Source organism: Cupressus sempervirens, chromosome 7 (genome assembly GCF_028749045.1).
Source record: "Cupressus sempervirens isolate cs-2001-9-10 chromosome 7, ASM2874904v1, whole genome shotgun sequence".
Lineage (NCBI taxonomy): Eukaryota > Viridiplantae > Streptophyta > Pinopsida > Cupressales > Cupressaceae > Cupressus > Cupressus sempervirens.
The window spans coordinates 275,343,320-275,631,677 of NC_143124.1; the positions used below are offsets into that span (position 1 = coordinate 275,343,320).

Sequence of the window (288,358 nt, forward strand, 5' to 3'; positions counted from 1 at the left end):
TGGTGTTTGGAGATCCATTGGCATTGGGATGTTTGGTTAGTCTTTCATTGTGATCTTTGTGATCCTTGTATGTTGTATGTCGTGTGCATCCACACCTCTTTTTTTTAATTATCTTGACTTATATTTATCCTTGTTCCAAGGATCTCTTAGCAGGGCATTACAACATGCACTAGCAGTGTATTGATGTTGAATAGAAAAATAAAATAAAAGATAATGAAAATTTTAAAATAATAAAAGCTAGTGTGCCAATGAAGTATTTACATGTTGATTCATCCATTGTGTTTCTTATATTAATGTTCTGGTTTTTAAGAAAACCAGAGTCTAGATTGGCGCTTTGGCTAATATAGCCATTAAAAGATCTATAAAATAAATATCCGAGTTAGATTCAAATTACACTAATATAAATATTCTATAAATAATATTAAAATTCAAATTGAGCTTGTTTTATCAAAAATAAGTAAATCATGGAAGAGAAATGATTATAAGTTATAATAATTTGCATATCAAACTTATTTTATCATTATAATTTTCTTACAAGCATGTCCATGAAAATGACTCAAGGTTTACACTTTAATTGAAACAAAAATATTTTGTGGTATCTTATGATATAGTCATCTATTAGACACATTTTCATGTCGATGCTTTAGATAGCCAAATATTCAAAATTAAAAAAGAAGATGAATAGTCAATTAAACTTCAGAAGATAATTACAAACAAATGCCTTAACTTCTACAAAAATGTTTCCAAAACATGAAGATTCAGCCATCACTCTCCAACTTTATATGTATGGAGCAACAAAATTTTCCATGTTGAGAAAAGTTGAGATTAAAATTATTGGAAACATGGATTCTCTAGTTGATGAATGTTTTCAATCGAGAGAATGAAATTGATGATTCTATTACAAACCTTGATAATTATTATTCAATAGTTTTCATTTGGGTGAAATGAAACTAAAGTAAAATGTGAAGGCCTGGAACACATGGATATTGACAATGGATGTTATACTGGAAATAACAATGACTGTAGAGAACAAGTGAGCATTTACCAATAAAAATAACCTTGTTATGGGCTTCTACTGAATTTCTCTATAGTTAATCTCTTGGTTGCCATAGCCATCTGCATGCAACACTTAATCTATTCTCCCCTAGTACAATTTAGTGAAGGTGACGATGTCCTCTTCTATTTATCACATTGCTTTGAGTATGAAGCTATGACACCTCATTTTTGGGTTTTCTTAATAATTAAATCACTAATATAATTTTATGTTTCTATTATTTTGAATGCCAAACATGTTTCAATTGACATACGAAGACCTAACCATTACACCACAAAGCCTAAATTTTACATGAAAGGGAAAAGGAGAAAGTTATCTTTGCAAAAATACATGAAATAAACTAGCATACCTAAAAAATTAATTAAATATTTTGTATATCAAACTAAGAGATATTTAATTTGAAGATATCTAAAACTCATAAATACAATATTAAAACACAAGGGGATAGAAAAAGCTAAGTGATATTAGGTGGAATAATTTTTCAAATAGCTTACAAGTTACCCTTCAAAATGTGAGCTTCATTTGTAAGCTTGGAAAAAAGACAAGGAAGATAGAAGAAGCTAAGTAATTTAGGTTGGAATAAATTTCAAATAGATAGATTAGGTGAACTATTTTGATTCTTTGAATCGTGTCTTAGGATCTACCATTAGAATGAATGAAAATGCTCTCTGAAAGAACAAATCAAGAAACATTTAACAATTAGCTCTAAGATTTTGTATTGGTGATAAATCAGTGGCATTTAAGATTATGTCCACTCTGGTGATCAATCTTCATCCAATATGCAAGTTCCCTGCCCTAATACTTCTCAACCATGGGCTATCTCATTTGTAAAAAACCATTAATACACAAGATGAGGATATATTAATGATGTAGGAAAATTGTTTGTAGGCATTGAAGAGATGTAATATTCTTTGAAATAATGGAGAGCATGAGCTTTTTCTCAAAGTTTGTGACTGGATATTTTGAGCCAACCTCTGAACCTTGATGCTACAATAATGCCTAATTTGATAAAAGGTTTTAAGTCCATCAAATAATAAACACAATATGGTTTTTCATATGTGAGAAAATATTCTAGATCCAAGATAAAGTCATGAATTAGGCTTTCTCATTTGAGAATGCAAACAAGTACTGTGAGTGATACTATGATGTACATTTTTACATATCATTCATTAAAAAGTTTGAATTATGTAATTGATAAATTATGGCCATTTTTTTAGCTTCTAGATGCTCTAGAAATAGTAGAGACTTCACCAAAATTTCTCCCAAGGAATAGCATATGGTTTGGTAAGTGATTTAGAGGTAATAATCATTATTATCGACTCATTCTTAGTCCCAAAAAATTTCTTGAACTATTTACACAGAATAGATTTCTTCTAGTCGGTTTATCGCATGCACAAATTTGCATGAATCTTCATCCAATCTAGATAATGACCATTGTGGGTGGTGAAACAAAGGATTCACCACTACCATGCCTATTCCTCTTTGTGACGATGCAACATGGAAAGGTGCATGAAAATTTTATGGATCTTTTTCCTCATTGTTTAGAGTTAGAGTTGCAACATGAATCACTTTTAGACTCATGAAATCTTGTTATGAGAAAATAATAGCTACAACACTAGAATTGTAACAAATGTGGAAATGACTCATACACCAACATTAGCTCCATTTCTAAATCTAAGTCATTTTCCATCACTTTCTTTATATGGATGTTGTTGCCCTTGGCATTTCCCAACATAAGGCACCCATTATATCATACCCTATTAAAAGTGATGAAACCTAGATGGTTACTCTAGCTGCAATACCAATGATTGTTGGTGGAGATTTGAAGATGGAGGATGAGAGAATGGATCAGGCAATTTCCATTGTAGCTAGCATGAAGTTAAGTGAGGAGGTGCTTAAAGATGAGAGTGCCCACATAGTGCTTAGCCCTATTGATAAGCTTTGTTTCTTTGTTTTAGCCATTTTAGGATACACTTTGTAAAGATACGAATCCTTAATGGGCATAGCTAGTTTTTTGGATTGTATGATAGAATTGTAGAAAATATGGTTTGCAAAATGTTACAAGCATGCTCCATTTTCTGGAATGTTACAATCCTATGAGGCTCTTTTAATAATTTTCAGTCAAATAATTTGAAATTGGAATAACCATTAATAAAATTAGGAATGGAATTAGATCTCTCATTATAGAATTAGGACAGAATGAGCTGAATACCTAATAAACAAAAAAAATTCCTAATGTAGTACACAAGGGCATGGGCATGGTAAGGTAATGGTAGAGCAAGGCCTTCAAGGGAATGGGCACAACAAGACCTTCAAGGGCATGGTCATGGAAAATAGGGCCCTACTCTTTGCAGCTCTCTACTCTTCAATTGATCAAATGCATAATGATTTATGTAATTTTTTTTTTTTTTTTTTTTTAAATTGTTTAGAATCATGTGGGCATTGCAATTACACTGCCAATGTTGGTATTACGACGACATTGGGGACAATTGCAAAAACAAACATGAAAATCAACACCAATTATCCTATCTTCATAATTTGACCCCAAATGTTGTAGTGTGTGTAAACTTAGGCCTATGGGAATCATTAGTCTTTGCAACCTCTTATTGTTTGGTAGCTAGAATAGAATTAGCCAAGTTAAAGATGAGATTCTTAGTTATAAGAACATCAACTACTACATTATAAACAACATACATATTTTTAGTCCAACATTTGTCTTTCTCTTTACCATTCCCATTGCCATTAGTTTTATCCTTGTTTAAGACTTGTTGAGTTGTCATTTTGTATGATGCTAAGTGACAGGGATCATTTTGAATTCCTCTCTTCAAAATTTGATCAAGGCCCAACTCTAAGGTTTTGGGCGGTCTTACAACCTATTGGGTTCGCTCAATTGAAGATAAATGTATATGTTCACAAGGAGACCTTTGTTGGTTCTAAAAAAATCTTGGATAATCTACTAGGGTTTGAAATGTAATCAAAAAATAGATATATTTTTGTATTTTCTATTTTATGATGAATGCAATTTATCATTGCAACTTTATGAATTCCTATTTTAACCAAAACAAAGATAGAGTAACAAGAGACTAAAGAAAATATATGAAAATGAAATTAACTAAGGTAACAACACATCTACAAATTAAATTATCAAAAGGATCAGGTAGGAAACCAATGAAATTAGGAGCAATGCTTCCTAAACTCAACTAATGAAATTGTCATTAGGAGCTCAATATAAACCAAAATACATTTCACCTTTCATCAAATCACAAGGCCATGGAAAGTGCACTCGTGTGAGACAATACAATAGGAAAAATCAAAAGATGATCCTTTCTCCAATTCATTATGTTAGAAAAATTCATTAACATAAGGAAAACACTAGAAATAAAAGATCACACAATCATAAAAACACAATAAAACCATTGGCTCCATTATTATTCATCAACATGCATTCACAAAATATAACACACTCTGGCAAGAATAACTACACTAAGAATGAGAGCACCAATAGCATATATTATTGCATCAAAATAATGACCAAAAGTACATATTACATCCATTTAATTATAAGAAAATAACTCCTCCATTTTTGTTAGGAGTGAGAACTCTTAAAATGAAAACTCATGCTAAAATCCTCAAGCTTGGTGTCCAACTCCAACAACACCTCTTCAATCTTGAATGCTTGTCTTATATCATCATCTAACAAAGCATCTTAAAATGTTCCTCCAAATTGTTGGACAACTCATTGCATCATAAAAATCTTGGTTTTGGACTCATCTTCAAAAATCTCAAGGCAAGCGGCATTGTAGTACCTCTCTACTTCCAAAAATTGCTCTTGAGTTTTGTCCTTAATCACTGGATCTCTTCGTGCAATCCCTCCATTACATTATTACCCGCCGATATTTTCTCTATCCAATCATTGAGCTTATCTAGATCCTTTGTAATATATACCTCCATAAGCATTCAATACCTTTAACCCTTAATTAATTTCAATGTTTGTAGGTCCTTGGCCAAGGTATGTACTTCATCCATCAGCCCAAAATCATAGATTACTATAGAAACCAAATTGTTAGCACTTGATTAGATGTGGTGCAATAGGTTCAAATTTCCCTGTATTATCTATACTCCTTTCTCTTCAAAATTGTCATGTCATTGTTGACATGCTTCCAAAAATGGGTATGACTATGTTCCTACCCTTTTCCTACCCAATGAAGCTCCAAGAGTGACCTTTAGATTCTCTAGGTCAATAGAGACCACCACTTCATTCATGTAGCCTCTAAGTAGCTTATTCTTCTTGCATAGTGTTATTAGTTCTTACTCATCCCGGTCCTTATTCTGGAAAACCACCTTCATACCTATGGTGATCATCACTTTGGTCTTATCTACCATAGGCTTTCCCAACATGAGCACCTTGATTTTGTAATCTTTTGGAGTCATTTATTTGGTGTCAATGTGAGGAGGAATGAAGATATGTGTGAGAAGCTCTTGGTCTTGGTTCTTCATTATGAAGGATAGTTTTCTTACATCACCCTTAGGTGGCTCAAGCCTCTTCATCACTTTAATCAGTTCCTTCTTGCATTCCTCTATTGTTAGGTCCAACTACCTTTTATGATGAAACATAACCTCCCTCTTTAGTCATGTTGATGTAGTACCTATGGGTGACATGTACTTGGTTGAAGAGGTTGGTTCTCTAGCAAGCTCTTTTCCCTTAGCACTTCTCTTTGGAATTATCTCCTGTCGAGGAAGATCTTTAGTAGGAATCTATGTACTCTATTGGGTTAAGGATCTAACCTCTATATCTTGAGGATTTTTCTAATTTTCTTCTGGTATTTGTCCCTCCTTAGATACTTCATTGGCATGACATTTTTGGAACTCCCCTTTCTTGGTATTTTGTTCTTCTACTTCTGCTTGACTAACTGGAGGAAGTAGAATTACTAAACCTTTATCCAAAAAAAACATATCCTATAATGGTGGTAGTGGAAAGCCTAAACGTCCTTGAGGTAGAGGAGTAAATTAATTCCAATCCTCTCCTAAGGGTTCACGCATGGGAGTATCTCTAATATTTTCACCCACCATCTCAGTGTCCACTAGCATAAAGTCAAAGTTAAAGAGGTCAAATACATTAGCTCCTTCACTTTCCATATCTACTATCCACTTTTGTTGTTCATCTTCTAAAGTTGATTGTTGGATAGGCTCTCTTGGAATAGATGGAGGTGTCTATGTATAACTTCTTCTCTTATCTTCCTTTGCAACTTTAGTTGAGTGGGTTCATTGGCTCTAGGGGGAAAACTCTATTTGTTCACATTCTTCTTTGTCCTTGACTTCTAAGATGGTCTTAGGAACTTGTGGAAATGGAGTATTTTTCTTCTTCTTCAACCTTCTCCTCTGTATACCCACCATAGTTATTTCAATCCTTGTTTTCTTTGGAGCTAAGGGAGAGGCTTCTTCTTCTGTAGTTGTCACTGGTGGAACCCTCTTCTCCTCTATTTATTCCTCCTCTAGTTGTTCTAGTTATGTCTTCTCTAAATGTTCTTGTGCTAGCTCTGCTTGAGGCTCAGCTTGTACCTGTTTGATTTATACCTACTCTAGAGGTTCCTGAACATTTTTTTCTTGTTTCTTCACCCTAGGAGGTACTCTTCTCTTTGTGCCCTTGTTTACCTCAAAGTACTCAACTTCCTACTCATATTGATGCATCATTTCTAACCTTACTAGGGATTGAGTGGGATAGGTTGGCATGGTGACCTTTGCACCTTTACCTTTTATAGGTCTAGTTGTGGCTTGTAGGGATATGGCCTAAGGAACTGGATCCATCCAAAATGGCTTCCAAATCCATTCACTTGTCAATTCGACCACATGTCTGGCTTGATGATCTATGTTATCATTTTCCTCTCTCCCTATCTCAGCATTCATGATAGGCCTATCATAAATTTTATCTCTATTATACAAAGGATCCATAACTTCTTTGGCATCCTTCTCTATAGCCTTTAGAGGGATCTTCATCTTCAGTGCACTCTCTTCTAAGTATAGACTCATCCTACAATAATCCCTTATACAAATATCATAGTCATCTATTATGTTCATCCAGTTATCTTCTAAGGCATCAACTTGTATAAATTATTTCCCTGGTAGATATTGCATCATCACAATGTTTTTGAATAATGGGCAAGGAGAGTTGTATTCTTCTATGGGATACTGATCTTATTCAAAGTCAAAGGTGGTAACGTATTGTTTCTACTTCATCTCAAAAGTGCTAACTGTAATGGACCAGATTCATATCTTCTTATGTTGTTTTCTCACTCTATCATATGCAAAAGTGAATTGGTGGGCTATTTCCAACAGTATCACCCTATCAGAGGAGTATCTATGGAGCTTCTTGGGGCATAGCTTATGTAGAAAGACCAAGGAAACTAGGGTCAAAGGCACACCCAGCTGCTAAAGCCACCTACAAGAGTAAACATAATGGAAATAAAACATGGAGAACAACAACCAAAGGAGATAGAAGAGCAAAAAAACTCATAGATTCATCAAATTACCAAATACATGCTTGGTTGTGAGGCCTTCCAAGTTATGGCAAACAATATAATTCAATCTTTGATCTTCAATGATGATCTATGCATTCTAGCCCTCCTTCTTACTCTTCCTAATAGATTCCTTCTCTAAGAATCTACCCAAGACCCTTTTAAATAAATGCATGGCCACAAGTCAACCTATTACAAGTTACCAACTAAATAAACCCTTACATTAAATTCATAATCAAGCCACAAGTTAGCTCTCAAAAAATATTAAATACACACAAGGTTAGCTCAAACTAGAACAAGACATAGAAAACTCAGTTGAAGAAGGACCAAGGAAAATATTGGCAAATGGAAGTTCTTGACACATACATAAACTTGACACCAATAGGCACTTGGCACATAATGAGAACTCAGCACCAACTAATAACTTGGCATCAACCATGAACTCAACATCAACCACAAACTTAGCAACAACTAAGAGCTTGGAATCAACCACAAACTTGGTAACAACTAAGAGCTTAGCATTAACCACAAACTTGGCAACAACTAAGAGCTCGAAACTAATAGGAATAAGGGAACATGTAGGATAGCCATGTAACCTAGGATGCTCTTGCATCAAACAACTAAGGTTGAAAGAAATAATTCTCCTGAATCATGCAAGTGTCACAACCTAATACTCATACTCATAGTAGTCATAGTAATCTTTCACTCTTCCACTTCACCAAATACTCATAGTAATCTTTACCTTTTATGCTTTTACCAATTCTCTAACCAAATAGTTATACAAACTCTTCAATCTGCATCTTAGGATAATTATCTAATACATCAACTTCACCATCTAACTCATGGGACTTATACAAATCATCAACATTGAATATAGGAGACATATCCATGTCATCAAGAAACTCAACTTCATAAGCATTACCACTGTCCAACTTCTTCAAGATCTTACAAGGTCCAAACTTCTTCATCTTCAACTTACTATATGTTCCACTAGGAAATATACCTTTCTTCAAATGAACCATTGCCTCATCACTAACTTCAAAAACATGATTTCTTCTAGCCTTATTATTATTCTCCTTATACTTTTGATTACTTTGTTCCAACTTCAACTTCACTTTCTTATGTAAAAAATCCATAAAATCAACAAATTCTACCCCTACAACACTTCTCTTTTCTTCACTAGCAACATACCTCAAATATAATATTCCTCTAGGTTGCATTCCATTAACAATCTCAAAAGGTGTTTTCCCTATACTTTTAGTCACATAATTATTATATGCCAACTTAGCTTGTGTCAACACCAACTCCCAATTATGTATTTTATCCCTAACTAAACATTTTGGCAAATTACCCAAGCTTCTATTTACAACCTTTGTCTATCCATCTATCTGTGGATGGAATGTAGAATTTGATGGGACTTAAAATTACATCCCCAATTTGAGTACCATTTTAAACTTTTGAATCATTTTGAGCCCATATAAGCATATTTAATGCATGTGTACCCAGCTATCATTTTGAGGCCTAAGAGGTGTTTAATGTTTCTAACACTTTCAATTTAGTATATGCATGTGTCTTGTAATAATAAATTGTCATTATGAGTCATTTTGTGAAGTTTCATTTTGAGCAATGTTCAAATCTGCATTTTTGCTAAAGTGTCAAACATCAACAGGAAGCCTAGTTTGCATTTGAACATCTTGCACCCAGTTATGTTTCATGACTCGTCACTTTGGAATTTTTTAGTACACATATCAAAGAACCTATTTTTATGTTTTCAATTCATTTTGATATGTTTTTACTAGGTTTTGAATCCCTCTAAGTTGATTGTTTATTGTTGTCATGTTGATGTAAATTGTTCAAAATTTTGGGAGGCCCTATTTGACCAGTTGTAACTTTGACCCGGTGGACCAAAATGAGAATTTTCCTTTTATGTTACATTCTAGAGATCTGATAGATGATATGTTTCAGATTTGAGCCTATGATGAATCTATTTTACTATTTTTCAAATGTGATTCCAAATGCAATTTGTAAAGTTTTATTGGTGTCAAGAAATGCAGATTGATCAGTACCCATGTTTGGGATGTCATAACTTTGAATCTATTATTATACCAAATGGATTGTACCACTATGTTCTAACCTAAAAATACTTTAAGTATTCCATTTTTTTAGTCTTGATCAATCCATCTACACACTTTCCCAAGACCATTCCATTTGCAAAAATCAGTATCCTGCCAGTGTTCCCAATTTTGTAAATTTGACTACCCCACTTTGACCACTTTTCAAATGCACCCAGTTACTCATCATGAGCCCAAATCATAGATTTATACTTTATTCATGATAATGAACAAATGCCCTAGTTTTTAAGCCCTCAAGTGTCTATTTACCCTATTTTCAAAGCCAAAACCAAACACACTTTATTGTTTTCTAACATGTTTTCTTGTAGGAAATTTCATGAAGGCAACTTTGACAGTCAATATATTTTGACCCAGGTATCGTCATGACACAAGATTTGACAGGGTAAGAGAATGTGGAATAGAGAATTAACATGTCTAATTTTAGAGCTTGGTTAGGTGTTTCTGTCAATTTTTAAGGCCAGACATAGGACCCCTTGGCACAAAATTAGCAGTTTATAGGAAAGGTTAAAAATGAGTTTTAAAAAGTTGAAGTAGTGATGCAAATTGATTTTAGTCAGTGAGGTAAGTTCATTATATTAGTCTTAACGGTCAAGTTTTTTAGTTTGAATTTTTTTTAGCCAGACCCACTTCGGGGCCCAAGTAATTGCCTCAGATTGACATAATATAATGTGTATAGTGACGTCATTTGAAGTTAAAAAAAAATTAAAAATTATCAAAGATGCCAAAGGATAATGTAAGTTGAACAGGGTGAGTAAAGTAATGTATTGGATCAACTCCTTTGTATTAATATGAAATGCATTCAATACTATGAAGTACAAATGAAATATCTTTGTTTTAACCTTATCATACTGATGTATGCCCATTTGAAGCATGTTTTAGCTCTTTGCCACTGAGTCCTCTTAATGTTTGCCTTGGAAAGTCAAAAGAAAACCTAGAAAAGGGAGAAATTAGGGTGAGTATAGCTAAAAAATCATTGAGAAGTAAAATGATCCCTCTTCTTTGTGTGGATGGCCTCAAACAAACTCTAGTTGCACTTACAACTAGAGGAGCAAAAGAAATCAGTCAAAATGACAAAGTGGAAGAAATGTTTGCTCATTGTTTTGTATTTTCTCATCACTGAATAAATGGAAAAGATTATGTAAGTTATTACTTTGAACTCCATTGAATAATTGGGATTGTCTAGCTTTCCATCTAATCCTTTTCCTTTTCAATTTTCAAGCATTCCACTTTGTAGTATAATGATTAATCTTTCACACCGTATGCTTTCTCCTTGCCCATTTTTAGAATTGGGTAATCAAAAAGTAGAAAGGACAACATACTTTGCATCTCTTTCAGCTAAGAAAAAATGTTAGGGGTGTATATTATATAAAACTACAAGAATGTTTGGATCACATTCCAAAAGTGTCGGCTCGACAAGGAACCATTAACTTTTCTTTCTGTCTTGCCAATCTGTATGCTCCCATTTCCTCCTACCACTTTCTTCCCAAGATTTGTTTGGTGGCAATGATCTACCCTTGCATCCTCCAAGTGATTTGAAATAACTAGCAACACATGGAAGTTGCATGGGAAAACAAGGGAAGTGGATCCGAGTCATCTTACGCCTATAATAGACTACATACAATCAAAAGCATTGTTTGGAGGAGGCACGCCCATGTTTAAAACCAAGTGTAGGAAGGGGCAGATTTTCTCATGCAAAGGTGGATGACTAAGTCTTAGAATGCTATCAAGGAATAGGGAGGAAGTCTCGTGTTCAAATATTAAGCCCTTCATCAATGCCTTTTATGATTTGCAACATATTTTAGTTTCCTCTTAAATGATCTACTCATGTGTCACATGAAGACCGCTAGGTCTGGAGGTGATTTATGCAATTTTTCAAGTGACTAGATTAAGGATAATGGAGATGCCATTTTTGTATAGTAAGGATATAGCAAAGAGTTGGGAGCCACTTCATCAATTTCATGTGGCTGCAAATTGGTAAACTTGGCATTAAGGCAAAGAATAGAGTTGCAAGTTCAACAACAGTAGATTATTAGAGCATCCCATCATGTGCAACATGACTAAAAGTGATTCAACGAGTCATTGAATTATTTTTGGCAACCTCTTTTGTAATAATTTTCCTTAGGGTAGAATTGATCCAAGACCAAGGAACTCAAACACAAGCACAACAGTAGACCAAAGAGAGTATGATCAAAATGATGATATATTCATTCAATATTCAATGTGAAAGTACACTAGGAGTGCTTGTTTATAAAGGCCTCTGGAAAGCTTCTAGAATGCATAGAAGTCAGCAACATGGTAATTCATACAATCAAGCACATGTCCAACAAATATGGTTTATCCTCCATTAAGCACCGGAGTAAGTGTGATGATGTGAGGATAAGCCTACAATGGTGTAGCATGCAAAATAATGTTGTAGACAAAATGTTCTAAAATGGGAGTGTGAATAACTATGTTGTCTACATGACAACTTAGTGAATGATGCAAACTCCAGTGTTGTAGAAACCATGTGTTGAATTAGAGTTGAGTGCTTCCGTGTTGTCAACATGACAACTCATGAGAGTACACAAACTCCTAAGTGTCTCACCTAAATAAATAATAAAATAATGCATTAACCTAAGTAAACTTAAGTAAAGTGTAAATAGTAAATACTTATTTACACTAACATCTTTCATTTTGACTAAGATGCCTAGTGTGTAGGTATGGCTAAGTAGGGAGTGTTCGATGCAAGTTTTTAAGTGGGTACTGGGCATCTGTACCTTTGTAGATATTTTCTCCCTATGCCATCAATTGGAATCATCAAATAATCAGTTGGTTCCTTGTCTTCTTTGAAGCCAGATGCAGCTAATTATGAAGGATTTGTCTTCCTCCCTCACAATTTTAAAGGATCAGTTTCTCTTTATTGTGAAATAGCTCCACCTTGCAAAGACATTAATGAAAGAGATGAACATGGGAGATTGGTGAGTGGGCTATTGATTCATCTTTTTCACATAAGGTTGCATATCAGTTAGAGGGAGTCATAATTGTTATTTTTACAAGAAGTCTTGACTACATTTTGTCTTTAGATCAATTGTCCCACATTGCTAAGGTGAGGAGCCTTTTAGTACTATAAATATACCAATACACTATACTTAACTATCTAAAAGACAATGCGGCTTTTGGAAGCCACAAGTGCTTACATGGGGCCTGTGGACATATGATAGCTATTGGTGGCATATCAATGACATTGACAAGATTTTGAAATAAGTCGCAGGTGACCAAAGAAGGAGTGATGATGACATCAAGTGCCTCATGGCACTCAATCATGCAGTCATGATGAAAACCATGCAGTAAGAGGTTAACTACATGACAGAGCGAAGTAATCAACTAATGATCGATTGCATAGTCACAAGCAATAGATCTTAGGACCAAAAATATGCTCTGATTGTGTGAAATGGCTTGGTTTGCATGGTCATGAGCTTTAACTACAGTTAAGGAGATAGAGTTGTGAAGCCACAAAATAAGGTTAGACACCTAGCCACTCGGGTTAAGGTGAAATCAACAGTTAAGTCTGTGAACTTGCAAGGAGATGACATGTTGCAAGAGGCAATGAGGTGGTGATGATAGAGTAGGATAGCCAATCAGAGATTGACACGTGGTGCTTGTGTGGTGGTCAACAGAAGGTTGACCCAGATTCAAAAAATGGAAAAAATATGAAATTTTGTAAAGTGAATTTTTATTATTATTTTTCCTTCTTTCGAGCATACAATCTATATGTTGAAAAATTTAAAGATTTTAAAGATTTTCTATAGTTTTAACTATACGGTATTTCAAATTTTTCATTTAAAAGATCTAAACATGGTCATGAGACCTAAAATTTCAAATGCATGCTGGAGGGGAAATTTTTATTAGAAATGTAGAGTGTAGTATACCATTGGAATCAAGAGAAGATGAGTTATCTAGATATAGAGTCAGAAAATGCATATGTAATGAGTAGTATGATCTATAAGCAAATTTATAAAATAGGGACATTCTCAATAGAATTAGAAATTTTCATGTTTGAGCATCAAATTTGGTTAGAGAGTAGGCATTGAAGTTTGTTGGCTCCACATTTAGAGGAAAATATTTCTAAGAATCTCATTTTGCCTCTAAGAGTCATTTAGCAAGTGTTTTTTACCCTTGTCTTAAAATCATATCTAACATCTTTTTTAGTTGCATGTTTCTATCATTCTATAGATATTTTCAAAGCATTCTTCAGTCACAAGGAAAATATATGATTTTTAGTTACAAAAAGAGGGTAGAGAGAATTTTTGCATCAATAGATGGAGGTTTTCCAAGTGGACAAATGGTAGCATCTGATCTAATCTAGGATTTCTTCATGTCTTTATATTCTTTTCTCTTCTTTTTCTTTAGGTTTGGTTCCCAAGTTATCTGAGCAAGCTCTTAGTTGAGTTTCCACCATTCTTTATCATTTCTCTTAGGTAATGAACATCAGTTAAAGAGATTACATATAGTTCAAGTCTATTCAATAGTTTTATGATTCAATTTTATGCATCCTTTTTGTATTTGTTTCAAGGAAATGAATAAAAGCACAGTAGCAAGTTTTATCTTTAGTCTGAATCTTGGCTTATGTTCATGTAATTTGTAATCTTTTGTGTTTTGTGAACAAAGAGCATAAAACTTAGTTGCAATCTATCCTAGGTTGTATATGTTGATATAGTTTGGTCGTGATTCAAGGAGTCATGTAAATGCTTAGTTTATCATCATAGGTTTGCAGATTTCATGAAGGGATAGGTTGAGTATGAGATTCAGAAAGATGCAAATGTTTGATTCACAAGGTGAATGGATAGATCTAGAAGTTCTGATACATGAAATGTATCAACGATTTCCAAGGATGTATGTCAATGATTTGTGGAATTTCCCAACAGATAAGGCATTGATCAGCTTCAGGATCGATGTGTTTTGTTGTTCATGTCTTGGTGATGTTGAAGTCAATCTTTAATCAAAATCCTTTTCCTTTTTTGTTGAAGAGTTGAAAAGAGTTACCCTCACTTAACTTATCAGGTCCATAGGTCATGTCATTATCTATTTCATGTCTATTTTTGTTTGCATAAGCATAGAAGATTCAAGGGTAGTATCTTCTTTATAAGATTTAGTTGTGTGCTTTCATACTGGTGCCATATGAAGAGTTTGAGGTTCACCCACCTAGGTTTTGCAGAGACTGAAGTAGAAGGAGTATAGCCTTATAGTTGGCCCCGGTGTCTAAATGGGTATGTTGTAGATGGGAGTTAGCTTCCCCTAGATGTATTATGTTCTCATCATTAGGTTTTTGAAACATGACATTTTGAAACACCAATAGAACTAAACTTCAACTCATTACCCATGTTTTTCCACAAAATCCTCCAAAAGTAACCAACAAACTTACTATCTCTATCAGAAATAATACTTCTTCATACTCCATGCAACCTAACAATCTCTTTGACGAAAACTTAATCAATGTGCTCATCATCTAATATCTTCTTACATGGTATGAAATGAGCCATCTTAGAAAATATATCCACAAAAAAAACATATAGAATCATACCCCTTTTCTATCTTAGGTAATCCAAGAACAAAATCCATACTGATGTCACTCCAAGGTTTCTTAGGAACAAAAAAAGGTGTTTACAAACCAGTATTCTAACTTACTTCTTTTGCAACATAAAAAACTCCACAACTCTTTACAAATTTCTGGAAATCCTTATACATGTATGGCCAATAATACTTATCCTTTAGCAAACTCAATGTATTATCAATTCCAAAATGTCGAGCCAATTCACCATTATGTTTTTCCTTAATCAGATTAACTCTTATAACACTTCTAGGGATACACTAGTGAATTCCTTTGAAAAACATACCTTATTGAATAAAATGCTCATCATACTTATGTTTGAAATATGTTCAACACTCCTCCAGGATTCATGATAAGGGCTTAACAGCCTCTTGTGTACTATAAGTTGAGTGGTTGTTGGTGTAGGAGGACATTGAGGAAAGGAAAAACCCTAGAACAATTTTGGATTGTAAATGGCCTAGCTAAAAATTTGATGAATAAGGACTAAAGATAAAGTCCCAAGGTATGTTTAGAAAGTGTGGTTAAGTAGAGGTTAGAGTTGAGTCATGTATTTAACATTTAGGTCCTGTTAAGCCTAGAAATGGAAAAATTGATCTATAGGAAAAAATGTGGTAAAATGCCTAAAATAGGGGAATAAGTGTTTAAGGAAATTCCTTATATGTCTTAGGATCAATTTAGGATGGTTGAAGTCAAAATGGATAAGTCTGGAGGCCCACAATGAAAAATTGCTAAAAGTTGTCAAAATTGATCATTGATAACTTTGCAATTTTGAAAAGTTGCAATGGCAATTTTTGTACTTTTATAGGAAAGGGAAAGATGGGTTTTTATAACTTGACCTAAGGGTCTAAGTAGTTGTATAAATTCTATATAAACCCCATCAAATGCATTATAAGGGTTGGTTATGCATTTGTACAGATAGTTCATGTGAGAAGGAGGAATTGCTAACAAAAAATGTGGTTTTGAAAGCTTGATCCAAGAAAATTGATTTTTTGATTGATGTTTTGAATGGATTAGATTCTTGGGGTAACGTATAACTCTTTGAATTATTTTTTTAATCTTTTTCATTCATTTTACTATGTTACCAAAATTATTTAGTTTCTTTCTTCCTGTTGGTTGGTTTTGAGTAGACAATGATAAAATGACCAAAGGTTGAGTTCCCATAGTTGAAAACCTATGGCCTTTGGGAATCAATTATTGGTCTATATATACTATGTAAATAACCATTTTTGATGTTGTGGGATTTAGTTGGCCATTTTTTCAAGCAAGCCTTAGGCAAGCAAGTCAAATCTTAACAAGTTGCAGTGATGCATGCAAGTGAGTTCTAGATGGAACAAATGATTAGCACATGCCAATATGTGTTGGGAAATGGTAGTGTGGTACATCTAGTATCTAGGAACCAAAGGAGGGAATCTAGAGTGTATATTTTCTTGTGTTAGAAGCTAATTTGTTGTCATTTCCCTTGAAACCCTCAAAATAGGGGTTTTCTGAAAATGTATTATACAAACACCATGGAAACCTAAGACCTAGAAAATTCTCGAGCCTAGGTAAATTGGAAAAAAATTCTAAATAGGACTTGTTAAGAGATTTTTCAAGATATTGAAGGTTCCTTATTTCTAGGAGGGTTAATAGGGGCTCTTAGGGCTACAAGGGAAAACAAACCAACATTGGATTATGGGTGTGTGAGACTTATCAAAATGATGTAGAATGGCTTGGGATGAGCCAAGAACCTCATAAGAAAGGTTCAAAATTGATTTTTATTTGCTCATAGCATTTGGTAGGCTTTGTCTTGATAGGCCAAGAAGTGCATAGTGTGGAGTTTTGGGTTTAGACAGTGAAACTTGAATTAATTGGTGATTTTCATGGAAGAATGGGATTAAGAGAGAGTCATCTAGGAATGGGATTGATGACTCTCTCCTAAGCCATTAGATTAAAGGAAAAAAGGAAAAAAAAGGTAGATTTGGAAGATGAGATACATGAACTTGATCCTCTACTTGGTAAGCAAGAACCATTCCTCAAGGCCCTCAAAGAATTTGGGGAAAGAGTCTTCAGAATATTTCACTAGTTTATGGGAAGATGGATGGAGAAGTGGTCCTAGAATGGATTGAGAGTATTGAAAACCATTTTGAATGTGAAGGGATAACAAAGGCTCAAAAGGTAAGGATGGAAAAGTCAAGAGTGAAAGGATAGGCACTAACCTAGTGGAAGTTTGTGCAAGAGGCAAGAGAAAGTGAAGGGCAGAAACCAATAGCCAACTAGAAGGCTATGGTAGCAAAAATAAAGGAGACCTATTTACTAGAGGATTATGAGATCCAAATCCATAATCAAAGGCAAAAACTCAAGAAAAAGGATCTTGATGTAGCATCCTACACTGAAAAGTTTCAAAAACTAGCTCTAAGGTCAATGGTACAAGAGGTAGAAAGCATCACGGTGGCAAGATATCTCAATGGCTTTAAGTTGTCCATCCAAGATGAATTAAGTTTGTTCAGTCTCACTAAATTGAAAAGTTGTTTGCAAATGGCTAGAAAGGTGGAAGACAAGTTGAGAAAGTAGATTGACTCAAGATCTAAAGGAAGAGATAGAGAAAGAGATTTCAAAGGTAACTCAAGATGTTCTTCTGGTGGAAGGACCAATGATCAGAGGAGCTATGGAGAGTCCAAATGAACCTAGTAGGATAATGAGAGTAGTCAAAGGGGAGGTTACAATAGAGGAAGAGGATCCAATAATGGTGGCTAAGGAAGATATGGGAATAATAGTAGGGGATCACATTTTAGCAACATGAAATGCTATCAATGTGGCAAGTCAGGGAATCTTGTATATAGGTGTCCAGAGAAGCCATCATCATCCTATGGTGAGAAGAAAATAACATATGTCCATGAAGATGATAGTCAAAAGTCAAATGAGGTGGATATTGAATTGGAAAAGAGAGAAAACCTAATGTTCAGGAGAGTTTTGGTCAAAGAACTAGTGAAGGAAGAAGCTAAACAAAGGAAAGCACTTTTTAGAACTACATGCAAGGTACTTGGAAAAGTATACAAGGTGATCATAGAGTTAGGATCTACTAACAATGTGATATCAGAAGAGGTAGTACAGAAGCTTAGTCTAACAAAAATTCCACATGTGTGTCCTTATAGGGTGACCTAGCTAAATAAAGGGTAGTCTTGGTGAATGAACAAGTATGGGTGGACATTAGTATTGGAAAGTACTAAGATAAGATCTTATGTGATGAACTCCCTATGGATGTTTTCCTTTTGCTTCTAGGAAGGCCTTGGTAGTTTTATAGAGAGGAAGTGCACCATGGAAAGGAAAACAAGTATTCCTTCAAGAAGAATGGAGTCAGGTATAGGATACAATCATTGTTGGAAGAGGAAAAGGTAGGTAAGACTACTAATAATACATTACTGATGAGTGGGAAAGAGTTCCTCAAGGACTTGAAGGAAGGAGAAGAAGTAGGGTATGCTATCATGGTGAATCAAAAGAGAAGTCATCAGCACAAGCACCTATACCTATAGAAGTACAAGATCTACTAGATCAATTCAAGAACATTATATGTGATGGAGAACCACCAACACTACCCCCAAAAAGAGCCTTAAGTCATCAAATTAACTTCATACCAAGTGCATCCTTACAAAATAAGGTTGCATACAAGATGAAACCAAAGCAAAACAAGGATATTGCAAGGCAAGTCCATGAATTGATTGATCAAGGTTGATTAGGAAGAGCATCAGTCCATGTGCTGCACTAGTTGTCCTAGCACCTAAAAATGGAGGTAAGTGAAGAATGTGTACTGACTCTAGGGAAATCAATAGAATTAGAATTAGATATAGATTTTCTATTCCTAGGATAGAGGATCTAATGGACTATCTTGGTGGAGCTAGATACTTTTTTGAAATTGATCTAAAGAGTGGTTATTATAATATTAAGATGAAGGAGGGGGATGAATGGAAGTCTGCATGTAAGACTACTAAGGGTCTCTATGAGTGGTTGGTAATGCCATTTGGTCTTACCAATGCACCAAGCACCTTCATGAGAGTTATGAATGAAGTCTTGAAGGATTACATAGGAGAGTTTTTTGTAGTGTACCTAGATGACATCCTCACCTTAAGCAAGACAAATGAGGAGCATATGAAACACTTGGAAATGGTGTTGAAGAAACTTCAAGTGGAGAAGTTGACAATGAACCTTGAGAAGAGTGAATTCATGAAAGAAGAACTAGTGTATTTGGGTTTTCTAGTGTCTCAAGAAAGTCTGAAAATAGATAAGAGTAAGGTAGAGGCAATCTTGAGATGGCCTACTCCTAGATCTGCTACTAAGGTTAGAATTTTTCATGGTCTAGCAAAATTCTATAAGAAGTTTGTGAGGAATTTTAGTGAAATATATTCATCAATGAATGACACCATCTAGGGAGGCATGAAGGCCAAATTCACATGGACCAAAGTTGTAGATGAGAGCTTTGAAAGGTTGAAGAAGGAGGTGGCAACTCAACTAGTATTGGTCTTGCCAAGCTTTGAGAAACCATTTGTGGTAGAGTGTGATGCTAGCAACATAGCAGTGGGGGCAATACTGAGCCAAGAAGGGAGACTTGTGGTATTTTTCAATGAAAGGCTTAGTGAGGCCAAGACAAGGTATTTAAAATATGACTTGAAACTCTATGAACTTTTTCAATTCCTTAAAAAATGGAGGCATTACCTTTTTCCTAAGGATTTTTTTTGTTTTTACTAACAACAAAGAATTAAGTTTTATTAACTCATAGGAGAATCTTATCTTGAGACACATAAAATGGATGGAATTATTGAAGTCCTACAGTTTTACTATCAATATATTGAAAAGTTGTTTCCAAATGGCTAGAAAGGTGGAAGACAAGTTGAGAAAGAAAAGTGGCTCAAAATCTAAAGGCAGAGGCAAAGGAAGAGATTTTAGAGAGCTAACTCAAGAGGTGCTTCTAGTGGAAGGACCAATGATTTGAGGAGCTATGGGGAGTCCAAATAGACTGAGTAGGCTAATGAGACTAGTTAAAGGGGACGATACAAAAAATGAAGAGGATCCAATAATGGTGGCAGAGGAAGATATGGTAATAACATTAGGGGATCACATTTTAGCAACATGAAATGCTATCAATGTGTCAAGTTAGGGAATCTTGTTTATAGGTGTCTAGAGTAGGCATCATCATCCTATGGCAAGAATAAAATAATATATATGCAAGAAGATGATACTCAAAAGTCAAATGAGGTGGATCTTGAATTGGAAAAGGGAAAAAACCTAATGTTGAAGAGAGTTTTGGTCAAAGAGCCAATGAAAAAAGAAGCTAAACAAAGAAAAGCACTTTCCAAAACTACATGCAAAATTTTTGGAAAAGTATGCAAGGTGATCATAGAGTCAGGGTCTACTGACAATGTGATATCAAAAGAGGTAGTACAAAATCTTGGTCTAACAAAAATTCCGCATGTATGTCCTTATAGGTGACCTGGCTAAATAAAGGGTAGAATATCTTGATGGATGAACAAGTATGGGTGGACATCACTATTGGCAAGTACCAAGACAAGATCCTATGTGATGTAATTCCTATGGATGCTTTTCATTTTCTATTTGGAATGCCTTGGCAATATGACAAAGAGGTAGTGCACCATGGAAAGGAAATCACATATTCCTTGAAGAATGATGGAGTCAACTATAGGATACAATCATGTTAGGATAAACCACGGACAGAAATAAAAACTACATGCAAATATAACCAATAACAGAAAATAATAGAACACACAGAAATGAACACAAGGCACCAAGATTTAACGTGGTTCACCCAATCCCTGGGCTACGTCCACCAAACAGCAAGTCTAATCTTATTACAATCCAGTGATTACAACCTGATTACAATCTGTAATCCCTTACAGCTCAATACCGCCGCAAGAACCAATTTCGTATCACAACATTATGAAAAATACCCAACCCTAAGCCCTTTTTATACAAGTATTAAACCGCTTTAGGGGTATAACATGTCGGCCATATGTCGGCCATAATATGTCGGCTACCATGTCGGCTACTGCCCAAAAAAAAAATTCTCACTATTTATGAAGTATGTACAGTACTTTCCTGATCATTCACCACAATCTAACAATCTCCCACTTGGGGACTAATCAGGCTCCACACTAAACAACAATCTCCCACTTGGAGACTGATCCTGTAGCAATACCACTACCACATGGGGCTCCCACTAGATCAAACCATCCTGGACTCTACTATTCTTTTATTCATGTTCAGTCTAAAAGACCAACTGAAGCTAAAGAGGAGTTCAGCTTCTCCCTTGTTACAACCTTTGTCAACATATCTATTGGATTTTCATTGGTATGTATCTTCTCTAGCTTTAACTGTCCATCCTCCAAAACTGATCGAATGAAATGGTACCACAACTGTATGTGTTTGGTCTTAGAATGCAGAGCTGAATTCTTAGCAAGATGAATGGCACTCTGACTATCTGTGAACAAATAATTATCCTTCTGAGGATGTCCCAATTCTTCCAAGAAGAACTGAAGCCATATCATCTCTTTGGCTGCCTCTGTAGCAGCAACATACTCTGCCCCTGTAGTGGAGAGAGCATTAATCTTCTGTAACCTAGAAACCCAACTCACGGCTGCCCCACCAACAGTAAAGACATAACCTGTAGTACTCCGCCTGGTATCAATATCCCCAGCCAAATCTAAGTCAACATAGCCCTATAAATCAGTAGTAGAGCCCCCAAAGTGTAAACACTTATTGGATGTTCCTCTCAAATATCTAAGAATCCACTTGACAGCATTCCAATGCTCAAATCCTGGATGACTCATATACCTACTAATGACTCCCACTGCATGTGCAATATCTGGCCTAGTGCATACCATAGCATACATCAAACTTCCTACAGCTAAAGCATAGGGTACCTTGGACATCTTATCCTCCTCTTCCTATGTCTTGGGACACATCTCCTTAGTCAATTTCAAATGACCAGGTAAAGGTGTGCTGACAGCTTTAGCATTCTCCATAGAGAAATGTTGCAACACCTTCTCAACATAATCAGCTTGAGATAGTGTCAATGTTCTATTCTTCTTATCTCTGCAAATCTTCATACCAAGGATTTGTTTTGCTGCCCCCAAATCCTTCATAGCAAATGCATGTGCTAATTGGCGTTTCAGCCCCTTAATATGATCCATGTTAGACCCAGCTACAAGCATATCATCAACATATAAACATAAAATAATGTAGCTATCATCATCCAACCTCTTAAAATAAACACAGTAATCTGAATGACACCTATTATATCCATGCTCATGCATAAAACTGTCAAATTTTAGATACCATTGCCGAGGTTCTTGCTTCAAGCCATATAAACTTTTCTTCAATTTGCACACTAAGTTCTCCTTACCTTTGACCTCAAAACCCTGTGGCTGAGCCATATATATTTTTTCATCCAAATCACCATGAAGAAAGGTTGTTTTAACATCCATCTACTCTAAATGTAAATCTTCAGTAGCCACAAGACTTAAAACAGTATGAATAGAAGTCATTTTAACAACAAGGGAAAATATCTCATCAAAATCAATTCCCTTTTTCTGTGCAAATCCTTTTACAACTAACCTGGCCTTAAATCTTTTCTTACCTCCTTCCTCTTCTTTCAACCTGTAAACCCATTTATTCTGTAAAGCCTTTTTACCTACAGGTAACTTGCACAAATCCCATGTCTTATTTTTCAGAAAAGAGTCCATTCCATCTTTCATTGTAGACTCCCACTGAATCTTAGTATCCACCTGCACAGCTTCATCATAACTTTCAGGTTCACCAGCATCAGTAAGTAAAATAGAATACAAAGAGCGAGAAAACCTTTGTGGAGGTCTAATTTGCCTTGTTGACCATCTAACATTCACTGGTGTGTGTGGTATTTGTTGTTACAGTTGTTGCACATCATGAGGAATGGCTGGAACATCGGCTTTTGGAGTATCATCCAGCACTACATAATCATCTTCTTTCTTCTCATGTTGCTGCAACAGATCTTTGTACAACACTTTCTCATTGAATATGACATCCCGACTTCTAATAATTTTAAGATTTTCAAAATCCCAAAGCCTATAACCAAATTCATTAATGCCATATCCAACAAAGACACATTTCTTTGATTTAGCTTCTAGCTTGGCTCTATTTTCAGAGTCTATATGAGCAAAAGCTTCACAACCGAAGGTCTTGAGAAAAGAATAACTCACCTTCTTACCAGTCCATGCTTCCTCTGGAATACCACAGCCCAAAGGAGTAGAGGGACCTCTATTAATCAAATATACTGCAGTATTGACAGCCTCCGCCCACATGTGTAAGGGCAACCCAGCATGCAACCTCATGCTCCTTGCGCGCTCCATTATAGTCCTGTTCATGCGTTCAGCCACTCCATTTTCCTGTGGAGTCCTTGGAATAGTTTTTTGTCTATGAATACCATTAGTGGAGCAATAATCTTCAAATTCATGACTACAATACTCACCACCATTATCAGATCTGAGACATTTTAATTTCTTACCAGTCTCATTTTCAACCAAGCATTTCCATTTCTTAAAAGTTTGAAATACATCAGATTTCTGTCTAAGGAAATAAACCCATACTTTTCTAGTTGTGTCATCAATAAATGTAACATAATAATGAGAGCCACCAAGGGAAGATACCTGGGCTGGTCCCCATACATCTGTATGCACAAGCTCTAATTTCTCCTTTTTGTTTTCCTTCCCTGTCTTTACAAAACTCACTCTCTTTTGTTTTCCATACACACAACTTTCACAGAAATCCATATTCACACATTTTAAACCTGGTAAAACTTTCCTTGAATGAAGTACTTTCATACCTTTCTCACTCATGTGCCCAAGTCTATTGTGCCACAGCGCTATATCAGAATCTACAGCAGTTATTTGTTCTCCCTACTCAACTGCAGTAATTGTTCTTGAATATTCATTTTTCTCTGAAACAATCAAAGTAGAAGGAACAATATGACCTGTACAAAGATATAAGGTTCCTACTTTCACACCTTTTTCTACTACAAGGGAACCTTTTGAAACCTTCCAATTTTTATCATTAAAAGTAACTACACAATCCTCATCACCGAGTTGCCTTGCTGAAATTAAATTTCTACTTAGTTTTGGAACATGTCTTACCTCATGTAGTAGCCAATGATTCCCATTCTACAACTTAATCTTAATTTTTCCCTTTCCAACAATCTGACATGGTTCATTATCCCCCAAATAAACAAGCCCAAAATCCCCTTGGACATAATCAATGAAATAACCTCTATGAGGTGTAGCTTGAAATGAAGCCCCAGAATCTAAAACCCATGAATCATCAACACTCTCTAAAGACAAAAGCAAAGCATCCTCTTTGAATTTGTTACTTACCACATTTGCCTCCTTGTCTCCATCTGATTTATCTCCTTCATTTTTCTTTCGATTCTAGCAATCTTTCTTTTTGTGCCCTGGTTTCCCACAGTACTAGCAATCATTTGGTCCTCTCGATTGAGACCTCCTCCCCTTTGACTTTCCTCTTGATTTCCCATGATTTCCAAAGTTACTTCCTCTTTTAGTCGTTCTACCCCTGCTTTGTGCATTTAAAGCACTTCCTTGTGTAGATCCACCTGAGGATTTTCTACGAGTTTCCTCACTTAAAATAACACCGATCACATCATCATATTTTGGGGTACTAGATCCAGAAATAGAATTACTCGCCGCCATTACCAAGCCATTCCAGCTTTCAGGCAAAGAACACAAAATCAAGAGAGCCCTAATTTCTTCATCAAAATTGATACCCACAGAAGATAATTGACTAGTAATAGTATTAAACTCATTTAAATGATCTACAACAGATCCACCTTCTGCCATTTTCATATTAAATAAACGCTTCATGAGAAATACCTTATTTGAAGCGGAGGGATTTTCATACAGTGTCGCTAGGGTTTTCATCAAATCTTCTATCATCTTTGCTTTTGTAATATTAAATGCCACTGATGGTGCCAAGCATAACTGAATGCTTCCGAGTGCCTTTCTATCCAAAAGATCCCATTCAGCCTCTGACATAGTTCCCTAATTCTTGGCTTTTCCTTCCAACAGCTTCCATAAATCCTTCTAATATAAATAGTCTTCCATTTGCATCTTCCATAACTGGAAGTTCTGCCCATTAAACTTGTCAACCCTCAACTTACCCTCATCTGCCATCGCTCCCACTCAACTGTGAGACTCCCACTTAACCGTGAGACTTTCCTGCAGAGGATAACTGAAAGACAACCTTGCTCTGATACCACTTGTTAGGATAAATCATAGACAGAAATAAAAACTACATGCAAATATAACCAATAATAGAAAATAATATAACACACATAAATGAACACAAGGCACCAAGATTTAACGTGGTTCACCCAATCCCTGGGCTACGTCCACCAAACAGCAAGTCTGATCTTATTACAATCCAGTGATTACAACCTGATTACAATCCGTAATCCCTTACAGCTCAATACCGTCGCAAGAACCAATTTCGTATCACAACATTATGAAAAATACCCAACCCTAAGCCCTTTTTATACAAGTATGTACAGTACTTTCCTGATCAGTCACCACAATCTAACAAATCATTGTTGGAAGAGGATAAGGTAGGGAAGGCTAATACTAAGACATTATCGATGAGTGGGAAATATTTCCTCAAGGACTTAAAGGAAGGTGAAGGAGTAGAGGATGCTATCATGGTGAAGCCAAAGGAGGAGAAGTCATCAACACAAGAACCTATGCCTATAGAAGTACAAGAACTACTAGATCAGGTCAAGGACATTATATGTGATGGAGAACCACCAACACTACCCCCAAAAGAGCCATAAGTCATCAAATTGACTTCATACCAAGTGCATCCTTGCCAAATAAGGTTGCATACAAGATGACACCAGAGCAAAACAAGGATATTGCAAGGCAAGTCCAAGAATTGCTTGATCAAGGGTTGATTAGGAAGAGCATCAATCCATGTGTAGTACTAATTGTCCTAGCACCTAAAAATGGAGGTAAGTGGAGAATGTGTACTAACTCTAGGGAAATCAATAGAATCAGAATTGAATATAGATTTCCTATTCCTAGGATAGAGGATCCAATGGACTATCTTGGTGGAGCTAGATACTTTTCTAAAATTGATCTCAAGAGTGGCTATTATCAAGTTAGTATGAAGGAGGGGGGTGAATGGAAGTCTACATTTAAGACTACTAAGGGTCTCTATGAGTGGTTGGTAATGTCATTTGGTCTTACCAATGCACCAAGCACCTTCATGAGAGTTATAAATGAAGTCTTGATGGATTACATAAGAGTTTTTGTTGTAGTGTACCTTAATGTCATCCTCATATTCAGCAAGACAAAGAGGAGCATATGAAACACTTGGAAATGGTGTTGAAGAAATTTCAATGTGAGAAGTTGATAGTGAACCTTGAGAAGAGTGAATTAATGAAAGAAGAACTAGTGTATTTGAATTTTGTAGCATCTCAAGGAAGATTGAAAATGGATAAGAGTAAGGTAGAGGCAATCTTGAATTGGCCTACTCCAAGATCTGCTACTGAGGTTAGAATTTATCATGGTCTAGCACAATTCTATAGGAAGTTTGTGGGGAATTTTAGTGAAATATGTACACCAATGAATGACACAATCAAGGGAGTCATGAAGACAAAATTCACATGGGCAAAAGTTGCAGATGAGATATTTGAAAGGTTCAAGAAGGGAGGTGGAAACCCAACCAGTATTGGTCTTTCCAAGTTTTGAGAAACCATTTGTGGTAGAGTGTGATGCTAGCAACATAGCAGTGGGGGCAGTACTAAGCCAAGAAGGGAGGCTTGTAGCATTTTTTTAGTAAGAAGCTTAATAAGGCCAAGATAAAGTTTTCAACATATGAGTTGGAACTCTATGAAATTTTTCGATCCCTTAAGAAATGTGTCATTACCTATTGCCTAAGGAGTTTGTTGTTTTTACTGACAACCAAGCATTAAGTTTTATTAACTTATAGGAGAATCTTATCTTGAGACACATAAAATGGATGGAATTCTTGTAGTCCTACACTTTTACTATCAAGCACAACATGCTTTGAGCAGAAGGCTACTAACTATTCAAGAGGTTAAGTTGTAAAGTGTTGGACTTGAAGGATTCAAGGACATGTATGGTGAAGATACTAATTTCTTAGAGGCATACAAGGTATGTACCAATTTAGGAAACCATTTTCGTGGTCAATTTTTTGAATAGACATTGCAAAATTGTTTGTTGTTTAAGGGTCAGCAAGTGTGCATCCCAAGGAGATCCATGAGGGAGAACCTCATATAGGAAAATCACAATGGAATCATGAGTGGGCATTTTGGCCTCAACAAGTCCCCAAACCTAGTAGAGAGGTTTTACTATTGGCCCTCCAACCATAGATATGTACTTCTTCTACTCAACAATAGGTGTCTCATCCTTTGTAGATAACTTGTGTCCAGTTACCATAGGTGTTCCAATTGGTTTACATGGTTCCATATTAAACCTTTTCAGTAGATCTTTCAAATACTTAGTCTAAGAAATAAATATTCCTTCTTTGTCCTACACAATCTCTAATCCTAGGAAATATTTCATTTCTCCTATCATGCTCATTTCAAATTCCTTCTTCATTTCTTCTGCAAACTTGTCACTTTCATCGTCATTTCCTCCAAATATGATATCATCAACAAATATTACCAAATTCATCAATCCATCATCTATTTCTTTCCAGTATAGATTACTATCTACCATACCTTTGTTAAATCCAAGCTTTGTTAAATTCTTGTCCAACCTTCCATACCAAGTCCTAGGTGCTTGCTTCAAGCCATACAATGTTTTTTCTTGTCATATGTTAAAGGACAACCTTCAAACTATTCTATGTATACCTCTTCTTCAAGTTCTTCATTTAGAAATGTTGACTTGACATCCATCTGATACACTTTGAATTTCTTATGTGTTGCATAGGCTAAGAATAACCTTACTACTTCTATTCTTGCCATAGCAGCATAGGTTTCATCATAGTCTATTCCTTCTTGTTGTAAGTAACCTTCGCATACCAATCTTTCATTGTTCCTTACAACATCGCCTTGTTCATTCATCTTGTTCCTGAATATCCATTTTGTTCCTATCACATTCTTGTCTACTAGTCTAAGGACTAATTCCCATGTCTCATTCTTCATTATCTAATATAATTCCTCTTTCATAGTTTTCTTCCAATAGTCATATTTACATGCTTAATTTTCACTCTTTGGTTCAACTTGAGATATCAGGCATAGTTCTTCATTGATTATGCTTCTTGTCATCACATTTTAATCTCTACTTCTGATGATCTTCTCTAGTGGATGATTCTTTGTCTTATTCTTACTGAAAGTGGGAGTTGTTATCTTAACTCTTATCTCTATTGAAGGTTTTGATCTTTGTTCCTACCTTTTCTCTCCTTCATTCTAAAAATCATTATTAGTCTCAAAGAATACTTCATCATTTATTTGTTTAGTAACAACATGCTCATCATCAGAATTTTAATCAACTACTCTTTATTGTATCCTGAATTTCTCATCAACTCCACAATGGTCTTAGTTCTCAGATTATAACATCTATAGGCTCTTCTTTTCAATGAATAACCAAGAAACATACCTTCATCACTTCTTGCATCAAACTTACCAATCATCTCTTTTGATGTAACATTTACTACCAAAAATTTTGAAATACTTAACTATAGGTGAGTGACCAAACCATAGTTCGTAAGGGGTCTTGTTTGTGCCTTTCTTGACTTGTACTATGTTCATAGTGTAAACTATTGTATTCACAGCTTCTCTCTAAAATAGCTTGGATACATCATTCTTAACTAACATAGCTCTTGCTACTTCCTGACCTATTTTTTCTCTCTGTAATGCTATTTTGTTCAGGGGTTCTCAAAGTTGATAACTATCTTTTGATTCCATTAACTTTGAAAAATATGTTAAACTTATTTGAAGTAAATTCTTCGCCTTTATCTTATCTTAAACATTTAATCTTCATACCTGATTTATTCTCAACTCTATTCTTGAATATCTTGAACTTATCAAATGCCTTAGATTTTTCTTTAAGAAATGCAACCCACATCATTCTAGAAAATTCATCAACTAAGATCATGAAATACCTTTCACCATAGAATCCTTTAGTTTTTGTAGGATGACTAAGATTTGTATGTACAATCTCCAACTTTTCTATAGTAGTAAACTTCTTGCTTGGAAAAGAAGTTCTAGTATACTTTGCCAATACAAACTCCTTGCAAATTATGTTAGTAGGCTTAACAATCTTAGGCAAATCTCTAATTGTAACCATACTACTAGTTTTTACAACATTGTCAAAGTTTATATGACAAAATCTCTTATGTCATAACCCACTATCATCTACCTTAGCAACCAAACATGTCATTTTAGTTGGATTTAGCTAAAATACATTACCTCTAGATATAGTTCTTGTTCCAATTACCTTTCCATCTTTGTCTATGATCATGCGTGTATTCTCTGTGAACTGTAACTGATAACCTTTATCCACTAGTTGTCCAAAACTTAGAAGATTTTGTTTCAAACCATCAGCAAAATATACATCCTTAGTGTTAGTCTTACCATCAAGAGTTATAGATCCAATACCTTTAACATGGCAAGCTACATTATTTCCAACTCTGACAATGCCTCTATCATGACTTTTGAAGTCAACAAACTTGTCCATATCACCATTCATATGATGTGAACAACCACTATCAATTATCCAACTATCATCTACCTTAGCAACCAAACATGTCATTTTAGTTGGATTTAGCTAACATACATTACCTCTAGATCTGGTTCCTATTCCAATTACCTTTCCATCTTTGTCTCTAATCATGCATGTATTCTTTGTGAACTGTAACTAATAACCTCTATTCACTAGTTGTCCAACACTTAGAAGATTGTGTTTCAAACCATCAACAAAATATACATCCTCAATGTTAGTCTTACCATCAACAGTTATAGATCCAATACCTTTAACATGGTGAGCTGCATTGTTTCCAACTCTGACAATGCCTCTATCATGACTTTTGAAGTCAACAAACTCGTTCATATCACCATTCATATGATGTGAACAACCACTATCAATTATCTAGTTAGAATTCTTTTTAACCTGTGATATCAAATCCATCTTCTCTGGACTTTCTTCTTTAATAGCTACAAATCCTATTTCATAAGCACTAGCACTTATTGCTTGTTCATCATAATCATCTTCTTCATTTGCATACAAACACTCTCTATCTCTTCTAGATTTGATATTTCCTTTATACTTTTTCTCTCTTTTAGGACACTTAGATGCATAATGACCAAACTCATTACAAGTCCAACATTAAAAAAAATATCTCATTACAAGTCCAACATTTAAAAAAATTCTTACTATCTTTTTTTCTTCTTATTAGAAGGGCTACTCCTATTTTTTTGTCCTCATCAGATCTACTACTACAAGCAAAGTCTCCTCTAGTACTTGTGCTCCTCCATAGGTTAGGTCAAATATTTAGGGCACTAAAAGTTATTTCTATTCTGATCATTTCTCTAGACTGTCTAAGCTCATTCTCAATTGCTTCAAGTCTTCCAAGTAATGTTTCCTTTATGAAATCATTGGTACAAGAGATCAACAATTGTATCATTCAAACTTCTTGCTTAAATGGTGTTGTTAAGCTCTTTAATATCTTCTAGATCACTTCATCATCTTGCTTGGTTCCTCCTTGAGATCTGATACATGTAGTAATTTCTGATATCCTACCTACATATGTTCTTATAGATCCATCTTCCATCATCTTAGCATCTTGAAATGCAAAAATCTAGCTTTGTAACCTCAATTTCTTAGAATATTCATCACCTTCAAACCTATTTTCCAAAGCTTTACTAATCTCATGAGAAGTATTAAGTGATTTTGACTGGTTGTATTCAATTTTAGGAAGTGCAGACAATAGTGATCTTCTAGCTCTAATGTTGCACATAAAAATTTCCCTTTCTTCCTTGGTACAAAATTCCAAATCTTTTTTAGGAATGATTTTCTTTTCTAATTTTGTCAAGATCCAATATCCTAGACCCATACACAACAAATGTATCTTCATCTTTTCCCTCCAACTATCATTATTTGTTCCATCAAACTTCAGACTATCCTTTTTGAATATGTTTGCCATAGATCTCTCAAAGTCGTTATCTTCAAGGACCTGATGCTCTGATACCAATTGTTAGAAATAATAGTCCACCAATATAACTAAGAGGGGGGAAAGGGGTGGGGGTGAATCAGTTATCCAATAGTCATCAACCTTAAATAATTTCAACCATTCAATAAAAGTAAACAAAGATGCACATACACAATTACACCAAATATGTTAACTAGGTAAACCCTTCATTAGAGGGAAAACCCCAGTGGGAATGATGCCCACAAGATGATGTACTAATATATATATATATTCCTTGTTAGAGAATGGACCCTATTAGGAGTCTATTAAAACATTTAGGACATATGAGTCCCTATTAGGAGACTTTGAATCCCTATTAGCATATTCCAACCATGTTAGGAGTTGTGGAAGATAGAAGGACCTAATGTCCAAAGAGCTTCTGGGGCAAGATCACCAAACTCACTATCCAATTGATCTTTCAACTATTCCTTACAGAATAATTGTCTGTATTGTCCTTTAACTTCTTTCCTATATCCTATCAACTAGAATAATAACTGTCAAACCTTGTAGACTAGGTCACAAACCTCATATCCAAGTATCAAACTTCGGATCTCACAATGAAACCTCGGCAACAAAGTTTCCTTCACATTCACTCTGCTCTACTTACCTTCACATTCTACTCTTCGTGCTTCTTGTAATCATTCATACATATCATACATGATAAGGGAAAATATCTTTCCTTTATACTAAATCCATAAAATAATTTTCTGAGTCAACTATTACACCTTCTCAATTTATTATTATAGGACCTCATTAAGAACATGTTACACTTAGCGATAACATTAATCTTCCACCTTGTAACTTGAATAACTTTCCCTACATGTAACATTATGATGAGAAAGCTTAGCTACATCATCTCTAGAATGTCTTCTTCACATCTTTAACTTCAACTAAAAACTCTGCTAAGAGATATAACAAGTTTACCAAAACATGCCTCTATAAACTCTATCTCAGAATAGTTTTCACTGAAACTTGCATAAATTCTTCTAGACTTAATATCTTATACTTCTAAGGTTAGTTGCATATACTAGACACTTAGTATAATCTCCCTTTAACCTCTCTTAGTGAAAATGCTCAACTAGCTATCATACCAACTTGATCTCTATCGATGTTCTTCTATCAAATACCACAGGAAATTGTTATGTTGACATCAATGACAAACACATTCATGAATGTAACATATCATCATGAGAATGATCTAATAATGTTTCTACAATACTCCCCCATAGAAGTATCATCAGCATTCATGCTTCTAACAGGAACTTATTTCAACACAGATACCCTACGCTTCTTCTTATATGGGGAGTATGGTGTAGGAGCACCTTTGGGAAAGGCAAAACCCTAGCACAATTTTGGCTTGTAAATAGTCTAGCCAACCATTTGATGAATAAGGACTAAAGATAAAATCCCAAGCTATGTTTAGAAGGTGTAGTTGAGTAGAGGTTAGGGTTGAGTCATGTTTTTAGCATTGAGATCCCGTTAAGCCTAGAAATGGTCAAAATTGCTCTATAGGGCAAAATGTGGAAAAATTCCTAAAATAGGGAAAGAAATGTTTATGGAAGGTTCTTGGATGTCTTAGGATCATCTCCAATATCTTTATGCCTAGATGCTCCTGCACCATACTCCCGAGCTTGAAACATTTCCATGCCCCATGGAAATGTTGTAGTTGTAATTTGTAAACAAATCAGTTGCCTCTTTGTCTTCATCACTAGATCAATGCCTCCTCTACTTCCTTTGTTTCTTTTAATTGAGTTCTATCAATGGAGTTTATACTAGTTGCCTTGAATGGTGTTGTTGGCCATTTCTACCCCCATTTAGCCCATCATTGATAACCAATCTAAGAAATCTTCAATGGGCTAATTTCTTTGATGTGGGTTAACATGCGATTTGGTTGGTGTTAATTTTCGTGTTAACCTAGTCTCTTCATAAGCCGAGTTGGCTTCGTCTCTTCATGTGTTGAGCTAGTTGCCAAGTTGGCTCATTTTTCCTTCTTATGATGAGTTACAAGTTAACACACATTTTCTACTGGGGTTAACATTGCACGTTAACCATTTTTTGCTATTTTGAGAAGTGACTTTTCTTGCTTCCACGAAATCATGAAAATGCATGCTGCCTCTTCAACCGCATATTGGGGAATATGCTGACAAATAGATTAATGCCAAGTGGTGGGCTAGTTCCTTCAATGCATTTTACTCACCATCAGGTCAAGGATCATCTATGGTCATCGCTATGTCGCTATGCAAAGTTGCAAGGTAGTTATTTCATGACATAGCTAGCACTTGCCACGTGGTAGGGGGTCCCTTCTCTTTGTGGGTCATGGTGTGGTGACTTTTTTCTTGCTGGATTTTTTTGATCTAATGGTTCGTGTATTTTTACACCATTCATGGGGCCCTTTACAAAGATGTGATGGTCGTCGAATTTGGACGCATCTTTGTAGATTCTTTACTTCATCCCGACCATCCATTTGATATAAAGATAATCATGATCAAGGGTTATGTTTTAATCAAGCATTGGGGATTTTCTTGCAATATATGAGCCATCCAATTCAAACAAGGAGATCTACATCTATGGTCATCATTTTTGGGTAGATCTAATTTATCCTGCATGGGTCAACTCTGTGATTTTCACGGTGGGTTAACATTGTGTGTTATCCCATCTTGCATTTTTTTGATAACAACACAAATGGATTTGTTGCAGCCATGGCACATCACTAGGACTATTCATTTAATGTAAAAGTAGCTCTTTGGTCCTTGTAAGGCCAATGATGATCCCCTTCCATGCCTATTTAATGGTTTTACCAATATGGTGATCTTTTAGCCACTGAATTCTTTATTTGGCCCTTCCTAGCACTTTACTACAACAAGTTGATTTCAAGTTTACATTTTACTCTGATATTCATTTATTTCTCTCTACAACTCATCTCCACTTTGGTTAGCATTCAAAATTCATAGTCAAATCTGAGTTATGCCTGATCTATAAAGGAAAGTTGTAAATATTATTTTCGGTTCTTCTCTGTTTGTATTTTTTGCAGCAGCATTATGCTCTACAATTTTTTTGTCTTTCATGAATAGAAAACTTAGCTTCTAACTCATCTTTCTAGTCTAATATATTATGCATTTTATGCCTTGTATGGATTATTTCCTTGTTTATTCTTTTATGTTTGCATATCATGTGTAGCCTGCTGTTGAATGTTGTTATGAGAATTTGTTTCCTTGGAACATTTCATTAGTTTTACCTTCATGTGAATTCTAAAACAGTAGATTTGAGCCAAGATCTATGTATTTAGGTGATTTATTCACATTTTGTGTAGTTATAGGTAGAGTTGTAACCAATATTTCTATCTTGGTGCATCACCCCCCCCCCCCCCCTTTCCCTTTTAGCAATTTAATTTCTACATTCCTTCTCCATTTTCCTCTCAAGAAGTAGTTTAGGTTCACCCTAATAGTAAGGAAGCTGGTCTTCTCTAGATATTCAACCTCAGAGAACAAGTCCCACACTTCGAGGTCATTTCCATGTTACACAAGGCTGCCTAATATGCATTCCCTTAGGGTAGGGTGCAAGCTTTTGTGTCAACGAGTACTTCTGTCATTGCACAATCCACTCCACCATGTTGTATTTGTCCCTCACCTAAGAGTTCTATCATGCCTCTCTCCCCAAGACTGTTGGTAACACACAAGACCAATCTCTAGCCCTAGACCATTTCTCATGACCCTCTTGGTATACATTTCTGTCCACCCACTGTAGCTAAGCAAAATAACACCAATCTGCAACCAAAACTTCATAAAAAGAATCTGAAATAAACCTAACATAGGTTAGGTCTTGATGTGAATCCTCACACTCTCAACAACTTCTAGCTCTGATACCACTTGATGTAGATTTGTTAGAGTGGGGTTTATGTTGCACCAAAAGACTGATCTTTCAATTCCTGATACAACCACTCAACTTATAGTACATAGGAGGTGGTTAAGCCCTTGTCACAAATCCTGAGGGGAGAGCTGAATAAATTTCCAACAATCTCCCCCTCAGCATTACCCAAGGGTCTAAGGATTTGAACCTATGACTAAGCTCTAATACCACTTGTTAGAGTGGGGTTTTAATTCCACCAAAAGACCGATCTTTTAATGCCTGATACAACCACTCAACTTAAAGTACACAGGAGGTGGTTAAGCCCTTGTCACAAATCCTAAGGGAAGCGTTGAATAAATTTCCAACAAGAGTATCCTACAAATAAACCAATAAATGGGATATATGTTGATCCTATCAAAATCCATGAGATAAATTTCATTCTTAGAGACATCTCATGAGGCAAAACAAAAAACTTTCCAATACAAGTTTATCAATACTTCACCATTTACATAGTGTGATTTCTATTTGAGAGTATATCATTCATAACTTTCATTTCTGATATTTTCTTAAAACACCATTTGGAAGAATTTTTAAAAACTAGGCATATTAAAATATATCCAAAACTCATTCCAATACAATTGAAAAGTTACAAGTTATAGTCTTTGTACCGAGACCCATTTTTATTGTCATAAACCAGTGACAAAACTTGTAACCCTGCCTAGGGCATCCCATATCTTTCAAAATACTAAACCAATTGATCCCAAAATAATTTCATAATAAGATATACTAAGTATAGTTTCCAAAAATTTAATCCATTGAATCTTCCAATACATGAATCATTACATGCATACAAATCTATGCTTGCAACTCCATCGAAGATTTTTTAAAAGTAGTTTTTACTAATAAATATATAACTTCCATAAATCTGAATGAAAATGAATCAAACCAAATGGAAATAAAAATAGATTCACATATATTTCTAATGAGTTCATTTAGATTTTTTAAATATTCCATATGTGTTAGTACCAAGTGATTCAACATGGTTGTTGTCAGGGAAACCCAAATATGCAAACAAGAACTTTTACCAAAATGATCATAACTTATTCATTTCTTCACATAATCACTCCAACCCAAAACCAAAAGGAAGTTTATTAATCCTAATATCAAAATTTACAATTTATACATGGTTTCTAGTCTATACATCTCTGTAAATGACCTAGAATCAACACAAAAACTGAAAAGCCAATCAAAACAACTTAGAATCACTCCAAATTTGATTCAAATGTAAATAGTTCCTTCCATTATCATTTGGTTTGACCTTAAATAATTTTTTATAGGCTCATTGGTGGTTTACAAATTCCCAACCAACTTTTCACATTCTCTTAACCCTTTTTTCACTTTTTGCAATATTACAACTTATAGTTCTGCACTTCCTTGAAAACTTTACATTTATTGCCTTTAGGCATTATCATTGATTCTATTACATCTAATATCACATTAAAAAATATGGAATTATATTAAGTAGATAAAATATTTCTAGGGGTCATCTCCATTATCTTTATAATTAGGTGCTCCTGCACCATAACCCATCCAACTCATTATGAGGGATTGGTTATGCATTTGTACAGACAATTCATGTGAGATGGAGGAATTGCTGACATAAAATGTGGTTTTGAAGGCTTGATCCAAGAAACTTGATTGTTTTGATTGTTTTTTTGAATGGATTGAAATGCTTGGGGTCATGTGCTAACTATGTGCATTCTTTTTTTGATCTTTGGCATTCATTTTACTAGGTTACCAAAATTATTTAGTTTCTTTCTTCTTGTTGGTTGGTTTTAAGAAAACAACAATAAAATGACCAAAGTTTGATTTCCCATAGTTGAAAACCTATGGCCTTTGGGAATCAAGTAATGATCTATATATACTATGTAAATAACCATTTTGGAGGTTGTGAGATTCAATTGGCAATTTTTGCAAGTGATCCCTGTTGACATAACAGTTAAGTTTGTTATTAGTGACAATTTGGATCCACACCGGATCTACTGCACCCATCTCCACTACTATAGAGAGGTGAGACGATAGTCCTAGGGTGGCCCAAATAGATTATTTTCCCTTTAGAATACACTTATTTAGATTGTAAGTATATACTGAGCTTATTATACAATTAATAGTGTTAATCAAGCATTTTAGTTGTTACCGAGTTCTACAGTTGCTACCAAGTCCTTTGGAAAAATTTAAGTTTTTATTGAGTAGTTACAACTATGTTAAAGATTAGCAGCATAAACTGAGCATCTCAGTGTATGTAAAGTTTACCAGTGCAAACCAAGTTGTGTAGTTCTTATCGAGTTCAAATTTGATGTAATGAAAGTCTAGTGTTAATCGAGATACTCAGTGTTAACCAAGTGATTCAGTTTATACTGAGCTTGTAGTGGAAGCATTGACCAAGCTAGGCAATGTGAATCAAGTGATTCAATTTATATGTCGAGTTTCACAATATTCACCAAGTCACCAGTGTAGACTGAGTTCAAGACTACTTGAAAGTGATTAGTATGGACCAAGCTTCTATGTCTATCAAGTGCATGATGATGCCGAGCATTAACATTGGATGCCAAGTATAAGAACCTTACCGAGTCAGTCTTTAGAACCCGAGTGTCTACATTTGAGCCGACTTTGTAATATTTGTGTAAACTAGTATTGTGGTCAACTTTTTAATTGTGTAATTGGATTGATATATATGTAATGTATTGTACCACATCCAAATGAAAAAAAATGAAGTAATGCAATAATCAGAGAAGAGAAGAAGAGCAAATTATAAATGCTACAACAGTATAAGGAGCAACAAAGATATATCGATCATAGCAAGGTGATTTGTACATTCAGAGGAATCTCATTCAGCAAACCAAGTTGCAAATCAGAGATCAACTATTGCTTCATCTTAATAGATGGAATAGTCAAATCCTTTAACAAGGTAGACCTAATAGTCTTATGTAAATCTCTTTACCGAGTGTATACTTTATTGTATGTTTGCAAATCCTTTTGCAAGGTGGACTTAGTAGTCCTTATTGCTCCTAACAAGGCAGATCATCAGAAGTGATCAATGTAAGCCTTAACCAACCAACTTTATACTGCAGTACTAAAGCTTGTGGGCATCATCCCCACCCTAGTTTTACTTTCTATTTGCAAGGTTTCTAGGTCATGAAATCTTGTGTTAAAGTGTTGTGTGTGCTTTCATGTTTTCAGTTTCTCATGCATGCAATTAGATCAAAATTCACATAAAGGATTAATTGCTAATTAAGTTACTGATTCACCTGTCTCCTCTTAGTAACTTAGCCTGTCTTAATATTTCCAACAATTGGTATCAGAGCTTTTATGGTTCTCAAAGATTAATAGCTTGAGCAAAGATCAAAGGCCATAGAGATATTCAGACTTAACAAGGCTATTGACAATGAGAAGCTAGATTTGGAATGGCTATTGCCCAACTTAAGAAAGCAAAGGAGCAACTTTCTCAATCCCTAAAAAGAAGAAAAGATCTTGCAATTCAAATGAATGATCATCTCTATACTGAACAAAGAATTGAAGACCTTCATTCAAGCAACCTAGATGAAGTCAATGGAGTAATCAAAGAACTCTTAGAAAAAAATGGTTCACTACAAGAAGAAGTGAGAAAACTAAGAAGAGAGCAATAAATTCAGTCAGTAAGGCTATGTGAAGTCATGGAAGAGAAAAACAAGATAAATGAAGAAATAGATGAAAAAGAGAATGAGATTCAACATTTATCCGTTCAACAGGATGACTTCATTAATCATCTTTCTTTAATGCAAATGAAGAAATTGTGAATCTAAGGTCAAAAAATGAAAGATTGCAGAATGATCTAAACATTGAAAGGAAAATCAATGAAAGAATGATGAAATCCCAAATAGATATGAATCAGTTGAATGAGAAAAGTCATCAAAGATAGAAAGGAAAAGTAGGAATTGGATATACAGAAGAAGGTGAATCATCCAAACAAAGAGCTCAAAAGAATCAAAACCCCACTTGCAATCACTTTGGTAAGATAGGTCATACATCAAACAAATGTTGGAGCAATGGAAAAGGAAAATTCAATAGAAAGCGCTACAATTGCAATTAGCATGGTCATAAGGCTAATGAATGCAAAGAGAAACCAAGATTTGAAGGCAATTATAACAAGCATGGACATAAGTCATTAGAATGTAAAACTAAGATATTGAATCCAGGAGAACAAATTGTAAAAGCTATATTTGGTTGGGACTATAATACTTGGTGCAGATGTCATTATTGTGGAGAATTTGGACACATTGGAATGAAATGTGTAAAGCATCACATGATAAAAAGGGATACCACCAAAAGATGTTTCATTTGTATAGAACTTGGTCATCTTTCCAAGAACTGCATGGATACTGAAAGAATTGAAGATGAAAAGAAGGCAAAAAGTTGATAACTTTAGAAAATAGATGAGACAACAATGGGTTCCAAAATCCTCTAAGAATGCAAGTCTGAGCTATGTTGAACAAGTCACTCAAGAATTAGGTGACTCCACCATTTCTACTTCTCAAAGGAGAATTGGAATTGTGATACTAAATGAGACATTAGATATCAATTCCAGTCAGTAGGATGAAAGATCCAAATCAACATTCAAGATGCAAAAAGGATCACCAAGTAACAAATGAAAGTTATCACTAAGCAAGGTTAGGTTACTATCTTACCGAGCAAGGTCAGGTTATAGACTCTATTGAGAAAAGTCGAGAGTAACTAAGGTGTGTATGGTTACCAAGTCACGAAGACTTCACCAAGCATTCAATAAAAGAAAGTGGATGACAATCTGTCAATTTGATCTAACATTCATACCAGGCATTTATGGTGAAATTTGATAAAAGGAATGAAATTGAAGTCAGTTTCATCGTAAATTTTCAAGAGCTATTGTGCATAGCAATCTTCAAGAGCATTCAAGTGATTTTTTACCAAAAGGTTTTGAATTCTCTCAAACCCTACAGTAGCAACAAAGCAAAACAAGGATTAGATATGTTGGTTCATGGAGTAGAATTGAACACCTACCATCATGAAAACCCTAGATCCAAGTGGAGCATAGTCTCAAATCCCTCGTAAGGTACTATTGATTAACGACATTCATTCTCATTTTAAATGCACTATTCAGGATATTGGTACTCTAGAAATGGACAAAACCCTAGAAAAGCTGTGTGAATGGCATTTTGAAACCTGAGCATCAACATCTCTAGGCTAAAGGATTACCTCATATTCCTCACATGCCCCATAAATTCCAAGTGAAATGGATTAGGTTTATCCTTAGTTGTGTACACAGTGGATAGTTGTGGTTGGATCAACCAATTTTGATTACCAAGAATATGATCCATAGAATCATTGGTCTCCCTATGTTGGCAAAATCCAAAATGACCAAAACCCTAGGTTGGGTTGAACTAGAGAAGAAAACCCTAGTTGAATGGGATGGAAGAGGCATGAAGATAAGCTATGTAACTAACATGGAATTAAATTTTGACATTCATATCATTGCCCACAAAATCTACAGTTCAAGTAGGTTGAATAGTGTGTCATGTGAAGATGTAGACTTGGCATATAAGGTAGTTAAGAATAACCTTTCTCTTGACCTTGTCGAGCTACTATTGAATCAATTCAACAAGAACATGGAAAGCATCAGGACATCAAAGAACAACCCATGTAAGTTTGGCTCACTTTTGACATGTTTATTTTTCTATGTTCAAAAATTATTTCCATCAAAAGGTATTGTTGTTTGGAGGAAAGATGTGTCAGTACTTTATCAAATAAATGAATACATTGCTAAGATGGGAGAAAATTATACAAGTATCATGGATAATTATTTTGATGTATTCAAGGAGAAAATGAATAAAATATACTAGATCCCCAAGAAAGTAGTTGAGGATTATAAGGATGATGTTTTTTTTATGGTAGATAGTGACAAGGTGTGCATTCAAGCAGTTAGGCCTAGAATTGCATGTGTGAAACCTCTAGGATATGAGGTCAATATAGATGAAACAAAGGATATAATTGAGGCACTAATAAATGAGCTACTTGATCCCAAAGTAGCCTATTTTGGCACATATGATTAAGCCAAGGCCAGGATTGAATTGGAAATAAAGCTCCCTCAAGCTGTTAACAAAGGTAAGAAGAGGATTACAAAGTTGAAAATAAGTTCCACTCTTTTGTTAACTGAGGGAAAAGGTGAGGGTGAAGAGGCAGAGGATGAAGAGAACTCAAAGGAAGAAGAGCCACTAAAGAAAAAGGGTAAGCTAATCATTACCAAACCTACCAAGACTTCTACTACCTTGTTCACCAAGAGATCCTCTAGGAAGAAAGAAGATAAGGAAGGAGGAGACATAATTTTTAGGAAACCTCCACCCACCTTCCAAGATAGATTGAAATATTTGGAGTTAGGTTCTGGCATAACCAATTTCAAAGCACTAAAGTATGAAATCAAGACTGAATAAGAGCAAAAGAAAATTGAAGATTTGGTGATAGACAAAATGGGTAAGTGGAAATACTCACCTGATCAGCTTGCACTTCAGATCTTGAGTGTTTTGATGGATAAGATTAGGCCAAGATGGGAATTTTCTAGGCAAACTACTAAAGACGTCTATGAGAAAACCCTAAGGTAGCTTATACCAAGCCTAACTAACAAGGAAGTGCAGGAATCTTTGAAGAAGAATGAAGAGAAATTAATTTTGAGATTCAATAATTGTCTGGTATTGATGAAAGATATTGAGCATGTTGTGAAGAATGCCACAAATACGTGGAATAATATATATCTTCTTCACAAAATGAGTGATTTTTTTGTAAGTGTTAGTGATAAAGATGATGATGATGATAAGGAAGAAAAAGATGAAGATAAAAATGATGAAGAAGTAACTCATTTTGATAATATTGATGATGAAGAGGAACAGGAGAAGGAGGCTACCAAGGAAGACATTCAAGATACAAAGGAGACTAACCTAGTAAAGATTGCTACAGTAGTTATAGCTTCACTTCCTCATTCTCTAAGAAAAATATTGACAATATCAAGCATGGAGACAGCCTCCGCAAGATTGACTGTGACCAGCACTACAAGCACAAGCATCCAATCAATCTTTGCACCAGTCTAGCTTAGCACAACATTGACTGAACTGACCACCACTTCATCTACTGAGCTGCAGACTCTTCCCTCTTCAAAATTTTTGGACACAACAATTTTGGATACATCAATTTTGGATACTTCAGGTATTTGTACTACTAGTTCAATGAGTGCAGTATCAATTTTTGTGGCAAGTCCTACAATTTCAACTACTGTTTCCATTCCAAGTACACATGTAATAAGTGCAAGGACAGTTGAGACCAAGCCTCAACCAAGCACACAATTTTTGGGCAAAGGAAAAGAAAAGGAGAAGGACATAGATCTTGATGAGGAGATTGTCATTCCAAAATGGGATATCTCTAATCTAGCTCTAGATTAGATGCAAACCTTTGGTGAACTTCTACAAAAGAAAGCCAAGCAACAAAGGCTGAGAGAAGAAAGGAATAAGGAGTTCAAGATCATTGAGGATGTAAAGAATATTTTGGCAGAGGCTCTAAGTATAGAGGTTGATAATTCTCAACCAATTTTGTATCAGTTAGCAAAAGCAGTCCAGAAGTATAATAAAGATTTAGATGGATAAGACAAGCTACTATAGAAAGCAAAGAAAAAGTTTGAAAATAAAGTGTTAGAGCACATTTCTCAATAGATTACCATTTATCGAGTAGAGTTATCTACTATTTTGGGTTCTCTAGAAACCTCATGCACTAATATAACTTTACTTTTTGGTAAATTGTGTGATATTTCAATTTTTACTAAGGAAATAAAGGACAAATTGTCCAAGATTGATGAAGATCTTAAGGTGAGTGCTCAAAAATTATAGCAAGTTAAAGCTTTTCCCATTTCAATAAGATCAAATTTCTAACAGACATGCAAGTAGAATTACTCAGAGAAGAGGCAAGAATTAGATCTACATTGATAGATATCTAGAATATGATTCTCCCTAACATGAATGCACTGCAGAAGCATATTTCACATTCAAAAACTCTCATCCATGATAATAATTTCTCTATTGTGGACCAAATGATTGAATTATCAGCAGAAGTGCATATTGCATTGCACACATGCAAGGTCCTGCAAGAAAACTAGGACAAGACTTTGGCACTCATACTAAAGGTACATTCATACTTCTTGTCTCATTTTGGCATTACTATGTAAATAAATAGAATAAATCTTTGGCATTAATTTCAAAATTAGGGAGAAAGATGTAAAAAGTTATGGGGGAGAAAGATGTAAAAAAAAGTTAAGGGGGAGAAGAGGTAAAAAGTTGTAAAGAAAATAAAGAGAAAGATGTGAGAAAGATGTGAGAAGCGTGTATAGCAAGTGTATATTGTATATAGAGAGGAGATGTATTTATATGTATAGTATATTGTATTATGGAGGAGCATTACCATGTAAAGAAATCTATCCTTTACAAAAAAAAAATTTGAAAAATCTCAAAAATAGTATACTCTACCGAGTTGGAATCACAAGGTGATGGATAAAGGTACTCAGGAACTTTTTTAATTCAGTTTTGATTGATGTGTTTTTGTCACTAATGCCAAAGAGGGAGATTTTTGACATAATAGTCAAGTTTTTTATTAGTGACATACACTTATTCAAATTGTAAGTATCTACTAAGCTTATTGTATAGTTAACACTGTTAATCAAGCATTTTAGTTGTTGTTGAGTTCTACAATTGTTACCGAGTCCTTTGGAAAAATTTCAGTTTGTGCAGAGCAATTACAACTATGTTAAAGATTAGCAATGTAAACTAAGCATCTTAGTGTATGTTGAGTTTACCAGTGTAAACCAAGTTTGCAGTTGATGTAATGTGAGTCTAGTGTTAATCGAGCTACTCAGTGTTAACCAAGTGATTCAGTTTATACTGAGCTCATAGTGGAAGCATTGACTAAGACAAGCAATGTGAATCAAGTGGGTATCATCCCCACCCTAGTTTTACTTTCTATTTGGAAGGTTTCTAGGTCACTAAATCTTGTGTTAAAGTGATGTGTACACTTTCATGTTTTCAGTTTCTCATGCATGCAGTTAGATCAAAATTCACACAAAGGATTAATTACTAATTAAGTTCAAGTTTTATAAGTTATTGATTCACTCCTTCCCTCTTAATAACTTAGCTTGTCTTAATATTTCCATCATCTCCAATATCTTTATGACTAGGTGCTCCTACACCAAAGCCCATCCAACTCATTATGAGGGATTGGTTATGTATTTGTACAGACAATTCATGTGAGAAGGAGGAATTGCTGACATAAAATGTGCTTTTGAAGGCTTGATCCAAGAAATTGGATTGTTTTGATTTTTTTTTTGAATGGATTGAAATGCTTGGGGTCATGTGCTAACTATGTGCATTCTTTTTTGATCTTTGGCATTCATTTTACTAGGTTACTAAATTATTTAGTTTCTTTCTTCTTGTTGGTTGGTTTGAGTAGACAACAATAAAATGACCAAAGCTTGAGTTCCCATTGTTGAAAACCTATGGCCTTTTGGAATCAAGTAATGATCTGTATATACTATGTAAATAACCATTTTGGAGGTTGTGGGATTTAGTTGGAAATTTTTTCAAGTGATCACTATGCAAGCAAGTGAAAGCTTCACAAGGCGTAATGATGCTTGCAAGTGAGTTCTAGATGGAACAGATGATTGGCATGTGCCAATCTAGATTGGAAAATCATACTATGGTGTGTCTAGTGTCCAAGAACTAGAGGAGGGAGTCTAGAGTGCAAGTTTGCTTTTTTTAGAAGCTAATTTACAATCATTCCACTTGAACCACTCAAAATATGGGTTTTCTAAAAACATATTGTACAGACACCATGGAGACCTAAGACCTACAAAATCCTTGAGCCTAGGTCAATTGGAAACAAAGTCTAGAAGTCATCAATAAGCCTTTTTAAGATATGTTTTAAGATATTGAAGGTTCCTTGTTTCTAGGAGGGTTAATAGGGGCTCTTAAGGCTACAAGGGAAAATAGAGAAACATTGGATTGTGGGTGTGTGAGACTTATCAAAATGATGCAAAATGGATTGAAATGATCCAATAACCTCATAAGGGAGGCTCAAACTTTATTTTTCTTTTCTCATAGCATTTGGTGGGATTTTGGCTTGATAGGCCAAGAAGTGCATAGTGTGGAGTTTTGGGTTAGGGAGTGAAACTTGAATTGATTGTGATGCAGAGCCACACCTTGGAAAACTCAGGAGGAATCAGACACTCAACTGAGTTGCATCAAGGGGCATCTACAACCTTCAGGATCACACACTAAAATCCAACATCACAATGTATTAATTGAGTTTCTTCATACACATTAAAAATTCATATACTCTCTAAATCCATTCTATATACTTTTCCATCCACTTAATCCATTAAACAAAAGTTTTAAAACAAATTGCCCAGAAAATACATTCTTGCTGCCTCCTGGATAGACCTGCACTTAGACATGAATAACTTTTGAACTAAAAAAGATTTAATCAATCCAACCATTGAGATTTGGCATAACTAGGTTTCAAACAACATATAAAAATTTGAGAGAAATCTAACGGTTCAAACTTGAGATATTGACCACGCATCAGAGTACATTTTTCTGCAAAATATTGCTTCTTGCTGTCTCTAGATAGACCTGCACTCAAACATGAATAACTTTTGAACCAGATCAAAACTCTTCGATCGCTCTAGTGAAGATGAGCGTAATTAGGCCTATAACAACATATCCAAAGCTCATCAAAATACAATGTGGCATTTGGGAGATATTACAAACGCACTGAGACTAATTTCTGCAAACATACCGAATTCAACCCAAAAATAAAAACTTGTCTTCTTCCTCTCTCTTCCTCTCTAAAAACTGACTCCCTAAATAAGGAATATGAAACGTCCCTATCCAAGAATAAGAGACTGTTTCAAAAATTATGAATATTCCTGCTGCCAACTATCTGTCCTTTTTTAGGATATGATTAGATTCTTAAATCATTGCACACTACTAACTCCACTAAAACAAACACACATGGTCCTAAGTGGCTATATTTGGAGAGTTTATCATTTCACTCCTCCATTTATGCCACCACATCATAGGACATAAAACTCTAAACTCACACACACAAACATTTCAAAATTTAGATTTTTAAATCAAAACTTTTTTATATTTGCTTTGTACCCTGCATTTTAGTCATATTGCAAGTTGTCTTCCTGTCGCCACCAAACTTCCTATCGCATACATGCTCCTGCACCATACTCCCAAATTTCAAAAGTTTCCAAGTCCCTTGGAAACACCTACAAAACAAAGCATTAGAAAAACATATGTATCCCTTCATCTTGACTTTTGGTTTGTACTTTTCCTCCATTAGAAAACTTGGCCTTTCTTGAACTTGTATCATTTGAATTTTCTCTTTCTCTTTCATCTTTACCTTTGGTTTGTTTTTCGTTGGTAAGATAAAAATTATTTGCTGCTCACTATGCATCCACTTCATCATATTCTGAATTTGTATGGCTGCTACATACACTTGTAACTTCATCACATTCTGAATTTTTATTATTGCTACATACACTTGAATTTTTATTCTGAAATTTATGTCCCTAAAATAATTTGTTGCCCTGTCATAAATATATCCAGCCTCATCTTCTTTGTCCATAACATCATCTGATACCTCTTCTTTGGAAACTTCTTCATGCTGAGTCTCCATACTACCACCATTGCTTTGCCATTCTCCCATGATGGTTGTAAACTCTTCCCATAAATCAGATTCTTCTTCAGAACTTGCTGCTACACAATCTTTATCTCCATCCTCATGCCATTGCTCTTGACATTTCACTACATCATGCATTTTGAAGGCTTCGTTATTTTCCTCCAAACTCTCTTTCATAGGAGTACCTTTCAGCATTGTACTCATCTCTATTTTCAAAGGACACATTATTGTTCCAACCATAACTTTATCACACTCAAATCCCATAGGACTTTCCTCTTTATTCTTCTCATCAACATTTACTTGCTGCAATTTATCTTCTTTCTGCTCTTCAGGTTCTTTCCCTTCCAAAGGACAACTTACATCTATCATTGTTGAGATTTTTGTACCAACTTCACATACATCTACACTCTTTATGGCTGCCTTCTCTGTAGTTTCATTTGCCTCTACCAAAACTTCTTTCACTTCCTCTTTCACTTCATCATGCATTGGAAATGCTATCCTATCAATAAGACCTATACTTCTTGATTCCTTCCATGTTGTATCATCCTTCAATGGAAATAAAAGCATCTTCTTCCCATTCGTGTTGACGATATATGTCTTTTCTCTACAATCATATATGGTTGACCTATCATATTGCCATGCTCTTCCCAAAATCAAGTGACAATCTTTTAAAGGCATAATATCACATTCAATGGTATCAAAATATGGTCCGATATTAAAAGAAACATATGACTTTTCGAAGACATCAATCCATTGTTCATCTCCTAACCCATAAGCTCTGTAAGGTAAATCATGAGGTACTCTTGGAAGATTCAGTTTCTCAACCATTTCTACTGAGATTATATTTTCAAAAGAACCACTATCAACTATAACTTTGCATACCTTATTCTTGCACTTGCACTTTGTTCGGAATATAGAATAGCTTTGGCTATAGCTTTGTCTTTTTGCTTCTTCTTCTTCCATTATGATGCAGAGCTACAATTTGGAAACCTGTCATGGATATACTCAACTTGAAGGGTTGCTTCAAAGGCTCAAACTCGTCAATCTGGAAACCTTCACAAAGGCTCTGATACCAAAAATGATGCAGAGCCACACCTTGGAAAACTCAAGAGGAATCAGACACTCAACTGAGTTGCATCAAGGGGCATCTACAACCTTCAGGATCACACACTAAAATCCAACATCACAATATATTAATTGAGTTTCTTCATACACATTAAAAATTCATATACTCTCTAAATCCATTCTATATACTTTTCCATCCACTTAATCCATTAAACAAAAGTTTTAAAACAAATTGCCCAGAAAATACATTCTTGTTGCCTCTTGGATAGACCTGCACTCAGACATGAATAACTTTCGAACTGAAAAATATTTACTCAATCCAACCATTGAGATTTTGCATAACTAGGTTTCAAACAACATATAAAAATTTGAGATAAATCTAACGGTTCAAACTTGAGATATTGACCACGCATCAGAGTACATTTTTTTGTAAAATATTGCTTCTTGCTGTCTCTAGATAGACCTGCACTCAAACATGAATAACTTTTGAACCAGATCAAAACTCTTCAATCGCTCTAGTGAAGATGGGCGTAATTAGGCCTATAACAACATATCCAAAGCTCATCAAAATCCAATGGTGCATTTGGGAGATATTACAAACACACTGAGACTGATTTCTGCAAACATACCGAATTCAACCCAAAAAAAAAAAACTTGTCTTCTTCCTCTCTCTTCCTCTCTAAAAACTGACTCCCTAAATAAGGAATATGAAACGTCCCTATCCAAGAATAGGAGACTGTTTCAAAAATTATGAATATTCCTGCTACCAACTATCTGTCCTTTTTTAGGATATGATTAGATTCTTAAATCATTGCACGCTACTAACTCCACTAAAACAAACACACATGGTCCTAAGTGGCTATATTTGGAGAGTTTATCATTTCACTCCTCCATTTATGCCACCACATCATAGGACATAAATCTCTAAACTCACACACACAAACATTTCAAAATTTAGATTTTAAAATCAAAACTTTTTGATATTTGCTTTGTACCCTGCATTTTAGTCATAATGCAAGTTGTCTTCCTGTTGCCACCAAACTTCCTATCGCATACGTGCTCCTGCACCAGATTGGTGAGTTTCTTGGAAGAAGGGGATTAGGAGAGAGTCCTCTAGGTTAGGGTTAAAAAAGAGTCCCTAAGAAGGCTAATAATTAGCCTTAGTAGAGAAAAAATACTATAAGTGAAGAAGCGCCCCATCAGTTGTACCAGGCATTGATAGATCGATCTTTTGGTGCAATGGAAACTCCACTCTAACAAGTGGTATCAAAGCTTGGTCACAGGTTCAAATCCTCACACCCTTAGGTAATGCTGAGGGGGATATTGTTGGAAATATGGTTAGTGCTCCCCTTAGGATTTGTTACAAGGGCTTAACCACCTCATGTGTACTATAAGTTGAGTGGTTGTATTGGGCATTGATAGATCGATCTTTTGGTGCAATGAAAACCCCACTCTAACAAATTATTCATGTGATCTAATAGATTTGGTGCTTTGTTCTCTCTCCACACCTCAAAAAAATTAGGTTCAATATCATACAATTTTTTTATCTCATCAAAACCAAGAACTTCAACCTTCATCTCAATCAACAAAGAACGTCTTCTGCTCAATACATCAACAACTCGATTAGTGACTCCACTTTTATGCTTAATCACAAATGTGAAACTCTACAAGTACTCAACCTAATTCATATGTCTTTGATTCAATTTATGTTGACTTTCCAAGTACTATTTAGATTTATGATCAGTATACAACACACTTCTTAGGAATCAAATAATGCCTCCACTTCTTCAAGGCTTGAACAATAGCATAAAACTCTTGATTATATATAGAATATTTTCTACTAGCATTATTCAACTTCACACTAAAGAAAGAAATATGTTTATCTTCTTGACTTAACATAGCTCTTATTGCACTACCATTTGTATCACATTCGATGTGAAATACCTTATTGAAATCATGCAAAGCCAACACGGGTAACTCAACAACCTCTTGTTTCAAAGTCTCAAAACTCTTATCAGCTCCATGTGTCCACTTGAAATCATTTTTGTCTCCTCTTATTGTCTCAGTCATAGCATTGCAAATAGAATTGAAATTCTTTATAAACTTCCTATAAAAACTAGCCAAACCATGAAATGATCTTACCTTACCCACATTCTTAGGTGGTCATTCTAAAATTTCTTTACCTTTCTCAAGATCCATTCTCAAACCATCAACTGAAATCACAAATCCAAAATACACAATTTCCTCTTGCATAAAAGAATACTTTTTCATGTCAATCATGAACTTATCCTTTTTCAATCTCTACAATACTTTTCTAACATGCCAATACGTTCTTCCTTCATCTTAGTGAATATCAAAATATCATCCAAATAAACAATCACAAACTTACCCAAAAATCTCTTCAGAACCTCATTCATCAACCTCATAAAAGTACTAGGTGCATTAGTCAAACCAAAAGGCACTACTAACCATTCATACAAACCATCTTTAGTCTTGAAAGTAGTCTTCTATTCATCACCTTCTCTATTTCTAATCTAATGATAACCACTCTTCAAATCAATCATACTAAAATACTTGTCTCCACTCAAGCAATCCATTATGTCATCCATCCTTGACATAGGAAACTTATATTTCACTATGATCTTGTTGATAGCTCTAGAATCAGTACACATTCTCCATTCTCCATTCTTATTAGGTGCTAATACAATAGGTACAACACATGGATTCAAACTTTCTCTGATCAAGCCTTTTTGCAGCAACTCATGCACTTGTCTATTAAGTTATGCATTCTCTATAGCTATCAATCTATATGGTGCTTTATTCAGAAAAATAGCTCCAGGAATTAGATCCATCCAATGACTTATACTTCTTACTGATGATAAAACATTAGGAATATCCTCCACAATAATTTCTTTATACCCATTTAGCAAATTTTCAATTTTTGCTGGTACTCGGCTTCTACTAGTTTCTTCAGCTTGGTCATTACTAGTTGTTACTCGATCACCACTATTTTTTGTCACTTGGATACTACTAGTACAACTTGGATTCCTAGGAATTATAGAAAAAAAACTTGATTCTTCTTCATTTCTTTTCAAATTGCTTTCCATTAACCATGCAAATTCTCACAGAAGTACAATCAACCTCATCTGGACTTTCAATCAAAGGCAACAATTTTTTTTTTATCCCATTCACCCAAAGAGTATATTGATTCAATCTTCCATCATGTATAGCATATCTATCATATTGCCAAGGTCTACCCAAAAAAATATGACAATAGTCCATAGGCATAATGTCACACAAAACTTCATCAAAATAATGTCCAATTTTTTAACTTCACAATACATTGTTCACTTACCAATATCTTATGCTCATCTTGAATCCTAGATCTCAATCTATTTATGTACCTTGCAATTTTTTGAAAATCATTATCCACATGTCTATATCTGATGTCCAATTTATAAAATTCTTCAGTATACTACTTCACAGTCATGTCCCTTTGTCTCAAATTTTGCATCTCTCTCAACAAGCTAACTTGGCAATCAGCAAGAAGGAACTTTTTCTTCACCCTTTTCACCATTTTTGGCCAAGTCTTTATCTTCTCTTTTCCTCTCCTTTGTCTATTAGTTTGCAAATTCTCCCACCATAGTAAGGCATGACCCTTCAACCTAGTAACTGCAATTTTTACCTTCTTATTATTAGGAGTGTTTTCACACTCAAAAAACTTCTCCATATCAGAGATCCAATCCAACACAATATTTGTGTCCAATTTTCCATCATAAGAAACAACTTCTATAGTAGGCTTTGAATATGCCCTAGACAATACTCTCAACAATCTTGCCTCATCTTGATCTTCTTCAAGTTTTGGATTAGGTTTTGGTGTTACTAATTCATCATCACTTACATCATCAAGATGTGCTCCTCTCTTGGTTGTCTTTACGACATCTAATTTGGCTAGAATTTGTCCATATGTATCTAATAATGCATTATCAATGTTTCCTCTACCTCAAACCATATTTACAATCAAGTTCCTACAAGATCATAAGCCTCTACAATTTGTAGGTCAAATCCTAAAATCTACTACTCTACAACCAAATCAACTTAGAGCTCTACACAATCCAATCTCCACAAGGACGAACTTCAAGCTTTGATACCACCTGACATAGGGAGACCAAGGCAACTAGGGCCAAAGGGACACCCATTTTTCAAAGCCACCTGCAAGAGTAAACACAGTGGAAACACAACATAGAGAATAACAACCAAAGGAGATAGAGTAGAAAAAACACTCACAGATTCATCAAATTACCAAATACATGCCCGACTGTGAGGCCTTCCAGGTTATGGCCAATAATACAATTCAATCTTTGATCTTCAATGATGATCTACATATTCTAATCGTCCTTCTTACTCTTCCTAGTTCAATCCTCCTTTAAGACTCTACCCAAGGCCCCTTTAAATACATGCACAGTCATAAGTCGGCCTGTTTACAAATTACCAACTAAATAAACCTTTACATTAAATGCATAATCAAGCCACAAGTCATATCTTAATAAATATTAAATACAAATACAAAATTAAATACATGCAAGGTTGGCTCAAACTGGAACAATACATAAACAGCTCAGTCGAAGAAGGACCAAGGAAAATAGGCACTCGGCAATGCTCAACACATACACAAAGTTGGCACCAATAGGCACTCAAAAAATACTAAGAACTTGACCCCAACTAAGAACTTAATGCCAACCATGAACTTGGAAATAACTTAGAACTTAGCATTGATGACGAAATTGCCAAAAACTAAGATCTCAGCATCAACCATGAACTTGGAAACAACTAAGAGCTCAGCACCAACAGGAATAAGAGAACATGCGGGATAGCCATACAACCCAGGATGCTCCTACATCAATAGCATTTTACGAGCTACTTGAAGATATGTGAAGGCTTCAATTCAATTTAGTAGGCTTTGATTTTTATAATTTGAGTTGTTTCCTCTACTGATATTCTCTTTGCATAATGCCCTTCAATAAATCAGATGATAGCAAAGATGAACCCATCATTCACCACTTTGTATTCCACACTTTGTAGTGGGAGCTTCTTCTTTACCAATTATGGGTACACCACATAGGGCTAAGAATTTTCATCTTACATGCTTCCCTTTTTGTAAATGCCTAGATAATCTGTGGTTCTAGTTTCTAGAAAGTACACCATGTATGATGTCATGTAGAAGTGAGAGTCTACTTTTATAGTGACTAGCTACTCATCCATGTTATCACTTGGGATGGTAGCCCAATCAATATGTATCTTCACAATCCTTATGGTTTCAATGAGATGAACCATCCATGTTAGTAAGTTACTTGCTACAAGAAGACCCATTACTCTTCTTAAGAGGACAATCCTATATTCATTTTCATCTTTCATGTATCCTCTAGTCATATCCACCTTGCCTAATCTACAGCCCAAAGGTGTCCTATCGGTCAATAAAGAGGATTGTACTATTTCCATTACCTCTTTCTCATTATCTTTATACCATCATTCGACCTCATCATATGAAATCTATAAGTATTGATCCGTCCACAAAAGGTGAAACACTTTCTCAATGTTTCAAGGTTGGAGGTCCAAGACAATCTCTCCAGTTATTCTCTTCATGACCTTTTCCTTGGTCACATAGTGCTCTTCTAGTGTCATAATAAATTTTGAAGATTGGACTAATGTGGGTGAGATGTTGCATTTACAAGATCAAACTGGATTAAAGCAGATACCATAGTAGACATTTCCCTTGGTTTATTGTAGATTGTAAGGAATGCATTCCATTTGATGTGTCCTAGCTCTATGGCTCAGATTTTTGCATGCCCATCCTAGAATCATGACTTCTTTGGGGCTCCTTTATACTTGAAAGCAATAGGTTTTGGTGTCAACTTCTCTACTATGGAAGATGACGAGGATGTCATTTGATCTACACAAAAGAGGCAAACATAAGTCTTACACTTTCAAAAGGAAAAAAATTAACCTTAAAAAAACTATATACTGACTCTAAAATAGATCAAACCCATTCAAAATAGATGAAAAAGTAGTCCCCATTCAAAATGCCCTATTATGCACTTTAGTGCACCTAGCCCACCTTTACACATGCACTCGTACACTGAATTAGCCCTTAAAAAGGCTAAGTACGTAGTTCCACACATGTGCAGCTAGGCCAGCTGCGCACATGCACAATGTGTAGTGTAAGGGGGGGAACCTCTACTTTTTAGCTTTTGTGTAGAGGTGCACACATGTGAACCTCATGGGGGTGTGCATGTACACACTTCTAGTGGTTGACTTGGCCTTAGGTTTTTGTTTCTTATTTTTATGATTTGAGTGTGTGGAGGTGCACACAATGCACCCTAGAGGGGTTCATATATGCACACCTCTAAGGTATTTTAACCTTAGTATTTGTTCTTAGCTATGTATGAGAGGGAGCAAGGTAGCACAATTACGAGGGGGTAGAGCTGTGGAGATGCAGTCTTCTTCAAGGAGCAAGAGCAAGTGAATGGAAGGAGAAGGGTTGGGGCCTTATATAGGTCCTTGGTTCCAAGTGTGCACCTATGAAGGTGTGCACCCTTCGATGGTGTGTATGTGTGCATCCCTAGAGTGGGGTGCAAGATTTCTTCTGGATTGTAATCAACACTTTGCATCTTTCTTCATGCATATGTAATCTTTTTAGAACTCAATCTGTAATGATCCCATCTTTTGGCCTTCACGTTCTTTTAGTAGTTGACCAAGTGTGTGTGCGTTAGCCTTGTTCTACATGGTCCCGAAGGCTAACGAAGGGTTTAATGGGATCCTAGAGTGTTTTGGCCTAGTCATTTCCAGTTTGGACCAAAACGAAGTTGATTTACTCAGTTTCAGGCATACTTACTATTTTTTAATAAGTCGGCAGGACACAGTGCAGGTCAATTTTGGTGATTGGATTCGATACTCTTCGGTGAGAGCTTTCCGATGAGCTATCACTCGCATTATTCGGAGTCCGATTGCTAATACATTTTAATGCCTGAAGTTTTGTTAAAGTAACATCTAATTTAATTGTAAAATATTAAAGTGTTACTTTAATATTTATTTTATGGTGATGTGTACCCAAAGGAGACATAAGGGGTATTTTAATATATGTTTTATATATTACACATCTTTTATCCCACATTGCCCATATGATTTGAGCGGACCCTTGGAAATAGAATAAAAGGAAGCATTTGTGACTTCATTAGAAAGGTTGAATATGAGAAGAAATTGGTATGTGAGTTGCAGCTCAGTTCTTGGCATTTGAGGACGTCTATCCTCTCTTGTAACATTCTAGACGTCATTCCCTTGGGGTTTGGCCTTTGGAATTCTTTCTTATTGGCTTCATTATCAGGCAGTTTAGTTGCATTTCCAGCTACAGGCAGATTTGGTATTTTGCTCATATCTTCTTCACTACTTGTCCGACGCTTATGCCGCTTTGAGGGAATGGTATTACGAAGGTAGTGGACTGATTGAAGGACAAAGTATTGTAGCAGCAAGTTCAAAAGCATGGGCTGGAGTATTATGTCAATACTGCTAAAGTAATTAGTGAGTTGTTAAATCTGCCATGTATTTGGTTTTATGAATTCTGAAAATAACATTTTATTAGCAGCAGTTCATTTCCACTTTGCATATTATTGTAGTTTCTTTCTTGTTTATGTTGTATGATACCAATTCCATGCACAAAACACAACAAACAAATAAACGTTTGATTTTCGGAGTGATAAGGGGTTTAAAACATTAAATGGAGAAATAAGAGGTTGCATGCAAACTGTTTGACAAAATTCCTTTCAGCAAATTGGTTTAGTTTTTTGGGACATCCAAGGGTGCCCATTACAGTGGTATCAGAGCTATAAGTCCTACCATCCTGTGGAGATCATATTGATAGCTAGATAAGATGTATATTAGTCCAGATCAAGATGTGATGTTCAGACAGTTATTGGGTACATTAGAGAAGGGGCAACATAAGCAACAGGAGCGGAATAGGCGAATGGATATGATGTTGCAGCTTATGGCTAGACAGATGGGCATCAACATTGATGATTTGTATCTTGCTCCAGAGCAGAAGGTAGTTGATTTCTCAGGTGGGATTGAGACACGTATAGAGCCAGCCAGCTATGATGTTGGTGATGTGGGCATTTCGGCAGAGTCAGTAGAGACATGCGTGCGAAGTCGGGAGACCACATATGAAGCCTTGTCAAGGGATGATGACGTAGCAATAGTGGAATTAGGAGAATGCGAGGATACTATCATATCAGCAGCCACTTCTATGTCAGTTGAAGCATCCAATGAGGAGTCTAATGGTATAAATGCAGTGGTTGATGTATTTTCTAATGAAGCCACACATGTTAATGATTATGAGTTTTCATCAACTACAAATTTAGTTCAGTTTTCTGTTGCAGCAGTTAATGTTGTTCCTATGTCCATATATTTCGATGCGGCAACACCTATTGTTGATACAGTTAGCATGAGTACATATGGTTCACCTACAACAACATCTTTTTCAATGCATGATGGTGATAATATGCATTCCAGTCCAATATATATTATGTGGATGGATAAAGGGAAGAAAACGTTTCATAGATCTTCTATGGAGTTGCCTTATGGTGACATTCTGACTTCATCAGCACAAGTTTTGAATGCTAGGCTACAGGGGTTGGTCCTGAGGATGTGGATTTGCAGTTGGTTTAACTTCCATATGGATATCACCTATTGGGATCCAGGTGGAGGTTGGAATCCATTATGTTACTTAATTGCTTGAGGACAAGCAATTTCAAGGAGGGCGGATTTGTAATGATCCCATCTTTTGGCCTTCACGTTCTTTTAGTAGTTGACCAAGTGTGTGTGTGTTAGCCTTGTTCTAGATGGTCCCGAAGGCTAACGAAGGGTTTAATGGGATCCTAGAGTGTTTTGGCCTAGTCATTTCTAGTTTGGACCAAAACGAAGTTGATTTACTCAGTTTCAGGCATACTTACTATTTTTTAATAAGTCGGCAGGACATAGTGCAGGTCAATTTTGGTGATTGGATTCGATACTCTTCGGTGAGAGCTTTCCAATGAGCTATCACTCGCATTATTCGGAGTCCGATTGCTAATACATTTTAATGCCTGAAGTTTTGTTAAAGTAACATCTAATTTAATTGTAAAATATTAAAGTGTTACTTTAATATTTATTTTATGGTGATGTGTACCCAAAGGAGACATAAGGGGTATTTTAATATATGTTTTATATATTACACATCTTTTATCCCACATTGCCCATATGATTTGAGCAGACCCTTGGAAATAGAATAAAAGGAAGCATTTGTGACTTCATTAGAAAGGTTGAATATGAGAAGAAATTGGTATGTGAGTTGCAGCTCAGTTCTTGGCATTTGAGGACGTCTATCCTCTCTTGTAACATTCTAGACGTCATTCCCTTGGGGTTTGGCCTTTGGAATTCTTTGTTTTTGGCTTCATTATCAGGTAGTTTAGTTGCATTTCCGGCTACAGGCAGATTTGGTATTTTGCTCATATCTTCTTCACTACTTGTCCGATGCTTATGCCGCTTTGAGGGAATGGTATTACGAAGGTAGTGGACTGATTGAAGGACAAAGTATTGTAGCAGCAAGTTCAAAAGCATGGGCTGGAGTATTATGTCAATACTGCTGAAGTAATTAGTGAGTTGTTAAATCTGCCATGTATTTGGTTTTATGAATTCTGAAAATAACATTTTATTAGCAGCAGTTCATTTCCACTTTGCATATTATTGTAGTTTCTTTCTTGTTTATGTTGTATGATACCAATTCCATGCACAAAACACAACAAACAAATAAACGTTTGATTTTCGGAGTGATAAGGGGTTTAAAACATTAAATGGAGAAATAAGAGGTTGCATGCAAACTGTTTGACAAAATTCCTTTCAGCAAATTGGTTTAGTTTTTTGGGACATCCAAGGGTGCCCATTACAGTCATGATAAAACATGTATTTTACTACATCAACTTGATCTAGTGTTCAATGTTAATCTTGGATTGGTTTTGACATATGAGTGACAATATACTTAAGTCATTTACTTAGTTCATGCTGAAGAAGTAATACAGGCCGATCATAAGTTATTGGATAGTATATGCCAAGCAATAGATATTTAGTGTGAGTTGAGTAACTAGTAAGTGTCGAGTCACTCAAGTGCTGAGCAAATGGTATGTGCCGAGCTATTCAGATGCCGAGTGATCAATGGATGTTGAGTCATTAAGAGGCTAAGTTATAACATTGAAGTTGTAGTTGATGTCAAGCATCAGGGACTTCAAGTGTCGAGTTACACAACTTTGACATAGTTGTTTGTAATGGCACAGACTTATATGTAAACCATTTTTGGGCTAACTTAAAGATTATTTTACGATATTTGTTTATAAGGACAAATCTTGAATATGAATCCCTATGCATTACATGCATTGAATTAGAAAAATAGAAGGTTTAAGCAGCAATATGGGTGAATCGCAAATGTTGATTCATACCTAACCCTAAGTCACCTAGGTCTTCTCAAGGAAGAAAAACCCTAAAATTTTATGAATGCTAAAAAAAAGGAGAATTGAAGAGAGTTTGCATGCACAAACATAGTATTCATGGTGATTAAGGTGTTATGAATTGAGTTACATTGCAGAATTAGTTAAAGGAGAAAAGAGGAAAGGAATTAGAGGACAATAAAGATACATCTGATTAGAAAGGATCAAGTACACGTTAGTATAGAGGTGATCTAACATCAAGCAATAGAGTGCTAACCGAAGGATCATCGCTGAGACATTTTAATAGGTAAATCAATTAAATCTCTTAACAGATTAGTCTTAACAGACTATTGTAAATCCTTTAACAAGGTGCTTACTTCATTGTAAGTTAAAGTCCTCTTACCAGACACACTTTTAGCAGGGTGTTTAAATCCTTTAACAGGGTAAGCTATACAAATCTTGTAAGCCTTTAATAGGGTAGATCATGTTTCATGATCAAACATTGTAAGCTTCATTAGATACACTTTATTACTGTAGTAGTGAAGATTTGTGGGTGTCACCCTCCCCAGTTTTACCTTCTCCTTGGAGGGTTTTTGGATAACCAAATATCTTGTGTCATACATGTGTTGAATATTTTACTTTCATGTTTAATTTGGTATTTCAATTTATATGCATAGATTGTGAGATGGATGTGTGGTGAATAGTTTTTGAGGTTGAAAGTTTTAAATGGTGATTCACCCCCCCTCTCAGAGTTTACTTCCCTATTGTATTTCTAACAATTGATATCAGAGCACAGTTTTCTGAAAGTAAAGCTTTGAAGCTTTGAGGAAAGATCTTGAAGATGGAAGTCTACAAGTTGGGAAAGACTATTAAGAACTAGAGGGTTGAAATACAACTTTCCCTACATTAGTTGAATGAAGCAAGAGTTGAGTTAAAGAGATCATTGAAAAGAAGGAAGGAAATTGCTATTGAAGAGATTGACACTACTGAATTATTTGCAAATGGCAACTCCAATGAATTTGATGCAACAATTGCAGATCTGATGGAAAAGAATGGAATCCTAACTAAATAAGTTAGAAATCTAAAGAGAGAACAAGAAGTCCAATCAGTATTGCTATGTGGGATGACCGAGCAAAAACAAAAAGCTAAAGAGGACAATGTCATGATTAAAGATGACAAAAGGATTTTGATCAATAGACTGGAAGAGAAAACATCAGAGGTAACTAGGTTGCTAATATGAAATTGGAAGTTTTGGGTCAAATGATGATTGCAAATCATGAACTGAATGCAAAGGATATTGAGATAGTAACACTAAAGTTGCAAAATGAACAACTGAGAAATTATCTAAAAAGAGAAAAAGAGTTTGCTAACAGTTTCAATAAACCTAGTGAATCCATCAAGTATTTTGAATAATTGATGAGATCTCCTAGATCCAATAGTAATACTTCTAGAAGGAGAATCATCCAAAAGTTTTGAGGAAAGAAGCAACAAAGGTACAAACTCCAAACCTACTTGTCATAATTGTGGTAAGATAGATCATACTACTAATGTTTGTAGGAGTAAGACTACAAATCAAAATCCTAAGTTGAAGTTCATGGTTCATTTCCATAAATGCAACAAAAAAGAACATCAAACATTTGAATGCAGAACCAAGACCATAAGCACATAAAGATATGGATACTGCTATAACTATTAGAAGTATGGACATAGAGCATATGAGTGTAGATCCAAGCCTAAATGGTCATAAAACAAGCAAACAAAGGTAAAACATAATGGTAACTCTTATAATTGGGATTATAATACAAGGTATAGTTGTCACTACTATCAAGAGTATGGACATGTTGCTAAAAATTACATTAGAACACATTTCAAAAGTGACTACAAAAGGTGGTTAAGTCAAACCACATGTTTTAGTTGTTTTAAGACTAGTCACATAAGCATAAATTGTCCAACAAGGTTAAAGGAACCAAGCAATGAGTTCAACAAAAGAAAAGGAAAGGTAGATGTTGAGAATGTCATAGATGAGATGAACAAGACATGGATGAGAGAGGAAGATTGCAACACATCAAGTTTAGAAGGGATCACTTCACCCAATGTGTCAGGTGATCACACTTCCTCAAATTAATCAATCAAGAGGTAAGTGAGATTGATATTTAAAAGGATATACTATACATCAATTCCAAGGATTGTGTAATGGACACCCTTGGATGTCCCAAAAAACTAAACCAAATTGTAATTACTTCAGCAATATTGTCATAATACTCCAGTCCATGCTTACGAACTTGCTGCTACAATACTTTGTCCTCCAATCAGTCCACTACCTTCATAATACCATTCCCTCCAAGCGGCATAAGCATCGGACAAGTAGTGAAGAAGATATGAGCAAAATATCAAATCTGCCTGTAGCCGAAAATGCAACTAAAGTGCCTGATAATGAAGCCAATAAGAAAGAATTCCAAAGGCCAAACCCCAAGGGAATGACGTCTAGAATGTTACAAAAGAGGATAGACGTCCTCAAATGCCAAGAACAAAGCTGCAACTCACACACCAATTTCTTCTCATATTCAACCTGCCTAATGAAGCCACAAATGCTTCCTTTTATTCTATTCCCACGGGTCCGCTCAACTCATATGGGCAATGTGGGATAAAAGATGTATAATATAAAACATATATTAAAATACCCCTTATGTCTCCTTTGGGTACACATCACCATAAAATAAATATTAAAGTAACACTTTAATATTTTACAATTAAATTAGACGTTACTTTAATAAAACTTCAGGCATTAAAATGTATTAGCAATCAGACTTTGAATAATGCGAGTGATAGCTCATCGGAAAGCTCTCACCGAGGAGTATCGAATCCAATCACCAAAATTGACCTGCACTGTGTCCTGCCGACTTACTAAAAATAGTAAGTATGCCTGAAACTGAGTAAATCAACTTCGTTTTGGCCCAAACTGGAAATGGCTAGGCCAACACTCCAAGATCCCATTAAACCCTTCGTTAGCCCTCGGGACCATGTAGAACAAGGCTAACGCACACACACTTGGTCAACTGCTAAAAGATGGGATCATTACAAATCCGCCCTCCTTGAAATTGCTTGTCCTCAAGCAATTAAGCAACATAATGAACTCCAACCTCCACCTGGATCCCAATTGAAGTAATGTGTGATATCCATATAGACATTAAACAAACTGCAAATGAACATCATTAGGACCAACCACATGTCCTGCAAGTTAGCTCCCAAAACTTGTGCTGATGAAGTATAAGTCTGGATGTCACCAGAAGGCGGCTCCATAGAAGATCTCTGAAACCTCTTCCTCCCAACTGCTGCAACACAAAACTGAATCTTTGTAGATAGTGAAAACTGAGCCCATCTCCACTCAGGTGAATGATTAACATCAGCCTCAAACATCAGATTGTCATAAGACAATGTTGCATCCATGTTGAACATAGTACTATCCCAAGAGTGAACATTAACACTTTGTTGATCGATAGTATAATATGACTCTGTCACTATATTGCTCACCTCATTAGCAATAACAAGTGTACTATCATCAGAGCACAAATCTACAACCGCATGCTTATTACCAAACTCCTCATTGGATGGTTCAACTGACATAGAAGTGGTTGTTGATATGACAGTTCCCTTGCATTCTCCTAATTCCACTATTGCTACATCATCATCCCTGACAAGGCTTCATATGTGGTCTCCTGACTTTGCACGCATGTCTCTACTGACTCTGTCAAAATGCCCACATCACCAACATCATAATTGGTTGGCTCTATACATGTCTCGATCCCACCTGAGGAATCAACTACCTTCTGCTCTGGAGCAGCATACAAATCATCAATGTTGATGCCCATCTGTCTAGCCATAAGCTGCAACATCATATCCATTTGCCTATTCTGCTCCTGTTGCATACGTTGCCCCTTCTCTAATGTACCCAATAACTCTCTGAACAGTACCTCCCCCTGATCTGGACCAGCATTCCCGCCTCCGCCTAATCCTGTATTCCTGTCATCTCGATCACCCATATTGTTGTCCTGATCAAAGAATATCTCCTCCGTGTCTGTATGGCTGGATTCAATGTCCCCCTGCACAGATGTACTAGACTGTTTGCTTTGCAAATCTGAAATCCTATTTTGTCTTGCTCTGGTATCGCGAAAATTATAAGGCCCCTATTGCATGCTCAAACATAAATGCTTAGCCTGTGTTTTTTACTTACTTTTTCCCTCTATCCGGCTGTTCCAAATTCCCTATAAGACCTCCACAGGATGGCAGGACTTATAGCTCTGATACCACTGTAATGGGCACCCCTGGATGTCCCAAAAAACTAAACCAAATTGCTGAAAGGAATTATGTCAAACAGTTTGCATTCAACTTCTTAAAACCCCTTATAACTCCGGAAATCAAACGTTTATTTGTTTGTTGTGTTTCATGCATGGAATTGGTATCATACAACATAAACAAGAAAGGAACTACAATAATATGCAAAGTGGAAATGAATTGCTGCTAATAAAATGTTATTTTCAGAATTCATAAAACCAAATACATGGCAAATTTATCAACTCACTAATTACTTCAGCAATATTGTCATAATACTCCAGCCCATGCTTACGAACTTGCTGCTCCAATACTTTGTCCTTCAATCAGTCCACTACCTTCGTAATACCATTCCCTCAAAGCGGCATAAGCGTCGGACAAGTAGTGAAGAAGATATGAGCAAAATACCAAATCTGCCTGTAGCCGGAAATGCAACTAAACTGCCTGATAATGAAGCCAATAAGAAAGAATTCCAAAGGCCAAACCCCAAGGGAATGACGTCTAGAATGTTACAAGAGAGGATAGACGTCCTCAAATGCCAAGAACTGAGCTGCAACTCACATACCAATTTCTTCTCATATTCAACCTGCCTAATGAAGCCACAAATGCTTCCTTTTATTCTATTCCCACGGGTCTGCTCAACTCATATGGGCAATGTGGGATAAAAGATGTATAATATAAAACATATATTAAAATACCCCTTATGTCTCCTTTGGGTACACATCACCATAAAATAAATATTAAAGTAACACTTTAATATTTTACAATTAAATTAGACGTTACTTTAATAAAACTTCAGGCATTAAAATGTATTAGCAATCGGACTTTGAATAATGTGAGTGATAGCTCATCGGAAAGCTCTCACCGAGGAGTATCGAATCCAATCACCAAAATTGACCTGCACTGTGTCCTGCCGACTTACTAAAAATAGTAAGTATGCCTGAAACTGAGTAAATCAACTTCGTTTTGGCCCAAACTGGAAATGGCTAGGCCAAAACACTCCAAGATCCCATTAAACCCTTCGTTAGCCCTCGGGACCATGTAGAACAAGGCTAACGCACACACACTTGGTCAACTGCTAAAAGATGGGATCATTACAATGACTTTAACAATGAGGATTGGACTAAAATCATTTTGAGCATAATTCATGATGAGAAATTTTGAATGGGTGACAAGTAGTAGTCATTTTAGCTAAATTGATTCATAAAGTAACATGTCTATCTAATCAAATATCAATACCATTAAATGAGAAAAATGTCAAGAATATTGTGATAGAAAATACTAAATAAACCTACAATGGTAGAGGTATAGTAACCAGTCAGATAAAACAAGATGATGTGAGACCTTTCAGTAAGATCATTGCCACTAAGTTAAGTTCTAGTTCAAGGGAAGAAGAATTAACAACTAGATTTGTACATGTGGCATATAATTTATGTGTTGAAAAGATTCAAGTAAACCTATGTGAGATTCTGAGAATTCAACTGATAGATAATTTGGAAGGGATAAAGAAAGCAAAGAATACACAATTAAGATTTCAATATTTGATAACATAATTATTTTTCCACCTTTTTAAGAGATTTACATTCATTCCTATATCTAATTTAAGCAATGCGAAGTACATAATGGAAAAGATTATAGATTTGTATAAAAGACACCCTATAGACAAGATTGACAACATTACAACACTAATTGTGAAAACCTTTTAATCAAAGATGAAGCAAAGGTCGAGAATTCTATAGTGTTTGGTTGACAAAAACAAAGATGAATTTTTTTTTATGGTAGATATTGATTTCACCAGCATGGAGGCAGTCACTGCTAGAGTGATGTATGTAGATCCACTTGGTTATGAAATCACAGAGGAACCAATTGAAGGATATGCTCAAAGAATCCTAAATTCATTTTTAGATCCTAACAATTCAAGGTTTGGTACATATGAAGAGAATATGAGGATGGCTTATTAGTCTAAGATTGAAAAGGAAACAAGGAAGAAGGTTGATAGTGAGATGAAGAAGATCTTAAAATAAACACAGATGATGCAACAAGAGTTTACTGATATGAAGTGAACTCTATCTAAGATGAAGTAGTTTGGAGATTAATATATTCTAGTTATTCCACCATTATCAATTATGACAGGCCCTAGCACTACACCATCAATTCATAATTAGTTGCCCATGTACCAAAATTTGTAGCAGCACCATCAGTCTAATTTGATCATCCCATGGCAGAGGAAGTTATCATAATTCGTATAGTAAAAGGAGATCAACTAGATTGGTTGAAGTAAAACAAGAACAAGTAGAAGCATCCAAGCCTAAAAGAGTTAAAGAGATGGCTACTGGTCTAATTAAAAGACAATAAGTGACAACTACTTATGAAGGAAAGAAAATGAGAGGACAAGTTGTTCCACCTAAAGTCCAAGGGAAACAACAACAACCACATCAACAACAAAAAGAAGAAGATGATACTAGAAAAAAAGAAAACAAATTGGAAGCCCAGAATAGAGAACCTAAATGACTCTATCTTAAGGGAAGGCAGTCTTAAGAAGTTAATGCAGTACTATGAAAGATGTCCAATGTAAGAGAAAATAAATTTGGATGTAACCATAATCCAATACATGATTAAGTTCAAGAGGCCTTTACTTTCCATTCATCGAGAAGTTCCAAAAGAAATGTATGAAAAATTGAATGAAGTCAAGTTGAAAACCAAGAAGGAAGAGGAAAACTTGAGAGAAGAGGTTTTTAGAAAATGTTATGATGTAAATAACAATGATCAGACATAAAGAATTATGCACAGACTGTACCTACTTGTGTGAGATAAAATAAGAGTTCTAAGAGTCATGGGAGGTCTAAAAGAAGTGACAAGGGGCACATGGGAACTTTTTAATAATATATTAAGTGAACTTATAAGAAGAGCTTATTTAAAAGAGGCAGGAATTGAAATGATTGCACCTACTCCAACTCCCAGTACTTCAAAGGAAAAGACAAAATGGGTCACTATGATGAATGAAGAAGAAGTCAACAAGAAAGCTAAAGGAAACATTGAAAGAAAATTTTATAGGCCACCACATATCACCATTGATGACAATTCCATGAACATTGAGACCACACATATCATTGTTTATGATATAGAGGATCCATTCAAAGCTCAAGATAACATGTTGACAATTTGGCTACTAAGAACTTAGTTGATTATCCTAGCTATGATGAAGAGAAGAATAAAAGTAAAGAGATGGAAGAAGAGGAAGAGAAGGAAGAGGATGAATTGAAGAATAAGTGGAAGATTATTGTATAATAAATATCTCATTTCACACCATGGCTAAGACATGTTGAGACAAAACAAGAAACTATGGTTAGCCAATAGCAAGATGAACCAAAATAACAATATGACACAATAGAAGCTAGCTTGATACTCTGACTTATACAACAAACAAAGAAGGTTGAACATTAGAGTTTTCAAGTTTAGTTGGCTAAACCAACCAAAGAATCAAGAAAAGAGACTCCAAGCTCATCCAATTCTCCATTGGAATCACTCTTGGCAAGCATGATGAGCAACACACCCTTGGCAACCATAGGAGATGCAAAAATTGAAATTTTCTATAAACTATCAACATTTTCCACAAAAAAAATCATTGAGAAGAGTAAGGGTATCAAGAGGACTCAAGAAACTCTTGAGATGGCAACCAAAAAATTGCAGAACATCATACTAGTCCAAATTAGTGAACTAGATCCAAAGAAGAGAGTGCAAGAGGTAATGAATGCATTTGATAATCAATTTACTACCCTCTTGGAAGTTACATATACAAAATCTCAAGTAAGTCATGATGTAAAGTTATTTGGAATAGTATGTGAAACATTAGAGGAGATTTAGTGCATCTTGACTTTTGCATCAAATAGTTAAGAAGATGTCTAATAGAAGGTAAAATTTTGTATGGACAATGTGCCTTGTCAAATAATTTTATCAGAGGCATTGCTAAAGCTCTAAAGGGTACACAAGAAGAGTTGCAAAATATTGTGAATGAGTTATAATCACCCAATGTTCATATTGAGTTAGAAAGTCTAATAGAATTGTAGAGGCTCTTAGTAGAAGACAACATTTGCTAACACAAATACAAATTGAGGCAGTTGGGTTTAGGGAAATCAAGAATTTATATCCAAAAGATCTTAATTTTGGTGAAGCTTAGAAAGCTTGTACAAAACCTATTACACTTGACATGATAAAGTGGTTGGATTTCATAATGTAGGATGGTATGTTGTTCAAAGGAAGGGAGATGTGCATTCCAAGAAGCTCTATGAGGAAGAATCTCACTAAGGAGAAGCATATTGGAGGATTGGATGGATATTTTAGTAGAGATAAAAAAATTAATTTTGTTGCTGAGAATTATTACTAGCCATAGTCATAGCAAGATGTCAAGAAGTTTGTATAGAGTTAAAAACTATGTGAGTGTAAAAGGAGTGAAGCGAAATATGGGGTTGTATCAGGATTACCTATATGAGAGAAGTTGTGGGAGGATGTCAACATGGATTTCGTTCTCAGTTTACCAAGGACTCAGTGAGGGCATAACTCAATTTTGTGGTGGTTGAAAGGTTTTCAAAGATGACGTATTTTATTCCCCATAAGAATACTAGTGATGATGTTCATTTGGAAAAGTTATTTTTCACAGAAGTGGTGAGACTACATGGTTTTCCAAAGAGTATAGTTTTAGATCGAGATACCAAATTTGTTGGGTATTTCTAGCATACATTGTGGAAGAAATTGAAGACATATTTGAATTTTAGTTTATCACATCATCCACAAAATGATGGATGAACATAAGTTGTCAATTAGAGTTAAGGGAACTTGCTAAGATGCTTGGTTGGAGATAAGTGAAAATTATGGGATCTGATTTTATCATAGATAGAATTTGTATACAATAATTCTATCAATAGAAGTACTGGTAAATTATCATTCCAGACTGTATATGAATGCACTCCCATAAATGCTTCTAAATTGAGGAAGTTGGATAAAGGAGAAATAAGTAGTGCTAAAGTAGAGGGTTTCCAAAACATTTGAAGAACACCCATGGGGAGGTTAGGAAGCACATTACAAAGATGAACATGGAATACAAGGCAAATGCATATGTGAAAATGAGGTATAAGGAATTTCATATTGGAGATGAAGTCATGGTTCATTTGAGGAAGAAAACAATTCAAATTGATACATATAATAAATTGAAAATGAAGAAGTTTGGAGCATGCAAGATACTGAAAAAGAATGATTATGGAAATGCCTATGAAGTAGGGTTGCCTTCTAAATTGAATAATTCAGCAATATTCTATTGGAAATACCAATGGGAAAGTAAGTTTTGGGTGGGGGAGGGTGAATTAGCACTTTAAAACTTCAACCTTAAAAATAATTCACCATACATCCATATCATAACTTTGCATGTAAACTGAAATAACTAACTATTCATCACATCCATAGCATAAAGTAAATCAACACATAACACATAAGATTTTGGTTACCTAGAAACCCTCCAAGGAGAAGGTAAAATCAAGGTGGGATGACACCCATAAATCTTCACTACTGTAGTTGTAAAGTGTGGCCAATTATGGCTAGAAAGTTTTGACCATAAACTATGATCTACCCTGTATGGGGTTTGCCCTATTAAAGGCTTACAAAGATTGTTAGGTCTCACCTTACTAAAGGATTTTAACTCAAAATTAAGTAAGCACTTGGTTAAGAGATTAACTTTGTATCACCTGTTAGAATGATTCAGCACCTGATCTTTGGTTAGCACCTTTATGCTTGATATTAAATCTCCTCTTTACTGGTTGTTTCTTGATCCTTCTGATCAGATCTATCCTTTATAATCCTCTTGTTGCTTGTCTATATTCCTCTAAACTGATTCTACTTTGCATAACTCTGTCATAGCCATCATAGATACCATGAATGCCTTCTCAACTCTTAGCATTCATCTCCTCATGCAATGATAAACTTCTTAGGGTTTTCCTTTCTTAAATAAATATTGGTGGAGATGGATTAGGTCAGAATCAATAGTTGTGGTTGATCCTTATTGCTACCTAATGCTTCCCTTAATCTGATTGGTTGCATGCATTGCATGGGGATTTGCAATCTGACTCCTTACTTATCTCTTATAATCATGAATTCGTGTAGCCATAAAAGGTTTACATAGAAGTTTGTTCCATAACAAACATCTATAACATTCAATGTTCACCTGGCATCAATAGATTTTGATGCTTGACCTTCACTATGCTCTGAACATTGTAACTCATCTTTTGGAGTACTCGACACTTATTGTTGTTCAACACCTGAATCACTTGCCATGTATAAACTACTCAACACTGGAGTGACTCAGCACATACTATCTACTCGACACGTACTAGTGCCCTGCATTAACTAATCATATTACTTGGCATGCACTAAATAGAAACTTATGCTTGACACGCTTTGATCACTCGGCTCCCACTAATTGCTTGGCTCATTTTGATCACACGACATGCACTCTCCACTCAGCTTGCATTGTTCTTTGCTAAAAAATGACTAAGTATTTTGTCACTATAATGTCAAAACCAAAATGATATTAAAAAATTTCCCCATTTGACATGAGTGGCAAAAACACTTTGTCATGGCATACATATTCCTTGATGCATAAGTTAGACAATGTCTCTTCTCTACTCGGCTTCTATACAAAATCTTCAAAACTTCAAAATTTACAAAATTGCTGAAGTTACCTTTGTGTTTTACTCCCCCTGAGTAAATACTTCATTTTTGTTCTCTAACTCCTTTTGAGTAGATATATGCCTTGACAAAAATATCTTCAAAATTGCATTATCCCCCTTTTTGAGACTATGTCATGTGGGTTGTACACTTATAGTGTGTTTGGTCAAAAATGGCTTGTGTAGCTCCAAAATCATCTTCAATGTTGCATCTCAATTGTCACCTGTTGCATCAAGTGAATGAATCTATATTTCAAGATTAGGAGCAAGGTCAACTAAGCCTTCATGTATAGAAAGATGGGAATCTTTCTTCATTCATATTTCTACATAGGCTAGTTCCTTGAGTAATACTTCCATGTGAGGTGTCAACATGGACTAGATACTTATCAAAGTAGATCTAATATTGGCATCCTTTTCTTGCAACTCGAAAAGCCTACTCTAAGTCATCAATAACCAATAAAAATGTAAATGAATATTACCAGGAGATTGTTTCAGTGTAGTACCTATAAGGTAAAAATGTCCCTACAGTTGGTCAATATCATGTTGAGTTTCCTTGGAGATTATATCAATGTTGCACAACTTAGTGTGTAGAGAGAAAATGTTCTCTAACACCTTCTTTACATTTTCCATCTTGGTTGCTAGATCAACTTATCTAACTATAATGGCATTGGATATCTTTTCCATAACTTTTGTATGAAACTTCCTTCAGACCATTCTAAAATTTTACATTTGTGTCTAGGTCTTCATCCTTAATCTTGTCCACAATGTTGAAAAGTTGCTCTATAATAGGCTTTTTTGCAATTGAATCTGGGAGGCTGAAAAAATCAATGAATATATCTTTGATTTCATGTAATAGATGCTTCTACTTGTGCTCCCTCCTTAGAATTTATTTCCTTTTCTTTCGTTGTAAAGCATCCTGAAGAATATTCATTTCATCAAGAGAGATTGGTGATAAATCAAATGTGGGTAATTCAATCACCTCATCTAAGCTGACATCCTCAAATGATGTAGTGTCAACACTCTTTGGTGTGCTAGGACTTAGCCTTGATATTTGCAATGGGGTGTCTTGTGTACTCGACCTTTGAAGAGTGTGATTGTTGAGAGGAGATGTAGAAGCTAGTAAAGTAACTAGTGTTTGTATAGCAATTTGCTCCTCAGTTACAACAGTCAACTTGTGCTCTTCAGTCTTTTCTCCCTCTTTTTGTACTTCACCCTATAATGGTTGAATGGGTATAGAAATAGCTTCCTTACCCTTGTTTACTTCAGTTCCATCCTTGTCAATGATCACGATAGCTAGCAAACCTGAACTATTTAAGCTTGGCAATGATGTAGCTATTGGTTGTGCCTCTGCCTCTTTCATCTAAATGGCTATCGTAGACATAGCAGAAGGTGTCTTTGTGATGCCATCTTGTTTTTCAAGGTTTACACTTTGATCTTTCAATAGATCTTATGTCTTTGTCTCCTTTACCTTTGTAGCTAATGGGGGCACATTTGGTTTAGCTTGTTGGTTCTCTCTTGCAAATGTAATATTTGCCTTCTTTATTTCATCTACTTTCACCAATACTGGGTTAATGCATGGAATAGATGTATTGGTAGAGTCTTGTTGTAGCTTCTTTAGATCATCATTAGTCAAAGGATTAACATTCTAAGATGTTATATTAGGAACATCCTTGATGATAAATGAGTCATATTGACTCTCTTGGTCTACATGTGGGGGACTGGCACTCAACACTTGATCATCTTGTGCATCCTAATGTTCTTCCTCAACTATTTCTTTTGTCACCTCTATAGTACCTTCCTTTTTTGAAACATCTTTTGTAGTATCTCCCTCTTCTTGCTCTCCTTTCTTAGTTATAGCTTTTGTGGAAAACCCATAAATAGATTTCCAAATCAATGTGCTCTTGGCTACCACATCTTCTACTTGTTTCTTCAATATTTGAAATGCTCTATACTTTGGAGCAAACTTTTCTTTATCTTTCTCCATTGCTTCTGCAACCATCTACTTGTCCAAAGCAAGCATAACTTAGGCTAATGTAGCCTCTCTTATTTGTCTCTTAGTAGTCAAACTGAATTTCCACTTTTGCTCAACTCTATCATATAAACTCTTTCATATATAGTTGGCAATCTCTAGGAGTGGACTTAAATGTTACCACCATGTCATATATGGCTTCTTCTACATTATTTTTATCCACACTCCTTAGCTTATCAAAATCTATAAGTGAAAAGCTTGATAAATTTAAATTTTTTTTAACATTTTGACATAGATTATCTATATCAAATGAAGGATTGTGACTTACCACTTTGAATTGACTCAAGTCACCAGATTTTGTCTTCTCCTCATCTAAATCCTCTTGAAGCTTGTGTTTTCTCCTCAACTTCTTAGCAAGTTGGATCGACTCTACTGTGGCACTTCCTCTCTTCCTCTTGCCTTACTAAATTTTGTTGCTTATGCAGTGGCAACCCTTGTGTTTGACCTTGTTAAAGGTACAACTGGATTTTATTGTGACTACTTCACAGTCTTCTTTGGTTTCTCCACTACCTATTTATTTCCCTTCCTCTTCTTCTTAGTGACCTTAGCTGCTTCCTCGGCTTCTTCTTCCTTAACACCCTAAACATCGACATCTTCACCCAAACCTTGAGTGAGTTCCAAAGGTCCTTGACCTTGTTCTTATTGTTCTTCTTCCTCTTCATCACCTTCTCCCTTTACACCTTCTCCAAACTTCTCTTTCAATTTCTTTACCATTTTATTCTTTTTCCTTATGACAGAGGTAGTCTGCAAGTTAATAGTTATTCTGGACTTTGCCTCCTCATAATTGCCAAAGGATGTAGCATCCTTATCAATCTCCTCTTCCAGTAGTGCAATAATGGCTACTGAAGCCTCATCAACATTTTTTTCATATGGAAAGGGTCTCAACCATCTAACTCTAGGTATTTTTGCTTGCGCATATGTGTAGTTGGCATCTATTAGAAAACAAATATCATTATAGTGTTGTTCTACTAGGGATATAGGTATTCTTAACCTTTGTTTCATTGACTTCTTGAAATCATCAAAAATAGCCTGTCGTAACAAAATCAAAATTATCTCCTAATTGTTCAATAAATTTTGTTATCTTTTGGGTTACTGATCTATTTGTCTTCCAAACAACTTTACCAAAAGTGGGAAAAGTGTTATGCACGTAAAAGAATATGCAAACAATCAATGAGCTAAACTTACATGATGCACTTTTGGCCTTCCTGGTGGCTTCCAAATTCTTTGTGAGTTGTTGAAGCTGCAACTCAACTAGGTCATAAGAATTATTACATTTTACAATCTTGTAGCTAAGATCAAGTGCCATGTAGGAAATTCTATTTAGTTAGCTTGACTGAAAGAATTTGTGTGTTATAATTCTAACTGCAAATGCTATCAAGGGATCTAAAAATTGTGTCAATTGACATCCCTCTTTTGTTCCACATGGCTCTAGTGTTCTTTTTAATAACCTCCTTAGAATCACTTCTCATACTCTTCAGTCTATCTATGGTAGGGTACCCTGATACTCTATGAACAATCCTCTTTGAAATCTTGATTGGTCCATTCTCTAACCAAATTTGATTATCATGTATATGGCTCAGTATGATCTTAATCCATTTAGTTTTGAAACCTTGAGGAAAGTCTAGGACACATGCCAACCCTTTTCACTCGATGATCTTATTTTCTTCCCTCAAAACACCATTATCACACAATTTCTGGTAGGTTTCCCTAATTTTCATGTCTCCAACTTCTCCAATCTTTCTAGTGTAGCAACATCGAACATCCTAAATTGACATTGAATATTGATTCACTAGGGTTTGCAAAATATGAAATAATGTAACTCAGTACAAGCTAAATAACTTTCAAATTTGATGAATGATGTCAAGTTCCATTAGAATCTAGTTTGCAAAAACTTAAATCTCCTTCTTCTAATCACTTGCTTGCTCTTTGTACTCTTCAAACTTTGTTAGGTGCAAATGAGTCAAAAATTGACTATATAACCCTTCAAATTTGGCATTAATTGCTCAGTGCTTATACAGTTGTAAACTCAGCTATCATAGGGCTTTCAACATGCTCAACTAACATAGCAAGCTCGACTAACACTAACATATCTCCATTACTCAGCGATAGCCACAATTTTTTAAATGTTCAACAGCAACATAGAAAACAAGATAATGATAGAATATATCTTGCTTCTGACTTCTTCATTGCATCTTAATTCATGCATATATAATCTTTTCAAATCATAGATATTTGGAACTGATGCACAATATTACATTTCAAATATCAGTTCCACACATACCTTTGATTTCCTAGTTGGGGGTGATGTGATCACCTAATCCATTAGATAAAGGGACCTCATCTTGACTTGATGTGTTGTAATCTTCCTTCTTTCTTCATGTCTTGTTCATCTGCATCTTTACCTTTTTAGTATCAACTTTTCCTTTGCCTTTGTTGTCTTCATTTCTCAGTGTAGGTGACTAAGTTGGGCAATTTATGTTGACATGACTGGTCTTAAGACAACTAAAGCATATAATCTCATTCAACCACCTATTGTAATTACCTCTAAAATGTTTCCTAATGAATTTTCAGGGATATGACCATATTCTTGGTAATAGTGACAAATGTACCCTATGTTGTAATCCCAATCATAAGAATTTCCATTGTGATATCCCTTTGTTTGTTTGTTTGATGTTCACTTATTTTTGGATCTACATTCATATGCCTCGTATCCATATTTCTGACAGTTGTAACAATAACCTTCAAATCTCTAAGTGTTGGTGGTCTTGGTTATATATTCATGTGCTTGATGTCCTTACTTCTTGCATCTATGACAGTGTCCCTTGAATTTCTGCTTAGGGTTTTGATTTCCAGTATTTCTCCCACAAACATTTGTTGTGTGACCAAATTTTTCACAGTGCTGACAAGTGGGTTTATTATACTTTCCTTTATTATTCCTTTGTTCACCACACCTAGATGATTCTCCTTGCTCAGTAGTAGAGTATCCCAAACCATCAATGTCATTCTTTGGCCTTAGTGCTTCCCTTAATTTTTCAAAGTACTTGATGGCTTCACTAGGCTTGTTAAGCTTTTCTTTCTTAGCCTTCAATTCATTCTGGAGTAGGGTATTTTTTGTTTCAAAAGTTGTAATCTCACTGTCTTTCCTATTTAGTTCTTAATTGAAATCATCAATTTATTCATTTTATCCAATTGCATGTTTGCAAGATTTTGTACATATGATGTCTTGTCCTCAAGTCCATTAGCTAGAAGTATTTTCTCTTCCTCAATCATGGCTCTATCTTCTTCAACTTTCTTTCTTAGTTTAGTTGTCTCACACAACAATATTGATTGAGTTTCTTGTTATGTTTTCAGGTTCCTGACTTCTTCACTTAGGGCATTGTTCTTTTCCATCAAATTTGCAATTAGTGCATCAAACTCTTATGAGTTTCGAACTTTAAATAATCTAGTAGTGTCTACTTCTTGATATTGAGTGTCACCTTGTTGAATAGCTATCTCATTTCTTCTCTTTAATGATTGCTTCAGTTCATCTCTTGCCTCCTTGAGTTGATGTAGGGCAAGTTGTATTTCAATCTTCTAGTTCTCAATAGTCTTTCCCAACTTGTAGACTTCCCTCTTTAAGATCTTACCTCCAAAGTTGTCAAACTTTCCTTTGAAGAGAACAAGGCTTTGATACCAATTGTTGGAAATACCAATGGGAAAGTAAGTTCCTAGGGTGGGGGGGTGTGAATTAGCACTTTAAAACTTTAACCTTAAAATAATTCACCATACATTCATCTCATAACTTTGCATGTAAACTAAAATAACTAACTCTTCATCACATCCATACCATAAAGTAAATCAACACATAAGATTTGGGCTACCCAGAAACCCTCCAAGGAGAAGGTAAAATTGGGGTGGGGATGACACCCACAAATCTTCACTACTATAGTTGTAAAGAGTGGCTAATTATGGCTACAAAATTTTGACCATAAACTATGATCTACCCTATGAGGGGCCTACCCTATTAAAGGCTTACAAAGACTGTTAGTTCTTACCTTTCTAAAGGATTTTAACTCACAATTAAGTAAGCACTTAGTTAAGAGATTTATAATAGCCTATTAGGACTACTTAGTTGAGAGATTTACTTTGCATCACCTATAAAAATGATTCAACACCTAATCTTCGGTTGGCACCTTTTTGCTTGATATTAGATCTCCTCTTTACTGGTTGTTTCTTGATCCTTTTAATCATATCTATCCTTTATAATCCTCTCATTTCTTGTCTCTATTCCTCTAGACTTATTCTTCTTTGCATAACTCTGTCATAGTCATTATAGCCACCATGAATGCCTTCTCAACTCTTAGCATTTGTCTCCTCATGCAATGATAAACTTATTAGGGCTTTCCTTTCTTAAATAAACATTGGTGGAGATGGATTAGGTCAAAATCAATGGTTGTGGTTGATCCTTATTGTCATTTAATACTTCCCTTAATTTGATTGGTTCCATGCATTTCATAGGGATTTGTAATATGACTCCATACTTATCTCTTATAATTGTGTATTCATGTTTATGTCAGCCAAAAATTATTTATATAGAAGTTTGTGTCACAAAAAAAATCTATGTCATCCACTAGTCACTTGGGATTAATAGGCTCTAATGCTCAACCTTTACTATGCTCTGAATGTTGTAACTCATCTTTTGTAGGACTCGACACTTACTATTGTTTGACACCTAAATCACTTGGCATGTATAGACTGCTTAGCACTGGAGTGACATGACACATACTATCTATTCGACAAATACTAGTGCTCAACATTGACCAATCATATTACTCGACATGCACTATCTAGAAACTTATGCTCAACATGCTTTGATCACTCATCTCACACTGAGTGCTCGGCTCACTCTAATCACTCACCATGCACTCTGCTCTACACTTAGCTTACATTGTTCTTTGCTAAAAAATGACTAAGTGTTTTTTCACTATAATGTCAAAACCAAAATGAGATTAACATATTGAACATTTTAGATTTGACAAAATATTATGAAGGAGGTATTGAAGATGAGTTCACCAAAGCATAGTGGGGTATTTCAGCAACTGCTTTAGCCACAAAGGAGAATAAGGAGATATTGGATAGTCATATTGGAAGGAGGACACAAAACAAAACTTATGAAGAATATATGGTCAAATGGAAAGGGAGGCCAATGCAAAGTTCATCATGACTAGAAATGAATGAGGTTATCCATCTTGGTTTTCCCTTGAGAACCTAAGATGTGACTATTAGAAAGTAAAGTCCACCAAGATAATTGGGGGGAGTGAATTAGATATCAGATCAATAAATTTTTTATCAATCTTATTAAACCTTAAATATGTGATCAATAGAATTAGCAACCATAAGAAGATACACATACACAATAACACTAGATATGTTAACTAGGGAAACCCTTGATTAGAGGGAAAACACTAGTGGGGATGGTATCGACACAATGATGTACTAATATATAAGTTTCTTGTAAGAGGATGGACCCTATTAGGAGTTAATAAAATACATTTAGTACATATCAGTACATGTTAGGAGAATTTGAATCCATTTTAGGAGATTCCAACCTTGTTAGGAATTGTAGAAGGTAGATGGACTCACTATCCAAATAACTTTAGGGGCAAGACCATCGAACTTACTATCTAATTGGTCTCTGTATTATTTCTTCTAGAATAATAGAAATGAAACTGACTTTAGTATCTTGAACTCATGCTTTGTCCTCTTACCATGCCAATACCACACCAAAACACTTTTCAAATCTCAATACCAAATCTTCAATTTCGCAACACACTGATCGCTTACTCACTTTTACCAACTTCACATATTACTTTCAAAATTAGCACCTACACATAGTTCCATCATATTTTCATCACAAGGAAAATAACTTTCCTTTGTACCATTTCCTCAAAATAATTCATTGAGTTAGCCTTGAGGCTATCCTAATTAATTACAATATGACCTCAGTAAGATATTACATCTTTTCATAATTACCAAACATTGTTGGCTCATAGCCTTCATAATTTTTCACACGTGCAACCTTAGACTTTGTGCACTCATTGACATCATCATCAGATTGTCTACTATCACTATCTAACTTCACTCATCAAGATTGTATCCCTGTTAGGACATACAATCTAAACACCATAAGCCACTTTTCAGATACTCTGTCTACATAGTGTCTTCTATAAATCACAAATAACTCTCACATGTCTTCAACTTCCTACAAGAACACTTGCCCACATCATCTAGACACATTGTAGAACATATCCTCAACTGCCCTTGACTCATCATCAATACTCAATCCACATGACCTCGTTCTTTGTCTACTACTCTCATAGTCTTTACATACACAATACTATGTTGACATTAATGACAAACACAATAATGAATACAACATGTTAATCTACCAAATGTTCTAACAATGCTTAGGATACCACCCCAAAGGAATACCATCAACATTCATGCTAACAGTGATAATGTCACTTCTTAAATTACCCTGGGTGCCTTATACAGGAGCATCTTGCGTATAAGGGCAATCTTACATCACCCAAAAATATTTCTATTTCCACTTTTGTGTTTTTAATAAGGGTTATTCTTGTACAAAGTTTCTAGTCATGGAAGCTTGCTAATTTTAGTGAGTGGGTCTTATGAGCTCAATTTGTTCTAATTTCATATCTAAAGGTTAATCTTAGATATATCACCCTGGTAGACTAGTTTCATTTTCATACATCATATGTATTAGTGAAACTATTATCAATTTTTAGTATGAATTTTGGCCATCCAAACTTTAGGCTCAACGATGAAGGCCTAAATGGCTCTAAAATGAGGTCAAACCTCAATTAATAGAAGCTTGTGTAATCAATCAATGTAGAATAGTAGTTGTCATTTTTGAAAATGGGTTATAATTGTAATCACCTAAAAATGGTCATCTAGACTATTAGCCCCCCTTCTTAGCATTTTGGCTAAATTATTTAATCATTTACCTAGGCCAAATTGCTAAAAATTAATTAATTTGATTATAACCTATCGTTTTGACTATACTATCCTAAGTTCATTATTTGATTAAAAGAACATGTCCCCTTTTAATTAAAATAAGCCCCCTTTCTTCTAACCCACTCAATGTGCACACATAAAGCATTATTTCTATTTTGCAAATTAAAGGAAAAGACTCTCATATGCAAAGTCAACTATTTTTTTATTGGTTGACTTGTGTGTACACATGAATCAATCTCATTTTCAAACTCCACCCTTGATCTTCCATCATCTTGATCTTGATCTCTAGCATCCATATGACTTTAAAAGAGATAGAACTTTCCCTGTCAAAGGATCCACACTCTTGAGTACTATTATGTTGTAGACTTACCATTCAAATTATTGAGAGCTTTTGTGGAGAACTTCCATTTTCTTGTCTACATTCTCTCATCCATGGCATTTTAGCTTAGTTGCATGATAGATTAGTTTCCTTTACTATAATCTAGCTCACATAGAATAATAGTTAGATTCGTAACACTTTCATTCTTGTTAACATAGCTGCATTTTACATATTCATACTACTTTAGTCTACATTTGCATTGCATTCTTGAGGCATTCTTTGTGGACATTTGCATTCTTGCATCTTTTCTCTAAGAGAACCTCCCCTTGCATGATTTACTAAAAAGAAATGTATTTCTAAGGCTCAGTTGAGAGCCTTCACACATTCAAATATTCTTTCTTTCACTGCATAGATAGGGAGATCTAAGCTAGCTCCAAGCATTCCAAACTCATGGAATCACTTGGATAAAAGGGTTTAGAGTGTGACACATTTTGAGTATACATTTTTGGTGCCCACCATGGGGTAGAACATCCTAGTTTTGTTCTTTATCTCACCACATTTCTCACATTCTCAATATTTTGTTTGCATTTTCTTTTTTTTACATTCGCAACTTTCTAGTGATACTTTGTCAGTATCGTATGACATTTATTTGTACTATAGTTTGATACTTTTTGGTAAAAGTATGGCATGATCTTAGTGGACTCTATCACCTCAGCATAGTAAGTTTTATCACCTGGCTTGAGCAAAAATATCACACAAAAGGAAACTATCGCACAGGTATACTAAGAAGTATCGTAAGACAGTCTTCCAACAAAAACTGTTGCATAGCTTCAATTTACTTTTTTTTGGGTGGTTAGGTCAATTTCTTGGTTGTTGCTTGTTGTTTGTCAGATTTTATAGGTCAGTGATTGTTTGACAAAGGTCTATTTGCAGATTTTATGCTATTTTAGGACTAACTTGTGGGACTAATAGTTGTGGTTGTAGGTTGTTGCCTTGAAACATTTGCACAATTTCTTGGAAAAGAATGCATGTCAAAGCTTCAAATGTTCAAGGGCTACTAATACTTGATTGTAGGGTTGCCCAAAGCATAAAAACCAAACTTGCTTGTTTTCTTTTATTCCATGTGCAACATTCTACTAGTTATTTCCATTTCGTAGGCCCATTAAACTTTTGATTAGGATTATTTAGTGATAGGAGAGTATGCTCTTCACCCTTGTGGTGAATCAAAAATCTTCACTTGCCTTTCAATTTTGAAAGCAAAGGGAAAATTGAAGATTCTTGACATGTTTGGGGAAAATGATCAAGAGAGGAGAGTATGATCTTCACACTTGCAGTGAATCAGAAATCTTAACTCTTGAAAGTGGATCCAATTCGTTGTAGTTAGAATCCTTTAGAGGGCCTACTCTTGAGAAACTAAGAGGAACGACCTAAGTGGGGACAAGAAAGCTCGGCTAATCCAACCCATTGTAAACTTAAGGCTATCAAGGACACAAAACCTTAGTAGACATATTGTTTGTCTTCGCTTAGTGTGATTACTTGTGGGATTGGGACCATGAGAAAAATGCTAAAAAAGAATGCTTAAGGTGCTCTTGTGGCTGCGAGTTTTGTTACCCACTGCAAGGTGGGGTGTCCCATAATTGGGTGTAAGATGAACATTACAAATGTAAGTCCTTTCAAAACACTTTAAGTTAGTAACTACCCTTTTTTTCACTTAACTTCTTGGTGCAAGGATCGATCCTAGTGGACTACCTGAATGACCCCAAGATTTTACACTCACCATCTATGTTCCCTTGGTTGTGCTTATGGCACTTCCATGACAAAGCTAATTTCTCTTGTGGGCAACCACTTGATGTGAGGTGAAGGAGCACTTAGTGCGGGCCAAATTTTTGAGTAATGAACCATGACTTTAAGGTAGATTTCTTGGAAAATGTTTTCTGAATGTGCTGACCTGTGTAAATGTTCTCACAAATCAAACAACACAGTAAAATTGGTAGGAAGGTTGTTCTGATATCACAAATGCTTATTGACAAGGTTGTTCTAACCCTTGTTCAATTGTTTTAAACATGTTAAAAATGTTGTTGCCCTTTGACACAAACTAAAATCTCGCAATGTCTGATCTGAAATTACATGACTGTCAAACTGAAAGCATGAATTTTTGAGTCCAAATTGTCCTCTTCACAATTCAGTGGCAAAATATCACACAATCTCTAGAGAAATATCATGCGACACTTTTTGTCCAAAAAAGTATTGCCTGGCTCCTTCCAGGTCTATCGTCTAGCCATACAGTGTTTTATCGCACTACTTAGAAGAATTGTCACTCTAAAGAAAATCATCGCCTTGTTATTGTAAACTGTGTCATATGATACAAATTGTTTTCATACTTTCGCCAGGGTTTTGGAAGAATATCACCTAGGTCATTTTGTTGTCAAAATAGAGTCTACAATGTAACTGATCTAGGGTCTTATCGCTTCTTTCCTTCCTGGGCCTAGTGTCAAATCTGTATGTTAGGTGTTGTCCTAAGTTGAAAAGATGAATTTAGTCTTTCAAATGTAAGTCTCAAAATGTCATTGATGATCACTTGTCAAAATTCGGTTATTGTTCTATACTAGCTATTTGCTATTGAGCTTCTTGCTCACTCTCTTGGCTTGAGTTACTAGTGTTGTAAATTCTTGAACACTCTTGACAAGCCATCTATTTTTCTTTGATAAGTGATTATTATTGATTATATGATATTCAAATATGAAACACTTCTCTCACCCTATTAAACAAAGTCACGTCCTTACATTCTGATCACAACTAGGTTCCAAGTTGGTAATGGTAGTCGTCCCTCTTTCATATTTACATAGTTAGAGACTCCAACTAGGTGCCCTCATGAACAATCTTGTGTGGAAGATCCTAATTCTAATCAAACACAAACAACCAACGTCCGACATAATCCACTTTACAGTTTTGAAAACCCATTTGGAACACCCTTTGATACATCCAAGGGTGAAAACATTTTGACCAACATGCATCTTGAAGAAATCAAACATCGCTTAGAAGAGAAAGCACATGAAGATGAAAGGCTTATGGAAGCCATCCATGCTAGAGAAAGAGAGGATCAACAAGTTGAGCCTAACCCTTATACACACCATGAGGAAACTAGAAGAGGCTATTATCACAATCCTTCTGAACACATTCCCATCGATGGAAATGATAGCAATAACACACCTCTAAGGACTCCTAGAGTTAACACGAGAGCATGTCCATCACCACCTAGACAATCATGAAAGTGATGATGATGTCACTAATGAAGATATCATAAGGTTTTAATAAGACAAGCTCGCTCAAGAACTGATGCTCAAATCTTTAGAGCAAAATGGGAACCAATACTTCTACTATATGACAACGAAAGGATGGAAACTCCCCCAAGATTTTGATGTACAATGAATAATAAAAAAACAAGATCTTACTGAGGCTGAAATCTTGAGAGAAGAAATGCAAAGATTGAGGAAACAACTTCCACAATTTCAAACTTCCAAAGAGCCATCTAAAACTTTATTTGTTGAATAAATATGTGCTATTCCATTTGATAGGAGTTTATACACGCTTCTATTTCCTAAGGATATAGAGGTTCCTATGTATGACAAATATGATGGAAATGGTGACTCTCACAATCATGTGAGGCATTTCTATGCTATTAGCATGGATTTCATGCATGAAGACTCTTATTTTATGTGTTTGTTTCCTAGGAGTCTAAGAGGGCAAGCTATGAAGTGGTTCACAAAATTGGCCCTCCCCTCTCAAAACATTTGACAAGCTTACACAATGCTTTATCCAACAATACTCTTATAACATTCAACATCCCATAACTATGTTGTACTTTTGCTAGATCAAACAAAAATAGGGAGAACTTTTTGCAACATACCTTCCCTATACTTTAGGTACCCTCGACAAGTTCCCAAAGCTGAGAAAATTGCAATCTTTGTCAACACACTTGTACCAGATCTATACTTTGACTTAAGAAAATAATTGTTCACATCCTTTAACTTAATGGTTGAGAGTGCATATCACATTGGGGATGTTGCTATCAAGAAGGGTGACGTTGTTGTGAACAAAGAGAAAAACAACAATGGAAATGGCAAGGACAAAAATAAACCTTGGAACAAGAAAAAATATGTTGTCAATGATGGAGTAGTGGATGCTCCTAAAACCAAGGAAACTATGTTTAACCTTTCCAATGCCATCTATGCTACAAAACAACAAGAAGGTTTTAAACCACAAACATATGACAAGAACACCAAGTTTACTAAAAAATGGCGTATTTATACACCAATGGTTGAACATTACGAAGTGGTCTTAAAGACCTTGATTGCAAACAAACTAGCAACATTGCCAGATAATTCCTACCCCTATGACACACCCATTAGACCTCCTTGGTGGTGAGAGAATCATATTTGTAGTTATCACAAAAGTAAAGGTCATAACACTGAACATTGTTTTAAACTCAAAGACATTACTCAAGATATCATAGAGGCTGGTAAAGTTGTCACGGATGGTCTTGTTAAAAATTTTAATCATAAAGATTTTAAGCAACCCTTGCCCAAATATGAGAAAGGTGAAACTTCCAAGGCTCCTAAGAAGAATCATGATGCTAAGATCAACTATACCTATGCTAACACGAATAAAGTTATCAACATGATTGAACCTGTTGAGTATCTTTGCATGATGAATTCTAATTCTAACAATCAACCCAACTACAATGCTAAGGATGAAAGACCCAAAGTTATCCTCAAAATGGAAAATGCTCCCCAAAACCATAAGGATGCTAGACCTAAGGTAGTACTTTGAGTGGTGAATCTTCCTCTTCACTAAGTGAACCACTTAATATTGTCAGTAGGGGGCAATCTAAAGTTGTTTTAAAGTTGCTAATGATCCTAAGAATTTTCCATCATCCAAACAAGTAACTACCTCAACAATATCCAATTATGACCTTGTCAGCCAGCTGCAACGTACCCTGGCTCAAATTTCCATCTTTGAGTTGTTAGAATTATCCCCTTTGCACAAGGAAATCCTTTAAAAAGATTTATGTTCTACCAATGCCCCCACGGATATTGATGTAGAATGATTCCAAGCTATGGTGAACCATATCTCTTCACCTCACTACCTCACCTTTTCTAAAGAAGATGACAGAGCTCTTAGTCATTGCCACAACCTTGCCCTCCATGTTGAAGTTAAAATCTTTCGTACTCATGTTCACTAAGTCCTGATAGACAATGGTGCAGGGTTGAACATCATCTCATTCAATGTGATCCAACAGTCAGGCATGTCTAAATTTTCCATTGACCCTAGGCGCAAGATTAGTATAAAAGCCTATGATGAGCTCGAATGACCTTCCAAAGGTCTAATTGTGCTTCCAATCACAGTTGGTCCAGTTAAGAAAGATGTCATTTTCCAAGTCTTAAACATACCACTTGCATGCAATTTGTTGTTGGAATGACATTCATGACATGCAAGCAATACCTTCCATGTATCATCAGTGTATCAAGTTCCCTTTTAATGGTACTAAGATAGTTGTCCCCAATGACAACTCAATGTCTATCAATACACCAATTACTGTAGAAACATTAGTTCCACATAATCGCTCTTCTCATGAGCTCACATCATCCTTTATAGAGTGTGAACAAAAACTGAAAATGATGAGCCTGGGCATGGTGAGTACACTCTAGACTCTATTGCTACTTCACCTATCTCCCCTCGGTCTTATGGGAAACCTTCTACCATAAAGAAGCCTTCAGCTTTAGCAATGACTCTTTTTGGCACCTTTGTTCAATCCTCAATTCCCTTAGAAGTAGAAAAATAAGAACAAGAAATCAAAGATTGGATATATAGGGAAGAGGAAGATGAGGCAGAAGTCACAGTCACTACTCCCATCTCTCCTAAACTCTACGGTAAAGGATATAAACTTCTCACAAACATGGGCTATCAAGGCATAGGTCCTTAACTGGTAACAAAAAAGTTCTAGTAGAACCTTTAAGTCATAATAATGATCATGACACTCGAGATACTGTTGGCCTAGGTTTTGGGTTAGAAGATGAAATACCAACATTTGATATAAGAGCACCCATGTCTCGCGAATCAGAGGATGGTGATCCTCCCTTTGTTTTTGCCACTTTGCAAGATGAGGATTTCATGCTGCTCACCTCTCTCCTTTGGGGTGAAGAAACACTAACTACCCACAATGATGTTGAAACTTCAACTTCTCAATAGCAGGAACAAGATGAATCTGACCATGAAGCCTTAAGTAGAGGACAGATTAGACAAAACATTGCTCTCTTAATTAGTAGAGATCACAGTATAGATTCTCACGAGTATGAATGGGAAAGCCTGTCAAATGCATCTTGCGAATTAGGGGTGGATGTCATTCACACCTATGCAACCCAATTGAATATAGTCGAAGAGTCTAGTATAGGGTCAGATGAGTCTAGCTCACAAATTGCTTTAGTGGATCATGTTGGTCCCTCTAGGTCTATTCCTGATCTGGATTCCTTTGCAATGTCCACTATAGGCTCAACTTTGCATGTCACTGGAGATGACTTTTTTCATATTAACAACCTTAACACTTCCACATCTCTCTCCTTACTTCACCCTGATCTCATAGATTGGTCAGTTCAACATCAAAGACGTAAAATATCATTTTTTCAAAATGACTATGAGATCACTAGCTACCTAAGCACCATTTAACCTGTGAATTCTTCCACTAGTGAACCCATGGTTAACATGACAGAATCAGATATCAAGTACCTCAGTCATAAAATTAAAAGAAAAAACAAGTGGTCAAATGGTGAAAACCACTTTGTGGTGGTATCCAAACCTAAAAAAAGTAAAAACAAAGACATATCCAATGGTAAAAACATCCTTGAGGTACCTACAGATGAGGTACCTAGTAGTCTGCCAAGCTATTTTTAGGAAAAATCTTCAATTCTCATTGAACCTACACAACCTATCAACTTGGGGATAGAGGAATCTCCATAAATTATTCATGTGCCTCAATCACTATCAATTGAAGAAAATGAAAGTTTTGCCAAATTCTTTCAAGACAAGAAGATCAATTTTGCATGGAAGTACTCAGATATGCCAAGACTTGACATAGATCTTATCATGCATCATTTATCCATCTCTCCTGATGTAAAACTTGTTAAACAAAAACTAAGAAAGATGCATCCACATGTAGCCTTCTTGGTCAAAGAAAAGTTGGAAAAACTCCTGAGTGCAAACTTTATCAGAGCTATTGATTATGTGGAGTGGATTTCCAACATTTTACTTATGTCTAAACATAATAAATCCATTCGAGTATTTATTGATGTTAGAGATCTAAACAAATCATGCCCCAAGGATGACATTCCACTACCAAACATAGACATGATAGTGGATACGACGATGGGTTATAAAATTTACTCCCTAATGGATGGTTTTTTTGGGTATAACCAAATTAAGATTGCTTCAGCTAATCAAGAAAAGATAGCCTTTACATGTACCTGGGGCACCTTCTACTAGAATGTCATGCCCTTTGGGCTAAAAAATGTTCTAGATATCAATGAGCAATGACCACCATCTTCCATGATATGATGCATAAAAATATGGAAGATTATGTTGATGACACACTAGCAAAATCTAAAAAATGAGACACACATCTTGATGACCTTACTTTGATCTTGGACCAAATGGAACAATTTCAACTTAGGCTAAATCCAAAAAAGTGTGCCTTTGGTGTCACATCTAGAAAACTGCTAGGCTACAATATATCAACAAAAGGCATTGAGGTTGATCCTGAAAAGGTAAAAGCAATCATAGAAAAGCCTCCTCCAAGAAATATCAGTCAACTTAGAATTCTGCAATCCATTAGAAGATTCATTTCTTAGTTGGTTGATAAAGTTCAATCTTTTAACAAGAATTTGTGTAAAGGCTCTACTCAAATGATGATTGCCAACAAAGTCTAGACCAAATCAAAGGGTACTTAGCTAAACCTCTTGTATTAATGCCACCCATACTGGGAAAACCTTTGATTTTGTACATCTCAGCTACAACGTTTTCTCTAGGAGCATTATTGGCACAAAGTGATACGGCTAGAAAAGAATGTGCCATACACTACATCAGTCGCACTTTTGTGGCTTATGAGATGAACTATAGAAACATTGAGAAAGCTTTCCCATTAGTGGTCTTTGCTTCTAAAAAACTCAGACATTGCATGTTGGCAAATACATTTCACCTGATTGCTAAAATTGATCCCTTGAAATACTTGTTGAGCAAAGATGCACTTACCGGAGGTCTGGCTAAATGGATGATGATTCTTTCAGAATTTGACATTCAATATGTTGAACATAAAGCTATCAAGGGGTAGGCCATAGTTGACCAATTGGTTGATTTTCCACTAGAAGATACAATGCCTATGCAAATTGAGTTTCCATATGTGTCAGTTATGTACATCACTGAGAACTTGGAAAATATTCTTTGATGGTTCTCATATATAGAATAGGGTTGGAGCAAGTGTCTTGTTTATTTCCCCTCATGGTTACACAATCCCAAAATCCTACAAACTCCTATTCCCTTTTACCAAAAACATTGCAGAATATGAGGCATTAACAAATGGGATTAGAATGGCTCTTGAATAGAGAATCACTAAATTGCACATTTATGGAGATTCCCAACTTGTCATAAATCAAGTAAACAATGAATATCAAACAAAGGATTACAAGTTGATACTCTACAAAGAAGTTGATTGATTCTCTAAGGAACTATTTCACTTTTGTGACATTCCAACAAATTCCTAAAACAAAAAACAAGGTTGTTGATGCTATGGCTACTCTAGCATCTATCCTCCAATTACAAGAACATGAATTGTGATTTGAGTTCTTGGTGGAAGAACTATGTCATTATGCCTATGATTCCTCAAATAACCACATGATCTACACCATTGTAGGTCATGATTCCTCCCGCTATGCTATTATCTTCTCTTACTTACATGATCAAGTTATTCTTGAAACCCTCACGTGCAACCAAAAATGCCAATTACTTTGCAATGCTTCACATTACACTTTGGTCTATGGTGACTTGTATAGGAAGAGTCTAGAAAGAATTTTGCTTAGATTTTTAGAGCTAGAAGATTCTGAAATGGCACTAGCCAAAGTCCATGATGACATTTGTGGGGCACATTCTAATGGCCTTCCACTTGCTAAGAAATTGCTTAGGGTGGGTTAATACTGGCCAACCATGAAAACTGACACTGTTCGTTATGCTAAGTCCTGTAAGAAATGTCAACTTCATGGTAATTTGATTCATTCTCCTAGTCATGAGCTTATTACCTCTATAAAATGGCCTTTGGCTTGGTAGGCAAAATTCACCCAAGTTCATCTAGTGGCCACAAGTTCATCATTACAGCAACTGAGTATTTCACCAAATGGGTTGAGGTTGTGCCACTATCTACTGCTATAGACAAACATGTTTCCCTATTTATACTAAACCATATCATTTGTCATTATGGAATTCCTTCCTCCATTGTTACTGATAATGGAGGACAATTCAAGAACGAGGACCTCAAACAACTGTGCAAGAAATTTAGAATCAAACAACATTGGTCCTCTATCTACTACCCTCAAGGGAACAACCAAGCTAAGGCCTCTAACAAAACATTGTTGAAAATCTTGCACCAAACGGTTCACAAATCTGGGAAGGACTGGCACTTACATATCAATCCAACACTATGGGCCTACCGAACTACCATTCGTACTCCTCTAAGGGCCATGCCTTTTTCTTTTATCTATGATTCTAAGGGTGTCCTCCCCTTAGAAGTTGAGATCCCCTCATTGCGAGTCTCCTTACATGGGTTTATAACCAATGAAGACTATAGGGCTATTCGAGCACAAGAATTGGAAACTCTTGATGAATGTAGCAAGGCTGCTTTTGATCACATGAGGGCTTATCAGAAGTGCATGTCTACTTAGTACAACAAGAAAGTTCATCCTCATGAGTTTAAAGTGGGTGAACTTGTGCATAGAGAAAACCCTAAAAATCAACAGAATTGGGAACAAAAAGGGAAGTTTGAACATAACTGGTCAAGCTTGTACATTATCACAACAGTATTTGGGTTTGGTGCTTATTAGCTTTCTACTCTAAAAGGGGAACAACTAGTTGAGCCTATCAATGTCCTACATCTGAAGAAGTTATATGCTTAGAGGCTCATTGTTAGTTATTTTGTAGATACTTATTGATCCTAAAAAAATCCTAAAATCAAAAAATGTCCTGAAAAAATGATCATCTTAGTGAAAACCTAGCAATAGGCACTTTGAGGTACACCAAAAAAATTACAAAATACAAAAAATACAAAAAAATTGAAAAAGGTACTGAAATTTTTTTTCCAAGTGGTGAAAACCTAGAAACAAGCACTACTGGAGACCCTTGCACCTATGTCTATCAGTCTGAAGCACTCACTCTGCAACACATTTCCTAGCTTGGGATTGTTTCTTGTCCTCATCTTAGGGGCACAACTACTTGGCCTATTGAGATCTCCTTGTGCATTAGGGTTTCTCTGGCAACTCACAAAATAGTGTTTCTCAACACTTCCTCCTTTGACATCAAGTGTTTCTCAACACTTTTCAGATAGTTTACCTACAGTCTCAGATGTCTCACAATATTTCTCACTATCAAAACCAAGTCTTCAAGAAATAGTCAAGTGACTTACACACACACACACACAAACATTTAACCTACCGAGATATCATGAAATTTATGTACTTTTGTGTGTTGTCTATGATGATTTCTTTGCTATGTGTTCCCTCCCTAATAGTCTTTCAAGGATGTCATGAACTATAAGACTGGGGGCGTGGGGCATGCTTTCTTGCTTTATGCTTGTGGGTATACTTTTTTCATCTATAGTGCTCAAAGAATTCATGCTTGTCCTATTTGACACTTTGACTCACAAACGTATCATCCTTGAATATTTTTGCAAGACCACACTCAGGGGTTATCCTAGTGCTTATGGTTTGATATAGGTGTAATCTTGCTATATTAAACTTAGGGAATCTCATCTCGTAGCCATCTTGACTTACATGTCTTTGATGCTTAGATTGGATTTCCACATTCCTATCTGATATCGATTATATTCATATCCTCATAGTTACACTAGTAATGGTTATATGAACTCATGATGTCCCTAATAAATGCTCAATAATGAAATTAGAGTCTATATGTTATGTGTTTCTTGCTGGTAAACCACTTTACATATTAGTTTGCATTTTACGTTCATCTTCTAGCTTAGTCTTGCATTTCTACATATGGGGAGAGCTCTCTCTTCATCTTTTTTAGACATGTCAGCTAACTACTTTCATACCTTCTTTGCTTTCTTCTTAATCATTGCCTTTCATCTTCTTGATCTTTCGCTTCACCTCTTTTGCTATCCTATCATCAGAAGGGGTTAATCTAAACATCACATCTAATTTATCGAAGTGTTACATTTTACAAAAACATAAGTCTACATCATACACATGAGAGCTAAACATCATACATAAGAAAGATACATGAGAATAAAAATAGCACATACATGAGAAAGAAACTGAAACATCACATGCAAACTTAAAGTGTTGAAGCATCTATCAAAATGAGACAAGTACACAACATTATTGATCAAATCCAATATCTTGTATATATAAAAATGTGTCACTATACATATATAATATGAGATCCAAAATCTGGATATCCATCTCAAAATACATGGGGTACAATAAAAAATTGTCATGATACATTAGCCTAGACCTAAGATTGACTTGCTCCCTCTACAGCTAGTGCTGGCCCTGGTGGAGGAGCCCGTCTCCTATCTGATAGTTGTACCGCACCCTTCAATCTACCGGCTCACTCCAAGTAGTCAAGAAGTCCCTACCCTAGTGACACCGCACCCTTATAGGCATCATAATAATATGTGGCTTGTACACCATGATGTGTTGCCTCTTGCCTAGCAACATCTCTCTCCCTACGGAGCTCATCCACTCTCGCCTACGCATTTATGAGTTGCTAGTCGTGGACTGCAATAGCTACCTGCAACTTGACCTCCATAGCTTGTATTCTAACATCTTCTCATCCTCACCTCTAGCTAGCTGCTTCGCCCGCACCTCAACTCACTCCACTCTCCAACATCTTAGTGACAGCTCCTCCTTATCCTCCTCCTCTCTCATGGCTTGGGCCCACGTCTGCCTCCTCCTGGCCCAGGAACTGCCCCTGACCTCCATCTAGCTACCTCTACCTCCACCTCTACCACCATCTCCCCCTGTCTTATTGCTACGAGTAGGCATCTGACTGAGTAAACTATGGGAAACGATGTCTCTACCTGTCATATAGTTATGTCAGATCAACACTTGCATCTACTACCTCTAGCCTGTAATCCCAAGGCTCTTGCACTGATGTTTTTGTCTCCTAGAGGGCTATGTGATAGTCCAACATAGGAAGCCAACCATGTGCCTCCTCTCCATGGAACCACATAAGTGGTCATCTCCACTAAAACCACTTGTCACTTTGCAAATTGCCACCATACTCAGTTGGTCACAAATCACTCAACAATCTTTGCATGTCTACTAACTAGTGGCTGCCTGTAATGCATATGCTCTAGCTCCCATGAGTTAAACCATCTATGGCACTGTCAGTATGACCTCCATACAAAAGATGTAAGCTCATCTAAAGCTTGTTGATGATATGTCAAATCTCCATTATGTGTTTGTGGTACAAAACCTCAATATCTAAATATATAAGGTTGGCTACACTCTTGTGGCTGCACCCATGGTCAAATCACAACAATGTTCTTCCACACCTATATCTGAGCCAACACTGCTCCACATGCCCAAGAGTGTCCCTTATGATAAACAATCTCATGTAGCTCATGATACATATCTGCAAGGATCATCGATCCCCATGCCATCCTCCATGGTTGCCCAATCAAGTTCGTTACTAACCTGCCCCATCCTAGTGGGAAGCCCTTTTGGCTTCTATCAATAACCAGAGCCTTAGCAACTAGAGAACAAATCAAGCACTATGTAGTGGGTACTCATCACCATACCCATCTATAAGTCACTCCCAACTCAAATGGCGGTCTAAAATGGTGACATCACATAACATCTCCTGCATCACTGCTCTCCCCTTCGTTGGGGTTTGATCATAAAAACCTGTGACATATAACAAACCTTGCATTAGTATACCTCACATAGATATCAAAACCTGAAAATGCACAACAACAATCAAATGTAGAACTCACTAGATCATTGTAACATGGTACTCAAAGGATGCAATATACATCCTCCAAAGTGACAGTTGCCTCTCTAGTAGGCAGGTGAAAGGTGTTGTGCTTGCTATGTCATCGCTTGGCTAGCACAATCAGTAACCCATGGTTCGCCTGTATGTGGAGCATTTGTGTAACCCACTTCAACCCCATGCTTGATATGGCAACCTTCTCTTCATTAGTGAGACGATCTAAAACACGTAACCCCACCACTTTGGGGGCCTTCATAAGTAATGTAGGGAACACCATGTGCAAAATAATAAAAAGAAACATTAGTAACATTGCCAAATAGTGTTGAAACCTTCAAAATTCAACTAAAAAACACAACAATTAGGTTGTGTGATACTTTTTCCTCTATGCAAGTGATACTTTATGTTGTCTAAATATCATGTGATACTTTTTATAGTACTCGGGCGATACTTTTTTCTTGGGTGATATTTTGCATCAGTTCGTGAGACAGTTGGGTATAGCCCATATGACAAAATTTTACAAAGGGTGCGATATTTTTTTCATGCAAAATATTGTGCAATATTTCTCAAAGTACTCATGCAATACTTTTGAATTATCACACAATATTTTCTATTTCATACCCGTGCAATACTTTTGAAATATCACACGATATTTCATATTTCAAACCCTAAAACGTGCACAAAAAGGTAATAAATGCATTTAAAATATTGATGACTTACCGACGCCTCGTAGGAGGAGGCCGGTTGTGTAACCGACTGCATTCAAAATGGTGTCGGTGGGTCAGAATGCCTATTAACGCCATTTTCTCTTTCAAACTCACTCTAAGCTCTTTGAATTTACAAAAGACAAAATGATTTGAAAATGACATTTGGACCCCTTATATAGCCTTCCGACCTAATTTTGACCCATTTTTCAAGCTCCTTAGAATTCCACAAAAATTTCACCCCTGGCTAATTTTGACATCTTAGATCCATTTTCTAGGTCAAAATTGAAATTCAAGTTCTTGATAATCAAATTCACATTTTAAAATTCCACCTTCTTCTATGCAGTTAGCTGACCCCTTGAGGTCTAATCTTCAAATCTTTGCTATGACATCTTCATTTCTTCATGTCTTCATCATTTCTACACTTCATATCTTCTTCATTTCATTTTTTCATGTCTAAAATCACCTTTTTACTTGATTTCACCTAATTTTCATGCTTTATCCTTTGTGGTCAACTCTGGTCAAATTGAGACATTCTATCATTTCCTTAGGGTCACTCTTTGGTTCTAATCATCTATCTATCATCGTAGACTTTGCTATATCTCGATTTACTCATATCTAGCTCATTTCTGCATCTCCCTTAGCTCATTTTGATTTCGATCCTGAGGGGGTAGAAATACTCTATTATCGTTTGCTACATTATTCTCGAGTGCTAACATTGTCTCTCTCCTAAATGTTCAGTACTACTGCTATCAGGCTGTGCATTTAGGATTTGCTATCTCTTTTTGCATTTCATTCTTTGAAATGAGATATCTCTATTGCTGCCTACTTGGCTTCTATTTTATTTGATGTAATGTGTTCCCAAATTGATCTCACATTAGTCAAAGAGGGGCAAATGTAATCACCTAAAAATAGTCATCTAAATTATTAGTCCCCCTTCTTAGCATTTTGGCTAAATTATTTAATCATTTACCTAGGCCAAATTACTAAAAATAAATTACTTTGATTATAACCTATGGTTCTAACTATACTATCCTAAGTTCATTATTTGATTAAAAGAACATGTCCCCCCTTTTAATTAAATAAAAGCCCCCTTTCTTCTAACCCACTCAATGTGCACACATGAAGCATTATTTATATTTTGCAAATTAAAGGAAAAGACTTTTTTTTGTCTCATATGCAAAGTCAACTATTTGTTTATTGGTTGACTTGTGTGTACACATGGTTCAATGTCATTTTTAAACGCCACCCTTGATCTTCCATTATCTTGATCTTGATCTCCACCGTCCGTATGACTTTAAAAGAGATAGAGCTTCCCCCCTCAAAAGATTCACACTTTTGAGTACTATTATGTTGCAAGCTTACCATTCAAATTCTTAAGAGCTTTTGTGGAGAACTTCCATTTTCTTGTCTACATTCTCTCATCTATGGCATTTTAGCATAGTTGCATGATAGCTTAGTTTCCTTCACTATAATCTAGCTCACATAGCATAATAGTTGGATTTGTAACACTCTCATTCCTATTAACATAGTTGTATTTTGCATATTCATACTAGTTTAGTGTACATTTGCATTGCATTATCGAGGCATTCTTTGTGGACGTTTGCATTCTTGCATCTTGTCTCCAAGAGAACCTCCTGTTGCATGGTTTACTAGCAAGAAACGTATTTCTAAGGCTTAGCTTAGAGCCTTCATACATTCAAATATACTTTCTTGCACTCCATGGATAGGGAACTCTAAGCTGACATCTAAGCATTCCAAACTCATTGAATCACTTGGATAGAAGGGTTTAGAGTGGGACACATTTCAAGTGTACAATAATAGTTTGTTAGTTATGGTCTCCAGAAGTGGGCCATTTGAAAATGTAATTTGTAAATTATCATGAACCAATTCTATGTAATAAAGTGTAATAAATTAATATCATACAAGGTTGGTTGGCCTCAAGAGTTAGGGCTTAGTATCTAGAACCTTCCTAGACATGTGAAAAATGCTTATATAAGGAAGGCTCGTAGGTTGTCTACGATAGTTCTAGGTGATAGTTGCAACTCTATCTTGTGGGTTGTTGTAAGGAAGGTGTTGGGGTTTAAAACTACTGAATCAACAAAATGTTCAATACCAAAAAGATAACACTCACATAGCCTAAGGATTATCCAATTCCCATTAACAATTACATAAGTAAACCATTTGGACCCAACTTCAACAAAACCAAGGTGGGTATACCTAGGGGATAATTCACCAGGATACTGCTACATGAGACTTAATTTAGTTTCATTCTGATTCTCATCCTCTATCCCTATCACATGTGCAATTTATCCATTTGTTGATATTCTTTGGTTCATGTATATCCCTCTTAAGCAGATTTGGTCCAAATTCTCCTTAAGTTTACAATTACTTTTGGGAATAGCAGCTAACTAATATCTAGAAGTAAAATATAAATGAGTGCTGACCAACATTATAACTCTAAGAAAAATGGAAGAAGAATGACTTTAAAATTGAAATACTTGGATATGTAGCAGCAAAATTTACTCTATAACACCTATGATTTATATGACTAGTGCTTTATCCATAGGGGCAAAGAGCCAACTATTAGCAGGAGATCTTGTTCAATTAACTTGTAATGAATTTATCAACTACAATCACCTATTTCCATTCTTATGAAATATCCTTTACATAAACTCATGAATTCTATTGATCTACTAAAGCATTTACATAATCCCTTGAATTAAAAGCAACAATAAACCAATATACAATCCATCTAGATTGCATTCAACCAAATGAACCTTATTCAAATGATATCAAAATTAATAAACTCATGAAATGGAGATAGAAAATAGTGACACAGATCTAGTGTAAATACCCTTTTTGTATTATCCTTTTACTGATTAATACAAAAACCAATAGAGAGTCAATGAAGAACCCATGAATTCATGCTGATATTGTCACTTCTATTTGACATCAGAAAAGTACACAACTGGAAGTAAACTAAATAAAATAGCTACACATGACTAGACCAACTATACTATTTCTTGACACTCCCAAAATATACATCACAATTCAGACCCCCTTTCTAGCCTTGGGATCTCACTTAAATATGTGAGATGCAACAAGCTTCAGGCTTGGAAAATTTGACAAGTGTTCGAAGAAACAGAACTTAATGTAACAGAAAGCTAACACATCAATATATACTTTGGTAGGCCCATTTCTGTTACATCATAACAAGTTACTGGCTCTTTTGATTCACCACCACTATTCTGATTCTTCTAAATATGCTACCACCAGGCTGGCCAATGATTAGTCCTATGGTGTTTCTAAATCAACTTTTACCCTTGGATTTTCACTATTTTCATCTTGGACAGACAATATTACTTTTAACCTTGATTGTTCCTCTGTCATGTCCACATCTTGGGCTTCTGTACCTACAACTAGAGCTAACCGGTGTCCTTCACCTACTTCATTTTTCAAATCTAGTGCTGATGTGTCAATAATATACACTTCATCATCCTATATCTCATCTTCATCTGTTCCAACTTACTCAAATTTCTCATCAAAAGCAAAATCCGCTATCCATGTGTCAAACACTGTATCATCTGGCCAATTGAATTGCAAAATATCTTTCTATCTTTTGAGCACATACTTAGCCTCATTATCAATAGTAACAAAATCCTATTTCAAATAATCAAAGAATAACTAAACCTTTACCAACTCTTCAGTCGAAGTGGCCCACCAAGCATGTCCTTTCTCATTTATTCTTCCTATCTATAGCATGAGGAAACAAATCAAATTCTTGGCTCTTGTACTTACTCAAGTAGCCTACTATTATTCTTTGCAAATAAACCGTCTTGTTATCAAAATCTGGCAAATCAGTGACAATGTCATAAATCTTTTCAATTTGGTCATGGGATGACCTTACGACTGAATAGCACAAAAATGTCACCTCTTTTCTTCTCCTCACCCACTTATTCACAATAGGCTTCAAGGCCTCATCACTTGCTTTTAGTTCCTCCTAGATATTGATCACCCTAGCCAACTGATCATAAACTAGTGGCCATTCAATTTTGTCCCCCAAATAAGTGAGAGCCTTTCTTAATTTATCTTCATTTTGTGTATTTAGCTCCACATGTAATGCCCACAACTTTCTTTTTTCTTCTTCAAAATCTTCTGCTGTGTAGTATTCCAGCCTTTGGGGTGTATCTGGTATTTCTATGAGGGGGGTGGATTTGAAAAGTTCAATTGGAGGATGAGTGTATGTTATTCTAGGCCTTGTGGACCTCCCCATTAGCTTTTTCTCAAGCTCAATTCTCTTTTTTACCTCCTTATTGTAAGCCTCATGAATTGTTTCATATTTACTTTGTAGCTCAAACATGGCCTGTTCTTCCTTCTTGGCAGTAGCTAAAAGAAATTGGGATGAATCCACATTCCAATGTGCTCCTTGTACATGAGAGGTATCAGCTACTCTCCTTACAATTGTGTTTCCCATCAATCTAGACTCATCTGGTTGTGATAATGTGGCTTTAGATCCTCTTCTTAATGACCAACTGACCAATGCAGCTCGATCTTCAATAAAAGTAGTAGCTTGGAAGTCTTTTTTATTTTGATCTTGTAAATTCAATTTATTTGAAATAGAATTAAAAACTAAGGCATCAACAATGTCCCAATTTGGTAACAACAAAATGTTCGATGCCCTCACCATTTTCCTTCCCTCTTGAGGGCTTATATTCTGAAATTCCTTTATCATTTCTTCTTTTGTTTGGTTCTCAATGGAGGCATCATCCATTTATGGATGCTCTGTTTTCAACCTTTTGCATCTTTCTTCAAAATTATTCATGTTGGCCCTTCATGCAAATTGCTGGAAAGCCCTAGATTTTACAAAGCTATCATTAGCCAAAAATTGATGACTTGCCTGTTCTAACACAGGGTCCAATTCCCTACCTCTATAGTCAGCTATTGTTAGATCCAAACTTGGTGGATGAGGTTCTTGAGGGCTACCCCTCATCTAACTCAGCTTGGGCAATAAAAATTCCTCCCTGTGATCCAATCTACTCAATTTTCTCACCAATGAGTTGTTCTTCTCCAATCCTCAAAGGGGATTGAGTGGGTGAATATTCCTCAATTTGAGGCCTCTCTTCCTTCATTACCTTCTGCCTTTTGGGAGAAGGTTCATTAGGTCTCTCCTCTTGGACTGCACTAGTGGATCCCATTATTTTCTTGCCCTTATCGACAGGAGCCCTTTTATTTTGAATTACAGTATAACCTGGTCTCTTTTGAACAACTATTTGACCAACTCCTTTAGTGGGAGTGAAAGCTAGCCTCCTCATGACCTCTCTGGCCTTATCTAGGTATGAATCAATAAAAAATTGTTTCTTCTCATTCATAGCTTCCATTATTTAAGGGAAGGTATTCATGAGTTTATTTACTTTTTTAGCCTCTATATTAGCATTATCTAGAGGACCATATTCCTGATCAAAACAATGAATGAATTCTAAAACTCGAGAATAGACTCTCCACTTTTCCTTTTTAGTTTCCTATTCCTACAATGAGAATTCATTCCTTATAATATCCTTTGGATAATATGAGTCATGTTTGACCTATCCCAATTTAATCCTATGTCTCAAAGTCCGATTAAAAAATCCCTCAGTATCACAACAACGGGGATGGGAGACAGCCATTTTATATCGATCCAAAATTTTATGCAGAAAGAGCCAAGGTAATCACAAATTGGTGTGCTACAGTGCAGGTAGGAAAAATTGACCCCAATGACCTTTTCAACAGGAACATCTCCTCCACTCCTAATTGCCACAAAACTTTAGCTATTCCTACCTTTAAAGGTACTTGGTAGGGCAATACATGAGGGCTCCCCCTAAAGCCATAAATTCTGAAAATAGTAGAAATAGAGTAAAGAATGATATCTCCCCAGTTATGTGAAACTTTCAAATTATGGGGGTTATCCATAGGCCTAATGAGATTCATTAGTGCCTTGGGGATTCTAGGATTGTCACTCAATATGAGGCATCTCAACTTGGAAGCAAAATACCTATCAAATCTGACAAAACTATCATTATCAGCATCCTAGGTCATATCTACACTCCACAATTGGACTGGCAGTGCTTCCCCATCCTCCTCTCTATTCAACTCCATCTCTTTTCCAAAATATGTTACCCCTTTAAACAAGAACATGTGCATCAACAGAGAATAGTGCCCAAAGGTCTTCTCCACTTTCCCTTTGGCAATTCCAACCAAACCAACATGGATTTCTTCAGCTAAAAATGAAGCAAAATAAAAAATAACATCTACACCAAAAGAGGCAATTTGAACCATTATATACATAAGGCCAATGGGCATGAAATCCTACTCGTCTTTGCCAAAAACATGACATAGGGTCCTGTATATCTCTACAGCCTGGGAATTGAAAAGACTCTTCTTAAAAGGTTCCCTAGAGGCTGTAGTGATTAGTAGCAAAGTTCTTATGGTGCCACTATGTTCCCTTACTGCACCTCCCCTAATCACATCCTTCTTTTCCTTGTATTCATTTTCTAGTTCTGGCAGATTAATTGGCACATGATAATCTGACAATGGTTCTAGGTGAAAAATCTCTCTAATTTCCTTAGGGCTAATTGAGATTAGAGGCACACCATTAGTTCTTCTCACCACCCTAATAGCTTGGTCATAATTCTTGGCAATGGCTTCAAGCAAATCGTAATCCATGAAAACACTTGGAACTACTAGTTTTCCCAAATCAAAATTCCAAACGTTAGCATGCGGGGCAATCAAATTCCTTTCTAAAAACCATTTTTTGAACATAACAAGACCAATTTGCATAGTTGTTGCATCCCCAACCCAGTTCCCTTTGTCATATAGGCCATCAACAATCTTAAGCCTAGAGTTTAAGGAAATTAACCTTTTAACTTGTGCAAGTTCGGTGGTGGACTCTAGGAGTAGTTCTAGCAAATCATCAGGAACATTCCTATCCATATAATTTACTTGCCCAGAAAATGCTTTCTTAGGAGGCATCTTGACTGTAATTCACAAGAATTGGAATGCTACAGAGGTTATAATATGAGTACTTACTTGATTTGCCAAACTTGTTCTTCTATAAACTTCTACAATAGCTCACGAACAGATGGAGGATTGCTTCACATCTTTGCTAGGCTTAATACAGTATCATTAGTAAGCTCCTATGCTCAGAAAACATGAAATCTTTGTTCGCCTAAGACTGGAAATGGAAAAATCTCCTGTATTATATTCGATTTTTCTCATACGTGAAGCTTTCATTCATCATAAATGCATAGAATAGAAAAACAGAGTGGCATCACATTTCCTTTTAAATTTTTGCCATTGATCCTCGAAAAATTCTACAATCCAGGAATGTAAACTGGATTGACTCACCTTTTATCTTAACACGTTGGCAGTCAAGCCAATAAAATGCTTCTATTTGTACCTTTCCTTCAATGATGGCATTTCAATCTGGGCCCACTGATGACTGAGGACACATGTCATCAAGTTGCTACCTCGCTATACATAACTTTCGAGCATCTTGCTATAGTGAGATAGCGACAACCAATAATTCTGCTTTGATCGTGTGGCAGACATTTGATACAATCTCTTAGGAGAAATATGGTGGGTCCCTCATTCGCTATCTCGCTATACATAATCTTCATGCAACTCTTCATAGCGAGATAGTGACGGCCGTAGATTTGAAGATGATTTGAGGGCATGGAAACCACATGAATCTTTGAAAATGTGGTGGGTCCCTTACTCGCTACCTTGCTATACATAAAAAGTGCACATCTTTCCATAGTGAGATAGCAAATATCGTTGATCCATGCTTGATCTAATTATCAGAATCCCTTATATGTTTCATGCATGGGGCATGGGTCTAGGATATTAATGACGCTGAGCTGGCTTAACATGCTAGCTTATATATATTATTTTAATCCCCAGTGACATCACACCTCCTTGACTTTTTCGTGTTTGTTTTTTTTCAAGTGGGTCGCTACATCACTACCAGCGAAAGTCATTTACTTTCCGATAGCGATATAGTGAGCTCCGATAGATTTAGAATTTTTGTCGTATAATTGCTTAGTCGAATGCCACCGTGTCATTTGATCTGCACAGCTCATTTCTGACAAATCACTCATTTGCAGCCCACCTTTTGAACTTTGTCACTTCATCGTAACTTTTTGACTAGTTGCTACATCGCTACCGACAAAAGTTATTAACTTTTCAATAGCGATATAGCGACTTCCGGTGACCCATCAAAAATTGGTGCTAGGAAAATTAAAATAGAATAACCATGAATGACACAACTGTCACAGAAATAAAGGCATAGTTTTCAAGATATCTTCCTTGGGACCCTCAAAATCAGTGCCCATTTTAAAAGAACACCATCTTTTGCAATATCCGGGCAATTGCTATGTTGCTACCAAAAAATTGATGACTTTTTCGGTGGCGATGTAGCAACCTCCAGCGGATTTAGAATTCTAGTGACGGAGAACACATAACACATTGATTGAAGTTTCCCCAATTAATACTATTGTTAGAAAAGGTGGTTGTGCACATTTATGAAACTGCATGGGAATTTCGCGGTCACATCAACCTTAAAAATTTATCGCTTTCTTTATATTCTGAGCACGCGCTATGTCGCTATTGGCAGGGTGCATAAATTTTTCGATCGCGAGATAGCGACTCGCTGAAAAAACTTGGATCCCGGAGACACCACTTACGAACGGCTCCACATGCATCCTTTTTGATACTGACAACCCTGAGACGGAGCACATGACCATATTGTTTTCAAATTGATGCACTTCTCCAGCGTCAGACCCCATTTTGTAGTACCATAACATAGTTTTCCAATGGTCACTACATCGCTATAGTAAACAACCTCACAACTTTTTATAATGAGCACGCGACATCCGTGGATCCAAACAAGATCTAATGGCGGGACAAGACCTTTTCAAAAAGGAATCAACAATGACTTCAAAGCAGGCGGGAAAAGAATATTTGACCCTTTTTAAAAAGATTTCGCGCCAATATAAATTTAAAAGGGCAAGACCTAAGGTTTTACACAAACTTTAAAAGATATAAAAAAACACAAGACCCAAAACTTGAAACCCTAGGATCAAATAAAAGGACTCATATCTTATTTTTATACCATGATTTTAAGAAAAGTTACTATGTAAAAAAATTAGATCAACAGAAAGCACCCATGTGGGTTTGCATATTGTAATTTTGAATTATGTAATTCCATAATTATGGAGATAATAAGAATTCCTTATTTTGTTCTCTCAAATTTCAATTGTTTCATTATTTTTGTTGTGTGTTTGTGGTATTAAGGGGAGCATCCTTCATCATTTTTCCTAGCTCCATGTCCTTGCAAGTTGCCAAGTTGTGCTCTTCTAAGTTTGTCCATGGCTTCCTCTTGACCCAAAATGCCCAAAGAAAAGGGACCCACTCCCTTAATGCATTTTCTTCTAGAATTAGGAAATACTACATTAATTAAAAAAGAGATAAAAAGAGTAGTGGGGAGATATAAGAGTGCTAAACCTAGATCTATGGCGGACAAAGTGGCTAAGAGTGGTTTAGTTCAGACTATAGGGTTCCCTGAAGTTGTGTTGTGCCCAAAACTAGTGCTTGAATGTCGAGACATATATGATGTTGTGAAAAGATGTATTAGGAACTTTTCTGGTCAGATTTTGGTCCAAGCATACTAAATTACTATTATGAGCTCCTCGAGAGTTCCTCACATGGAGATATATAAAGAGTGGACCATAAATCTCTCTTATACTCAATTTTCCATAAATATGAAGGACTATAACATAACAATTGCCAAAAGTTTGGTTGCTAAAGCTAGAGAAAGGGGGCTCCCATCTACCACATCCTTTGACTAGAGAACGTACATGATTAAGGATGTGAGGGATATCATCATCTTCTTGAATTGAGTAAAAGAAAACCATCATGCATTCCTATAGGAGAACTAGATGTACTTTTCCATCCAAATTGTTATAGGGGAAGATAAGTACATTGATTGGGTAGAGATTATCACATACAAACTTCATAAAAGAACTTTCACAAGCCTCTAGAGTGGTTAGTTTCTACATGTCTTCTTATTTGTTTTACATTTTAGCATGTTGTAGCACCATACCATCCCTAGTTAGATGATATGACCATACATGATTATTGCCCCTTTGTTGCAAAGAAAGAAAAACCTAAAGAATTTCATAAGAGTGCAAGATGCGTTCTTGGAATGACTTGTGTTTGAGATGCAAGGGAAGGAAAAGACTACCTGAAGAAGAAATTCAACTGATTATGATCTATGCTAGCTATTTTATCCAGTTCACAAAGTTTACCTATCTAAGGATTGACAGGGTTAAAGGAGAACCTTTGAGTTGCCTAGGTACTACCTAGACAAATATGTACTGTGTAATGCCCCGTCCAGAGATCCTTGAAAACAAGGATGAAAACAAGCCAGAACAATTTTTCTTTTTTACAAGTGTATGTGCACGTGATACAACGTACACAAACCAAAAGATCGCAACGGAAGACTGAAAGACAACCAAGCACCAACGGATCTCCAAACGCCACTACCAACCAGAACACAACCACAAAAATCACAAAGACCTACCAAGTTGAAAGACAAAAGCTGACTCTTGGAAACTGGCTAAGTCTGAAATCCTGAAGCCCTGAAATTAGGCTAAGTCTGAATTTCTGAAGGCCTGATTTTTCCTAGAATCTACACCTTAGCTCGTAGAGGTCTGAAACCCATCTCAAATGAATTGTCGCATATATTAAAATATATCTTAAGTATAAGGAATTTTATACTTAAACGATATATTTTAAACCCCGAAGGACAACAACAGAAACCCAAAAACTGAATTTCAAAAGAAACCTCTTGAATTCAAAATGCACAACATAGGCTTGAAGAACACCCAAAAGGGTATCTAGATCATCTCTCAAAATGATCGGATCACTACAAAAAGTGCCCGCTGTTGGCATGCACAGGTTTTAACCAAAAGGCGTGCGACACTTTTTACTAAGGGAGGGCGACACTTCTCCCTTACTGCGTGCGACATTTCTCAAGAAGGCGTGCGATACTGGAAAAGTATCGCGCGACATTTCTCATGAAGCCATGCGACACTCTTCCAGTGTCGTACGACACTTCTTCAGTAATGTGTGCGACACTTTTTAGTTTCGTGCGACATTATTTCTATGGGCGTGCGATACTTTATCAGTGTCACACATAGAAAATAAAAACACTTACAGAAACTAAAAAATGGGAAAAAAAATGACAAAAGAACCTCCACACCGGGGAGTACCAGATCCACATCTCGAGGCCAAAGCACTCGAACTAGAATTGAGTAACAGAAATACAGAAAACGAAATCTAACCATCTATCAAACAAAGAAGGGAAAATACATAAAGGAAACATCACGACAACTGAAATAACATCACAATAATATAGATAGCATTGCAATGAGCAAAACAACCAACTAAGTACGCGGTTCCTCCCAATCGTCAATGGTACCATAAGACCATCGTGGGCCCTAGCCATCCCCCACGCATAACATTCCGAGTCACCGATTAGATCATCGGAGCTGTCGTGATAGGGACATCACTACTAAACATGCTACAATATAATTGAATGAAATCTAACATGCTAGTAGTAACATAAGATAACCCTGTAATCAGATAACATCATCTACTATATGCTAAACATCATAACAAGGAATGCGTAAAACCAACATCATGTAAACATGGAACACAACATCCTAATGAAAGCATAAATCACTAGAAAGCATACTCTACAAATCGAAGTACCAAGTGACACATCAGCAACGATCATGCTAGAACAATAAACCGTCTCTATACACCGGTCCCTAGCAGTGGTGAAGGTAGCTACGCGTCCCAACCACGTGGCACCCGTATGTCCACACCCGCCGTGCTGATGGAGATAATGATCCAACCACAAACACACAAAAACACAACCACCATGGCTAACACTCACGCCAAGCAGTATGATGACTGAAACCAAGACATAGACAATGCATAAACTACAAGTCCTGGTCAGACACCTCAATGGGCTTACTATGTAGGGACTAACATCATGGAGAGTCGCTTGGCATCGAAAAGCCCAAGCTAGGACTTGCGCATATTCAACATCCCTCAACGGAAAGGCTCTTGCACCCCAAATATTTTATTATCTTAAGATTATTACCACCCAATATTTATTTAATTTTCACTTAATTAAAGCTTCCTTCGCCAACCCTCTGGGCACAATGATCACCAGGCTGCGAGGTAGAAGCCCCCTCCATATGCTGCCTTACCCTACCCATGCTCATCCAACGATGAGTGCCCGTAGGCATGCAAACTCCCAACCCAACCCCAATGATCACAACTTCTGGAAGTACCACGGAAGATCGAGCCCCGCAGGTTACCCGACAATGTACATGTGTGTGGCGCACCACCATCACAAAGATCATACACAAGGACAGGATGAGAATGCAAACAGAAGTCAATCGACCGAAAAACATAATCGAGATGACGAATGCTACACGCATCCCAAAGCAATGAAATATGCAAAAGTGTTCCGACTAGTATCCAAACGGATCATCCAGGTCCACGAATCACAATATGCCAAGAAAACTCGAGAAAATAGGGCGGCACGCAAAATGAGGTAAAAACCCCAAAATTTGGAAAAATTCCAAAATTAAAACCCATTTGGCCTTTGGGTCCAAAAACCCCAAAAATCCAAAAATAATTGAAAATGGGCACCGTATGCAAAAAACGGCCAGCATAACAGACCAAAACCCAACCCCCATTTCAAAAACAGGGAAAACGTTCATACCCGACCAACCGGGCAGAACCAACAAACAGAAACGGAGGGGAACACTAGTTCTCATCCTCCTAACATACAGCTACAAGAAACGGAAGCAAAAATGGAGTAAAACCAATAAAACGGGAAGGCCCTACCTGATGGAAAAAGGGGCAGAAACCAAAACCCGCACAATAAAATAATCAGTCCGCCAAAATTGCTGAAACTGACGGCAATGCAAGAACTCCTCGAGTTGAATCCAACGAAACCAACCTCGCAAAGATCCCACGCTCACAACTCCCAGAACGAACAAAACAAGAATCCTACAGAAGAGGATTTCCAAATTGCTCTCCAAATTTCCATTTTCAAATTGTGAGAAGTCCTTTATGAAATCACTTTTCCAATACTTATTCACTTTTTGGGTGAATAGTCAATTCTGGAAAAATAGCTAGCTGGAGTAGTTAAACTCCAAATTGACCCAAACAAAAATAGGTTATTATCTGCAACGGGATTTCACCTAAGGCAAAGCTGCCATAAATTAAATCTGAAAAGATTAAAACCTGAAAACCCCAAAAACATAGAAAAAAACTTAACACTCTCGCGACAAATGCGAACTTCTAGATGCACAGACATATTCACTGGTCTAATCACATAATGCAAATGAGTTTGAATTTACTAATCACCGAAAGGTTTTGATCTAAACAATAACAATAAGGGTACGTCGACCATATAGGAACGACATGGGTAAATATGAATAGCTGAATCACTAACTCCATGTGCCACTGCCAGGGATATAATTCCTGCACACTAAAACACACGATCAAGTGCAATGGCAAATAATATCATAGCCAAAGCAACATGTATCAAAATACCTATTTAATCCATTTACATCACTCACATTCGCAGAAAGCGTAAAGATACAAGAATGAAGTAAATAACCATAGCATAGAATCCATCTCATAACATAGTCAACAAATAGGTCCAATAAACCATATAATCAGATAATCAGTTATCATAGATCTACTATCATCTCAAAATAACATCAACATGCAAATATGATAAACTGAACAACATAGCAACAAAGCATCTATGGTACGGAAATCAAAATATAACATTCGACCCTCAGGTCGTCTTAAGGTACAAATATCAAAAGAGTATCAAGTATCTCTCGAATCAAAAATAGACAAGGTACAGACTGCAAACACGAGAGGCACTACATCCTCCCCCACTAGCATAGGCTTACTCCTGGAAGCCATCAAAAAGGTAGGGGTACAATCCCCTCAGTCGTGTAGCATCTTCCCAAGTCGCAGAGGCCTCATCGCTCGGGTCCCATTGGACCCTTACCTGCTCTATGTCCCGACCTCGCAAGGTCAGCCTTCGGTGTTGTAGGATACGAATGGGCTCCAAAGTAAGTTGCTCGTCCGCTACCTGCAAAGCATCCCAATCAAGAACATGGGTCACATTAGGGATATACTGTCGCAAAACAGAAACATGGAAAACATCATGTGTGCGCGATAGGCTAGGTGGTAATGCTAGATGATAAGCAACAGGACCAATCCTCTCGAGGATCTCAAATGGTCCGACAAAACGTGGCGCCAACTTAGAGCCTTTCCCATAATGGATGGGGCTCTTCCTCGGCCGCACTCTCAAAAACACCCTGTCACCAATAGAAAAGTGACGATCCAACCTATGGGCATCTGCATACTTCTTCTGCCTATCTTGAGCAATAACCAAATGCTCCCTAATGCGAACAACCTGCTGCTCCATATCCTAAAGCATCTCTGGACCCAAAAGAACACGGTCCTCCAAACGATCCCAACTCAAAGGGGTACGACATGGTCTACCATACAAGGCCTGATAAGGTGACATGCCAAGAGAACTATGATAACCGTTGTTGTATGCAAACTCAACAAGGTACAAATAGTCCTCCCACTTCACATGCCTATCCATAACATACATGCGAAGCATATCCTCCAGAACCTGATTAACTCTCTCAGTCTGACCATCAGTCTTCGGGTGATAGGCTGAACTGAAATTGAGCTGAGCGCCCAATGCATGCTGTAGAGACGTCCATAGTGCAGAAGTAAACACTGGATCTCTATCTGAAATGATATGACGAGGGATCCCATGCAAACGAACAATATCCACCATGAAAACATGCGCTACGGAAGAAGCAGTGTAGGATGCAAATGAGTTTGGATTTACTAATCACCGAAAGGTTTTGGTCTAAACAATAACAATAAGGGTACATCGACCATATAGGAACGACATGGGTAAATATGAATAGCTGAATCACTAACTCCATGTGCCACTGCCAGGGATATAATTCTTGCACACTAAAACACACGATCAAGTGCAATGGAAAATAATATCATAACCGAAGCAACATGTATTAAAATACCTATTTAATCCATTTACATCACTCACATTCGCAGAAAGCGTAAAGATACAAGAATGAAGTAAATAACCATAGCATAGAATCCATCTCATACCATAGTCAACAAATAGGTCCAATACATCATATAATCAGATAATCAGTTATCATAGATCTACGATCATCTCAAAATAACATCAACATGCAAATATGATAAACTGAACAGCATAGCAACAAAGCATCTATGGTACGGAAATCAAAATATAACATTCGACCCTCAGGTCGTCTCAAGGTACAAATATCAAAAGAGTATCAAGTATCTCTCGAATAAAAAATAGACAAGGTACAGACTGCAAACACGAGAGGCACTACATACTGATTGAAATATGTATATCTATAGTTCACCAATTTGGATAAGAGGTTGAAACCCTAGAAGAGTTCTACTTGTTCCCTCTTAAACTAGGCCTCTACCGTGTCAAATAAGTGCCGGATGTTGTGAATCTTGAGGCAAAACTAAACCTTTTAAAATTGAGGCCATAAGACAAGCCTAAATTTGATAGCAAGGGTTTTACTGAGACTTTCTTTGAAACAAACTTAGGGTTCACACATGAACCCCAAAATAGAAAATTTATGGGCTAATTGTGCAGATGATTTTGAAGTTAGGAAAAAATTATGGTCAAGGTTTACTTTGTAATAGATCACATTTAGGCTACAAATGAATATCGATGGAGTTAAGGAATATGAAAATGAATAAGAGGTAGAGCTTAAGTACATCGAGTAGGTAGAAGGCCTCCCCATACCCAAAATTGATTAGAGAATAAAGGAAGAAGATGATCTTCAATTGAGGATGTTGGGCGTTGTTAACAGAACAAAGAACTAGTTGAAAGAGAAGAAAATAATAAGAATGAAAGAAGTTAATTAGGGACCCCAAGTAGAGGCAATAGCATCTAGTTCATCATTGCCCCTATTCTTACTAATGAAATTGTGCTATTTCCTTCTACAAGTGAACTAGAGCTTGATATTGAAGTTGAACTACCTATGCAAGAACAAGCTCCAATTTAGGTTCAATCCACAACCAGGGCTACCCATTTAAGAAGTCAGAAGATAAAGAAGAAGAAAATGGAAAAGCTAGTTGTGGTGGACTTAGATATAGAAAAGGACACCACAAACTTGTGGAACAATCAATTGTGCATAGTTCAATGGAGGTCACTGGACAAGGGGATATACAGACAATAAAGAATTCTAGTAGGCTTGATGTGTTGATATTGGGAGATCCTGCTCATCTTCAAACACCATAAAATAAAAGTATTGCTAGTGCACCTAAGAGGTTCAACCATTCTGTCAATAAGAAGCACAACATTGGATTTGTCACGATCCCTATTGAAGACATGGTTAGTAAATGCTTAGGAAAATCACCTAAGAGAAAAAAAAAACCTGAAGTAGAGGCCATGCTAGAGATAGTTGAGAAGACATGGCACTGGATTATAGTTGTATACAATCCTATCATTCATAAAAGTCGATATAAAACCACACCTCAAGAATTTGTTGTTGAAAAAATAGATTTTGGGCTAGCCACTAGAGCAAGTGACATGAAGGTTTTTGATTCCAACAATAAAACTTGTTACACTTGTTCTTTCAATGCTTCCATTTTACTCCTACTTGAGAGTTTATAAGAAGATTATCCCTCCTAACCTAATTAACAAGGTCTTGAAATGAAATATTTGATTGAAAAAATTACTTAAAGTAAACGTTCTAGATTATAGATATACAAACTACTTGCAATATAATAAATTTATAAATTTAACCTAATTGTTTAAAAAAGATAAACAATTATGATAATTTACAAGAAAGAACAACAAAAACTACATTAAACTAATACACTACATTCTTAGTCAAGAGCTAATAACACAATGATAAATTGTGAACCTCTCATCTCGAAATTAACACATGTAATAATAAAAAAATAAAATAAAAAATAATCAAGTAATAAATATAAAATTCTAATTACCAAATTCATCTATTACCTCTAGATACAAATCTCAAACAATTCACAATTTCGAAGCAAACTAATTAATTATAGAAGTAAAATATAACTTTTAAAAATTCGCCTTACGTATCATGAACTACAAAAATATGCTATTCTAACTTTGTGAAAGTGCCACATGATATCTGAGATTCGTATCTTATGACCAGTAAAAAGAAACACCATATAGCTCAAAATATAATTTCAAAATTTAACGCTACTTTTAGCACTAAATAAAATTAAATAAATACGAAATCTTTCTAAATTAACCAATGCGGATGCCTTTCCCAATTAACCAAAAAACCTCCTTAAGTTAGATTTTTCCCAACTCAAAACGATGGTATAATTAGTAATAGCTAAAATTCCCTCTAAGTTAGCTACATTTTTTGAGCAATAAAATCCCTAATTTAGTGGGTGAATAAATTATGAACTCTTGCCCAGCGGAAATTCTTTGCTCTTCAACTCGCTGCCGCAACACAGCATTCAATTTTTATACGTCTATTCATACATTTTCTTTGCAATCTCTGATTGTTGTAGTGCAGCTCTCCAGTCTTGTTTCATCCGTCAAGGCACAGATTTCTGTTAATTCGCGGGATTTGAGCTTATACTATAATCTTCTGGGAGAGCATAATGTAATGAGGGTTTGAAAGACGAAGGGTTTGAGTATTGCTGTGGCATATGCCCCTTTAAGTTGAAGCTTCTGAAATCAATTCAAGTATCTGAGATAGAGGGAATACAAGGATCGTTTGTGGTTGTTCTTGTAAGTTTTTTCAATCTGTGCTTTTTCTTTGTCAAATAATTCATGTGTTACGAGTTAGTACATTCTGCAAAAATCTCTATTTATCGTCATTTTCAGATTTTGATTTAATTTTGTCGTAATAGTCACATCTATTTAAAAAATATGTAGAAGTCAGAGAGTTACTATAGGTTTTGAGGTCAGGTGGTGTGAACACACCGTAGCTTTATTTTTACTTTTGAATACATTGGATAATTTAAGTACGTCAATTATATTTATTCTTTAATTTGTTGAGGTGCAGAACAATATGCCAGGGTTGCAGCTTGCGTTACTTTGTTCCTCGTAATATATTTCTGGGATTCGCCTGGGCTACATATAATTTTGTTTTTGAAATTTTATTTTACTTTATTTTCGCTGTTGGAAAAATCTGTTTATACTATTGACATTTCTTCAATTTGACATAGTTCTTTTTGCATTGTTGTGTGCTTGTTATGGATTTGGTAAATAAATATAAATTTCTTTTAATATCGTACAACTTAGGAAGTTAAAAATGTAAATTTAAATCTTGTTATTTTTTTTCAATTGATCTTAGTTGTTAACAAGGAAGGTTTTAAACTTTTAAAATACTGGTTATTAGATCTTTGGTAAACATGTGAAAGTGCACATGCAATTCAAGGCTTCTTTGGCAATTCTTCTGATTATTTTAGTTGTTTTAAATTGACAATTGATATTTGACTTGGGTTATTTGGTTTGCTATTATTGCTTTTCTTTTCACTCATTCCTGCTTATTTGCAGTTTCTGAATTACCTCAGGTTTTAGAAGTGTTACATTCTTTTTCTTTTGATCTCTCTATGTTTTATAATAATATTCATTTTTATAAACCTTACTGAGATCAATCAAGGAGCAGCTAGGATCTCTTCTTGTTTTTCCTTCTGAACAAAGGTGTTATGATATATTTTTATATTAACTTTATGTAATCGTTTCTAGTTTTAGTTTTTTTGATCATTATTTCTTTGTGGTTTTGTAGATTTCCTAGTAGTTTTCATTAATAAAATTGTATAGTTACTAATTCAATTTGTCATAGTTCTGTATCTGGACATATTTCTTATCTTTTTGTGGAATTACCTGTCATTTCTTCTCTATGCAGTGTCCGTGAAAAGGAAAATTACAATTTCTGTACTTTTCAATTAAGGGTTTTAAACAAATACTTAGTAGATCTGGAAAATGTGTGATAGTGGCAAATGCACATGGTATTAAGGGTTTCCTTGATTCAAAATTTCGCTTTGTTAACTGTCATTTTGAAGAGTTCTTTGTTTTTTCAGTTTATCACACTCTTCTATTTTATAATGGGATGTGTGAGAATACTGTGTATACCAATGCCAGATTATAAAAAGAAGAATCAGATGATGTTTGGGCATTGCTGACTTTGCTTTTTTTCCTTTATAGTTGTGGATAGCAGGGATCTGAATAGTATAGTACACACAATATGAAATTCAACGAAGGTTGTATGGTTGAGGTTTGTCATTTGGATGGGAGTACTTTTCAGTCTTGGTTGCGAGCCAGGATCATTTCATGCAGTGCAGACTGTTACCAAGTCGAGTATGACAACCTTTTAAATGAGCATGGAAAACGTTATGTGGAAGATGTACATGCAGATGCAGTTCGACCAGAACCTCCTCACATGACAGAAACAAGAAAATTGGCACCTGGGCATATGATTGAAGTATATGATAATCATTCATGGAAGGTCGGTACAGTTCTTGAAGCTTTACCTAGAAGGTTTTTTGTTGTAAAATTAATGGAATCATTACAACAAAAAACATTTCATCAGTCTGTTATCCGTGCTTGGCTGTTCTGGGAGAATGAAAGATGGCTGCATAATGTTGAGGTACAAATCGGTTACACAGTTTCGTTATTGGCTTGCTTTTATCTTATTTATCTTCTGAAATTAAAAATGCATAAGTGTTTTTAAGTTTTTGAAAGCTCTTAAGAAATATCATATGTTAACTTTGACAGAAAAGATTGCAAATACTATGTTACATATCTGTGTGTTTGATGGTGAAATTTTATTCTCTTTCCTTTGTTTCATTTTTAGTTTGGAGTAGATAGAAATAGCTGTCTTATTTGCTGTGCAGGTCTCATTCCTAATTTTTAAATTGGCTATTACTTTTACTGTGTTTCATATTTAAGTGTACAAGAACTCAGTACTGCATCCATATCTGTTAAAAATGCTGTATCGCTTCTTCTTTTTGTTTTAGTGTGCATTGGTTTCAAAATTTTTGTATTTTGAAGAACCAATTGTAGCTTTTCAGTCTTGCATCCAAGAGGTTTGGTTAAAATGTATTATTTGAGTAAATAATTTTGTTAATGCTAAAGATACCTCATGTATTGGAATAATTTAATGTCAAGCCAGTTGTTGAGCAGTTTATTTATCACATATTTAGAAGACAACTGGATTATTTCAGATCTGATTTCATGTAATAGATAAATATGTTTGTCATATTCTTTTAATCTTTTTAATAGATAAAAGACTCGTAAAAGTGGACAAAGTGATTTTATCTTTATTTTCTTTCCCTTATTTTATTTCATCAAAGATGATGATAAATTGTTTTTCGTTAAGGAAAACAGGCTTTAAAAGGGCCCTGAAACCCGAGCATAAAAAAAAACAATCTACAACAGAGTGCAAAAGGCTACAAACCGAGCCCAAAGGCAAAAAGAAAGAACATCTCCCTAAATAAAGAAACAAACAGAAAAAACCATGGAGAGACGCCAAAAAACCAGGGCAGCCCAAAAAAAGGCCAGGGCGCTCAGACGATGTCTCTGAGCATTTCAGCTGCATTGATCTCTAGCTCTGACAGCTTGCCTGCTGCCTCCTTCATCTCAGAAAGCTCCTGCTCTGGGGCCAGGGTATCCTTTCTCCTCCATCTCAGATGATGATAAATTGTTGAAATATTAAAGGCGGCTTTGTTTCAAATTTGGATAATTAGTTTAACTTCTGATGCATTCAAAAAAGGGAAAAGAACCTTTTTTGGTTTACTCAAATATTTAGTCTGCTTATATGAAACAGCCTTGTGCCAATGGGTGGATAAACAAAGGCTTGGACATGTGCCTATATTATTCTGTATTCTCGTTTCCTACCTAGCAGGGCTAAAATCGTGGTCATCCTTGTGTGTATACAACTAAGTGGGTTTATTTCACTTCCAAGATCATCTAAACACCAGTTTTTGTCTGCTAATCTTATGTTTCAGTCCAAGAAATTGCTGAAGTATTAATGTACTAAGATTTGCTCATGGTATTTGAAAATTCTATTGGAAATAAATTGAGACATATCATATATGCAAGAAGTTGTATTTATTTCAATTATCTGATGCTTATTTTGTGTATTTACATGCAGGCTGGTAGAGACCATTTACAGAAGATGGGATTTCGATTCCATAAGAAGTTGCAGGTTGGAAATCAATTTCTGGAATTAAATGCTGGATGCAATGAACATGAACAACCTGCAGCTGAATGCTACCCCAAGAAACTTCTAACAAAGAATCTTAAAAGAAAGATAGTCAGTAAAGTGACATGTGCGTATCGAGGAGATGTTTTGAAAAATGAATTTGCTTCTCAGGAAAGGAGTGCAGCCAAGAAGTTTAAGCACCAAGAGGTGGTAGTGCAATCAGCCCTGCCTATGCTGGAAAAGGTAGATCCATTTTCTTCACACAAATTGTTTTTGGGTGAGAAATGTGTCTGCATATCTCCTAATGAAGCCGGAATGAATCAGTTGGCCAAGGAAGCTGAAAGCATTCAATGCTCTGTAGCAAGTAATAGTGGTAGCAATGAGTTAGATAATGTCTTACATTCTAATAAGTGGAATTCAAAACACAGTTTCATTGAAAGTCATTTTGATGATGCTCAGTCTTCCTGTGAATGTCCAAAAAACAGACAAAATGATTTTTTTTCCAAAAATGAAGTAGAATGTAAGCTACATAAATTAGAAATTCATGCATACTATGCTGCAATGAGAGCTTTTCATGCTTCTGGGTGTTTAACTTGGGGGCGAGAAACCTTGCTGACAAATCTTCGTCAAGAACTACACATTTCTGATGAGGAGCATTCATCTGAGTTGACACGGTTGTGCTCAAAAAAAGCTCTATAAGCTAAACATTTCTGTAAGATTCATTCAGCCTTAGGTAATTCAAGATTACTTCAGGATTGCCTTTTGAGATTCTAGTTTTCTGCATTCCCTTGCTTCTGATTGCAGAAAAAGATACAGTGAACAGAGAAGTTTTGCAGCTTAAAGTTTTATGTTGCAAATATATGAGAAATTGGCAAAGCATAGGCAGCCAAGCAATGCAATTTCAAATTTTGTATCATACTTTCCAATCTGTTTTACAAATTCCAACTGAAGTGTCTCAACTTATGGCTAATTGCTATGCCACTCTGTGGAATTTAGTCTAGGCACACAATCAATGAGCCTATGAAAAAATTGTACATAGATTCTCATTTATTAATTTCAAATATCAGTCCTTAATATCATCAACCAATGATGAGACCATCTTTCAAGTTGACATAAGTGCAATACGGCAAGTAATGGATATGCATGTCTTATATCAAAACTTGGCTTGTTTACCATGAGAAGATTTGGATAGAAACCTTGTGCTTTTTCAGTTTGGACCTCAAAAGAGCAGTTAAAATGTTTAACAAATAATGGTATTGAATGTTGGCTCTAATGAAGTTTAATCATTGGTGCTTATGATGTAGTGTGCTTCTTTTAGCATACTGTTTTTAAATTTTTTTTAAAAGCATTATTTACCACTAGAGTGTTAATTTCTTATGCTCACTGACAATAAATAGTTAGCATAATGCTTCACCGTTTTAACTTTTTCTAAATTAACCATGATAATGTTTAATGAATTTTAATGTGAAAAGCTGTTTTTGACTAATAATTTTTAGTTCACAAGTCGAGTGCTGGCACAGTCACACAATTATTATAGAGTTTTAATAGAATTTGCTTTTACATATGCATTTTCTTTCCTTCAAGCTTAAAGTGGGCAACTGTAGACATGAGATGTACATATGTTTGAACTGGATTCTACTGACCTGTCCACTCTTTACATAACAGAGTTTTTGCTGTTTTTTTTTAAAGTTAATGGTTTGGGTAGGATTCCTTTTTGAGTTGGGTACATATTAGAGTGCACAAAGTAATATAAAAATTGTAAATACATAACTATACTTATTTTAGCTAAAATTCAGTAATTAAACTCAGAACCGGCCCAAGCCCATGCAGATGGGTGCGCACACAGTACCTATGTTATGAATGTACACACGCAATATATCAAACAAAATAACCATATTTAAATATCTAAAAAATTCCCATGTACCCCAATATTAAAAGCTGTAACCTCCCTTTTGTGGACCCAATTTAGAGTTTTCATTGTTGATGCTCACAAGCAAGTCGTGGGAGTATTTAGGGTAACATCTACCAAATTATGAAAGCAGATAAAGAGAACCTATGTTATGAATGTAGAGTTGCTTAAAGACTGTCACAAGGACCATGATTGAGTTTGCGAGTGAAAAATATGGAACAGATTTGGCAATTGATAAAATTTGAAGATTTTTTGTGATTAAATTTGAATAATATAAATTTGCATTCTTTTACGTGATTATATTATATTAAATTTAAAATTTAAACTGTCTAAGTTTCAATAAATTGGAAATATTAAACTATAATAAATTAAAAATTTTAAAAATTGAAATGAATTTAAAATATTTGAAGTTTAACAAATTTTAAACATTAAAATAAATAATAAAAACAAATATTTTAATAAATTTGAATCCAATCTATAAGTATAATTAATAATACTTTATAAAATTTAGAGTTCACCACTTAGTGTGTTGGTTAAGTGGTAGTGTTGTTATCCCCACCTAGGTTCAATGTTTCAAACCCTTGCCGGGGTATTATGATCGCAGGCTTATGCCTTTGTTGATCCAGTGCACTCGTGAATTTAGGCCTCAACATTGTAATAAGGGTAGTTAAAAGGATCACTAGATACTTATTTTAAAAATAAATATAATACTCTTCAAAATTTTGAAAATTCAGTAGCTGGTTTTAGTTTCAAGCCTAGCTAGAAATATAGAATTAAATTCTAATACATAATTTAAATAAAAAAGGTAAGCTGATATCATGGCTTCTTTGATAAACTTTCCTTTACATTAAAAAAATTCTTGAGATGATATTTTTTTATTATATCCATGAAATGTGATGACAATAATACAAATTGTACTGTGGAGAAAAAGATAAAGTAAAAAAGAAAAGACCGGTTTGTGGAGGGATTGCTTTGGGTAGATTTGGATCCTAGATTAACCTGGGAACATCCATGAATGTTCCTCATCAAATTTGCGGCCCAAACTATGCATGCAAGCTAGAGATTGGATTGTTGAAACTTGACCTAGACTGGAACAAACTAGAACCAGTTCTTGGGGTTTTGCTGAGAAAACTACAGTTAGACTACTTTTTAGCACACTGCAGTTTGCGTACTAGTAACATGCTTTTGTTATCTCTTTCCTTTAGGCTTTTTATATTGGGTGATTGCAGGTTTAGTGTGATGTTCAGACAAATTACATTACTGGAAAGCAGAAACTATTAATCATTTTGATGTTGGTGGGTGTGATTCTTGAGTACCATACAAGTATAAAAATGAAAATTTACAAGACTTGGACTTCGATTTGATAAGCTGATTTTTGACTTAAGACTTGAATTCTAGTTTGGCATTTTGACTTCACAAGGATTAGATGAATTAAAAAAATCATGAAATATAACTTTTATTATGCTGCCCCACATGCACAGTATGCATGCACAATGTGAGTAAAGAATGGGGTTTGAGATGAAGGATTTTTTTATAAAAATATACACATTTTCCGAAGCATTTTAGGAGTGAAAAGCTTGTGGATTATGATATCTGTGGTATTAGAAGCAGAAGTCAAAACATGAAGCCATGAAGTATGGTAGAGAGGAGCTTGTATAACTCTCTCCAGCATCACATGTTCTATGTGGGCTTTTGCATTCGTATCTTTAACAACTCTGAAACATTGTTCTAGCCAAATGAGGATTATTTAGGATCAGGATTGGCTCAAAATGATTTCAATTTTATGCCTTTTAAAACTAGAGTGTGGATTTAGGGACATCAGATCCAGAGAGGTCAAGATGTAGTATAACTGTATACCTTTATGAAGTCAAGGAGAAGCGCCCAAAGTTAGGCCTTTGAGACCAGATAGACCATTATGGCAGTTGCCATTTTAAATATTTTTATTAATTTAATCGAGTTTAGATGCCACACATACAACAGTTTTCGTTTTTGAATATTCAAGACAACATATTCTAGCAATAGATTGAGCTTTGACCCCTTTTTTGTCTGTATAAAACAATATTTAATTGAACAATATGTTAACAATTTAAATTTGCTCCCTCCATTTGGTATTAAAGAACATTGGTGAGAAGCGGAAGAGTGTCAGTTGCATTCCATGAGTAAAGAGAAACTACACAGTGCTCCGAACCAGCCATTGAACTTCCTGACCGCAGAAGAAACTAAAACCAATCTTAAGCAAAAAGACAATTGGAATCGCCAAACCTTTAGACAACTTATTGTCATTTCAGAAGTTTGATAATTGGACATAACTGCTGTATTTTTTTTGCTTTAGTATTTAATTTTGGTTGATGACTTAGTTGGCTATGTTTCAAAGATGGGATTCACTGGTTTCAGCTAGTCTGCAGACCTGTCAAGTAATCAAGGGTCTTGTGGACTTGTTTGCATTCGCTCACCTCGGGACTCACCAAATCTAGGTGATTCCGGTGACATGATAAAATGTGTCTTATAATATATTGATTTGGCGTGATAATCCAGCTGAGACTTGAAAATAAAAAATGGCAACCTCCTTTGTAAAGGAAACATATGAATCTCTTTCACAGTTCCAATTTCGTACAGTTTTATCTATCAAAAATAAGCTTTAGTGTGACCATTCTAATGGGGATGATTAGTAGTAGATCATGAAGAATGATGTGGGACATTAAGTATAGAAATGCATGGGTATATTTCCATTTTTGCAGATTGCATTTCCACTTCCAGACCTGCAAGATTGGGATCTGCAGTTCTTATTTTGGAAGATCTACTGCTAAACCTAAAAGAATACATGCCACTTCTTAAATGCTCAAGTCAAACTCTTTTCTATTCACATTTACGCCACTCTTTGAACCCAAAGTCACTTCTTTCTCTTTGAAAATCAATCTTTTGTAAGGTAAATTTTGTGGAAGTTGTAAAAGAATATTCCGTGGATGCAAAATTAAATTTTGGAAAAACAAAGCTATGGAGCAATTTGGTGGCTACCTAAAATTTCTCTTTGGGTACTGTTGAGGAATTTTAGGAGCCTTTTATAATCAGGTGGTCCATGCATTTTATAGCAGCAGCCTAATGGATCATAATTTTTAAGAAGCGATTGTCCCATATATGTTTTAGCAGCAGCCAGTGCAAGCAAACGGTGGTTGAAAATTTTGCAAAATTGCAGTTGCTTTTCAATATGCCAAGCAGAAATAAATTTCTAAGCTGGTGGAAGAAATTTCCATCCAAACCCAAAAGGCAACTGCTGAAAATTAAAGAATTAAGATTAAGGATTTTCCATTTTTCAGTGTTAATCATCTCATGTGATCTCATGAGATGCCCTGCTATGAGAATAGATCATGCGGTCCACCGCAGAGGATTTCCTCTTAAGCAAGCCTACTTGTAAACTTATTGCTAATTATTTGGGAGACAGTGGGGCACAGGAGGGTTACTGAGGATCTCACCCTAGAAAGAGTGTTGTTATCATCATTTGGATGTTAGAGAGAAGTCTGGCATGTGAAGCTTTCCCCTTATGACAAACCCACTCAATCAAGCTTCATGCAGTGCACCCCAAAATCTTAGTGGCAAAATCGCAGAAGTTGTGTAATCTTTTAGCCAACAGCTTCAGCCAATGGTCCAACCAACATACACCAGGTTGACATACAATGAGTGGGCATTGGCATAGTTTGGCATAGTGCCAACTTCTGTGCTAGTTTCTGCCATCCCCCTTCTTGTCACACAATTGGAACTATAGTTTAAAAATTTGCAATTAAGCAAAAATTGACACTTATTTTTGACTTGTGACTTGTGACTCAACAATTGTAAAATTATCATATTCATTAAAAACATAAATATTGTTTGTTGCTATATCTGATAAATTAAATACTTGAAGCAATAATAAAGATGGCAATTCATACCGGATACAAGACTAAAATATATCTTTATTTGCAAACAAAATTATTACAAAAGTCACCTAGAGATATGATTAGGCAATGATTGGAGTTGATCTGACTAGATCATGCTACTTTCCTTGATGATACACAATTTATGTAAGGGGATCCAACGGTTGTCAAGATGAACACAACCGTCAATCAATTAACGCTTATAAATGCTTGAAGTGGACAATCAATATGAACAATTGATACGTTGTCTGATAACCAATATTATTGAACATAATAATAAACAATTATATTTTGACGACATTGTTACCTCGAAAGAAAAGTTTCTTCTAAATGACAAGGAAACATCAAGTAACACGAGGGAAGACTAATATCTAAGTTACTGATTTGGATTTGGGGACGGGTTTGGGTACAAGAATCCAATTCGTGAATTCATGTTTTTTTTCCGTTATGATTTGTTTGGATTTGTGTGTGTGTGTGTGTGTGTGTGTGCATTTTATATAAAAAATATATGCATTATATATATGGATTTGTGTAGACTTATTCCAAGTTTGGCCTATGGGTCCTTGGGGATCCATTCACATTCTTCTGAATCCGCATGGATTTGTGCTAGATTCTTCCGTGTCTGCGTGGATTCGTGCTGGATTCTTCTATATCTGTGTGGATTTGTGATAAATTCATACAGGGTCCGAATTTGAGCCTATGGGTTCCTCCGAATTTGCGTATCGCAAATCCAGATGAATTCACTGGATCAAATCCGGACCTTGCGCGAATTATGTATCAGTTTGCGAATTTGGGTTTGGTCTGCGGGTTCGATGTGCGAATTTGTTAACATAGCTAATAATGATAGTGTAGACAATGGCTAATACCATGCAAATTCTATGTAACAACCCCTTTTCCTTGGCCTTAGCTAACAATTATCATAACATTCACATAGTTACTTTCCATAATCATGAGAAGATAATTATCATAGATATTTTACATGTTCATATGAAAGAGACCAACGGTTCTAATCAATTTAACTAAAATATCTTAACTAACAATTGAAGGAGTATTCAATCAACAAATATGATGAATATAATTGCCATTGTAACCAACCGTTACTAAATGGTACGAGAGACTTTTTTTGCTAATAAAGAAACATACCTTTCATAATCACATGAATCTAGTTTTACAACTACTTTATATATTTAGATGGAAGAGAACCAATGACTATAATTGAATAACTAAAAAGACGATAACTGATTAAATGATAACCATCTAACATATCTTCAACTTGAAATTGCAAATTCATAAAGTAAAATACCCGTTATTAGAAGATATTTAAATGCAGATCATAACTCTAGCTTGTGCAATGCTTGGCACCTGGTGGAGAGGAGAAGCATTGCCAAGGGTTAAACCTCCCAACCGCGGACCCTTAAGTATCCCCACACAATTCTTCGCTGAGAAAGGCCCTCTCTACCTTGGGATTAGGCTTGGGACACCACTGTCTAGCCATTGAGCACCCTGGTGTTAAAGTTTCAACCCATCGTTTGACTAGACAACTAGACCTATACATTGGTGTTTATCGTATGGGGTAAATAGATCAATGCATATAGAGAATAAACAAGAACAACAGTACTCCTTTTATTATTCGCATTTGCCAAGAGATTACATAATGCTTCCAATGATGATTTACAATGATCTCAGATGGGGTATATGTACTTCCCGCCGAACCTTCCCGAAGGGGTCCATCGTTTACATGACAATGCTAATCTACCTGTCGGCTACACAATCTTTACCGATGACATCAACCCGTTGGCTACACAATTTCTACTGACAACAACTGGACCATAGTAATGAGACTCATAGCGAGTTGGGGGAGTCGTCCAGGTCGATGAGTTGAGTTACCTTGGGCGGGTCAAAATGGTCTGTGACCCTAACTGGGCAGGTCAGTTGGGCTGACTCGCCCAACTCAATTGACTCGACTGGGTGACTTGCCTAGCTGACTCGGCTGACTCATTTGATTCGCCTGATTTTTAATTTTTGTTTTCAAAATTTTCTTAATACATCTAAAATTTACCTTTGTACTTATGTAATCAATGTATGTGATCAAATGACCTTCTGTTTCATGATGTTATTATGTCTTTAAGCTTTATTCAATAATGGGTGCATGGAATTTCTTTAAATCCTAAAAAATCTCTAAATTGCAAGGGTTTTGTCACTTTGTTGAGTCACTGTCGAGTTCGAGTCAGGTCACGAGTTGAGTTACCATTGCCGAGTTGGTTCACGAGTTGAGTTACCCTTGCCGAGTCCAAGCCGGGTCCAAGTCTTGTTACTTTGCAATGGACTGCCATGAGTTGACACGGATTTTAAACATCTTTTTTACTTGCTTAAGTTACTGATTGTTCTTTTCTTTTTATCATATAGGAATAAACCATAGTTCAATGATTGCCATTTCACACCCTTCATCTCGACCATGGTGGTCTTCTTGGATGATTCATTTGGTTGATGTATGAACAATTTTAATCACAACCAATGTGTCTGCCGAATTGGGGTTGGCATTATAAAGGAAATCTAAGCATTTATATGCACAACCAACACATCAGCCATTCTGGTGTTGGCATTAGAAAAGAAGTTTGAATGTTGAAGCATTTATATGCACATCCAATACATCTATAAAAGATAGCTTTGAATGTCTAAGCATTTATATTTGCAGCCATTACCTCAGCCATTCAGGCTCTATCATAATAAAAAGGTAATTGAATTTTAAAACAAATACTATTCTTGATTCGCAAGTTGCTATTTTCTTATCTCAGGAAATATATTTCAAATACCCTTGTATAAATTGCACTCCAGTATTTATGATCTTGGAGAGAGAATTTCTTAAATGAGAAATGCCATAGTTCTGGAACATTCTTATGATGTGTGCATAAAGAGAAAACATTGGCTCATATCATGATCGATTCTAATCAACATTTCATAAGCGGCTTTAGCTATGCCTCATTATATCATTTGAAAATATAAGAATAAGCTAACAATGATGGTATCATGACCTGAATGGTGGTCGTTCTTGTACAACCTGAACAAATTTTGAATAATGCTCGGGTTTCCCAAAGACCAAAGGCTATGGAAGCAAGGATGCACAATCGGCTACTACCGCTCTGATTGGCACTGTAATATTGGTAAAGCCGGATTCAACGCTTGTTGAAGGTGTGTACAAGCTTGCAGGAACGATTGTGAAGTAAGAACGAGAGCGAGAGAGAATTAATTCTGCACGTGGTGGTATGGTTTTCGCTAGAGATGAGAATGTTATACCAAAATTCTCACACCTCGCACCAAAAGCTTAGCCTCTTCAATTGCATGCTTAGTGATGAGCAAAATTGCAAAGGTGCCAAGGAGTTACAAGATACAAGGCCATCGACTCAATGTGGCAATAACATTGTAGTGGCCATTGAAATATTATAAGGTCTGATGAAAAATATTAGCAAAGTGGCCACTCATGAAATAATATTAAGACCATAGCCAAGGTTGCAAAAATATTAAAACATATAATAGTATTAAAAAATAAGATATAGGGGTCAGTGACATAAGATAATATTAAAACATAAAATAATATTACTAGGTAACCATTGTTCTCAATTTGATTTATGCTTGAGCAATAATTATATAAGTTGGACCGGTTAGCTCACGGTTTTCCCTTAGTATAGTTGTTGCTTGCCTAGCTGTTTTCCCTTGGTCGTGGTGGTTTAGGACTCCTACCTGTTGCTCAATGGTAGGTGGTGTGCCCATGCTCAATTCCCCCCCTTCGTTGCATTCTTGCAAGTGAAAATTTATCATGGTAACAACATATTGCTCATCATTTTTTTGAAGTTGAAATTACCATAGTAGATAATCATATTAGCCATCCATTTCCAATTCATATATCGTCATAACAATTGACCAATATTCCATTTTTCGTAAAATCATAACAAATAACCAACACTTCATTTTCACATAAAACTATAATGAATTACTAAGTTAACCAATTACGCTCTTCGCATGAAGCCTCAATGGCTATAAGGAACATTTAAAAGTTGAGCCAAAAATTGGGATGTAACACTCTAATGTGGACTCTGCTTGGAAAGTAAAATGATTGTGATGGGTTTTTGCAAGTAATGTCCCCAATTAGGAGGTTAGCGGCATTGCCTCCTGTGGGCTCAAGGGGTAGTGCCCTTGGTGCATTCCCTATTGTGATACATTGCAGGGTTAAGGGGTGGGGCCCTCGTTACCAAGCCCAATTTGAGACATTGAGGATCACACAAAATTGCACGGTGAACATTATTTTCATGACTTTTTAAGAGTAAAAAAGAAATGTTTATGAAGTCCATAAATAAAGATTTTGGATTATTTCACCAATATATACAACATTTTGATGTTTGATGTTTCATGAAAAATCCTGTTTGTCACACTATAATGGAAAGGCATTGCAGAGTGGTGAGGGAATTTATCTTATGTTGATGATGTATGGTAAACCAACAAGGTCGTGTAATTAGAATTTTTAGGCTCTACCTTTGCAAAATTTAGAATGACGCTAGTAAGTTGTATGAATCTGAGCCTTGTTTTTCCTAATGCTCGTCATTAAAGAATAACTCCACCTTATTAGTGGAGTCCATATGCTTTCTAGGTGTGGAGAAGGTGCTAACAAAAGGAGAGATGTAGAGGTTGTATGATGGAATGCTGGAGTAATTCAAAATGGAGAAAGGGTCTACAAGGCCTCTAGTAGTTTTTCGTACTTTAGGAAGAAGATTGGGATGAACCTATCACGTGATGGTAAGAGATATTGGTTGTATGTCTAAATCCAAGAGTAAGCCTCCATATGGTAAAACTAGGGAGTTGTATGGTGAAGAATAAGAAGCCACAAAGCATGTGATGGAGTTGTTGAGAGCATATTACTGTATCAAGTGATGTAGACAGTGGATTAAGTTTCAAATGTTCGGTCAAATAGGGAAATAAATAAGTTGCACATTTAGGTACAAAACAATACCTCATTGTGGTACATTGCTAGAATATGGAGGCAATATGATGAGAGTCGATTGCCAAGGGCTTGGGTGCCATATGGTGTTAACAATCAGAGGTTTTATGCTACTACAATTTGAAGTTTGTATGCTACAATTTGGAGTGCATAAAATCCTTATGTTGCTATATGAAGAACATAAAACACATACATTTCCACTCTTCAATCTTTGCCATACTTTTATGGTTTTAGATATTGATATTGTGGTTGCTTTTGGTATTTTAAAAGTCCTTTAAAATTTTTTGGCCTCGAACTTTCTTATCTCTGTGGACCTTACTGTTTTTGTTTGCATATATAAAATATTTTATTAACTCCTTTATTTCATATAACTTTGCTTGTCCTTTTTTCTGAAAGAAGAGGGGTAAGAATTTATTGAAACAAAAATAATAATGCAATGCAAGAGGGCATCAAGCCTAGAAAATAAACAGTCTTGGAAGGACAACGACTAATCCATCCTATCATCCCTAACGATCTTTAAGGTTTGAACATATTTTGGGGGCAAGTGCCCCCAATCACCCACATTCTAGCCATCCAATCTATTAGAAACCCACTTAAACAATCAATCAACGACCTTATTCCACTCTCGGGGGCTTAACTAGTCTCTCAAACAAAGGATTTTTCTACCCATCGCAACAAAACTTGAATCAACATCATCCATCCGTTGCCTATTTAGCATATCAATCACCACTTGGGAATCAGATTTGCAACTAGTCCTTTGCTATCCAAGAGAACAACCTCTCTTAAGATCCAAAAGAATAGCCACAACCTCCATATAGTTATTAGTATACAAACCCTTATACACAGAAGAGAAAAATAACATTTCCAGAGCTATCCCTCCCAACTACTCCAACTGCAACATGCTCAGGATTCCCTTTAGAAGACCCAGTTTTGTTCTCTTTCAAGGTCCCAAACAAAGAGGGAGACCACTTACCATCACATTGAGTCCTCCCTTTTGCATGTGTACCCCTAACTTATTGTCTATAATGAAGGCCATCTCTAGAATCCTCACAAAAAATCATCAAATTTTGAACAGCTTGCACATTTCCAGGATCAATGTCCTTAAAGAGATCACATTTAGCCATCAACTTTTCTTGTATAATGCTAGTAACTCTCAACCATGCTTCTTTTGCCTGCTTCCTCTTATTGTGGAAAATCTTGCGGTTTCTTTCTAACTAACTTGTCAGGTGATAGAATAGGGATTTATTCCCCAAGCCACCTAAAGGAAGAAAGTCTTAGTAGGAGGATGACCAAGAACATTCCAAAAAATTGACCAAAGAATAGGCATAAATACAAACATGCTTCTAGGCTCCCCACTACCAATGTCGAATTTCTGTAGTGAGGGAACATTGAAAGAAAAGATGAGAATTGCTCTCCTTATTTTTATTATAGAGGACACAAATTGTTGGCCCTTGAAATGCTCTATTCTGAAGATTCTCCCAAGTGAGACATATGTTTTGAGCCACTAGCCATGACCAAGCAAACCTATTTCCACCAAGGCACATAGACCTCACCAAAAGTCATCCCATCTAACTCTCGGTATCCTAAAGCCTCTATAAACTTGCTCTTTGGATTAGGGCACTAGGCGAGAATATTTGCTCCTTTTAGAGAATTGCACATACTACCATTTAAAACATTGGCAAGATCCTTCTAGCCTCCATAGATTCTCAGGAGGCTACTCATGGTTCCTTTCATCTAGCCACCTCCCCTTGCTTCGATCTCAGAGAAACTTTAAAATCCCGTACCACACTCTGGCCAGCATCAATAAAATTGTACTAAGTGCCCGTAGGTGAGGGAATAGGGAAAAGCATTGGGGGAACCTGTCCTACAAATCCCACCAAAACAAGGCTTCCGCTCCCTTGTTACAAATCAAGAAAAAGCCCTGCTTTACCAATTGTGCTCTCTTTAGAGTCTTCAAAATCATGGAACCATTACTAGACAAATTGCATCGTGGACCATCCTTTCCATCCATTCCCGTACATATTCAACATAAAGGATTTTGGCCCAGTCTCGAATTGATGCAAAGCCAGACCACCAACCTGATCTGATCTACAGATAGAATGCCATTTAACCAAACTCAACTTTGAAGAATATTAATTACTTGTCGATAAGAATTGTCTGGAAAGGGCTTCAAAGTCCTTAATGAAGCTTTCAGGATTTGTTTGCACAAAACATCAATAAATGGGGAGAGCCTGGATCATATACTTTGAGAGAGTCAATCTGCCTGCAGTTGATAGCCATCTATTGGTCAATGACTAATTGTATGTAAAAACTCTCAGTATGGTTATAACTTAAACTCCAAATTTCACCAAATATTCACACTTCTCAAAAGTTCGGCATTGTGTCAAACACTTGCCAAACTAACTCTCCGGCAATGTAATTGGAGATGCACATTAAACTTGACCTAAGCTTTATTCGTGTTGAATAAATATATGCATAGAGATAAATGCTGAAGGTAATGTAAATGACAATATGCCACTGAAATATCCAGCCTTCAACAATTTGCAGCCCAGGAATTGTAATTATTAACAACTTCATGAAATTTTGAATAATAAAAGCAGACAGGAACTGAACAGATTAACTTTGCATTTTATTTGAAGAATCATATATCAGAAACACTTGTAATTGAAATTGAACCTGGATTGCAATTGTTATGTATCAAACTGTATCATGAAATTACCCTTCTATTGTTCACGTGGGCATCCTCACTACCAATACTCAGCCGCAGGTGAAGACTGAACTCTTGCCGTTAATGAAGATGAATGCAGCTTCTTTACAATGCGCTTACCCCCTCTGAATTCCAATGCAAGCTAGGGAACTTGTTTGTCCTCACAATTCTGGAAGCGATGATACCATACGAATTGCTGAATGCAGGCAGTATAACAGTGATGCCAGATCTCCAAATGAAATTGCAGGGTGCCCAATCAGAAGGCAGAGCTGTATTCTGTGTGCTATGGCTGTAATAACTGTCCTCCAACCTCAATGCGGGTCAGACTAAATATGCCCCAGCTCAGATAAATTGGCGTCCATTCTGATACAAATCACCAAGCGTTACACATCCTCATGTTGCTTCAGAATTACAAATAACAATCACCAAGTCCTCAGTCGAATTCTACTTCAGTTGCTTTGTTTTGCAATCAACCTTCTTTAGTATAACAATCTCCGTAGCCATAGTGAATACAATTAGAGAATTCCGACAATTGTTTACCTCAACACAACTGCCAATGATGAATCTTAGAATTACAATGCCAATCTCCCAGACACAGATAATGACGGACAGGAGATGTGACCAGTGAAACCACTATACTTCAGCAGTGACTTCAAACATCATAAACTTGTTGTGAGGTTTTCACACCATTGCACCAAAACTTTGGGGACCCCCTTGTTTCGGGTAGGCCTTGGCAATTTTCACGGGCGTTGTAAGTCTTTGTTTGCCTTAGTGAATTTTCGGATTTGTCCAGAGGTTCTGAATTGGTAATTTTACACCTTCGACGTCTTGGTCTCTAGGAGGGATTCGGTTTATTTTCACCTGGTGCTAAACTTGATTTTCTGAAACATATAATTTTGTTCTTAGGCCAAACAAAATTCAACAACATCATTTTTTCGATGGTTATAATAATATCTGGCAGGACAAATTTGCAAATTTTGGACTTGGATGATTTTTTTTGAAAATTTGATAATTGTATAAGCTTGAGCATTTTCAAAATGAATTTGTGGACTTAGTTGTTTTGGAAATCTAAAAAAACTTTGATGGTGAAATTATTTTTTGATAGTGAGATTGAATTTAAAGTTTGAATTTCGATTGCCAGGAAAAGGATTTATTTTGTTAAAAATTTGAAATTGTATTGCAAAATTGAAATTGGATTAAATTGCAAAATCTCATTATTTTGGTTGAAATTTTGCCTAAAGGATTTTAAAAATGTTAAAAGAAATTGGTAATTTGGAATTGAAATTTGATTTTGGCTTGCTAGATTCGATTTTAATGATATTTTAATTGCCAAATGTTGTTAAATGAAAATTTTGACGTCTTCTAGGCTTACCTTATTTCTATTTTGCAATTTTGGGTCAAACTGGCAATTAGAAGGGGCAATTTCGCTATGGGAATTAGTTATTATCGTGTTTTATTTAAAACTAGGCCATCTTTGGGGGTTTAACTTAAATTTTGTTTCCCTCTAGGCAGGTCAGCCCACTCTAGAGGTCAACATGAGGATACAAGAAGGGGCTTCCCCCCTCTTATTTCCTCATTCATTCCCACTCCCTTTGCTTGAGGTTGGCCAATTTTTCCTCCAGCTGGGCGATTTTCTCCTTGGCAGCAATTTTTGAAGGTCTGTTTTTCCATTTTGAGCAGCGATTTCTTCCTAGGAGCTGGGCGATTTCTACTCTAAGGCGAATTTGGAGGAGGAGAACTGATTTTTGCAAGGTTGGCAGCCATTTTTGGGGTCTGATTTTCCTCCCAGGGCAGCGAATTTTTCCTCCAGCTATGACAATTTTGTTTGGTGGAGAGGCAAGGTGATTTGAGGTTTGATTTTTTACAATTGTGGGTGAATTTAGGAGGTTGAAATTCTGATTTGGAGCAGACTTTCTGCACTAGGGCAACGATTTTCCATCTAGTTGGGCGGTTTTGGCAAGGAGGTCGAAATTTGGTGAAAGGAGCAGATTTTTGCAAGCAATCCATTCGTTAGGGCATCACATTTTGGAGGAGGACTGAAATTCCTGAGATCAGATCTGAATTTGAAGGGGTCTGATTGTTGGTAGAAGGCATATTTAAGGCAACATTTTCGTTCACCTTTAGAGGTGAAGATTGGTTCTAAAGGCAGATTTTATTCCTTGTTCTTTTTTGGTTTGTTTCCCTTATCTTCTTCTTGCACTTTTCATCCACCACTTGATCATTTCCATTGATAGGCCGAAGTTGGGAGATATAAGTGTATATTTCATGATAGGACACTTGGAGAGGCAGAAATAAGCTAGATCACCTTAGCATTGAAGTTGGGAGATATAAGTGTAGTCCATCCTAAGGTAATGAAGAGGTAGAAATAAGTGGTAGTCCCACCCTTAGGATTGAAGTTTTGGAGATTAATAAGTGTAGAGATAGGATTTGGAGAGGCAGAAATAAGCTAGAGTCCATCGATAGAAAGAAGTTTGGAGATTGATAAGTGTAGTCCATATCATTTAGAATGAAGAGGCATAAATAAATGTTTAGGATGGTGGATGTTAGTACAAGCAAGAACCCAAAGGGAACGAATACTAAAAAAGACAAGGAAGACATGATTTCTAAGACCACCTTCTTCTCGAAAGTGAGGCGAATAAGTGATACCAATATCGGCATAGTGAACATGGTACAGTTGAAGGATAGATTGAAGGAAGGACAATCACCCATGGCGAAGAAGATCTACAAGAGCGAAATTGTACACGTGGCGACTTTCCCTCCTACCTTGCCTTGTCCGGAATCGGTAATGGAGTGTGCATCCCGGTTTGATATTGTGATTAAGTCCATCATTTTTGATGAAGGGAAGAGAGTGTTGGCTAACATTAGCGAACAAGTGGTCGAAGAATTGTTAAATATTCCCCAGAAGGCATGACAGTGGTAATGATCGATCAAACACCCAAGTTCTTTCAGGATAGTCATGATGCCTACTTCATTCATCTAAAGCAGAATTAGTTAGATGAAGGCAAGAAGGGAGTTACCAAGTCGTCAAAGCTCACCAAGTCAGATTTCAAATCCGAGTATGGTGACCTTATTGTGCTTCTCAGCCGAATCATGCACATGGCTCAAGGTATGCAATTCGAGAACTGGATGTACTATTTTATTGATGAAATTGAAAATGGAAAGAGAAAATTTGATTGGGCTAGAATTATAAGTGAAAATTTAGAGTTGCAACTAAGGACAATACAAATTCAAAGGCAATTCTACATGGGGTATTAGCTTTTCTATTTGATTGCGAGACTATATGAAAATCTTGGACTTAAGGCCTTAGGAGTGATTGGCAATGGGCTAGGGCAATGTTTGGTGCGTGAGTGCTATCCATAGCTTCATTTGCACAACACCAAAGATTATAAGATGTTTTATGACGCCTTTGCTATGAAGACGGTAAGAATATTACAAGGGACACTTGCTAGGAGGCTCTCAACAAAAGCAGAAGCAAAAGTTAAGAATTATGGGAGTTGGTTCATCCAATTTTCGCAATTCACATATATTAGAGTGGCAAGAAGTACAGTTTGTCCCAAGAGACTTCCAAGGTACCCACCTGACAAGATAGTTTTGATGGAGTTGGCCAGGCAACTTGAGCATTATGACAAGATAATGAAACTTAAAGGTGAGACAGGAATTACCTTCTCATTTGGAATAGGCAATGATACTTGATACTTGCCCCAATCTTGTCACCTTTGTAAGTGCAGAGGAATTAGAATAGTATCATCTAGGATGGTATAGAGCAAGATAGGGATTCGATCCTAATGGTCTTATCAAGGCATCTCAGGAAAACACATTTAAACACGTTCCTACTATAGAAGATTTTTGGGCCAATGCATTGGATGACTTTCATGTGAAGAAGCTAGCTTTCTCAAGATTGTCAGTGGGCATGATGAGGGCAATCAGATGAAGAGGCCTTGATATTCCCAATTAGCTGGAAGATGATGAAAATGTGCTAAGAGAAGATTATAATACAGTGGATAGAATAGAACTGGGTCTAGTGGATTGGGATGATCATCAAGATCCTTCCTTAGAGGCATTTACAAGGACAGTTGATCTACACACTGAGTCATGGTACAATGAGAAGTTAAGGCAATTACAAAGTCAGAAGGTACGCCTTACTTATGAGAAGATAAAACCGGAGGAAGAAGGTCTAGCGGAGTCAGTCGGACAGAAAGGTGGGGGCAATAGCCAACAACATAGAGTGGTTAAAAGCAAGAAGAGAAATTTGGAAGTTGAGAAAAGTAAAGAACATCAGTAGCCTCCACCAAAGAGACAGAATGCAACACCGTCAAGGGAGAGCATAATTGAGGCTAGGAGCCAAGAGGTTAATACAAGCGGACAAAGGGTCGTGGTAGAGCTCAGCTTTGATTCAGAATCAAGTGGTTACAGCCACAGTACTGAATACCCTCCTCTCTCAGAGAACTAATACGGAGATTGTATGATAGTCACTAGTGAAAAAGAGGACAGGCCAATTGATATTGAGGAAATAAGCCAGGTGCCTGAGGTTGTTGGTGATGCTTTGCTAGTCAAATCGAATCCAGATTTGGGGAGATGCACTGCACCACACTGGTTAAGGAAAATGGTTATGCCAAGAGGCGAGGTGGTGACTATCCGAACAGTTGAAGATATTCAAGGGTTAGTGGGAAAGGAAGATAATGAGAAACATAAACAAATTGCAAAAACGGTGGCAAAGGTAATCAGGAGCAATGATAAGGGCCACTGAAAAGTTCAGATTGCTATACCAAAGGTTAGCAGGGTAGTGGATGAGATTGTAGCCTAGGAGTATGAGATAGTAGAGCATAACTTGGGAAGAATCATGGATGACATGGAATGTGAGGAGATCCAGGAAGGCATGGTTTCAATTAGAGAAAGGTTGAGGAAGGCAAATGAGAGGATTGTAAAATTGGAGGCTGAAAACATTTATTGGAGAGATTGCCAGCCTATCCAATAGTTGCATTAAGCAGCCCTTTCGCAAGACAGCGGGAGCAACATAGAAGAGATATCGACTCAATTGCACGAAATCAAAGATTGGATCAGTGATATAATTCAGGATGGGCGGAATTTCTTGCCTTACTTTATCTCGACATTCAGGTCATTGGTGGCTATTAGAGACAAATTCAAAACATTTGAAGGGGAGTGGAAGAATTTCCTTCTAGCCAAGGATTTAGCCATTCCCAGGCTACAGAGCATTTATTGGGCTACCAGAGAGATATTTGGAGAGAACCAAGTTAGTGGATGAAGGAGGAATGAGTATGGTGGAGTCTTGGTATGTTGTCTTGACCATTAGATTGAGGATACTTGAAGAGATACAGAATGAGATTGCACAGCATAGCCTAGGCGTTGACATTTCCATTTCAACCATGATGAGCGATGTTGGGGTTGCACTTGATTTTGAAGATATCAATGAGACGAGTGTCAATGAGACAGAGTTTGGATCAAGATTGGATGAGTTGGGGAAGGTTGCCATTAGGAAGAAGCATTTGGGCACCTTTGCCTCCCTCAATGCCTTTATCGGATATGCAAAAGAGTATGAGAAGGATCATGAGAAGACACTGCAAGCAGTGAGCAACATGATGAATTTGATTGAGCTCAAGATGAAGCACACGCCTTGCCCTCCCATGAAGGAAGTCAAAGATAGGCTAGCTAAGTTCATTGCCATGGCTAAGAAGATGAAAGAAAAGGGTAGAATTATATTAGAGGATCATTTGATGTAAGCCCAAGTGGCAAATTTTCCTGTCTTCTTGGATAGGATAGGTGTCTAATTCTGATTGGCTACCATTTTGTTGCCTTCTCATTGGTTGCCACTTTTTCTTTTTTTCATTGGTCCATTGATGAGGTGGCATCTTCTCATTTGCTGATGGGGTGGCAACCCTAGTTAGGGTTTCTGGGATTTGATCTGGATTCTTGATTTTGCCTCTTAATCTTGGTCACTTGTAATTTTGAGCCTCTATATAAGGCCATTTTGTTCTCATTTGTATAGGAGAGTTATGTTAGAGAATTGTTGCGAAAATACTATCAAAATTGTTCTTTATTCATTGTTGTGGCTTGCATGGTGGATATACATGATCATTTTGGTGTATTTGCATGTTTCTTCTCATCTCTCAAATTAAAGTAGGATTTCATTTCATGTTGTTAGAGTAGAAGTAGATGGCTAGTTGTATGATGATGTTAGTGAATGTTTGATAGGGATCTATATACTAGGCCACTAGCATCCTAGCGGTTTGTTAGGAAGCCTTGTGTGGTAATCTAGTCCGATCGCTCCCAAGTTCTACTTGCATTTCATCTTTTCGCTTGTACTTGAAGTTGGGTTGGAAGATAGGTGTTAGTGTGAAAATCCTAAGAGTATCCCTTAGAATCATTGTACCAATGGAGGTAGCGCCACTGGCAAGCTTTCATTTGGTTGGATCCCCGTCCATATGCTAATTTCTTCATTCATAGGAGTAGTAGTAGAGCAGTAAGCAATTAGTGGTAGGAGTAGTTGAAAGTGAAAGTGATCAAGGAGAAAAGGAACAAGTCAAGCAAAGCGAAGTACCACCAAGTTATCTTCGAATGAATAACGTAAGCCCACCTATTTGATTAACCAACAGATCACATTAATATAACTGAGTTAGTATCCACAAGTGTAAGGAACCATGGAGTTTTCTCATGTTCTTCATGAGTATTTACTTTTCAAGAGAGGCTGAGTGTTTGATATTCCATATCAAGCATTCAATTGCTATATGTTAAATAGTGGTACAAAACTTAGAAACCCTAATACTTCAGCAAGGGCTCACAATTCAGACTTAGGAAAAAAAAAGCCACAAAGGCACAATAGCAAATATATATTCAAGCGTGCTTTTCCAAATGTAATGAGCTCTCATTTATAATCTTTTGTTGGCCAAAGTTTCCTAAATAACTCCACCTCAGAAATTGTGGAACTTTCCCAAAAGAACTCAAACACTAGAAACTTTTCAATACACTTTTTAGAAATATCTCTTAATGTCATTATTATATAATAATGCAACTCAATGATTAATAAATAAATAAAAGCTCATGCAATTATTACTTTATTAATTGTAGGTGATGACCAACTGCTGAAGCCACCCACTGGACTGCCAAAAATAGCAACTGCCCAAAAATAGACTTACTAAAAATAGTAAGTCCACAACTGAGACCCCAAAATACCTTGTCAACTCACGAGGGTCGCTATGATGAGCTAACTCCATCAATTGCACAAACCTACCAAAAACGGGGACATCACATTGTACGATGAAGGTTATTCCAAATTCTTGCCACAACCCTCAAGTCAAGTGATGCACCAAGAGAGGAGTTTCAAGACAACAAAAGCAAGAGTCCCAATTTGAAACCTTAAGATATTATCAAACCTGGCTTGTATGAGAGTAGAGGTAATAATAAAGAAAATAAAAGATCGTCTTTTGTCCTAAGGCTCTCATATAAATATCTAGAGCACTGCTAAAGTTGGCAGCTCATTGATTTTGACAACTCCCATTAAAGCAGTATCATCAACAAATTGGGGATTCAAATAAGGAAAAAGTCCATGACCCCAATTCCAACCCTAAACTAGTCCTTGCCTAACACGAGACTTGATAAATCTAACTAATCCTTCAACAATTAAAATAAATAAGTATGGGGAGAGGGGATCCCCTTGTTGAAGACCTCTAGAGGCACCAAAAGTTTCAGTGGGCTCACCACTAATAACTTAATAAGTACCACAAATGAGGAGTTAATATAGCTCATTATCCAATTAATCCTCTCAAAATCAAATCTAAATGTAGTATGAACTTTGTGCAAGAATCTCTATTTGACCCTACCATATACTTTGGCCATATCTAGCTTTATGATCATAACCTTCTCCTTCCTAGAGCTTTACCCTTCTACATTTGAAACACCACTGCTTCACCCTCAAAGAGTGATATAGCCTTACTAAGATTTTAAGTTATTTCATTAGTAACTATGGAAGGACTATAGTCAAGCACCAACCCTTCCTTTGCACTTGCCGGAGCAAAGTCTTCCACAAATAATTTCTCAAAAAATCTAGTGGCTTTTCCCTTGAAATCTTCCTCTAGGAGGAGAGAGGAGCCGCTTTTGAGGAAAGGAGGGAAGCAATATAACTACTTTGTCATCTGTCCTTTACTATATTGTAATTTTTTTTGTTATTCTGTCTACTTCCCGAAGCCAATTATCTCGAGCCTTTTGTTTCCAATAAATCTCTTTGTGAAGCTCCCATTCCTCCAGTTCCTTCACTAAAACTTCTTCCTCACTTAATAGGACATCAAATAAGCCATGATCCTCTAATTTTCCGATCTATGGTATCAACCCGCACATGGACACTCTTTTTAGCCAGAAATACATTACCAAAATGTGTCCTGTTTCACCTTATTATCTTATATTTTATGTATTGCAATTGCTTGACAAATGAGTACACATAAGTAGCATAAGTAGACATCCCCTCTCTTTGTAAAATGTTCCCTTTCCCAAAGAACTAAATTAATAACAATATTAAAATAAAATATAGAGATAAATGAACAATTAAAATATATAATCTGATCTATTATTAATATAATACATAAAATAAGATAAATAATAAATAAATAAATGAATACTAATGAATTTCAATAACTAAGATCATTTATGATTATCGAGTCGTAAAGAGACAAATTGAACTTCATTAGTCTTAACTCGTCCGTTGCTGACTCCTTATGTGGCTTTTACAGTGTCATGCAATCACAGAGTGAGGGATGATACCATTGGTCTTTTCAAAATAGTGCTTAAGAATGAATGCCAGCTGAAGCTATTCAATCCTACGCTTTAAGACTCTTGCTGACATGTTTTATATCAAACATTGGAGATTATTCTGAGCCATTAATGATGTTTGATATTACATGATTGGCAATTATAACGAAGGGAGACAAATGATGGCACCACTCTTAATACTGCCACCAAGTCATGCCAATAATTTGAAACTCTTTAAGTATCGACAACAATGCAAATGTTTAGGGGTAAAGATTAGAAGTGTTAGCTTGCGTAGATATTCTTCAGCCAAGATGCATAAGAATTGACTCCAACCAATTCTTAAGTCATTATTATCTCGTTACCAGAGGTTTTACCATTGGGCACATAGGGGAATAAACAACAAGAAGAAGCTACAACCGTACAACATTGGCAATAAAGAGGAAGGAATAACACACATTGATAAATAGTTTACAAAGAGTTGACATGGCATTTACGTCACAACGTTGTTTTCACAGTGGTTGCCAATACCTGACGTGAACATTAGACCACATGGTATTGAGCTAAACAAATGCCTTCATTATTACTACCCATGGGAGTCAAAAACAATAAACATCTGAAAATCAGTGATCATACTAAGATAGCAATTAGTCTTTAAAATCGTTTTGTGTAAATGTAGATGTGCAATTAAGTGGCATGTCTATACTAATCAATGGTTGCAACTATCCTATATTTATGAGATATATAATGAGAATCAATCTCATTCCAATTAGCAAACACAAGAATTAGACATCACAATGAAAGCCACAAACACTGAAACACAGTTAAAATATCTGAATTTGTGATTCTAGGGTAAAAAACTAGTCAATTCCCAAAAGGGGCTATTACAAGTAGTATTAGAGCATCCTTCCTGCCATCTTGTGAGAAGTATTTGATGCAAACTAACCAAAGGCTCTAGGAGCACTAGAAAGAGATAAAAGTGTTTTAACTTTTGCCCAGAGATAATGATATACAGCAATAAACAAAAGAGGGACAAAAGAAACACAAAAGACACTAACAAGTTTATCGTGGGAAAACCCTCCAATCTAGAGGGGAAAACCCAGCCACACCAGAAAAATATCACTTATATTAAAATAGAAAAAGTACAAGTACAATGCTTTTCCACTTGATGCTATATGTCATTAGACTAAGCAATCACATATTTAAATTGAAATGAGAGACTCTTCATATTGCACTCAAAGGTCTCTTTGATTTCCAAATGCAAGACTCTTCATGTTTCCAGATGCACAACTCTTTGCATGACACATGTCTCTCCAAATAATGTTATCTCAAATATTATCATAAATATATTCTCCATTTGTTGATATAGTATTATCTCTATTTCAACATATGGAAAAATTAGAGATAAAGATCTCTATTGCAGCTACAATCTTCAACACTCCCTCTTAGCAAGAGAGAGATCTTTAGAATGGCAGAGACACATAGGTGCAACCAAAGATGTCAATATCACATAGATTCACATAAACACATGTTATCTCAGCATAACATAATTCACCATAATTATTTCATAAGCACATAACATTAAAGTCATGGAGTCACACACGACTTCCACCATGCCTACTTGCAGAGGGTGGAACGAGTGCTTTCACCTCATACTTCTCCCATGGAAGAATACATTCCACCATGCCTACTCGCAGAGGGTGGTCCGCCATACCTACTTGTAGAGGGGTGAATGAGGGTTTTCACCTCAAACTTCTTCTAGAGAAGAATGCATTTTCACCATGCTTACTCGCAGAGGGTGGAGCAAAGGGATTTCACCTCAAATTTCTCTCATAGAGAAGAGCTCATTAAAGCACATACAGATTCTTTGAATGCTGAGATTCCCTCTCAAACGAGACTCCCTCCCAATAGGGGCAGCAAATTCACAGTTTGGATATCACAATAAATTGATTAACTCCATTGATTGATCAAGCAAAGTGCTTTTGCATTCTCCCTCTGCCACACAAGCTCCCTCTGAAGTTGGGTAGACTCCCTCTGAATATAATTTCTTCTTCTTCTTAAATGAAGATATGTATCATCGATTTAGTCTCATGACTGCACGCAGTGTCCCCCAGCTCATTGCTTAATCTCTCATCATCTCATTACATCTTGATTTGTCCTGCAACCAAGGGAGATTAATAATAACTCATAAAATCAATATATAGTGAAGAGAAATATAGAGTTCAATGCTAAAAGCATACACTATTCTCAGTTATTTAACAAAATTATGATCAATATTCAAAGACATAATCATGCTTTTATTTTTGTAGCCTAATCTCAGCATTTACACAAATATATACAATGATCAATATTGAACAATAAACACAGAGTAGCATTCATATGGTGATCATAGCACTGAATGCAGTCATAACAATAAATGATATGACCTTACCTCACGCCTAAAGATCCTTTCCATGATTTGATTATATATGCTAATCTTGCGTCAATAATATCTTCCACTCAAACTGATCTAACAGAGATTAGAATAAAATCTGAGATATTAAAATAAAGTCATAATGTATATATATATGGCCTTTGAATATTTTCTGCTGCTCATGCACATACTTCCGAATAGGACATGATATGGATATTGACAGTAATACATGACGACCAAAGAGAGAAAACCATAATACAGATGGACTAAATATACTGAATATGAATCACTTGAACCACAATTGTCAATAGACTTTGCATAATCACAAATACTGACTACACACGATATATGTTCAGAAACTGCAAGAACAAGCTATACAGAATAAACAAATATATTGACCACACACAAATCTATATGAGGAACATATATAGTTAAACTACTGACAACAATTCTGAAGCACCACAGAAAACAATCCAATAACTCTCGACCCATATGTCCTCTATCTTTCCTCATGCATCGAGCAACATATAAACTAATGGCTGTAGAAAAATTACTGATCAACACCATTGCAAATATTCATTATACAAAGTATTAATGAAGACTCTGGAGCAACCTTTTGACTTTTTTCCAGAAGCAGGATAAACAAAACAATAGATAGTCTTCTAGCTCACGGCAAGTCACACATGCACGATATGACATAGCCGATAAAAGACAAAAGTTTCTCTTGATGCAAAGAGAGAGTGACGAGAGAATGATAAGAGTTACAAAGACATGACACTGACCGAAAATAAAGAGGCCAGAATAATAATCGGGATCCATGAAGAATAATATGCTCGATGTTGACATGGAGAGGTGAAGTGACGTCAAGGCCAAAAAATAAACTGCCAAGATAAATAAAGGCAACTTAACATAGTTACCATCAACAACATGATGCCACACAAGAAAGGTAAAATGACTAGGAGCCAGCAACATAGGTTGATGCCAAGAATATAAACAGAAAGACGATTCCAAGCCAGCACATGGTGACATTAAAATGACGCTGAGTCACCACAAAAAGAATTTCCAGTGCTCAGAATTAGAGCAGGATAAAAGAATGATTCCACAGAATCACTATGAACTGAAGCTGAATAAATCACATACATAAAGAAGAAGAGTCTTCAATGAATGAAGCACATAATAGTGTCAATATAACTCTTCTGCACCAGCAATAGGAGGAGGCATCTATCTCACTGCTATTTACAAATTCAATACTTACATATAGCCCAAAGTAACGTGAATCGGAATCAGATTGGAATTGGCAAGGCCAAATCGAATCATGATTCGGCAATGAATCCGCAAATTTGAAAAAACCCTTTAAATTTAGAGATTTTAACAATTTAAAACTTATTTCATACACCATTTATTGAATATAATTTAAACACACTATAACATCATCATATAAAAGTTAAAACTTAACATACATAAACATGGAAGTTTGGAACATAAAATCCATCACATACGTAACTATGTTATCCAAAATGTAAATTGTAGGCTAGCTGAAGTAAATAGAAATCAAATGATCATAATGATTCAAATCATAGAATGTATGTAAGATGAAGATCCATAAGACATCGAATCATAAATGTATGTAAGAATCTAAGATGAAGATCCATGAAAGTTTGAAACGTATGTCTATCAATGATTCAGTATCAATATCTGTAGACAAAATATAAAAACAAGGCTCCAGCTCAAGCCTCGGGCTCATAGCCTCAACATCATCCTCAAGTTCGGCTGCAGCCTCAGCCTTAGCCTCTGAGTATCTAGTCTACCTACTAGAAAGGCGTCTAATGTAGGTCCTAGAGGACCACCGAGCCATATCCCCCGCATGTAAGATGGGCTCACGAACGTCGCTAGGGCCTGTGTCTGTGCGTGTGCGTGTGCATCTACCAATGCCTGAAGAACATGCTCTAGCTGCCTCAGCCTCTATATCCACCTGGTCAACCCACGCATGGTCTTCCTCAATGAAGACTGGATCCACAACCTCTGTGAGCCACTCTGATTTTGGATCAATCTCCTCCAGAATGATTGGAGAGGAGTCAGTGCCCAAAGTCTGTCTAATCCTTAGACGGAGGTTGTAATGAACAAAGACAAGATCATTCAACCTCGGCACTGTCAACCTATTTCTCCTCTTCGAGTGGATGTACTCGAACATGGACCAACTACGCTCACATTCGGAAGCGCTGCTTGGCTGACTCAGAATACAAATGGCAATTTCTTGAAGTTTTGGAGTTGTGGCCTCAAACATTTGCTACCATCTATCTGAAATAAAGGAAAATAAAAACAATTAGTCTCATTTACAAATTACAAATTACAACTCTAAAATTATATAATAAGTTTAGAATCTAGATTCATGAACATTGAATATATTATTTAATTTTTACTTGGCTGTATTGTTTCCCGAGCATCTATGGCCATCCTGTTAGAGGAAAGTGGCCCTTCTTTATTATTGAACTTATCGAGCTCAATAATTGCAGCAACGCTATCCTCATCACTACTCAACCTCTGGATCACTGTATATAATCCGGTGAGAACCTCCTCATCCGCCTTGAAGTTAGAACAGAAACGAAATGACGGATTCAAAAAGTAAGCTGTTGCATGAATGGGTATGTGGAGCTGATTCTGCCATCTCCTATCAATGATATCCCAAATAAGGGCATACTTCTCCTGCACTCCTGCATACTGGGCTCTAATGGCCTCCTTGGCCCTATCTATGCCCTCATATATGTAGCCCATAGAGGGTTTCTCCCCATCAGCAGTTCGTAGGAGAGATACAAGGGGCTCAGTGGCCTACATATAGAGTAAAACAAAAATGTGAGTCAAAATTTAAATATAGAATAAATTATAATATAACTTAAGGTAAAACTAAATCATTAAACAATTAGCATAGTAAACTGTAAAATACTAAATGTTAAATTGCAATAAATTTACCTTAAGGATTTCTTTAGCAGGTTTCCAAAAACCATCATCGTCAAATATGCAATCCACCATATCTATCCCTGCAGTGGTCGTAGCATAGAAAGATGAAATCCACTCCCGCCCAACAAACATGCTCCTCAAATCATCCCTTGATGTCAACAAGGACTGCAAGGTGATGAAATTTGAGGCAAACCTCATGATCCCTGGACGAGCTAACTCCTTGCCTCCTGTGTACTTCCTCATTGTGCTAAGGACAAATGAATGATTATAAATAAATTTGCATATGTTTTTTGCTCTTTCCACACATGACTTGACTCACTCAAGTTTGCCAATTTCCTCCAACATGAGATCCACGCAGTGTGTTGCACAAGGGGACCAAAATATGGTGGGGTGCCTCTCCATCAAAAGTTTACCTACAACAATTTTAAGTTAATTATAAATTCAAATTTCAAACATGTTAGAACTCAGGAAACTTAGAAATTCTAAGTTAGAATTAGAAAATGTTCAAAATTCAAATGAATTTATTTTCAAAACTTGAAAAGTTAAAAGTTTACTTGCAACAACATAACTTGTTGCATTATCCATCACCACTTGCACCACATGTTGTTCCCCCACCTCTGTTATGACTTCTTCAATAATCTCACACAAGTATATGGCGTTTTTTACATGAGCGGAAGCATCAATGGATTTGAGAAACATGGTATATCCTAAAGGTAACAAAACAACGAATTATAATTAGCAATCAACAAATCAAAATTTGAAATATTCAATCACGATTCAAAATTATGTATGTAAGAAAGTAGAATGATCAATCACTTCCACATGATACAAGAAAATTGAGGAGTGTTCTTCCCCTCCTATCTGTCGAACCATCAATCATGATGGTGCAACCCTTTTCGATCCACTCCTTTTGATTGTCCTCAAGCTCAACCCTCATATCCTCTACCATTTCATCCAAGAGGTATCCATTCAACTCAGCCTCAGTTGGGGCTTTAAACCTTGGACCACGAATAGCAACTGCATCTATCATGTTCTGCCAATAAGGAGCCCTGTCACAAATAGATAATGTTATTGATTAAAAATTTAGATGTCAAAAACTCAAATCATAAAACAAGTAGATATAATTAAAATTTTTCTTTTACTTTTAACTTTAATTTTAAAGAAAACAAAGAAAAAAGAATCAATTACCTGGTTGCAATAAATGGAATGTTGCAAAAGTACCAAAATTTGCAAATCTCTTTTCTGGCAGTATCATGAATCTCCTTGTTCAAACCCATGCCTTCAAGTGTGGGTTGGGAGCCAGGAGTAGTGCGGGGCAAAAAGTAATCCATTCTATTTTTCCGCACTTTAGGCCACAATAGGTTGGTGTTGGACTCTGTCTCAGTATAAGACCGACTACCACTACCACTTGTATGGGCACTAGAGCTAGGATGAAAAGGAGGCCTGAAGAACCCTCTCCAAAACAACCTATGGATGCGGAAGCTGATGTAGATGCGGCTGCTGATGCGGGAGCACGGGAGCCAATACCTCTTAACCCTTCAAGTTGGATTTTCTTATTCAACTTGTCTTGTTCAATTTTTTCTAATGCCACTAAATAAGTGCATTTTGCTTCAGCAGTTTGTTGAGTGCAAATTGTGACATCATGTCCAGGTATAGCAGCAATGTGGTATTTCAATCAATAGATACCTCCAGAATTTATTTTTTCTTTACAAAATATATATTTTGTTTGAAATTTGGTTCTTCTAGGAAACTCTTCATTATATTTCCAACATTCATCTTTTTTACCCATTGTGAAAAATGAAAGCAAAGCGCTGCTGCAATAAAAAAATTCATGTAAAATATCAAAGTTTGAAACTAATAAACAAAAGCTACAAAACAACAAACCCTAGTTTGCAATTTAGTAAAAATAAAAAACATTCAAGATTTGCAAATGAAAATTAAAAAAATTTAACAAAAAATGCATAATACACTAACATGCAAAAAAAAACCAGCACTTACCTCTTGCAAATGAGTTGAGGAGTGTTGATATTGACTCCTTAATGCTCCCAATGCAATTTATGGCCTCCCTAGATGGATTTCTGATCTCTTTGGTGCTCTTCCTTTTTGCTGGTTGGAAACTTATGGTTTTTCTTTTCTTTTCTTCTCTCTCACTCTTCCTCTCTTCTACTCATGTTAAGCAATTAGAAGGCCCTTTAGGGTTATAACAAAGAGGAAAGGCAAAAAAGAAAGCAAATAAAACATGTGTTTTTTTAATAATTTTCAAGTCAACTATCTAGCTGCCGCGGGTGATTCATAGGAGAGATTCATGCGATTTTTGGCATGAATCCCCTGAATCGGCAATTCATGTCAAAAAATCGGCTCCAGCAATTCAAGATTCATAAAAAATCGGCAAGCATGAATCTTATTGCGACTTGGGCGATTTTTAGGTGATTTTCGAAACTATGATATAGCCTATGAAAAACTTATGCAATCTGCAACAGATATATGAGCAAGAAAAACTTCCTTATTGCTCTTATCTAACCTGGTTCTCACAGCATAGTTCGATGCCAAGAATATAAACACAAAGACGATTCCAAGCCAGCACATGGTGACATTAAAATGATGCTGAGTCACCATAAAAAGAATTTCCAGGGCTCAGAATTGGAGTAGGATAAAAGAATGATTCTGCAGAATCACTATGAACTGAAGCTGGATAACTCACATACATAGAGAAGAACAGTATTTGATGAATGAAGCACATAATAGTGTCAATATAATTCTTCTGCACCAGCAATAGAAGGAGCATCTATCTCACAGCTATTTACAAATTCAATACTTACATATAGCCTATTAAAAACTTATGCAATCTGGAACAAATATATGAGCAAGAAAAACTTCCTTATTGCTCTTATCTAACCTGGTTCTCATACCATGTTAAACTTTTTCCCAGAGATAATGATAAACAGCAGTAAACAAAAGAGGGACAAAATAGGCAATAGAGACACAACTAGTTTATCCTGGGAAAACCCTCCAATTTATAATGAAAATCCCGGCCGCACCAAAAAAATCTCACTTTTATAAAATACAGAAAAAGTACAAGTATAATGCTTTTCCAGTTGATGCTATATGTCATTACACTAAGCAATCACATATACAAATTGAAATGAGAGACTTCATATTACACCCAAAGGTCTCTTCAGTTTCCAAATACAAGACTCTTGTTTCCAAACGCATGACTCTTTGCATGACACATCTCTCCAAATATTGTTATCTCAAATATTATCATAAATATATTCTCGAGCTGTTGACACAGAATTATCTCTATTTTAACATATGTCAAAATTAGAGATAAAGATCTCTATCGCAGCTACAATCTTCAACAAAAAGAAACCTTACTATTGACATGAGTGACCAAGTGACTAATGAATTAAGGGCCTCCGTGGAAAAAACAACCCAAACCACTCAAGCCCTCATAGAGAAAAATGAGAGGACTAATCAACAACTCCTTCAAGCCATTCAAAGCATGAGTAAGAATGAAAGAGATACTAACCATTTTGCAAATAATAATAACGGTCCTCTTTAGGGCACCAATTCCTAGACCGGCAAGAATAGATGGGAGAAGAAGAACAAAAGCTTCTAAAATGAAGAAAATTAATGAAATTGTAGAGGCATACTCTAGAATCAACCCCGGGGTAGGAGGGATATCTCTTTTAACGATTATTGTCATGCTAAGATGAAAGCTTCCTCTTACAAGGAAAGAGAATGAAACCACAAGATAAAGACCTAAAATAAAGGGTGAATAAAATAACCCTTCTAAACTTTGAAGGATCAAGGAGAATCACAACACATTCACAGGTGCAAAAATTAGACCCCTATCTCTCATTAAGCTTCATGATAGAAGAAAATGGTATTAAGTTTGCGGTGTTTCATTTAACAGGGGAAAGCCAACGAGTTTTTGCATCATAGCCTTATTGCCCAAGGTCACCAGCATATACAGAGTTACGATGAGCTCACACCAATGCTTATAAAATGATTTGATAGGACACACCCACAATGTTACTTCAAGCAATTAGACCAACTTGGGCAATAAGGGATAGTGGAAGAATTCACCACTGAATTTGAAAGGTTGGTAGTCATGGTCTCAAAAATCTCTCAAGAAAGGCGCACTTACCTATTCACAGAAGGATTGATAGAATCAATCAAGAGTATGGTGAGCACCTTGGATCCAACAGACTTGGAAGAGGCAATCCAAAAAAATTGAAGTTTGACACAACCAGTCAATTATTTGTCCAATTTTTTTTGCACCAATTGCACACTTCAAAAATTCCCTTAAAGAAGACAATTATAAGAGGGATTCCCATAAAAGAGAGCTATGCTACTATTGCAAAGAGCCATGGGAGCATAGGCATACATTCAAAGGAGTGGAATTTAAGAAACAAGATGATGAATTTATAAAGAAAAAATTATGCTTAAAGTGCAAAGAACTATGGGAGCTAGGACATATATGTGGAAAAAGTAGTCAAGCCCATAGACTAGAAGCTATGTATGATGAGGAAACAAAAGAAGCACCAAACAAAAACAAAACACGAGAGCAAAGACATCCAAGATGGGGTGGAAGACTAATTTTGAGGAGTTGTAGCGTTAGCAATGACAAAATAAAATAAATCAATTCCCAAATTAAAAATTTTGTAAAACACTTTATGCATATACGAGTCCCTTGTTTGATTTGAGGGTACAAGAGTAAAAGGAAATGAGAAATTGAAGTAGGGAAGAGACGTAGATAAGAGGATTAAGGTTACCATCTAAGTAGACCACCTTGATGGATGCCAAAGTTTTGCCATCAAGGCCAAGAGGGTTTGAGTTCTAGTTTTGGGCTTAGATTGGACAAGCTGAGAATTCCGCTACGTACCCTATACCATTCCTATCATAAGAAATGTAGGTGAGAGGGTTAATGCTGTCGTTTATGTAGACCACCATGGATGCCAAAGTTCTACTATCAAGGCCAAGAGTGCCAAAGTTCTGCCGTTGGGCTTAGGTTGGACAAACTAGGAGGGACAATAATCCCCAAGCTGAATATTGAGGTTTGGAATCTTCTATGTACAAGAGATTAATTGCCTGCCAACACCCATCACGTTGAAACCTCCATTTGCTTCTGTCTGCAATCCTCTATTGGCTACAATCCTCTCATAAGTGAAGTTGCGCGAGGCACTTGTATCTATTAATGCTACTGCTTGTTGCCCTTCTATTACTCTCACCTCAACTATAATAGCTTTCTGAGCAGTTGTGAGATGGCCAATGGTTCTCTCTTCCTCTTTGTTTTCCTCTTCGTCATCATAAGAATTAGACTGCTGATCTGAATTTTCTGATGTAGACTCATCAGTTGAAAAATATTCCAACTATTTGACCTTCGCCTTAACCATAGATCAACTTTTTGCCAATATATTGGTAATGAGTCGTTTTACCGTGTGAAGTTAACAATGGCGACAAACTACGCTAGGTTATCCTTGGTTGTTGCCCTTCGCTTACTCTTCTTACCTCAACTACAATAGCTTTCAGAGTAGTTGTGAGATGGGCAATGGTTCCCTCTTTTTCTTTTTTTCCCTCTTCCTTATCATTAGAATCAGACTACTGATCTGAATTTTCTGATGTAGACTCATCAATAGAAAAATATTCCAATCGTTTGACCTTAGCCTTAACCATAGATCAACTCATTGCCAATATATTGGTAATGAGTCATTTTATCCGATGAAGTGAACATTGGCGACAAACTACGCCAGGTTATCCCCTTGATAAGTTATTTTTTATTGCAGATAAATTGCCAAATTCTTGGCGATTACTTGCAAAATTCTCGAGGATAACTTGACAAATTCTCACGGTTTGTTAGAAAATATCGTTTGTGCTAGTATAAGGGACTGTGATGGGCTAAAAACATATTTGTTTTTATTTCATATCAAGAGCAAATTTAGAGCGGTAGAAAGCTTTTGGAGGAGACAGACCATCATTTGTAGCCATCTAGATTGATTTGTTGTGGATTCAAAGAGTTTTTTCAAGCCAATTCGGATTCACAATTAAGTTTTCAAGATTCTTGCCTTGCTATGTGAAAACCATGATATGCATGAAATGTGAAAAAGTTATTAAGTGGAGGCATGTCTTGTTTGAAATACCACCTTGGAGGGATAGCTATGTGTCCAAGAAGAGAAAAAGTTGCAAACAAAAAGGGCCAAATTGGCCATGAGGGCAGCCATTTTTTAATCGCAAGGCATCTCAAGACACACTATCTCCTTTTTAAGAATTATTAATTATTTTACAATTAATGTCATTTGTTTAGAATCTAGGTTTGGCTAAAATAATGATCATTTCATAATGAAATAATGTGGGTTGTGACTAGGTATCACAACCAACCTTGATGAAGAAGCACTTGAGGGCATAGTGGGCTCTTAGTGTAACCCATGAATCCAAAAATCTACATTTTGATGGCTTCCACTCCGCTTGTCTAGAAGACCACTGCCACACACATCTTCTGTAGATTTGGAGCACAAATGTTCCAAATCTGCAAAAATCTGCCACACTTTTGAATGTGATATTGGCAGCTGTAATTTTTTCTACATTCTTCTCTTTGTCCTTCTTGGTGGCCATTTTCTTCACTTGCTAGACTGTCTTTCTGTGAATTAATGACTATTGCTTTGCTTGGATTGCCAATGCTTGTCTTCACTATCTTGTGTTAATTTTAAAATACTCTAGTTGTGGGTGTGACTTCACCATTTCCACTATTTTCTTCCACATAACTGTCCCATTGCATGTTTCTGTGCATAATTACTTTTTGGTACAACTCCACTTGGTACAATCTGCTTACTAGTACAATCTCCTTCCTTTGACGCCTTGTTCATACCCTAGTATGGCTTTTGTATTCATACAACCACTTGTTTATGCCGTTGCTTGTATGGACTCCTCCCTGTATGTGGTCTCCTCGTAGTGCTAGTACGACACCCCGTGCTGCCTTGTCCTACACAAATTTTTGCTCCTCGTATTCCGATTCTCTTTACAACAACCCTTTGTATGATTATTCTTCGTATGGCAACAATTCTTTGTACAACAACACTTCGTAGGACAATCCTCAATGCAACAATTTTCCCTGAGACACTTTGTACCGCCACTCTATACAAAGTAATTTTGCTTGTGCTTCTTTGTACAATGCTTCTTATAATAGCTGCCTCCTGTTACATCCCAATTTTTGACCTAGCTTGAAATATAGACGTTGAGGTTCACATGAAGTCAGTTGGCATTTTAATTTGATATAATCTGGTGAAATAGTAAGATAGTCATTATGATTTCAAGTGAAGATGACAAGCTAGTTATTCGTTAATCGCGAATTCATGGAATTAAGACGAAAGGTTAACTAATATGATTATTTATAATTTATAATTTAATTACAGAGAAATTCCTTGTAGGGAGCTTGTCGAAGGGGTGGAAGCATTGTCAGAAAAGAATTAGGCAGGGCATCACCATCATTGGACAGACAGGTAGAGGACCAAGCAATTTGTAACAGGACTCATCTCTGGAACTGCATGAGGTGTTAATAATTAATTAAATTAAATTAATTAAGTTTAAATATAAATGTATTCTTAAAAGATTTTAAATCATCTTTCGTTGTATTATTTTTAATAATAAATAATAATAGTTTATATATGTGCATTTGAATATAAAAATGTTTTGGCATCTTTATATGTTAATAAATTAATAGAATGATGTTTTAAAAGTACTTATAAGATTTTAATAATTTTCGAATAATAATAATATTTGTGTAATTTTCGCTTTCCAGCTCTATTATTTCTAATTTAATATTCTTTAATGTTACCACTTAGTCATCGATTTAAACATTAAATAATATTAATAAAATAAAACCTTTCATCTTTCACCTTCGATTTAGTATATCTTCCTTTTAATTTTTCTTTTCCAATGGATGGAATGCAAATCAAAATTGAGATCTTTTAACGGCAGGAAGCCGTAAGGTCAGGTTTAATTTAATAAATATGCTGGCCTTGTCGTCTATCGGGAGAGGAATATCCGTCTTCTTTTCATTCTGAAAAACGTCTACCGCCCTGCTTGGCCACGGTACCCATAACACCATTATACTCTCATCTTTGTATTGCTAGTTGTCGTCTGTACTTGCGGAAATCTGAAGGAAGCAACCGAGCATAGATATAGTTAACCTGATTGTGTAGTCGTGAGTCAAGTAAGGACGTGTTTGAAGTTTATTTTCCATCGTTCATTTACAGATTCTTGTACTTTATGAGTTGGGGTTTTGATTCAAACCTTATGTACTACTTCAGATTGTAACAATCATGCTGTTTACTTTATATTTTGAATTCCTGTTAATGCCTTATAGTCTACATCCATGAATCGCTTATTGAACAGTTGGGTGAATGATAGAGAATGGCGACTGTGACAAAATTAAAATTTGATTGCTCTTTTCTTTCTCAAAGTAATACTGTACGCCATTAGTTGTAATTTTCTTTTGATAATTCCATCATCAAATAATGTTAAACTGTGCATGTGGAATTGTAAATCGTACTTGGATGGTCTTTCCTTCATAGGCAAAGTTAATATTCAAATTAATGATTGATAGAGAGAAATATAGGTATCTTTAGTATAATCTATTAGTGATGTGGTAGAGAATATTTTGTGAGCATTCAAAGTCGTTAGTGAGTGCAATGAGTTGTTCTTTTCTAGTTTGCAAGTTGGATATAATATGAGTTCATCTGCTGTATCTGTGTTTATTGAGAATTTGTTTTCAAGGATATAGATATTGAAAATTGGTTGAAGATATAAGCGTAGGAGACAAGTAAGAATGTTGCCGAATTTAGAATGGCCAGTCTTGTTTTCTTTCTAATGCAACTGTTGAATCAAGAATGTTCAATTTGTCTTTTTTTCATTAATATAATTGCAAACTGAATCGGGGTGGTCAGTATAAGAATTCTAGTTCTTGGAAACTGCCTGAAACCATAAATGTTTCTTTATTGATAAGAGAGTATTAAACATGTATAAAAGATATGGATATGCAATGAAAAAATGTGATTAACTAATTCAGTTCAGAATGTATTACAAACATTCATACTTTGCAAGAGTGAAATTATTAATATTAAACAAGCACCTGGAAATCATGGGCTTAGAGGCTTGATGAGGTTGAGGGGGTGTGAGGAAAGATTCATCAACAATAAGAACCAGTAATATCAGTTATGACATTTTAATATATATCATTTAATATGAATTAATAATAGCTCATGCATATTCCTGTTATGATGATCTCTTGCTGCAATGTCGTATGGCGTGTTATATATCATGATGCCCAATGAATGGTAAGATGTTCCCTGTCAATTCCGGGTAGGGAGGGCCTTTCTCGTTAGAGATCGTGTGGGGATATATATATATTCTGGTCCGAGGTTGGGTGGTAAAGCCTCTGACAATGTTTCACCTCTCTCAAGATGTTAGATATGCGTTAGACAGAGATAAGCCATGAAATCAATTGTTTATCGGAAACAGGTATTATCATTTTTGTTAATGAGAAGGTAAGATTAAATTGAAGTATTTCATTGTTATCATCATTTTACTTTTATATAAATGAATATTGAATATAAGTAATTATCTAATCTTGAGAAATTGTCATAGATAAGCAATCGGAAGGAAAAGAAATCCGAAGCCCTAATTGATTGTGTGACAGCTGGAACCTTAATTGATATGGTGGTATTGGAAGCCCTAACTGAATCCGTGGTATCGAAAACCCTAGTTGAATTTGTGGTTGCGGAAGCCCTAAATTGAATCCGTCGTCGCGGAAACCCTAGATAAAATCCGTTGTCGTGGAAGCCCTAAATTGAATCCATGGTCGTAGAAGCTCTAAGTGGTAAAGCAGTACCAGAAGCCCTAAATAAACTGATGGTAATTGATGCCCTAATTGGTAAGATGATATGTGATGCCCTAATTTAAGTTATATTGGTATTTAGTGGTATTCATCAAATGATTTTTGAGATAGCAGTCGATTTGAGAAATTGTTATAGTGTATTTGTGGACTAACCTGGGTGGTTGCAGAAGCATACTTAGATGATTTTCAGTCTCAGTTTTTCCGAGGTATGTGATTTCAATTTCTGAAGTAATTTCATTAAAAGGTATTTCAAGCATTTAGTTGAGAAATTTTTGTTTAACTGACTTTAACGGTAAATCTTCTTCATATGAACATGAATGATGTAACTGCCTTCTTATGAAATCGAAGTTATAACCGTATTCTATGAATATGTTAGATGTTAGTTTAGACCTAGAAAATTTGGATGTTACACCTCCCCTATAGCAAACTTGCTTCAGTCATCATATACTTCTCTTGTTAGGTTATTCCTCGAGTACAAAGGGGTAATGTTATACAAAGGAACAATGCTAGGGTTATTTTTTAAGTTTATTACTTTCCCCTTAATCTTTTCTTTATCCTCCACCCCTTTACTTTTTCTATTGTCCTCTTTTATTTCCCTCACATGGCTTTCTTCGTTTATGTCTATGGAATAAATAGAATAAGTCTCCTTCCTTATAAGGTTTTAATTTGGACCCATTTACTAGGTTTTAATTTGGACCCATTTAATAACTTTATTGCTCCAATTACCCTTGCTTCTATAATTCTGTATGGCCCCAACCATTGTACTTTGAACTTGCTGGGCTTTATTTCATTCTTGCCATTTTATTTAAGTACTAGTTTCCTTGGCTTGAACTTCACCTTCTTCAAATGTTTATCGTACCAAAACTTTTGCATCCGTTGTGCAACTTTAGTAGCCCACTGAGCCATTGTCCTCTCGTCCAATTTTATTGAGTTGAGCCTTTCTCTTAAGCTCGACACATCCCCCATCCTTTGTTCAACTACCACTCTCAGTCTTGGCACGGTATATTTCATTGGCATTACGGCCTCCTATCCGTACATTAAATGGAACAGGGTTTTCCCAATGGAAGCCTTTCCTCCCAATCTTCTTTTTTAACTCCAATGTCTTGTATAGAATGGTCACTAATATGTTTGTAGCTTCTGCTTGTCAATTAGCCCTAGGCTTGTAAGGACTGGAAAAAGTACGAAAAACCTTGAACTCGTCATTGTCCTGATTACTTGGTTCACAAAGTGTACTCCTCTATCTCTTGTTATCTGTAGGGGTATGCCAAACCAAGTCACTATTTGTTAATAGAGGAATTTAGCCTTAGCGTTGTGTTGTCAGGGAGTGCTCTTGGCTCCACCCATTTTGTGAGATACTTCGTTGCAACTACCATATATTTGCATCTGTGAGTGTTGCTAGTAGGCAGTGGGTCCACGAAATCCAAATCCCATCATTCAAATGGCTCCTATGGCTGCAAGGGAAATATGGCAAGAAGTTTCTTTTGAGGGGTTTTTTTGCCCTCTTACATACATCACAACTTAGGACCCATTCTCGGGCATTTGCACGAACTCTAGGTCACCAGAGTTTGACCAATAGTACCTTTTGGGTTGTTGCATCAGGTCCCATATTGCCTCCTGCTAGGCCTTCATGAGACTCTCTTAGAATTTCTGGGATCTCTTTCTCCATCATGCATCTCCTTAGCACCTCGTTGGGCCCTGTCTTATACAATAACCCATTAATAAGCTGGAATGTCTTACATTTCAGTGTAAATTTCCTCCTTTTGACCACTGACATTTCTTTGGGAAAGGTAGACATTGATAGGTACTGACCAATACCTTTGTACCATTGAGGTAGTACGACAATTTGAAACAGGTGAGCATTTGGGAAGTCCTCTTTTGCTCCATTTCCAACAGATTCTCCTGACATTATTCTCGACAACTAATCTACAACCATATGACTTTTCCCTAGCCGAACTATGATTTTGAAAGTAAATTCTTGAAGGAGAATCAGCCGCCAACTCTCCCTTGGATAATTGGTTTATTAACCAAATACATTAGCGCTTGATGATCAACAAAAAATGTAAAAGGAGTGGCTAATAAGTAATGTCTAAATTTTTGAATTGCATAGACCATACCTAGTACTTCCTTTTCGGTGGTGTTGTAATTTCGTTTAGCTTTTGAAAGTAGGCTACTTGCAAAGTACATAGGGTGATCTAATCCCTCCTTGCTAGTTTGTGCCAAAGTGGCACCTATTGCATAATTATAAGTGTCCACATGGACGTGGAACTCCTTGTTCCAGTTTGGGTATATGAGGATTGGAGTTCCCACAAGCCTCTTTAATTCTTGAAAAGACAACTCCCGTTCCTCTTCCCAAGCATATTGCTTTCCTTTCTTGGTTGATTTTTCCAAGGTTAGGGATACTAAGGCAAATCCTTTTATGAACCTCCTACTAGGTTCCCACATGCCCTAAAAATGATTTGACACGAGTGACATCTGTGGGATCCTCCATGTTAACATTGACTTTGATTTTGTCATGATCCGTCTTCAACCCTTCTTTGCATGCTATGTGTCTGAGGAGCTTGCTTTGAGGGACCATGAATCTACATTTCTTTGGGTTTAATGCCAGCCTAGCCTCTTGACATCGTTCCATGCATTCTCCAATAACCACTAGGTGGTGCTCCTTCCTGTTGTAGATGGACCAATTATCCAGAAAGGCCTTGAAATTCCCATTGACATCCCATCAAAGATATAAAGAATATTTCTTTAAAATGTGGCAGGTGCGTCACACAACCCAAATGTCATCCTGTTGTAAGCATATACCCCATTCTCCACTACAAAGGTGGTTTTCACTTTATCCTCTTTGACAATGTTGATTGGGTTGTACCTTGAAAACTCATCCATAAAGGTGTACATCTCTTCCCTGACCACTTCTAGAATATTGTTCGTAAAGGGAATTGGGAATGGGTTTTTTATGGTTACTGCATTTAAGTATATGAAGTCTACGTAGATCCTGATTTGATTCCCATCCTTTTTCAAGGATATAACTATGGGAAACACCCACTTGCTGCTTTATGCTTTGAATACTATGCTTGCATCCAACATCTTAGTGATTTCCTCCTGAACTTTGGCTGCATAGTTGTTATTCATTCAATAAGGCCTCCTTCGTATTGGTCTCGCTCTAGGTAGCAAAGCTATTCGATGGACGCACCGTTCTAGTGGCACTCCTTTTAATTCCTTGTCCATCAATGCAAACACGTTCTTATACTCAAGGAATATTCTAAATGCTGCTGCTTTCAATACGAGATCCTAGTTGTCTCCTATGAAAATCTCTTTAGGATGGTCATCTTCTCCTAAACTCAACGTCTCCAGCTTAGCCTCTGTTGATGTGTGTTTTATGACTCACCAAACAGTAGAACAAAATACCGAAATATCTTATCCTCTCTTGAATAAAGTCTTGTGTATGCTAAGATTGCTAGAAGATCATACAATGACTTCAAGGTTCCTTTAATGCCAGGTCTTGACTGTGGGTAAGATCGGTGGTTGATGTGATTTGCTAATGATCACAAGGGGCCTTACGTGTTTATTCATATTCATTTCAAGCCATACTGGATGTGGGAGCTATCTTAAGGTTTTGCAATGAAGCGCTTTTTTTTGGATTTTTCACAGAATATGTAGAAATTAAATAGGATGGGGTTCAGGAATTCTATTCTAATCCTAAGGGTAGTGATAACAACAAATAGTATTGTAGTGGACAAATTCCTCAATTTACTGAATTCTGCTTCGCCAAGTTATACTACAACTAAGCATGAACCAGTGCAATCTTCAAGGGTTATGCCAAAGATTTTCATATCACCGCATACACCATCATAAAGAACAATGTATACAAATGATAGAAGTTGAGCATATGCATGAAAGGGGTTCAGACTAACTTTACACAACGAATTAGAATCACTAAAATGTCAAAAGTATGAACCAAAGGAATTCATCAATACACCATCATATTCTCCATTGTAATCACCACATATTGACTATGCTAAACTTAATCTACTTGAAGAAATTTAGGAGAACAAGCAAGAACTAAGATACGTCAAGTATTCACCAAACTCCAATGAAAACTTTATTATCTCAGTAACTCATAGCAACAATCTCATAAAAATCTCCCCTTACAAATGAGAAATGAGGCCTTTATATAGGTCCTCGATTACAACGGGTGGCCCGGATGATCACAATAACCGATGGCCAAGATCATGCCACATCAGCCCTAATTAGGGTTAGGGCAATGGAAAGGAAACTACATTAATGCCATAAGGAATCCACTACTGTAGTGGGTAATAAATGCCCACTATGCATGCTAATTTAAGGAGTGGGGTGTAATAAATGATCCCTATGCACACCCACTTTGCATTTAATGCATCTATCCTTGATTTCTTCGCCTGAAAGATCGAAATCGATCTAACACTATTTCCAACTCCTCTGTACTGATGCTTGGTGCAGATTCTTGGTTGAATTCTAGAACTGCAATTGCTCTTTCTGTTCTTCCCAAGCTTTCATCCCAATCTGGTAGTAAGTCCTTAGTAGTGTGCATTGTATTTGAGAAGATGGAGAAGTTCTCAAAATCATCTCTTCCATATACTTTTAGTTGAAAGAATTCCTCTAACTTGACTTTTAGATTATCAGTTGTCATTTCCTCTTCCCCCAATCTTTGTGATAACAAGGATGCAACCGCATTTGATACTCCTTGCTTGATGTTATCAACAATCTTTTTCCATTGATTGGATTCCCTGGTAAAGCTCTCAAACATTTCCTTAGCCATGATCACTGCATTGTACCATCGAATAAAATCATAGACATCCCCCTCGCTGATAACTCGACCATCAATCAATTCTTGCTTTGGGGTATCCATCAGACTTTGAATGTCGGCAATCACCTCTTCTTGATAAATATGCTCATCCACCCATGATTCCTCCATGCACTGGATCCTAGAGACTGCAGCCAATGCCCTATTGTGCACTTGCACTAATTCTTTTGCATGTTTGAAGGCTACCTCCTGAATTCCTTCGATCCAAATCTTTGCACCCTGAGCAATCCGCTTGATTCTGTCAATATCACCTACCACTTCATTGGAAACACCTGTTGGAGGGACAAATGATGGACCTTCCTCTCTTACTGGATGAGGCAAGTTATTGATGTACTGACATAAGGCCCGAATTTCTCTTTTCTACTTTTCATACCCTTCTACTTTCTTCAGCCTATCCTTCAAAGCCTGTGTGGAGTCATCAAATTCTTCCAATATTTGCTCTCGGGAGGCCCGACCAAGATTTACTTCTGTAACATGATATTTATCTGGAGCAATTTGATTTTTTCCTTTGTCAACTGTGGGAGTCGCAATTTGCAAGATTCTGGATCCTGATTCTCCTCTGATGAATTTAGTGTATCTTTTTGCTTTCCCTTGTTCTTCTGATTGGTTTGATCGGTCCAAAATTTCCTGTAATTCAATTGCTGGATCAACCTCCTTTTGTTGACACAATTGAATTCGTTGCCTCAACCATTCCGGAATGGGTATACTTTGGTCCCCCGGAATTACCAATTGTTCTTTCCTTTGGACCGCTCGAATGACAATCTCCTCTTCACCTCCTGGACTATCCATTGTAACCTCAGGAACTACAGCTTCGGCACTTGGAAGATGTATTGCTACCCCTGGAGTTTCTTCCTCTAGTGGACCATCTCCATCATTAATCATTTCTTGCTCTACGATCGTAGCAAGACTTTCTTCTGTATCAATATCTTGATCTCTCCCTCTTTCTTGCATGGATTTTTCATAAGCATTTATACTTAACCTATCATGAATTGGCCTATCCAAATTCTCTTCTTGCTCAAATCTCCTTATACTTGTCTCTACATCTTGCCTTTCAAAAGTTTCTATCTCTTGGACACTTGGAGTTCGACTTGGAGAAGAGGGAGCATCTGCATGTTTCTGCTTCTTATTTTGAGGTTCCTGGATGGCCTCCTCAATCCTAGGACGCTTTTCTCGAGGTACCTCCTTCCCTTTCTTGGTTCCTACATCTTCGGATGGAGTTCCCCTTTCTTCAACAGTCCCTTCAGATATTTGTCTTGATCTTTCATCCCTAAGTGGTCTGTGGCCAAGCAACCTATATGTGAATCCATTAGCTGGTGCAACTAATTTTTCAAGCTCACGCTCGATCCACCACTTTGTAAAATCTAAGACTGGTTTTGAAAGAGCTTCGAGATCTGTAATTTTTTTCTTCTTCCAATCAAATGGTTGAGCTGTCATTTCTAGATTGAATCCTTTTCGCATCATATTTGGGTCCTCCTCCATTTGATCAGGAACTTTGAATATGTTGCATGTTCTAATAATGTTCAATGGTAGTCTTGAATGCAACCTTTTTCTAATCTCGTTCTCATCTGTTGCATTTGCCCAAAAGTCTTCAAGGTGAACCTTGTGTTGGTACTTTGATCCTCCTGTTGATGAAATCTTGTTGTAAGGATCAAAATCATTCCTCTTTGGATAAAGTGGAAGGCGGAAGAAGTGGAGCTCATCTGATGATTTCTCTGCAGCTTTTAGACATGGGCATACCTCAGTTTTCCCTTCTTCTATGGAAATTGGAAATTGCAATCCCAACTTCTTCTTCCCTTTCTGAATCTTGTCATAGGCTGTAAGTTGTCGAGTAAGCTCTAACAAGACCATCTTGTCCGTTGGATACGTGGGAAGTTTGTATGGCTCCGTGGAAAATCCTTGAACTCGGATGTATGAAAGGTAGGAAACTGAATGAACCAGGCACCATATTCTTCAACCAACTTCATTGCATCCATTGACATTCTTATATGTGGCCTCTTTTGTAATGTTCTTACTATGCGCATGGCAAATATATCATTAACCCTCATGTAATCATCCTTTGAATACAAATGCAACTGCGGGTAACATTCATGGACTTTGAGGTGTTGGCTTCCGCTTCCAATTGGTCCTTTGCATCGTAGTCCATCATAATTTGTCCTCCGTGCTAGCATGTAGATGACATAGGAGCTCATGTAAAATCTCCTTGTATGCTCTAGATTCATCAACTGCTCATTTAGGTTATCACTTATGAGCCCAGCCCAATCTATTCTGTCACCTTCCTCCATTACCTGCTCAACAAAATACCACATCCAAGATTCAAACCTATAAGAATAAGGCATGCCAAATATGTGACTTAACATCATGACCATATCACTATATTCCCTCTGCAAGTCGAGCCATACTATTTCTTTAGGAATCTTGGAATGATGCGGTCTATTCTTTTTCAACCATCTTTTGTTGATTATTTCTTCACAAAAATTGATTCCAGATGTATAGATTCTCAGTGCTTGCTCTTGTGTTTTTGTGACCATCCTTGGATTTGAAGGAATTCCAAATGCTTTAGAAATGGATGCCGGGGAAAAATCTGTCAAAATATTTCGTTCAGAATATCGGATGATTCTATCTCTAGGACTGTAATGCTTGGTACATTCCACAATTAACTCTGGATGCTGAAAGGGAGGGAAACCAGTTGCAGCAAAAATTTCACTTCTCACAATTTTTGTAGCTAGGTGTGTTGGGTGATAGTCATTATATTCGAGCATTCTTCGGTTAAAATCTTTCAAATCAAGGCCGCCAAGACTTGTATCTCCAATTTCTATCCACTTTGACACGATTTTGGATTCAGGATAGAATCCTCTCCTTTCATTCTTTATCAATTGTCCTCGCGTTTCTCCTGTTCCCCTGGGCTCTGCCATTTTCCTTTCCTGCAAAATAGAAAACGTACATACATAAGAGAGATATGACTTGTCCATAAGACAAAGATTTTGGATTTTCGCCAAAATTTCCATACTCCTTTCAAGATTCACTTTTTAACACTTCCGCGAGAAATATGAAATTTCACAACTCACTGCAACGGAAATTCCTTTCTGATAGGATTCAAAATCTTCTATCGTGAATTCCCAGAAAACTCCTCAACAATTTTAGAAAATTTCTCAAAAAATCTGCTTCCTTGAACTCCTCAAATCTTATTTCTATTCTCGATTTGCTCTTCAAATTTCTATGTGAACCTGAATGAATGAGAGGGTTTCGTATAGAAATCATCCTTCAAAAAAGATGCCTTTAAAGCTGCAGACTAAAATTAGGCAGCTGCTTTATTTAACTATTAAGGTTTCCATTTTTTGTGCCACTTGTCGCCTTTTTGCTGCTTGATTCAAAAAGTTGCTATCTTTGATGCTCTTAACTTCTTGATGAAGCTAAGTATTTCTATTTTGATTTTTTTTTTAAAAAATTAATTAAATATCAATTAAAAAAAATTAATATTTAATTAATTTCTATATTTAAATGAAAAAAAAAAAAAATCAAATTCATTTGCAACTTTTCCCTTTTTTTTTTTTTGGGATTATTATTTAAAAAAATAAAATAAAATATTAGTTTTACCAATATTTAATTTTTTAATGCAAATCCAAAAAAAACTTTTTGAAGGAAAATCATTTTTTCGCTTTTCTTCTTTGAATCCAATTTTTCACTTCTCAAGGAATTTCACTTTCTTCTTCTAAATTTTGGATTTTTTGCAAAATTTTCAATTTTCCTGCTTTTCATGATTTTTTAACCAATTTACAAGAGCGGGCTTTTTCAGAATTGAGGATTTTTCTTTTGCATAATATTTCTTTCACTCCTATTGACTTGCGCTTGTTGTTTTATGAAAGCAGGATTTTCAAGGAATGAAGGATAAAATCCCTTCATCAAAACATTCCTCCATTTCTTGAAAACTGCACTCCAGAATTTTAGGGAGCGGACTTTTTAAGGAATGAAGAATAAAATCCTTCATCAAAACCTTCCTTCATTTCCTTAAAATTGCGCTCCAAAATTTTAGGGAGCAGGCTTTTTAAGGAATGGCGTATTTTTCTTCTTTTCAAAATATTTCGTGACTCCTTCAGACTTTGTCTCTATCAATCCCGATAAGATATATTACCCATGCTATGTGGATGAATATTAAAGACCACTTTTCTTTAGAATTGCCACGTCAAATCTTCATCTATGGCTTCCATGCCTTCAGACTTTGCGTCTTCCACGCCTTCATGCAATAATCCAATTTCTTTTGAAACTAGCAGTGAGAACAGGAAAATGGACTTCGATTTGAAGAAGATTGACACCCATCCCATATGAAATCAGACAATACCATAGTGTGCGAGTAGATAGAGAGGGACATATTGTTTTTATGGAAAGCGGGATTTCTTTGGAGTGAAGGATTCTATTTTCCTTCATTTCCTCATAACTGCGCTCCATAATCTGTTGACATCGCAGTTTTCAAGGAGTTGAGGATTTCACCATTCCCTTAGTTCCTCAAAATTGTGCTCCACATTTTCAGGAACAGCTGGCATATTTCATAAATGGGATTAAATCCTTGTCTCCTTCAGTCTTGCGCTCCGCAAAAGCTGGCAAAAGTTTTAAAAAAATAGAAAGGGGGCCCCCGGCTGGGGCGATGGTGACTGGCGGTCACAACAGCCTCCTCATACTCAATTTTTTTATCCTTATGGAATGTGTGTGTTGGCGTGTCATTAGTTGTGGCCGTACCCTCTATGTGTTCCTTGTAACACCCTAAATATTCTTCCTTAAGTTCCTTCTCTTGAATCTGCAACATATTACAATCTGGTTGAAGCACTTCATAGTCCCCCATTTGCTTGTGAAACAGGCTGTTGAGGGAACTTGTTTCATCTTCTGAACATTCCCCTAGTTGTATAATGCCTTCATCTGGCTCAATTCCATTTCCATCCTCTCCCTTGGCCTTCGAATCGGATGAACGCTCTTGACTTATAGACTTGCTCCTTAAGTCAATTGTGTACTTCCGGCCGTCTACTTTGATGGAAAGGGTATTTTTCTTCTAGTCGTGGTTTGCTTTTGAAGTGATTGGTCATCCTCTCCCTAATGCTGCATCGCAGACCTTCTTCTTTAGGGAAATCACTACAAAATCTAGGAAAAACTGCTGTCCCAATCACCACTTTTTGTACCATTAAGGTCCCAATGGGCTTGATCCCATGTTGATTTGCTCCTACCAACTGGAAAGTGGGTGGCCAAAGGGTTGGTTTTCTGAGTGTTTTCCAAGTTTTTTTAGGGAGGACATTAATACCTAAGCCTCCGTCCACAATAGTATTGGTCAATTTGCACCCCTTTATCTCCATTTCTACCACCGCTGGTGTCCTTCTTGTCCCTATGGTAAATACTGTGTTATTGTCCTTCCCTCCTTTTACTTCTTCCTTCAGTGGTTGCTCCTTAGTATTGTTTTTGTGTGTTATTGCCACCCTTAAGTGTGGTAGAGTCTTCAACAGATTCCCAATCTTTATTGGTACAGTGGCCTCCAGTACTTGCTTCATGATGTTAGTTTCCAAGATGGACTTGGTAGAGGAAGGTTTAGAAGTACTTAACTTTCCTTATCTATGAAATTTTGGATCTCCCTCATGGCTTCTTCCAACCTCTCCTTTTCTACGCTCGCATCGGTATATGTGAGTTTTCTAGCTTGCATTCAAGTGATGGCTAATACTTCCTTCTTTGGTCTTGTCACCTCAAGCATGTTGAGACTATTTTGTTTGGGGCAATTGGCATCCTCATGATTACCAGGCCCACACCACTTTAGAGCATCCCTCCACTTTGTCCCCCCCCCCAAAAGTTGCGGGCAAAGTGTCCCCATTTGTTACATCTCCTACATTGTTTCATGGGGCGTTCCTTGGAGTTGCATTGAATATGGCTCCTTGGTGTGTTGTTATTAATCTTGTTGTTGCTACCCCTCCTGTTGTTTCAATACCCTCCAGGGGATGCTTCCATGTTTGTGTTGGGTGGGGGGTAGATGGATGTGTGGATTGTTCTCCTTGACTAAAACATAAGTGGGCATTATGTGCTCTCAAATTGTAGGGACAATCCTTGATCGAGTGCCCCAATACATGACATATATCACAAAATGCCTTTTTGGGGCAAGTATTCTTTGTGTGTGCTTCCTTTCCACAGTTTGTACATCGTAGTTCTTTCCCTTCTCTTTTCTCTTCCTCGCTTCGTGTTATTTCTTTCATCATCCTCATGTCTTTTCACAATGCTTGGATGGTTTTAGACACGTCTGCACTTTCCATGGAACTCTCACTCGCACTTCCATGCCTCCTTCCTTCAGAGGTTTTGCTTTTGTTTTCTATATCCATGGCATGAGTACAGGCGTTGGCATATGACGATAGTGGGACAATTTTCATTTTTATCCTTAGGGACGAGGTTAACCCTTCAATAAACCACCTTTTCTTTAGCCCATCTGCAGGTTTGTTATCCAGTTTCTCTATTAATTCCTTGAACCTCCTACTATATGCTCTTACAGATTCATTTTTCCCTTGTGTATTGTATATCTCCGTCACTATCTCATAGTCATCCCATAAGAGTTTGAATTCTTCCTCAAAGGCTGTGTGGAGATCCTTTCATGTGGACTTTTTCCCAGCCTTCAAATCTGTGTACTAGTCAATAGCCGCACCTCTTAGGGTGGAAGGAAAAGCCTTTAACCATTCATCAATGTCATTCTCTCTATTCACGTACAATAGGCTATGTAGGTTTACAATGTCTTGTAGGATCTTTCATTACATCTCATGTGAATCTCATGAGTTTTTGCTTTTCTATGGCCATCCTTCTCTCGCTCCTTTGACTGTTCCCTCCTACCGAGATGGTCTTGGGTGCCTTGTTTGGATACTTCTCCTTCTCCCCCTAGTTCCTCCTCTGCATTAATAAAGCTTTGTTCTTTCATAAATCGATGTTCTATCCATGTCAGGGTCTTGGGGTCAGTCCACCCCTCCTTCCTTCCTTGTCCTAAGATTGCTAAATTGCCTATGCCCTTAATTGTATTTTCAATTAAATTATTTCCAATTTGATATGGATCTTGGGATTGGTTAACGAGTTCTCTTAAGTGGTGACGACTTACTTTGTGTTCCCTATTACATAGGATCTGTCGCAAAGCAGTTTCCCCCTCGGATTTTTCTTCTTGTACTCGCCTTGGGTCCTTATTTGGTATTAGGGGCATGCATTATTTTATTCCTTGGTTGTCCTCCTTGGATTTTCTCGCTCTTGAAGTTCTCAAGTACTTCTTTCGGCGAATTGTTGGAGTACTTGTCTTCTCCACTCCCTTTGTACTGAGGCTCTTTCTTCCTCCACTTGTATCAAGTTTCTAGCCAACAATTGAGGTATTTGTCCAAGAAGGTTGCACACTATTGGTGGAAGCGAAAGTTCATCCTGTACTGTGCTCTCTAGAATTGGTCTCTCTTGGGCTTCCCTTTGCACGTACTTGTCAACAAAAACTTCCTAGTCTACCACTAGATCTCGTGTCACCTGATCTTCCCCTCTCTGTCATTGTTTGTGACTTGTACTTGTTGTGGGAAGGTTTTACCCATTACTCCATCCCCTCTAATACATGACCTCTAGGATCCAACTTAGGCAACGATGCCAAAATGTAGAATGGTTACCAGACAGAATAATCAAGCATGAATTCAAATATACTAGTACTAACAAAGCATTTATTACCAATATCATGTATACCAATGTTGGCGAGGGAAACCAACATTCTTTATTGATTACAAAAAACAAGTACAACATTCATGTTCCGATGTTCTTTAATAGAGGGCGGTTGGTTAGGAAGACCAACTGACACTTCCCCTCGTTACCTAACTACCTAACCCCAATACTATCTTTAATTACATCATTGCTTTATTACGCCCTACACACAATTTCCTCCTTGTGAGTTCATTTAATTGCTCATTGTCCAATTTGATTGAATCACTTTGTGGCTGATGGGTTTTCTTATGAAATGGATTCTTATATTTGTCTTTTTTTGAAGGATAGTATTTAGATTGAAATTTTCTTCTAGATTTGGAAGCTTCTAGATCTCTTGCTTTTTTAATGGTCTGTTTCAAAGTAGGTGGGTTGAGAGCTTGGACCCAACCTCATAATGGATCTGATCTTAGATACTGGATTCGTGCCCTAGAGGTTGCTGTATTCGTCCAGATTTATTTATTTATTTATTAATTTTAGTTTATTTTTCTATTAATTTATTTTTCCAAATATTTTTTTATAATCATAGTGGATTTGATCCATAGATTCATACCCGAATCATAGTTTCATACTATGAAATGATTTAGAATCATAGATTCATACTTTGAAATGATTTAATTTTAGAATTATGTATATTTCTCTCATTTTTTAGTATATATAATGCATATTATATATCTATATATATATATATATATACACAAATCCTCCATGAATCATAATTGGGATTTTTTTTTACGAATCCAAGGATTCGATTCACGTGCCTAAATCAGATTCGTTTCATGAATTGGTAACTAAGGATTTGATAGACTGTCTGTAAAGAGTACCATAAGTCTCCTCTTTGAAATGTTTATCACCAAGAGAAACAACCTCTAGAAGTTTGCAATGTATACATTCATTGAACCCTACTGCTTCAGTTGTGAAAACTCCTTGAAATGGACTTTTGGATCCTTTTTGTGACATCTCTCGATTAGTCTTTCTATAAACTCTACATAAGAAGTGCTCTTATCATGACCCCATGGTAATCATCTCGTGATGCCACCATTCACATGCAATGACATCTAGATGTATCGCGACATACTAATAACATCCTTCTTGAATATCATATGATGTAGGAGCATCTTGGGTGTAAGAGCAATCTTGCATCACCCAAAAATATTTCCTTTTTGTTTCTTGAATAAGGTTTGTCTTGGTGCAGAGTTGTTGTTTCTAGAGGCTTGCTACTTAGTAAGTTAGTTATACAAGCTCAGAATGTCCTAATTTTAAAGGTGGATGTTCATCTTGGATATATAAGGCTACTAGTTGATGCTTAGTGTCATAATGAGTATTCGTGAAGTTATTGTGGATTTTTTGTGTGTAGGTTTGTTATAAAAACTTCAGGCTCAGTGTTAAAGGCATTAGAGGCCCCAGATAGGCTCCGAAATGGGGTTGACTGAAGCTTGCGTGAGTAGGGCCTTGTAGGTTAGAAGTTGAGGATTCCAAAATATAATGAAAAATCTGAGCAACAGTTCGAAAGTTAGAGCCTTCTGAAGTTGGGCCGACCAAAATTTCCAAAATAAGTGTCAAAGGTGTATCTTGGTTGACTCTATATGTTATTTTAGTGTTGGTCTCAAGGATTAGGGTTTGATGTCTAGAAACTTCCATGACGGTGTAAAAATGCCTATTTAAGGAATGCCCATACATCGTCTAGGACAGCTCTAGATGATAGTTCGCAGCTCTGTGTTTCAAATTATTGTAAGGAAGGCGCCTATGTGGGTTTGCATATTGCATTTCAAAATTTTGTAATTCTGCATTTGCAGCAATAATCAAAAGCCTATATTTTGTTCTTACAAATTGTTGTTATTTCTTTGTTTCTGTTATGGGTTTGTGGTATTAAGGGGAGCACCCTTCATCAAGTGGTAGCAAAGCAGGAGTTTCTGAGTGGGTAAACAAATCGCCGATTTTGAGTCAGTTAAACTGGGACTGTGGTTTGGGTTGAGTGTGTAGACAGATTGCCGATTTGGAGGCAGTTTGCACTAGGGTTTCAGTAGACGTGCGAAAATGCCTCCACAAAGAGAGCGTGGTGGAAGGGTTGTAGGTGTTACAATCGAGGATTTTAGAGTCCTCTAGAGATAGATGCAAGCATTGGAAGAACAAATGCGCCAAGGAATAAATCTTTCCGTAAGAGACAAAAGTGAGGAAGGAGAAGAAGAAAATGTTGTAGAAGAGGCGGTTCTGAATCTTGTAGAAGAAAGGCTTTTTAGGGCCATCTCCAAGATTGGAAAAAGGCCTAAGTTTCCACATTTTTTGGAAATCTTAACCTAGAGGAATTGATCGATTGGATCAATGAATTAGAATAGGGTCAAGTTTGCGAAGGCCAAATTGAAGGGGCATGCAAAGATCTGGTGTCAGGAGATTCAATTGGAGCGAAATAGAGGAGGGAAGGATAAAATCACGAGATGGGATCAAATGATAGCTAAACTGATGTGATAGTTCATTCTTGTGGATTATGAGCTCGATCTATTGAAGAAAATGCAAGGGTTGAAGCAACCAGAAAGGTTTGTTCAAGAGTATACAAAGGAGTTCTATTGAGTTCTCATTAGAATTGACCATATAGAAGCTGATAAAGAGAAAGTTGCTCGTTATTTTAATGGGTTGAGGCCAAGTATTCAAGAGGAATTGAATCTGGTCCAAATGAATAGTATTGAAGAAGCATACCAGTTTGCCCTAAGAGTTGAGAAAAAACTGAACAAGAAGTTTGATAACAAGAATAGTGGAAGAGTTTGCAGTGGAAGATCTAGCGAACAATCTTATGGATGCCAAAAAAATGATCTTATAAGAACAAGGATGAGGCTGACAAAAGCAGTCAAAACCGAAGGGTAAACAATTCCAATTGTTTCCATGATCAGAACAATAGCGATCCGAGAGGAAGAGGAAGAGAGCAAGGATCTGGAAGAGGAGGTTTCTGTGAAAAACGTTTTCACTGCGAAGAAGAAGGGCATAGAGCATTTGAATGTTCCCAACGCCAAGGAAGGACTGATAGAAAAAGTGAAAGCCCAACCAGAGTTGCGCATGTTGACGAAGATGCCAAATCATCACATTCAAAAGATGTTGAAAGATAAGAAGTCTTAAGTTAACAAAAGAGCCCTGCTGAGTGGTTAGAATGAACCTGATCAAAGGAGGAGTTTTTTTTACACAAGCTGCAAATGTGAAGATAAGTGTTGTGATGTGATTGCTGTTGGTGTAAGTACTAATAATGTGGTGTCATAAAAGATGGTCATGAAGCTAAAGCTCAAGAGGCAGAAATGCCCACGTCCATACCATATTGTTTGGGTGCAAGATGACCATAAGGTCATGGTCAATGAGAAGTGCCTAGTGAAGTTCAAGATTGGAAGCTACTAGGATGAGGTGCTTTGTGATATCATACCTATGGACATATGTCATATGTTGCTGGGTACACTGTGATAGTTTGACAGGCATGCTGTGTATGATGGGCTTGCAAATACCTACAGTTTGACAAAGGATGGAGTGAAACATAAGTTGAAGCCATTGAAGGATGTAGATGAAAACGTATGTAGTGCTGCTAGAGTATGCTTTATTGATGGAAAGAATTTCTTAGGGGGTATGAGGCTTGAGCATGTGTTTTGCTATAATTCCAAAATATTGTAAAGAAGTAGAAGAGGTGCCTGTAGAAGTTGCAGATTTGTTGGAGTTTCTAGATACTGTATCAGATGATGTACTTGATGGATTACCACCAGTGAGAAAGATAAGTTATTAGATGGACTTGATTCCAAGAGTAAGAAGAAATCAGTTGGGAGCTGCAGTTTTTGTGGAAATGATGGACATCCCGTTTCTAGGTGTTGGAAACATTTGGAGGCTTTAGAGGAAGCCATGCAAGAGCATCACATTTTAGCTCCCAAGTCTTCATCCCCCCATGCAGGGAAAGGTCCTGCTTTTACTGCATGAGCTATGACTTTTGGGCCTACTTGGATTCTTGATTCCGGTGCCTCTCACCATATGACAAACACTCAGTAGTTAGTCACCTCACTTGCTCCTTGTGCTACTTCACAGATTGCTGTTAGGAACTCATCACATCTTTCAGTCTTGGGTTCTAGTTCTGTTGCATTAGCTGGGGGTTCTCTTCAGGATGTTCTTTTTGTCCCTGACATCTCGACGAACCTATTGTTTATTTATCAAATTTGCCACTCTGGCTCTAGTAAGATAGTTGAGTTCTCACCACATGATGTGATTATTCGGGACTTACATGATTCTGAGTTGATTGTGGCTACTAGGAGCATTGACTTTGCATCTCGCCTATACAGATTTGATGGATTTGAGTCTTCTGATGGCATAGGTTCTTGTTTTGTAGCACATGCAGATTCAATAAGCAGACTTTGGCATGAGCGTTTGGGCCATGTCAATTATAGATATCTTCAGCAAATGAGCACACAGGCACTTGCTCTTGGGCTTCCCTAGATTCCCTGCACAGATGGTGTTTGTTAGGGTTGTGCTCTTGGCAAACAACATAGGTATCCTTTTCCACATGGACAAGCTGCCCGTGCTTTGGCACCATTGGAGTTGATTCATAGTGAGCTCATGTCATTTCCCACTCCTTTTTTCAGTGCCAGATATGTGCTTACTTTCATTGATGACTTCTCTAGGCGCACATGGGTGTAATTTTTGAAGTACAAGTTTGATGTCTTTGATTCATTTCGAGTCTTCAAGACATTTGTGGACAAGCAATCTGGTCTTTCTATTCGACGGATATGCACAAATAATGGGGGGGGAGTATGTGAACCAAGCTTTCAGGGATTTTTTCTCTAAACATGATCTTCAGCATCACTCTTCAGTTCCCTGCACCCCTCAACAAAATGGTGTGGTAGAGAGAGAACATAACACTTCGGGAGATGGCTAATTGTATGATACAGTCTAGGTCCATGGATTCGTCTTTTTGGGCAAAGGTAGTCAATTGTGCCAACCATATTCAAAATCGGATGCCTCACAAGGCAGTTCGAGATATGATTCCTGAGGAGGCTTGGTCTCATGTCAAGCCTGATGTATCTTCATTCCGAGTTTTTGGTAGTGAAGCATGGGCATTTGTACTCGATGCTCAGAGGAGAGCAATGGAGCGGAAGAGTCGACACCTCATTTTTGTTGGCTATTGTGAGGATGTTAAGGCATAGAGGTTGTTTGATTCTGATTCCATACAGGTCCTATTTCAACGGGATGTCCAGTTTGATGAGCACCCTCCTGTAGTAGATACCCTGTCTCCAGAGTCTACTTCACTTACCACTACTCCCTCATCCTTTACAGTCTCTTTTCCGGATGATGATCTTGGTGATACGCATTTACCTCCGCCACAGGATCCTCCACAGATGCCTAAATGGGCTCAAGCTATAGTTGAGGCTGCAGGATCTCTAGCTGGTGACCCTTCCACTTCCCGTTGCACCTGATCTCATACTATGGGTTCTAGTCTTCTCAATCATGCTATTTGTGATGATCCTCAAACATTTGTAGCAGCGACGGGACATTCTGAGTGGGACAGTGCAATGGAGGAGTTGAAGAATCATACTTGGGATCTTTGTTCTCTTCCTAAGGGAAGAAAGTTAGTGTGATGCAAATGGTTATATGGTATTAAGTTTGCTGCTGATGGTTTTATTGATAAGCACAAGGCATGTCTTATTGCGAAGGGTTTTTCACAGGTTGAGGGTATTGATTACACTGAGACATGTTCCCCTGTCGCCAAGATGAACTCTATTTGTCTTGTCTCATCTCTCGTAGCTTCTCAGGGATGACCCATTTTTCAGATGGATGTGAAGAGTGCATTCTTGCACGGTGATCTTACTAAGGAGATTTACATGGAGCAGCCTCAAGGATTTGTGCAAGATTCCTCCTTGGTTTATAGACTTTGAAGCTCATTGTATGGTCTCAAACAGGCCCCTTGGGCTTGGTATGAGAAGATGGACTCCTTTCTGCTTTCTACAGGCTTCACACGATGCCATTCCATTCCTACAGTCTACATTCAGTGTCTTGAGGCTGAGGTTTTGATCCTTGTGCTATATGTTGATGATCTTCTTCTCACAGGTAGCTCATCCTCTATGATTCAGGATGTTCAGCAAGCGTTGATGGAACAGTTTGAGATGACTGATCTTGGTTTGTTACACTATTTTCTTGGTCTACAGATTGTTCAGTCCTTTGCTGGAATCTTTGTTTTGACATGCTTGATTGCAAACCTGCTCCCACACCTATTTTAGTTGGGTGTTACTTTGTCTACCTCTTGCACTTCGCTTTTAGTGGATCCCACCTTGTATTGGCAGTTGGTTGGTAGCTTGTTATACCTAACACATACTCGTCCTGATCTCTCCTTTGTAGTTGGTCTTGTTTCTCGGTTTTCACATGAGCCTCATGAGAGTCATTGGCAAGCTGCCAAGCATATTTTGAGATACATTCACGGCACACTTCTGTATGGCATTCATTACACATTAGGGACTCCTCACATTGTTGGCTTCACTGACTCAGATTGGGCTGACGATGTTGATGATTAGAAGTCTACTTCTGGCTTTTTCTTCTGTCTTGGCTCTGGTCTTGGTCGTGCAAGAAGTAGCCTGTTCGTGCACTTTTATCTACCGAGGCTGAGTATAGAGCAGCAGTGCATGCTAGTCAGGAGATTTTATGGCTTGGTAGTTGATGACTGAGTTTGGTTTTCCTCCTGATTGTCCCATTGTTCTATGGTGTGATAATGAGAGTGCTATTCATATTTCTTTCAACCCGGTGGAGCATCAGCGCACTAAACACATTGAGCTTCATATGCATTTCATCCGTTAGCAGATTCAGGATGGTGTTCTCTCTTTGGAGTATATTCCCATTGACGCACAGGTTGCCGACATCTTCACCAAATCTTTTGCATCGCCTCGCTATCTTCAGTTACGGTTTATGCTTGGGGTCACGGAAGTTGTCCTTGGGGCGTCTTGTTGAGGCCTTCCTTCATGTTTTTTCAGCACGTTTGCTCTATCTCTTTTTGGAGAGGGGTTTTCCCCACTGGGTTTTCTCCTTTGTCCCTGGTTTATAGAGATTTCCTTTTTTTGAGTACCTGATCAGGCCTTGTTGCTGGGACCCATTTTTCTGCTTTCATAGCTTTGCTAGGTTAGCGTACCTCCTGAACTTTTCTTAAGAGGGGGTGTTAGAGTAATTATTTATTTGCGCTTATTAATTAGATCCTCTTGATTTAATTAATTAAGTTGTCTATTACTCTAGTTTACTTAAGCTATCTCTTACGTGCATATAATTAATATTTTATATTAATTATATTGCGCAACCTAGTTTTATTTTCCTTTAGGGTTTCATTCACCTTTAAGGTTGAACTCTTGTATTTTCTTTTTCATTATCTTGGAATACATTTTGCACCCTGTTGAGATTTTCAAGCTGCGCTTTTTCTTTCTCTAGTTTCTCTTCAGCAACAGATTATTTGCATGCAGGTGTTCTTAGCGAATTGTGAAGTTGGTTTTCACAACTTCTACAGATAAGAGTTTTAATTTGTTGAAACAAAAAATTACAAAGCAAATGTGTTTTAACACTTCCAGATTTTAATAAGATATTTCAAGTAGACTGTGATGCTAGTGGTACTGCAATATGAGCTGTTTTGAGCCAAGAACGTAGACCTGTTGTCTATTTCAGTGAGAAGTTGAATGATGCCAAAATAAATTATTTTGTTTATGATTAGGAATTTTATGTTGTAGTTTAGGCATTGAAGAAGTGGAGACACTATTTTCTTCCTAAGGAGTTTGTTTTGTATACTGATCATCAAGCTTTGCAATATTTGAATAGTCAAGGAAAATTGAACCAAAGACATTTATTTGAAATGGGTTGAGTTTTTGCAGAGCTATACATTTGTTTTGAAACACAAAAGTGGGACGTCTAATAGAATCGTAGATGCTCTTAGTAGAAGACAATTTTTTCTGACAAGGATGCAGAATGAGGTGGTTGGGTTCAAGGAACTCAAGAATTTGTATCCAGAAGATCTCGATTTTGGTGAAGCTTGGAAAGCTTGTACAGAACCTGTTACACTTGACAGGATGAAGTGGTTGGATTTCATAATCCAAGATTGTATGTTGTTCAAAGGAAGCCAATTGTGCATTCCCAAAAGTTCTAGGAGAGAGAATTTCATCAAGGAGAAGCATAGTGGAGAATCGGCTAGAGACTTTGGTAGAGATAAAACCATTGCTTTGGTTGTTGAGAATTACTACTGGCCCAAGTTGCAACAAGACATGAAGTTTGTACAAAGTTGCAGAGTATGTCAGATGACAAAAGGACTGAAGCTAAATACAGGGTTGTATCAATCATTACCTGTACTAGAGAAGCCATGGGAGGATGTCAGCATGGATTTTGTTTTTGGTTTACCAAGGACTCAATGGGGGCATGATTCTATATTTGTGGTGGTTGACAATTTTTCAAAAATGATACATTTCATTCCCTGCAAGAAGACTAGTGACGTTCATATGGTGGAGTTGTCTTCCAGAGAAATGGTTAGAATACATGGTTTGCCAAAGAGTATAGTTTTTGATCAGGATACCAAGTTTGTTGGGTATTTCTGGCGTACATTGTGAAAGAAGTGGAAGATAGATTTGAAGTTTTGTTCATCACATAATCCAAAGACTGATGGACAAACCGAAGTTGTGAATCGGAGTTTAGGGAATTTGCTAAGATGTTTGGTTGGCGAAAAGCCCAAAGGTTGGGATCTGATTTTACCATAGGAAGAATCTGCATATAATAATTCTGTCAACAAGAGTACTCATAAATCACTATTCCAGATTGTATATGGGAGTAGTCCCAGAAATGCTTCTGAATTGAGGCAGTTGGATAAAGGAGAAATAAGTAGTGTTGAAGTGGAAGATTAAGCTGAACATTTGAAAACATCTATGAGGAGGTACATTATAAAGATGAATACACAGTACAAGGCTAAGGTTGATGTGAAAAGGAGGTATAAGGAATTTTAGATTGGAGATGAAATCATGGTTCATTTGAGAAAGAAGCATTTTCCAGTGGGTACATATAATAAGGTGAAAATCAAGAAGTTTGGACCGTGGAAGATAGTGAAAAATTGTGATTCTGAAAATGCCTATGAAGTAGAGTTGCTCGCTAAGCTAAGTATTTCACCAGTATTTAATATTTTAGATTTGATAGAGTATTATGAAGGAGGTGATGGAGATGAAGTTGCAGAAGCGTAGTAGAGTATTCTAGGAGTTACTTAAGCTATGAAAGAGATTGAGGAGATACTGGATAGTTGTGTTGGAAGGAGCACAGGGAACAAAATGTATTGAAGAGTATCTGGTCAAGTGGAAAGGGAGACCAATAGAAGATTCATCATGGCTTGCAAGGGAGAAGGTTGATCGTCTTGGTTTTTCTCTGAATGGCTGAGATGTGATGGAGTCACTTCTCAAAATATCCTGGGTGTCTGATGCAGGAGCATCCTAGGTGTAAGAGCAATTTTGCATCAACCAAAAATATTTCTTTTTTGTATCTTGAATAAGGGTTTTCTCAGTGGAGAGTTGTAGTTTCTGGAGGCTTGCTACTTAGTAAGTCAAGTCTTACGAGCTTGAAATGTCCTAATTCCATAGGTGGATGTTCATCTTGGATATATTAGCCTACCAGTTGAGGCGCAGTGCCATATCATGAGTATTCGTGAGTTTATTGCGGATTTTTGGTGTTTAATTTTGTATAAAAACTTTAGGCTTAGTGTTGAAGGCCTTAGAGGCCTTAGAAGAGCTCCGAAATGGGGTTGACTGTAGTTTTCTCAAGTAGGGCCTTGTAGATCAGAAGTTGAGGATTCCAGAATGGGGTTATAATAGAAAATCAGAGCAATGGTTTGAAAGTTATGGCCTTCCAAAGTTGGGCCGACTTAAATTTCCAAAATAAGTGTCAAAGGTGTGCCGGGCCGACTCTATATATTATTTTAAGGTTAGTCGGTCTCAAGGGTTAGGGTTTGGTGTCTAGAAACTTTAGTGTAAAAATGCCTATTTAAGGAATGCCCATACATTGTCTAGGACAATTATGGGTGATAGTTTGCAACTTTGTGTTGCAAATTATTGTAAGGAAGGCGCCCATATGGTTTTGCGTATTGTATTTCAAAATTTTGACAAGAAGCCCATATTTTGTTCTCACAAATTGCTGTTATTTCTTTGTTTCTGTTATGTGTTTGTGGTATTAAGGGGACCACCCTTCATCATCATATTGAGTTGAAAGTAAGTATCCACCTTCTGTAAGCTTAGTTATCGATTCGTGAAACGAATCCGATTCGGGCACGTGAAATGGTTCCGTGGATTCGTAATTTTTTTTCCCAATTATTATTCGTGGAAATTTTGTGTATATATATATATATATATATATATATATATATATATATATATATAAATATAAATGAGAGAAATATACATGATTTTAAAGCTAAATCATTTCAAAGTATGAATCTATGATTCTAAATCATTTCATAGTATTAATCTATGATTTTGATATGAATCTATGGATCAAATCCACTATAATTATAAGAAAATAATTGAAAAAAATTCAATAAAAAAAAACAATATATAGAAAATCCTGGAAGAATCCAAACGAATTCAGCCATGGATCCAGATCTGAATTCGGATCCAGCTTCTAGGGCACGAATCCGGTAACTAAGTCTGTAAGTAACAAACCTTCTCTAGTTGTGGTCTTCTCAGACCCATCATGATAAGGTAGTGTGAGTTTGCTTACCTCCTATAAATCATAATTTTATGCTCTGCCACAAGTACAAGGTTTGTGTTTCATGCTTGACATCAATGTAATCCCTCAAAACTTGGCCACCTGAAATTCTGGGCCTCAATTGGTTATGCAATTCAATGATTTCTGCTTCATTATCTACCTAGATGGGTGGTCTGGGTGGAAAGGTGGGTATAAGTGGTCTAGAACTAAGAGTTCTAGTTTGCTGATTGGTTTGTTTACCGTCTACAATATTCTCCCAATTACCATTGTTGCCTCCATTACCCTTGGTATTATTACCATATGCATCAGTACTTAACCACATTTGTTGAGCCATCATTTGAGTCAACAAGTCCATCCTCTCATTCTATTGTTGTTGTTGTCCCCTAACAATAACTCAAACAGATTTGCAAATCTTTAGTCTCGTCCTTCTCTTGCAGTCCTATCTCTCAAGAATCTTTTGCCTCCTCCTCTGGCACCCCTGTTGCCCATGGTGTGTTCTTTGTTCTTCCCTCTAATCTTGGGCTGATTTGTTTTGATAATGCTGAAATGTATATGGTGATTGATCCCGTTCTATCATGTCACAATTTATTCGTACCTGTTGTGAGGTTTTCACACCATCGCCCCAAAATTTTTTTTGGGACCCTCTTTTTTGGGCAAGCCTTGGAGCAATTTTCGTGTATTTTTGGAATTTTTTCAGTTGCTTTAGCAAATTTTTTTGAAGTTGTCCAAAGGTTTTCGATTTGAAATTTTTTCACCTTGGACGCCTTCGGGCCAGGAGGGATTTGATGTGATTTCTTTTTTTCACCCGGTGTAACTTGATTTTCCGGAGCATGTAAATTTTATCCTTAGGCCAAACAAATTTCAAAGACAACATTTTCAATAGTTAGAATAGTATTCGGTAGAATAATTTTGCAAAATTTTTGGACTTAGACAGATTTTGAAAAATTGGATATAATTGTATAGACTTGAGCATTTTCAAAATGAATTTTTTTAGATTTAATTGTTTTGGAAAATCTCAAATTTTTTTGGGTGGAGAAAGAAATTTTTTGATAGTGAAATTAAAATTGGAAAATTGATTTTGAATTCTAGAAAAATGATTTATTTTGGTTAAAAAATTAAATTGCATTGCAAAATTGGAAGTGGATAAAATCGCAAAATCTCATTAAATTGGTTGAAATATTGTTTAGGAGATTTTTAAATGTAAAAAAAAATTGGTAATTTGGAATTGAAAATTGATTTTAGCTTGCTAAATTCAATTTTAATGATATTTTAATTGCTAAAACGTTTTTAAATGAAAATTTTGACATCTCCTAGGTTTTCCTTGTTTTATTTTGCAATTTTTGATCAAATTTAGCAATTAAATGCGCTAATTTCACTTTGAGCTAAGTAATTTTAGCATGGCATTTAAATTTGGGCCATTAATAAAGATGCTAATTTAATTTTGCTTTCCTCCAGGGCAAGTCGGCCAGCTTGGAGGGACATGGAAATTTTGGTATAGGAGGGGCTCCCTCCTCTCTCATCTCCTCATTCTATCTTCCTCCTCCTCATGTGTTGAGAGAATTTTTTTCTAGAAAGGCAGCTTGCAGACTTGGGCGATTAATATGGGCAGATTTTTCCTTGTTTGGTGGCATTTTTCTTATTCTATCTTCGGTGAATTTCTGCCCTAGGTCAGATTTTGGAGCAGATCTGAAATTTTCTTGCTTAGGCGATTTTTTTGGGGTCTGATTTTCTTTCCAAAGGCTGCAATTTCAATTTCCAGATTTGGGCGATTTTGTTGGTGAAGAGGCCATGTGATCCAAGGGTTTGATTTTGGCAAATTTGGGCGATTTCAAGAAACTTAAAATTCTGATTTTTGCTAGGGCATCATTATTTGCAAGGAGGATTGAATTTCCGAGATCTGATCCAAATTTGAAGAGGGCCCTGCTATTGGTAAAGGCAAAATCAAGGTAAAATTCAAATCATTTTAGAGTTAAAGATTGGTCTCAAAGGCAGATTCCACTCCTTGTTCTTGCTTGGTTTTGTTTCCCTTATGTTCTTTTTCCATTCATCATCCACCACTTCATCATCCCATTGTTAGATTGAAGATTGGAGAGATAAGTGTAGATTTCATGATAGGACACTTGGCGAGGTAAAAATAAGCTAGACCACTTTAGGTTGAAGTTGGGAGATATAAGTGTAGTTCATCCTAAAGTAATGAAGAGGTAGAAATAAGTGGTATTCCCATCCTTAGGTTGAAGGTTGGAGATTGATAAGTCTAGAGATAGGACTTGGCGAGGCAGAAATAAGCTAGATTCCATCGATAGAAAGAAGGTTGGAGATCGATAAGGGTAGTCCGTATCACTTAGAACGAAGGGGCAAAAATAAGTGTTTAGGAGGGTAGATGTTAGTGCAAGCAAGAACCCCAAGGGAATGAATACCAAAAGACACAAGGAAGACATGATGCCTAAGACCACCTTTTTCTAGAAAGTGAGGCGAATAAGTAATACCAATATCGGCACTATAAACATGATATAGCTAAATGACAGATTGAAGGAAGGGCAATCCCTCCTAGCAAAGAAGATCTACAAAATCGGAATTGTACATGTGGCGGCTTTCCCTCCTACCTTGCTTTGTCTAGAATTGGTAATGAAATGTGCATCCCAGTTTGATTTGGTTAGTAAGTCTATCATTTTTGATGAACGGAAGAGTGTTGGCCAACATCGGAGGACAAGTGATCGAAGAAGCATTCAATATCCCTCAGTACAAAAGCATGACAGTGGTAATGATGGATCAGGCGGCTAAGTTATTCTAAGATAACCAAGAGGCTTATTTCATTCATCTAAAGCAGGATTGGCTACATGAAGACAAGAAGGGAGTCACCAGATCATCAAGGCTCACCGTGTCAGATTTCAAATCAGAATATGGTGATTTCATTGTGCTTCTCAGCCAGATCATGGGCTTAGCCCAAGGTATGCAATTCGAAAACCGGATGTATTATTTTCTTGATGAAATTGAGAATGGAAGGAGAAGATTTGATTGTGCTAGGATTATAAGCAAGAATTTAGAGTTGCAACTTAGGATAGTGCAAAATCAAAAGCAATTCTATATGGGGTCCTACCTCTTTTATTTGATTTATTAGAGGCGGTGAAAATTGAAAATTGAATCTCAAGGAAGAGTGAATTTCAAGGAAGAGCAAATTTGGAGGAAGTGATTTGAAAATATTTGAGGCTAGAGACCAAAGGGATAATTCAAGTGGACAAGAGGAGAACGTCAATAAGACAGAATTTGGATCAAGATTGGATGAGTTGGGGAAGTTTTCCATTAAGAAGAAACATTTTGGCACTCTTGCCTGCCTCAATGCCTTTATCGGATATGTGAAAGAATATGAGAAGAATTATGAGAAGACACCGCAAGCAGCAAGCAACATGATGAATTCAGCTGAGCTCAAGATGAAGCATACACTTTGCCCTCCCATGAAGGAAGTCAACAACATGTTAGCCAAGTTCATCACTTTGTCTAAAAGGATAAAAGAAAAGGGTAGAACTATATTAGAAGATCATTTGATGTAAGCCCAAGTGGGAAATTCTCCTTCTTCTTGGGTAGGATAGGTGTTTGATTCTAATTGGCTACCATTTTGGTGCCTTCTCATTAGTTGCCACTTTTCCTTTTTTTTCATTGGTCCATTGATGAGGTGGCATCTTCTCATTGACCGATGGGGTGGCAACCCTAATTAGGGTTTCTAGGATCCAATTTAGGTCGTTGGTTTTGCCTTTTAATATCTATCGTTGGTTGTAATTTTGGCCTCTATATAAGGCCATTTGCTCTCATTTGTAAAGGGTCGAAGAAACTTGTTGCTAAGATAATGCCAAAATTGCTTTTCTTTCTCATTGTTGTGACTTGCATGGTGATTCCAATAGTTAGAATTAGATTTCCTTTAAAGTTGTTAAAGTAGATTTGATTTCAAGAAGTTAGTAAGAGTAAGAGTAGATGGATAGTTGCATGGTGATATTAGTGGATGTTTGATAGGGATCTATAACTAGGCCACTAGCATCCTAGCGGCTTGTTGGGAAGCCTTGTGTGGTACACTAGTTCTTTTCCCTTGAATCATTGCATCTATGGAGGTAGAGCCATTGGTTAGCTTTCATTAGATTCGATTCCCATCCATTTGCTAATCTTTCCATTCATAGGAGTAGGAGTAGAATAGCAAGTAGTATAGTATTTGGAGTTTTGAAGAAGAAAGTTAGGAAGGTAAAAGTCATTAGAGCATTATTGCCTTCACCATCACCACCATCAACATCATCTGACACTTGTATAAAACCATCGTCACCATCATCCCACCAAAAGTCCAAGTTGCCCTCAAACAAATAGCATAAGGCCGCCTACGTGATTACCAACAAATCACATCGATAACTGGGTTAGTATCCATAGGTGTAAGGAACATTGGAGTTTTTTCTCATGTCTTCATGAGTATTAACTTTTCAAGAGGGGAATTGAGTGTTTGATATCCCATATCAAGTGCTCAATTGCTACATGTTATGTAGTGGTACAAAACTGACATCAACAGTACCAAACCTTTTGGATAGTAGAATTCACTTGCTCTAGTAGTATTCCTTGTGATATGCAGCCCTGTTCTGGTTTGATATTTTTGGTTTGATTTTTTGAATGTGTTCTTGAGGATCTTTGAAGAGAGAAGATGAAATTGAAGCGCAGATTATATTGCAAGAAATAATATACAGAAAGCCTTTAAACTTAATTGCCCAAATCTGACACAAATCTAGAAATGAAGTGATATTGTGAAATGTGAATGCCCAAATGAATAAACTAGATTATAAGCAGTGAGCACAAATTCAACATACTGATTTATTGGAAATAAATATAAATGTCTGCGGCAATTATAATAAGCAATACAAAGGTATTCAAACCTTAGCTCACATTAATACATCACCAAAATGCCAAGGATAGGTCTGTTATGTAGCAACAACAATAAATACGTAAAAGGAGCTCCCACAAACCCCCATGCAGCTTCCAAGATCCTTATGCCAGCCCTAGAAGAGGGATGACCAAGTAACGAAGGGTCGTCTGGCTGGAAATGAAAGATCAACACCCAAAATGGGATGACTAAAAATGAACACACTTTCTAAACACCCCAATCTTCTCACAACAGTCACTATAAATCAGTTTTGCATTATTGACAGATGAAGACTGAAGTAATAACTCTCAGTTAGCTCCAATATGACTCCTACAGTGACACCACCAATTCTCCCAATTGTATCTCTCAACAGCGTGGATAATGTTGCCTGCAAAGATTTCTGTCCTCACAAACCAGCAAGAAGAAGCTCGATATCCTTCAAGTTCAGAAGCATAAGCAATAAAAATACTCAACATGCCTTTCAAATGAGATCCAAGCTCCATTTATGTGTTCTTCAGGGGGTTCGATCCTCTCTACTTGGTAGCTTTATTAAATTCATTACTTTACATTTAATATTTCCTCCATGTCACTTCTAAATAAAAGGCCACTTCGAAATTATTCACTCTATTTTTAAATATTTGATCTTTCCATAGTCCCTTATAAAATAAATAAAAATAACGATAAGGTAAAATTCTTTATTTAACTGTATAAATCAATAACTTATTGTTATTTAATTTAATTACTCTGGACAATATCAAATCTCATGATAAGCATCAAAAATCATCTATACTGGTATTACTAAGAGTAAGAATAGCAACTGACTCTCAGTGCTCATCACCGACTTACTAGAAATAGTAAGTAGAGGAGAAAGTGTCCAAAAGGAAGGGGCATTAGATTCTCAAATTTCAGACCTTCTCCAACAGGTGAAGTGTCTGCCTCTTATTGAGCCTAACACAAAGCAGCCCCACTCTTAGGTTGAATTATGTTTACATTGACACATTTCCTTTGCTGGACCTTGCTGGTTTTCTAGAAACCATGTAGTGGTTTTTCCAGGGCATATGAACTGTAGCACAAGCTCTTTTGGCATACGCCTATGGCATAAGCTCTGCTGGATGTGGTTAATACAGTTCGAAATGGAATCCCCCCCTCCTCCCCCCCCCACACACACACCCTAATTCTGCAAGCACTTAATATCAAGAAATTGGTAGAGGAAGATTGTCATTCATATTCTTTGTTTATTTACGAGCCATAGAATGCCTCAGAAAAGTGTCTGAGATGTCAGTGCAGTGATTGCCAGTTAGAACTCCTTTTTGTGGTTTGGATGGCTGCCAGCCTTGTATTCCATTAAGTATTTTTTAAGGTATCAATACCTTGCATTGCAAGATGACATATATGACCAATGAAAGGCGTCAGGAGAAGCAGAAAAAGTGGCCTTGGTGAATGAGACATTGCAGAAGAAAACAAAGGAACAAAAGCTGTGGTTCCAGGAGCAATTGGCTCAACAAACCTAGCTTATGGAGAAGGCCCCAATGTTTAAGTGGACAGCATTTGGACAAGAGGTTGCCTTGCTAAAGACAAATCTGGCTTAAATTATAATAGTGCATGTGTAGGCTCAGAATAAGCTCTGAGAGGCTTTTTATATACTCAAGAGTTCAAGAGAACAAGAGGTTATTTGACTTATTGAAGCAACAAATACATGAGGTTTATAAACTAAGGTTGAACTTGACCAGGCATGACTTATTTGAACAGCCTCTTTAGGTTCAGTTGGTGTATATGTATTTAGTGACAGCTTCTTTATGAGTTCTTTCATGGTTTCTTTTTTGCTGCAGGCTTTTTGGATGGAACTTAAGTTCTTATTTTTTGGTGGAACAATGTAATCAATATATTCTAATATTTACTATAATTTATTAATATATGTAATAGAAGCTTATTTTGGTTTCCAATTGCGGACTAAGGGTAATATGGTAGCTAACAGTAAGTTACCCAGTGGTTGTGAACTAAATGATTACTGTTTACACCTTTAAGTGGAATTGCTGAGGTTAGGGAAGTGCAGTGATTTATGTATTGTCCTCCCTGAACTACATTCTTTGTAAGAAAATTATTATCTTCAATAAGGCATCAATTATGTTATTCTCATATGATTAATTTTGGTACGAACTGTTGCTGTAATTCCTATACTGTTGCATTGGTAGTTTAGCATTCAATTAGTCTGTAACCGTGTTTGTCTTTCCATAATTTAGTTGTTTACTAGCTATATCATTGTGCCATCCTCAAGTATCACCATCTTGGGGCCCAGGATGCAGATCTGTTAGCCTACTATTCTGTTGGGTTCATAATTTAATGATCAAAATCAAGTGATTTGCCCTCTTCCCTATTTTCTCTTCAAGCTTATTTCTTTATATATATCCTCATGATGCCTACAGACAAGAGTCTGTGTTTTACATTGATGCAATATATTATTTTGTTCTTACTAAGTCCTTTGCCTTGTAAAGCTTACCTTTATTGGAAGCTGAAAGCTTGCTTTATATAATTGGATTGGCATGGATACGTTTGTTGGGTAATTCTTATGTTATAAGCACATATAACTTTTATTTGATTTTGAGTTCTTTGGAATTAGGACAGCTATAAGATCTTTTTCTTATGTTATTGAACTCAATCAGTGATTCTCATAGTTTCTAATCAGCAGTATCCTGCAGAATACATCAATATTCTGAATTTACATGTTTAGCATATGTCATCGTTTTAATATTTCATTAAATGCAGATAAATACTGGATTCTTCAAAGCCCATGATCCGGTGGCCCTTGGCATTCTGTTAGCAACATAAGATTCCTTTGAGTACAGAAGGTAGTCTCCTCCACCGCTATCTTGCATCATATGTGCTATGATTCTGGAAGTTTCATTCACTTCTAGCAAAAAGTAGCTGCATATCAACAGGGAGAGTGGTATGTTCCTAATAACTCATTTTCCTCCTCATAATCTAGATGATTTGAATGTCTTGCACAGTGCTCCTCCAAACAATGTGGTAGTCATGTTAATTTTAATAATAGTTGCTAAACAATGGAATGCATGTCCTGTTTACCTATAGAAGATTGCATTTTGGTATTTTTATAATGTGAGGTGTTGCAGTGATAAATTATGGTACTCCACTAATAGTTTTGTTGGCCTTTTCATAATCAATATTTGATTCTTAACACATCTGAGTAAAACGGGTGCAGTATAGGTCACTGTGACATGTCATACAACAGAAAATTTGAGATGGATTTAATGAGCCTGTTTGAATTGCTCCAACACATACATCTATATGCTTTTTCTGTATATTTTAGTGTGTATAAACATCTTAATAGTGTGAGGCAATTTTTTTTTACTGCACATCTTGGGTAGAGTACTAGAGACACATGATTTGTAGCAATCTAAACTAGTATCATAATCATCTGACGATTTATTGAAATTATTATACCACTTGGTAAGGAGATACTGAGCACAATCCAAGCTGCTCTAGTTAATGAGTGACATTTTGAATATCCTGGTCTATTATTGTCACCAACATAAAGCAAAAAGAATAAGAAAATTCCTCTTTTGTCCAGCATTCCCCTTTCATTATGCAGTGGTGAATATCAAAATGATCCATTTCACTCTTTGTTGCTATCAACAGATTACTTTTGAATACTGCAATGCATATGTCAGTTGAGCAGGATAAAAAATGTGATTTAATGGTTGCTAGGTTGTCATATAAACCTTTGTCTTAATTCGGCATTTTTACAGCCTTTAACATCCACTCAGTTCCTATTTGATACGTTTTGAGTTGCCTTTTCAGGATAACCCAAATTTGAACAGTGTGTGAGGTAAAATTTCTCTTTGAATTGCCAGGGGAGGCTTCTTGAGATATAAATTAACAAGCCTAAATCACAAAGAAGGTAACAACAATGCAGATTGTACATATTTATTTTCTGTGGTTTCCATGAAAGCAAATGTCATGAAAAGGAATTTGATCCCTCTTTTTAGTTGGAGGTTGAGCACAAAGCCGTAAAATACTTATGGTACAAGTTTTTTAATATTGGCAGTTCCACAATAATATGAATACAAAATGAATGTTTATATTAGTTAGGATAGAGACCAACATATCCACATCAACAGTATATGATTGAACACAATAACAATTGACTAATGGTAGGAAATGTAGTGCAAGTTTAAGAGAACTATACCACTTAGACGCACACAAAGTCGTTTGGAAAATTAGTGTTTATTCAAAGCTCAACACTGTCCTTTACTGTTATTCACTTATCAGATTCTTACACAAAAACCACAATAACCCAATTCAGTTTTTGAATGGTGTTGACAAGATAAATGGGGAAAGTACTTTCCAGGGTACTGTACCCAAGTATATCTTATGTAGCTAGTTTATACCTTTATACCCCGGAGGACATAGCAAGATAAATCAGCATATATGGAAGGAATTTAAGCAGAAACCCTTCATATTATCATCAACCAAAGGTCCAAAAGAAATAACCATCCATAACATATAACACATAGAACAGGAGCAGCAATGTTATCTCTGTTTTGTCATCAACCAAAATGCATGTCTCAGTATCAGAACATATATCTATTTCTGTATCATTCCTCTATCATTCTTAGTTTTGGATACTATTTGCTATGATCATATACACTATCCCAATGAGGGGGCATATCTTTCTTTAGCTGGCTACTGACGTATTTCTATGTTGCAGATCATATGCTGTAGCCTAAGTTGGCTCTATTACTAACCTGCCAACGTCTTCCCCAAATATAATTGAATGTCTTCTCTTCAAGACTTGCTGATCAAGGTATGAGGCCATTGTGAGTTACCTTGAGCTGTTCTAGTGACCTCTCCAAATTAGACTCGAGTGATCATGGAGATATGTCCTTTAATCAGGGTCATAGGTGCTTTTGTCTCAATCAGTGTGGTGGGGATATGTAACTGCTTTTTTGTTTCTTTCGCCTTTGGAGGTGTTAATATGTATATACTGTCTCACAGAGCTACTTTATTTGGCTTTTGAATTACTTGTTTTGTAGATGGACATCCTGTAGCTGACTATTAATTGTCTGCATTTGTTGCCTCATTGGATTGTACAATTGAGCAACTTAAGTGATCTGATCTTCTATTTTGGTAGTCTTGTCCTAGAATCCTCTTGATATTGCAGGCCATTGTAGACAAAATTAGTAGACAACCTTCACCTTGGTGATGCATTCTGTCAATTTCCTGATCTATAGTTGCAGCTTGCTAAGTTCGGTAGCACATTTGTTTATGTACTCATGAGTTCTTTGCTTTATGAGCTCTTCCTGGACTTCTTTTTTGATGTTATCTTTCGAAAAGGTTAAATCCTCATGTAGGTTGTCGAGTAACTTCTTTGACTGCTGTGGTAGTTGTAGAGTTGTGTCCAACTGATATTGTGGGAGGGCCTTCTGAAGTGTGGTCACTGCATCTTAGAGTTGCTCCACATTGTTGATGTGTTCAGTTAGAATTTCTTTCCAAATGCCCAGATATCCCTTCAGAGGAATGAGTCGAAAAATCCAGAAGTCAGCAATGCAGTTTTGTGGAATTGGCAAATTTTGCAGTCAGATTTTTGGAGTTTTCAGACATTTGACAACTCTAAAAAGTGAAGATTAAAGCCAAGTTGAAGACCAGTTTTTCTTGCACTTCATTCTTTTCAGTTTTATAAAGTTCTCTTGCACGATAAGGATGGATAAAAACTAATGCATAGTAAGTTAGCAACTAGTTTAGGAATAATTGTGCATAGAAATTGATGAATTTGCATTGTAATTTCAGTTTTTTGCATGGTTAAAACCCTAGCTATGGGTTTCTTAGTTTACTAGTTGAAGCATTATAAAAGCAAAATTGTATAATGTAATTAAGGCCTGATAATTTTCATAGTAAAGATTATACAATTGGTGCTTCACTCATGGTTGTGATATTTCTGCTATGTATGCAAATTTATAAATTATGCGCTGTTGGTCTATGGATTCCAAGAGCCAATTGTTTTGTTATGATTAATGTCTACAATCATTAGGCTTTCTGGAGTTTGTTACTGCTGCGATGCATTTGTTGTGATGAATCATAGGGAAGATTTCTGCTAATGCATTTAAGATAAATTTGTCTCGTATTTTTGCATGTCTGTGGCAGCCTTGTGATTTGATGAATTATGATAAATCATACGTCGATATGATTTGATGAATTATGACAAATCATATGTCGATAAGTAGGAGATATTTTCCACAGCAAATCAAATAATGATATTGCTATCAAGTTTTTACTGTATAGTGTTTTGAGTCAAACTCATTGACTTATGTTTCATGAGTAGTGGTTCACATGAACCCATCTCTCATGAGAATAAATGGAACACTTAGCATTCATTGGATCTAGGTGATGCTCATAGAGGTGAAGCACTGAGACTTCCCGGGAGGTCACCCATCCCACTACTACTCTAGCTCAAGCGCGCTTAATTTCAGAGTTTCCTCCATGGTTAAATCCACTTTGCTTGTAACCCCATTTGCAAAACCTTCACCAAGTGTTCTTCCTTATGAACCATTGATTAGAAAGCCCCTTAAGCTCATTAATTGATAAGTGTTTGTGGCAGCCTTGTGATTTGATGAATTATGACAAATCATATGTTGATATGATTTGATGAATTATGACAAATCATATGTCAATAAGTAGGAGATATTTTCTGTAGCAAATCAAATAATGATATTGCTATCAGGTTTTAACTGTGTAGTGTTTTGAGTGAAACTCATTGACTTATGTTTCATGAGTAGTGGTTCACATGAACCCATCTCTCATGAGAATAAATGGAACACTTATCATTCATTGGATCTAGGTGATGCTCATAGAGGTGAAGCACGAAGACTTCTCGGGAGATCACCCATCCCACTACTACTCTAGCTCAAGCGTGCTTAATTTCAGAGTTTCCTCCATGGTTAAATCCACTTTGCTTGTAACCCCATTTGCAAAACCTTCACCAAGTGTTCTTCCTTATGAACCATTCATTAGAAAGCCCCTTAAGCTCATCAATTGATAAGTAGAAGATATTTTCCACAGCAAGTCAAATTATGATATTGTTATAAGGATTTAACTGTGTAGTGTTTTGAGTCAAACTCATTCACTCATATTTCTTGAATAGTGGTTCACACGAACCCGATTATGAGAATAAATGGAACACTTAGCACTCATTGGATCTAGGTGATGCTAACAGAGGTGAAGCATCAGGACTTCTCGGGAGGTCACCCATCCCAATACTATTCTAGCTCAATCACACTTAACAATAGAGTGTCCTCCATGGTTAACCCACTCTACTTGCAACCCCATTTGGAAAGCCTTCACCAAGTGTTATCCCTTATGAACCATTGAGTAGAGAGCCCCTTAAGCTCATCAATTGAAAGTAGGAGAGATTTTTTACGACAATTCAAATTATGATATTTTCCACGACCTTTTTTCTCAGATTTATCAAGAATGGCGTTGAAATCCCCTCGTAAGATAAACGTTTCAGAGGAGTTTAAATAAAATAAATTACTAACATTGTTTAGGACAATAGATTTATTAGTAGAACTTGTCGGGCCATAAACATTTACAATTGTGAAAGTGAGATTATTGTTCATGGTATTGACTTGAGCACTAGTCCAATTTAAGCTACTACCTATGTTATCTACACTAATTCTCTTAGGATCCCATAAAAGGGTTAGGCATCGAGAAGCACCTCAGGACAACCCAAGTTTATTGCCAAAATCCCAATCTTTTGATGATTCTATCTATCTCTATCTTATCCAATTTTGTTTGAGGATCAAATATGAAGATAATGTTTTTAGACTTCTTTTGAGAAATCTTTGCTTGTTAGGGGCATTTAATCCCTTAACATTCCATGTAGAGATTTTCATTGGCAAGTGGGAGGCTATATCCCCCTCCTTGCATTGATTCTAGTAGTAAGTTTTGATTGATTTCCAACCAATCCATCCTTTGATTTGAGTTCTAATAGTTGTTTCCTACCCTTCTTTTGTTTCTTGGCCAAATTAAGAAGTTCTAACCTTTTATATTGGCTGCTGTACCTAGTTTATCCAATGGTATATGAGAATATGAGACTTCTATACGATTACGTGATTCTAGATCAACTTCTTTATTTAATGCAGCTCTTATAAAATCAAGAAATTCATATCCTATAACTGAGTCTAATCTTATTAATTGTTGGCCTCCTCCTTCTACCTTATTCTGTTCAACAGTGGGTAGCCTAGGATCTTTGATATTATTTACAGAAATACTAGGGGGGAAGGAAAAATGATTAATATTGTGTTCTAAAGATACCACATCATGCATAGGGTCATGATCTAAAAAGTCTACCCCAAACTCTTCAACCTATTCTTCATTGTTATTAGGGACCACAACCAAGTGGTCAACAAACAACTTATTGACTTCAGGAGGGATATTGATGCCATAATCACTTGAAGAAATAGATACTGAAATTTATGCTAGGTCGAAAGTTATTCATGTACTTCTTTATCCATAGTTGTGGCGTCTTTCATCAAATCATTTAAAATTGACAAATTACATTTAACATTTCTAATAAAGAAATTCATTTATAAGTTCCTAAATTTCAGGTTTGAACAACCTTCTTTTGTTTGAGGAATCTTATTAACATGTTGAATCATTTCTGGATCATTTTGTGTTAAGTTTACTATTGGTAACACCTCTGGCCTAATGTATTGTCTACGACCTTAGGAGAGAACTCCTTAGACACATTCAAATTGAGCCTCAATTGACCAGACTAGAGGGGGTTAATCTTCGGGTAGAGATTGTGAGAGGTATCAACATTAGGCTTAGATCTTGGAGTTGGGGAGTTAGGCTCTAGGTCAGATAGGGGTATGTCTAGAAAGGATTTAGAAGGACATGGAGGTACTTGTATAAGTTTGGAAGGGATGGGGGATGATCTCACCTTCTTTCAAATCCGTAGGGTTTTGAAAAATATCGAGGCTTCTATTAGTTAAAAATTTAAAATAAATCCCTTTGTTATTTGCAACTCTAGATTCATTGATATCTTTATAGAATTCCTCCAATAGATTAGGTCCGTGAAAATAATTTTTGATTGAATATTTCTTTTGAATAAGGTTGGGTATAATTTGTAAATAGAATAGTTTGAAATAATTTTAATAGGCTTAAGGGTTATGTTCATAGGACGTTCCACCAAGATTTCGATAGAATTGGAGTTCAGGAAATTTATTGGAAGACCCCTGAATCTTCCAAACAAGTCACCTATTTCCCCTATATGATAGAACTATTCATCAGCTCTACATGAAAGTTGGGAATTTTGATCTAGTGGTAGGTAGAGAACTATAGAAAATTCAAAATTTTTTTTCCATTAAAAAAAAGAAATATCAAACCCTTTAACAAATACTGTAGGGCCATTAAAAAATTTGTCTTTAAAGCTATGATTCAAACATTTGACGAACACAAAGCCATTCTATAATTTAGTAGTACATACCTCACCCTTGATGGAGATATCAAAAATTGATATATGGCTTCCACCCTAATAGGCTACCAAGCCGAATTTATAACACTCATCCCAAATTCTATTAAACATAGCATTGCTGATAATCAAGTGATCAAATTTATCCTAAGCACTGGAGGGAAGGGTCTTTTTGTTGCTTGCTAGATCGATACTAGGCTTTGGTCAAGATTTGTGCAGTGGTAACGAATTGGTGCTTGCTACAACACTTAAGATTTTTGGGTATTAGGTCTCACCCCTTGCTTATGGAGCTAGGACATTTTTCAATGGTTGACAATGAACCTCTCTCTTGTTCTTGCATTGGTAAATATCATTGTTGATTACTAGTTGGATCTTGCTAAGGGCCATAAATCTGCAGTCCAGTGCCACATTAGCTAGGCATTGAAGGCATTCATTGATTCAATATAGGGGAAAAATCCTCTGAAATACTTAGTTTTGTGGAAGTATGTTTTTGTGTATGAAGGCACATTCACATTTTGTTGCATATTTTTAATTCGCTCTTATAAAATAGTATTTATTATTTTTGAATTAAAATATTTTTATTGATAATATAATAATTTTTATATCAATTATTATATAATTAACTATAAGAGATATTTTTTATAAGCAAATTGCTACGAAGGGGGTAACACCCATTACATTGAGAATCCAGATATATGAAATAACGAAACAGACTGGAGAGACACATGCCATAAGGATAAACCCAGAGAAAAGAGACAACAACCCAACTCCATGGATAGAGGAGCACAATAGAACTAGAATGATCACAAAGAGTAGCAATAACACAAGGAATATTGGGTTCATGGTAGCCAATGAGAACCATTATACTAGAGAAACCAAACAGAGGATAGTCAAACAAACCATGTAATAGGGGAATGACTGTAGCCACCCAGAAGTGGAGCATAGAATTGACTCCACATTAAGGGACATGCGCATCCCTAGCAAATAGAGTTTTGATCAAGACGAGCCACCAAGGGAGGCATTTCCCTTGGAACGAGTGAGATAGGACTTGATGGAAAGAAGATCCATTGACTGAGCATCTTCGACGCATTTTCGCTTGTTAGATTTCCGTTCAAACTTCTTCCTTGTAGGGGGGAGAGTTGATCAACTGAGCAATAGACTAAAAAATGGTCGTGAGCTCCACGATATCGAGCTCATCAAGAAATTGCTCACGACCATCCTCAGTTGTAAGATAATTAGAGGTAGATGACTTGTTGAAACTCGTATTGAACTTAGAAAGAGTGGTAGGACCCGAGGAAGATTCCATTACAGGTGGCTCTGCTACCCCATAAAACACCATTAATGTAGAAGATGAAACCCATTAATTCCCATGTTGGGGGTGGGCAAAGGGGGATCCCCAACCAAAGTAGAGACAACACCATAATCCGCACACAACTCATCGCGCATAGCAAGATCATCCATAGCCGATGGTGTTGAATACGTTTGCGGTTAGAATTTCGTTAGTCATCGCTTCCTAACCGGATTGCTTCTTCTTTGGAGTCCATCTTTGTGCCTTATGTTTAGGGCATGAAGCCTCAAAATGGCTGCGGCTTCTACAATGAAGGCAAACAAACCTCTTATGTCCGAAGTTGATCTTCTGTCTCCAAGAACTAGTCCTAGATGATAAGAGGAGCTCCTCCTGAATGTGTTGGATAGTAATGATCTTGATACATGCAAAGAAAAAGAGTCCCCATCTCCCAAATCAATATCAAGGGTTTACCCAATTATATTGCCAATCTTTGATAGGGAATCCATCGACTGGTATTCCAAAGGAAGACTGTACAAACGAATTCAAGTGGGTTCTCCGACGGGGTTCATAGCTCTGGGTTTGAAATTTGCCACCCACTTTTGGATAAAACAATATTGGTCATCAAGCATCTAGTGTTCGGATAATAAGATTCTATCTTGATCACAAGAGTGTTGGAATTCGACTATGAAGAAATGCTTTGAAAGGAAGACCACCTTGACAATGTCGATGCCCCACATGGATTGAATCCATGATCGAATATCAGCTTGGGAGTGAGCTTTGCCAATGATCCTCCCGAAAATAGATGTGTGTTTCAACAAATTAGCAGCAATGTCAACGAATTTGATAAGGTTGATAGCGACAAAAAGGGGCACATTGGACTCCTGTGTGGGCGTGATAAAATGCAGAGATGTCATCCTCCTACTACTTTTTTGTGAATAACTATAAGAGATATCATTATAATAATATAATATTTTTATAATAATATAATTATATATAATATAATATCATTACAATTTTTATGGGTCCAAATTGGAAGTGGGGTGACCCTTGTTGAAGGGGCACCAAGGATATGTATACATGAAAAATTAAACCTCCCTTTTTTTACCAATAAATCATACAATATGCAAATGAAAAATATGGTATCAGAGCTGGTTCTCTTCCCTATGAATTTTTATATGTGATACAAGTGGAACTTAATTGCCTAGACAAACTTATCGGAAAACTAAGTATATAAGATGCAAGAACTGATGAGTTTTTATTTTGATTTCTTTTATAATGCTAGTTATAAATAATTGGTAGTTGTGCATAGGTTATAATCTAACAACTATTGAGTATTAAATCTTAAAGGATATTTTTGTGGGATCCAAATGTCCACCAAAAGTTTGGAATGATATTATTACCGAGTAAAACTTTACCTAAAACATATGATACATAAAACATGACATTAGATGAATTGCATGAAAATATAACGTCTGCGTGCGATAATGTATGGAATAATAAATATATGAGGAGATAACTAAACTTCTAATGTGCAATAATTTTTATATTTAATATTTGTCACGTTTCTATTTGTCCTTTCTCTGGTCATGAATTTGGATTTAGCTTGAGATGAAAAACTATTGTAGGAGGCAATTTATTGGCTATCAAAGTATAGGGTTCACCCAACCAAACATTCAACATACAAGGGAAAACATTCACATGGGCTTCCAAAGGGCGACCAAATAAGAGTAAGGGCTTTGAATGCAACTAGGTGAGTGTCATCACTCACCCCTCAAATGTTTGGATGAACCTCCTGAACCATTGTCATCGTGTCACATCCAAGCCTTATACAAAATGACATATGGTCCTTGTACTCCGAAAGGGCGTATGTGACAGTATCACACTTTCCTTAATGTTAGGATCAACCTCTTGAACTATTGTCACCAACACTCCAATAGGATAAGTGTGCCTCAAATATCTCCTATCTTGATCAATGTGTTAGTTAACCCAAACCCCCAATAACCCATTCATTTATTTAATGTTTCCATTTGATTACAAACTCACATGTAGAGCTGATCTACTCAGGGCCCCAGTCTCTACTACATAGGATCCTCCAGTGCCCACTTCTAGGTCCTATAACCTATGGTGAATTAGCTAGGACACCTAATACTACTCCACAACATTCCATATAAAGGTTAAAAAGGGAGCCTATTAAGGTAACACATTCTTAGGTTCACCCTAAAATCTTAACTATTTCAATCTAGGGTATTCAATATGCATTTAGGAAACAAAAGCTCATTACAAAACTTCAAGATTTAGAATACATCACAAAATGGTAAAGGTATCATACAAGAATCCACACTCTTTCCTCTTCATCAACCATTAGTTCAACATTTCGAGACAATTACATTGAATCTAGGAGGCTCTGGCGACCAATAGGAAGTCCTAGGTCGTACAAGGATACTAATCATAAATACCACTATGAATAATACTCACAAAAAGGAAAATCAAGGGTTCCAACAACAATCCACTTATCAATCATAGTAAGCAACAAGCATTAAAATTTAATACATATTTAGTGGAAATTTTACTCAATATAAAGTATTGTTTAATGCTCATTATGGTACAAAACACAAGTAAGTTTCCCTTCTTTAATTAATACTCTTTAATAAATTTTAAACAATAAACAATATCACCGCTGTCTGAGTGGGAACGAAGGTAGAGGCTTCATTTCCCCATTTACTTTTTGCTGTGGCACCATCCATTTCGTATTCCTATATTCCATTCCAAGCTCCTACATTAAAAAATCTTAGATCCACTTCAAGCATTTCAAAGATGTCTTTTGTGGGTGTTGCATGTACACGTACTACCACCAGCTTTAAACTAGCACAAGTATCCAATCCTGGATTAGAACAAGTAATAATACACCTTTGCAGGCTAGTCCAAATTGTGGAAGTTGTTATAGAGCCAAACAAATTGGCTTAGAAATGTTAGGTTTTGGGTGCTACTAGGTCTTCTCTATGGATCGATGTTCAAGCATTGAGAAATCAATTCATCAAGGATGTAATATGATCATCATTTGGCAATAGAGCTATGTCCACTTAAATGTTGTGCTCTTTGGCCCCACTGCAGATGATGAAAGGCTATGTGATTTGGTTGAAGTAGAAAGCCTTCATGTGTCCATGTAACTCTAGCCTCCAGTTGATGCAACTTTAACGAAACGAGACGTAATGGAGGAACACAAGGGCTTTGAAGTTTGTATTGAAAATTGAGTTTACCAAGCCAACAATCTGGAAATGTTGAAGTTAGATAAGAATACTACCATCGACAAGGACTACTCCATTGTAGGCTTTACTATAATCTCCAACTGTTTTCTCAACAAATGTATTTTATGATAATGCGAAAATAATAATGTGGAACAAGTTTCCTTTAGATGTAATACTATGCCTTAATAAGGAAAACACATTTTTTCTAGTTGTAGAATTAATTATTTAGAAGTAGTTGCAATGGAGTTGAATATGCCTGGAAAGAAGGCAGTGTTTACACATCTTAGACAATTGAGTGGCTTGAAGAGAAAATACACAGATGAAAACAAAACTTGAATTACAAAGAAAGTTATTTTTTCTCTGTTGGTGTTGAAGTTATTGATATTGATGACATTAGTTAATGAAAAAAATGGGAAAATGCTAATATCAAACATTTCATACAAAATGATGTCCTGAGTTTTTTTGGTTTTGATTCATATTTGTAAGTGCACGTTGTTCAAAATACAAGACATTCTCGTGCAACAACTCTCATTTTCTCGGTATGACAAACTACATTATAGGAGTTCATATTTGGGAAGAATGGAATCACTCATGCTCAGTTGTGGTTCTTTGCTTGAGCTTAACCAATGTTTAATGTTTAATGAGTGTTGAGACTTGCTCAAATCTATAAGAGTTGAGATAAATACAAGATGAATACTATAATAATTTCTTGGTGTGGGATTGATATTTTGATGATAAAACTATTGCCTATTTTGGCAAGTGATCATTTATTATTTTCCTTCTTGTATATTGAATGTGTTCATGCTTTGGAGATTGATTGTGCTCATGACTCCTTGTGTAGCATGGATAATATTGCTTGGTGTAGAGCTTACTATGCTGGGATAAATTAGTGAAAATAGACTTATGAATGAAGTGTGTATCTACTGGTGATTGTTGCATTTACTAGGACACTATGTGCTGTGTTCTAAGTAAGAACAACAAGTTTGTTTTTGATTAAGGAAAACAGGTTTTGAAGGGTGCTTGAAACCCTTTACAAATCCAAATATTTTCAATGAAGTTTGCACAAAAAATACAACAGCCCAAGGGTGAAACAGGCCGCCAACCAAAACAAGGTGACTAGGTTGGCCTTATAGGTAACACAATACACTACTACCACCAAAATAGGTTTTCAATGGGTGCCTGAAACCTCATGGTTACAAAAGAAATAGAAAATTAGTCTTGAACCATGTCAAACTACAAAGAACAACAGGTCGAAAAGGCCATGAGAACCAAACAAAAAGGGACAACCTCCAAAAGAACAGGCAAGCAACAGGTAAAGAAAATCAAGCCTCAAGATTTACATTTCGATCTCGTCTTTTGAGAATGTAAAGACATATCAAACGAAGGAATAGAGGACTTGACCTTTTTTCCTTTTACTGTTGTACATCCATCCTCCACCTTCTTAGCAGCCTTTTGCCATGCAAGATCAGCAGCATCGCAACCAACCTTGAACACCCTCACAATAGGAGAAGAAACACCACCATCACACAAAGACGATACCACAACAGTAGAAGGGACAACAACACTGTCCTGAGACAGAGCCACAAGATGGGCAACAATCAGATCAATAGCTACAACATCCGATGGAGGGACACCTGTATCGGTCATTGCTGTAGGGGCATCATTTGAATCATCAGAGATGACAACAAAATCCGCCACCAAAGAATCCTCAGAGGATCCAACCAACCCATCCTCATCAGAGGATACTTTCTAAACCATGTAATGATCGTCCGAAACCCCCTTCCACCAAGACTTCTTCGATCTAACCTTTTCAGAGGAGCATCATGCAACAAGGTGGCCGATCTTATGACATTTCTTGCCTCTGAAGGGAATACCCTCATAATCAAGAAGTTGAATCCAAGAGCCATTAGGAGAGGCCAATTATACATTTTGGGAGCCCCTTGGAGACGTCAATCTCCACAAGAATGCGAGCATACATTGTCCGATAAACATTGGAAGATGCGAAATCAACTAGCAAGAAGTCTTCGAGGGCTTCCCCCACAGCCTCTAGGACAAAATCCAACCATAAGTGAAGGGGAAGATTCGACAACCTAACCCACGGAGGAATCCTATTGAAGGATTCAGTTGATAGGTCAAAATCCTTATACCAAGGTTTAGCCAATAGGGGGAACCTCTCCTCCCAAGAGAAACCACGACGTAGGATGGCATTTCTATCTTCAATAGTAGCGAATTTCACAATAATAAAACCCCTTTCCACAGGGAAAATCTGAACTAAATCCAAAATGATAGGCTCCCAATATTTGGATATGCAAGCATGCATATCCGATAAAGAGGGCCAAAATCCCCTAAAACAAAAGATAGCAGTAGAAGAGAAGTCCGCCACATATGTGGAAAGCTCATTAAATATATTAGATTCTAGATCAATCTTAGTAGGGTTACAACAACCGACATGGCAACATGAAGCCCCAAACACACAACTTAACCTCCAATGCTTGCCTCATAGGTAGCCACATTAGCATAAGAGATGGCCGATCTTCCCACAAAACCTCGAGGTAGAGCATCAAGGGAACAAACAGCCACCCTAGCAAGGGCCGCAAGAGCAGAAGCCCCACCTCGAAATGCAACAAAGGGGCCGCCCACGGCCATGGCCAAAGGACGAAACCCAACGCCATAGCACGCTAGAGAATGGGTGAGAGAAGAGATGGGTTCAAACCCAAAAACAAAAGTAGGAGCAAGAGAAGTGGTAGCGAGAGGCATCACACAAAAGATTCAAGAACGACACATTTGTTAAGTTCAAAAGTGTCTAAGTGATATGTGAGGTTGATATATGATGAATTCAATTGTAAATTAATATACATATTGCGAGTCTAGAGGTTGTTTATGTCGTAAATATACTAGTTTCTTTTCTCCCTGATCTCATAACCACATTATCCAATGTGAAGTGAATTTGAACAAATAATAAATGAGAAGAACTAGGTAGAGCCAATGATGGTAGTTGTTGCATTGGGAATGTTGCTAAAGAGTTCTCTGTTTGGTGGCAACCTTGAAGGCTATGAGGGTTCCTGCTGCTTTCATTAATCTGTATTGTGATATTGCTATCAAGATTTTACTATGTAGTTTTTGAGTCAAACTCATTGACCCATGTTTCATGAGTAGTGATTCACACATGAATCCATCTCTCACAAGAATAAATGAAACACTTAGCACTCATTGGATCTAGGTGATGCTCATAGAGGTGAAGCATCAGAACTTTCCAGGAGGTCACCCATCCTAGTACTACTCTAGCTTGAGTGCGCTTAATTACAAAGTTTCCTCCATGGTTAAATTCACTCTGTTTGCAACCCCATTTGCAAGCAATATCACAATTTGACTTGTGAAAATATCTCCCACTTATCAATTAATCTATATGTTGAGTTGGAGAAGTCATCGTTCTTTCATTGACTTTTGTAGATCACTAGATTCAAAGAGAGTTTGTTAGCGGATAATTTATTTCTTGCAAAGGGATGTGATTTTGTTGAGGTACACTAGCATTGAAGAAAAAATGACCACCATTCTCACTAAGCCTTTTGCCAAAGTGAAGTTTGTGTATTTTTGAGACAAATTTGGAGTTGTGGAGAATAAAGTCTTTGCTAAAAGGGAGTCTCATCGGATTTGATTTCTTTGTGTGTACTACAATAAATCATTCTATGAGAGGGGATAAGTTTGAGGTGCAATCCCTTGTTGATGAATTCTTCTTTGTGAAGAACAACTTTGAGGTGCGATCCCTTGTTAATGAATTCTTCTCAATGAGGTAGAAGTTTGAGGTGCAATCCCTTGTATTGCATTTTTCTCTAAGATGGCAAAATTTGAGGTATCAATGCTCATAGTGCATTTCTCTCTGAGATGGAGAAATTTGACGTGTCAACCCTTGTAGTGTGTTTTTCTCTGAGATGGAGAAATTTGAGGTGCCAACCCTTGTAGTGCATTTTTCTCTGAGATGGATAAACTTGATGTGTTAACCTCGGTAGTTTATTTTTCTTTGAGACATAAATTTGAGGTGTCAGCCCTTGTCGTGCATTTCTCTCTGAGATGGAGAGATTTGAGGTGTCATCCCTCTTAATGTATTTCTCTTTGAGATGAGAAATTTGAGGTGAAAGTCCTTGTTCCACTCTCTGGGAGTAGCTATGGTGGATCAACCCTTTGTGAGTAGCCATGATGAATGTCATGTGATGGAATACGCAACTTAACACTTGTGTTTATTCACCCTGTGGGAGTAACCATTGTGAATGCCATGATGAGATGACAACATCACATTGAGTGATTTTATCATGAGCACTTGTGCTCATTTGTATTTACATTCATGGCAGTATCCATGGTAGATCCACACTTTGGTAATAACCATGGTGGAGGTCATGTGAGAGACACGATGGCTCAACACTTGTTACCATTCACCTTTTGGGAGTAGCCATCACATTGAGGGATTCTATGACAAACCCTTGTAGTCATTTACATTTTTATTATATGGGAGTATCCATGATGGACCCAACCTCTGTAAGTAATTGTGGTGGATATTACTACATAACTCAGATATCGAGAAATATTCCTCCCTAGTTAAGAGCGTTAATGTTAGTGTAGCAAAGATTGGATTTCTTGAGGGTGACATAGATAACATAAATGTTGTGATAGTGCAATTATTGTGATACAATAATTATATTGATAATATTATTGTGATATAATAATTATATTGATAATATTATTGTTATATAATAATTATATTGATATAATATAATTAATATATTGATATAATATAATTAATATATTGCTATATTATACTATATTCAATTATTGATGTAATACATTATATTGATAATATAGTTATTATTATTGATAATATAATAATTATATTTATTGAGTTAATACAAGTATATTAATATTATAAATTAATATATAATTAACCTATGAGAAATTATTATTATTATAATATGACTATTATATAGTAATATGACATAATTATTATCAAGTAAGACTTGTATGGAGACCCTTAGTAAATGGGCACCATTGATAAATGTAAACGACGATTTAAGTCTCTATTTCTTACCAATATCTCATACATTAAAACGAAAAACAACATTTGGCAGCATTCCAAGCACTCAAGGCTTATCTTGTCTCAGCTCTAGTTCTCATACCTATATTGGATAAACCTTTTCTAACATACATATCAACAATACTATTTTTTTCACGAGCCCTACTAGTATAACATGGTTCAAATAAAAAAGTGTGTTCCATTTCTTGTATCAATGGAACACTCATGGCATATGAGCTCAATTATAATGCAATAGAAATTTTCCGCTTCACTATTGTCTTTGTTTCTGAAAAGTTTAGACATTACATGCTTACCCATAACAAAGCTCACATGAAGATTAGTTTGTGGAAGTACCTGTTGAACAAATTTGCACTCACTAGAGGGCTCACCAAGTGTGTGATGATTTTTAGTGAATTTTATATCCAATATGTTGATAGAAAAGAAACCAAAGGATATGTATAATAAACTAGTTGGTATACATTGATACTAGAAGACCATCCTATATTGATTGGTTTTCTAGATGAAATCATACCTGTTGTAGAACATACACAATGGAATCTCTACTTTGATGTTTCTTATACTTAGAAAGGAGTATAGGTGCAGGAATAATATTCATTACACCCTATTAAGATGAAATCCCACCACATAGATTGAACTTTCACTATACCAGGAACATTGTAGAATATGCCAAGAACATTCTAGAATATGAAGCTCTTGTCATAGGACTGAAACCAACTATTCTATGCCAATTTAAGAACTTACATGTATACGGAGATTCATATCTTATTATAAAACAAGTTCATGACAAATTTGAGACGAAGGATGATAAATTAATGCTCTATAAGGCCATGGTAGAAGATTTTAAGAAATATTTTGATTATATCATCTTTAAGAAATCCCCTAGAGCACAAAAAATGCAACATATGCAATGACAATTGTGAATCTGTACTATACATGCCCAATAATGTCATGCACTATGACTTCTTATTGGAACACCTTACAATTCCTTCTTTTGAAGTCTTGTTAGTGAGTTTGTGTGTGAAATCATTGGACTTGATTTCTTGTAGTACAAGACATATCTACTTATCTTCATGACCAATATATACCCACTGAACCCACTGACTTGTTCCAAAATCAAAGAAAATCCTTTGTTAGGCAAGTTTCCTGATATGTTATAAATGTTGATAACCTATATAGAAAGAGCATAGATGGTATACTACTTAGATGTCTTGATTTTGATAAGGCACAAATTACTCTACGAGAGGTTCATGAAGGTATTTGTGGTGCCCATTCTAATGGTCACACCCTAGCAAAGAAGGTTCTCAGAGTTGGGTATTACTGGCCCACTATGTTAAACGATACCTATAAATGTATACAAAATTTCTAAAATGCTAGAGGTATGGATATTTAATTCATGAATTGACTCAAGAATTGCAAACTATAATATCACTTTATTTCAATGGGAACTTGACGCCATTGGTAAAATACGATCCCACATTAGCCAATGGTCATAAATTTATTCACACTACTACAAAGTAGTTTACGAAATAGACATAATCTATCCCCATGACCTACATAATTAGTAAGAAGATATCTAAGTTCATCCCTAACTACACTAAATGCTTCCATATCGTACCCCAGTCCATTATAAAAAATAATAGATGTCCCTTCAAAATTTAGGATGCCTACACAAGCTTTTCCTCAAAGTAACCTTAAGAAGTCCATTAATTATGTTGGTTGTTATCGACACATCTAACTTAACCTTGTCCTATCGGTATATCGTACTAGCATCTTCACATACACTAGAGCAACACCCTACTCCTTAGCTTATTGATTATAATCCATTTTATCAATTGAGGTTGAAAAGCCTTCATTGCATGTACCATTATAAAATCTTGTCAAAGATAAAGACTACCATGTGTCTATGGTGCATGAATTGGAATTGCTTGATGAGAAACGCTAGAACACCCTAAATCATTTGTAGGCCTACTAGAAACAAAATTGTCTCCATTGAAGCTATAATAAGAAAGTCCAAGTCATGTTCTTCTAGATTGGAGACTTGGTAATAAGAAAGTCCAAGTCATGTTCTTTGAGATAGGAGACTAGGATACTTCATGATATTGCTTATAGTGCATTTGGAGTTGACATGTATTGATTTGTTATAGGTGCTCATGCAAACTTAGAGATGGTAGTGATGCTGATTTCTTTTAGACTAGAGAAGTATTCGTTAATACAATTGATAGTTTCAACAGGAAGTCCGACGTGCATTCACCTGATATGGACTTGAGAGGAGACTGTTCTTAGACGAGTTTTGGTTGAAGACTTGGATATCTTGATGGACATTCTCATTCTCCACTCTTGGTCTACTTGACGATTTACTACTTGAGAGGTGTAGCCCATTGTTTCTCTCAAGTGCATTATGTTTATGTTTGTCTTTCATAGATATGGATCTTGATCTATGACACATGTGAGTTAGTTCTGTAGAGTTTATTTAAGTGATGGTTTAACATTGATTATCTCCATGTGCATATGTTTTTTTAATGTTGATTGAGTTTGGAAGATAGTTTTATATTGGACATATTCTTTGGATTATGAATGATTATTCCTTGATTTAGGATTGGCTATATGGTATGGTTTGAGTGTTGTTGTGGCTTCTTGGTTAGGCTTTTATGGAGGAACTCATATTTGCACAATTTACATCTAGAGTTGTGTGTAGAAGGACATGATACATGTTATGATTTGCATATTTTCTCTTTGGTCTCGCTTATTTTTCTAAATGTTCGATTTTCACTTACATTGGATATGGGATTTGTTGGAGATTGCAATCATTGGTTTGTGTTTATGTATATGTAATGTAAGAGATGACATGGTTATTCCTTTATCTCTTTCCTTTGTTAGTTGTGGAGAACTTGCAAGAGTGTTGGAGACTTGTCATGAGAGTTTTTCTTATAGGTTATCAACTTATGTGTTGTGGATGTCATTGATACTACATGGATTCACTACTATGAGATGTTGAGTGGATTGGTTATAGATTTGACATTAGTTTTTGCACTGGGAGCTTCTTGGTATATATGTGGTAGATATTGCATGAGAGGTTTGTGATTGCAGTTTATGGATTAGATATGTTGATGTTGTGAGATTCATTTGGTATACTTTTGGAGGTATGGGCAATTGGATGGGTTGGCACTTTCTGTGGGTGCTATTTCAGCTATCGATATTTGACAGCTACAAATACATGTGATTACCGTTGGATTTGGTGTTTGTGCTTAGTATTTTATTTGGTACATGGTTTTATGATTCTTATGTGACAAGTTGGGTGGCTTTCTCTTTAGATGGCTTCTATGTATGTCTAGTGGTAGTGGCATAATATGAGGAGGGATCATTCATGTTCAAGATGTTGGATACTTTGATTTTGTTGTGGGTACCAAAATGGAGCATATGATGTGCTTTGGTCCATGATGGTGGATGTGCTAGGAGGGATGGTGGATTGTGGCTTGTACTTCATATTTATTTTATTTAGATGTTTTCTCACCTCTTCATAAAATTTCATAAGAATTCTACAAATTATTCAGATTCAACACTAATCTTTTCTCGATTGTCCAATTTCCTGAACTTAGAAGCATTTATGTGACTAGTTCCATATAAATTATGGAATGATAATTTTTTAGTGCTTCTATTGACATAATTATTGGATGCAAAATTTTGCCATGGTAAAATTAGATCTCACCCCTTTCATTTATATGAAACAAAGCATCTCAATATGATCCCTTGACACTTATTTGCCACTTCTATGTGCCCATGAGTTTTTCGATGGTGTATTGAACTGACTTTTGAATGTCTTTAGATTTTTCCACAATGTCCTCCAGAAGTACCCACCAAACTTAGTATTTTGATGTGAAATTATGCTTTCTGGAAGACCATGTAATCTCACTTTTTTGAATTTTTTTGCCACATACACGTCATTAGTCTTTCTAGATAGAGAAAAAAAATTCCATCTTTGTGAACCTATCTATTAACACAAAAATAGAATCATATTGTCTTTGAGTAATTAGTAAACCAAGAACAAAGTCCATAACAATATCCTCACATGATCTTTTTGGTTCAAGTAACGTCTAACCTTGTATTTTGCTTGGTTCCTTTTTCCATTTGGCATATTCTACAATTGTGCACAACTTTATTAAACACCTTTTTTCATTATGGCTGATCCTGTATTATACTTCCGTTTAATTAGATTCTCCCTTACATAAAATCTTGGAATATATTATTGACTGCCTCTAACTAACATACTGTCTAGAATTATTGAATCAAACCATTTGGTTCTTTCTAGACTCACAGGTTTCCACGAGATCTCCATACCTCACCAAAATTAGAATCCTTAGGATACAAACTCTTGAGGCCTTGAAACCCATAAATTTCAATATGCATCACACCCAACAAATTTCGCCTCATGCTTATGTCATTTGGAACCCTACTAGACTTTCCACTCTTGCGCTTCAAAAAAAAAATGCAACTCTGCAAAAATCCAACCTATTTTAAATTCTTTTTGATTCAAATTTCGTTGGCTATTCAAACATTGTAAAGCGTGATGGTTAGTAAACACTTTTTATTTTCTTTTTTAAAAGCAAAAGACAATGTATTTATTTCCTCAATGCCTGAACTATAACATAAATCTCCTGATCATAAATATAATATTTTATTTTGGCATCAGTCAACATCTCATTGCATAAACAATGGATTTACCTTCGTCACTTGAAATATCTCCAATGACATTGGCACTAGCATCAAATTCTACTTGAAATACTTTATTAAAATTTTGATGTTCCAAAACATGTTGCTCTATAACTTCTCTTTTCAACAAATCAACTCTTTGCTACTTTTGTGTCCCACATAAAATCTTTTATATCCCCTCTCATGGTTTCAATTAAGGGTCCATAGATACTAGTCAAATAATTGTTAAACTTTCTCTAGAAACTAGCAAAATCATGAAAAGATTTTAGGAATCGAGGCCTTTTTTGGTGCTTGGATGAGTTGCTAAGATGTTGTATTGATGACTAGTTTTGTTAGTAATGACAACATATGTTTTTATGTTCATGATAGACACAGTTCTATATATTGCAAGTGATTTTTTAATTCAATGAAGTTAGTTGGTGACTTCATACAAGCTTATATGCGGGTAGTAGAATGGATATATTTATCATATCTATGTTCTTTATGCATTATATGATGATTTGGTTAAGTTGCAGTTTGCTTGGTGAAGATTGGTAGCATACTGGTGTGTGTAGAAAATGGTTACATAGGTAGTTGCAAGTATATTGGCTATATCATATTGGCAAATAGGAATGAACCTTGGCAAGCTTAAAAGGTGATAGAAGACTTGCTTGTGTGTGTATGTTTGAGAGTAAAAAGCATTTGGATTATTCTAAAAAGGTTGCTAGTGTGAATCATGTGGTGTGTTTTATTAGTAGCTGACTATGTTTCATTGGAAAATGTAATATCTTTATGCTAACATTTGGGAAACTTAATATAATGGTTGCGATGATGCTTACAAAGGTGTGTATGCATTAGCATGGTCCTATGTAATTAATTGTACATTGGCAAAGTTCTAACACACCCGACCTAATCAACTATTCAGTTCCTATTGCAGACTCCAATCTAGCTACTACAACCCACTGTTGGTATGCTCAAGCTATTATCCTATTGAGTTTAGTTGGGATCGACATCAGCCATCACCCTCCATACTAGTTCTCATTAGACGCTCTTGCTCATCTACTCCCCTCTCGGCAAGAGTTGAACAGGCATTTCAGACTTGACATCTACAGGTGGTATATCATATGGACCTAGGTGGATCCTCTAGGGGGATTACGTCTGAGGATGACTTTCTACGTCAAGCACTTAGATATTCAGGATGGGATTATTGTTCGCCCTGAGTATTGAAACAAATACTGGACACACGCCCTGCGTATCTCCCTTGGCTCCTTTAGGGTGGGCTCACACAGACTCCGAATCCAGGTTGATCACCATATTGCTTGAGAGGATTGGGCGTGCACACTTTGTACCTTAGTTGAGGCAGAATATGAGACTCATTTTCTTTTCAGATGCCCCATATACTACGAGATTAGAGGGAGATTTTACTGTCTGTTTAGAGATTGCAGATACCTCTCAAATTTTTTTAGGTACACTGATCAATGTTGCATTATGCTCTATCTCCATGAGTCCTTGCAGCTTCATGATCATACTTTACAACTTCCATTTTCTAGGAGTCAAGCCCAAACACAACTTATTACGACCTTCTTCTCGCCCTTAACTCCAGTTCGGGGTGTGAAGTGTCCATACAGTTTCCCTAATACGGGCCATTCCAGATCCGTGAGACCTCGCAAAGGACCTCTTTGCCAACAACACTCCTCTCGTAGCACTCAACGTTATCACAAGACCTCTAGTAGCCGCACTGATCAGTCCCTGTTGGACTTTTTACTTGCGAGGATAGATACCTAATCTTTTTCGTGATGTCTCCTACTTTCTTCTTCTTCTTTTGTTGTACTTGTTCTTTTGTGGTCACTGTTTGGTGCTCCCTTTGTCTGCTATTTTCTTGGTGTAAGCTTCTAGTCCAATAGACCCTCACTATGGTCGTTGGACATTAATAATATTATCTTATCTTATCTTATCTTATCTTATGTAGAATTACAAATTTTCTTGTCACAATAGTTTGGAGATTCATTCCATACATACGAAAACTATTATAATTTCTATGTAAGTAGAAGTTGTAGACCACATTACAATATAAAATCAAATATGACCCATATTATAAGGATGTTTAAATAGTGTTACAAGTATAGACATCTCAAATATGCTTCATAACATTTGTGTTGACTATGAAAATTTGTTATCAATTGATATTGATAATGATATGAGATAGATATCATCAAAGAATCCTTGCAACTTATAGATGCAAATGAACCCCTAATTCATAGCTTGGATCTTCTTGAATCAATGAATATAATATTGAGGGACTTCTTGAGATTGATTTTCCCACACTCTTCTTGGATGGTATTACACTGCCAATACAACCTTGCTATTGTCAAGTTAAAATGCATGAATATGTCATACACTTAATGAGATTCTACGATAGAAGATTTGAAAACCCTCCAAGGTTTGTATTACATCTAATAATGAGACATTGCAATCAAGGACTCTGTGTTTATTAACAAAAATCTAGATGACTGCATACCAACTACAGTTGAAAACCTTTGGATCCACATATAACAATTTCCAAAAGTCAATTGGTTGAAGAATTGATGCATTTTGGATCTTCTTTGTGGGGAACTTGAGCATATTAGAGAAAATGTCATGGTGAGATTTAAAAAATGATTAACCAACTAGGATCCCCTACTCTATTCTTCATATCTAGTTTGCAGATACTAAATGGCCAGAATTTCAACAATTATTTTCAAGTGGCATTCAAGCTTTGTAATTTTCCTCAAAGGAGTAATAGAAAAATTCATTTCTACGACAAAGTAATGGTATAGATAAGAATGACAAAATGAATTTAAGAATTTAAATCATGTATACTAACCAAGAATTTATTATTTAATTATATCATTAATTTAACTATGTTTATTTTATTTTCCTTTCATATTATACCAAAAATAATATATGTGGGCAACCATCTTATATAGGCATGTACTTTTTGTCACTATCGGTGTACCCCTTCCTCCCAAAGGTGCAAGTGCTAGTAAATATTAATAATATACTAACATTATATCATGTTGTAAAATGGGTATTGGCCAATAGTTGTGAAATATTAGTTAGGGAATTTTCAGTCTATTATTCACATAGACCCATATATTATATGGGATCATTTGGTGGACAACAAGTTGTGTTTGTAAAACAGAGATCATAATGAAGAAATGAGAGTTTTAAATCAATTATTCACCAACTTATAACTATCTAATCATGAGTGAGTTAAAATTTATGAATCATGAAGACAAATAGGCTCATTTTATATCTGCAATTATGGAAGTTGGAGGCAAAGGGAGAAATAGAGTGGAGAGGAGTGAGATAGCAAGTAAATAAATAAAAATAAAAATAAAAATAGAGAGAGAGAGAGAGAGAGAGAGAGAGAGAGAGAGAGAGAGAGAGAGGTTTTGGGGGGAGGGGGGTGGCATGGTGAGGGATAGAGAGGAAGATATAGATAGATATGGATATAGGAAAAGGGATGAACAAAGGGAAGGGGGGGGGGGGGGGGGGGGGGACAGGGGTCGGGTGGTGTGGCAAGAGATAGATAGGAAGATAATAGGTAACTTAGATAGAGATAGATATAAAAAAATATTATATGAAAAGGGAGGGAGGGAAGGAGAGAGGGGGATGGGGTGAGACATGAAGAGATAGAAAGCTTCACTTCTATATCTAGAAAAGAGTAATTATTAGAAAGCTTGACACATATTATAAGAGTAGGAGTTGATAAAAACATTGAATTTTCTCAAATATTTTATTTATTGGTGATTGGACCCGAACTGATATAAATCTAACTAGACCTTATGATTAACAAAAATATTTTTTAGTTAGATTTATTTAAATTCAATTGTGTTGATTTGTGAGCGCAAAGTGACATATCTTTGATCTTTTATCTTATGGAAAGATAAATATAGAGACTATAAAGGTCTTAATAGATTACAAAGCAAAAATTGAAAAATATCATTATTATTGTTCTTTGAAATTTGGGAAAGTCTTGATATGGATCAAAACTAGAGTTCATTTTCTCTACTCTATTTTGGTTAACTTTATTGTTGTGGTTTTAGTTTATGATTGCACACTTACTCTATACTTTCAAAACCACTCTTTGATCATCTTTGGATTCCACTATTAACCAATAATATTCTCCTCCAACTTTCATTTTGATAGCAATATTTTCAAATAAGAATATATGAAGATAATTTAGACATGCATATAGATTCTAGAATGATCACAAGATAATCTACAAATGTTACAATGACTTCAAAAATGAAAGATGCCATACAAGTATAATGATCACTGAATGATTTGTATGTGTTACAATAAGTACATAACTAGAACTAGTAAATACAAATACAAATTAATTTATTGGTATGTAATATTTATATATAAATTAAATAATAGATAAAAAGTAATAGTGACATACACCAACCATTAAACAATACTTTTGAATTACTAATTAGACAATAATGCTTTAGCTGAAATCTAGTTTATCATAGAATTTGAAGATTCAATTTTCTGAAGTATTTAATTATATATTTTAATGCATCATTAAATCTAGATTTTGATTAATAAGACTTTGAACAATTATATACTATGAAACTTATATTAATAGGCAATTAGTATATGTAGAATCGAAGAAAAATGATTAATATGCAATGATTCTAGAGGGATTGTGATTGACAAGGGAAAGACGTTATCAAAGCACTATTAATGTCAAAGAGGAAGGTCCCAAGAAATTGTCAAGCTATTGATCAAAATTGTACATCTAATAAGAATAATCCAGGTCATCGTGAGGTGTGTTCATGTTCCATGGAGTCTCTTATGTCTAATGTACATACTTGATAAGGTAATTATATAACGTGCATTCATATTGTTCTCATAGTGTAGAGCTCATGTTAGGAAGATTTTGTATAAACTAGCCTACCCCCTTTTTATATCTCTTAAGTTTGGCCTTGTTTGCATCTTATATAATTTTATATTACACTTCTTTTGCTCATGCATCCTGATGATAGATCATTGAATGCGCTATGAAACATTGATGATAAAATTACACACAATATAATCTAAAAGCTACTGATTGTAAAATAAACTAGCAATCATTCGATTTGTGTAGTTGTGTGTTTCTTGGTATATTCCATCATGATACCATAGCAAGGAAAAATATCAAGAGCACGTAATAAACACATTAGACAATGTTTGGTTTAAGATAGTGGCCTAAAGAAACAGATAAATTTGTCTATGATTTTGGGGCTAGTCTACACTAGTAAACTAGGCATGGTTATAATATTTCCAATTCATATTTTATTCTTAATTTTCTCTCTTTTGCAAAAGATTGTTGTAATGTAATATTGAGACAAACAATAAGTCCTTATCAATTGCAAATTTGAGCTTGGTTAATAATATGAAGGTAATAATTTTGCATTGGTTATGTGTCTATATAGTTGAAATCATAATAGACCCAATCATTGCTTTATTTTTAATCGTACAATCATTGCTTTATTTTTAATCGTAAAATATTATGAGCATGGAATATAGATTATAATAAAAAAGGTTGGTAAAAAAATTAGTATAGTCAAATTTAAGAATACCCTATATAACTTTTCAGGCATGTAAGTGCTATAATATCAATAACATTGATTACCTCTAAAGAAGAAATAAAATAAAATAAAAATTAAAAATTGAATGATCTTTTAGTTAAATGTTTTATAATATTTTATTTCCGTAAAAGTAAGATAGTAGACTCAATAAACTTATTTAAAATAGAAATTAAGAAATAGAAGAAATGCTTAATTATTCACTAGAAAAATTCAACACTAGACTAATAATTGTATGTATTTAATAATTCTATATATTACAAGTATTTATATTAATTAAAAATATAGAACGCTATAATTGAAAAAACTTATCTTGCTTAATTTAAATTTAAAAATAAATAATTTAAATATGGAAAGACATAATGTTTATTTTGATAGATAATGGGTCAAAGGCTAGACTAACTATTATTATGTGTCAAACTTGAATAAACTCAAACTTAAGACCTCCCACATGATAGGCTCACAAGTTACTGTTGCGTTCTAGGCTTTTGCTTATTCCCTATTAAATGCTTAGTTTTATTATTAAGAAATGAATTTGTTAGATGAAAAGTTTAACAATAATTTAAAAATTGATATATTCGCTACATTGTAAATTATATTTTAAATCAAATAATTGTAGTTTCTTTTGTAATATTCTTGGCAAAGTTCAAGAGAAAAAAATACATGCTAGAGGATTAAAAACCATGCTCTAGAAATAACTATATATTTGTTTGCTTGTGAAATTAAACTAGGCACTCCTTACGTAGACTTTCTAATAGTTTTCATTCTTGTGGCAAAATAAACATTAATTCTACTACTTGTTTGAGAATTAAAAGAAACCACAATGCTTGGAGGAAAAAAAATCAGCTTGCCTCTAGGCATAATTCTTCTACCATTGATATCTAGAAAGATGAAAATAAAAGGAATTACACTATTTATCGTTTGAAGATGGATGCCTCAATATAAGAATTTTCCTAGATGTAAACCCAAGATCAAGAGGTCAATAAATAACACAAAAGCAAGAGAGAACAAGATGGACAAAAACAAACTATTTTTTTGTGAAAATACAAAATTTTTAACTGTTGACCAAAATTTCAAGCAAAGTACAATGTCCATGTGTTATCTTATATAGGCAAGCTAATCGGAGAAGGAAGCACACAAGGATGATATGTGGCTCAATGAGAGGTAAGGCTACCTAGGTGAAAATAATAGATAATTCTACTATAGGTGGATCTTCTACCAAATTTATAATCATCATTCCACTACAAGTGAATGTGAAAAGGTGATAACAAGATCACAACATCAAAGGTGGAGTTTCTCGTACACTCTTTGTCCCTCGATGTGGAATTCCATAAGTGTCTCTTTTGCAAATTACTATTATATACATTATCCTAAGTTAAGTGAATTACATGAGCAATTTATTACACCAACACTCCAACCCCTTAAATAAAACTTAGGGGAATGTAGACTCTAGGTCACAACTATTGGGCTATTTTAGGTACCCACAAAAAAATGCAATTCAATCTCTTACCAAAGACGAAAAGGAGAAAACCCAATAGGGAAAAACCCCCATATAAGAAAAAATTCCTTCCATAAAAGAGAATTCAGATTTTTATTAAATCTTGGGTGAGATCTCTTTTAGAAGGGTTTAAAATGTTCAAAAAGAAATTGTAATTGAATTTTGTAATCTCAAATAAATAAATAAGAGAGTTTTTCTTTTACAAAACTTCTCTATGGGAAGAGTTGTCTATGATTTTTGGGAAAAGCCTTCAAAGATCTATAAGAAAAAATGTCTTTATGGAAGTGGTCGAATATCTAACCAAATAGACACATTTTATTCCATTGCCTCATGTTTTCTTTAAATTTGTCATCTACTCAACAAAGTGTTATTGCTAGTGAAAATGATATAGTCTTTAGAAATCATCATATACCAGTCACTAAAGCATTATATTAAAACTACATTTCATTATATACCACTCACTAAAGCATCGTATCAGAACTATATCACATGAAACTTTAGGACTGTTACAACCCGTTTTACTCAACTACGTAGATCTTATAATTTAAGAGATGCCTCTGCCATGTACTTTCACTTCTATTATAATATTTTACTCAATTAGATTAGACAACTCATTCCTACTCAAATGCTAATATCAATTTCCACCAAATGCTAATATCAATTTCCACCAAGTTGCTTTGTCTACATATAACACTTCTAAACATATATTCTCATTATTGTCAAAATATTTTTAGTTTCCTAGCTCATATATATCATTCATACATAGTTACCAATGTGAATTTTCACCAAAATAAATAAACCTTAAGCCCTTAAAAGCATCTTGTGTACTTCTGCCGTTATACATGTCTACAACATTTCCAACTATAACATATTTTTAAAACATCCCCTTCCATATAATGCTTTTTGATGAATCTCCATAACAGGTTCTAAAAGCTTTCGTTCTGGGAGCAGGTGACAAAATTGATGCGAAATACATACTTAGATTAAAAACAAAAGAAATAGGCATCGTGTTTATTTCACTTTCCGCTATGAAGAAGCCAGTCCGAAAGGCTGATGTGAATGTTAAAAGACTACTATAATTTGTTTTATTTCTTATGTAGCTTATCAATAATTGTATATAAAAGGTTGAGAGCTCTCCATTCTTCACCAATCTTGACGCCCCCCGCAATCCACTTCTTCATTATTCGATTCCAAAAACGACAGAAGTCCTCATTCAATTTATTTAACATTTTACCAAATTGGTCGGTAATTACCAATTCTCCTTGTTGTAGCTGAAATCCCTTGGCAAGAAATCCTTCAGGAAAAGGGTGAACGGAGCTATTAACCTCAACGACAGCGCATATGATGATTACAGTTGCATGACCCAACAATTCAAATAAAGCCTGCATTTCGTCTGTGCAAAAGCTAGCCTCAGAAAACATAGACTGGCTCAAAAAGGACTCTGCCCCATCCGCGGCTCTTCCAATTATTTGAACATATTCTGACAAGACTCTCTAAAATAGGAAAAGAAAGAACTCTTAGTTCTTCAATTTAGAATATTTCTCATACAGACATCCAGTTTAAGCTTTATTTCAAAATTTTCCATCATGTTATAATATGATAATAGAAAACAACTGATGACCAATCATGGACGGAAAGCCAAATATGTGATTGAAAGTTAAAAGGAATCTCGGAATCATTACCTTCGGCCACTTTGGAATGCAAAGTATGGATGCATTGCTTTGATATATAAGCTGCATCAGTTTCAATGCCTGCGATGTTAATTATTGTTAGTTGGACAGCTGTTATTTCTGACCCGAAAATAGCAGCACTATTTATGGGTAGCTTGGACAGCTGTTCGTCCTTATCTATGAATAGCGGTTGTATTTATGGGTGGTTTGGACAGCTGTTTGTCCACTTGCCAAAAATTAGTAAATGGTTATTATTTACTAATTTTAGTGATTCCTTTTGGACACTTTGCAACCAATTCTATTATTGGCTGTCGAGTTGTCTTAATCTCAGCCGTTGGTTAGATTTAATCTCGGTTGTTGGTTTACCAACAGGAGTAGTATAGAAAGGGGTCATTGGGTCATTTGGATGTGAGAGAAGAAGCTTTTGTGAAGCAGTTTGCAGTGTTAGCAAACAGTCTTGCAGTGTTAGCAAGGGCGCAATGTTAGCGCAGGGATAGCAGTGGGGAATATCAGCGGGAGAAATTAGGAGGTTGTCGGAGTTCTGCCAGTGAGAGGCAAGGAATTTTGTATCTCTTGATTTGCTGAAGTTTAATATAATTCCTCATCTATAGAACTGGTTTTCCCTTAGGGGTTTTTCCAGGGACAATTTGTCCGAAAATATTGTGTTCATTGTGTTGCGCATTTCTTTCCGTATTTTATAAGTGAAGTTGCAGTTGTGTTATTCTTCGATATTAGCTGGGAATTTATTTTCAGTAGTTTAATAATCATTTGTGATAGGAGATTTAATAATCAGTGACTGCAATAGTTTGATTTTTCACATGCGACTCTTCCATGCCCTCTATATTCTCCAGCTTCTCACAAGAGTAAATGAAAATACTCACCCCGCAGTTTTCTCCCAAACTGAGGAACTCGAGCTCTGGACAATCACTTATTGAAAGCGATTGCTCGTTGAAGTAAGAACACGACAGGAACAGTATCTTCAGATTTTGACATTTGTTGAATCTGACATTCTTGAGCGTCAAACATCTATGAATTTGAATGCTCCGGAGAGAATTCATACCCTCAAGATTTAACCCGAGCACAAGTTGCAGACAGTTAGAAGTAATCAGGTGTACAAGATTCTTGAGATTTGATATATCACACACACTTCTCAGGTCTGGACAATCTTCCAGGTGAAGATTCTTCACTGTTGTTGACAATGTTATTTTCTGTAAGTTCTCGCACTTGAAGATGCAAATCTCGTCAAGCTTCACACAATCTGATATACATTACTGTGTTTTCGACACTCCCTTCAAGAATATGCAATCACTCAGCTTAAGGCGATTGAGCTTCCCGCATCCACTAACTGTAATACATTTTATGTAACTTAAACCATGGAGGACTGGCGACACCTCAAGCTCAAGACACTCGCTAATATACAGCTCTGTAGCCTTTGTTAGACCGCCCATTCCTGCCAACGTATGCAGCTTTTTGCACCGCTGCACCGTGAGTACCCTCAGTGTCGTTGGCAGTGTTATGCTGTGCAGCTTCTCACAAGAATCAATAGCAATCACACTCAAGCAGCTCAGTCTGGAAAAACTAGGCAACTCCTCAAGCTCAGGACACTCAAGCAGCTCTATAAGCTTTGTACGATCGCCCATTCCTGCAACCGTCTGGATTTTTTTGCACTGCTGCCCTCTGAGTTGCGTGAGTGTCGATGGCACTACAAGACTGTGCAGCTTTTCACAGGAGTCAATTGTAATCATCTTCAAGCAGCCTAGTGTGGCAAAACTTGGCAACTCCTCAAGCTCAGGACAATCAAAAAAGGACAACTCTTCAAGCTTGGAAGGATCGTCTAATCCTGCCACCGTCTGAAATTTTCTGCATTTCCGCACTTCAAGTTCCACGAGTGTCGTTGGCACTCTTACGCTGTCCAACTTATCACAAGAGTCAATGATAATCCTCTTCAAGCAGTTCAGTTGCACAAGACTTGGTATCTCCTCAAGCTCTGGACAATAACATATGGATAACGACGCCACATCAAATCTACCCAACACGTTCTTCAAATTTTGACAGTCCTTCAACATAAACGACTTGAGCTTCCCACATCCATCAATTCTAATTCTCCGGAGAGAGTTCATACCCTCAAGATTTAACTGAAGCTCAAGCCGCGAACACTCAGAAACAATCAATTCTACCAGATCCCTGAGATGAGATATTCCTGGCACACATTTGAGTTCTTTACAAGAACCCAAGTGCAGAATCTTCAATGTTTCTGGCCAACTTACTTCCCGTAGCTTTCCACACCCGAATATACGTATATCTTTGAGGCAAGTTAGACGTGCAAGAGAAGGCAGCTCTTCAAGTTCTGGACAATCTGATATCCACAACTGTGCCAGACGGCTTAGACCAGAGATACCCCACACTCCTTTCAAGATCAGGCATTCAGTCACGTGAAGGCAATGGAGCTTCCCGCATCCATCAATTGCAATCCTTTCCAGACAACTTAAACCACAAAGAATTGGCAACTCCATTAGCTTGGGACACATGCTAATGTACAGCTCTGTAAGCTGTGTAAGACTGCATAATCCTGCCACAGTTTCCAATTTTCTGCACCGCTGCACTGAGAATTTAATGATTGTATTTGGCAGTATTATTTTGCATACATTGTGACATTCAATAATGGCCATCCTCTTCAGATGGTTCAAGCTGGAAAGCTGCAACTCAAACTGACATTTGTTAATATTCAGTTCTTCAAAATTTGTAAGACCAGAAAATCCTTTCACTATTTCCAATTCTCTACAAGCTTCCAGACTTAATGCAGTGAGGCTCGTCGGCAGTTTTATCATGCGCATCTTCCCACATTCAACAATGCCAATCCTCTTTAAACAGCTCGATCCTGAGAGACTCAGCTCAATATCAAGCTCCAAACATTCATGGATTTCCAGTTCTACAAGCTTTGTAAGATTAGATACTCCGGACACACTTTTAACATTTGTAATTGCTAACCTTTCTAGATGGATAAGATCTGCAACATCTATATCCATTTGAGGGCATTCACTAATATTTAATTTTTCCAACTTCGTAAGAGCAGATGTTGCTACTTTTTTCTTGAGTTCTCTGCAAGTATTCAACTCAAGACATTTCAAAGTCGTTGGCAAACTCAAGTTCTTAAGGTTCCCACACTGGAGAATGCTGATCTCCTCAAAATATTTTATGCACGAGAAACAAGGCAGTTGTTCAAGCATTGGACAATTTGATATGGATAATCCCACAGGATCAAAGTCACCAGATACTCTTTTTAAAATTGTACAATCAGCCAAAATGATGCTATTGAGTTTACCACATTCATTAATTGTAATACCCTCCAGGTACCTTGCACCATCAATAACTGGCAATTCCCTAATTTTCGGACAGTCTGGGATGCTCATCACTTGAATAATTCTGAATGACATCCCTGAAACTGTTTCCAAATTCGCACAACGATTCAGCTCAAAGCAATTCACCCTGACAGACCTATCAACTTTTATGCTCTTCAGACAGTTCAAACCCACCAGACGCAACTCAAGCTCAAGTGTCCAACACCAAGAAATGCTTAGTTCTACAAGGTTTTGAAGTCGAGATATTCCTGTCACACTTTTCAAATGATCGCAGTCTTTAATTTTTACTCTTTTCAAGCGGCCCAGATGTGCAAGACATAGCTCATTGAGCTTCCGACATCTACTAATGTTCAATTCTACAATCTTCCTTGAACTGAATATACGTGGCACACTTTCAAAATTAAAATATGCAATTGCAATCTTTTTCAGGCAGCTCAAATGGCCAAGACATAGCTCGTGAAGCTCAGGACATGCGATTATGCTCAATTCCTTGAGATGGGGAAGATCAGAAGTCGCTAGCAATCTTTGGAGATATTCACACCTGCTAATCTTAAGACATTTCAAAAATTCAACACTTTTAAACTGCACTTCTGTGAGATTTTTAATGCAAGAAAATTCCAAGGATTGAATTCTTGGACAATAATTTCCTCTAATAACAATCCTTATAATATTTAGTTGTTCTCTAATAACTAGTTCGTCAATAAAGCTCAATGGTTCCTTAACAATAGCAGACTCCTGGTCACCATTCATTGGGAAGGATCCTGAAAGTCCTCTACGCGCCTTTGACCTAAGTAGCTTCCTTTTCGACATCTGGTGACCATTTCTGTATTCCTTTTCGAGCTCCTTTTCTACATCAGTTAAAATTCCCAAGAAATCTAGAAACTCTTCCAAAAAAGTTCCATTAATTTCCAGCTCTTTTAATTTGTAGGGAACCTGAAAGTCGAACTAAAGTTGTTTTCAAATTTTCAAGGTAGAAACACTTACGAAAGAAAGCGTAGATTAATGGATTCGTTATCTGATTGATGGAAACTAGATTTTTGTGGGAAATAACAGAGTACCTCGATGTGTTCATGCCAGAGTCTCTTGAAATACCCATTGGTGATTCTTAAGCTCTGCACATTTTGAAGCGGAATCCATGATGGAATTCTTTGTTGTACAGTGGAATTCAGGTGTTGCTGACGACTGGGATGATCTGTATACGCGGAATACGGGTACCATAGGTGAAGCCATACCAAAGAAGATGACGTCTCTGGTTCATCATCTGATTCTTGCAGAAAGAATTGAACTTCAAAATTCTGGTCCTTGTTAAAAATAGAATGGAAACACCTACCTTTGCTTTCAGAAAAGATGTTTTTCAATCCATTTGATTCCTGCAAATACAAAAGGGGCGTCGAGTTAAAACAATGCATCATTCAGGTAGGCGCTGGCTAATCTCTAGACAAAATGCACTAAAGACCAAAAAAAAAGTAGTTAAATATGATTCTTTTTCAGATTCACGAAAACACAGTAATTTTTTTTCAAAAAATTTGTTGTTTTCGATCACAAAATATACAGATCATGAAGATCAAATGCTAAAAATTTCAAAAAATTTCATTGTGTTTTTGTTTTTTTGAAATTTAGTCAATGGTACAATTTGTAGAGAGGGAGGATAGCTGCAAGGATTATATTTTTCTTATTTTAGTTATTTTATTACTTAATATCAAGCAAGATTCTTAATTTAAAAAAGAGATAAATTTTTTATTTTCAGAGTCTAAGACAACACAGTCATTGAAAAATTAGAAAGAGAGTAAATGTAGTTCTGAAATTATATCTTTATTCCAATTCTTCAGAAGAAAATTACTAATGATTGAATTAAAAAAAAATCTAAAAAAGAAATTAGAAAAAACCAAAAAAAAAAAAAAAAACTAGATACACACGTATTTAGACATATTTTACTTAATAAGAAATAAAACTAAAAACAAATAAAACTAAATTCTAAATATATGTATGTTTTGATATATTGTTTTTTTTCAAAAAAATAAAAAAAACTAATTAAAATCTTCCGTTTTTCCAGCATCAAATATCAACAGATTTATTAAAATGGGCAAGTCTTTGAAGAATTTGAACAAATATTATGCTATGAGTTGGTTATTGTGAACGATGTTTGGAAACCTACCTATGAGTCTCAAATCTTCACCCTTCTGATCTGGAGTACCCTAAAGAATCTGTTCTTTACTTTTTAAAATTAATCTTAATTTTTTGCTAAAGTCAGAATCCATGGCCAAAAATAAACGTTATTTTTCATCGCAGATGACAGTGTGAAGCGAGCAAAACACATTTGTAATTTCTTGAACTTCAGCATTCAGGGTAAAGCGTGCTCTGTTATTGTGATAGAGGATGCTTTGTTTTTAATTTCAAAATGCAGATCCAGATTTCTAGTTGCAGCATAAAGAAGTATTTTGCAGAGGTAAAATTAACATAGGATAGCATTTGCCATGCGTCTTACGACTCTCAAAATGTAATGATCCCATCTTTTAGCAGTTGACCAAGTGTGTGTGCGTTAGCCTTGTTCTACATGGTCCCGAGGGCTAACGAAGGGTTTAATGGGATCCTGGAGTGTTTTGGCCTAGTCATTTCTAGTTTGGGCCAAAACGAAGTTGATTTACTCAGTTTCAGGCATACTTACTATTTTTAGTAAGTCGGCAGGACACAGTGCAGGTCAATTTTGGTGATTGGAATTCGATACTCCTCGGTGAGAGCTTTCCGATGAGCTATCACTCGCATTATTCGGAGTCCGATTGCTAATACATTTTAATGCCTGAAGTTTTATTAAAGTAACGTCTAGTTAATTGTAAAATATTAAAGTGTTACTTTAATATTTATTTTATGATAGTGTGTACCTAAGAGAGACATAAGGGGTATTTTAATATATGTTTTATATAGTACACATCTTTTATCCCACATTGCCCATATGAGTTGAGCGGACCCTTGGAAATAGAATAAAAGGAAGCATTTGTGGCTTCATTAGGTAGGTTGAATATGAGAAGAAATTGGTGTGTGAGTTGCAGCTTTGTTCTTGGCATTTGAGGACGTCTATCCTCTTTTGTAACATTTTAGACGTCATTCCCTTGGGGTTTGGCCTTTGGAATTCTTTCTTATTGGCTTCATTATCAGGCAGTTTAGTTGCATTTCCGGCTACAGGCAGATTTGATATTTTGCTCATATCTTCTTCACTACTTGTCCGACGCTTATGCCGCTTGGAGGGAATGGTATTATGAAGGTAGTGGACTGATTGGAGGACAAAGTATTGTAGCAGCAAGTTCGTAAGCATGGGCTGGAGTATTATGACAATATTGTTGAAGTAATTAGTGAGTTGATAAATCTGCTATGTATTTGGTTTTATGAATTCTGAAAATAACATTTTATTAGCAGCAGTTCATTTCCACTTTGCATATTATTGTAGTTTATTTCTTGTTTATGTTGTATGATACCAATTCCATGCACGAAACACAACAAACAAATAAACGTTTGATTTCCAGAGTTATAAGAGGTTTTAAGAAGTTGAATGCAAACTGTTTGACATAATTCCTTTCAGCAATTTGGTTTAGTTTTTTGGGACATCCAAGGGTGTCCATTACACAAAAACTGACTGAATGACTCCAAGCTTCATAAATACGTATGAATTTCTATACATTATCTTAACTATCCAGTGACATGGACAAAAATTCCATAAAACTGCGAAAAAACTTCAGCATACGCAGCATACTTTATTCGAGGAAAAATCATCCTAAGTTTGCTCGAAAGTTGTCCGATCATGTTATAAGATTCGCAAATTCGCAAATTGCATGTTTTATTTCATTACTTGTTCAATCATATGGACTGGCAATTAAATTTATTGAAGATCATATATAACTACAGATCTACCAAGAAAACCTATGCACAACGTCAAATGAAATTCGCATGGCAACTGCACGCCTATCGCTGGAGGTAAAACTGGAACTTTGAATGAGGCATCTACATAAATATTCATGGTTTGAAGTCAATTGGCTAATAAAAACAATTAGTTAAATTCTCATAAGATGATGGTAGTTTGCGAAGTTATATTTGAAAGACTTCACAAAGTCATATTAGACTTGATACTTGTGTAACTGTTAATTTGATTTTTTCAGTATCATATGATACAAGGCAAAATTATGAAAGAGGAGATGCATACCATATTTTTTAGATCTCGAGGAAGCCAGAAATGCCCAGGATGGCTCAGTTCATTTGCCATTTCTCTTGCCAAATCCCGCAGGTGGTCGTGCATTCTCAATACAGGCAAAGGATTTTCGATTTCCTCAACAAGACACTTATCTTTTAATGTTTGTAGCGCATTTTGAGCAGACCATCCTGATGCTTCCCACACTCTTATGGCTGTACGCTTCAACTGGTCAACAAAAAAGCATGCCATATCCATGAAAATTTGCTTTTCCTCTTTGTTTAATGCATCGACACTAAGTTTAAGATTCTTTTGTATGTCTCTATGCAGCATCGTATCACAAACCCTTTCAAGCTCTGACCTCCAGTAACTTTCATCACGACGATGAACATGCCTTCCTAGAACTTGAAGAGACAAAGGCAAGCCTCCGCACACACCTAAGAACTTATCAACAAGATCCTTGTATCTGCTGGGCGGATTGGATCGCGAAAAAGCATACAAGCTGAAAAGCTCTCTGGCATCATCTTTATTCATGGCTTTTAAATCGTAACCTATTTTAATATCCACGGCTTTGAGTATCCCTACATCCCTGGTTGTAATTATTATCAGACTATTAGCCGGCTTTTTAAGCATATGCATGATCGACAGAGCATCTAACTGCTCTACGTTATCGATGTCATCTAGAATAATTAAGAAGTTCAAATTACTGCTTCTTTCTATACAATCAGATATATAGCTTGATCCTTCCTCTGTACTTTCAAAACTGATCTCATTTTCACCAAAAAGATCACCGAGGAGTTTCATTTGCAAACGAGATAAATTGCTCTTGACTGAGGCTTCCCGGACATCAAATAGAAAGCAGGCTCGAGCAAATTGTTGACGCTTTCTATTATACAACTCTTTGGAAAGAGTGGTTTTGCCTACCCCACCCATTCCAAAGACGCCAACAATCTTAACCTTCCCTTCCTCTTCTTCAACCATTCCACACTGGATTTCAAACTCTTTTACAAGCTTGTCAAGTCCTACTGGATATCTGGCAACTTGCAGAAGTTTTGTTTCCCTTCGCACTGCTGATACTATGCTTTCCAGGTCACTATTACTTTAACAAGCGAAAAAAAGGGGACTTCGATCAGAGAACTTTTCTGATTTAAAAAGCAGGCATATTTTATATACAAAGGCTTAAAACAAACTTGAATACGAACATACACAACTTACTTCAACTTCTTTATTTCATGACCTGCGGTAAACGAGATAGACTGAAGGGTTTCCTTCCACTCCTTTAGTTTCCCCAGGTACCTGGATTTCCTCTCGTACTCAATGAATGCATCATGGTACACTCCCTTTTCTATGTAGCGCAGTGTCGAGGGTTCCACCCCATAAAAGACAGGAATAATCTTTGCTTGACTCTGTCGCATGAGAACCAGCTCCTCCAAACACCAAGCAGATTCTGCATATCTTTTGGAGAAGATAGCAATATGAACTGCAGCTGAACGGATGGCGGTCTCAATTGTAGATGGAAAAGATTGGCCCAGTTCCATCTCTTCCATATCTAGAAAAGCCCGTATTCCTAACTCCTTAAGGGCCCATTTGGTAGCTGGAATTAGAATAGAATTGGCATTCGGAATTCTTAAAAAAATTTAATCCATTGTTTGAGTCCGCACAATTGGAATTGGAATTGGAAAAAAGTGGAATTCGGTATCCTCATTTGACACCCAAAACAAGGATTCCAAATTTCTTCAAAATACTTGTTATTTGAAATTTCCGTTTTATTTCCCATTTTTTGAAAATGAGGATTTCGACTAAAGTAAAATTTTAATTGGGTTTGACTTCCGGATGCCCATTTGGGGGTACTTTTTTTTGCACTAATTTTTGAAATTTAATTTTTTTAAATGGAGGGAAAATTTTTCGCTATTACTTGATCATATATTTGCCACTGTTGAGTAATTTATCAAGCTTTTTCGGCCTGATCCGCCTCAGTAGTTACTGCAAAAAAGTTTGGTGAAATAACTTTTTCACATACATTGTTTCTTAGTTAATGAATCGTATGCAGGTGAAAAACAATCTACTCTGTTGATTTTTTTCTGGCGTAAAAGTGTTTCCAGGTAAGATTTCGTAAAATTTTAATATAAACATTTAGACTTTGCACCTGTGAGTTTGAATGTTGTGATGATCAAATTTTTTATTGGATCTCTACAAATATATATATTTTTAATGGGATGTTTTTGAGTCTTATTTCATCAATTCTTGTGTAATGCCCTGCTAAGGGATCCAAAGAATTTTACTAAGTTTGCCAAACAATTTTTTTTTTTTTTTAAACATGAAAGATAAAATCATTTATAACATTTGCAGAAGCAATAGCAACAATTCAAATAAAAATAAACATAACATATATACATAACAGGCTACATTTTTTAAAGATCCCTTAACGTTGTATCATATCTAAATTAACTATTCATCTAACATCCTATCCTTATGAAATAACAATGATACATCCAATGTACTTAAACAATATACAAGTGACCTTTTGTAATTATATTTTAGTTTAGCTCAATCATCCACTGTACATATCACAGGGTATGAAAAACTTAAAAGAATAAACATCCATATAAATAAAGTACATCATCATCCAATATTAATCCATGATGCAATTAAAGTAAATGAAACCACATATCATACATGATACATCATCACAAAAGATATAAACATCCATCACAAAAGATAATCATATATCACAAACATAAATAACTAAGTGCACTGTTCCTCCCAACTGTAAATAACATCATTAGACCATCGTGGATCCTAGCCATCCCTCCGTGCGTAACATTCTAAAGCACCGAAGAGATCATCGGTATTAACATAGTAGGAATGTCACTCCTAAAACATCCTACTAACGTGCAAAGTAAAGCATAATAAATCATCAACTAACATATGCAAAGTAAAACAAATCATCAATATAAGAAACATACCAGTAAATACATCCATCATAAGGTATATTATTTGTCATAATGCTCCAAGAACATAATGAAAAAAAATACCAACCCAGAATACTCTAGCCACGGTGTCTCGGACGGATCTCAAATGATAAGAGTGGAAAATACACTACCACCCGACCACGTGGAACCTAAGTGGTCCACTCCCACCGTGCTGAGGAGATAATCTCAAGTCCCAAACAGGATATCAACACACATGGCATAAAAAGTTCAAGAATCTTAAAAGTATACTAACTCAAAGGTTTCAACACACACAAAATAAACATCTAATTCCTAGAGGCACACAAAGACATGTAGGAAACCTACTCTGTAAGCGGGAAAGTGTCATCGCAATTATTACGTACAAGTTACCCTGACAGTTAGCTAAACTCCACGGGTCCATACTGATCTCATGCGGCCACTAGTATCCTCTAATACTGACAAGACATACTACGGAATGTACGGTCGCAACCATGCGTTCTCACTACTCCTATCCTAGCCTGTACAAGCACTCAAGGCATGGGCGAGAACATCAAAACAATTATCTTTTTAGGATCATTTAATCCTCATTTAGTGTGTAAATGTTATCACTTATTAACCAAACTTACAATGAGTTACCCTGGCAGCCACTTAGGGCCCCGACCACCATTGCAAGCCACTTTCCGACACTACAAGTAGATTACCTACCCTAAGCTCATGGAATCATAAATCACCACAGTCCTGTACAAGCGACTGTAAAGAAAATTCAAAAGATAATCCATAAAAATAATCATCAAATAACTATGATAAAAGCATCAAAATTTCATAATAAGAAGAATCATCAAATCTCCATGAGCATCTGAAAAAACATCCATAGAAAATCATGACCACAACAGTTCTCTATTGGCAACTGAAGGCATTACTGATAATCATAATAATCATTGGTTCTCAATAACCAAAATATATCTCAAGATAAATGGTTCTCAACAAGCAACCAAGAATATCTCAAAATCATATTGATCGAAGACTCCAAAATGGTTGAGTCAAACATGTCACAACATGACATCATCAAGAAATAAATCCACATTTCAGTCCCATCATGGTGACTAGAAAGTAATCCAAGGATAACTGATCGATGACTCAAAAATGATTAGCGCAAGTGTCTCATACACATACATCTCAGCTTCACACATGAAGACTGATGAACAATAACAATCAGTAAATACAAACATTTCATAGAGCATACGATCACATTACCATGGTTGGGCTTATAAAGATCAAGACCAAATAATATCAACATGCCATCACATCTCATAACCCCCGAGCCTCTGGTAACAACTTAGGACTGGTCAACACTAGTCAACCCAAAATCCAAAACAAGAAGCATATAGAATACACGATGCAAACACATGTTTTGGTTCACTAAATTCACATAGTTGAATAATGTGTAGGGGTTTCTAGTTTTCTGTTTGCAAGTATACTTCAAGTGTTTTAAGTTTCATCATTTGACCTACAAGTCAACCTAATTGTTCCCCGATAGCATTACTCTTCCATTATTAAGAATTACATTCTAGGAATAACTTAAGGATAAATATTCACTAAATTGATCATCATTGACCTTAATTAAATTGTCCTTTATATTTAACCATGATCCATATTCTAATTGATTAACTTTTCAACTTTTTTTTAGGATCATTATTCGTTATATTATAAGAGAGCCAATTATCAATCTTTGAACAAGAAGATTATAACTTATTAAAATGATCAATTAACATCGATTCACAATCCTTGATATTTTATTATTCTAATAATTTTCAATTATATATTACTAATTCTTCACCATTAAAATATCTAAAGTCATTATTCAAGTCATCAGATTAAGACCTATCAACTTGATATCAATACTTTTAAAATCTCATTAAAATAATTATATCAATTAAATCTCTATTACATAACTTAATTATTAATTAAATCTAATTAACTCTCATTAATTGATTTAATTAATAATTGCATAACCATAGCAACGTTCCAATTAATATCATTTGACTAATAACTAACTAGAATTCTGTAAGATAAAAGTCAACTATAATTCAATACTCAAATGTTCATATTAATAATTCAATAATAATAACTTGTCAATATTTATTAGCAAACTATATTGAGAATAAATCTATAATGACCTCATTCGTCTTCTTTCAAAGAATACCAACATTCCCTTGACAAATTCGTATTATCATTAATCTTTTCAAATAAGACTCTATCGCACAACTTAATTATTAATATCATAGTTATAATATCAACTCAATAAATATCAATCGATTAAAAATCAATTATACTTCAAATCTGAAAAATTAATATATTTTCAAAACTTTAATCATTAAATAATCTTCACTAGATTAAATCTAATCGAACTATTTACACCATTATTTATTAATAGTTTGCTAGTCCTTACAAACATTAATAAATAATAAACTCCTCAAACTATAAATACCCAATCTATATAATCTTTCCATAAACTCATTAGTTAATATTTGGCTAACTCTTAACTCCATTAAGGTATTCAAACGTATTAACCAATAACATAATAATTCAGTCTTAATCCAATATCATTCAGAGTTTTTAAATTTAAATCAACATAATATAAATTATCATCTTACAATTATTTAATCAATATTGAAATAAACCATTGTACTCCATTTTTTAATTGTTCTAATAATATTTTGTTTATATAAAGATCCCTATCACAAACCAATAAGACTCATTGTAGATTTTAACATGAATAATCTCCAAATTCTTAATATTATCATCTTCATTAAACAACTCTAAAATTGTTTAATATATATTAAATAGTATTCAATATACATTATAAAAAGTCCACTATATAAATTATATTAAAATCTCTTTTCTTTTAATTTTCTCTCATCTATTTACTTAGATTGACTAATAATTAATTACACTTCTTCTACTATTAATTAATTTTAATTAAATTTGATTTAATTAGATTAGATAATAAACCATATAAAACTAATGCATATTAATAAGATTCTAATAATGAAAGATTTCAATAATATCTTTAATTCATTCCATGCTTTGATATATTATTTTGTGAAGTTTAAGCATAAAAAATTCTTGGTTATGGGAAATGGAGAAATATCTGTTCTTGAATAAAACAGTCCCAGTACGACGGCCATATCTCTCTAATGAACTGTTGGATCGGGCTGAAATTAAAATATGTTGGAGAGGGCTAAGTTGCACCACTTTTGACCGGAGCGATCGAATAAATTCAATCACAATAAAAAGTTATGAATGACTGATTTCGGGTCTATCCAAGGGGCAGCGACAGAACAAGTAAAAAATTTCTTTTTAAAAAGGTAATTGTTCTCTAAATTTATCCAATAATCTCACTAATGGATTTGGCCATAAATCTTGAAACCATTTTCAAATCTATTTCAATTTGATTCTAATTCGAACCTAAACCCGTTTCTTTTTTTTTTAAATCAATGCATATAAAATTCTCAAATAAATTTAAGTGCCCAAAATTGAAAATGCATATAATAAAAATATGAAATTCTTCAGAAGACATATGGAAGACACGAAGAAGACAGGAATGCATGATGTGGAAATAGCATAAGAAAAATCACAAGAATCTATTCGGATTCTGATGCTAATTTGCTCTTTCTCAGAAAACTTGCAAAGCAAGCTCCTTTCTTCAGAGTTATTGAGTCCTCCAATGCTCCAATTGCTTTCCACCCCCCTCCCTAAGCTTCTATGAATGCCTGAATATAAAGAGCTCTCAAGAAACTTTTGGATTGCTTCTTGAAACCGTTGAAAGGTGTCACCAACTAAGCATGAGTCTTTTCCAACCTTTTTGACGAGTCATAGAGTTGTAGACACCTTGTGTTTAATTGATGCACTAACTCGCGTGTTGCTGACACATGTTAATTCCTATGTAAGCTTATAACTCCAATTTACTTTTTAAATAATCTCTATTTAAATTTTATAACTTTAATTTTAATTTTTATAACTTTTATTATTATTATTTTATTTATTACTTTATTATTATTTTATAATTATTATTAATTTTAATTTTTAGTTTTTTTTTAATTTAATTCTTTTTCTCCAATAATTCACATTTAATTAATTACAATCAAAATATCAAAGATCATGATATTTTATTAATTTTTTCAAATAAATAATTTATTAATTAAATCTATTTATTAAGACTTAATTAATGAAAAATTCTCCATAGACCTCCAAGATAAAATATGAAAACCCATCATAGAACAAATCATACAAAATAAATCTAAAGGGTTAAAAATCACGAAATATGTCATCCGACACATTCGGTGGATATTCAACTCAGATACTTGTCTTAATTTTTCAATTAGGACAAATGGCTCAAAGGGTTGGGATTTGGACTTGAGAATTTATCTCATCTCTCTTATCATTGAGATAATGTGATAGGGTACATTCATCTTGGCAATTCAGGGAAGTCGATATCCAGTATCTGCAACCTGCATAAAAACCATGCATGTACAAACACAATATATACTAAACTAAACAGGCAATGGTAGGAAGTCGTGCATCGTGTAGATCCCGACTAGCAGGTGACTACGACTTCGTTCCTTAAACACATCAGACACGTCATACAAAAGCAAACACGCAAAGCAAACACGCACACCATACACATGCAAGTATGGGGTAAGTATCCATAAGAAAGCACATATGATAATAAATCATCTTACTAATCATCATTAATAATTGAAAGCAATGTAATAATCATAATACATATATGAAATGTAAAGTCTAAATAATCACATCACATAATAAACTGAATCCATAGCACAATATCTGATAATCTCAAAACAATGCTGCTAACCAACAACGTAAAACTAGCTCTAAAAGAGTTAACAAAATGCGAATTAGGGGCAGACATTAAACCAAAATCATATTGCTCTAAGGGTGTTGTAATATCCTCAGTGGAATCATGTTTCCCTAGTAGGGAGGAAAATGGTTCAATGGGACCCGCATAGTGAGTATCTTAGCTTTTCATTCTTGTAGGCTTCCAGGAGTAAGCCTAATCCCAGGGGGGGTGGATGTAGTGCCTGCCTCTAGTTCGCATTTTGTTATTGTTGCTGAACTCTTTTAGAGCTAGTTTTACGTTGTTGGTTAACAGCATTGTTTTGAGATTATCAGATATTGTGCTATAGATTTAGTTTATTATGTGATGTGATTATTTAGACTCTACATTTCATGTATGTATGATGATTATTTTTAGTGTTCACAATTATTGATGATGATTATTACATTGCTTTCAATTATTAATGATGATTAGTAAGATGATTTATTATCATATGTGCTTTCTTATGGATACTTACCCTATACTTGCATGTGTATGGTGTGCGTGTTTGCTTTGCGTGTTTGCTTTTGTATGACGTGTCTGATGTGGTTAAGGAAGAGAGTTGTAGTCACCTGTTAGTCGAGATCTACACGATGCACCACTTCCTATCATTGTCTGTTTAGTTTAGTATATATTGTGTTTGTACATGCATGGTTTTTATGTAGGTTACAGGTATCGAGTATTGACTTCCCTGAATTGCCAGGATGAGCATACCCTATCACATTATCTCAATGATAAGAGAGGGGAGATAAATTCTCAAGTCCAAATCCCAACCCTTTGAGCCATTTGTCATAATTGGAAAATTAGGACAAGTATCTGAGTTGAATACCCACTGAATGTGTCGGATGACATATTTCGTGATTTTTAACCCTTTAGATTTATTTTGTATGATTTGTTTTATGATGGGTTTTCATATTTTATTTTGGAGGTCTATGGTGAATTTTCCATTAATTAAGTCTTAATAAATAGATTTAATTAATAAATTATTTATTTGAGAAAATTAATAAAATATCATGATCTTTGATATTTTGATTGTAATTAATTAAATGTGAATTATTGGGAAAAATGAATTAAATAAAAGAAAACTAGAAATTAAAATTAATAATAATTATAAAATAATAATAAAGTAATAAATAAAATAATAATAATAAAAGTTATAAAAATTAAAATGAAAGTTATAAAATTTAAATAGAGATTATTTAAAAAGTAAATTGAAGTTATACGCTTACATGAGAATTAACATGTGTCAGCAACACGCGGGTTAGTGCATCAATTAAGCACAAGGTGTCTATAACTCTATGACTCATCAAAAAGGTTGGAAAAGACCCATGCTTAGTTAGTGACACCTTTCAGCGGTTTTAAGAAGCAATCCAAAAGTTTCTTGAGAGCTCTTTATATTCAGGCATTAATAGAAGCTTAGGGAGGGGGTGGAAAACAATTGGAGCATTGGAGGACTCAAGAACTCTGAAGAAGGGAGCTTGCTCTGTGGGTTTTCTGAAGAAGAGCGAATTAGCATCAGAATCCGGATAGATTCTTGTGATTTTTCTTATGCTATTTCTGCATCATGCATTCTTGTCTTCTTCGTGTCTTCCATATGTCTTCTGAGGAATTTCATATTTTTATTGTATGCATTTTCAATTTTGGGCAATTAAATTTATTTGAAAATTTTATATGCATGGATTTAAAAAAAAAGAAACGAGTTTGGGTTCGAATTAGAATCAAATTGAAATAGATTTGGAAATGGTTTCAAGATTTATGGCCAAATCCATTAGTGAGATTATTGGATAAATTTAGAAAACAATTACCTTTTTAAGAAGAAATTTTTTAATTGTTCTGTCGCTGACCCCTTGGATAGACCCGAACTCAGTCATTCATAACCTTTTATCGTGATCGAATTTATTCGATCGCTCCGGTCAGAAGTAGCGCAACTTGGCCCTCTCTAACATATTTCAATTTCAGCCCGATCCAAGGGTTCATTAGGGAGATATGGCCGTCGTACTGAGACTGTTTTATTCAAGAACATATATTTCTCCATTTCCCATAACCAAGAATTCTTTATGCTTAAACTTCATAAAATAATATATCAAAGCATGGAATGAATTAAAGATATTATTGAAATCTTCCCTTATTAGAATCTTATTAATATGCATTAGTTTTATATGGTTTATTATCTAATCTAATTAAATCAAATTTAATTAAGATTAATTAATAGTAGAAGAAGTGTAATTAATTATTAGTCAATCTAAGTAATGGATGAGAGAAAATTAAAAAAAAAGAGATTTTAATATAGTTTATATAGTGGACTTTTTATAATGTATATTGAATACTATTTAATATATATTAAACAATTTTAGAGTTGTTTAATGAAGATGATAATGTTAAGAATTTGGAGATTATTCATGTTAAAATCCACAATGAGTCTTATTGGTTTGTGATAGGGATCTTTATATAGACAAAATATTATTAGAACAATTAGAAAATGGAGTACAATGGTTTATTTCAATATTGATTAAATAATTGTAAAATGATAATTTATATTATGTTGATTTAAATTTAAAAACTCTGAATGATATTGGATTAAAATTGAATTATTATGTTATTGGTTAATATGTTTGAATACCTTAATGGAGTTAAGAGTTAGCCAAATATTAACTAATGAGTTTATGGAAGGATTCTATAGATTGAGTATTTATAATTTGAAGAGTTTATTATTTATTAATGTTTGTAAGGACTAACAAACTATTAATAAATAATGGTGTAAATAGTTCGATTAGATTTAATCTAGTGAAGATTATTTAATGATTAAAGTTTTGTAAAGATATTAGTTTTCGGATTTGAAGTATAATTGATTTTTAATCAATTGATATTCATTGAGTTGATATTATAATTATGATATTAATAATTAAGTTGTGCGATAGAGTGTTATTTGAAAAGATTAATGATAATACGAATTTGTCAAGGGAATGTTGGTATTCTTTGAAAGAAGACGAATGAGGTTATTATAGATTTATTCTCAATATAGCTTGCTAATAAATATTGACAAGTTATTATTATTGAATTATTAATATGAACATTTGAGTATTGAATTATAGTTGACTTTTATCTTACAGAATTCTAGTTAGTTATTAGTCAACTGATATTAATTGGAACGTTGCTATGGTTATGCAATTATTAATTAAATCAATTAATGAGAGTTAATTAGATTTAATTAATAATTAAGTTATGTAATAGAGATTTAATTGATATAATTATTTTAATGAGATTTTAAAAGTATTGATATCAAGTTGATAGGTCTTAATTTGATGACTTGAATAATGACTTTAGGTATTTTAATGGTGAAGACTTAGTAATATATAATTGAGAATTATTAGAATAATAAGAGGTCAAGGATTGTGAATCGATGTTAATTGATCATTTTAATAAGTTATAATCTTCTTGTTCAAAGATTGATAATTGACTCTCTTATAATATAACGAATAATGATCTTAAAAAAAAGTTGAAAGGTTAATCAATTAGAATATGGATCATGGTTAAATATAAAGGACAATTTAATTAAGATCAATGATGACCAGTTTAGTGAATATTTATCCTTAAGTTATTCTTAGAATGTAATTCTTAATAATGGAAGGGTAATGCTATCGGGGAACAATTGGGTTGACTTGTAGGTCAAATGATAAAACTTAAAACATTTGAAGTATACTTGCAAACAGAAAACTGGAAACCCCTACACATTATTCAACTATGTGAATTTATTAAACCAAAACATGTGTTTGCATCGTGTATTCTATATGCTTCTTGTTTTGGGTTTTGGGTTGACTAGTGTTGACCAGTCCTAGGTTGTTACCAGAGGCTCGGGGGTTATGAAATGTGATGACATGTTGATCTTATTTGGTGTTGATCTTTATAAGCCCAACCATGGTAATGTGATCGTATGCTCTATGAAATGTTTGTATTTATTGATTGTTATTGTTCATCAGTCTTCATGTGTGAAGCTGAGATGTATGTGTATGAGACACTTGAGCTAATCATTTTTGAGTCATCGATCAGTTATCTTTGGATTACTTTCTAGTCGCCATGATGAGACTAAAATGTGGATTTATTTCTTAATGATGTCATGTTGTGACATGTTTGACTCAACCATTTTGGAGTCTTCGATCAGTATGATTTTGAGATATTCTTGATTGCTTGTTGAGAACCATTTATCTTGAGATATATTTTGGTTATTGAGAACCAATGATTATTATGATTATCAGTGATGCCTTCAGTTGCCAATAGAGAACTGTTGTGGTCATGATTTTTTATGGATGTTTTTTCAGATGCTCATGGAGATTTGATGATTCTTCTTATTATGGATTTTTGATGCTTTTATCATGATTATTTGATGATTATTTTTATGGATTATCTTTTGGATTTTCTTTACATTCGCTTGTACAGGACTGTGGTGATTTATGATTCCATAAGCTTAGGGTAGGTAATCTACTTGTAGTGTCGGGAAGTGGCTTGCAATGGGGGCCGGGGCCCTAAGTGGCTGCCAGGGTAACTCATTGTAAGTTTGGTTAATAAGTGATAACATTTACACACTAAATGGGGATTAAATGCACTTAAAAAGATAATTGTTTTGATGTTCTCGCCCATGCCTTGAGTGCTTGTATAGGCTAGGATGGGAGTAGTGAGAACGCATGGTTGCGACCGTGCATTCCGTAGTATGCATTGTCAATATGAGAGGATACTAGTGGCCGCATGAGATCAATATGGACCCGTGGAGTTTAGCTAACTGCCAGGGTAACTTGTACGTGATAATTGCGATGACACTTTCCCCACTTGCAGAGTAGGTTTCCTACATGTTTTTGTGTGCCTCTGGGAATTAGATGTCGATTTTGTGTGTGTTAGAACCTTTGAGTTAGTATACTTTTAGGATTCCTAAACTTTTTATGCTATGTGTATTGATATCCTATTTGGGACTTGAGATTATCTCCTCAGCACGGTGGGAGTGGACCACTTAGGTTCCACACGGTCGGGTGGTAGTGTATTTTCCACTCTTATCATTTGAGATCCGTCCGAGACACCGTGGCTGGAGTATTCTGGGTTGGTATTTTTGTTCATTATGTTCTTGGAGCATTATGGCAGATAATGTACCTTATGATGGATGTATTTATTGGTATGTTTCTTATATTGATGATTTGCTTTATTTTGCATATGTTAGTTGATGATTTATTATGCTTTACTTTGCATGTTAGTAGGATGTTTTAGGAGTGACATTTCTACTATGTTAATACCGATGATCTCTTCGGTACTTTGGAATGTTACGCACGGAGGGATGGTTAGGATCCACGATGGTCTAATGATGCTATTTACAGTTGGGAGGAACCGTGCACTTAGTTATTTATGTTTGTGATATATGGTTATCTTTTGTGATGGATGTTTATATCTTTTGTGATGATGTATCATGTATGATATGTGGTTTCATTTACTTTAATTGCATCATGGATTAATATTGGATGATGATGTACTTTATTTATATGGATGTTTATTCTTTTAAGCTTTTCATACCCTGTGATATGTACAGTGGATGATTGAGCTAAACTAAAATATAATTACAAAAGGACACTTGTATATTGTTTAAATATATTGGATGCATCATTGTTATTTCATAAAGATGAGATGTTAGATGAATAGTTAATTTAGATGTGATACAATGTTAATGGATCTTTAAAAAATGTAGCCTGTTATGTATATATGTTATGTTTATTTTCATTTGAATTGTTGCTATTGCTTCCGCAAATGTTATGAATGGTTTTATCTTTCATGTTTAAAAATAAAAAAATAAAAAAATAAAAAATTGTTTGGCATACTTAGTAAAATTCTTTAGATCCCTTGGCGGGGCATTACATCTTGTGATTCAGATTCATTCAACGTGATTTGAACAATATACATATTTCATATCAGTAATTATGTGAATTATAATCAATGGTATTTTTTTTTTATAGAGCAAGAGTTATAAAAGTTTTAGTATCCATTAGTACAATCTCATCCTCATCCGTTATGATAATGTTTACTTTCAACATGACTTAATCTTTTTATACTTGTTAAAAATGTTTGGACTTCAACAAACCAAATAAGTATTGAATTTTTTTGCATGATGATAATGCTACAGCTGGATGATAATATTTTGCATGTTATTTTGGCTAGTATTCCAATTCCAAAATGTGCAACCAAACGGAGGAAATCTATATTCTCACAATGAATTCTTGGTCAACCAAACAGTCCCAAATTCGATTCCCTAATCATAATCTGGATTCCAAGTTCCAGAATCCCAAAGCCAACATTCCGAATGCCAATGCTTAATTTATATTCCCTCAACCAAACAAGCCCTAAGGGAACAATAGAGCAGAAGAGCCAGAGTTTGTTTGGAATCAAGACCTCTGTGATTGATGAAGACATCATACAATCTCGTTGATTCAGAAACCATTCTTCTTATGCCTCGAGGCTCAACTCCTGAGAAAGCATGATCTTTATGATTCAATTGGCGCGATGATGAAGAAGCTGCCATTAGATCAGTTGAAATCCTAACGACGGGTTAAAAGATGTGGAAGAAGAGGAGTAATATGAATTGCAAATGATTAGAGTCAGTACAAGCATAGGAAATATGGATTAATGTCGAAGAGGAGGAGAATATTTGCATGGTAACTATTGTTTCTACATTTAATTTGTTTTTAGTCTACGATGCTTAAGAGTTGGACGAAATGAAAGTATATGTACGCCTTGTCGGCCACTCATAAAAGGTAAGAATGACTTGTGGGGTCCATTTCTGAATTACAATTGATTTTTGGCCACTTCAATTGGTATCATTAATTAATTGATAATTCTATACCTAGCGTGAAGAGTCCACAAGTAGTTTTTGATTCACCATTTTATAGGTTGTTGATTTTTTTGATGAATAAATCTTTTCTATTAATTAAATATTAAAGATACATATTCACAAAAGAAGAGGTCGGGGATACAAGACCACTCTGCGAGTTCACTAAGTACGAAGTCGATTTTAAAGTACTTAGACTAATTGCATTGAATTTATAAGTTCAATGGTATTCTAGGGGAGAGGGACCAGTAGTCGTGAGGGCTAATTTCATTGTAGGGGATATTGTAAGACCTCCATTTTTTTGAGAAATGAAAAATGGACATTGAACTACCTACAACTAGGGTTTGAAGGTGCCACTCATCATGCAAATTGTTAAAATAGTGCATCTAATGAAATGTGTCCTAAAATGGCTTTTTAAACATTCAACCAAAGTTTACTCTAAAAATCTCTAATAGTTGAATTAAAAAATGTCTTTGTTTTGTTAATAGAATATTGTATAACTATATCAAATGTAACATATATGCAACTCAAATGGACCAAATAGTTATTACTAATCATAAATATTTGCTATATTTAACTTTTATATTAAATGCAAAAGAATAATTTCTTCAACAAAAAATAATTATTTGTTATAAAAATAACACATTTTATATAAAATACAACCTATATCTAACATAAAGGGATGAGTAGTTGAACACTAAAAACTTTTGACAATCTCACACATTTCATGAGAAAATACAAGGCATTTGTTAGTATTCACCTTTTATATTTGTGATAAGACATATTATTAACATGATTTACCCTATACATATACATTGCCACCCTGGTAGTTGTACATGTAAGAATAACATTTGTATACTAAGATATCAATATTTATTTAAGTGTGCATCTTATTTTATTAAATGAGCATATTATTTTTTAAGTGACACACATATGTTAGGTAGCTATGATATTTTATTTAAAACATAAAGCTATTTATTTTACTTATTAATGAATTCATTGATTTATGTTTTTCTATAACATTTATAAGTTTTCATGTGTTCAAGTATTGGTCTATTTTCTATTGATGTTTGGATTATTTTGTAATTTACAAATAGATCAATTAGTTACAATATGTACTAAAAATGTGTGGGAGATTGGATAAAATATTCACAAGAGGGTGATCGACTATTGAACCCCACTCAACTATTGGTTCCTCTCCTCTCATATCAAATAACACAGGATAAAATATGTTAGGTAGCTATGATATTTTGTTTAAGACAAAGTTATTTATTTGACTTATTAATGAATTCATTGATTTATGTTTTTCTAGAACATTTATAAGTGTTCATGTTTTCAAGTATTGGTCTATTTTCTATCGACATTTAGATTATTTTTTAATTTACAATTAGATCAATTAATTACAACATGTACTGAAAATGTGTGGGATGATTGGATAAAATATTCACAAGAGGGTGACTAGCTATTGTACCCTGCTCAACTATTGGTTCGTCTCCCCTCATATCAAATATCACTAAGAGTTAACGATAAATCCAATCTCCATATTATCACCCATCATATTTAGTTCACCTTTATGTATTTGAATTCTATATACTCTTCCATTTGTCTTAGAGAATTTTCACAATATAAGAGAAAAAGCAAGTAGTGGTACACTATTCAATAATTTATACATTCTTTTATATGTTTATACTTATATTATAAATAAATAATTTAAATAAAAATAAAAATGATCAAATATTAGTCAAAATAGACCAAATACTTGAACACATGAAAATCTAGTAGTTGTGCAAAGAATAATAATAGTTAACTAATGTTTGACAATATAATTATCTTTTAAGCTAGCTACGAAATATCTCTAATTTTTCAATTTTATTTCTATTTTCACTCATTTTTTCTTTGAAGAAAGTTAGATATATTGCAAATCCATTTGTAAATAATTATATAGTCTATTCAAGTATTCTTGCTTCAAATTTTATCCCTTTCATCGACAAGTTATGTTCTTTCAATCTTGGCTAAACTTAGTGTGATGTGAAGGTAAAGTTGAAAAAAATACACGGTGTCAGAGCATATGGAAGCTAAGGAGCATAATCATTTTCTTATGTAGGTACTAAAAATTAGAGTTAAAACATGAAATTTTAGTTGTCTTCGAGGATGTCTATCAGTAGCTTATCTTTATGCATGAGTTGATATAAAGTTCCATCGATAGTGAGGTTAATTATGTCTCTTCATAATCATTTTTGTCATTATGTTGTCAACATTAGAGAATTATCTATCTTGGAAACGTTGGCCTGAGCAACCCTATCTACTTGGACTCATTCTTGAGACAAGTTACTATGAAAATAAAAATCCATGGTGTAATAGAAATGGATGGTTTATGGACTAATATACATTACTATTTTGAAGGATTCTTTACGTCACATAGAGTACATTAAATGCCCTTTCATTTCTTCAACCATCATCTATCAATTACATGGAGACATTGAGTCTTTATCTAAAGGTCATGTTTCTTTAGATGATTAGGCTCATTTAGATTATGTTAAGACTTTTACCACCCTATCATGTTTCCTTAGAGTTTAGAGTTGCTTCATTAAAAGCTTATAATGCTTTTTTGTAGCAAGATCATTTATGACTTCTATATTTATTTCAATTGGATTAATTTCTATCAAACATTTCTTTTTTGTTTACATAATTTTCCATTTCAGATTTAGATGACGTTTTTGATTTCATACATCTGCTCTTTGACGAGGGTGAATTTTATTTAAATATTTTAAGGCAACACTTTGAACATTTTCTTCATTCTCTTTATTATTTTTACTCATGGTTTGATACTTGTGTGGGTATTTTGGCATAACATTTTGAGAAGATCTATTTGTCTTCAAGGGGGATACTTGAGCTTTTTAATCGTGTTTTACATCATTTTCTGGGTGATTCTAAATTACCATCTTCAATAGTACCTAATATGATTATGACAAGTTTAAACTTTGATACAAACACTACCAAGCAATTTTCAATGGTACATCTTGAGCATTTTTTCCTATATATTCCTTTTGAAATTGAAGAAATTCCATTCACACATTTGTGGTTTTGTTTCTTTCTAGGGAGAAGAATGTTGTTCAACAATTGTAGGTCAACTTTTACATCTAACTTTCAACATCTTCTATTGACTACACAAGATATATTGTCTCTTCCATTTCACACTCTCCTAAACCTCCTTCAAGTGAAGAATACTACAACATTGTAGCTACTTACAAATTTATTATAATTTTGAAAAACACTCTTCATCAATCTATGCTCATTCTATACTAAAAAAAAAGTTCAACGATTTCCCTATTGATTAATTATTATTCTTATTACTTAATCTACCTTATATATGATATTCTCTCATCTTATTCACTCTCTTAGACTCATTTACTCTAAATTAGTTTATGCTTGGTAATTTCATTTAATTTTGTAAAAAAAAGATTACTCTATTTGATTTAAACTATTAATATTGCTGGAAAGCCCCACAAGTTTGTCCTCTAAATACTCTACTTTTTATGGAATTTGCAAAAGGACTAGCCAGAATTCACCAAGAGAATATTGCTCCGTAAATAGTTCTACAATGTCACAATTACGAGCATAGTCCGAATGTGTGTGGAATAAGTATTTCTGTTTTATAGCAAACGTCTTCATGAAAGTATAGAGAGGAGACACAAGCACCTTACTTTTTAAAAGAAGGCCAATGCATGTGCAATGACTACTCAACCAGTTCGTTCGACATGGCTGGGTATGCCCATGGCATGTGATTATGTACCTCACTATCATGACTGGCGTATTATGTCAACTTTGTCCATTGTTTGGGATGCGAGTGTAAGTTTGGAAAAAAACAATGATATTTTAAACTAGCTTTTTGTTTGAACATTTTACACCTAAATAGTAAAAAGTAATATTTATTTTGTTTAAAATAATATAGTAGAGAGTAAAATATTGTATAGTAGAACATTATTTTTTAAAATTGATTTTCAATAATAATATTTATTAATTACTACTTAATTATTAATAAATATATAATAGATTCAATATACATTTAAAATATTTTTATTTTTTAAAAATTAATTCAATTTTTAATATTATTATTATGATTATAACAATATTATCTATTTTATTTCTTATCTAAAGCAACTTTAAAATAACTATGACAATATATGAAAAACAAACTATTAATACAAGTGATTAATTAAAAGAAATGTCCTTCAAAATTGTTAAATATATTATTTAAAAATGATTATTTCTACATTATATCTATATATATTTATAAAAGTTATATAATAATAATATTGAAATTCTATATAATATTTTTAAACTCTACAATTATATAAAACATATATTGTCATAAACATAGATATGAATTTTACTATTAGAAAATTAATCTATATTTACTTTTTAATATATTTATCATTTTATTTTTTTAATCTAATAAATAAGAAATTCAAAATAAATTATTTAAAACGATAAAAAATACATTAACATAAGTGTAAAAAGTGTATCAAATGAAATATTTTAAAAATAAAATGATGATATTATTATTATTATTAGTATTAGTATTACTATTATTATCCTTGCTGATTTATTATTTCATTATTTTTTATAGTACCATTTTAGTAACTATATTTTTTATTAGTTAGTCACAAAATCCAATTTTATCAAAATAAGAAAAATTAATGAGTAATTCATTATAACCTTTTTATTTTCTAAACAGACATAATAAAACAAATCAACAAATGTTATTTTAATAATCTTTTAAAAATATTTCCTAACCTTCACAATAATTGTGATAATAAAATGTAAATAACCTTATTAAACTAGCAAAATGAATTGATCAAATTCTCATATATTAAACATTACCTTATTTTAAGAAATTAAACATTTATAAATTTAAACAAATCCAAAACTTCAAAAAAGTTAAATGATTTTTCTTGGAACAATCATATATATATATATATATATATATATATAAATATATATATAAAATTAAAAAACCATATAATACATTAATATACTAAAATTGATAAAATTTAAACTTAAATTCCACAAATTCAAAATCTTCTATTATTTTAAATTGTTTTAAGAAGCAGACATTTAGAAAAGTGAGCAACAAGTACCAATAAAACAATAATTACCTTGGAAGCAACCCTTATTTATTATTTTACTAGCTATACATTAATGTACCTTTCTGACAGTATGGGGCATAATACAATGGTTTGTATGGTCATGGGCATACCCAACCATGTCGAACAAACTGGCTGGGTAGCCATTGCTCTATGCACATACATCAATAGAGGTAATGATTTGGAATCCTTGTTCTCGAAAGGTGGTTTTCCATTGCTGTTTTCCATTCACGTCATTGTTCCTACAACTCGACCTTGTCCTCTCAATAGTACGCTTAATAGTCATTGTCCGCACTAATTCCACTAACCACTTTAGTCATTGTCCTTACAACACAACTTTACTCTCTACTCTCAATAATTCACTTCATTAGTCATTGTTTTGCAACTCTACTTTGTCCTTACTTTATCCTCACTTTAATAGTAATTGTCCCTACACTTTTCCTTTATCCTCGTATTATTATTATTTTATATGGGTTGACTTGAGTAAATTTCATCATTTTTTCTTTCTTTGTAGGGAAGAGGATATCATGCATGCCTCAAAATCCTTGGAACACAAGGATAAAACATGCACATTTTTTTATATAGAAGTAACTTATTATAAAGCAGAGTAACCAAGTGCAATAAGTAAGCATTGACATAGGAAAATAATCTCAAGGAACATAGCATAATAACATGTTTAAAACACAAGTAGAAGTCTTTTTAACTCTTCCAAGAATTCCCCAGCCACTAACCAAGTACATAGGACGTGGAATACCCACATTCCCAAGAATAATACAAGAGTATAGATAAACATCGACAATTTATAAGAGGGAGATATTGTACTATCTAACCTAGGCAACATGTTCTTTTAAACCCAAATCAAATATTCCTAACATGGTTAAACATATAAGTTACTTTCCAACTATCCATAGCATAATCAAAACAAATAGAAACAACCCTCAAAAGATCATGCAAAAGCCAAGGTATCAAAGTACAAGTCCAAAGGAAACCACACTGAACATCAAAGTTGAAACTTGAAATCTGGCTAAGTCTGAAATCCTGAAATCTGACTAAGTGTGAAGACCTTTAGGCCCCGTTTGGTTGCTGAAATATGAGTGGAATAGGAAAAGGAAAATAGAATATGTTTTATATTCGTTGTTTGGTAAGCTCAACCAGAATTGGGAATAGGAAGACATATTCCAATTTTGCCCCTAAAATGAGCATATGTCTATGCCAAAAAATATCTGTTATTGGAATAGGCCATTTCCATTCCCATTCTGATTTGCCATTAAATTTTTTTTTTGTTTTTTTTCGAATTTTTAAATTTTTTTTTTTTTTTTTTGTTATTTTTTTTTTTGAATTTTTTTATAACATTTTTAAAGATTATATCTATTTGTTTAAAAAAATGAAAATGAATTAACCAAAAAAATAATAAATTAAAAAAAAATTAGAGGAAATGTTTTTAAAAATACAAAACTTAACCTTATTCCTATTCCATTTTTGTACAACCAAACAATGGATTAACATATTCCCAATCGAATTCCAAGCGCACTGAACACGATTGGAATTGCCCTTTTCTATTCCCATTCCCCATTTCCATTCCCATTCCATTTTTCTATTCCTATGCCAGCAACCAAATGAGGCCTTAGAATCTAGAATCTTTATCTTAACTCCTGGAGGGTTGGAGCCCCTCTCAAATGAATCGTTGTATATATAACGTATAGCTTAAGTATAAGCAACTTATACTTAAATGATATATTTTATACTCAAACAAAGTCTTGAAATAGGTTTGGAAGTCAACTTGAGCACCCTACGGAACAAAAACTTAAATATAATCTGTCATATAACAAACAAAGACGACAAAGGATAAGCGTAGATGAAAAAATTGTAGAGATGCCAAAGCGCAGATGCCAAACTTCAAAGATGACAAAACACAAATTAGAAATAAGCTGGTAAACATAAAAATGACACACTCCAATGAGGTTGAAGACACCAAATCACAGGCGCAGATGACAAGACGCATACAACAATCTACTGAAATGCAGATGAATTCTCAGGAAAAAGGCAACACAAACGAAATTCTCTAAGCGGAGACGACAAATAACAACTTAAGGTAGAAATGCTTAAAGTAAAAGCTAAACTAAGATAGAACCAAGGCACAACTGAATATTAGCATACTCCACATTGGGGAGGACCAATTACACACAAATCAAGGCAATAATCACTCAAGAGCATCAATAAGCAGAAAGAGAGCTAACATACCTAACATGTACATCATACTACTCTAATCAAAGAAAACCAACATCAACAAAGAAACATGTACACAAGAAACATCACAATAAGGGAAAAATCAAGCAAAGAAGCAAGTGAAATAAAACAATCGTGCTTGTGAACCATAATGGCATCATGAGACCTCAAGGATCCTAACCATCCCCTTAAGCATGAAATTTTAATATGTCAACAAGATCGTTGATATTATGTTATGAGTTCTAACTTACCAATAATGAAATATATGCCATCTATGAAATGCGAAACATCCAACATTGCTAATCTATTAATTGCATCACTAATTCATATTAGTGGTAAGGAACATCAACTAAGCAATAATATCTAGCATTATGATAAATGAAAGACACAAGTAAACATGCTAAGAAAACACATAAACTCAAGGACTAGTACCATGACCCAATACAATACATGTAAGTGCAAATAATAATGGAACATGGAGAATCTCAACATGAGAACCAACATCCAAAGTGCATACCAAGTAAACTCATAGCAAAGCAAGGTCACTACTCAATACTAACTGTGTGTACAAAAAGTGTGGACACACTTCTATAAACCATTATACTTGGGAATGCCCATGAAAGAGGGCATCTCAAGAGGCAGCTTATAGCTCTCTATCTATGATGTGCAAAGGTGCAAATGATGAAATGGTGACTCTCAAATGAACCAAGTTATGCAACCCTTGCAAGGTGCACCATAGAACAAGAGATTCAAAGAGTAGAGGCAATGAGTGCCAATATCCAAGAATCCTCAAATGCTTATGCAATGCAAATGAAAAATAGACTAAATGAGATGCAAAATGTAAACTAGCAAGTTTGAAAGATTACAAACCCCTATTTAGACTAGGTGATATAAGCTAAAGCATAAAAGGAAAGGTAAACTAAAATGTCATAATGCAAGAATGAGAAAGCAAATATGAAATGCAAATGAAAGAGTTGCTCCAAGTTCTTCAAAGCTCCAAAGTCACCAAGAAAACATGCATCATAACACTAACATAAGAGTCTAAAAGTTGAGAGAATGAGAAGCGAGCTCTCCTTTTAAAGATAAATGAATGGTAGGGATTAAGAGGCAAAAGAGACATAGTCAAGGGAGGAGAATGCATCTTGAGTGATCCATGTGCACAAGCATCTCAAGATTGTAGTGAAGGATGTATAATCAAGAGTTCCCAAGCTAGGGAAGGATAACCATATGGAGCAGTTTATGGATAAGCAAAGAAAGCCAAGAAAGGCGATAGCCTGTAGGATAAGAAGTTAAAGCCAATAAGCAGGATAACATATAGGATAAGATGTGGAAGCTAATAAGTGAGACAACATATAGGATAAGCAGTGGAAGCTAATAAGCAAGATAGCATATAGGATAAGAAGTGAAAGCCAATAAGCGAGATAACATATGGGATAAGTAGTGGAAGCTAATAAGCGAGATAGAATGAAAGTGTGTAGTCTAAAAGAGTAGGCATGTCAAGAGGCTTTTAAGAACCATGTTTTTCTTTATGTGATTAAGACCAAGGGGTGAATTGGATAGGATAGTGATAAGATATAGCAATAAGAGTGAAGGTCAATATGTAGGCTATGAGTGAATGAGAAAGCATAAGAGTGAAGCTGATGGATATGATTACCAATACACAATGATAGCTCAACATTGTCAAGATCAAAGAGAGAAGAGGAGATAGATGGAAGATGGAGGAATTATGCATGAAACCTGTTTGCCAGGTCTTCATCATGGTACTTATCCAACGTGCCACAAGAAGTGGTTTTCACCATAGGATGGATTTATTTCTCTTTACTTTTGCTACCAAGGTGCATATTTCCAGATTTTCACCAAGGCACTTCTTCAATTTTTTTTTTCAAATTTTAGAAATACCTCAACCTTTTTCAATTTGGATAGTGTCATGTTAAACCAAGACCATAGAAAGGTATGCTCAAAGATGTTGATAGGGTGATGGAAGAGAGATGTTGGTAGAAAAAGCATATGGAGGATAGAAGTTCATACCTTGAAAGGATTTTAGGAGTATGAATAGTAGGTATGTGTAGCTTTGAAAAGATTGTATAAGGGTAGGTGACAAAGTGGGGAAGATCAACATCGACACATGCCTTGGAGGGTTTAGGATTGATGGAGGAAATAACTTGAGGTTTAGATGTATGAGGTGGTAGGATAATTTTAGATGAAGATGGAGTGGAAGGCTTCGAAATAGTTTTAGGAAGATGTTTGGAAGAAGATGAAGTGTAAGTCTTGGGAAGCTTGAATGTCAACTTAGATTTATGTTCAATATTCAAGTCTTTCAAGAGAGACTTGGGAATCCATATAGCTTTAGATTTTCCTTTTCCTTTGGATTTTATAGAACATAGTTCTTCAATGATGGATATAGGAACCCATATTTTCTTTGATTTCACTTTTTGGTTCATGGGCCTTTGTGGTTTCTTTAATGATTTTTATTTTTCATGAAAGTAAAATAATAGAAAATAAAAATAAAAATGTGTGTGTCTATATGTATGTGAGTGTGTGTGTCACAATAAACTTGGGGGCGATATGTGTTTCTTAACACAACATCCTAACCATTTGTTAATTGTAAATTGGCTACTCATAATAAAGGATATTGGAAAAATTGCCCAACCTTATGTACTTGGTTTGTGTTTATTATTTTGGCACCATTTTGAATACATTGCATTGCTTAATCCATTCACATATATTTGGGAGCTAGCAGATCTGATCATTTTAACATGCCACATTGGCATATATGAGGTTGCATAGTTTGGTATCCCTTTTGTAAGGTAGCCTTGGATACATTTCCACATGAGACAGCCAATGCTGTATGAACATCTTCCAAAGTCCACCACTATATATATATATATATATATATATATATATATATATATATATATATATATATATATATATATATATATATATATATATATATATATATATATATATATATATATATATATATTTGTGTGTGTATTCGTGCGTATGTATGTATGTATATCTATTTATGTATATACACATACACATACACATACACATACACATACACATACACATACACATACACATACACATACACATACACATACACATACATACATACATATATATATACATACATATACACACACACACACATATGTACATATATGTGTGTGTATATATATATATATATACATGTATGTGTATATATGTGTATGTATATATATATGTATATACATACATATATATGTATATATATACACATATATGTACATATATGGGTAAGTGCCAAAAAGATGACACATTTATTTTTCTAGTTCTAGAAAGTGTGTACACGCTATAGCACACACATGCTATGGCTTGGAATACCCAAGCCATAGTGCATGTGTACTTTTTAAGTTAACAAAATTTTATAAATGGGCTACAAACTGGCATCCCATTTTCACTCATTTTGCAAGGATTTCACAGCCACAACGCGTACATGAGTTGAAAGAATTAGAGATTTTCACCACCCGCCTCAAAATGCCTCCTCGTCCTCGAAGTTAGAGATCGAGATCACACCGTATGTTGTCTACCCTTGTTTTTGCATTGTTTTGTAGGTTTTTTTCAAATTTTCTTTAAATTTGTTTATTTATTTAGATTCCAATTGGTTTCTTATCAGGAAATGTGAATAATGAACGGACAAATCCTCAACAAGATCTAAAAAAAAACCCTCCACAAAATGAGAATCAAAACCCTCCACAATGAAAACAAGAAATTTCGCAACCTGCACCGATTGGAAGACCTCCTCCTGACACACAATAAAACATAATAAATGAAATAGAAAGAGACAAAAATGAATTAGAAGCACTCATTGGTAGGTTGAAAGCTTGTGGACAAACCAATCCAATGAGAGCTCAATTGACATCCTCCCTCGAGTCCATTATGACCCACGTAGCTTCTGTTAGTGGTTGGTTGGATATTTGGCGGGTTAAGAGGGATGAACAAAAAAGATATTATGCAAATAAATTATCATATCAAGATGTAAAAATAAATAAATATCAAAAGGTAGCATTTGTGCATTGTTTAGAAAGCTTGGTGAACAAAATACTGTTAGAGAGACAACTAAACGGTTTTCAATCCATTGGTGCATTCATGATGGTATTAGAAATAATTTTTGGTATAGATGGTGGATAGTTTTTGATGCCCCTCCCTACAATAATCACGAGGTCCCAATGTATTTCTTAAAAAAAATTGTATTGTGAGTTTGTCTTTGGGGAGATCCCCAATTATTTTGATATATTAGAATCTCAAGCTAGAGGTGGGAGGTCATCATTCGAGAGGCTGGGGGCATGTTGTGACCCTAATGTAGTTAGGGCACCTGTTGTCAAGCCACATGGTGAGCATGTGACTATTCCTTCAGTTGTGAAGGAACATGTAGAGGCCAACACTCTAGGGACTATCAATGCTTCGACGCAGACCCTCATTCATTACACGAGTCCATTAGTTGAGGAGGAGCCTTCTGTGCATCGCAATCACATGTGCACATCATGTGAATCCTTATGCACATTTGGCAGTCATGTTGGAGATAGTGTGGATAATGGGCTAGTCACTGATTAGTTCTTGAATGAGACATTTGGCATTGACACACAAGTAAATTACAATTATAATAAACTAATTTGATCACATTTCATATGTATAGTGAATGACTAATTAATTAGCATGTGTTAACATTGTTCAAAATTTAGGGTTAGAGTGTTGGTGGCCCTAGTAGCTATCCCCTGACCCCAATTTTCATCTCGTCAATGAGTCCAGAGGTATGTATCGATTTAATCATTTAAATTAATACATATATTTATTAAGTAATCATATGAAAGATTGACAAATTTTTTAATGCATGTGCATCAGTTCTCTACAGGACCATCGACATCCACTAGGGACTCCGAGCCTAGACGTGATACGAGCTTCGTAGAGGTACATTTGTTTCATGTCAATTTAATTCATTTGATTATATTTGTTTCATGTTTCATGTTACATGTAACTTGTATTGTACATCTCTTAACATCTGAGACTCCTCATCTTCGGCAGTTCATCAATCGTGGAGTGGTTGTAGCTATGGCTAGTTCAGAGCCATTGACTGAGGTATGAAAGAATTTTCTTGGTTTTAGTTATTGTTTATAATAGTTAGTATCAAAATTTCTAATGTTATTTATAAGCGATTATATTGATTGAATTGTTGTAGGGTCTTGTTACGCTTGATTGTTCGCGAGCCTTTGAGGTGGACTTGTAGAGTGACTATTTGATGACAATAAGAAAATAATTAATTTTGTGTGTACATATATTTGATTTCAATGTATAATAATTATTGATTCATGTCTACTTTGTTTGTATTAGCTCGAGTTAGAGAAGAGCCTAAACAAGAGGATGAGCGAGCATGTGAGGAAGACCCCATCATCCTCATCATCTCCCTCCACACAACGACTGAAGACTTCTAGAGATTTGTTTCCTTCCCCTCATGGGAAGAAGATATAGTTGATAGACACACATCAACGAACATATATGTTATATTTTATGTCAGTGGATCTTGTATATTATATGTGGATCTTGGTGTTTTCTCTACACCTATGTGGTCTATAGGATCTCTTACTACTTAGAACATCCCCTGACCTTGCCCAACCTCCTCACCAGGTTAACTAATCCAAACTTGCAGCATCACTCCCTTACTCTTCTAGGAACACTATCCCTCCAAAGGTTTTATAGGTCTACTAGGGTACCATAGCACTCCCTAGTCCAACCAAGGTTTCCATGATGTCCTAGGGTGTTATTGGAACACTTGTGCTATGCTTGAATGGATAAAAACAATGTGTTTGCACTCAATTTCAAGATTTCTTCACAAAAGGGCTACAAGGAGAGCCCCTAATTAGGTCTCCACTCAGATTTCTATGGCCAATAGCTCCTTTGTCTTAGAGTTTCAACACCTCTAGCCTTAAGAACAATTGATACATAGGACCCATGCTCAAGGATTTTTAGGGTCTTAGGGTGCCTACAGGCCATACAACAAAAATAGCAAAATTGAGGGTTTGGTAGGGTTTTCTTGGCTGCCTGCTATCCCCACTTTTAAGACACCTTCTACACTTCATCAAGACTCCTCCACAAGTTAGAACCTCCTCATACCCCTCTTCAATCCCTCATAAGGGCAAGTCTTCATTCTTCAAGCTTTGCTCTCGAGAGCTCTTTCTTCCTGATAGTCCCTAGCCGAGCATTGCCTAGCTCACCTAGGGCTTGCTCAAAGAATTCTTTGCACTCAATTTCAAGCCCCTTTCTTGCATAATATAATACATTAGGGTCTTTAGCCTTGAAATCTAGAAGACCATGGAATTTCCACGGTGGAGACAAGACTTACAACCCTTTCATGATATACAACTCCAAAACTGGCAGTAGACATGTATCTTTGAAGAAATTTACAAAACCTTTCAAAACTTGGTCACAAACTATAACTAATGCATGGAAAATGATAAAAAAAACAATAAGACAACTACAAGATGCAACAAAATGATAATAGCCACGTGATTTGTCTCCAAACAAGATTAAAAACTAGTAAAATTTGTGCTAAAATAGTCACAGTCTGCTGCATACATTCCAACAGTATGGATTCGTACAAGAAATGAGATGCCAAACCTTGATTAGGGTTCCTCCAACCATAAATAGGTTGCTCCTCAGGTTAAAGATAGGTTTTAGGGCTTTTTCAAAGCTTCTTTACAAAGTAGGTCTTTTAGCAACAATTGGCAAAAGTTGCTCAACAACTTTTAAAAATTGCAAATAATTTTGGGGCAATTTTTATTGCTCGAGTAGTCTTGGTTTGACTCACATTTCAAGACCATGCTATGCCTTCCCAAAACATCCTTGGGAGTGAAAATTTCACTGTCTTGCTTCACCTAAGATTCCCCAAACTCATAATAACATCCCTTCCATAAGGTGGCAGATTTACATAACATTGCATTGTTTGTGCACTTTGGTCTTCTAAATAAGTAGTCCACCTTGGAAGGTTCTTTTAATGCACACCCATGCCTAAAATGCAATAAAAACTCCTAAATTAACCTTCCCCCAACAAAGAGCTAAGAAAGATACCAACCCAAAGTCAAGGTACCATTCTCAACAGAGACCAAAGAGGAAATTTTAAGACCTATCCTAGCTTGGACACACAAGCATGAGCTAAATGCCCTTATTATATTCACATACTTCTTCAGAGAAGTTCATCACACCAAAAATGATATGGTGGGAGCCTTGAAAGGGTGATCCTGCACCACCTTCCAAGAGATTCTTCAACATCGTATGAGTGAAAACAATCTTCCAACATCCTATGACTGTATTTTCTTTGCAACAACATGTAATTTGTTGATTTTCGGACAACTCTTCAGAAAGGGGAGTGGTTATGTTTCAAACCCATGAAATGACTATTAAGACAACCAAGAAGATCATTAACATCTTCCACTAACTCCATTCAGTGATAACATGCAACTATATAAGGTGTAATGACTCTCAAAATGCTTATTGAGTCAACTTATTAAGAAAAACAACAAAAAAAGGAAAATCGTTAGGCCTAAGGCAATTTGGGTTTATAGGTGACCTCAAGTTCCTTGACCTTACAAACAAGGATTACCTTATTACCATAAAAAAATAACATGTTCAAAATGATGTGTATGATCACACCTTTACCTTCTATCACGATTCTCCATCATTGGACGAGATGACATATCTAGTTTCCATAGTAAAAAATCGCTGCCCCATGAGATTTAGCGACTCTTAGGGATAATTTGGTTCAGCGTGCTCGAGAACATTCTAGTGCTCAACGAGATGGGACGAGCTTGGGGCTAGTGTTTACCTAGCCACCTAGAGCTAACAAAATAGATAGTTCAATCCCATGACGAAAGGTGAGAGAGATTTGGCAGTTGGCAAATTTGTATTGGCCAACACTACAAGTTTCAGCATCACCCAAGATGGCATCGCAAAATCAAAATAGAGTAAGATCACCAAAAAGTGAGAGAGGTTATTGTAGGTCTCTGCAACACAGTCCTATAGGACCTAGAATCACATCCATATCTTGCATGAGCTCCGAGAAATGCCTTGTCAAAGATCGCTACCCTATGGCATTTAGTGACCCTTAGGGATGTTTCAGTTTGACATGCCCGAGAATGTTCGATGACCCAATGAGACAGGACGAGCTTGGTGCTAGGGTTTACCTAGCCACTCGGAGCTAACAGAATAGACAGTTTGATCCCAGGACAAACGGTGAGGATGATTTGGTGGTTGGAAACTTTGTACTGGCCAACACTACGAGTTTCAACATCACTCGAGATGGTGTCACAAAATCAAAATGGAGTAAGATCTCCAAAATGTGAGAGAGGTTATTGTAGGTCTCTGCAACACGGTCCTATAGGACCTAGAATCACATCCATACATCACACGATCTCCGAGGTATGCCTTGTCAAAGATCACTACCCTACGACATTTAGTGATCCTTAGGGACATTTCGGTTTGGTGTGCCTCAGAATGTTTGAGCGCTCAACAAGATGAGACGAGCTTGGGACTAGGGTTTACCTTGCCACCTAGAGCTAACATAATAGAAAGTTCGATCCCACGACGAATGGTGAGAAAGATTTGGTAGTTGGCAACTTTGTACTGGCCAACACTATGAGTTTCAGCATCACTCGAGATGGCGTTGCAAATTTAAAACAGAGTAAGATCTCCAAAAAGAGAGAGAGGTTTTTGTAGGTCTCTGCCACATGATCCTATAGGACTTGGAATCACATCCATACCCCGCATGAGCTCTGAGATACGCCCTGTCAAAGATCACTGCCCTATGACATTTAGTGACCCTTAGGGACATTTTGGTTCAGTGTGCCTGAGAATGTTCGAGTGCTCAACAAAATGAGACGAGCTTGGGGCTAGGGTTTACTTGGCCACTCAGACCTAACGAAATAGATAGTTCCATCCCATGATGAACAGTGAGGGATATTTGATAGTTGGTAACTTTGTACTAGCCAACACTATGAGTTTCAACATCACCCGAGATGGCATCACAAAATCAAACGGAGTAAGATCTCCAAAAAGAGAGAGAGGTTATTGTACGTCTCCATAACACGGTCCTATAGGACCTAGAATCACATCCATACCTCACACGAGCTCTGAGATATGCCCTGTCAAAGATCGCTACCTTATGGCATTTAGTGACCCTTAGGGACATTTTGGTTTGGCATGCTCGAGAACGTTTGAGTGCTCAACAGGATGGGACAAACTTGGGGCTAGGGTTTACTTGGCCACCTAGAGCTAACATAATAGATAGTTTGATCCCATGACGAACGGTGAGGGAGATTTGGCAGTTGGCAACTTTGTACTGGCCAACACTATGAGTTTCAGCATCACCTGAGATGGCATTGCAAAATCAAAATAGAGTAAGATCTCCAAAAAGAGAGAGAGGTTATTGTAGGTCTCCACAACATAGTCCTATAAGACCTAGAATCACATCCATACCTCGCACAAGCTTTGAGATATGCCTTATCAAAGATCGTTGCCCTATGGCATTTAGTGACCCCTAGGGACATTTTGGTTCGGCATGCCTGAGAATGTTCAAGCGCTCAAAAAGATAGGACAAGCTTGGAGCTAAGGTTTACCTGACCACGCATAGCTAACAGAACAGATAGTTCGATCCCATGATGAACGATGAGGGAGATTTGGCAGTTGGCAACTTTGTACTGGCCAACACTACGAGTTTTAGCATCACCTGAGATGACATCACAAAATCAAAATGGAGTAAGATCTCCAAAAAGAGAGAGAGGTTATTGTAGGTCTCCACAACAAAATCCTATGAGACTTAGAATTGTATCCATACCTTGCACGAGCTTTGAGATATGCCCTATCAAAGATTGCTACCCTTTGGCATTTAGTGACCCTTAGGGACATTTCGGTTTGGCGTGCTCGAGAACGTTTGAGCATTCAATAGGACGGGACAAGCTTGGGACTAGGGTTTACCTGACCACTTGGAGCTAACAAAATAGACAGTTCAATCCCACAACCCTTTTCCCACTAAGTTACAAATTTGAGCAACTTTTACAACTTTCAACAATGCAACTTTGCACAAAAAGTGCAATTTTTATATTTTTCACTTGATTCCACTTCTACAACTTGGAAAAGATTCAGAAACAATAAAATAACTTATTTCTAAATGCTTAGCCCTTCACCAGTTCCCAAACTTCTGCCATTCACAAATCAACACGCTATAAGAGGTCAAATCCTTCATGGTACTTGACCTAGGGCTTGATTGGAAAAATCACAAAACACATCCTCCAATCTTGAAAGCCTAAAATATTAAAAAGGACCCTACTAACTACCATATTCCAAGTGGGAATGAAATTTCAACCAAGGAAATTGCAATTAGAGGCCCATTTTCACTGTGTGCACCAAAATGTTGTTTTAAAAACCTAGTTTCACTAAAAATGCAATAACTTGAGTTAGAAAACACGTAGAACAATGAGACTAGAAGCAAAAGAAAGCTGATTCAAATATCTATCTTACAAAACCATCACATCTAGTCTAAAATTCTATACATTTTGTGCAACACGCAAACAACAGTAAAAATGACTCAAAAACTAAATTTCTATCTTTACAACTTCTTCCAATCTGTATATTAATGCCCTCCAGACCTCAAAAATGAGGTATATATATCTCCTATGTATATTTTAATGGTTAGAACCAATATTTTAATAGTGATAACCTTTTTCCCATGAAGTTGCAAATTTGAGCAACTTTTACAACTTTCAACAATGCAACTTTGCACAAAAAGTGCAATTTTTACATTTTTCACTTGATTCCACTTATAGAATTTGGAAAAGGTTCCAACATACCTAAAACCAACTAAAAAAAACTCAGTCCTATGATTTCTTGACCAAAAACATTAAAAATCCCAAATTTTCCTAATGAGCAACTTTTGCTTATAAATTGCATAAAGTGTCTTAAGTATACAAAATGGTGTCTTTCTTTGACAACCATGGACTTCTCATCCAAGGGTTGTTTATTCTAGCCTAAGTAGGTTAAAAAAAAATGAAAACCAAAATATAAACCAAGTTGCAAGCACCTATCGGCTTTATCAGTTTCAAATTTAGTATAACACCTAAATTGGAGGTTGATGCTTTTTCCTATTAGTATGATGACAAATCTACCATGGTTGTCTATCGTTCCATTGAATTATAGGAAATCTTGTGATGTATTTGAAGAGGCCCTTTGATACCTTTGTATGTCTCTATGAACTTTGTAAAAACCACTAGATTGGGATAGTATCTAAGATCATAGAGGGAACATTGTGTCTACTAATCTTATTTATCATTATGATGGTGTATATTAGCATGTATATCTTCAGACTATTGTGTATTTTAGACTTGATAATCCCCTTGGTTGTATCAATTGCGTCACATGAATAATTCACACCATTTTTCCCACCAACTAGTCTCAAAACTCTTTTATTTTTTGGATCTTCCAATCTCTCATGCCTTAGCATAGCTTTCCTTAGAGTACCTCTATCAATTTTCAATGTTTTTATTGTCTTTCTCATGAGTTGAGCTTTCTTCATTTGGGTACTTACTATTTTCGATGTAAGTGCTCGTCTTGTGATATTACTATCTTTGGTGTGTGATTTAGAACCCACTTTGTCATAAGCACTCATTAGATTGTTTACAATGCTTTTTTCATTTGAATCATCCATCATTCTTAGCCCAAGAATTTTCATGATAAGCCTAAATTTCAAATTTCTTATCATTTCAACAAATAATTGGCATTGACTTGTAATATTTAATTCTTCAAAAAAAATCTCCACATACGATTAACTTTTCTTGGACAAGCACGCTTGCTAATCTTGTTAGGCATTAATTTCAAAATGTTAGTATTAATATCAATCAAATATTTTGGTCTTCTAAAACAAATTCTAGAAGGTGTTATAATCTCTTCCATTCCCTCAACATTTTGAACATCAACATAAGGTTGAGTGTTTTGCGTACCTTGAACTGAAGATGATGTGCCTTGGCAATAAGATGCAAAATATGGAATATCACCTACTTGATATGTTTATGTTGTGCCTTCAACATGACATGATGGAGTATATACATCATCAGATCTACAAATTAGCATCTCTTCAACATAAGAGGATGATATGATTCCAACATTGGAAGATGGTGTAGCTTCACAATTCAATTGTCTTCTTGAGCATAACAGTTTCATTCGTTCTCTTTGTCTTTCTAATTCTTCCTCTTTGTTTCTTTGTATTGGTGGTTTTTGTTCCTTTGTGAAAGTCAATTCTTCATTATTGCTTTACAATTTTCTTTGTTCATGTAGTAGTTTAGTTTTATCTTTTTTAATTGCCAAATCTACCTCCCTCTCTTCCTTTGTTTGAGTTTTTGGTTTCTTCCTTGGCATGATGATGATTTCTATATGTCAAATTATTCAAACATCTAAATTAATTGCAATTTTTAAATTACAAATCATTCAAATACATATAAAAATTACAAATATTTCAATGAACACACAATATATATCAAACAACTTGCCAAATTTCTAACCATTTCCAAATAACAATTCATTCAAACATACAAATTTCAATGAATTCATTATATATTAACAATATGTCAAATTATAATCAAATTTGTCGCTATATATCAACAAACAATATTTAAAAAGGACTGCAAGTTAACCTTTTCTATAGAAAGAATATTAAAAAAGCCTTCAAATTACATATCCAATGGTTGAATTTGGTGTTTGTTAGCTTAAAAAAGTTTTCAAATAGTGTTTGTTGACTTCCAATAGCTTGAAACCTTTGTTTTCTATCATAGCAACAAAATGCACAATAGACAAAAAATAGAATATGGATCAAAAGGGACCCAATCTTGCTTTATGACCATTTTTTGGTGATTTCACATAGTGCATACACACTATAAAGCGTGTACGCACTATGTGAAAATAAATCTCTCCCTATCCCACCATCCCCCATCCCTTACTCTCTCTCTCCCTCCCCACTCTCTCTCTCTCCTCTCCCATTACCTACCCTCTCTCACTTTCTCTCTCTCCCATCCCCTACTCTCTCTCTCTCTATCCTCTCCAATCCCCTACTCTCTCTCTCTCGCTCTCTCTCCTCTCCCATCCCCTACTCTCTCTCTTGATCTCGCTCTCCCACTACCTACTCTCTCTCACCCTCTCTCCTCTCCTCTCCCATCCCCTACTCTCTCTGTCTCACACACTCCCATCCCCCCTCTCTCCCACTGCCTACTCTTTCTCTCCCCTCTCCCATCCCCCACTCTCCCTCTCCCTCTCTCTCTTTCTCTCTCTACTCTCTCTCTGCTCTCCCATCCCCTAATCTCTCTCTCTCTCGCTCTTGCTCCCCCACTGCCTACTCTCTCTCTCTCTCTCATCCCCTACTCTCTCTCACCCTCTCTCCTCTCCCATCCCCTACTCTCTCTCCCTCACACTCCAATCCCCCCTCTCTACCTCTCCCAACACCTACTTTCTCTCTCTCTCCCATCCCCTACTCTCTCTTGCTCTCCCTCTCCTACTCCCTCTCCCATCGCCTACTCTCTCTCTCTCTCTCTCTCTCTCACATCCCCTACTCTCTCTCACTCTATCTGGTCTCCCATCCCCTACTCTCTCTCACTCTCTCCCCTCTCCTATCCCGTACTCTCTCTCAATCTCTCTCCTCTCCCATCCCCTACTCTCTCTCTCTCTCTCGCTCTCCCTCTCCTACTCTCTCTCCCACCACCTACTCTATCTCTCCCATCCCATACTCTCTCTCTCTCTCTCTCTCACTCTCTCTCTCTCTCCCCCCTTTCCCATCCCCTACTCTCTCTCTCTCTCTCTCTCACACACACACACACTCTCACACACTCTCATCCTCCTACTCTCTCACTCTCTCTCTCTCTCCCACTGCCTACTCTCTCTCTCCCCCCATCCCCTACTCTCACACTCTCTCTCCTATCCTATTCTCTCTCTCTAGCACCCCCTACTCTCTCTCACACTCTCACACTCTCTCCCATCCCCTACTCTCTCTTACACACACTCCCATCCCTCCCTTTCTCTCTCTCCCATCTTCTACTCTCTCTCTCTTGGTCTACTCTCTCTCTTTCATAGACACACACTCCCATCCCCCCTCTCTCCTCTCCCATCTGCTACTCTCTAGATCTCTCACACACACTCCCATCCCCCTCTCTCTCCCTCTCCTATTCCCTCTCCCACGGCCTACTCTCTCTCTCTCTCTCTCTCTCTCTCTCTCTCTCTCTCCCTCTCCCTCTCTACTCTCTCTCCCATCCCCTACTTTCACTCTCTCTCCCATCCCGTTCTCTCTCTCTGCCACCCCCTACTCTCTCTCACACTCACACTCTCTCCAATCCCCTACTCTCTCTCTTGCACACTCCCATCCCCCCTTCTCTCTCCCTCTCCTACTCCCTCTCCCACCATCTACTCTCTCTCTCCCATCTGCTCTCTCTCTCTCTTGGGCTACTCTATCTCTCCCTTCTCCCATCCTACTCTATCTCTCCCCTCTCCCATCCCCTACTCTCTCTTTCATAGACACACACTCCCATCCCCCTTTCTCTCTCTCCTCTCCCATTCCCTACTCTTTAGATCTCTCTCACACACACTCCCATCCTCCCCTCTCTCTCCCTCTCCCACTCCCTCTCCCACTGCCTACTATCTCTCTCTCTCTCTCTCTCTCTCTCTCTCTCTCTCTCTCTCTCTCCCATCCCCTACTCTCACTCTCTCTCTCTCTCCCATCCCCTACTCTCACTCTCTCTCTCCCATCTCCTACTATCTCTTACACTCTCTCCCATCTCCTACTCTCCTACTCTCTCCCATCCTGCACTCTCTCTGCCACCTCCTATACTCTCACACACTCTCACACTCTCTCTCTTACACACATTCCCATTCCCCCTCCTCTCTCTCTCTCCCACTCCCTCTCCCACCGCCTACTCTCTCTCTCCCATCCCCTACTCTCTCTCCCTCCCTCTCCCATCCCCTATTGTCTCCCCCATCCCTTACTCACTCTCCCTCTCTACTCTCTCTCTCCCATCGCCTACTCTCTCTCTCTCTCTCTCTCTCTCTCTCTCTCCCCCCCCCCCACTCTCTCTTTGCCACCCTACTCTCTCTCACACTCACACTCTCTCCCATCCCCTGCTCTCTCTTACGCACACTCCCATTCCCCCTCTCTCCCTCTCCTACTCCCTCTCCCGCCGCCTACTCTCTCTCCCCCATCCCCCTCACTCTCCTCTCCCATCCCCCTCTCTCTCCTCTCCCATCCCCTACTCTCTAGATCTCTCACACGCACTCCCATCCCCCCTCTCTCTCCCTCTCTCACTCCCTCTCCCACCGCCTACTATCTCTCTCTCTCTCTCTCACTCTCTACTCTCTCTCTTCCATCCCCTACTCTCTCTCTCTCTCCCATCCCCTACTCTCTCTCTACCTGCCACCCCTACTCTCTCTCACACTCTCACACTCTCTCTCATCCCCTACTCTCTCTCTTACACATACTCCCATCCCCCCTCTCCCTATCCCTCTCCCACTCCCTCTCCCACTGCCTACTCTCTCTCTCTCTCTCCTATCGCCTACTCTCTCTCTATCTCTCTCGCCCCTCTCCCATCCCCTACTCTCTCTCTCTCTTTCACACACACACACACACACACACACACACACACACCCATCCCCCCTCTCTCTATCCTCTCCCATCCCCTACTTTGTCTCTCACTCGCTCTCCCTCTCCCACTCCCTCTCCCACCGCCTACTCTCTCTCTCACTTTCACTCTCTCCCTCTCTACTCTCTCTGCCACCCCCTACTCTCTCACATTTTTCCACTCTCTCCCATCCCCTACTCTCTCTTACACACATTTCCATCCCCCCTCTCTCTCTTTCTCTCCCTCTCCCACCACCTACTCTCTCTCTCTCTCCCATCCCCTACTCTCTCTCTCTCTCTCTCTCTCTCTCCCCCCTCTCCCATCCGCTACTCTCTCTCTTTCTCACAAACACACACACACTCCCATTCCCCCCCTCTCTCCTCTCACATCTCCTACTCTCTCTCCCCTCTCCCATCACCTACTCTCTCTCTCTCTCTCTCGCACACTCTCATCCTCCTCTCTCCCTCTCCCACTCCCTCTCCCATAACCTACTCTCTCTCTCTCTCTCTCTCTCTCCCATCCCTTACTCTCTCTACCACTCCCTACTCTCTCTCTCTCTCTCTCTCACTCTCACACTCTATCTCCCATCCCCTACTCTCACTCTCTCTCTCCCATCCTATACTCTCTCTCTCCCATCCCCTACTCTCGCTTACACACACTCCCATCCCCCCTCTCTCCCCCTCTCCCACTTCCTCTCCCACCACCTACTCTCTCTCACTATCTCTCTCCCATCCCCTACTCTCTCTCTTTCATAGACACACACTTCCATAGCCCCCCCCTCTCTCTCTCTCTCTCCCTCCCTCTCCCACTCCCTCTCCCACCACCTATTTTCTCTCTCTCTCTCTCTCTCTCTCTATGCCACCCCTATTATCTCTTACTCTCTCATGCCCTACTCTCTCTCTCTCTCTCTCACACACACACACACTCCCATCCCCCCTCTCTCTCCCTCTCCCTCTCCCACTGCCTACTCTCTCTCTTAGGCTACTCTCTCTCTCTCTCCCATCCCCTATCTCTCTTTCACACACACACACACACACACACACACACACACACACACTCCCATCCCCCCCCCCTCTCTCACCTCTCCCATACCCTACTCTCTCTCTCTCTCACACGCATGCACTTCCATCCTCCTCTCTCTCGCTCTCCCTCTCCCACTCCGTCTCCCACCACCTACTCTCTCTCTCTCTCTCTCTCTCTCTCCCATCCCATACTCTCAATCTCTCTCCCATCTTATACTCTCTCTGCCACCCCTATTCTCTCTCTCACACACTTCCTCTCTCTCCCATCCCCTACTTTCTCTCTTTACCACCCCTAATCTCTCTCACACTCTCACACTCTCTCCCATGCCCTATTCTCTCTCTCTCTCTCTCTCTCTCTCTCTCCCACTGCCTACTCTCTCTGCCATCCCCTACTCTCAATCTCTCTCTCTCCCATCCCATACTCTCTCTACCACCCCTACTCTCTCTCTCACACTTCCTCTCTCCCACCCCGTACTCTCTCTTTGCCACCCCTACTCTCTCTCACACTTCCCCTCTCTCCCATCCTGTACTCTCTCTGCCACCCCTACTCTCTCTCACTTCCTCTCTCTCCCATCCCCTACTCTCTCTCTCTCTCCTCTCCCATCCCCTACTCTCTCTCTCTCTCTCACACACACACACCCCCATCCCCCCCTCTCTCTCTCTCTTTCTCGCTCTCGCTCTTCCTCTCTTCTTCCCTCTTTATGCACTATTTAGGTTTCAATAGTGTATGTGCACTAAAGTGCACATGCACTATTAAGACTCAAATTTAAAAAGCTCTAAATATTGCACATGCGCTATTCAAACCTTTGCATTCTACCAAGCTTAAGGCTTGGTTTTGCCTTGGGGATCCAACCCAAAGGTTTGGAGTCTGTAAATTGGTCTGAGACGTGTTTTGTTGCAAACATACAAAAAATGATTCATTTTTCTTGTGTGCTCTCCTTCAAGATTAATCATGGTTGAGCATCGATAAGATCAAGTTACATGACATTGTAGGTCTCTATGTTAGCTATATAACCATATAATTTATTTTTTATTTGAACTATTTCAAGCCTTTCATCTATAATTTCTTTTGAATATGTCTATTTTTTGTCAAAAAATGACATGTACTAATTAGGCTGTAGATTTTAGCTCATTCATCGAATTTTGCAATAGCTTAGTTTTTTAGAAACAAGACTCCATTCTACACATTTTGGAAAAAAGAAGTTTTGATTTTAGATTAGTTTTCAATCATTTCTAGGGGGAGCACACAAATATATCATATTTTTGAGATGTGTCTCGTTAAAAAATTTATTAAAAAAATACACATTATAAAACTACCCAAAAAATATGGGATAAACTACATAGTGTTAAGTAACTTTTGACTAGAGTGATTAAAGAATTTAAAAAAAAAAGTTAAAATTTTAGGGGGGGCCACACTTTGTACCGTATTATGTTTTTTTAGAATAAGCAGTACCACTTTCTGTGGCCTCCTTTTTTGAGAACCTAAAACTAAATCATTTTGAAAAAATAATTAGTAGTTTAGAAACTAGATTCAAAGGACTACTACTTTTATTTTTGTCATATCTTAAAATTTTGAGTGTAACTATCTTCAAATTCTTGTTGAAGTTCAAAAATTGTTGATTTTAAAAAAAATGTGTACACTTATATTCCCCTTTTAGCACCACAACTTGGTGCACTTACCCATATACATATACATATACATATACATATACATAGGTATATATCATATATATATGTGTATGTATATATATATATATATATATATGTATATATATATATATTTATATATATATATATATGTATATATATATATATATGTATATATATATATATATATATGTATATGTATATATATATATATATATATATATGTATATATATATATATATATATATATATATATATATATATATAAAAGTATATATATACATATATATGTATATATAAGTATATACATACATATATATGTATGCATGTACCTATACATATATATACATATATATGTATATATGTACATGTATATATATACACACACACACATATATACATACATACATACATATATGTACATGTACATATATATACATGTATATATGTACATACATATATGTACATGTACATATATAGGTATATATGTGTGTATATATGTGTACATACATATATGTATATATGTACATACATATATATATATGTATCTATACATACATACATACATACATATAGGCACACACACACACACACATACACACAGACACACATATATGTTTTTTTTAATTCTATTATTTTACTTTCATTTTTATAATATTTTGAATTAAATTTTCTTTATTGTAATTTGTTTGAATTAAAATTTTTCATAAAATAATAATATTTGTAATTTCATAATAGCAATTTTTTTTTTTTTTTTCTAATTTTATATTTTCATTTATTAAAATTTAATAAGATACCTTTAATTTGATTTCTAAAATTTGTTTTTATAAATAACTCATATGTTATTACCTTGTTGTATAAAGAACCTTCAATTATATAGGTTTCTATTTGTGCACAAGCCTTTTCTTAGTTCTAGGTTGCTTTCATGAAATGGTATCCTTAGTTCTAGGTTGCTTTCATGAAATGGTATCCTATCCACATCATAAGTTACAAATAAACATGTGTTTGTACAAGTGGACATATAAAAAACATCTAAAAACATAGATTAAGATCATAGTGCAAGGTACTCGGTCAATTATCATTCTCATTTAAAAGACAAATTAAATCATGATAAGGGATTTCATCTCACATCATAAAATGGGAAGAATATTGCTTAGAGATATATCATAATCCTTGTTTCTACTTCCAAGTCACTATGCTCTGATTGTTGAACACATCTATATTCCATTTTAGAAAAAAAGGCAAGGACTCCATCTGGACTAGAGCTCTTGTTAGTTCCCACCTGCATAGGAGGAGACTAATATTTCCACTTCAACAAAAAATAATTAATATGCTTTGATAATCATGCTAATAAATATACTAAGTTCTTATTCTATAGTTTGCATCACTTTTATTTTATATGGCTAATTTCTACAAACTTCCTTATTTCTCTTATTGGTTGGTTATGTTTTCGTGGGGTTTATAAATTTTTTCTATTAATTTTAATACAAAAAACATTTCAATCAATGAATAATGAGCTACAAAATATTTTTTCAAATTTATAATCTTCATTTGAGAGGATATATGAACATGCTTGTATAACAAAGAAACAATATTTTCTAAAATAACATAATGCCCTTATTGCTCAAATAATTAGGTTTGTTTTTGATGATGATGACATATTGCTCATGAGACAATGGAAATAAATTGATTTTTTTTTCATATTTGAATATTTGTGCACAATAAACTTTAGAAATATATAAAATGTATTTATTATGAGATTCTCAATTTTTTTTAAAAATTATTATTTAAACAAATTTAATTATTAATATATTTTTCGTTACTTTCTCAGATATTATTATTAAAAAAAATATTATTTTGATAATTGAATATTTTCATTCAATCAAAATATGAGTCAATTATAATTTGGATTGTTTTAATTGAATTAAAATTAATAATAAAATGATGAAAAATATAAAAGAAAATATAGAATGTAGTGTGCCATGTTAAAATGGATGCACTTCATTTTGAGATCTTTTAGCCCTCATTAGTGTGGTTTCGGAGTTGCGTTCTCCTCTCCTCTTCCATTTCATGCTCCTTCATCATCTCTTGCTTTTCAACATGGTCTTTTAGGTACTATTTTGATACCCCTTTGACCATATCTCTCGTTTTGTCCATTATCTTCCAGTTTCATCTTCACCACATTCTAGAGTTTTCTATGGCCTATCTGACATGTCCACTAGGACTAGGTCGACTTACCCTAGGTTGACCTAGACTAAGTCAGCCCAGGTCGACCTAGTTCTTGGTGATTATGGAGTTCGAGGCTTGAAAGTTGTCAAGTTTACCAATTATTTTATTACTTCCCCAGTCGTCTTGAGTTGTTTTCGTGCTCGAAAACTAGTATAAAAGGAGGTTGGAGGCTTCATTTTCATATTTCATTCTCAAGTTATCTCATCTCCACAAGCAAGCATTCAAGGTATTCTTCAAGAAAGTATTTTCAAGCATTTAAGTCTAAGCATCTTCTTCTTGCATCAAGCTTCTTCCTTCAAGGTGGTAGTGGAGTTTGACTCTAAGGACAAGATCCATCATTCCTATTCGTTCAAGTTCTTCCATTATTCATCCATGGCATATCACACAATTTTCCATACATGAGGGTTTGGCTTCTTTGATTCCTTATGATTTCTTTGAGTCAAGGTTATTACACTTACATACTTGATCACATATCAAAGACATTTGTATCCATAGAGGCAATTGTATCTTTCACTTGATATTATTTAGATCTACTACATGTAGGTGTTTCATTTAAATTTACATTTCTTAATTACTATTGATTTCTTAACCCAGGGCTTAACCAAGGCAAGCCCTCATCAAACCTCAACCCCCCAAAAATTGGTTTTTCTATGTTGATTTATAGGTTGGGAGCAAAAAGGATTACATATTTAGAACCTATAGTTCACAAGCTTTCTAGAGTCGTTAGTTTCAGAGTCACGGACTACATCAACTTGGTTATAGGAAGTTTTTCAAAGTCAACCTAGTCCTTTAGTCTCAGGTTTTGAGGAGTTTTTTGGGTTTTGTTCCTTTTTTCATTTTATTTTGAGTGCCATGGTCGAAAGTTCATAAAAGATTTAGATCTAAAATTTTGTGAGTGAAAAAAAAAAAAATATGTCAAAGAATTTGACCCCACATTGAAGCATGATGAGAATGCCTAATTGAGGGTTGCTATAAAAAGAAATGTTAAATTTATAATATCGTAATTGAAGACTAATGCTCATCACCTTAGATGAGATACCCTTAAAGAAAAGAAGGACAAATGAGCTTGTGCCTTTTGTAGCAAAACATGGATGAACTGACTAATACTTCATCATAGTGTGTACAACATACCACGATATACCAAAGTAGTTCAAAAATACTTTGAAAATGACAAGTCTAAACAAATTCTTTAAAGAAAAAATATTCAATAATTTACATACTTGTTCGTCGAAATTATTATGATAAAAAAATATGAAAATGCATTAATGTTATACCTTTTATTAATTTTAATCACTTTATCTGCCAATAAAATTCTTGTATTCATTTTTTCTGATAAGAACATCATACATATGCATGGCCTGGGCCTATCTACTCTTTTAAGCATATTAGGCCAAGCTCTACAAATAAGTGGGCCAGCTACTTCTTACCAGCATTTCATGAGGACAAATTTTTTTGCTAAACTTTTGTTTCATTTATTATATATTAAAATGACAATTCAATAGCATTTTAAGCTGTTTTCATCCTACTTGTGTGACAATAATAATAAAGCTACTTTTGTATATATTAAAAGGACAATTCAATCACATTCTACGCGATTAAAATAGTCCTTGTGGCACAATAATAATTAGTATGCTTTTATCATTAGTTGTACAATTGTGATCGACCATTTATCCTATAGTTTCTCGAGATTTTTCGCTCAGACTTGGAAAATGTTTCGATAAAGCACTCCCTTGGTAGTCATGGCCCATGTGGAATTATTGCTTTCCTTTATCATCACAATACAAACCTATCTTGGTCCGATAAACTATTTGGTCCAATCATCTCTTGCATTGGATTGACACCTCCTCCACTGCACATAGTAGTTGTTCTTCGTGCAGGTGATTTGCAGGAAATTACACCCTAAGAATACTGGAGCACAATTTGAGTAGCACAATTTGTTGCATCATTTATTTTTGGGAGGACTTCCTGACAACTTTGGACGGCTGAAAACTTGAAGGACTCATAGGCAAATGCTTTCTTCAAGCGATGCTTTTTCATTCTCCAATTCACTTTTTATGGCATCTAATCACTTTATATTTTTCTTCTATGGATCTTTTGCTTCAACCCTCAGTTTGACTGGGATTTTAACACATTTTTTTGGCCCACATTTGAAAAATGAGATGCTGCTTTACAGTGCAATTATGCGCCTTTGTAGTTGCCTCCGGCCCCACATTGAGACTTTTTCCTTAAATGTTATATTGTTTAATTTATTAATAGTAATAAATCTATAGAAAATTAATAGAGTGAAGATGCTGTTTATTATTGATTTGAGTGAGTCGGGAGATATCAGTGGCCAACTGACTTTGGAGAGCTGGTTGGTAGTCTATCTCTCTCAATCAATTGATAGGTTTAGGTAGAATTTAAGATAGATTGATAGGTTTTGAATTTGAATTGTAGGGTGGGTAGGATCTCTTATTGAGATTTTTCAATTTTGGCAGAAAAATGTACAGTTGCAGCACATAAATGTGTAGCTTTAGTGCATCTTTGAGCATTTTTAGATGTTTAGTCGCATTTGTAGGCAACAGTTGTACATGTGTTGTTTGTATGCTTGCAATTGTGATATTTGCACATCTAGTGAATGCTAGAGCACATAGATTTAGGGATGTTGTGCATTTGTTATATATGCACAACCTTGGTGTGATGCAACACATTTGATTAGGGGTCATGCACATTTGTCAAAAATGTGTGGTTTACTGATAGGTTGGGCACATAGATCTAGGATTGCTGTGCAAATGTGTTTATTATGCAAGTGTTGATTGAAATCGAGCATTTGTTAAAAAAGTTGCACTTCTATTTTAATTGCAAAAATGACTAGGTAGATTACAGAATATGATGAAAAAGATCGAAGTGATAGGATATGACTCTGTTTGAATGTTCAGGTAGAATAACTGATGTGATCCACATAGGTGTCATTGTAGCAATGTTAGCTAGAAACCCACATAGGTATAGACAAATGATAAATTTGTCGATTGTCATGTGATAAACATGTGATAGAATCAATTGTTTGATAGAACATGTAGAACAAATATTTCCAAAATAGATGATGTCATGTTTTGTTGATTTGTGTAGGAGGATCTTTTAGATATTCTGACATCGATAGAGAGATTTTCCAACACTATTTTTGAGGTCATTATTAACTGAGATGATCGGGTATTAATTGCCTCTTGTGGATTATATCATGCAATTTTTTGGCTTCTGATTTGGGCCAACCTTGGCTTTTTGACGACTTTGGTAGAGAGATGGCATTTTGATACAAGTACTTTTCATCTTTTGACAGGGAGATGAGTGTGACACTTGAGGATGTATACAAGATCCTGAGATTCTTGATCAACAGAGTAAGTACAATATGATCAACATGGAGGATTAGAGGACCTTCAAGATGTATTTGGGGATAATAGGTTACGTTAGTCCCGACAAGAGATCTAGGGGATTCCTAGTAGAATGGGGACAAATGTTGCAATGGATATTGGAGGATAGGACATTTTCTTGGGGAGTGTGTGTATTAGCACACTTATATCATGACTTACATCAGGTGGTGTATTGAGGAGGTTCATTGTTGTCAACATGGGTTACATTATTACATGTGTGGGTGTGGGAGCATATAGCGGTTTCACATCTCGTACATATGAGATTAAGAGGTACAACGTAGCCCTATGTACACTTATATGCGTTGATCCAATCTTAGTCAAGGTTGGGACATTTAGAGCATTGGAGATATGCATTCGATACCTTAGATGGGGCGATTTAGCGACCTTACTTGGATTATGAGGTATGTGATGATAAGATGGAGCTTGGTTATTGTTTCTAGACACAGTAGTTGATTGGTTGGACATCACAGATCCTGGAGAGACCATTAGTAGGCCAAATTCAATGAGAGTTTGGATGACAGTAGGGGATGCCCTAGGGTGTGACTGAGTTTCCCTAGACACATCAGGAGAGGAGAGATTGGGGACCACTAGCTTCTTATGAGGTAGAGAGACTTGAGTTTTTTCACATACCATTCTAGGCATGAGCGATGAGGAGGGATGTGGTCAACCTAGGGATGAAAAGAGAGTATGAGTGATACCTACAGAGACATCAGATCTTGTGGATGTCATCTCTAGATGAACCACCTTTAGTGGTGAGAGTTGATTGGCGAGGGAAGAGGAGGCGAGGTAGGAGAGATGGTAGAGGTAGAGGAGATTGGAGATTATGATGTATATGTGCAAAGTGTAGATGTTAAGGAGGAGATGGAGCAAGCTACAAAGGTCTACGTAGAGGTAGAGAGGTAGGTGGATAGGGTACTATAGTTGGAGAAGAGGATAGAGAGATTAGAGGGATAGTCAGGGGAGGCATTATGGGAGAGGGACAAAGCTCTAAAGAGATTAGAGAGGGTGGAGACCCTACTGGAGCAGATGGAGAGGACTCAGGACTTGGGTTTGAATGATGAGAGCATGAGGCTGATGCTAAGACCAATTGGAGAGATTACCTATTGGAGGGAGGCATATGAGAGAGTTGTTCTCGAGGATCAGTGGATGAGGAGCTTCCGAGAGAGATCCTATTATGGGAGACCATTAGCCAGGTCATAGAGGGATAGTGAGGGTGTGGCTTCTAGACCACCGAGACTAGAGGTCAAAGGATAGACAAAGACTGATGGGGCCAGATCATCTATTCCGAGGCGGCATGATATACATGCATAGTCAGGTGGCTGTGCTTCTTAGAGATTGTGCATACACCATAGATAGACATGTTGGATTCTAATTGATTTTGTATTTTGAGACATGGTATTATCATGATATATCATTAGCTATTGGACATTGTATATTGATTTTGATCATGCATGGAAATTGGACACTTATGATTTTGTATGGATTTATGATAGTTAGATGTGATAGATATTGATTCTTTATTATGCAGGATGTGATAGGATATGATGAGGACATGATTTTCTATTTGCAACTATATGCATGATTTTTTATTTTCTTATGATGTGATGCAATTGGATTTTCAAATGTGTATGATTTTTTATTTTTATAAGATGAAAATGGAGGAAATGAAATATATGATATGCAAAGGCCTTTAAATGGTTAATGATAGATGTTATATGATTTATGAATGCATTATATATATTTGGATGGATGTCTAAATTGAAAATGAGTAAAAATGCATGATAATGATTTACTTAGCCTAAAATTGATAAATGTATGCACACTAAATGAATTTTATAATGTTTGAATCTATATGAAATGCAATTGTTTTGATTAATGTACCACCATTTGGATAATAACAAAGTCTCACCCTAAAAGACCTAATAAAAAAGGAAGGCACTGGGATGAAAAAGACTTAAAATCTATAAAAGGAACCTCACATACTCACAATGACATGCATGTGGATGAATAAGGAAAATGAATGTGGATATGAAAATAAAAAGTATAAATGCAATACTAAAGTTCACATTCTCCATTTTCTTGTAATACCTTGCTTCCAAAGGTAACATGAACTTTTATCATCATTGGGCTCTTTTTTGTTGTAAGATAACACAAGCATCATGGTGTAATTAAACCAAGACAACTAGAGCATTCCTTACATGAATTTTAATATTGAAAACTTGACAAGTGTCTAGGTATAATTAAACTGAGATGACCTGAGTTTTGTTTGTGTGATCAACATACAAGGAATGCTTTCTCATTTCATCATATGAACAAGCATTTGAGATAAAGATATATTGACTCTTCATGATTGATGCAATTGATCCATGAAGACCCTTAAGCCTAGATACCCCATAATAAATATTCAATGAATACAATATGAAAACACACCACAAATAGGAAATAAAGAAAAATACCATGTTCGATCCCAACTATTCTAGTCACAATGGAAAATAGGAGTGATTAACTTGTACCAGTGAGACATCTTAGAATAGCATAAGAGCATAATAAAAATGAAATCAAATTGATGAATGCATTTACTCTAATAATCAATCAAAAATTGTTAGAAGATGCAGAAATATATTTCCAAAGATCATGTTAAAGTTTGATGTGATTTGTTTTGATTTTTGATGAATTAAAGCTTTCAATGTTGTAAATAGTTTGAATGAGCATTACAAATTTTTGGATCAACAATTTGAATCCACATATAAGAACCATGTGATTGTTGTTTATTTGTTTGAATATTATTAAAACAATATCCTTTTTTTAATACTCTTTGTAGACATGGTTTTTGTCAAAGATCCACTTCAAGAACTAGGTCAAGTACATGCCCCTAGTTAGGTACTGGATTGACTTATTGATGGAGAAAGGCATGGAAGCGGGGATGAGTGAAGATCCAATCCAATCCAAGTTGTGATGGAAATTTATTATGGTAGGTACATGACATATGATGAGGTATGATAGAATGGATGAGGGATATAGACTAGACGATAAAGAATTCAAAGGAATCGTAAATAGATAGAGGAGCTAGTTTTCTCACAAATGATGCCTATTTCTAGGTTTTTACCATTTGCTGCCTTTTTTTTTTTGTATTTATGATATTTTTAATTTTGTTTTGGTATTTTGATATTTTTTGAATTTTTCATCCCTTGCACTTGGATTTTAGAGATAGAATTTCTTAAGGTGTATGCTGTTGATAGTTTCATCCAACACCTCCCCGTTAGAAGTTGATAATTGATATGCCCTAGATCCGAACACTGCCGTGATCACAAAAGGACCTAGCCAATTTTCTTATAATTTTCCTTTCTTTTCTCTATTGTCTTGATTCTTTGGATTTTCTCTTAGGACTAGGTCACCCACTTGAAATTCTCTAGGTTTCACTTTGTTATTGTATTGAGGGGACATCCTTTGTTGATACACTTTCAAATGGACAAATACTTTTTGTCTATTTTTATCTAGGAATTCCAATTCTTTTAAGTGCGATACTTTGTAGTCCTCATCTGGAATAAGATCTTTTAATGACACTTTGAGAGATGGTAATTCAACCTCGAGGGGAAGAATAGTTTCATTTCCAAAGAATAGGGAATATGGTGTGGCTCCTGTAGGTGTGTGAATGGATGTGCGATAAGGCCATAATGCTAGACTAATTTGAACATGAAAGTCATGACTAGTGTTATTGATAGTCTTTTTAAGGATTTTAACAATGGTTTTATTTGACGCCACAGCTTGACCACTTCCTTGCAGGAAATATATGGAGGAAGAATGATGGGTGATGTAAAATTTCTCGCATAGTTCTTTAATATCCTTATTTTGGAATTGTTTATCATGATCTGTAATTATAGATGTTAGGATACCATATCAACATATGATAGAGTTAAGGATGAAAATGGAGACTTTTTTACCTGTGGTAGTTATGAGTGAAATGACCTCAACCCATTTGGTAAAATATTCAATTGGTGTGATAATAAATATGTGACCATTGGAAGAAGATGGATGAATTGAACCCCAATGAGGTCGAATCCCCACTGGCTGAATGGACATACTGTTGTAAAAGGATGAAGCTCTTGAGCTGGTCTATGAATTGGATTCCCATGTATCTAGCACCTTTTGCATTTCTTGGCATATTGAAAGGAATTTGACTCTATTGTAGGCCAATAATAACCCATACGCATGAATTTCTAAGCCAAACAAAGACATCTTGAATGTGAACTACATATACCCTCGTGTACTTCTCATAAAGTAGTTTTAGATTGATCATGTTGAAGAAAATGTAAGAGAGTAATGTTAAGACCTCATCAATACAAGGTATCATCTATTAGGGTGTAATGAGATGTTTGGTGGAGGAAGTATCACTTTTGGTTTCATGATAGGTCAAGTGGTTGGCTATTGTCTTTTAGGTAAGTATAGAATTTTCCATAAATTGGGGAGTCTTGACTCACTAGATGACATATGATTGACGAGTTAGGATCATCATAAGAAGGATAAGATAAGGGTTCCACTAAGAACTTAAAATGATCTTGTGTGTTTTGCATATCAAGAAAGGAAGAAATCATTGCCATGAATTTGCAACTTTGTGTCTTGCCAATGAATCTATTCAAATTTGACCACTGTGAAATGCAATTTGAAGTCATCTACCATTCGGTTGTATGGCAACATTTTATCATCTTTGGTTTGATATTCATCATTAAATTGATTGATTAATGATCAATTGGGAGTCTTTGAAGACCTACAACTCTATCACTTTCAATTGTACTACCAATTTGAGTACTATGAGTAAAGCTTCATATTCAACCATTTTATTAGTACAAGGGAATAATAACTTGTAAGACTTGGGTATTGTGCATCCTTGTGGCATAATAAAGATTACCCTTTCTCTCAAGCCATTTTGAGTAAATGAACTGTCAAAATATAATTTCCATGTTTGTGTTGAGTTTTGCACAATTTTGGCATCTAGAAGTTAGAAAACTATTCCATAGCTTGGCCTCCCAAAATTTGTGGAAATAATTTCATAAGGTAAGTCTCATCATGAGCTACTTCAATGTAGGCAACCCAAAATTCTCTAACATGGTCATGTGGATTCGTATTCTCTTTTTATTTGTCAAATTTGGGAACCACAAAATGAGGAGGAAATGAAATCATCATCAAACTTTTTTCAAAAGGATATGGGCATATGACTTCTAAGGTGTATCTCTTGGATGAATATCTAGTTTGAATTTTGTGGATTTTTTGTTGAAGAATTTGGATATGTTGTACAAAAGGGTCTATGATAATTTATGTCCAAGCAAGATATTCCCTTGAATATTGATTCCTTGAGGATTTAAATTTTGAAAGTGATTCATACTAGGCATGTTATTCCCTTACTAATGAGATCCTTGGAATGTTGAGTTGAATTGTTGAAAAGGATTTTCTTGACTATGACCTTGAAAAGGAACATGTTGAGGATAACCTTGTTGTGTTATTCCTTGTGGGGTCATCCCTAGTTGGTGAGATCCTTGATATGTGATGTTTGGTTTTTGAGTAGGGCCTTGTAATGTTACCATAGGAGGACTAGGACCTTGTTGGGTTACACCTTGTTCAGAAGTAATTTTTTGGGTATAACCTTGTCAACGAGGTCCTTGTAATGTTACCATAGGTGGACTAGGACCTTGTTGGGTTAGACCTTGTTGAGGAGCACTTTGTTGCGTATAACCTTGTTGAGGAGGTCCTTGTAATGTTACCATAGGTGGACTAGGACCTTGTTGAGGAGGTCCTTGTAATGTTACCATAGGCGGACTAGGACCTTGTTGGGTTACACCTTGTTAAGGGATACTTTTTTGGGTATGACCTTGTTGAGGAGGTTCTTGTAATGTTACCCTAGGTGGACTAGGACCTTGTTGGATTACACCTTGTTGAGGAGTACTTTGTTAGGTATAACCTTATTGAGGAGGTCCTTGTAATGTTACCATAGGTGGACTAGGACATTGTTGGAACAACCCATGGGATGTTGCACCTAATAAAGGAGTTTGAGAAGAGTAATTTTGTTGAACGAGTCCCTGTGAAGGCATAATATTTTGTAGAAAAATATCACTTGATTGTAAACTATCTTGTGAGGTTGAAACTTGTTGAAAAAGATGTTGTGGGGTTAATCCTTGTTGAGGAAGTTCTTGATAACTAGAGGTGTTCTTAAGTTGATTGACATCAAAATTAGTAGGAAGATGGACACCTTGTCTTGCAAGTACCATGAAATATCACTCTTTATCTATGTTTAGTATCATTTCTATTGTTTTTTGAAACCTAGGCTCTTTCATGACTTTCTTAATTTATGCTTCAATTGGTTCATCATCCATTGATTGTCTAAAGGACCTAACAATTTTGGTTGCCCAAGGATTCTCATAAGTATTTTTTTCTTCCACGTTGTCTTGTTGTTGCTGGGATTTCAATTTTTGAGCTTTTGTTTGAACTACAATATAATGGCAAAAGAGGAAATTGTTGCTTGAAGGATTTTCTAACATTTTGAAAATTTGGATGTAGACATTGATCTTCTAAGTCTATAGGAGATAGAGACTCACTATGATGTCAACAAAGATGTTTCAAAATGTCAAATCTAGGTAAGTTTCTAGATGAAGGATGATAAATCCTAATGAGGAAACTCACTAAGATAAAATATTTTCAACCCTAGAAATTTAGGGATGCAATTTTTTTTGATGGTAGACTAGAAGTATGAAAATGAGGTTCAAACTATTTTCCATTATTTGAAAGCTATATTTTTTTGATCAAACTGGAAGGACAACTCAAATAGGTACCTTGAAATGTTCTCTATTTTTTTTGAAAAGATTCCAATAGCTCTCTATCACAAACACACAGTAATAAATGTGTAGATAGACTAAATAAATGCACAAGAATAAATAGTTGATGCATGCTACTAGTGATTACAAACACACACACACACACACACACACACACACACACACACACACACACACACACACACACACACACACACACACACACACACACACACACACAACGAAATGTGTAAGTGTAACAAAAAAAAGGGTATGAAAAAACTTGCAAATAGACAAAATGAAAGTGCAAACTTAGTGACTAAATGCACATCAATAATTTTCTAAATTTTTGGTGCTTTTTATGTTTTTTTTGTGTTTTTTGTTGCTTTTTTGATTTTTGGAAAGAAAGATATGCACACACACAAAATAGGATGAATGATTCCTAAAAGTGTTTCTAAAATACAATGCACAAAGACACCACAATCCTTGATGAGATGACTTCCAAGTGTCTTTCCCTTTCCTAACTTTCCTCTCATAACTCAGCTAAATCCTTGATTTCCTCCATCTCTTCAATCAAGTCGATCTCATCTAACCATGTGTCCTTAATTATCTCTCCATCGTCAGATGTTGCCACCTAGATTAGGGTCTATCCAAAGCCAATAAAAGGAGCCACTCTCTTCTCTTTTTAGCATCTAGGATCATACTCAATTTTAGAATCTTGAATTAGACATTCGAAGCATTCTCAAGCAATTAATCATCCATTTTCATAATCCATTTGCATTACCATCCATCTTCATCATTTAGTTATTTTAGGATCATTCCATTTTATCTTTCATTAAAGTTCATAAATCTCCAACATCTTGAAGCAATCTTGTAGAACGGAGTTGATCACAATTTGAGGGTTCACAAAAATCAAGAAGACTCAAGACTAGGATGACAATGGAGGCACATATGGTAAGGAAATGTAAATATTTGATTTTGATTTGCAATTTTTCATTTTGTATGTGTTTATTAGATTAAATTTGATATTTAGGCATCGACACATATTTCTACATACAATATGATATTATTCGACCAAGTTAGTGTTACAATTTAAACTATATGAACTTAATAACTATAATAAATAAGATATTTGTGTTTAAATATTTATAAAAATAAATTCCTATTTCTTTATATATATATATATATATATATATATATATATATATATATATATATATATATATATATATATATATATATATATATATATATATATATATATATATATATATATATATATATATATATATATATATATATATATATATATATATATATATATATATATATATATATATATGATGTAAGTCGTTTTCATTTTAGGGCAACTAGATGATACACTTTACCTTGTTGGGCCAACTAATTTGGTACATTTCTTGTTCATGCATAACAACTAGGCCTTTACACTCGATCAGGAATCAAGTTGTGATGTTGAACTGCATTGAATCTGCACAATGGTAGCTTGGGTCCAAACTAGGGTTCCCATTTTCTAGGATCAAATTTTGAGAATGATTCATGGAGTGGTACCTTGGGGATTGTTCATGAGGCTAACTATAGTAGCCATTATGGTTGTCCCACTAATTCAATGCTTATACTTGCATTAATCATAGAAGTGAGACAATTTGGGTCCAACCCTATTTGGCAATGACTAGCTTGGAAGTTTACCCGAGGCGATCTCCATAAAATGAGGCATTGCACTTTAATTTGGAGATCATGGAATTCAGAATAGTGGAGCAACAAAGTGTGAGAAGGGAGTTGGTCTCTATACTTGGTGAACTACCTTGACACCTAGCCATCTTGTTTCATAATTTTTATAGTTTGGCATTCGAGTTTGGAGCTCTTTATTGTAATAAGATCTATTAAGACTGCTTGGGACAGGCACAATAAAATTTGGGACAATCTGTGTCTCTTAACACATCATCCTATCCATTTGTTATTTGTAAACTGGCTACTCATAATAAAGGATATTGGAAAAATTGCCCAACCTTATATACTTGGTGCATGTTCATTATTTTGGCACCATTTTGCATACATTACATTGCTTTATCCATTAACATATACTTGGGAGCTCGTAGATCTGATTATTTTAGCATGCCGCATTAACATATATGAAATTTATGTAGTTTGGTATCCCTTTTTAAGGTAGCCTTGCATACATTTCCACATGAGATAGCCAATGCTATACAGACATCTCCCAAAGTCCGTGACAATACACACACACATGTGTGTGTGTTTATTCATGCATGTATATATATATATATATATATATATATATATACACATATATATACATATATACACATATATGTATATATATACATATATGTACATATATATGTCTACACACACACACACACACACACACACACACACACACACACACACACACACACGTGTGCGTGTGTGTGTGTGTGTGTGTGTGTGTGGGTAAAAGCATAAACCTGTGTCACCTTTTATAAAGGAGAAGTGATATCAGAATTTAAAGTCTTCAACTTTAACGAAATAAAAGTGGCATTTGTGCTTAGAATTTGAAGATGATGTAAACTAATGAAATGTGTAAAATTGGATGAAGTTTATGTCTATAATTTTTTTTAAAAAAATTGAGTGAAAATTTTATTTATTTTTGAATTTTTAAAGTGTATTTTTGAATTTTTTTTAAAATACTAAAAATATAGAGTTTTTTTCTCGTCAAACAAATATATGCAAATTTTCATATTTTGGTTTGATTTTGGAATATGTTAGAGTTAACATGTATACCTGGTGCACCGAAAAAGAAAAATTGAAATTCGGCTAATATTTTTGAAGTTATAACTGGTCAAAGTCAAAGTTATCAGAAATAGACAGTTTTTTTCTCCCATCAAACTTTTTCCATCAAATCTACATATTTTTTTTTAAAAATTACATATTCTTGAAGAAGACTCTAGTGCACCATAAATTTTTTTTTTTTAACATGATTTACTATTTTTTTCTTATTTTTGAATAGACATCTTCCTGAAACTTAAGATACGTACTTGTAATATTTTTAAATTATAACATATTATTCATAATCAAAACTTAAAAAAAATTATACAATCATAATTGTGACTCTGAGAACTACAAAAGTATATTTTTAGTTTTAAAAAATACTTCAATTTAGTAGGTCAAATTGGCCTTCAAAGTGAGATGTTTACAGAAGTTCTGATTTTTGCTTGTTTGGCTGCCACATAGGCTACCACATAGACTGTTACGGCTGAAACTATTTCGGCCATAACGGTTTCGGCCGGAATGGTTTCGACCGAAACCCCCAGTCGGCTTGAGAAACCGCTAGCGGTTAGTGTGGCTTTTTGATATAAAAAAATATTGTTTTATCTTTTTTAAATAATTAAATATATAGGGACATCGAAAATTGAAAGAAGATTTACAAAAAATAATTAATTTTGAAGCAATTTTCAGCAACTGTTTTGTGGATTTAATCAATATTGCAAAGGATCTAATATTTTGAAGGTGCTTTTTTTCTCTTCTAATTATTTTTATTTTTATGTATTATATATTGAACCATTAGCTGATATTTAGTGAAATCTAATTTTTTTTTTTTTTCTATAGGTTGAATTATTCAATGGGTAGTAAAAGGAAAAGATCAAGGAAATATGATAGAAAAAGAGATGAAAAAATGAAAGGCCATACAAAACATGCTCAAAACCAACCTACTGAAATTCCTGAACATGATGAGATTCATGAAAAAAATGAAAGTAATGAAGAGGAAAAAATTGACAGTTCTATTGATAGAGACAAATTAGAAAGCATAAAAAATTTGATGGATTTGGATGAAGAACTACTTTTTAACCAAATTTCATATAAAGATATGATAAATGATAACACTATAAAAAAGCATTGTCAGAACATGTGGGATGAATATTTCAAGGATAAAAGTATATTTGGACAGGCACAATTATTTGTCAAGTTATTTAGGAGAAGAGATATGAGACCTGTCTTAGAGTTGTTGGGTGTTGATAACAGGAAAAGCCATGCTCATAATATTAATAAAACAATAGTTGAAAATTTGCAAAATGCTTATAAAAAAATTGACAACACAACTTGAGGAGGTGATTTGAGTAATGCACGTAGAGCATTGATGACTACTATATCTAGTAGAAAATTGACACATAGAAAACAGGTACGTGCAATTTTTGATGTACTACATATATCTAGAAGAACTGTCCAGAGATACATCAAGAGGAGAAATATGCTAGATGATAACATTGAGAATAACTGGGTGAATATTTGTAGAGTTCCTCGAAAAGATAGGATTTTTGAAGAAGTAAAAAGACAAGTTATTGAATTTTGGACCACACATTCTCGTGTTTCTTCCAACAGACGTGATACTATACAAATTAAAGATCAAGAAACAGGGGCCAAAATTGAACATCCAAAATATTTCATAGATATAACTCAAAGTGAACTTTTTGAAGCATTCAAACAAGAATTTTCAAATGTCAAAATATGTCAAAGAATGTTTGAGAGTTTACGTCTTTCCTTTGTACGCATAAATAAGATGCGAGAAACTTGTTGTTGTAGAAATCATGTTGAATTTGGTCTACACTTGCAATCATTTAAAAAAGTTATGGCAATACTTGATCCTAATTTGGTCATCCCTAGCAGTACAACACAATTTGTGAGGTCCATATTCTGTGATAAATTAGAAGACTCAGATGAATTCAAAGTGCAATGCATCAAAAATCAATGTGAAGTTTGTGCAGATTTACACAAATTTTCTCAAATTATGCAAGTTGAGAATATTAATGAATCCACACCAGTTTCATGGATGAGATATGAATATGAGACATGTACCAAAATAATAGAGGGGATGAATCCAGAAAAATTGTATTGAAGGAGAGTGAATTGCATTATGATGAGTTCATGGCCAAGTTTCGTCCATTGATATATCCACATATCCAACATTGTCATGGTGCACGATGGCAAGCTAAACAGTTTCATGATTCGAAAAATTGTTTTCCACCTGGTTGTATACTTTCAATTGTAGATTTTTCTGAGAATTATACATTTGCACCTCATACAGAGCTCCAAAGCCAATATTATCATTCTGAACAAGTTGCAATATTTGTGCAAGTGACCTATAGACATGCACAATTTGAGGTGGATCAGATAGAAAGATTGGATGAAAATGAACGCATCATCATCAAAGAGGTTCATTTCTATATTAGTGATGATAAAGTTCATGACAGGAGTTATGTGGCTCATTGTTTTGCAATGTTCTCTGAAGATCTCAGAAATTATGGAATAAATGTTTCAGAGCACTGGATTTGGTCTGATGGATGTGCAGGTTAGTATACACGAAATAGTTACACATTTATTTAACTTTATTTTAACTTGTATTTATTTGGACATGTCTATTTCTATTTAATATATGTACTTGGATAATTGTTGATACTTATCATGTTTCATGTTCACAAGACAATTCAAATCTGCAAAAGCATTTAATTGGTTAGCAATGCAACATGCTAGAACCAATGTTAAGTTTTTGTGGAATTTCTTTGAAAGTGGACATGGAAAAGGGGAGCATGATGGAGCAGGAGGATGTATAAAACATGCGCTTCGACAACATGAACTTGCAGGTAAATATATGCATTTTTTAAATGTACATGTTTAATACTCTAATAGCATATATTTTAAATTTTATATATACATGCATATTTTATGTACATACAGGGAATAGGATAGAGAGCACAAATCAAATTGTTGAATGGTGCAAAGTTCATTTTGCTACTCAAGATACTAAATACAATAAGCGTTACTTTTGGGAGGTGAAAGGTGAACTAAGTTATATTTATTTTTAATGTCTTTTTCAAATCAAGTTGAGTTTTTAATTAAATATTTATTTTGAAATATGACAATTAGTTTTTGTATTTGTAACAGATATAGATCGATCTAATCCTTACAATTGTCAAACGATTCTTGGAATTAGAAGTTTACATCAAGTGATGACTACAGGAAACCATAAACCTCCAATACTTAAAGTAAGAGAGAAAACATGTTTTTGTGATGACTGCATTAAGGACAATGTAGTGAGTGCATGTGAAAATATTGAGAATGGATATGTTTCACATTGGGATTTGAAGGAGATAGTTAGAAAGCCTCCTTTTGAAGATGTTGACATTGACATTGACATTCATGATCCTGTATATTCAGCTGATTATGAGCGCATTTCTGATTTAGTTGTGGCAGGTTTGTGTGCATATATACATATATATAAATTAATATACATGTATATTTGTTTTAAAATTAATTTATATTTCTCTTTTTATATACATGCAGGAGATATTTTTGCAGTTCAAGCCTTACCAGATAATGCAGAAAATGTGGACTATTATCTTTTAAGATGCACAAAAGCAAAACACAAGTTGCTAAAAGGAACTATAGATGCTGATGAACAGTCATATCCAATTGGATCAGTTGTTATTGAAGGAACATATTATCAACAAACAAGGGTAATTGGTAGTGCTATTGAATTTATTGAATACAAGCTTGGAGAAAAGGTTTTACACTATAGTAACCATGTTATAGCAACCAAATTACAATTTAAAGCAGTACAAAGAAAAGGACGTCATGGAAATCAAAAGTGGAAATTGCCTATTGAAGAACATGAAAAACTTCTAGAGATAATAAAAAGTAGAGAGGATCCTAACAATACATTGTTTGTGGAGCTCTAGTTTACCTATGTACTTATTGTGGAGCTCTAGTTGAGTTATGCCTGTATAGCTCTTATACTTTCATATTTAATATTGATAGGATATTTGTTTTATATAAATTTTTGTACATTGGATCATTTATCTTGCATATGCAAAATTAGACATGTATTGTTATTTTTATTTAAATTCGACATGGATATCTCATTTAAGACCAGGTCTCTTAGGACCTCCCCTTAAGACAACCTTTTTATTATTTGTATGTACATATAATCTTTATATGTTCTTATATGATACATTCTTTATGTTTGTATATAATCGTTATGTTAAGATTACATGTATATGTTATATGAACTATGTTACATATAATTACATGTACATTATATTTTATTAATTAAATGCTGTTAATTATAGTTGATTAAGAATGTATGTCATTAAATACAGTTAATTAAGTCATTAAATAGAGTTAATTATTAAGACATTAAATATAGTTAGATTAAATATAGTTAATTTAAAGGTTAAATATAGTTAATTAAGGCATGTCATTAAATAGAGTTAATTAAGTCATTAAATAGAGTTAATTATTAAGATATTAAATATAATTAGATTAAATATAGTTAATTAGATTAAATATAGTTAGTTATAGTTAATTAGGTTAAATATAGTTAATTATAGTTAATTAAGGTATGTCATTAAATAGAGTTAATTAAGTCATTAAATAGAGTTAATTAGTAAGACATTAAATATAGTTAATAGGATTAAATATAGTTAGTTATAGTTAATTAGGTTAAATATAGTTATTTATAGTTAATTAAGGCATGCCATTATTTATAGAGTTAATTAAGTCATTAAATAGACTTAATTATTAAGACATTAAATATAATTAGATTTAATATAGTTAATTATAGTTAATTAAGGCATGTCATTAAATATAGTTAATACATGATCTACATTAAATATAATTAGACTAAATATAGTTAATTATACAGTTAATTAAGACATGTCATTAAATATATGTTATATTGTTATGTACATCGACCATTAAAATTATATAGTTAATTACACTTAGATTAAGGCATTAAGATGAATAACTATACATATACATGTAAACTTGAATATTGAAAATATGAATAACATATAGAAACATGTGCATAACACATACATAAGTTACATAAAAGATGAAGACATCAAAAGATCAATAAAATAGATGTCTACATTAAAAGATCAATAACATACATGTGCATATATCTGGAGAATATAATATACACATATTAAATGTATAAAAATAGATCATGTCGATCAAATGTCTGAAAATAACATATATAAAATATCAAAATCTCCATATAAGCATGTATCTCGAAATAACATATATAAAACATCAAAATCTCCATATAAGCATGTATCTCGAAATAACATATCTAAAACATCAAAATCTCCATATAAGCATGTATCTCGAAATAACATATAAAACATCATTTAGTGTCCATGATATAAACACGTATCTAGAAATTACATATAAAACATCAAATTGTCCATATAAATCATGTATCTAAAAATAGCATATAAGACATCAAAGTGTCTGGATATAAAATGTATGCATATGGAAATAACATATAAAACATCAAACTGTCCATATAAATATGTATCTAGACATAACATGTGTGTAATAAAATAAAAGGCCACATATGATCTAATCAGCTACATCCCCCCTCCTGAAGGTGGGCCTTGTCCCCAAAAGGGTCTATCAGCTGCATCTGAACCCTGTGTCAAATGATAACAAGTGAGCCATTTAATTATGTGTACAGACAAATTATATCAAGATCTACATGTATATAAATCATATATATATATATATATATATTTTGTAACATACCTGGGACTCACGACGTGTAGGATTTGTCGGTGTCTGCAGATTAGCAAAACGTAACATACTATCACTCAAACCCTATAAAACATACACAAACACACACATATACATTAATTTAAACACATAGACATATTATTTCCTATAATAAAAATAAATCTAAACATATAGAGATATTTACCGTAGCATTATGTAATGCTCTGTCAATCTGACTGATATCTGAATCATGTAATGAAAAAGTAGTATCAACATCCAAGTCAATAGTGCGGCCTTGATCTAAAAGCATGGAAGTAAATAGACCAAGTTGTATGGTGCCACTGAGATCCTGAGTAGGGGGGGGTGCTGTAGGGTCCTGAGTAGCTAGGGCTGGTGCTGTAGCCTGGGCCTGTGTAGCAGTAGGGGTAGTAGAAGGTGCAGGAATGTCCTCCTGCCTCTGTGAATCCTCTGGGACTGTTGTACGTGACAAAATATGTCTAATCTGAGAGCTCATGTCACGAAGTGAAATCCCTGAGAGTGTAGATAATGCTCGATATGCATCTAAAAGATCAGATGCTAAATATGATGCCAAACGATGCAATGCATCCACCTCTAAGACTGCAGAAATGTCTATAGGAGAAGGTATGTCTGCAACTCCATAATCATCATCAACAGGTGTGCTAGATGATGCAACTGTGGGAGCGGTACCTCAAGACCGTAGCATATATTGACTACATCGATCAGAAGAAATCTCGTGTAACTGTGTGGCGACAGTGGCGATGCTCGAAAAAATATGTGTCCTAATTGTGTCATCAGGAACACTCTCACCTGCAGTAGCCATCTGTGGACCTCTCGGCATAACCAAAAAGTTTGGACCCACCATTGCCCATTTGTTAACGGGCGCAAGAGTGTCCGCGGGTCTAAATCTATCAGAAAGTCTCCCCTGACCCTGCCCAACATGCCCTGGATAATCTGTATAGTCAACATCATAGTGTAAATGAAATTCTGCAAACAATTGTTTGCATAAATATAAGGGGAACTGATCCTTCTGTGGCCATCTATGATGAGTAGCCAACCAATGAGGATACATCAATGGTGCGACGAGTGGATCAGTACACTTTGTCGTAGAGTAGCCTCTGACTCTGTGACGATCTGCATAAGATGGGAACATGGTTTTCACCATGCCGGTGGAAACCTCAGTATCAATCTGTGTGTACTTCACAGTGCTAGTGACACTGTGAGATAAAGAAGAATAAAATGTCTCAATGCTCATATCATCAAAAGGGTTGTATGATTCAATTGTCTGAATCATACGAAATAACTCCTCTCGCATCGCTATGACCTTCTCCCTATTAGGGAGGGTGGTAGAAGAGGAAAGCGAGCTATCCAAAACCTGCAAAGCACGAGATAATCTCGCCAGTGTATCTCTAAATAACTGCTATCTATCATGGGTGGAGGTCGATCTACGTGCTGTACCAGACTCAGCACTCTGACCCCCACCACGAACACTGGCATCCCCTGAGGATGCAGGAGCACGATCCCCAGAACTGGAAGCCATAATGTATATATGAAAATAAATATGACAATATGAATGTGAAGCTACAATCTGAGTGATAAATATCTAGAGATCTGCACATGCATATATATACAAATATAAACATACAAGTCTATTTAAATTAAAATAATTAAAAGTTAAATTTAATTTGAAACACATGTACATATAAATACACAACATTAAATGTATGGTGCTAAATGAACAATCATTGAAACACATGTACATATAAATACACAACATTAAATGTATGGTGCTAAATGAACAATCATGTAACATACATATGTATTTTAGAACAAATTATCTTTGAGACCATATCTAATGTACATTGTAACGTGCTCATGCACATGTGAAAAATAAATATTCGTACATGTACATGTATATGCAATAAAAATAAAATAAAATTTCTTGATTAAATGATAACTAAGTGCACACATGTACATACATGCAATAAAAAAATATAATTCTTGACTAAAATCTAAATTTTGATGTAAATGCTTTGATGATTATGGGGAGTGTAGATGAGAGTTAGGACATAGGGATAGAAAAATTTGTTACTAGATAAGTAAATGAGTTTAGTTAGCAAATGTTAATTTACAATTTAGAACCCATGACTTAATTTAGTAGTTTGAATTAGAGTTAAGCATATTAATAAAGTAAATGGGATATAGTTTTATTAAGGTTGATAGTAAGGTCAGTCTATTATGTGCTAGTTTAAACATATGAATACCTATTACAACCTATAACAGACGTAATGACCTAGTAGGAGTCCCTAGCTCCCCTTAACATATATATGGATAAAAATACCTAAAAATGTATCATGATGTCGTTATGTGTCATTTGGTAATGTAAGAATCATCATTACCTAATAAGACCTATTATATCCTAATAATACATATTAAGATTTATTAGAACCTATAAAAAATAGTATGACCTATTACGACTCCTATGTCCCCTTAAGACACACATGTATGGATAACGTATTGAAAAATGCAATTGACATAAGTGATCAAGTAATGTGTTGTTTGGTAATGTAAGACTCATTATTACCTGACAATACCTATTATGTGCTAGTAAACATATGAATACCTATTACAACCTATAACAGACGTAATGACCTAGTAGGAGTCCCTAGGTCCCCTTAACATATATATGGATAAAAATACCTAAAAATGTATCATGAGGTCGTTATACATGTCATATGGTAATGTAAGAATCATCATTACCTAATAAGACCTATTATATCCTAATAATACATATTAAGATTTATTAGAACCTATAAAAAATAGTATGACCTAGATTGCGACTCCTATGTCCCCTTAAGACACACATGTATGGATAACGTATTGAAAAATGCAATTGACATAAGTGATCAAGTAATGTGTTGTTTGGTAATGTAAGACTCATTATTACTTGACAATACCTATTATGTGCTAGTAAACATATGAATACCTATTACAACCTATAATAGACGTAATGACCTAGTAGGAGTCCCTAGCTCCCCTTAACATATATATGGATAAAAATACCTAAAAATGTATAATGAGGTCGTTATACATGTCATATGGTAATGTAAGAATCATCATTACCTAATAAGACCTATTATATCCTAATAATACATATTAAGATTTATTAGAACCTATAAAAAATAGTATGACCTATTACGACTCCTATGTCCCCTTAAGACACACATGTATGGATAACGTATTGAAAAATGCAGTTGACATAAGCGATCAAGTAATGTGTTGTTTGGTAATGTAAGACTCATTATTACCTGACAATACCTATTATGTGCTAGTAAACATATGAATACCTATTACAACCTATAACAGACGTAATGACCTAGTAGGAGTCCCCAGGTCCCCTTAACATATATATGGATAAAAATACCTAAAAATGTATCATGAGGTCGTTATGTGTCATTTGGTAATGTAAGAATCATCATTACCTAATGATAACTAGTTGTTAAAATGAACATCATCAATATCTAAGTGTGGTTCATTCGGTTAGTAGAGGACCTATGTTATGGTTAGAATGTGGTATGGGTTATGATTGTAATTAATATAAGGTTATGTTAGAAGGTGTATTTAATGTCAAAATTAATTTCACCATAAGATATTATTGTTTCACCTCTAGATCCATCAGGTTATGTTAGAAACTGAATAATGTTCCCTAAAAGTTTGCTACATTTTTTACTAATATTTTTTTACATGTTTACTTCATAACCTAATATTTTTCTATATCTTAACCTAATGTTTTTCCTAATATTTTTCTAAATTTTAACCTAATGTTTTTCTATATTTTAACCTAATGTTTTTTTACACTTTTAACTAATGTTTTTCTATATTTTACCCTAATGTTTTTCCTAATATTTTTTTACATTTTTAATTAATGTTTTTCTACGTTTTTATCTCATGTTTAACTACATTTTCGCTAACAAATTAATTTAAATACCATTCTAAAATAATTAAAATAATTTAAACATATTACAAAATAAACAATTTAAAGCATTTCACTCACAAAATACGTAAAAAACAACTATTTTAAGTACGATTAACATCTATTAATCAAAAAATATGTTTAAAAACTATTAAAAAATAGGGGGGAAAAAACCACCAACCAGTTACGGCCGAAACCCTTAACCTGCTCTCCAAACATTCAGGAACCGTAACAGTAACAATGATAGCTGCTAGAGGTTTGCGCCGAGTTTTATTGCGGCTCGTGGTTTCTACCGGAACCCTTTCGGCCGAACTAGTTTCGGCCGAAACAGTACGCGCCACATAGGCACGCGAAACTGCCACGTGTGTACGACCGGATTTGTTATGGCCAAAACTGTACGGTCGAAAGCGTTCCAACCGAAACGGTACAAGATATCACAAAAGGTGACATAGGTTTGTGCTTTTACCCGTATATATATATGATGTAAGTGGTTTTCATTTTGGGCCAACTAGATGATACACTTTACCTTGTCGGGCTAACCGATTGGTACATTTCTTGTTCATGTAGACCAACTAGGCCTTTACACTCAACAAGGAATCAAGTTGTGATGTCAAACTACATTGGATTTGAACAATGGTAGCTTGGGTCCGAAGTAGGGTTCCCATTTTCTAGGATTAGATTTTGAGTGTGATTCATGGAGTAGTACCTTGGGGATCATTCATGAAGTTGACTTTAGTAGCCATTATGGCTGTCCCATTAATGTAATGCTTATTACAGAAGTGAGACAATTTGGGTCAGACCCTATTTGGCAACGACTAGCTTAGAAGTTTACCCAAGGTGATCATTATAAGAGGAGGCATTGCACTTTAATTTGGACATCATGAAATTTAGAGTAGTAGAGCAGCGAAGTGTGAACAAGGAGTTAGTGTTTATACTTGGCGAACTGCCTTGGAATGTAGCCATCTTGTTTCATAATTTTTCTAGTTTGGCATTCAAGTTTGGAGCTCTTATTGTAATAAGATCTATCAAGACTGCTTGGCACAGACACAATAAACTTTGGGACAATCTGTGTCTCTTAACACATCATCCTATCCATTTGTTATTTGTAAATTGGCTACTCATAATAAAGGATATTGGAAAAATTGCCCAACCCTATATACTTGGTCCGTGTTCATTATTTTGGCACCATTTTGCATATATTACATTGCTTTATCCATTAACATATACTTGGAAGCTAGTAGATCTAATTATTTTAGCATGCCACATTAACATATATGAGATTGCATAGTTTGGTATCCCTTTTTTAAGGTAGCCTTGCATACATTTCCACACAAGATAGCCAATGTTGTACAAACATCTCCCAAAGTCCATGACAATATATGTATGTGTGTGTGTGAGAGCGTTCATGCATATGCACGTATATACATATGTACATATGTGCATACATACATACACACACACAAAAATACATACATACATACATACATACACACACACACACACACACACACACACACACACACATATATATATATGTGTGTGTGTGTGTGTGTGTGTGTGTGTGTGTGTGTGTGTGTGTGTGTATTCACACACATTACTTTCATTTCTATAATATTTTCAATTTTAAATTTTCTTTATCATAATTTATTTAAATTAAATTTTATCATAAAATAATAATATTTGTAATTTCATAATAGCAATTTTTTTCTAATGTTATATTTTCATTTATTAAAATTTAATAAGATACCTTTAATTTGATTTATATAATTCATTGTTATAAATAACTCATATGTTATTACCTTGTTGTATAAAGAACTTTTCATTATATGGGTTTATATTTGTGCACAAGCCTTTTCTTAGTTCTAGGTTGCTTTCATGAAATGGTGTCCTATCCACATCATAAGTTATAAATAAACATATGTGTTTGTACAAGTGGATATATAAAAAATATCTAAAAACATAGATTAAGATCATATTGCAACGTACTCAGTCAATTATCATTCTCATTTAGGAGACAAATTAAATCATGATTAAGGATTTCATCTTGCATCATAAAATGGGAAGAATATTGCTTAGAGATATATGATAATCCTTGTTTCTATTTCCAAGTCACTATGCTTTGATTGTTGAACAAATCTATCTTCCATTTCAGAAAAAAGGCAAGGACTCCATCTGGACTAGAGCTCTTGCCAGTCCCCACCTATACAAGCGGAGACCAATATTTCTATTTCAACCCAAAACAACTAATATGCTTTGATAACCATGCTAATAAATATACCAAGTTCTTATTCTATAGTTTGCATCACTTTTATTTTATATGACTAATTTTTACAAACTTCCTTATTTCTCTTATTGGTTGGTTCTATTTTCGTGGGGTTTATAACTTTTTTCTATTAATTTTTATACAAAAAACATTTCAACCAATGAACAATGAGGTTCAAAATAGTTTTTCAAATGTATAATTTTCATTTGAGAGGATATATGAACATGCTTGTATAACAAAGAAAAAGTATTTTCTAAAATAATATAATGCCCTCTTTGCTCAAATAGTTTGGTTCGTATTTGAAGATGGTGATGTATTGCTCATGAGACAATGGAAGTAATTTGAATTGTTTTCATCTTTGAATATTTTTGCACATTAAACTTTA

General features: G+C 35.6%; 2 protein-coding genes across 5 annotated transcripts; one reads left to right on the forward strand and one right to left on the reverse strand.

Annotated features, from left to right (window-relative positions):
* Nucleotides 1–110,645: 110,645 nt before the first annotated feature.
* On the forward strand, nucleotides 110,646–201,767 carry LOC149546481 (uncharacterized). Of its 4 annotated transcripts, XM_089791222.1 has the most exons (6): nucleotides 110,649–111,069; nucleotides 112,492–112,933; nucleotides 114,440–114,733; nucleotides 182,942–183,122; nucleotides 183,995–184,094; nucleotides 184,905–186,117. In XM_089791222.1, the coding sequence occupies exons 2-4, from the start codon at nucleotides 112,532–112,534 to the stop codon at nucleotides 183,002–183,004; spliced, it is 759 nt and encodes a 252-aa protein (XP_089647348.1). In that variant the 5' UTR covers nucleotides 110,649–111,069; nucleotides 112,492–112,531; the 3' UTR covers nucleotides 183,005–183,122; nucleotides 183,995–184,094; nucleotides 184,905–186,117. The 4 variants fall into 4 exon arrangements, with proteins under 4 accessions (XP_089647350.1, XP_089647348.1, XP_089647349.1 ...); XM_089791224.1 differs by lacking the exon at nucleotides 183,995–184,094 and having other exon boundaries at nucleotides 110,646–111,069; XM_089791223.1 differs by lacking the exons at nucleotides 183,995–184,094; nucleotides 184,905–186,117 and adding an exon at nucleotides 201,513–201,767.
* Nucleotides 201,768–213,578: 11,811 nt separating this feature from the next.
* LOC149546482 (uncharacterized) lies at nucleotides 213,579–234,695 on the reverse strand. Its single transcript, XM_089791225.1, has 5 exons — nucleotides 234,508–234,695; nucleotides 221,505–221,863; nucleotides 220,305–221,388; nucleotides 217,171–217,482; nucleotides 213,579–217,045 (listed from the first exon to the last, which is right to left on the reverse strand). The coding sequence occupies exons 1-5, from the start codon at nucleotides 234,685–234,687 to the stop codon at nucleotides 214,022–214,024; spliced, it is 4,959 nt and encodes a 1,652-aa protein (XP_089647351.1). The 5' UTR covers nucleotides 234,688–234,695; the 3' UTR covers nucleotides 213,579–214,021.
* Between the last annotated feature and the right edge of the window lie 53,663 nt (nucleotides 234,696–288,358).

Excerpts from the sequence above, each read along its gene's own strand:
- LOC149546481 (XM_089791221.1), top strand. The coding sequence starts at position 112,532 with ATGAAATTCAACGAAGGTTGTATGGTTGAGGTTTGTCATTTGGATGGG. Across the intron at positions 112,934-114,439 it reads GATGGCTGCATAATGTTGAG|GCTGGTAGAGACCATTTACA; the intron begins GTACAAATCGGT and ends ATTTACATGCAG.
- LOC149546482 (XM_089791225.1), bottom strand. The coding sequence starts at position 234,687 with ATGGCAGCTTCTTCATCATCGCGCCAATTGAATCATAAAGATCATGCT. Across the intron at positions 221,864-234,507 it reads TGCTCTATTGTTCCCTTAGG|GAGTTAGGAATACGGGCTTT; the intron begins GCTTGTTTGGTT and ends TGGGCCCTTAAG. Across the intron at positions 217,483-220,304 it reads CTCGAGATCTAAAAAATATG|GAATCAAATGGATTGAAAAA; the intron begins GTATGCATCTCC and ends TTGTATTTGCAG.